At 37.0% G+C, this 288,358-nt stretch overlaps 2 protein-coding genes and 1 non-coding gene across 3 annotated transcripts; 2 read left to right on the top strand and 1 right to left on the bottom strand.

Moving 5' to 3' along the window:
• Positions 1-152: 152 nt before the first annotated feature.
• Positions 153-171,380, bottom strand: LOC143388716 (NBAS subunit of NRZ tethering complex-like). The gene is given in 33 exon segments (XM_077108094.1): positions 153-286; positions 8,859-8,971; positions 13,642-13,871; positions 17,329-17,431; positions 24,847-24,969; positions 26,704-26,766; positions 32,212-32,345; positions 38,970-39,143; positions 40,028-40,213; positions 44,865-45,018; positions 50,027-50,110; positions 72,942-73,078; positions 73,420-73,524; positions 77,293-77,371; positions 77,626-77,766; positions 78,625-78,776; positions 81,700-81,825; positions 82,786-83,043; positions 84,104-84,297; positions 86,377-86,440; positions 96,630-96,758; positions 102,610-102,678; positions 109,305-109,443; positions 141,390-141,452; positions 141,454-141,486; positions 142,486-142,619; positions 145,479-145,612; positions 160,841-160,884; positions 164,386-164,433; positions 164,747-164,824; positions 167,639-167,675; positions 169,039-169,090; positions 171,257-171,380. Coding segments are annotated over 33 exon segments (3,831 nt in total). The 5' UTR covers positions 171,374-171,380.
• On the top strand, positions 103,131-103,198 carry Trnag-acc (transfer RNA glycine (anticodon ACC)). The gene has a single exon. It is a non-coding gene; the product is annotated as a tRNA-Gly (tRNA).
• A 19,853-nt stretch (positions 171,381-191,233) lies between the features above and the next one.
• Positions 191,234-237,596, top strand: LOC143388718 (ATP-dependent RNA helicase DDX1-like; the record flags this gene model as incomplete). Its single annotated transcript, XM_076842299.2, has 7 exons — positions 191,234-191,296; positions 194,179-194,230; positions 194,493-194,556; positions 195,471-195,500; positions 196,224-196,320; positions 198,249-198,296; positions 237,414-237,596. Coding segments are annotated over exons 1-7 (490 nt in total), but the record flags the coding sequence as incomplete, so codon positions are not given.
• Between the last annotated feature and the right edge of the window lie 50,762 nt (positions 237,597-288,358).

The following is a 288,358-nucleotide window of genomic DNA, read 5'->3' on the forward strand; positions in this document are numbered from 1 at the left end:
AGCAGTTCAGTGCAGATACACACCTCTATAGTATGCCAATCTTTCTAGAATACACTAATTCTTACTCAAAAGATAAACTCACACCTAAAAGAATGTATCCTGATGCTTACCTAAGATGATGTCAAGTGTGACACAGAAGCCTATTCTAGAATTTAGCATTCAAAAGACTTACCTGCAACCCTCAGCAACTCAGCAAGGCCTAGAACCTTGGCAGATTGTTTGTAGCACACGGGAGACTGGGAAATACACTCCTTGATGAGGCTGATCCTATCTGAGCACAATCGCACTACAAGAGAAATACGTATTAAAGACTTGCAACTAGGGACATCACAAAAAGGTGTCATCACATTCCTAATAAAAGGCAATCGAACAAAATGAACACTGCTAGTCTTCAGATCAGCAAAAATTAAGTAAAAATACATATTAATAAAACAATATTATTATTGTTCTAAATGACTAATGTTCAACATGGATATTTTCCTTATAGCCAAACTTCTAAAACATGGCCCTGACCTGTCATTCTAAAGACAGAAAATCATGTCATCTTTTCAAGAATCATGTCAGGACACAGAATTTTTAAATAGGCAGTATTTGTCTCTGAAGACTTCACATCCTTCCTATCATACCAGTCCCTTTACCTTGACCTAATTCCCCAAAACCCATTCCAGATTCCAAATATCCATTTTCTAAGTTCACATCACATTGGTATAGAAGGCAGGAGTCCTCAATGGACATACTATTCTAAGGTTAAGCCAAATCCTCTCATTTAATATAGACATTAGGAAAATGAAACACATCTGATCCAACCAATTCATACCATAAAGAAATGAACACAAACAAAAAAACACTTTGGTGTTAAAGAGAACAAAGTGTGCTCTAGAAATATACAATGCTTATTTAGAGTACAGATGTCAACCTTTAAGGAGCCCCACACTGCCTAGGAGGTCAACCCCCAATAGCTATAACAAATGTAACACCATCTAAAAAGAAATAGATAAGAACTATGCCACTGGCACTGCTGTAGGTGCTTTGTGCATATTAACCCTACCTAGCAGAACCATATAATCATTACCATTATTTTTCTCAATGGAAAAAAGTGAGGTGCCAAAAGGTTAAGAGCTTTGGTGAAACTCACCAAAAAAAGTGATGGGATATGAATAAAGTCAACCCAACTCCATAAATGTTGTCCACACTACAATCATTATCCATTCCTAAACTCATGGCTATTCCCTGTATATCCCGATTTCTTAAAAGTTCTTCTAAGTGGGTGGGAGGACACATAAAGCTTGGTTAGATTAAAAAAAAAAAAGTAGTGTTTTTTTCTTTGAAATGGGCCTTTTATTTTTGTGTATTTTGATTATAACTTAATTTTGAACTTACAGAAAAATTGCAAGTATGGTACAAAGAACTCCTCTACACTCTATGCCAGGATTAACCAATTATAATAACTTGCTCTGTTCACATACACATATACACAATCATGCATGTACTCCCTTCTTCCTTCCCCTGCCGTATCCACCCAGAAAAAAATACACACATGCACACATATATATACACACACAAATATAAACACACGCCTATATTCTTCTGAACTATTTGAAAAAAGTTGCAAACATCATGTTCTTTTATCCATAAATACTTTGGCATGTGTTTCAAGTTCAAGCTATTTAAAGATAGATATTTCACTGGGTATTGTGGCACATGCCTACAATCCCAGACACTAGAGGTTGAGACACAAGATTACCAAGTTTGAAGCCAGCCTCTCCACTTGAGCAAAACTCTCACCTCAAAACATACATATGTAAATATATACATTTATATGTGTAAGTACAGATACACATATAAATATCTATAAATACATATATATGTATGTATGTAAAGGCTAGGGATATAAGTCAGTGACAGAGTGCTTGCCTACCATGTATGAGACTTGGATTTGTTCCCGAGTACTGCCAGAACAAAAAACAAGAAAAAAGATGAATATATCTGTGTGTGTGCGTGCGTGCGTGCGCCATGCTGGTGTAATAAGCTTGTTGTGACCACTGTAAAATATAAGGTAAGTGTAAATTTCAGCTAACTTCTTTCGCAGTCCTAGTGGTCAGTATCTATGCGTCTATATCTGAATATAGCTTTGGTAGATAATTATTCCTAACTCTCCACTGCAATTATTCTACATCCCAAACTCCTAACTTTAGACTTGACCTGTGACTTATTCAGGAAATGAACCTCAGTGGAAGTGATCTACGCCACTTTTAAGCAAAAGCTGTACAGATTATCATGGAATTCCACTTCTGACTTTGTCCCTCTACCACAGAAATGCCACAGTGGGCAGGAATGTGGGCAGGACTGTGGGCAGGAACCAAGCCTGTTAGCACATGTTGAGTTTTTACTGAAACATGCTTTTTTTTGCTAGACTGTGCTAAACTTTTATATAATTTAAGTATAAAAAATTTGAGTTTTTTGTCCTAATTACCCGCTACTATTTTAACAGGTTTTTTTCCTAGATTAGTAACATAACTTTTTACATGTTTTCATTTGCTTTTCAAAACACTCGCTACAGACATTGACATTCTATATGTGTAAAACTTGGGGGGCTTCATTGGCTGCATCTATGGACTTGTTGACACATTTGTGTGTTCTTAGAGAAGCTCCAGCTTTAACTTTAGTAGGCCACTTTGATACTATGGCCAGCCTCTACCTAGCAATTAAAAGAAAAGTGGAAAACTGAAGTTGCAAACAATAAAAAAAATCATTTCCTTGAACCTTTCTTTTGATGAAGGGTCAAGTTTTGTTGTCTCCTTGTTACCCTAAGCAATGCATTCTACTAGTGTTTCAAACATATGAAATAAATTTGGAGATCAGGATTCTAATAGGCTGCAATTACCATGCTCAAATTACATTTTTCATTATTTATCCATTTTCTGAATCTCTGGACAATAACTACACTACAATGAATGCTGACCTTCGAATGTGATTATATTTCAAATGCTATTTCTCAGTTAACTAAGTACAAGCCTTAGATATTATCATGTCCAAGAAGGGGTGTTTGATTCCATTTGTAAACTAATTCCAATATGAAGCCAACATACTGAAAAGAATATTTCATATATACCTTTTCCTGTGGATCTCACAAATATATCTCAAAAAATACCTATACATATATACACAGATAGAGATATACACACAGATATACAGAGAGACACAGAGAGATACACACATACAAATACACACATGTACACACACACCCAGACACCCCCACACACGGACACACACCCCCACCCACAGACACACACACACCCCCACCCACAGACACACATACACCCCCCACCCCACACACACAGAGACAACAGACACAGATACCCACCCACAGAGACACAACACAGACACAGATACCCACCCACAGAGACACACAGATACCCAGAGACACAGATACCCACCCGCACCCACACCCACCCAGAGACACACACCCACACCCACCCACAGAGACACACACCCACACCCACCCACACACACCGACACTGAGACTCACACTCAGATATACACACCCCACACACACGCAGAGATATATACACACCCCCACACATGCAGAGATATACACACACCCCCCACCCCACGCAGACACACACCCCCACATGCCGCAGTCTGGCTGGGCACAAATAATCTGAGCCACCACAAAAGCCTTGTAGATTCAAACAGCAACACTATTCCTGAACTCTCACGGCACTCTACATGCACATTCTGGGAAAATCCCCACACTCCACTGGGCTCTGCATCCCAAATACTCTCTGAATCCCATGAGAACTCAATGGGAACTCATGGAGCGGGCGCCTGAGGCAGCAGGATACGCCCTATTCCCAGCAGGATCCACCCTGGTCCTTGAGCAGGGTTACGTTTCTCAAACATTCATGCAAAGTCACTGCAAATGACCTGGGTCCAAGGCAAGCCCATTTCCACAATGGAGAGTCCTCCTTCTAAGCAACATTGGGTAGACTGGGAAGGAAATTGCCATGTGTCATTCCTACTTGGCTATGGCTCTCAGCACCCACACCCACGCCGACACAGATATACATACCCACACACAGATACACACCCACACACGCGCACACACACAGATACACACCCACACACGCGCACACACAGATACACACCCACACATGCACACACGCAGACACACACGCACGCAGACGCGCACACACACACGCACACAGACACAGCTATATACACACACACAGCTATAGATATATTACACACACACACACGCTATAGATATATTACACACACACACGGCTATAGATATATTACACACACACACACACGGCTATAGATATATTACACACACACACACACGGCTATAGAATATATAACACACACACACACACGGCTATAGATATATACACACACACACACACGGCTATAGATATATTACACACACACACACGGCTATAGATATATTACACACACACACACACGGCTATAGATATATTACACACACACACACACGGCTATAGATATATTACACACACACACACACACGGCTATAGATATATTACACACACACACACACACGGCTATAGATATATTACACACACACACACACACGGCTATAGATATATTACACACACACACACACGGCTATAGATATATTACACACACACACACACGGCTATAGATATATTACACACACACACACACGGCTATAGATATATTACACACACACACACACGGCTATAGATATATTACACACACACACACACGGCTATAGATATATACACACACACACACACGGCTATAGATTACACACACACACACACGGCTATAGATTACACACACACACACACGGCTATAGATTACACACACACACACACGGATAGATTACACACACACACACGGATATAGATTACACACACACACACACGGATATAGATTACACACACACAGATATAGATTACACATACACAGATATAGATTACACATACACAGATATATATATATATTACACATACACAGATATATATATATTACACATACACAGATATATATATATTACACATACACAGATATATATATATTACACATACACAGATATATATATATTTTTATTAAACTACTGTAAGCATACACACACAGGACTCAAATGTAAAAAGCATTTTACTGACCAGCTACCTACCTGGCAGTCACATCATTTTGAGGAATGGACAATAAATGTCCATCATTATTCACTCATGAATGATATGAAAACGTCAACACACATATACTTACTTGTGACATTGCTAGAGCTCAAATTTGAATTGTTATCAGCCAGAAAGGTACAAACATGCAGGATTCAATGATGACAAAGAAGAAAAGTCCGTCCCTTTCCCAAAGGAACTTTTACTTTTGCATTTCTTCAATAAAATCGTGTCTACTGTTTGCAAAAGCAGGTACTTGAGCCATACCACCTGGATTTGAATTCTAGCTCTATTTCTTGGACCCTATCCAAGTTACTTAATCTTTCTGTGCCTTGATTTTTATTATTTGAAAACTGGAGAAGTAATCATCACTATCTTACAGGGTATTTTTTGACACTTACTGGATATATGTAAGTGTACTTGGAACATAAAAGTCACTCAATAAATATAAATTGTTGCTGTTATCACTACCAACATTGACAGAAATGCTTATCCAGTGTGGAATCCACTAATGGAAGGTTCCTCCGTGTTTTAGAATATAACTTTTAGGACTATTTAGGGAATGTTCTATTTTTACATTCATCCAAGAAAGGTGAAGCTCAGACATTGTTGCCACAGGCCTTATCAAAGCAGCTGAACCAGATTTAAACTCATGTGACACTATGATGTGACTTATTTTCAATGTGCCATTAATAAATTAATGTTTACAAAATAGAGGGAATAAGGAGGAAAAGGGAATTGAGTGCTGGAGGTAGGAGAAGAATCAAAGGCAGGAAGTAAAATGAATGAATAGAAAGATGGGAAGGAGAATAAGGCAGGTAAGACCACACTAATTCTATGATCATTTATAAAATGCCTTAAAGCAAAATAATGAAAATGATAACTGATATTTGTACAGCCTTACCATATCCTAGGCCTAGAAATGTATCCACTTACTCCTTTTATTTACTTATTTATTTTTAATTTTTTAGTTGTAGTTATTTATTTCTGTGTGGTGCTGAGGACTGAACCCAGGGCCTCACCCATGCTAGGTGAGCGCTCTACTATTGAGCCACAACCCCAGCCCCCACTTACTCCTTTTAAATAATTCTTGCAGTTCTTATCAGTATCTCCCTTTGGCAAATAATGGGAGGGGGAGACACTAAGATAAAGATACTTGCTCACAGTTACCAAGAAAAATGGCAGAACCAGCTAAGCAGAATCACAATGCTGTGAGTAAAACACTGACTTCCCTTGTGACTGAAATAACTCAGGGAACTGAAATATCCAAGAACCACTCACTTGAATAGTAAAAAACAAATACACTCAAATAAAACAAATACAAAAATCAAAACACCCTAATTACAGGGAAAAGAACATACATGCACGTACACATGCAAATACTTCTTGGACTCAAACTTATGGAACTATTGTTACATGCTATTTCACTGTTTTTTTTAATTATAATTTAGCTAGTACCAACAGTCTCCATCTTATGGGATTCATGGGCTTTTCTGACAAACGTTCTAAAAGAAAATTTTAAATTTAAGTTTTCTGCCGCAGCCCGGCTGGCTGGGCAAAATAACCAAGGGTGTGACGAACAACTTGTGTATATTGATACAGCAGAAGTAAGAGCCGTTTATTGTAGGACAGGAGCGATATTTATACATTCCACACAGCTTATCTAATTAACATAAACTCGATACAGCAGTTAACCAATAAGGAATCTCCACACTTAATGGCTCCCTGGTGTAACTTCACAAACCACTCCCTCTGGCATTTTGCCAGGAGCCATCCAGACTTGTTTACAGACTAATAATTCTCAAATTGATTTGAAATTTCAGAAGCTACAGGTTACTGGGTTTGATTGTAAATATTTAAACTCAGTAGCGAATAAAGCTGATAAATATTACAAGCCAAAATATTGCTATTGGATTACCACAGAAAATCAGGGCTCAACATTTTAAAGTTCAATAGCATATGAGGAACTATAAAAAGTTTCTCTATATTGTTTAATTACTGAAGTACCATGTGCACACGCACAGAGCGATGCTACAGTATAACCGCACAAGGGATAAAGGCAGAGTAAAAGTTTCATTGTGCTCCAAACTCTTCCCTAACTGAAAACTGAAATTAAATGTTTAAGGGTGAAGGAGTTAATGATTTAAGACATTTTAGAATAAACAGAAAATGCTGTTTCAGTCACTGATTAATCTTCACAATTTTCAAAGATTTTTGAGCTTCAAAACTGATTTAATGCTACAATTGAATATAATTTTCTAGTGATTTAATAATCAGCTTACATACACTTAAGATGCTACAGGATATTTAAAATTATATACAAATACACTTCCAAAGATACTAAAAGTAACAATAATATTCTTTGAAGCCTATTGTCTGAGAAGCAAAAATTTAGGCCCATATGAAAGATTGTTGGAGATTCAGATCCCTTGAGGTCCAGTCAACCTAATACTGTAGAAGACAAAAGACACCAAGGAACTTACAACAAGGCCTTATTATCCAAAGGTGACATCTATTGTGTAAACATACCAACACACAGAAGGAGGGAACTCCACTATACACCTCCTCCCAGTCCCAATTCCAACGATTTTCAGAATTAAAAACAGGGACTTGCAGGTAAATAGATGGAGAATATAATGTTCAGTGAAGTAAGTCAGTCCCCAAAAACCAAAGGACGAATGTTTTCTTTGATATGAAGAGGTTCACTGGTAATGGCAATAGCGGGGTGAGCATGGGAGGAATGGAGGAACTTTAGACAGGGCAACGGAGAGAGAGGGGAAGGGAAGGGGCAAGAGGGTAGGAATGATGGTGGAGTGAGTTAGACATCACCACCCTAAGTACATGTATGAATGGTGTGATAATACTTTGTGTAAATCAGTGACTCGAAAAATTGTCTTATGTATAATATGAAGTGAATTGCCTTGTGCTGTCACATATACAAATTAGAATGAATAATTTTTTTAAAAAAAAAAGAACACATGGCCAGCCAGGGAAGCCAGTCAAGCACACCCCTAAGAGCCAAACACCCTCTTCATTTAAGGCATTGGTATCTAGGGTTTGAAGCAACTGAAAATCTACCTTCCACTTATCAGCTTAGGTCAGCTAAGGTCCAGGTCATCGTGAGCTGGGCACTGTGCTCATAGCATAAAGTAGAAGAGACACATGTCTGTGTGAGGAAGCTCTTTAGGTGGAACTTTAAGGCCTTTTACATTTAGGCACCAGAACTTCAGCTTTATGAAAAAATAACACTAATTAACTAAACTCTACACAAAACTTAGAATTGACTTAAACAATTTTCTACATCAAGTATAAAAAGAAATAATCAAATCTATGAAATGAAACAAAATTCAGAATAAGCTATATACTAAAAACTAACGTAAATCTGAAATATTCATCTATAATTCCCAAATTCAACTTTTATTTTTATAGGTAGCCTCACTACTCTATTACTAATATTTTTTAAAAGTCTGCAAATGTGAGTTAAAAAATAAATTTATGGTAAAATGTTGAATTTATTTTTTGGTTTGGGTTTCCACTGAGATTTCACTGGAAAAATAAGAGAATATGTAGAATCTATCGCTAATGGACTAAACGGCCAAAGATACTTGTGGTTTCAAAAACTAAAAAGGGACACTAATAAATTGGCACAAAATAAGTTACTACCAATGCAATACTAAGAAAAAAACTCACCTTGCAAAGGCAGAATCTTTACCCCAAATTCTTCAAGACATCCAAGGGCCCGGATAAGGTCTAGTTCCTCTTGAATGGCAGCAGGCTTATCTGTTATCAGCTGTAAGCAGCACCTGTGAGAAATTAGATTTTTAAAAAGAAGCATGTTCTGCCAAATTATCTTTCCATATTTAACATGAGACCAGACATATTTATCATGAATCTATGACATTGCAGATATTTATTCAGCTAGATGCTTTGTTATTTTTCATAATTCTTGTAGTAAGCCCATGAGAAAGGCAAGTATCATGGCATAAAGCATTCTAATTCCATTTAGTGCTATTTTACTGATGAATACAAAAGTAATGATTACATTAGAAAGGACTGTTTTTTAAAGACAGAATTAAGATAATTTTTAATTTCCCTTTTAGAAAAAACAATTCAGTCTCAATGTGGTTTTCCAAAAGCAACTACAGAAATATTTACTGCACAAAACCTTTTTCTGATTAAAAAAAAATGAAGCAATCAATTGATAATACTGACATATTAGCAAATTACTTGTCTTTGTAATTTAAGAACACATTAAGCCTATCAAGTTTGGGGGTTTTTTTGTTTTGTTTTAATTTTTTTTGAAATAGGGATCTCACTTTCTTGCCCAGGCCGGTCTTGACCCTGAGGCTCAAGCAACCCTCCCATCTCAGCCTCCTAAGTAGCTGAAACTACAAGCTCATGTCATCACACCTGGCATACAGAATATTTTAAACAGACTTTCAAAGTTCAGAGAAAGTGTATTATTTCTTCATTTTTTATTTAATGAACAAGCTTATTCTCTAAAGATATATAGAGAGGAATACAGAGTTGGCAAATCAGAGGTCATGTTCTAAGGACCAATAACTGCTGAAACCACAGACCCAGGTGCCAGTATCTAGATGCCATATGCCTGAGTGATACAAACAGGCCTAGCTTGTTCTTGCAAACCTATAGGATTTAAATCAGTTGAACACCCATTTATACTCCCAAGTCACTATAGAAAGTCTGATTTCTTTGTAGTTTTTATATACACTTCAAATGTAATTTCCTCTGAATCCTGGAATTCTAAGATGTGAAAGTTTATACTACAGATAGGCCCATACTTTCTCAAGAGGTAGTATTATAAACAATTTCCACAGACTGCTGTTTTAAAGAAAACGTACCAAATTGGGAATTAATAAATCCTACAAAAGTCACACAATGGAATATTCTAACTATCAAAAAATAACTCAAACTTACACCAAAAAAACCCAATCAATAAATGGGCTAAGAAACTGAGAAGACACTTTACAGAAGAAATACAATCAATCAGCAAATATTTGAAAAAATGTTCAACATCTCTAGCAATTAAGAGAAATTTTAATCACAAGTACTCTAAGATATCACGTCACTCCATTCAGAATGGTAATCATCAAGAATACAAACAACAATAAACGTTGGCAAGGATGTGGGGGGAAGGTACCCTCATACACTGCTAGTGGGACTGCAAATTGGTGCAACCACTCTGGAAAGAAGTATGGAGATTCCTCAGAAAAACTGGAATGCAACCACCATTAGATCCAGTTATCCCACTCCTTGGTTTATTCCCAAAGGATTTACAACCAGCATATTATATTGACACAGCCACATCAATGTCTATAGCAGCTCAATTCACAATATCTAAATTATGGAACATAGGTGCCCTTCAAGAAATGCATGGAAAATGTGTTATATATACACAATGGAATATTAGCCTTAAAGAAGAATGAAATTATGACATTTGCCAGTAAATGGAGAGAGCTGGAGAATAGCATGCTAAGCAAAATAAGTCAACCTCAAGGAACCAAAGTCTGAATGTTTTATCTGATATGCAAATGCTAGTTGACAATAAGGGGGTGGAGCTAGGGAAGAACAGACTTATTATGGATTAGAAGGGAGTGAAGGGAAGGCAAGAGGTTTGGGGTAGGAAAGAGAATGAACCTAACATTATTCTATGTGCATATATGATTACCCAACCAATTTAATTTTAAATTATGTACAATCAGAAGAATGAAAAGTTATACTCCCTTTATGTGTCAAAAATGCATTCTACTGACATAATTTAGACAAATTTTTAAAAGAACTGCAATAAACTTATATGTACTTATATCTAAAAAACATTCAAGATAGAACATAAGTGATAAAAAAAGATAAAAAGGTGTTTGTTATTTTTAATAAGGAGGGATTTCATTTATTTAATTGATTTCTTTTTTTAAGTACACAATAGCTGAATGCATTATAATTCTTATACATATAGAGCAATTTTTCATATCTTTGTATATAAAGTAGGTTCATGCCAATTCATCTTTATACTTGTACTTTTTTTGCATTACTATCTTTATTACACATACATACCACAATTTTTCATCTCTTTGTATATAAAGTAGGATGATACCCAAATCGTGTCTTTAGTTCATTGTGAGCTTTGCCGTCTTTCTCCCTGTCTGTCCTTAACCTCTTTAGCCATGATGATAATTATAATAGTAAAAATATAGTAATAGAACATTATATAAGCATTTTAGAAGAAACTGGGTGCTTTCATAAATAACATTTCTAAGTAACTAAACATTTTAACTGATCATAAAAGCCTGAAATTTCATGCACAAATATTTTATGTACATATTTTATGGATATGTGATGTTGTAATACTTGTATACTAAAGTTTATTAGTTATTAAAGTGAAAAAGCTTTAAATATTTTGGTAAGTTATGTAAGTTTTATATTTAAGTAAAACATGAAGAGTATGAAATGATCATAAAAAAGATATGTGTTATAGTTTAGATATGAGGTGCCTCCAAAAAAAGCTCATGAGAGAGAACTCAAGAAAGTTCACAGGTGAAATTTGGTTTGAGAGCCTTAATCTAATTTGGTTTTGAGAGCCTTAATTCAGCAGATATGGATTAACTATGTGTTAAGTAAAGGCAGATAGCATATGGCTAGAGAAGGCAGATCACTTGTGGCGTGCATTCAGTGGGTCTATATGTGGGCCCTGGTGAGCAGAGCTCTCTGCTTCCTGTGGGCATGATCTGATCTGCTTTCCTCTGCCATGCCCTCCTGCTTCCCGGGACCAGAGCGACAGAGCTGGCCATCTGCAGACTAAGACCTCTGAAACTGAGGTCCCAAACAAACTTCCTCTCCTCTACATTATTCTTACCTGGTCTTTTGGTCACAATGATGCAAGAGATGACTAAAACAGACTGTATGAATAGGAAAAACTTGTTATTTAAGAAAGAGGATGTTGTTCAATAAAATATTTTGAAAGATAAAGAAACTAATTTTAACAATAACTGAGGAAAATTTAGAGGAAACAGAATGAGGAGAAAAATGTTCCCATTCATATCCTTCTTATATTGTTTGGATATTTACTGCTTTCTCAATAAGAAGCTAGTTAACAAGACTACTAGATAAGAATGTACTGGCCGTGATGGGGTTGTGGCTCAGTGGTAGAGCACTTGCCTACCTTTTCTCGAGTTCCTTTGTTTGACCAAAGAAACAAATACTCATGGAGGACATGAGAAAGCCAAGTCCTCAGAAAAACTGCTAATTGAACTAAAAGCAATTTTAAAATGTGTTTGTAGAAAGGAATGAAAATCAATTTAGCTTTAAGCAAGATGGAACAGTCTAAAAAAGGAGATCAAAGAAAAACAAAACAGACTCAGACTTCCAAGATATGAATTAGATGAGAAGTACGTAGTAGTAATAGGACTAGATACAACAACAGAGAAAACAGCTGGTGGTAAGAACATCAGGAAATTGGTCAGATGGCAGGAAAAAGGATGCCACTTTTCAGCTCCTGCAGCATTGAAGAAGTAAGATCAATGTTATGGTTTGGTCATGGTTTCAGTGTCCCTCAAGGGTTCAGATGTTGGGAGCTTAGTCCCTAGTATGGTGGTGGTAATATTTCTTTAAGAATTGGGGACTAGTGAGAAGTTCTAAGACTGGCCCAGTCCCCTTGATCTGGCTTCCCATGGGTTCCTCCCTCTCCCACCTCTCCTTGCCTTTGTGATGCCATCTGCCAAGTGGTGATGTAGTAAGGCCCCCCCCCCCAAAGACAAACCCTTTATGGTTCAAACTTTCAGCATCCAAAACTATGAGCTAAATAAACACCTCATCTTTGTAAATATTTAATCTCAGGTTATTTCGTTTTAATAATGAAAAATGGACTAATAGAAATATTTTTGAAGCTTTTATCATAAAGTGATATATTTTTTCATCAGTATTTATTAGTCTTTTAATTTCATCAAAATTAACTGTAAAAACTAATTTCAAATCATGAATAAATTCTTTCAGGGAAAATCAGTTCAATTTTGAGTAACTAAAAATTTAGACTCTTCTATTTAAATAAGAGGATTAAACTAATAAGAGAGGCCAAGAGAGGAACTGAATTTATATTCTAGATATTTCTACTTCGAAGGAACTTTTGAACTTTATCATCTAATCAGGTCTCTTGTCTCTAAACAGATCAAATACTGTGCAAAATCCTAGGAATTTTCAGAACTTTAATTTATATGCCATCACATGAATCTCTTCCAACAAAAGAAAAATATAGACTTATAATCAGCACAAATGACCTAACAAAAAACAGGCTGGAGATACTGGGTCAAGATGAAGTAAATAGATATTCATAATTCATTAGTTTTCATTTTTTACTGAAGCAATAAATAACTGTACTTTTATAAAGACATAAAGAATCAAGTCACGGTGGAGTTTATGCATTGTGACTTGCCCCTCTCTTATGAAAAAACAGGTGTTCTACCTGGCCAGATCCATGCAGCTGTCGCTAAGATTGGTGGATGAGTTGAAGTACTCTCTGCTGGCAGCCAAAACCAAGTCAACACTTTTCTCGTAACTGACCCTGTACTGGATTTTTCCTTTCTGGGCCACACTGGCTGCAGGATTTACTGACCAAGCACTGCAGTGCATCATTTGACCAGCTAGGTAGATGTTCTCAAGGCGACTGGAGCACAGAAGGCTTTCTGTAAATATCTGGGAAGGAAAAAACACAGGAATTAGTGATAGACAAGGCAGACTCATTTTTAACAAAATGAAGGCTCTGAAATCCAAATGAAACAAAAAACACATTCAACCACATCCGCTGGTTGTGTAACACTGTAGAGGTACAAAATAACAATAAATTATATCCTTCAAAACCGGCTAATTTCACTTGAATAAAAAAAATTCACCTTTTAGAAAGATGAAAGAATAATTTCACTGAACCAAAACAAAAGCATATAATTTTAAGGTGTTAGAAGCATTCAAAGTTCATATTCATTAAAAAGAGCATCTAGTAGATATACTCCCCTACCCTTAACCAGGGCCCTTCTGTTAAACTATAATCACTTCAATTTTTAAAAGGAAGTCTTTGAATATGATATACATAACTTATAATTGGTTAAACCATCTGAATTCAGTCTCGCAAACTAAACAGACAAGCTACAAGTGTTATATTTAACCTAGTCATTAAAATTATGATATACCACATAGCAGATTTTTTTCAACCTGCATATTAAAAAAATATTTCAAGCTGAACGCAGTGGCACACGCCTATAATGCCAGCAGTTCAGGAAGCCAAGACAGAGGATCACGACTTCAAAGCCAGCCTCAGCAAAAAGTGAGGTGCTAAGCAACTCAGACCCTGTCTCTAAATAAAATACAAAATAGTGCTGGGGATGTGGCTCAGTGGTTGAGTACCCCTGAGTTCACTCCTTGGAACTCCACCACCCGAAAAAATACTTCAATAAAAAGACACTGATAGAAAGTGTTCATGCAAATATCATATTCTAGGAGGCAACTAACAGTATCAATTAACAAAAGTAATAAATTAATTGAGCTTACATACATACTATATAAAGTATTAACGTGATCCTTTTAAAGCCTACACTAATGATGTGATCTATAGGGCTGGGGTTGTGGCTCAGTGGCAGAGCACTTGCGAGGCATTGGGTTCGATTCTCAGCACCACATAAAAATAAACAAAGTAAGATATTGTGCCCATGTATAACTAAAAAAAAGTTTTTAACTTTTAAGGAAAACTAATAATGTGATCTATAATTAGCACAAGAACTTCCCCAAGAATGTTCTTCCCTAGCATTCCACAGCTGGATGAAGATAGAAGAGAAACAGAAAAGAAAAAAAAATGTATATATATATATATATTTCATGGAGAAGAGTCTCCTCATAATTAAGATCAAGTTTTCATAGTTTTCCCTTGTTATCGCTTTACGAAAAGCATTTTTGACCAGGCCTTTATTGAGATGTCTGTTAAGAATAAAGTCTCTAATGTTTAAGAAGTATCTTCTATAAAACAGATATTATATAGAAAGTAAATCAATGAACAGTCCTCGTCGCTTCTTCCATCTGACTGACCAAAACAGCTTCCTCCAAGCATGGACCAGTTTCTCTATAACTCTGGTTTATTCAAGCAAGCCATAAAGACTCAAGGCAAAAGCTGAAAAACTCAAATTATTTAATCCTAAAACTTAAAGTCTTGCTAAAATGAACAGTATGGATTTCTGTTCTAAAGGCTATAAGTAAATCTTTATGTAACATTTTCAAAGTTACACCACTGAGGTTTCAAATTACTTTCCAAGGACAGCAAAATCTAATAACTGAAAGTCAGTAAGACAATATAGCATAGTTTAAAGGTACAAAAATGATATTTAAAACTTCTAAGTTTATCAAATCTATACAACTGTCTTCTAGAATCTTCATAATGTTTCAAATGTTTTCTCAACAGAGAGACACTCAAATAGATATCATTAAGATGTCAAGCCTAATAAAAAGGTACTACAATATTTTAAAATGTAATATATCAATCCGGTTGTTATGAGAGATTACTGCACAAAGGAGCTAGTTGAAGTGTAACATACAGATGGCCAATTTTTCAATCGAATCCTAATCCGAAACAGGAAGGTACCAAAACACCATCACAGTGATATAAAAATACTACTTCAGACATAGTAAGTCAGTTTTAGATTCCAAGTGCATACAGATTATTTTCTCCTAAATTTGATTTCAAGTTTTGTTTTCAACACACAATGGGAAGTTACTGGCAATTGTATGTGCTGTGAGACTGTAATCAACAATATCAACCTTACAGTCAGTCAAGCATTTAAAAACCTGAATTTCAAATATAAAATCATTCTTTTCTCAACAGTCTGTTACTGATTTTTTGTTTGAATTACTTAAATTAAAAAACAACAATTTCACAAAATAGAGACCTATTTTTACAACTCTCATTCCATAAAATGGATTGTGCTTTGTTATGGGAATGCCCTATATGGTTTTGTACATGACTTATTTAAACAAGAAACTTCAAATGCGAAACCTCTTTTAGGCTGAATCTCATTAAAAGTGAGTTAGTTGGATCATCAGCAATTTATTGTTATTACACAAACCTTCAAAAATAATAAATAAGTCCCCCCTGGATTATGTTCCCAGTCAAGTGACAACCATTTCTTAAGCATCATTTTTTACATTCCAGACATAACACTGCGGGATATGTAAGGATGAATGTGTTGGGATAACACCTAACTAGGACCATGACCAAATTCATGACCAAATCAAAGGAACACATATGTAAGCAAAAACTATTTTAAGAAAAGCTACAGCAGAGGTAAGTTATAATGAAAAGACAAAGGAAGGTATCCCTAGGGGACATAATTAGTGAAGTGAGTCCTAAAAATGCATCGGGATGTTCCAAGTAAATGAAAAAGGAATATATTTCTGGCAAAGTACATAAAGTCACAGAAATGTGGACCAGCATGGTGGTGGATAGGTGGATTCATGTCAGATTTGATGGAGTTCCTGGAGTATAAGTTCATGGTGGAGAGTGACCAAGGTGGGAGCGGACAGGAGAATGCAGGCTGCTGTGGCTCTCCATGCCATGCAAACAACAACTACAATGCTAACATTTTCATCTGGTTATTTGTATGGATATCAAGCAACACATTTAAGAAAGGGAGCACCATGAACATTTTGTTTTAGAAGAATACCCTGACAGGATAAACAATAAAGAGATAAAGACATATGGAAAACAAGTAAGATAAAAGAAGACAAGACAAATCTGGAAGAGTTTTCTAAGGCACATTAAATATGTTTTTTTGGTTTTATAGTCTTGTTGCATGCTGAGGGCTGAATTAAGGGCCTCCCACAAGCTAAGAATGCACTATACCAGAGTTACACCCTCAGCCACTAAATAAAGTTTTAATAACCACCACGAAGAGAAGTCATGTACAATTTTGTTTTTAGCTGATGATTACCCCATTAAATACTTGGTGTTGCAATAAGCAAAGATAGAAAAATAGTGAGTATAAAACTACTAAACTGGAAGTACTAGTCAATTATCAGCTATTTGAACAGTATCACAGTGCAGCTTATTGTCATCTTCCTTGTCACCAACAGTGTAAAAAATTAAAAGGCAGCAGTTTACAGGAGTAGTTACCTCATAACAAGCATCGGGATCCAGACACGTGTACACATTCTGCTGCATGGTTAACATGTCTTGCAGCAAGGTTCTCCAATGAGACTCACTCACAGGAGGCTGCCTGTAATAACAGAGGAAAAACAAGATGAAAACCGAAAACATGAAAGATCTCTCTTCTATTAGTTAAAAGTTAAGAACACAACAAACAAGTACCACCATTCCAAATGATCACTAGGAATGATCTCATATGAAGACAGAAAGAAAAGCTGGGAAGCTGTACCTCAATGCTAGAGCTGCTGCCAAATCAGCCCCTGTCATAGGCTGCTTAGACACGAAACGAGCAGCAGAAACAATAAATGGCAAATCGACAAGTTGTGAGTTTCTAAGGTAAAATAAAGCACAAAACCAAAGCAGCTATGATGAAGAAAAAGCATTTGGAGACAGGAATTCGTTTCAAACTTCATCTTCATCACTGTGCACCTCCTCTCTGAGGTCTGTCTTCAACTGAACATTCAAACACATGGGGCAACCACAGGCGATACTGGATTTGAAGACAGGATGGGAACCATGACTCGCAGCAGGGCCATTTGAGTTGTTCCTTCAGTGACAGTATGGACAGCATTCCATAGAGCAACTTACAGAATACTGCAGAGTCACCTTCTCAGGTGACAGTTCAGGTAAAAAAAGCCTCATGGAGCAGTTACAGGAGTTCACCCCGTGGGCACAGCAAGGAGCTTCCTGTTCCCAAGAGCCAGGACCCTCTGCAACTATTCCACAGACACAGTGTTCCAGGCCCCTTAAGAAACATGCCAGTGACCACACTCAAGAAAGGCCCAAGTGAAAAGGTCCCACAGGGAATTTCTGGGTCATTTACACTTCTTCCATGCCAGAAGTAATTTACCAGTTCGATCAATTATACCCAAGCACTGAGACGTTTGTAATTCGGTTGATTAAAAACCATTTTATGTTTTCTTCCAAAGGTACAGAGAAGGGAATTTATGATCAAGATCTCCTGTAGCAGGGGAAAGGGTTTTGCTAACATTTTCATCTACAGTCACAGATTAGCTGTCATTTAATATTTCTGAATTTCACTTTCCTAACTCAAAGCCCACCTCAGTTTCAAAAGGAATGGATAATAATTCTGATGAAACACAAACATTGATGCAAGATGCTCCTATAAGCTTAATTACCCGTATGAACTTGAGTTTTTAATATACTGAGTTCTAGGCTCCCTTTTATGTATGTTATAAAGATAAACTTAAACTAGAACATACAAAGAGACTTCCAATTTTTCTGGTAATAAGTTTTCAACAAACAATGAATGAAAATGAAGTTACAAATACATTTATGTGTTTAAGTTACATATGATTACTAATATTGCCTTGTAGAAAGAACACACTAATTCTCAAAAGTTCATCTTAGATTAATATATATTTGTTTGGAATCATCATTTATGTTTACCTAAAATTTGTTTTCAAGTTCTACATAATGAATCTCAATTTTTTTTTTTTTTTAGTTGTAGATGGGCACAATACCTTTATTTTATTTATGTGGTGCTGAGGATCAAACCCAGTACCCCATGCACACAACGCAAGCACACTATCACTGAACCACAACCCCAGGCCTGAATCTCAATGTTCGAAAAGGGTAGATTCTGTTTTGTGTTTGTCAAATACCAACTAGATAATGTATCTTTTTGTTAATCATTTTTGGCTTTATGTCATAATGCATTTTTTAAAAATCATTACTATTTCCAAGTGCTGTGATAAAAAGAGCAGATTGACAGTACACATATAATATTTCTATACGAAAAGTATGCATTGAGGTGAATTTCTGTAAAAAATCTAGTCTATAAAAAATTTTTTGTCATGTTTTCTAGGCTGTCCTGCAACTCATGGGCTCAAGTGATCCTCCTGCATCAACTTCCTGAGTTCTTGGAGTAAAAGGCACACATTACCTTGCCCAGCTTCTCCTAAAAGTTTTAGTAAGCATATGCTTCTTTTAATAAGAATATGCTTCACTTGCCTTTGGCATTTTATATTACACAAATGAATAATTACTCTCGTTTCATATGTAATACATAAGAAGAAAACCATTTTTTAGCATACACACACACAAAATATATAACATTGGCAAGAATTTCTCAGAATAATCCATAAAATGTTTTCTTTAGTTTGATATTAGTACTTGAACTCTACCCTCTGGCCTCAAAGAATGGAGGACTCTTTCAGCTTTGGTATGCAAGCGGAGACACAGCAAAAGGTTTGATGAAGTGAGGGCCCCAGCTTCCACCAGCTCAATAAAATCAGACCTAGGCATCATCTAGCTGAACTCAAGTCCTCACAGCCCAGCTGTTCTTCTAGAAGCCATCAGCACCGGGACAGATGGTATTAATGTTTCCTCACACATGGCTAGTCGTAAATAGAGTTCTAATTAAAATAAATTATAACACATTATTTATAATGGCCTTCTTCAGAAAACATTCAGTAAATAAGAATGAAGAATAGAACTTGAAGAAACTAAACAGGCTTGCAAATTAACAAGATTCCTGAACACACACACACACAGTATGAGTTCAGCTTTGGAACAGAGGTGGATTTTTAAGGGAAAAACAGTCTTGTATTCAAGATGGTCAAACCTCGGTTTTAACAGATTTGATGACATTGCTACCATTTAGGATATATACAAGACTATTCTGGAGGTAATGAAGGCCAAGCCATGGTAACGTAACAAAATAATTAAAATTCATTTTAAGCATACTACTTTGAAAATGGGCCGTATTCTTAGTAAACAGGTCACTGAGTAAAAATTAACTTCAGACACTTCAACATTATGTAAGGAACTCAGTGTGAGGACAATCTTGCAGCAACAGCAAGGCTTTCCTGTTAAAGAGAAGGTTTTAGAGCAGTCAGAACCTCACACCCCACTTGAACAGGAATTTTTTTCCCCCCTCTTAAAGGAAAGAGAAGTGGGATTTTTGTTTTGCATCTTGATTGATTGGTTGGTTGTTTTGCAGCACTTGAGATCAAACCCAAGTCTCCCAGTCTTCGAGGCAAGTGCTGGTAGCACTGAGTTGCATTCCTCCGACCATTAAGAAATCTTAAGAGTTGAATCATTCAAAATCTTAATCATTCAATAGTCAGACAGCTGATATGCGAGTTCCCATCTGAGCTGTATGGTGGTGATCATGTTCGTGCTAGAGAATGAGTGATCTAAAGGGGAATGTAAAGTACAGACTTTAATTACCACAGGATGCTATTTCGAGAAATGAGGACAACAGCAAGGGAGGCACATGGGAAAAGCCAGGGAATCTCCAGGAAAAACAATTCATTCCACCTGGAGTAGTCAAACCAGGTTTCCTAAAAAGATGTAGAACTAGATCTTAAAAGAGGGAAATATATAAGACTGACTCGTTAGCATCAGAGTTTTTTCTTTTAATCTTTAAACTGTATCTCAAAATTCGAATAACAAGAGAGAAAAAAGATTTTGAAAAGCTCTCATTATTTGATCCTACTTCCTGTGAGCCTGCCCCTTCAGCATTAGCTTTTGAGAAGGCTTTTCCCAAGCATTCTTCACATCTTTACAGTCTCCTGAGGGTCAGGTTCAGAATCTAACCTCACCTGCATCCTTGGGGATCCCACTCCACTCCATACCTCCAGCTTACACCTCTCTGATCATCACATCCATCTTTAATCTGGAATCTCCACCCTAAGGCCACAAGGTCACAGGTCCTCTCTGCTTATTTCCCTGCCTAAAAATCTAGTATAATAGATTAAAAAAAACTTCAGAGTTTATTACTGAACATTTGGATACCACCTACTTCAAAATGCCTTTCAACTCTGTTGCCAACTTTTTTACAAGATAATCTTTTAATTCTCAGACTTCATGAGTATTCTGTTAGAATAATTTAATTGGACATAGCTCCAACCAGTCCAGAGAGGTGTCATGTCTTTCTTCAGAAGCCTGACATCAAGCATAATACAGACACTAAGTATGTCAAAATTCATAACAAAATAGTCATAAAATAATGTAAATAAAAAATTCATAAATATTTAAGAAATGTAAATGTTAACTAATGAGTTCAGTTGTCCTGTCTCTCTTATAACTGGTTTTAAATAAATTTCCAAAGAGAAACTCAGCAAAATTTCTAACTTCCTTAGAATGACTATTATACTTCAAATGAAGTTAACATAGAAACATAATTAGTGTAAATAAAAATGTTCTAGTTATCAAATTTAACATTATCTTTTTACACTTATTCACACATTCGTTTGAAAAGATTCATTACCTATAAACTGTTAGAATCTGTTTTAAGCAACAGAAATAGAACATGAAAAAGTCATATATTCACCAAATTATTGAGTAACACAAATATTTTCTGATCAGCATCAGAAAATAACATTTCCACTGAACAAATTTTATACTTGCGCAGCTCTTAATTTAATATGTACATATACTAGAATCCTTATAGGAATGCAGGAAAAGAATAGATCAGCTTAGGCAGAACTGACATTTACACGACTGTATCTTCCAATCAACAAACATAAGGTATATTTGTCCATTTTTTATGTCTATTATTGTTCTCAGTGTTTGTAATTTTCAGTGTATATGATTTATATATTTCATTTTAGATTTACTGCTAGAAATGTGATGTTTTGATCCTATTATAAAGTTCCCAACTTCATCGTCATTAGGGAAATACACATTAGGATTTCAGTAAAATGCTATCGTATTTGCTTAAAAAAGGAGGAAAGGGAAAAAAAACTCAGTATCAAATAACTATATACTGCTACAGCAATATACACAATAATTGTGAAATATTTGGCAGAATCTCCTAAAGTTGGTCTCAGGCATATTCTATAACTCAGCAATTATATGCTAAGTAGGTATGGTATTCAAGAAAAACACATATGCATATATATCCAAAGACATAAGTATAGGAAAGACAGGAATAAATCTGACTTAACTTTCCCATGTGCATATGTAAGCATAGCATAGTCAATCTCCACATATGTACAACAAGAGACTGGAATCTTTATTAGAATAAGATACTTCAGATTTGTTTAAATATGTCAATATATTCTATTACCATGTTTAATTAAAAAAGAACAAATTTTTAAAAATTAAAATTATTCATAGAAACAGTATTAAGAACAAGTAAAACTGAGAAATAATCAAAATGTCCATAACGTAGAATTTATAAATAATGTATTATATTCACAAAATGAAATATTTTACAACAATGAGAATGAACAAATAATGTTATACCAACAATGTAGATGAATCTCACCAATATAATGCAGGGAGACTACATAAAAGTACATACTATAGAATTTTATTTGCATTAAGCAGTAAAAAGGGGCAAAGTTATGTATTGAAGGGAGGTCATGACTGGGAAAGACGAGAGATGTGGCTTACAACAATCCTGATTAGCACACACTGTATAAGCCATATGCCCTCCATTCTGACTACTCTCAGCTTTCCAAGCACATGGCAGCTTTCTACTTTAGCATCCAGGACTATGAAGTCTGCAGAGAAAAACTATATAAGCTAGTCAGTCCAACAAAGTTAAAAAACACAAGATCAATGTTTCAAAAATCAACTGTATTTCATTACATCCTAGGAATGGACAATTTAAAATTAAGAAAGCAATTTCATTTACAATAGAATCAACAAATAATATTAGAAATCAATTTAACAAAGTAAGTATGAGATTTGTGCATCAAAAGCAACAAAATCATTAAAGACGCAAGTAAATAGAGAGGTATACTGTGTTCATGGAATAGAAGACTTAATAGGGATTTAGGATAGCAATGCCTCCAAAATATGTAAATTTGATGTAATCCCTACCAAAATCCCAAATGAGAGCACTTGACATGTCGATTTTAAAGTTCATATGTAAATGGAAAGGCCCTATAATAAGCAAAACAAATTTGAAAAAGAAAAAAGTTGAGAGACTAATATTAACTAATGTCAAGATTTATTATAGATCTATAATAACCAGTGTAATGTGCTTTTGGAAGAATGAAAAATTAGTAGACAGAATAAAGACTTTAAAAAAAATCACCCTTACACATATGCACAACTGACTTTCAACAAAGTTGCAAAGGTAAGTAGGTAGAGAAATGACAGTATTTTCAACAAGTAGTGTGGTTAACACTCAGATGTGAGGACTGGGACCGTGGCTCAATGGTAGACTCCTTGCCTAGTGTGTATGAGGCCCTAGGTTTGACTCCTAGCACCAAAAATTCATTCCAATGTGATGCATACTTTGAACAATAAAAGTAAACTCTTAAAATGCATCATGAACCTAAAAATAAACATACAACTAAAGATTCTGCTATAAAATGTAAATATAAAACTCTGTGGCAAATATTTTTTAGGTATGAAAACAAAAGCAATATTCAAGAACCACCAATTGATTTTTAAAAATATGCTTTTAAAAAGACAAATAAGAGAATGGAAAGATAAGGCCCAAGGGGAGAAAAGATTACACAGCATATGTCTAACAAGGAGCATGTATCCTGAATATATTTAAAAAAAAAAAAAAACGAAGACACGATTTTAAAAAAAAAATAAGCCCCTCCTGAATTACACCTGTAATTCCAGCAGCTCAGGAGGCTGAGGCAGGAGAATCAAATTCAAAGCCAGCCTCAGCAATAGCAAGGCCCTAGACAACTTAGCAAGACCCTTTCTCAAAATAATTTTTTTTACAAAGGATTATGGATTTAACTCAGTGATAAAGCACATCTGGTTTCAATATATAGTACCAAAGGAGGAAAAAAACCTGAAAAGAGAGACTTGTCAAATAAGCCTATAAAAGGATCCCCAACATTATTAAAGACATGCAACTAAACCAAAATCAGATACTACCACATACCTATTAAAATAACTGAGCTTAACAAAACTGACCAATCCTAAGTATTGATGAGGATGTAGAACAGCTGAACTCTCCTACAAGACTGGTTAAAAAAATAAAACGATACAAATACTTTGGTAAACAGCTTGGCAGGTGGCCCCCTCTCCCAAGTTAACCATCTACCTACCATGATTCTGCAGTTCACCTTTATGTATTTATTCAAGAGAAATTGAAATCTATAATCTACAGCAGATATATTTGTGAAAGTCAAAACTTGAACCATCCAAATGTCCACTAATAGAATAGTTAAATAAGGTGAGATTAATCCAAGCAATGAGATACTACTCAGCAAATAAAAATGAATGGGCTACTGAATGAATCAAAATATTCTGCTGAGTAAAAGATGTCAAATAACCACCACAAAATACAGATGATTCATTTACACAAAATTCTAGGAAATGTAAAGTAACATGTAAAGGGACAGAAAGCAGATCTGACCTTGTAAGGGAATGTGGACTTGATGAAGAGAAGCTGGCAGGAATGGATCGTGAAGAAGCAATAGCAAACCCTTAAGGGGAATGAATATATTCATGAACCTGACAATACTGATGGTTTCATGAGCATATATATGTCAAACCTTATCAAACTGTATATGTGTATGAGTTTTAACGACTCACTTCCGACCGGCGTGTCTTGTCAATCTAACCATCAGCTTGCGAGCCTCTTCAGAGCTAGACTGAGTGTTCTTAACAAATGAAATAGGTTTCTCAAGTCCATGTTTTTCCAAAAGCTCTGACACACTGTAAGTGAAAAAAGAATTATTTAAAATCTTGCTGCCAAACAAAAGGACTCTAAGAATCTTAAACATACAAATACTTAAGTTCTAGTATAAAAACAAAGCACATCACACAATATGATCCAGTTTTATATTTTAATTTAAGAAAAACAAAGCTCATTATATTTCAAATCTTATTTTCCCCGCTGACTTTCATTAGAATATACCTGGACTAAAGCATATTTTTTTAAAAGGGCATTTTTATTTCAAAATTATTTTAGCAATTTCCCTCTACCATAATAACACAAATCAGTAAAACAAACCAAATATATAATTTCATTGCCCAATTTTAACTCGTTTGTTAACAATTCTATGATTTGTAGCTGTGAGGGACAACAAGACTAAAAATTTATTTTAAAATAAGACCTACGGCCAGGCACAGTGTCACACGCAGCGTGGGAGGCTGAGACAGGAGGATGACAAGTACAAACCAGCCTCAGCAATGGCGAGGCGCTTAGCAACTCAGTGACACCCTGTCTCTAAAATATAAAATAGGGCTGGGAATGTGGCTCAGTGGATAAGTGCCCCTGAGTTCAATCCCAGTACCCACCACCGCCCCCCCGCCAAAAAAAAACACCCACACACACATTAAAAATAAGACCTAAGCATCATCCAGAGACCTATAGGATACTACTGTTTTCTTGAGGTACTGGTACCATAAGGGCCACAAACATGCAGTAAATAAATTATGACTATTTCATTGTATCTCAGTGAAATATCTTTTCTAGGTTTCATTAGGCAAACAGATAAAAGGAGTAGTGAAAAGTCAACTTGTAATAGGAAGTACTTGATTTATTAAACATTCTGTAAGAAATACAACTGTATAATTTTCAGAACATAGAATAATAAGAATCAAGCTAATAATAAATGGAGGTCCTGAGAAAAATGAACAGTTAATTCTTCATTTAACTCATACATGGTACACAAAACATTCTGTTCCCTTAAGTGCAGCTTAAAATGTTTACCCTAAAGACCCTTAATTTGAGTGAATAAAATTACTGAACTCCAAATTATATTTTACCATACATATTACCACTACTAAAGTGGTGTTATTATCTATAATTTCTATAATTACACATTGAAAGAACAATGCTATTCTTAACATTTTATTTGAAATATTTTAAAGTTACATTTTTACATACACATAAACACTAACAATATTGACTTCTTAAATGGCAAATTAAGAATGTTCCAATCTCAAATAACTCAATGTTTCCTCAGAACAGTAAAGAAAACTATTCAAGTAATATGAAGGTTCTAGCAATTTGATCTAATTAAATATATTGTACCCAAAAAAAGTCAGATGCAATACTTGCTCCAGAAATTATCATTTCTTTTGTGCCTGTTATGTTTAAAGGACTTTAAATGCTTCATATAGTATTAATTCCCAAATCCACGAGTTCAGTAACTAAAAATAAGGAAACCACAAGTTCAAAGATCACAGAGCAGAAAGGTCTAGATTTGAATATAGGCTCATCAGTCTATAATCCCATGCCTCCTTACTATTCTTCCATTCTGCTGTAACAAGGCAGCTGTACATTCATCACTGGGGAGATTCACTCAAAAAAAAAACCAAAAAAAACAAAAAAAAAAATACAAGGTGAAAGGAGAAATAATGACTAAAAGGCTGGCTTAGGGTCACACTTCTTGAATAGTCCCACTTACTTGGCACAGAACCAAAAGACTTCATTTTTCTCACCTGAGAATTTGTTCCAGTTGGTCTACCATGTCATGAAGAGTTGTGGTCATCTTTGTCTTATGACTAAAGAAGTGAAAGAACAAAAATTAAAATTAAGTCTTAATAGTGGGTCTTTAATAAAGCATACCACCCAATTCAGTGGTCTAAGAGCATGCTTCTCTTCTGTTTCATATGTAACATACTGTCCAAATAAAAGTTCAGGCTTAACTCCTAAATTCATTCAATAGTTTTCTTGAGTCTATAGATTATGCCTGTAATCCCAGCAGCTCGGGAGGCTGAGACAGAAGGCAGGCCGACTGAGTTCAAAGCCAGCCTCAGCAAAAAGCGAGGTATTAAGCAATTCAGGAGACTCTGTCTCCAAATACAAAATAGGGTAGGGGATGTGGCTCAGTGTTGAGAGCCCTTGAGTTCAATTTCTAATACAACCCCTGCGCCCCCACAAAATAAATAAATAAAAAGACACAAGAGTAGGTCAACATTCTCCGTAACAGATTAGCCAAACAGGAGTAACTACTTTCTAAGGTATTTTTGGTTTAGTTCTGACTCAAGGCAAAAAAGAAAAGAAAAGAAAGAATAGAATTTAAATTAATTGGAGAAGAACTATAAATCAGGGGGCTGGGGCTTAGCTCAGTGGCAGAGCACTTATCTAGCATGTATGAGGCACTGGATTACATCCTCAGAACTGCATACAAATAAAGGCATGTTGCCCATACACAACTACAATTAAATAAAAAACAAAAACCTAATACATCAGATAAGGAGCAAGGCTCCACATACTGGCTTTCAACAAGGCCTGACAACATCTGTGGCCTCCCTAAGATATCCTCATTAGCATTCCATATACAAGGAGGAGCTCTCACACAAAATCATTCCACCCCATCAGGAATCCCATACACCTCAGTGGTGAAGAACCAGGGAGAAGAACCACCATTTGATAGAATCACTGGCAGGCAGTAAAGACAGGAAAGCAAGTCTTTCTGTGGAAGCCAGTGAGTGGGAACTAGAAATATTATTAGGAAAAGGCACACAAGTCAATAAAATTGTGGCTGGTAGAGAAAAGGAAACGTGGCACAACACATCAAGGGAACACGGATTTGGCAGAAAAACCTAGCAATTGCTATAAACACTTTCACCCTACATGACAGTAAGTGCTCCTCACAACTCTGTTGAGAGTCCCAACTTGACACTCTCAGTGCCTTCCCACAGTGCCCTGAATTTCAGCAAAAGTTCCAACTTGAACATAAAGCCTTATTATTTTTAAAATGATTGATCTCCCTGGTGTAACTCTATTTGACAACTATTCGGTGCAACTTTCTGAGATTACACTGCCTTCTTAGGCTTCAAACGAGAGTGAGCAGTCAGGTATAGACTACCTAAAGTCATTCGTCAGAGCTAACTTTCATTAATGTACACCTTCTGCAATAATCTTTTTAAAATTATCATTCTGTAGCATAGTCATAGATACCAAAGAACAAAGTGTACTTCCTTTATGAATTGACATTGAATAAGTGATTATTCTTTTCAATGATTTGGTCTACTTCACTTAGGACCAAGACAGGAGGCATCAAGCTGAGAACCACCGAGTTTCCCACCCAGCTCATTGAAGCAGAAATCCTTCAAGGACTTACTCTCTGAAAAACAGGTTAGGGAGTAGCCTCTGCATCACGTTGCCCTGTATAGAAGCAAATTCTAAAATCCTTCACACTGAAGTTTTTAAACTGTGGGTAATAACACTTTGCTGCAAAATGTCTATAATACAATCCATTTTACCTGCCTTTTGCTGCCTACTGAAGGACATGACTGTTAGAGGCATACTTGCTATATACTGCCATTCTTTACCAAGGATGTGAAGGAGAGACTGGCCATACTCGCATAGGTCTAAGTAATACCAAGTTCCCTACACAAAGATGCCCAAGCCCAACTGAAGAAGGGAGGTACTCAGTACTACTCGACCTCCATCCAGCTTTACCATTAACAGGATAAATGCTGAGATCCTTTCTTAATGGTCAGAAAACTTAGAACTTTGACAAAGAGAAAGGAATGACCGAGATGTACAAATCACCAATGTAACCTAACAGGCAGAATGTAAGATATATCACTTCTCTAAAAAAATGAAAACTGAGACAAGACTGGCAACCCAGATCATAGAACTGCAGAAACAGAGCTAAAAGGCCTTCCAATTAAATATGACAGAAGGAACTCTACATTTATCTCTACTCCTTTCCAAACTCCATTTAAAAGACGGTAAGTGAAACAGCAAAAGGAACTGGGGGTGTACACACAAGGAACAGAGAGAGAAAGGAGACAGCAGTGGATAAGAGATGCACAGAAAATCTGGAGATGCAAATTAGGTGGCTATAGACATTAAGCAGAGAAGTAACAACTGCAAGAAGAATGGAAAGCCAGCACACATGCAGAAAAAGGAATGCCAAGGGCTGGAAGCAGCAGGTATTTCTGAAAACATAAGCACACTCGTGCACACCAGTTATAGTCCTTTTATCTCACACAGGCAGTACACTCTTCCACACCTGGAAGAACAGAGGGACTTCATACTGTAGACAACTGGATTAGGCACACCCCAGTACTAAAAAGTACAAGACATGTAGATGGAAAGGGCGGAAAAGAGGGACTATTCTGAGTTAAAAGATGAAAGATAAAACAAAAAAGATTAAAAAAAGATAAAACACACTTGTTAGCATTTTAGGGTCTCACCCATTTAAATATCCCTTCCTGACCACGTTAAGGTAAGGTTCACCTAGAAACAAGCCTGCTCTCTACGAATACAAGGCTTCCAATCAGCTGTTTAGGGCTTTAACTATAAATTACTCATCAAGAATAAAAACAGAAAAACATTCCTAAGAGTAAAGGCATAAACACAATAAGAAGAACCAGAAACTGAGGTGAGGATCAAAGACAGCAGAAGAACATGTATCCATGCATCTGTGAAACAAGATGGGGATTTTTTTTTTTTTAAATGAACAAGTTCTTAGAATTTAAGTTAAAAAGGTAAAAACAAATTTTAAAATTCAAAAAACTGAATTATAAAATAAAACTAAAGAAATATCCCAGATCAAAGGTGAGAAACACAATGAAAAGGGCAGTAAAAGGTCTTAAATGAGAGCTACAGTTAAATAACAAAATTCACAGATCTAACTTTTGAAAAACAGGAATTTTAGGAGAAAAGTACAAATAAACTCGTTAAGGAAAAAAATATATTCCCCACAGGACTGAAAGTTATGAGCTTCCAGAATGGAGTAGATTAGTCAATGAACAACACAATAAATGCAGACTTGCAAGAAAACATTTTTAAGGTATTTCAGAACACTAAGGACGAGGATAAGATAGTAAACCCTGTAAAAAGGAAGAAAACCACACGTAAAGCACTATGATTCAGAATAGCACTGGGCTTCTCAAAAACCTGGAGGAGACAAGAGCAATATCTTCAGACCTTGCAGAAAAAAGATCGTGCACCTAAATTGCACAGTCTAGCCTTCTACCTACTGGAAGAGTGTGATCATGGTATTAGAAAGATTAAAGGACAAAGAATAGGAGATTACCCAATCCAGGGAAAACAAACTTGAATCAAAAGGAAACAAAAACACCTAACTCTGTATAAACAATATTGCATAATTGTGGGGGGGGGGGGTTGAGAGAAAAGAATTTTTTTAACATTTATTTTTCAGTTTTTCAGTGAACATCTTTTATTTTTATGTGGTGGAGAATCGAACCCAGTGCCGCACGCATGCCAGGTGAGCGTGTTACCATTTGAGCCACATCCCCAGCCCAATTGCATAATTATAATGACAAAAAAATAGGAATACAAACAGAAAAAGGAAAGCATTTCCATAAAAGCATACCAAGAATGACCTAAAATTGCAATATTAACAACAAGCATAATATTAACATAATAAAAATTATGAAAGTTATATGCTTTTATGAAGGCAGGTATTAAGGATGAAGAAAGGAGGCCATGAACAGTTGTCTACTATCAGTCTTAAATTGCCTGGTTTCAACTGTGTTCATACATTACATCGTTTTTAAAAATTAAGAGGGGATCGTGTCCCTCTGGACTCCTGTATTTTACAACAGCACCTCACTTCTTTTCAATAAGAACTTTCTTTAGGGAAAAGACCAACTAACTTGCAGAAAGTTCCATATTCTAGATTGACCTTACTATTTTCTTCATGCCTATTTAAATTGTCTTTCTAGTTCCTGTTTCAACTATAGAAGTTTGGCCGAAAAGTGATAGATCCAGAGTGAACAAATCTAGCACAATTACTCCTCAGGGCACTGAAACACCAGGTTCTTCATGCTGCAGCACATCAGAAGACAGACATTCGATGTCAGGTTATTTGACTATAAGTGATGCCAGCCTGGCTAAGGTGGCTAGGAAAATGGCAGTCAGACCTTGCCTTTATAAATGTAAATTTCACCTTTAAAAATAAAAGAAAAATAGTCGCTGGGATAATGTTTTAGTATATTGCTTTACCATTGATTTTTCATCTGATTTCAGTACTATTAATGACTACATGATAATTATTTCATGGTGAATTGCAAAACAGGTGTCTACTTTCATAAAAAATATTTTCTAGAAAAGACAAGAAACAGATAAGGATAGAGAAAATGGATAAGGAGCTTTCCTGTTTAAGTATCTTATCTTGCAAATAAGAAAATTAATGACAAGAGGTTAAATGACTGAAGTTACAAAGGCTTAGAACAGGCCTGCTGACTTTCCCTTCCTGCTCTTTCAAGTGTTGTAAGCAACGTGAATTCTTTTCCAGATGTAAAAATTGTATTATACGGTAGATTTTAAAAAAAGATTAAAGGAATGACTGTTACGTGACTTACAATTTGCATCCAACTCAATAATCAAAAAGCACATATAGAAGATTCCATTTAAACGTGAAAGTACTTAAAAATTATACACATTCATCCATCACTAGTACAGGTCCCCTGAGGACTAACACAGGTAAGCACCAAGAACAATTCATAGAATAAATACACTTTTAGCAGATAAATATGACAATTAAAACACAACTGAAAACAAAATCAATCAGTACCAATCCACTAATGAAAAGATTTTGGGGGTGGGGGATACCAGAGATTGATCCCAGGGGCACTCAACCACTGAGCCACATCTCCGTTTTTTTATTTTGCCGTAGCCTCCTGAGCCACTAGGATTAAAGGCATGTGCCACCACATCACACCCAGCTAAAAAGAATTTTTTGTGGTGATGGCATTTTTATTTTTTAACAGATAATTATCAAGTTTAACAAAATTATATAACTTAGTTGTAATTATAGTAGTATAAAATGTACTAGAACTTCCCATATAATGGTAGAAGAACATGAGTTTAGCTCTATACAACAGGATTGCAGATGATTTTATTTTTCTCTTTGTATTTCTTTCACATTCCAAAAATTCTCTATGATGAATATTTGGGGAAGCAATATTTTCATTTTAAATGTTAGAATCAAAGGACAGTAAGATTGGCCTGTGGACTCTTACCCATATCCCCTTTGTGGCAGACATTCTAAGATGTCATAGCAAAGAGAGAGTTGATCATTTCGTTCACAGTTATAGATGCACTCTAGCGATATTGCCATCAGCTGATCCTGATCAGGAATAATTTTTTGCTTCAGCTAGAAAAAATAAAGCATTTTATACTAAATGTCAATAGATTCACAGTCTGTTTCTCCCTAGCCCAGTACCACTGCCAATAGAATATTAAATAGTGCAATTAATCAGCCACAGAAACAAATCTTGATTTTTGTTCAGCTTAAAGACTTTGGGGTCTTTAATAATTCTAAATGAAATCACATTTTAATTACAGAATCAGCTAGAAAAGATAATTTGTAACCCATAAGCTTTGCATCTGCTGAAAACAGACTTGTCAATTTATGACCCTTTCAAGATAAAGCAGAGAGGAAAAGCACAGTGAACTGAAAAGGCAATTCATTAAAAATAACATTTCTAACCCTGGAGCCAAATTCTTTGGGTTCCAATTATAAAAACATAAAATTCCTTAACTAATATTTAAAAATGCTAGAATCTATTATTTTTTTTCAGTATGTATTATACATTATTCATTTAACTACACAGTACTGACATTCTGTTCAGAAGTCCAACTGTAATGTAGTTGTACACAAACCACATAACAATCTATTTCTGATGCAGAAAAATGACCACTTCAGGCCACCTTCTATACAGAATACATCATTTCTCCCTGCAAACCACAGATTTCCATTCTTGCAGTATTTTCTGATACACAAAAATAACCGATTTGATCCTTGTTTTACTCCTCTATAAAACAAATATTAACAACACCTTCCTAAAAGAAAGTAGTGAAGGCTAAATCAACTATTAAATGTGGAAGACATTATCAACACAGAAACTACAATGAAAGCTTGAGAGAATTAAGTAAATAAATACATGCAGAGCACTTACACTTTACCACCACAGAAACCAAATGAAAGACTGAAACTACTTTCTTTAGAGTTGTTTTCAACAAAAAGTAAGTTTAGGATAATTTCTGTAATAATGATCTCTTGCATTTCAGCATTTTAGTAGAAACTCACCAATATACACAAAACAGATGGGAAAGTGATGGGAAGAGCTGCCTAACAAAGGCATTTTCTTAGAAAACTTAAGTCAATATTTGTTTCTACTGGGGATTAAACCCAGGGCCTCCCTCCTACATGCTAATAACATTCTACCACTGAGCTGCACCCCCAGGCCCTGGTCTTCAGCTTACCCTGCTCTCCCACCCCCACTGCAGAAGATGGAACTTTCTTTGACAGCTGCCAAAGAAGCCTTCTGTTGTTCAGCCTGAGTTTTCAATAGTTTAACTACTCCCAATTTTTCATTACCTCTCTATAGGGGGCACTATGGACTTAAGTATGTCCCCCACTTCCCCCTAATGTTGACGCCCTAACCCTCAAGGGGTGCACACCTTCCTTCCTCTTTCTTGCAAGCACAAAGCACAGGTAACCACAGGACAATGGTAGCCAACTATAAGCCATGAGCATAGGGCTCAGAATGAAATCTACCTTACAAGTACCTCAATTTTGAACTTTAAGTCTCCAGAGCTATAGGAAATAAATTTCTATTGCTTAATTTAAAAAAAAAACTCAAATTAATGGATGCAAATTTAAAAAAAAATTCAAGGTTACCAGGGAAACAAAGTTTTCTAAAGCAGCTGAGTCAAAAGATTTACATACATGTCCACAGGTATTAAGAAAACACTTATTGTCATTAAGTTGGTACTAATATCTGACAAAGGACTGCCCAGAGTTACAAAGTGATTAACTGGTAACAAAAGGACAAGAGAATAAAAATGAGTATTATTATAAATTAACAAAAATAACTTTTCTTGGTTTCTTATTTTGTGCCAGCTTCCACTTCTAAGTGCTTGCATGCATTAATTTATAAATCCTCATAACAACCCTCTAAGATTATTGCTAGTCTTATTTCCATTGTACATTAAGGGAAAACCAAAGTGCCGAGAGATCAAATGATTTGCTCATGCTTGTAAAGCTAGGAAGTGGCAAAGTCACGATTCAAATCCAGACCATTGGCTCCAGAGCAAAGAGGATACCCAGAAGAGGGAAGAAGAAGAATATGTGAACAGGCAGACGAGGAGACTTTAGACCAAGAGGAAAAGGCACAAGAACAGAAGGAGGGAGAAGAGAAAGAGGTCTGGAAAGAAGCTACATCTAGAAAAGGAAAACAGCAGAAAGTCAAGCAATATAAGAAGTCAGTGAGGAAGAATACAAACTTCACACGCAGCTATAAAGAGCTTTCATATTCACACGTGAAAAAAAAAAAAAACAAGAAATGAGGGAAGAGAAAACTTCACTTTGTAAGAGGGACAGAAAATTAAAAACTTAGGAATAAATTGAACAAAAAAATATGCAAAACATCAAAAATTTTAACCACTCCTGAAACATTTAAAAAGGCAAACAAATAGAATAAAATATCCTACTTTTGAAGAGGGTGATTGAACATTAATATAGTAATCTCCCTATGTTAATTTATAGATTCAATATAATCACAAGGAAATACAAATAAGCTGTCAGGAAATTAGACAAGCTGATACCAAAGTTTAAATGGAAAAAAAAAATCCAAGAATAGCTTAAAAAATTAGTTGGGAAAAAAAAACTACAAAGGAATACTATCCTTATCAGACATTAGACATACTCCAGCCAGGCACTGAGGCACATGCCTGTACTCCCATTGGCTCAGGAGGCTGAGGCAGGAATATCTCGCGTTCAAAGCCAGACTCAACAAAAGCGTGGCACTAAGCAACTCAGTGAGACCGTGTTTCTAAATAAGATACAAAATAGGGCTGAGGGTGTGGCTCAGTTGATGAGTGCCCCCGAGTTCAATCCCAAGTACCAAAAATAAATACTCCCAATTCTGTATAATTAAAACAACACTCTACTAGGACATGGACAGACCATCAGACTCTCTTCCTAGAAGTCTTGCTAGTCCTACATCAGACCTGCCCTGCCTATTCTCCATGTCTTTTCACTTTATGTTCTACATTGCAGATAATTGTGTTCCAAATTTCAATTCTTTCTTAAATTGTCTTCAATTCCTTTGAATTCCTCCATTTAAATTTTTGCTTTTATTACAATTTCAATTCTATAAGTTCTAAATGGCTTATTTTCAAATCTCAGCTAATTTTTTTCAGTTTCTCCATTCCTTCTCATGTCTTTGTTTCTTTCCTCATATCTTAAGGACTGAAAATATGTATTTCGTAACCTATATCTGATCATCTATTATCAGAGTGGAAGGGGAGCAAGGTTCTGCCCACTCAATCTTGACTATAGATATTTTCCTTGGGTTTTGTAAAACCGAATTGTAAATTCATCTTCAAGATTTATCTGTAATATTCTTACACATCTGTTCAAATATGAGTCCCTCAAAGAAGTTTTGCTTTTGCTATCACCAAGAGAACCAGGTCCAGTTTTATCACAGATAACAACAGATTTGACTTAACACTGCTCTGTTAGGAGGGCTGCCCATCCCCACCCCTTTAATGAAAAGTACATGCCAGCACAGTCACACCTCTTGGTGGTCTTCACATGCCCATGGGTATGAAGCTTTCTATTCTGCACTTTCACTGACAACGCCATGGTAAGGAGTAGAACAGAAAACCACACCCCCACCCACGCAAGCACTAACTTCTCCTGAGTTTCTCCGACTTCCTTCTGCTTCACTTTTGGCCAGCAGGAATTCCCCTTACTTTCTCTGAAGCTCAGCACCACAGGTAAACATATTTTTAATAATTTAATGGCTAATTTTAAATAATTTAGAGTAAAAGAATTTTCAGAACATTTAGTCAATGATGCTGTCAGAAACAACATTATTTCTATCTTTATGTTTTATTCTACAGTAAATATTAAATTAGAAAATATAATTTTAAAACTAAAATTGCCCACTGAATTATGTAATTAGAAACAAACTTAAAAGATGGTATTTTAACAAAGCTAAGAAGTAAATTCCCATTGGTTAAAAGAAAGGACATTTGAAACAGTGGTTCCCAGCCCTGGCTTTCCATCCAAATCACTGGATAAATTATTAAAAGTATAAGCAAGACCCCACCCCCCCAAATTCTACTCCATTGTATCTGGAAAAGGCACAGAAACTCTTAATGTGTACATGGTTCTGATGTACAGACACATTCAAAAGTCACCAGTTTGGAAGACAGAAAACACTGAGAAGGCAGGAGATTGTGTCCCCATGACATTAATGCCCAAAACTGCCCCCCTCAAGTTTCACTTTCCAATGACAGATTCAGTCGCAGAGCAATGGCTTACAATCAGAAGAGTGTTTTAGGAGTTATAAAGTAGAATAAACTTTGAGGTACACGAGGTGATTTAGAAGGATTTAGGCAGGTGCAGAGGAGTTTCAAGACCTTCCTTATCACTGTGACTCTGGCTCCTAAGTATTAGCTTCCCTCTTCCCATGAAAGAATTGCTCTTCTCTGACCTTTAGTGTCAGGCTTGGCCATCAGACTTTCTTGTGCCTGGGGAAAATGAGGAAGCAACTTGAGCCCCCTTTTTCAACAAAAGTTTTAAAAGCCACTGGGAGTCTACTATTGTTTTCCTGGGCCATAGGATAGAAAATAATTTTTCTGCCTCATTTGCCAAGTAAATAACACATGGAACACAGCAGAAGCCCAACTGTAGTAGATATGACAGTTGTGAGAAAAATCGTATTTGCTGTTGCACAGTATTAACACAGAGATCATTTGTTAATGCAGCATACTTGATCTAAGCTGTCTGATACAGAAGCCATTGCTGCTGTTAAATTATTAAAATACTCTGTGCATCATTCATGGCAGATCTAAGTACCTTCTTTTCATAAAAAATTAAGTGAAATACAAACAATACTCCCAGTACAATCTTAGTCAAGTAAATAAATATAAACAAGTGATCTAAAGCACCCCCAATGAAACCAAGTTTCAATCCTTCATTCCTACATTTGTTCTGCCAAAGTGAAAGGAGCTCTTGTTCACTACTAGGCAGCATGCTATTTCCTGGTAATAAAGAGATGAATGACATACAGAGAAGGAATAAAGGAAAGAAAGAGAAACATGAACAAATAATCCCAACACAGTATGATAAGGGCTATAATAGAAGCAAGTACAAAGACCTGTCAGAGCACAGAGAAGTCGAGGAAGATTTCACAGTAGAGATAATCTAAAAGAGCAGGACTTGAAGGATAGGCAGTTATTTGTGAAGTGAATGAAAAGGGGGAATCACCATTCTAAACAAAGGAAATATGCCATAAAATACAGAAAGCCAAGAGTGAGCCTGACAGAGTGAAGAGTCAAGAAGTTCACTGTGAACGGTCTCATGTTCTCCTGGAGAGAAACAAGGCTGTAGAGGCAGACTGGAAGCACAGGCCCTGAAGCTTCTCTGCTTTGATGTTCACATGTTTCAACAAAGGCAAATGACTGTATGGTTTATTCAAAAGGTTCATGCTAAATTGTCGAGTAGAAACAACAAAAAGCTGACTACAAACCAAGGATTTACAAGATTCTGTGAGGAAGAAGTATAACAAGATTACTGGAAAGAATTTAAAGTTGCTTCTTTCTTCCTCATAAAACATTCATATTCAATCTATCCTGCTTCTCACATGGTATTCTGCTGTCATAAGCAACCCACCTCAGCTCACAGTAAACCACCACACATTTAAAACCAGAATACTAAGTGCAGACTGCTTATGAGAAGATGGAAAATTTTAAGTAACCAAAGGACATATTTCTGACAAATCTTTTAGAAACCAAAAGCGTACAATGTAGCATTTTTTTCCTTTAAAATTTTATTATACTGCTCTATGACCATAAATCTTAGTGGACTTATGAACAAAGCATAGGGCAAGAAAATAGTCTCAATGCGAATTTTAAATTGGAAAAAGTCTGAAATGCTTTCTGCTTGAACCCAAATATGATGTTTTGAAAATTACTACAAAGTCAGGACTCAAGTGACCATGCCATCTTGCTTGAGTGGCCCTCAACAGAAAAGGAGGCACTATCGCTAGAAATAGCATATTTGATCTATGGCTAAATTAAGACACTGTTAAATGTAAAGGTATGCTGTACTTAATAAAATGACTTTATCATCAACCAATGTGAACCCTTTAGAAATTCAAAGTTATACAGTACTCTATAAGTAGATATAACAGTAATTAAGAATAATTACAAGATACCATATAAGAGCATAAAGATTTTTATAAACTATTTGAGTGTACTCAAGGGCAGAAACCATTTCCTATTAGTGGTATCATACAATGTAAAAGTTAACAGTTGTGGCGTTACAATACTGTATTTGAATGCAAGTTCTTCTACCTACTGTGTAACCCTGGGCTAGTACCAAATCACTTCAGATCACAACTTTCCTTTCCTCTATATTAAGATAATAAAAGTATCTATTTCATAGGATTATTAATTAAATATTTTAACACTTGAGACATGATAGGTATTGAATTCCTATCAACTATTCATCTTCTTGGTATTAACAGTTTCCAACATATAGCAGATAGTTCACAAACTTTTAAAACAAATAAAAATAAACAATTTTCTGAACTTTTGGAAAAATTTTCACACTACACTACTGAAACACTTTTAAAGAAAGGCAGCCATTTTCTGTATAAAAAGAATTATCCGCAAAGTCTTTTATAAAAATTCATTTTAAAAAACCTATTTCTATAAATTTAAAAAATGCAGGGAATTTTAAGTTAGAGTTTCTACTTACATCTGGTTTGGAATGCTGAAATATCTTCAGGGGAAATTTTAAATCCCCTTTAGCTAAAGTTACTAAATATTCTTTTAGTAGCTCATTAGCTACACCAGGAGACTGTTTCTCACAACGATGGAGAAACGGAACCATCCATTGGTAGGCACTTGTCACATATTTGTCCTCAGAACACTGAAAGAACATTAAAAAAAACATAAGCATTAAATATTGCATTATCCCACACGAGTCCTAAAGTTTATCAGTAGTCAGATGATGTTAAACAGAGGCTGTGCCATACTTTCTAAAACAGACACTGCAGGTCACCACTTACATGTGTACCAACAGGCATCAAAGAATGAGTCACCTACCTGGGAAGGGGTACAGCAACAATACCACTGTGGCCCATCTGCTCATGCCACTACATAGTCATGAGATCCTCCAGAGCAAAGAGGATACCCAGAAGAGGGAAGAGGAAGAATATGTGAACAGGCAGAGGAGGAGACTTTAGACCAAGAGGAAAAGGCACAAGACCAGAAGGAGGGAGAAGAGAAAGAGGTCTGGAAAGGAGCTACATCTAGAAAAGTCCAGAATCCCTCCATTCCTTTCCTCTTTTCATTTTGCTCCTTTATATCCACCTTCACAAAACTTCAAATGACACTGATAATTTTACTCATTATCCCTAAAATTATGCAATCACTTCTTTTAATTACCCCAAAAGATCTACCTAAGTCTCATAAGGGGAGTCCCACATACAAAACAAACCAAGTTTCATTGGGTTGCTTACAGGGGAAAAAAAGCAAAAAAAAAAAAAAAAGGGTCGGAGTGAAAGAGGAGGATGGAAAAGAGGGGACAGATGATAGAGGAATGGAGAGAGAGAAAAGGCAAGCCAGGCACAACAGTCAACACAGCTTCACATCACTTCATTAACATAGCAATGACGTTTGATTTTGGGAAAAAAAGATCAGGAAACCTTTATGTACTCAGTTTTCAAGTTTGAAGAGCATTTCATTTTTGGTTCAAGACTTGTATTAGTCAAAGTACAGAGAATGCTTAAAAAATGTTAAAATAAAACTTACGCCATTCATCAGTAATCTTAGTTTTTCAATGTCTTTCATTTGCTGGAGTTCTTTCAAGGTTAGGGTTAAGTCACACCCAGCTTCATAAACCAGTGTTTCCAGAGTGACCAAATTATCACACAGAACTAGCAAACCAGGAATATGCCGCTCCATTCCAAGTCGAATAAGTGACAATGCACAGTCAACCTAAAATTGAGAATAACTGTAAGTTCCCAAGCTTAGACATTCTAAAGTAAAAACTTAGTACAGAATCTAATTCTTATGACCATTTTTTTAATTCCATTAAAAATATATTTTTTACCATAAAAACAGAGTTCTTAAAAGACTCAACCAGCAAGAAATACTGAGGATAAAGATATTAAATGAGTGGGGAGGGGCGGGGATTGTGGCTCAGTGGTAGAGCGCCTACCTAGCATGTGTGAGGCACTGGGTTGGTTTCCCAGTACCACATAAAAAATAAAGCACTCATGTTCAAATCTAAAAATATTTTTTTAAAGATATTAAAGGAAAGATAACCATCTTAAGTTTCTCATAACATATTAACAAGGAGAAGGAAAAAATTAACAGATAGTAAGAAAGCCAAATTACTCTTACTTTACTACACAGTTCTGTTTCCAAGAAGAGCAACTATCCCCACAGCTTCCAGTTCAGACACTTTCCTTCCACAGTGCCTCCCATACAGAAGGCAATAAATATATGCTGATTAACTAACTCTGGTACAAACATTTGACTCAATTCACTTAAGCTTCATCAGATAAAAAGCAAGGAATGATTTTCCTTTAGAGGCTCAACAGAATGCCATTTGTCCCATTCCTTGGTAAAATTTATGGATTAACATTCTCTGACTCATGGAAAAACATCTGTCATGGCCTATGCCCATGATCTTTCACACTACCCTAAGTTTCTGGCTCCTAGACTAAATTATTTTTTGAGGCCTTACTGTGAGTTAACATCATTAGAAGCACTAAGAACACAAAGCTGAGTAAGTTGAGGCCTCTACCTTCAACGGTTCCTCAGTCTAGGAAGGAAAAACAACGAATCAGTCAATGCTGGAAGGAGTGAGGCAAGTGCTGTGACTGACGGGGATCCAAAGAGCACTGAGCCCATCCTGAGGGTGTGCAGCTTCCCAGATGAGGAACTTGTAAATGGGCGCTGCAGAACCAATGGGTTTTAGTGAGGTGAAGCACAAGAGGGAGGGAGAGTAGCGCAGGAGGCAGGGAGGCAGAGCGCACTGTCATCTAGCTTCACCAGACAGAATGGTGTGATGTGAAGGGCAGGAGGGCTGGAGTCCTAAAGAGGAAGGTGCCACATCAGAGGATAGTGTGACACTAAGGAATCTGCTGTTTATCCTGAAACAAAATATGACCCAAGGTTTTCCACTGAGGCCTGTCAAACAGATTTACACTTTGGAATAGTATTTACTGAATGACGAATTAATCAGGATGATGAACTGAAATTGCCTGGACTGAAAACAGGGAGACTAGTCATGAGAACTGCAGGTGCCAACATGGGAGGAATCCTGACAGATATCCTGATTCACACACCCATTCACTAGCTACTTCACTCATTCATGTGGGATAAGTGTTAGTTGAACACTTTCTATGTACTGGGCAAAAAAATAACAAGGAGCCAAACCATGACAGTGTAATTGAAGTCATTCAAGAGGAGAAAAACAATATTAGGAAACAAACTATGAAGTTTGGTCAGACCAGATGAGGAGCATGAGTAAGGAAGAGGAGTCAACAATGATGGCTTGGGTTTTTCCTTTAAGTCAAAGGGTGGGCACAAGGGATCATCAAAACCGAGAACCTTGAACTGAATGTGTTGCTGCTCAGGAGCTTGTGGATTATCTCAGTGCAGAGGCCCAACACAGATCCAAAAATAAGTAAACCAAACCCGTAGCTGAAGTAAATGTACATGGCTGGACATTCTACTTGGGAACTGTCAGCACATAAATCAGAGTGGTGTGAGGTGAGAAGATCCGAATGGGCCACACTTGTAGACAAGAATTAGTGACTAGAGAAGCAATCTGAGAAATAGTGAAAATGGACAAGCCAAAGAACGTGAGCCTCAGGAGCAGACAAATTGCTAAGACGAGAAAAGAAAACAGTGGAATATTGTCACATACACCCAAGAAGAGATTTCAGGAAAGTAGTAAATGGTGTCAAAGGACAAGATTTTCCATGAGAAACAGAGGGAACTGGATATTAAGAGTTGGACTGTTAGCCTGAGTAGTATTGTAGAAGGATTCAGACTGGATAGAGAAGAAAGCAAAAACTGAGAAAGTGATTACCAAGAGCAGAGTGACCATTTCTAGGCTGAGATGTGATGGAAACCAGAAGCTAAGACAAAAAGCCAGAAAGAATATGAATTTAACTTATTTTTCTAGTTATAAAAGAGGTAGGATCTGAACATTCTGCCCTAAAAGTGGGTAGGGGTAGTAAAACCCATTTAAAGGAGGAGAAATTAAAGACAAAAACAGGAGCAGAGTGAAGAGGCGGTAAGAATGACCCCAGGTGGACCACAGCTGCATACAGCTGCGTCCAGGCGTCCAGCGCCTGCATCCGCTGTCGTCACCATCCTGCCCAAGAGAAAGGCTGCAGGGAATGCTAAAGGAGATAAAGCCAAGATCTGAAAGTTGTCTGCTAAACCTGCTCCTCCAAAGCCAGGGCCCAAGCCTAAAAAGGACCCTCAAAAGGAGGGAGAGAGAAGGGAGAAGCTGAGGCCAGCAAGGATGGGAATAAACCTGCAGAAAATGGAGATGCCAAAACAGACCAGAGAGGCGAAGGAGCTGGAGACACCAAGGGAAGTGTGTGCATTTTTAGTAAGTGGCCTTCTAGGGACTGTACATGTTGAAATGCCATTTTTTTAAATCAAGTTTTATAAAAATGCAGAATTTAGTTTTACTTTCTTTTTTAAGCTATGTTGTTAGCACACAGAACACTTCATTGTTTTTTTGGGGGGAAGGAGCATATGTCACTAGTAGATTGTCTCCAAAGCTGGATTGCTGTGGGGGAAAACACCTTTCCCTTCTAGTTTTGAGAGACGACTTCTTTGCAGTTCCAATATATCTCCTGCCCCACCTCACTTCCTATACACACACCATCCCCACTATCAACATGCCTCATCCCATCTTAGGCCACAGATAACATTAGATTCACATTTTGTGTTGTACATTCTATGGATTTAGACAATTGCATAATGACATTTATCTACCTTCATAGTATCATTAAGAGTACTTTCACTGCCCTAAAAATTCTGTGCTCTGCCTACTCCTCTAACCAGTGGCAACCACTTATCTTTTTGTTGATTCTATAATTCAACATTTTACAGAATGCAACAGAGTGGAATTATATTCTAGGTAGCCATTTCAGATTGGCTTCTTTCACTTAGTAATATACATTTAAGGTTCCTCTGTCTTTCACGGTTTGAGAACTCATTTATTTTTGTTTTTAGTAATATTCCATTCTCTGGAACTATCATAGTTCATCCATTCACTACAGAATGGTTTATCAATTGTAACAAATGTACCACTAAAATGCAAGATGTTAGCAATAAGGAAAATTTGGTGGGAGGAGTAAGGGTCTATAGAACTCCACAGTAGCACACTATTTTTCTATAAAGCTAAAATAGATGAAGCAGGAATTCAAGATGGCTACCATGTGGAAAACTGGACCTTCTCAGATACACAAAGTAGAAATGTAAACAAGGATCTACATCTTTCTTCCCACATGCTATTGCTCGCCAGAACCTCTAGAATCAACCTTTCTGTCAAACTAAAGACTGATGGTGGGAGTGGAGGTCCAAAGCCAGGATGTGGGGAGAAAGGAAATGTCAGCTACTGACCAAACCCTGAATGAGACCTTTAAAGTGCCTTTTACCATTCTTTGTTCTGAATTACCAATCTGCTCTTAAGATGAAATCAACTATGACTTGACAGAGCACTTAATTATTAGCAGAACTAGGGTGAGGGGAGGGGCACAAGTGGTAGTGTTCCTTTGAAGTACTGGAGATTGAACCCAGAGGCAGTCTACCACTGAGCTACATCCGCAGCCCCCCTTTTGTAATTTTGAAGCAGTTTTTCACTATCTTCCAGCCTCAGCTTCCAAAATGACTGATTACAGATACTACACTATCAAGTTCAGCCAACTGGCAGAATTTTCAATGTTCTCAAGTATATTTCTTTGTTCTCATGAACTCTGAACTAGAACTAATGCCAAGAGAAAATTGAGGTGGTACAAATAAGGTACAAAATCACGAAGTCTGTTAGTGGAAGACTCAATATTCATATTCAGCAACTTAAGCTCAGTATAATCCTCATCTCTCTGAATCATGCCTCCTCTCTGATGTAGTTATGGATCTCAATAAAGGTCCATAAGCCTAAGAGAAATTGAGTATAGTTTTAAGGAAAATAGTAGAAACAGCTTTGAACAGGGTTCCTGAAAGGCAAGATCACAATCAACCATATTACCTCACTGTAAAATGGAACTGGTCAAGCACTCTATGAAGAAAAAAATATTATAGTATTTACTGACATTAATATTAATGTCAGTAAATTAATACGTAGACAAACAGGGACAGAATGATTTGCAGCTTATATTATAAAAGATTTAGAACTTTTCTTGCACATATTTGCTCTGTAAGAATCCAAAATAAAAGCCACAAAAACTTCTCAGGCAAAGAATAAATGAACAAAAGTAATAAGAATCACTCATTCCATCCCTTGCAAATGACCTCCATGATTCCTGACCCTGCTATCCACATCCATTGCATACCCTGAGCCCTAAGGACCCAGCAACACTGCAGTATTACTGGGCAGCAGCAGTCCTCCCCTCACCTGCCCGGCATGGTGCTCTATCTCTTCTGCTCTGCTCTGATACCAGTCCATAGCCTTCTCAACTGTAAGCTGGGCTGTCCTGAACCTCAGTAACTCAGGCTGCGCGGCATACAAAAATTCACTTTCATCTTGGATACTCGGCTCAACAACCACTCTGCAAATCACGAAAAGAACAATTAACAACTCATTGGAATGCTAGAAAAAAATATAATTTTATGAGCGAAAGAGGGAAATAGGTGACAAAGGGATTATGGGTCCTTATGTGTTTTTTCTTATGTATTTGCATACTTACAGGAAGAGACACTTTGTGAGAATTTATTTTCGTACAGTTTTTCCCAATTTTAAAAATCATAAAACTCTTGTGCCACAAATCATAAGTATTAATAAAATCACCCTGGAAAGCAAACTGGTTAAATCAAAATCACCTGTGCTGGCCAGCCAGGCCTGGGTTAGGAAATTTCCCCCAGACTACTTCAATTTGAGTTGGAATTACAAAATCTTGTTTTCATAAACATAAAATAACGCCTCATTTAGTTTGGGAATATACCTCTACTAGGCCCTGGCATGGTAGCAATGCACCATGGTGTGTGCCCAGTACAGACTACTCCGTAACATTCCCCACCAAATGAACAATAGTGAAAAATGAACAATACCTTAAAGGAACACACAGGAATAACATCATGAGGACCACAAATTATAAGGAGTTTTTATGAGGATGATCAAAGACAACTGCCTTCCATGGTTAAGGGACAAGACAAAAGTAACTAGACTCCCCAGATGGACCAGGAAAACACCATGTTCCTTTAGGGACATTCATTCATCTAAAGTGAGGTGGTAACACATGTGGTTGGTTATTGTGATTTTAAGGAAGTGAGCTTATATTGGCACCATTTGTCCTTATAGAACACATAATTTAAAGTTTACACATCAAAATAAACAAAATAGGTGAAGCACAGCATAATATTAAAGTGTTTTGCTAAATCTGTGTATGGCATTCTGCTCAGCAATGCCCAAAACAGACCAGAAGTTGGGAGGTTTTTCTCCTCCTGTTCCAAATAGTCAACAAGCCATCTGACAAAATTACTATTGAGAACTGTTCCACATAATTTTGGTCAATGTTGCCACCTCTTTTCTCTTTTCCTACTATACTTCTATAGATAACATTAAAACTTCCTGAGGAATCCTTCAGATTTCTCAGAGCTATATCAACATTTGTGCATAGAACATATATCACTGATATCTGTCTTCTCATTTTTAAAGGTACTTTATTGTAAGCGCACTGTATTACTAACAAACTGGAGAAAATATTTTTCCCCAATACCTGGAAAATAATAAAATATCAAATATAATCCATAAAAAAGTTGAGGAAATGAGCTTATAAGTGTGCTACAGAACACGCAACACAACACAATTCCTCACTGAAAGCTGTGAAACCCTGGGCAAGTTACTTAGCTAATACTACCTTAGGATTCCTTTGCTTCTAAAATGTGGGGCTAATACTACTGCAAAATGTTGTAAAAACTCAAAGTAATTTAAGTAAATAGACAACACTGCCTGGCATGAACCAAATAGCTACTTGGTTTATTTATAGTTACTATTGGGGGGGGGGGGTTCCATCAGGTGTGGCACATGATTAGACACAAAGCACCTAAGTACCTGGGCATCTTAGGCACATACCCAAGATAAGCCACTGTGCTTGTAACTGGCACCACACTAAGTCTCACGCGTGGAATGATCCTTTACTTAACTAGCCTCCTATTTTCATTAGTATTCTTCCAGGGATTTTCCCCCCACACACAAAGCCACATCACTCCTCCAAGCAGTTTTTTAAATCTGCCCCTTTTCAGCAGGGAAAAATAGCCACCAGCAACTCAGAGTTCCTTTGATGCTTTTTTTTTCAGTCCTTACCCATTTCCCTGTCAACACCATCTGAGAGGATTTAACTGCTGTCTCCTTCAGGAATCAGCTTCCCCTTCATTCCAGCAGCCATACAATCAGGATTCCTTTCATCTTTTCGGCTGCTCCTTTTTGGTCACCTTTGCTAGAATATCCTCTTTACCCAACATTAAATATTAGCACTTCCAAATGCTTAACCCAGCTCTCTTCTTACTGTGTACTCTCTCCAGGTCTCCCTGCAACTCTACAAATATAAATGACCACAGACGATTCAACTACCATATTTTACCTGCAACCCAGACGTCACTTAGAAGCTTTAAGATCTTCCTGCTGCTTGTTCCTAAATATTTTTCTGGCATTTCAAATGCAACAAAACTGAAAACTAAATCTGTGACATCCTCAGGTAATAGTCTTTTTACAACAGAAATCTGATAAAAAAATAAGAACATTTCTTATTTTCAGTTCTTGAAGAGGGCCTTGCCTTTAGCCTTTCAGCACTCCCTCCTCACTGCCAAACATATCTCCACTGAGCTAATTCCTGCTTGTTCTCCAAATTCTTCAAGTCCCCACAGGGATTCTCTCTGACCTCCACCAAGGTTAAGGCTTCCCCTGGAATTGCCAACAATGCCCCGCCATGTCTTTCATAGTACTCTGCACTTCCACCTGGGGCACACCTTCGTGAAGACAGGGACTACACAGCCCTTTTCTTCCTTCAGAATCCCTGGACCTAACCAAAGACAGATGCTAATTAACAGAAAAATGACCTGTACTACTCAAGATCTGTATCATCTTCCAAATCATCTTTTCATGGCTTCACATGTTTATAGTTTCTGGAGTTTCTTCCACTTAAGTGCTGTGGTTGGTCTAAGAAGAAATACCTTCATTCTTGGCATCTACTTGTTAGAATCACAAGATACAGGCTAAAGAAAACTGAGAAGAACCCAATGAATGGGTCCAGTCCTGGGCTTCCAGTGCTGTTCCATAAAAAGCATCATCTCAGAGAAGCTGGGAGGCTGGGTAGGGGAGGGGAAAGTCTTATTTAATTGGAGAGAATTTGTGCAGTACCATCATCTCACTTTCCTCACCATGAAAACCAACCTTCCACATTTTTTAATTTCTCTACCTTTCAATTTTTCATTACAATTAGTAAATAAAGAATTCTAGTTAAATATGGTAAATAAATAAAATGTTCCCATTTTATCCAAAAAATTCCACTGATAATAAATTCTTGGGTGGGGGCATGAATACACAAGAAACTGTTGTTCTGTTTTTTCCTGAACTTAACACCCACTGTACTCTCTCCACTCTTGATTGCTTGTATGTAGTCACTGCTACTTTTTTCTTCCAATTTCTAAAAGATCAAATTTTAAAATATAAAATATTTTGCAATGAGGGCTGGGGTTGCGACTCAGTAGCAGAGCGCTTGCCTAGCAAGTGTAAGGCACCGAGTTCAATCCTCAGCACAACATGAAGATGTTTTGTCCACCTATAACAAAAATATTTTAAAAAATATTTTGCAGTGATATTTCAATTACATTACAACATATCATCCCCCTAAGACCTGATTCTTGAAGCCACCCCTTATCCCCTTTTACCCCCAACTGGGCACAATGTCATCCAGGGCCTTGCTTTTGTATATATTAAAGTCCAGTTTAGAATCCAGTGGTATTTTCTTCTCATTTCACTCCCTAATTTTAATAAAAGAAACCTTAGAATGGTCTCCTGAAGCAAGGTATATATGTGTGACAAATTTCATGAACTATACATAAAATCAATCAAATATGAAAGCAGTTAACTGGATATTGAAATCCATATAAGATAGATTCTTCAAAAGTTTCAAAAGGATTCCAATTGTCTTAAAGCTTCTTGTATTTTTCTGGATGTTTGAGGTCCTTCTGAGCCCCAATTCCTTCCATGTAGTCTCTTTAGAACAATGTATCCCTGATATTCTTGAAGGTTATAATGCTGTGCTTCAATGTAATAAGCATTTCAATCTGAATATACACAACCTTCAACTCTAAATATAGAACTGAATTATTTCTTATAATTTTATCTACTTTATTATCTATTTGTTTTTAAAAGCCTGTAACTTTAACAGAGGTTTGTTTTTAATGCATCCTTCTCTTATATTCTAGCTCTGTACTCCTTTTCATTCTAGTATCTACAAAATCTCCTGGATTTAATTTTCCAATTCTTTAAGTTTTGTATACCAACAACCATTCGTTTAATGTCCCAAGTTCTCTTTAAGCCTTTGTTCCCATTTTATACAACTATTTAATAAATATAATCTTATCTCCCAGGGAATATTATAATTTTTGAAGTTTCCTTCTGTCAACATGGTGCATTTCTTTCAGTTCTACTTTCTGTGTGTTTTCCTCAGTTAATTTGTTCTACCTGCCTGCCTATCTTTAGATGTCCAGGAAGCTCTGTGAGTATGGCAAGAACTGCTTATTTGCTATATCCTTATAATGCCCTAACCTTTGGAGACAATGCCTTAGATTTAGAGCCCTATTCCAGAGGCTACTCCACTTCTGTAGAAAGGAATTCTCCAAACTTCTTGGGGATTATTCCTACATCTGAGAAGAGGGAGTAGGAAGGAAACTTAGAGTTCCAGCATTCAGGAGATATATAAATTTCTGGATTTTGAAACCCATATCTTCATTCCCACCTATACTGTACCTGGTATCCAGGAATCTGGAGGCTTTCCAGCTAACTAGAGGTCCTCTGGTCTCACGTACGGAAAATATGGAAGGAGAGACAATGAAGAACTATTTGCCCAATTTTGGGGAGTGGGGAATAAAGGAATTCAAATGTTTCTCATATGGACTTTCACTCCCATATCATATCTCCCATCCCTTTCTGCAATACTTATATCTCCACATCCTGAGGTTTTTTCCCCCAAGATCAATCTTATAAAAATAAATATTAAAACTAAATGAAAAACAAAGGTACATGTATGTATGTGTGTATATATACATACACTTTAACTGAGAAAAAATGTTTACCTGAAAAATTAGAACAGTTAAAGAGTTGTAATAAAACCATTTCACAATCCCTTTGTAACATTTAATATCTTCTCATTGAAAAGTTTCAACATAACCAAATCAACAGTTTGTTGTTTTGTTTTGTTTTTCCCTTTAACTTTACTCAAATGCTCCAAATCAGGGAGCACCATCAAGAAGTGATCATACATCACTTTTTCACAGGGCCATCTATTCACCCATCCCACAAAGAAATGCAGACGCCTGGTGTGGGCTCATACTGACCTGCACTCCAATTCTTCGCACCAGTCTTTAGCTCGGTGTTTATGTTCATGCCAAGGAACGATCATCAAGGAATCACCACTGAAACTTAAAAATAAATAAGAAAGCACATATACACACAGTATTTAAAATACACACCATCTAGCTTCATAAGGAATATGACTAGCTTCTCAAGAAATATAAAACCAAAAGGTGTCTCTGTAAACTTAACCATCAAGATTTCCATTTATAGTTTTTTTTTTTAAAGAGAATTTTTTTAATATTTATTTTCTAGTTTTCGGCGGACACAACATCGTTGTATGTGGTGCTGAGGATCGAACCCGGGCCGCACGCATGCCAGGCGAGCGCGCTACCGCTTTAGCCACATCCCCAGCCCCCCATTTATAGTATTTTAAGTGGCATATGATACACATTGTATGCAATATATACGTGGGAAATACCATACTATTACTTCCTCTTTGATTTTAAGTTTCAAAAAGAAAAGGAAAAATTATGAACAAAAAAATGGCAAATAATTAAAAGAATGGTATAGATACATGTCCATTCATACATTCTAAAATTCTTGAAGAGCTTGAACTGCATACTCTTCATATCAACATAAAAGGTTCCCTACCCCAAAAGCCTGCAATATAGATCAGTGCTATCCCAACTGAACTCCCAGTGATCATAGAAATGGTCTGTGCGTCATCCAACACAGTATATCTATTGGCACTTGAAATACAGCTCCAGATACTGAAAAACAGAATTAAGTAATTCTATTTAATTTTAATTCATTTAAACTTAAGTAGCCACACACGGTTACTGGCTATCATATTGAATAGCACAGACAGGCAGCAGCAAGAGTGGAGAAATTATTCTCCAATTATTCTCTAAACATCACTAGAAGATGACATAAAAGAAAACCTAAGAGACAAAGAAATTCTGACTGTTTGGGATGACTAATTTAAAAGGAAATGGGAAATAAACAGTAGGGTAGTGGAGCAATTTGATACAAATCGAAAAAAAAAATTATCCTTCAACAAGTTATGCAGTTTTTAGCACAAGAGTTTCAAAGAAAGGTGTTTTCACCATTATTGCTAAGGTCCCTTTTACTTTTAACACCCACAAATCAGTAAAAACTACTGAATTCTTCTGAGGAAAGACAGAACTTTTAAAAACAAACTTCAACTACCTTACCGTCATAGCTCAATAAAACATTTTCTCTTATTTGAGTAACAATAGGGGCATTTTCCTAAAATTTATCATAGCCTCAGAAAAAAGAATTGCACTTTCTCCTATTAGGTGATGGCATAAGCTTTGCACAAGAAACACTTCATAAACATCTGAAAATTATGTTCATGAAGAAATTGATCTTCAAGTGAAAAGTAATAGGAAATAACTGGAGAGTTGTGAAGTGGATGAGTCTGGGAAGGTGCAGTGAGCACTCGTTAATAGCATCACTCTTGCTTTATTACTGGAGCAAATTATCCAAAGTCCAGCTTCCTCAGTAGACATGTAAGATAAGAAGTTTATTATATGGTTTAATAAAAACACAGCTTTTCAGCAAGGCCATGCTTTCTAGCAAATATGTACCAGACATACTCTAAAAGCTTGAGTTCATATTTCTGAGTCAGATGATTTAGATGAATAACCTAATGATAGATTTTCATCAGCCACTACATAAAAAATTTTTATTTTCATGTCATCAATAATTAATACTTTATCACAAACCACTAAAATGTAAAATAAAAAGGGTCACGTTTGAACATAATGATGACGACAATGCTCACTCTTCCAACATAATGTTAGAGCAATGAATTGAGAGTGAGGGGGGAAAATGAACCTAGCAAGCTATTATGCCTTTTCTAATTAAAGCAGACACGGTTCCTTAAGCTAACAAAAGGTTTTCTAAAGGAATTTCACAAAACTGTCACACACTGACATTTCTATTTTCTATATAAAGTACATATGAGATAGAACATCTATTATTACTAAGATGATTAGTAATAGTAGGGGACCCTCAGGAAAATAATATTTATTTGAAATTTGGAATCTAGAAAAAACTTTCGCTATCTTCACTGAACAAAAATGGATAAAATAACTATTTACAAAAATACATTAAAATCAAGTTCTGCTCAGAGACCAACTGTGAAAGGTAGACCCAGTGAGTACTTTGCTGCACTTTCAAGGACCGGCACCAACTATCCTGTGTCTAATGTGCTAACAGAACTGCTACTATTATTTTGTCTGCAGTGAAAATCAGCAACAATACTTATCCTTATCTTCGTCCAGTCCTGCCAACCTAATGTGGATGACATTAACTTCCTCATACTACAGTGAAATACTGTCCATCCTCATGAAGCTAACGAATGACAGTCTGTTTCAAACACACTAGATAGCTAGAATCCAAAGCTTACACTTTTCAGTAGCATATTATCCTGCCTCTAAAAAGGATGTAAGGGCTATAATCTAGCTCTCAAGTACCACTCCCCTATTTTATACATAGTAGGAACCACTCAAATTTAAGCACAGCAGCCTTTTCCCAATTTTATACAACCATGTGTATATCTCTTTACATGTGTAATTAAGATCATTTAATCTAAGATATGTAATACACACTTTTATGAAACTAACTTCTACCCCATTCCTCTTAATCTTAGATCTGATGATCAATGTTATAAAAATGAAAACATTGTGCTATTTTCTAACAAATGGTTCCATGAAACCAATTTTAATAGTCTAAAGTGCTTGCTTAAAAAGTATCAAAACTTCTTTATTTTCCTTCAAATCACAGAATTTAAGAAATAATCAAGAGCCAGGCATGATGTGGCATGTCTGTATAACCCAGTGATTCAGGAGACTGAGGCAGGAAAATTGCAAATTCAATACCAGCTGGGAAACTTAGCAAGATCCTGTCTCAAAGATTAAAAAGGGATGGGGGTGGCTCGGGTTGTGGCTCAGCAGTAGAGCACTCGCCCAGCACAAGTTAGGCCCCGAGTTTGATCCTCAGTACCACATAAAAATAAATAAGAGTGACAAAAAAGGGGGGGATGGGGAATAGAACCCCTGAGGGGTTCAATCCCCAGTACCCCCCACTACGGAGACAGAAAAAAAATTCTTAAAGAGCAAATTTTTGTTTTTATTGTCAATTGTTATATTCTTAGTATCTAAAATAGTGCCTGCTCTTCAACAGACTCTAAAAACAATACATGTTGATTGACTTAAATAATCGACAACAAAATTTTTAAACTGATCATGAGCATCAATCAAGACTGGAGTATGACAATGAAAGGGAACAGTTTGTTCATAAGAACCAGATATGCCAAGGAGGTGTGCTTCTATAGCAGGGAATCTATAGATTTAGGAATGATCATAAGGATGCTTTCCTAAGACATTATCAAACTGATGGAAGGGCAAGCTCTATAGGTTGAGTATCCCTTATCCAAAACACTTGAGACTGAAGTATTTGATCACTAAGTTCTGCAGATTTTAAATTTTTTTTTTTTTACACAAGAATTATCAGGTAAGCACCCAAAAAATTTTACATTTTCAAGTACATCCAGTTTCAGATATTAGATTACAAAATTACAGACGTAAAGCCCATACTGATGGATACCTCATTGTACTTCAATTTTAAAAAAAGAAACTTAAGAATATACATTTCAGGCTCTCAGTTGTAGAGTGCTTGCATAGCACATAAGAGGCAGTGGGTTCAATCCTCGGCAGCACATAAAAATAAAGTATAAGTCTTATGTCCATCTACAACTAAAAAAACTAATATACATTTCTCTGAAACTCAACATTCTTCATACTTCAAAATAATTGGTTCTAACATTGCATATGCAAAAATACCCAAATTTTAGTTGTACTTTCATACAGAATGATAGAATGCTTAATTCAGAGTAAACCTTTTCACTAATTCTGTTCAGACCTAAAATATAAATCACATAAGTCAATTACTAGACAATTCCAATCCAAATAAACCTAGAAATCACACTGCAACTCTCACAGAACTACAGAAAGTTTGGTTATTTACAAAACATACAGTATGAATCCAAAGTTCCCAGAACACCCAAAACTTCATATACATATACTTCGTTTCATCTCAATCTTCTATTTTCTACTTAGTGCCAAAATTTAATTATATCATGCCCACCCACCCCCCCAAAAAAGAATTACATAGTAAACTGAAATTATCTTTTTACAATAGCTACTTTTGTTTAATTTTAGAATTCTTCATATTAGAAATGCTGCTCATTGTTCTATTCTGAAAATAACTGTTGGTTTCATTTGAAGGTAACATTTATCTGTGAGAAATGTAACAAGTTCTGTTACATTCAACAATACCCTCCCCAATGATTTCTCACACTAAATGTTATTTGAAGGAAAATTTATCAAAAAATAAACTTCCCAGAAGCTCTTTTATCCATGTCCTATGCTTTGGAAACAAAAGACTAAGTAGACAATTGCCACCTTTTATACATTAGTTTTAAGATCGAGTTATATTTCTATTATTTAACAAAGAATAAAATGTTCCGGTAAATTCAGCACACAAAAAGTAACAATAATTTGGGCCTATGTGTGTAACTGCACTACAGTTGCCGTTGCTGGACAAGTTGAACGAATCTGAAACTCGATGGAAAAACCAAAGAGCTGCTGATCTACCCTAGTGCCGAGATGGAAGAAAGCTGCCCAATGACATCCTTCATGGTGTTCTTCTACATCAATGAGGTTCAGTTTCATTACTTAATAACTTACAAAACAGAGCAGAAGTAGCAATTATTGAGAGAAGGAGGGGAGCAATGCTCTATAATTTTGATAATCTGCTTCCCATTACCAACTTAATCTCTGGGACACAGCTGCCTCATCTATGTAGTACATACTATAAAAGTATCTGCCCCAATAAAAACAAGACAAAAGCAAATATTTCCTCGGATTCTAATTCATAATAATTAAGAGTATGCTCTTAATAATGTAATCCTGATGTCAGAACTGTGGTTCCACCCTGCATGGCTTGATGAAATTATTTAACCAGCCTGTGCCTTAATTTCCTACTAAAATAGCAGTAGTAACAGGATAGGAAAGGTTACATTAGTACATATAAAAACCTTAAAATACCACTTAGCATACACTAAATATTAAATGTCAACAAAGAAGTATCTTTTCATAAGTAGCAAGTAAGACACACATGACTGTTAACATCTCAAGATGTACTTTATGATAAATAACACCACATTAATAATTTCAAAAGATGGTGATTTTCACAAATATCTAAAAATTACAATAAACTCTGATCCAATCCTGAGTAAAATGACACCAATATATTATCAGTAATTAGAAAATATAAGTTGATTTATGAGGTAGAAATGGCAATTTCCAAAAGATATTGTCTCCCTCCTAAATGCTCAAAAACAAGTTTAAAAACAAGTTTTTAACCATGATTGAAGTATGGGGGCAGGAGATATAGCTCAGTTGGCAGAGTACTTGCCTAGCATACACAAGGCCCTGGGTTCAATCCCCAGCAACACACACACACACACACACACACACACACACACACACACACACACACACGGAGAGAGAGAGACAGAACTAGTTTTAAAAAGCATTAAAGTTTAAGGAAAAGGCACAAACTCCAGGGAGTAGTGGCCACAGAATCTCCCAGAAAAAGTCAGTAAAATAACTGACAGATTTTTTTTTTTTTATAAAAGATGATTAACGTCAATACAACAAGGGACAACATATGAGAAGTCACTAAAATGAAAACTGGCCCCATCCACCATTACTCCCACCTTCATCTTAGAGCAATGACTCTAATTTTGAACAAGAGACACAGAAAGTCCTCAAAATATAAAAGGATGCCCATGCTTATTATAAGCAAAACTATTAGAGGGAAAAAAAAAAAAAAGATGTACTCAAACCCCTTCAGCAGCCTTTCACTTTAGCAATAAGCTACCAAAAAACATAAATAAGCTACAATGACCAAAGAAAAGTCTCCCAAACAATGTACTCATGCTTATATTTAGCATCTAGTGTAAGGCATGTAAGACATTCATAAACGTGTGTTTTATTTTTGTAATGACACTCATTTGTAATATTTAACCAATGGAAAACAGGGGCTTAACTTAAAAGTGTTGAATTACAACTTTAATTTATGGTATTTATTATTTCATTCAATGAGGGAGAATACACATTATATGTGATTATGTTCCTTTCAAAGATCTGAGATCTAAGTCAACTAAGGATTGATGAAGACCATCGTCATACAGGGAGGCAATTTTCCAGTAGGGAGGGATGTAAGAGATCAGTAAATTTCATTTCCTATCCTGTTACTCAGACCAACACAGAACCAATGGAGAGAATAATAGTGAGGCCCCTTATTTAAGATTATTGAGGGGGAAAAAAAAAAACTTCCAGGACCAAAAAAAAAAAATTACATCTAAAATTTATCAACTACAGAACTACTGCAATGTACCAAAATATTCATGAACTGTATCAGTGTACATTAACCATGACCCTATGTGGGTTTGTATGGCTAATGGAATTTGAACAAAAGGATTAGAGAAGAATATTTTTATATCCTTTTCATTCATATAACCAAAAAATGGAATTACAGCTATGCAGACCACAAGTTATAGGAAGACTGTGTTTACTGTAACCTATTAAAATATATGCATATTCTCACCTCTAAGACCTATGCTGAATAAGCATTTTACACACTATGAAGCTATCCAACTTTGTCCAGCCTAATACTTATTTATATAGCACTTATGACAATGAACACAAATATAAATCATTAATTATAGGTATAAACTCAGAAGCCTTGAGACACAATATTATCTTTCTTTACAGTAAATGTAGGCACAGAAACACCAAACTACTTGTCCAAAGTCACACAGCTAATAAGATGCAGATAGAATTTGAGTCTAGGAAATCTATCCCAGAGTCTATCCTGAATCATCCTGACATCCTACCTATCTGTATTCCACCTTTTCTTTTAATTCCATCTTTCTTTCAAGCCATCCGCAGAATTCCAGCTTCCTACATATGATTCTACAACCATTCAGATTACCTTCTTTTCCTACATTCTTACTCCTTTCATCTGGACAACTTATGTGGCATTTTATTCTTTTGTAGTTTTATAATTCAAAGGTGGTGTTCTCCATTTTCCTGGAGTTCTTAACTATTATTTCATCAATTTCCTAGCCTATATTTTTGTCTCCCCACTGAAAGTAAATATGCTTTCTGGTAAATACCTGTTTGCAACCATCGCAAATCCTGGTAATATTATAGACATAGTAATAATATGTGAATGACAATTTTAACTTATATGTAAGTTTAATTTATACACTTAGTGATTAGTTATTACATGGTTTATACAAATAAGTGTGTAGTTTTATTAACGATGAAATGTTAGTCTATATAAATGTTTAGTTTGTGGTTGAGACTTAATACCTCAACTACAAATACTCCATAAGATACATACTAGAATTATAGATTTGTAGATATGTAACCCACATAAGCTCAAAAATTACCATTATTGAATGATTACAAGAATGATCAGTAGGAATAGATCTACTGATATACTCTTAATTCTACAATAGGTGGTCTCAAAAGAACTAGAAAGATAAAATTAAAATCAAGCTGCACAAATTTACCAGTCCATATAAATGTCAGTTTACAGAGACCACTACATAGCTAAAACCACTGGATTACATATAGCACTTTCAAAAATATTTATCTCACTGCTATTTTATTTGTATAATAAGGGTACTTTATACTCAACATATAACACATAGGAGATCCTTAGTGATTCAACCAACTTAGTTTCCTTAAGAAAATAATCATTGCACTCTTCTAACTTTTAAAGAGTTCTCCAATGATAAAAAATAGATACTTCAGAAAACAATGGCAACAGAAAATAACATGGATACAAAATACTCAAAAATAGAAGCACATAATGACAACATTGTAACACTATTTAAATGGATATAAAGGTAATATGACTCATGATATACATTATCATAATATTCATTTTCACTGTGCCAATCAAACATACTGTTCATTGGAAGAAAAAAATCCGAAACTTCTAATGTTCTGGACATGCTTACCAGACTTCCTTTCATGTTATTAACCTTGTATGTGTTTCTTGGATGCTGTCATCACACTGTATTATAATTATTTATGTGTCTTGCTCCTTTACTAGACTATAAGATCCTTCAAAGCTTTGTTTGTATCCTTGATGCAATACCCACCATTCATTAAAACCTCACTATAAATATTTAACAAAAGAATGAACAGACTGAAGACTAGATGGAAGAATAAAAAAAAAAAATGCCCCTAAGCCATAGGATTATTGATAGTTCATGATCAATATGCTTTCCTTGCAGCTAAAGAGTTAATCTAAGGTTTTTTCAAACTTTTCTAATTTAAAATTTAAGATTTCTAGAATTGACTCCCTTATCTTACACTCGGGCCATCAGCAACAACCCAGTACTCTGAAAGGTCTGTATATGAGCATACACAAGCACTGAGACATGGAATGTCCTAAGCTGTTAATAAGCAGAGTAGACAGTTTGTTTTCTCTGAGATGTTGCTGTACAAGTTCGTTTACAGCCTCACTAATGAATTATCAGAGTCTTAGTCAAACTGTACTGTAGACTGCCACCTTGAAAAAATTAAGGTCCAGGAAATGAGGGTGAGGTTTTGGTGTCATTCCCACAAACGTGGCTAGAAAGACAGTGGTCTAGGTACTTTCAGTACAAGTACTTCCAACATATCCCTATTGTTGATGAAGTTCACAGAGACTGGAGACAGATGGGAGCAAAAAAAAAAAAAAAAAAGTAGTAGTAAATAGAACTCATAGTATTATGTAAATTTAAATTACACAATATTTATTTGCTCATCACACCTTTAAACTGTTAAACGTTTAACAGAAATGCAGATCTTATACTTAAGGAACAAAAATAGGAAAATAAATACTACTATGTAAGTTAGTGTAGGAGACAAAGTGGTATTAGTGTTCAAAGAAAAATACTTTTAGAGGCAGAATGAAATACAAAGGTACAAAAAAGAACTAAAGATATGTATGCTTATCTCTTTGAGAACCCATCCATTAAGGTCCATGAGAGTTCACACATACTGTATACCCTCCAAGATGCATGTGGCTGACAACCTGCGATGGTGGCAATTCAAAAACAGCACATCTCTACTCAATACACTGCAGTTTTGCCAGTTTGTTGTTAGTAGCAACAGAAAATTCTGTATATCAAAATAGACTGAATGTTACAACTGCCAGAACACAAAATCAGTGAAACAGTACACGAAGTGGTATGCAAATTGACCCTGGAATAAAAACAAGTGCCAGGTAATCCACAAGAAAAGATCTTCTTTCACCTGCATAGAAATGCAGATTTTTCAGACTAAGGAAAAGCATTAACCTGTTCCAAATTCAGAGTGCACAGAGAAGTGAAACTTAGGCACACAGAGAAAAGTGGCTGGTGAAACTTCTAGTTTGATTACATCAGTCAACACATTATGGAAAAGGATAAAGTATGCTCCATAACAGGGATAGAGACTCACCCTTTAGATAAAAAAAAAGCTAAAGGAAACAGATGAACAAAAGAAATATCAGCTCAGAAAAGCTAAATTAAAACACTAAAACAGAACTTCTGTTTTAAGCCAAAATAGAGCATGAGGCAACAGAACACCAATAAACCTCTTGGAAAACACACACACACACACACACACACACACACACCCACCCCAAATACATCAAACACCAACACACCAGGCAGTGCAGGGTAATGACAACTAAGGGAAAGTGAGTTCTACAATACTCCAACTCCAGATCACCACCCAAACAGAGGCCACAGACCACAGGACAAAAAGCAGGGAGCAGATCCATACAGAGCCAGGCAATCCTTCTGAGTTGAGGAGACAGGGTTTGAAACTCAGCAAGCCAAAGCAGCTAATAATCCATAGATAACAGGGCATAGAAGATAGATTCTGCACTATGAAAGCAAACTCTGAAGATCCTCCAAAGTCTGTGAGCAAGTCATGTACTCAAAAGCTCTGATCAGCCCACACCTATGAATATGTAAAGAACCAAGCAAAAGGAACAGAAGGAACTGTAGCTTTCACACAAAGTCAGAAATAGCCTGAGTTCCCACCAGTCAGAATGGAAAAATAATAATTTACAGGGTATCAGTATGTAGAGGAGCATCACCTCAGCCTTGACTGAAGGCTATTCTGTTCCCACACAGCAAACCTAAAAAGCAAGCCTCAAAAGGATCATGTCCAAGCAACTTAGCTGTACCCCAGAAGAAAGCCTCAATACACATGTATCACCCACCCCAGTCATATTAAATTCACGATGTCAGCCAATGAATCAAAAATTGCCAGGAATGTACAAACTAAAAAGCTTCTCCTCAGCAAAAGAAACAATCACTGAGGTTAAGTAGAGAGACCACAGCTTGGGAACAAATTTTTACCATTTGCACATCAGAGTACTAATCTCTAGGGTATTTAAAGAACTCAAAAAGCTAAGCACCAAAAAAATAGTCCAATCAATAAATGGGCCAAGGACCTGAACAGACATTTCCCAGAAGATGATATACAATCAACAAATATATGAAAAAATGTTCATCTTTGCTAGCAATTAGAGAAATGCAAATCAAACCTACTCCAGTCAGAATGGCAGCTATTATGAAGACAAACAACAGTAAGCGTTGGTGAGGATGTGGGGAGAAAGGCACACTCATACATTGCTGGTAGGACTGCAAATTGGTGCAGCCAATATGGAAAGTAGTATTGAGATTCCTCGGAAAACTGGGAATTTAACCACCTTTTGAACCCAGCTATCCCATTCCACGGCCTGTACCCAAAGGACTTAAAAACGGCATACTACAGGGACAGAGCCACATCAATATTATAGCAGCACAATTCACAACAGCTAAACTGTGGAACCAACCTAGATGCCCTTCAATTGATAAATGGATAAAGAAAATGTGGTATACATACAATGGAATATTACTCACCAAGAAGAGAATAAAATCATAGCATTTGCAGGTAAATGAATGGAGTTGGAGAATATAATGCTAAGTGAAGTTAGCCAATCCCAAAAACAAATGCCAAATGTTTTCTCTGGTAGAAGGAGACTGATTCATAGTGGAATTCGGAGGGGGAGCGTGGGAGGAATAAACTCTAGAAAGAGCAAAGGGGTGGGAGGGGGATAGAAAAGACAGTTGAATGAGATGGACATCATTACCCTAAGTACATGTATGAAGACATGAACGGTATGAAAATACTTGGTATACAACCAGAGGTATGAAAAATTGTGCTCTAAATGTGTAATATTAACTGTAATGCATTTTGCTCTCATATATAATAAATAAATATATATTTATCCTAATTTATTTTGAAAAAATTGCCAGGAATGCAAAGACAGACAAAATAATGGCCCATTACCATAAGAAAATTTGTTTTTTGAAACAAATCAAGAAACACCATGAATGACATAAGAAGTAGCATAGAAAATAAATATATCCAGATCTACCAGGAATCAAAAACATCAGAAATGAAAAATATATTAAGATTAAATACACAAACAGCCATAAACAGCCATCAACAGCAGACACTGAAAGAAAGACTAATGTAGAAACTACCCAAAATAAAACACAGGGTAAGAATGACTGGGACAATTGAGCTGTGACATAAGATCAAGCAGCCAACACACATACAATTAGGGTCTGGAGGAGGCGGAATGGTATGTATTATTGGAAACAGAAGAGAGGGAAGGGAAAAAATAAATAGTATAAATAAGTTTCCTAAATTTGGTGAAATGTATAACCCCAGAAATTCAAGGAACTCCATAACCAAAAATTAGAACATGCAGAAAGCAACACTAAGAGACAGCATAATAAAATGGCTCAAAACCAATTATAAGTAAAATCTTAGAAGTACACAAATAAAATAAGACAAGAGAGAATAAAAGTAACAGATCTTTCATCAAAAGCAATGTGATCCAGGAGACAATGGGGTGACCCTTCTGATGCTCTGAAAGAATAAAACTAGCAAAGACAAAGTAATGGGGATTCAATGGAGCAAACTGTGCATTTATGAAATGTCAAAATCAACTATTTATGACTACAACGCACTAATATTAAAATTGGCAGCATATTAGTCTATACTTAACATATCTTTCAAAACAGACAAAATACAGACTTCTTCAGACATAAAAACAAAGATGATTGCTCACCAGATCAGCCCTGTAGCAAAGTTAAAGAAAAACTTTCATGCAGAAAGAAATACCAGAAAAACATGGACTTCACAAGGCAATGGAGGGAAATGAAGAGCACTGGAAATGGTAAGTGTGTAAATATAAAATACATTTTTAATTTAAAATTAATCATTAAAACAAAAATAAAATTTATAGTGGCATTCATCACACACATCAGACAATAAGTAGTTCAAAAGCCAGAAGGAAAGCTAAGTCCTTTAGGAATGTCTTACTTTATAAGTACTATTATTTGAAAGTGGTCTTTAAGAGTAGACTTTGCTTTCAGAGTTTAGGTATAACAGTCTTCAAAAACCACTTTAGTGTTTAACAGAGAAAACTAACATTGTTATGGAATAGCAGTTCTCTAGGATGAGGTGACCAAAAGCAGAAAACAGAGGGATGCTGGTAATACCATTTAATTGTCTTCACTGTGTGAAGATGTGTCAAGTTGTACATTTTCCTGTATCTGTAGTTCAATAAAAGTTAAACTTAAAAAAAACACTTGACTATTTAAAATAAGGCTTTATTCTGTAGTTTTATCAGTAATCTGGAATGTCAGATCTCTTGCCAGCAAAGGGGCATTGACCCAGATTTAAAAAAAAAAAAAACCAAACCCTCAAAGACATCAGGAAGAAATAATTCATCTATTAAGAGTTGCTAAGACAATATTTGCAATGGGTAATTTACAAACAACAGATTTATTTTTAGAGTTCTGGATTCTGAGAAGTCTAAGAAGCAGGTCGGCTTGGTGTCTCGTGAAAGGGCCAGTCTCCATTTAAGATGCCCCTTACTGCTGTGTCCTCTAGAGGGAGAAACACTTCATCCTCATATTATGGAAGGGAAGGAAAGGCAAGAAGGTACTGTCTTCAATCTCGAGTTTCTAGCAGGGCACAAATCCCATCCGTGAGGGCAGAGCCCTCAACTGAATCACTTCCCAAAGGCCACATCTCATGCTGTTGTACTGGAGATTGCATTTCAATGTGCATTTGGGACATGGCACCATCATTCAAACCATAGTCATTCCCCATTTTTCAGTTCTTTTTATTCAATCTTTTTGCAAGCCTATTTAATACACCTAAAACTAAAAGGAATCTATAAAATGATATTCCCATCAATATCTACAAGAGAAATGTTGCGGCTACTGCCCTAACAATATCCTCTATTTTAACTACCATTGATATTTATTGAACATCACACTTGAATCATAAAAAAGATTTCACGGAAGTATGTAGCCAGCAACTCTCAGAACCGAATCACATGCCCACATTTCTAACTACAAGCCAGTGCTCGTTCCAGGATACCATACTATCAATTCTCCTCAAATATATGTCTACACATGTCAAGTAATTCCAATATTTATGTATGCCCTGGGTGTTTTAATAGTTTTATGTACATTATCCAAACTTTTGGGATCAAATGAAAGGGGAACAAATGGAGTTAAAACATTTCTTAAAATATTGCATATATTTTTCTACACAACAGCAATTTAATTTTTAATACCATTTTTCTTATTACAATCCTTAAACAAGCTTGCGAATATCAAAAATTGGAAAAAGTGTCTCCCAGGGTTATTTGTATGTTAATTAAACATAGTCCGATAAAGATACTTGCTGTTACAGACAAGTAATTACATATTAATGAAATCTTTAATGGCAAAGACTGATCAAAAAGAATTATGGGGACTATGTTGCTGCAGCAATTCAACCATTCAGAATATGTTGTTGCTTACTTAAAGGTTATATGTTCTAAAATTATTGGTCAAGATACTTAAGTTTAGAAGAAAACTGAATAAAAGGAAGATCTTATTTCCATGAAGAGTATCATTTGTATCACTCAGTATTGCTGCATCTGGTAACAGCCTGATTTAAAGGAAATACATCAATGGGGCGGGGGGGGGGGGGAGGCCAAAGTTGCGGGGAAGTGCCTCCTCAAAACTTTTTGAATGAAAGCAGTAACTTTAAACTGTACTAAACTACATTAACAACACTTGATAGGGCTAGGGCAGGGGCTGTAGCTCAGGGGTAGAGCAATTGCCTCACATATGGATGGCACTGGATTTGATCCTCAGCACCACATAAAAATAAAGATTATGTCCATATACAACTTCAAAAACAAATTAAGTTAGAAAAAACATTGACAAGCACTATATCCATACTAAACAGAATGTGGTAAGTATTAAAATAACTCTACATTTCAGAACATATTTTACTAATGCCTTTCAAATGTTTTGCCCCAACAGCAAAATAATCCCTTTACTGCATATTTCAGGATATGCTGTAAGAGCTACATGTGAAAGACGAAATGAGGCTGTAAACTGAAGAGACAAATGTTCTATACTCAATCCTGAAATGTTTGACTAAAAGGGAAAAACAAATTAATCAATATACCTTCGTTTCTTTGGCCTTCATCAGAGTTCCAGACACTTAATATCAACACACTTTCAAGCCCCAGAAAAATTACTTTCTAATAGATTAGTGTAATTTCTGATAAAGGAGACAGAAACTAAGTCCATTTTTCCTTTAAATTGATAAGACAGAATTAATTTAGTCAAAGTCTAAAGTGTCACCATGCCAGGAGTTGTGAAAACCAACTACCCAAACCACTAGCCCCAGTCCCTGGTTCTGAAGGTTGACTATAAAGCAGGTCTTTCCCTTTTTTGGATTCCAAAACTGATACACGCCATTTTGTAAAAAGTGGTCTGTGTACTCTATCGATGATCACCTCCAAAACAAAATACAAAGCCACATTATTCTTTGATCATAGCAACTCAAAAACAAACTATACAAATGGGAATTAAATTTTTATTAGGTAACAAATTTGACTTAAATTTTATAAGAAAAATTCTTATGTTTCCCTTGAGACTGACAACCAAAAAGTAAGAAGTGAATACAATAGTCTAATCCTTCTATAATTATTTCATTATTCAGCCTATAATTGAGGTGATACCTCATTTCAAAAACAAAATTAGGGTGAGAATACTCAAAAATTGCTTTTAAAATTTTCAAGGAATAAGTATTTATGAACAGGACTAGGCTACATAAAACCATGAATAAAGAGATTTGTATTTAATTTTTGGAAATCCTCTGTACTAACTCAATCTCAACCAGTGAATTGGAAACATCTGTACCCTTGTCAATCAATATAATTATCAACCATTATTACAGTCATGCACTATATCCACAGCACTTTATTAGGAGATACACATCTCATTACAAAAAAAACTGCCACAAGATATGACAACCTGTATAGACAAAATATTCTCCATACTGATCTCTAGAAGTTTTAGTTTTGGGTGAGTGACAGTAACTATCAATAAGGACAAAATTATGCAAAACTTCACACCCAATGATACTTCCCAGGGGCCCTGAATTTTCTGTTGCATTACGTGGGACAGAATGCACAAAAGGGGCAAAGGCCCAAGCAAATCAAGAATGATTTATGATTAACAAGAAAATGCCAGAGACAAATGCAGTTCAAGTCAGCACAGCACAATGAGGGCCTAGTTCTGCAGGTGAAAGGGAACTGGCTTATCATGCAATGTACCATACTGTTTTTGCAAGGTTGTTCTGAAAAAGTGGTTTTTATGTTCCAGGAAAAGAGCAGCTTCTGAATATCTGGACTAGTATACTCCGACATGAGCTTAGGATGGCATCCTATGTGACCTAAGCCAGTGCTGACAGAATTTTCACACTGTCACTATTTTTAGCTTTGATGATCTTATAAGTTACCATGGAACTAAAGCACAGAAAATAATTAGTGCTGACTCCACAGATAACTCATAAAGGAAAATGGAAACTTCTAAAATACACTCACAATTCACTGAGTTATAGTCCATCCAGATGTTACAGCATATTTTTCATCTTTCAATCACCAAATAATCTAACAAGTTTATTTATAAGCAAATACATTGCAAAGTTCCGAGAGTACGTTTTTGGGGATGATGTTAAGAATATAATTATTCTTAACTCTATTCTATTTCCATTTACGTTTGTCACTTGCACTATAAAATAAATTCTGCAATAATCCCAAATACACAAAATACAATTCAGTCTTTTCCTATTGGTTCTGGAGATAATCCAGGAATATATCATAGTGAGTAATAATTCTTATCTAGTAAATACCTAAGAACCAAAGAATTGTACTATCAACATACATAGATCAACAGAGTTTATTTCCACACATTAAAAATAAATGAAGTCTACGGGCCGAGGTTGTGGCTCAGCGGTAGAGCACTTGCCTCGCACGTGTGAGACCCTGGGTTCCATCCTCAGCACCACATAAAAAAATAAACCAAGTGAAATAAAGGTGCTGTGTCCAACTACAACTAAAAAATAAATATTAAAAAATTTAAAAAAAATAAAGTCTATATACAATGTTGTAGTATCTTGGAGTGCACTTTCAAACAGAAAAAGACATTAGTCTAAAAAAAATACTGGTGAATTCCAATAAACCTTTGGTGAGTTCATCTCTGTTTTTAAAATGGAAATTTGCTCCCACAAACTGATACATTAGGTAACTTAAGTGTAACAGATTTCACGTTTACACATGCACAACTGCATCCCCAGGAAGCATCCCATGAACACTGGACCCAGCTAAAGCAAGCCAGATCAGACTCCCCCACATCCACCAGCTAGCTCAGTGAAGTGATCCCATCCACATCTTGTGTTAAAACTTTCCATCAGATTTCTGTCGCCCTCCTGGCTCCCACTTTCCAACTCACAAAGTACAACTCTTCTGATACCTACTTCCACAATAAGATGCCCTTCACATGTTTTTCAAGGTAAAGGTCCATATTTGCACATTTATTTCTTAACTATTAAGTGTGTAAAAACTATGTTAACATTTTTGTGCACTAGGACAAAGTTAAGAAGCTAACAAAGTGCCACTAGCCCCATTTCCCTAATATTCCGTGTAGTTTTTACTGAATGATTCCACACAGTGCAATATTTAGAAATGCATGCACCACATTATAGCAGAACTGACCATATGTGGTAGTCTATATTTGACCAATGTGTTATGACTAAAAGAATGGGAAACTAGGTGAAGAGTGTACCATTTTTCCCACAACAATGTGTTTTATATATTGTTTTATTTGTTTTAATTAGTTACACATGACAGTAAAATGCATTTATGTACTCTGATATATATAGATGGGATATAATTTCTTATTTTTCTGAGTGTATATTGTTGCAGAATCACATTGGTCATGCAGTCATGTACATACAGTAAATGGTTGGGAGTTGGAGAATAAGACAATCCAACAAAACCAAAGGCCAAATATTTCCTCTAGTATGTGGATGCTAATTCACAATAAGGAGGGGGCACTAGGGAAGAATAGCGTTACCTTAGATTAGGTAGAGGGAAGTGACAGGAGGGGAAGGGAGGGGATATGGGGAGTGGAAAGATAGAATGAAAGAGTAACTTTTGTAAATGTAAAATCATTCCAATAAAAAGTCTAAAACAATAAATATACAAACTATATAAGTATATGAGACCAAACTTTAGTACAAAATTCTGTATTATAATAACTGCTAACAATTCAATACCATTTACTTTATATAAACCACTGCAAACAGTGCTTGGTATTAATTCTTTAATCATTCTTACAACACTGGAGTAAGAGCTATAATCATACCCATGTTACAATGAAAAGACAGTGGTACAGTTGAGAAACTAACCCCAAATCATGACTCTAGGCAGGTAGTAGGTGCCCTTACCACTATGCTACATTATTTCCACAAACAAATACAATTTAAAAAAAAAAAACACTGTATTCATCATACTGGAAAGATTTCACTCAAAAAGAAGGCTAAAATGAAAAAAAAAACTATAAACTAAAAAGCTATAAACATTGATATGGCTATGTCACTAGAGTATGCCAATTTTAAGTTCTTTAGGAATAGACCAAGGAGTGGGGTAGCTGAATCAAATGGTGGTTCCATTCCAAGTTTTCTAAGGAATCTCCACACTACTTTCCAAAGTGGTTGCACCCATCTGCAATTCCCACCAGCAATGTACCTTTTCCCCACATCCTCTCCAATACTTATTATTGCTTGTGTTCTTGTTAACTGCCACTCTGACTGGCATGAGATGAAATCTTAGTGTAATTTTGATTTGCATTTCTCCAATCACTGAAGATGTTAAACACTTTTTCCACATATTTGTTGATCGTTTGTGTATCTTCTGAGAAGTGTCTGTTCAGTTCCTTAGCCCATTTATTATTTTTTTGTATTAGGTTTATTGAGTTCTTCATATATCCTGGAGATTAACATTCTGATGCACTTGTGATAAAAATCTGCTCCCATACTTTAGGCTCTCTCTTCACCTCAATAATTATCTCCTTTGCCGAGAAGCTTTTCAGTTTGACTCAATCGCATTTATTGATTTTATTTCTTGCACTTTAAGCCCCCAACTTCCTTAACAAGACTCCTAATCTGACATGAAGATTTGGGCCTACCAAAAACCTAACCTGAAATGTGCAATCAGCACAAAAAAAATTATGGTTTTCCACTTTTTATAATCTCCATTACCATGATCGAGGGCACTAACAAAAAATAAGAAATATCGCCTTTTTTACTTTAAAGGGGCAAACTAAGATATAAAGTGTAAACATTTTATAACAATGATTAAGAATTGGTACCTTTTCACTAATGATGAAAAATGTTATTCAAGGTTTTACAAAAGTTGGTCACATTTCAATGTCAAATACACAAGAAACAAAAAGTGACATTATAATACACAGAATAACACATACCATAGAAATCTCCCAGCCATCGTATCGACACAGTTTAGATCAAAATTGATCAAACTTTGGTTAGATGTCAAAGTACATGTTTTGCCAATGAAATCTCCAAACAGAACAACAGGTCAATTGCTGACATAACCCACTACTGGTTTCCAAATTTTTTATATAGCTTGAACTCTAAAATTTGAATTCTATCTACCATTCTGTGTACTGAATTTGTCTTAAGTGACTCATTCATTCAAAACCTACTGAGTTATTACTTCATACCAGGCACTGAGACTAAAGATGTTCATGGATTTTATATTCATTCATTCATTCACAACTATTTACTGTACAACTGCAAAGTTTCAGGTGCTGTTCTGAGAGTACTAGGGAACAAAAAAATGCTTATCCTACTGAAGGAGACATTATAGAAAGGAAAACAGACAATAAGCAAAACAAACCAAATTAGTAATGTATGTTAGAAAACAAAAAGATATCAAAGAGAAGGATTTAAAGTGAGGGTAAAATTTTAAGCAAAAGAAAGCCAAGGAAAATCATATAAAGTAGAAAAGACAACCCTACAACATGTTAGGTGTAAATGATATGAAGAGAAAATACGGGGAAAATGTGATGGTGAAGTGAAAGCTGAGAGAAAACAGTGAAGGCCTTTTTGAAGAGGTGGCCTTGAGAAGTGAATGTAGTAAGAGATCCAGTGACATGAGGATATGTGAGAAGGTCATACCAAATCAAAAACCCCTTGGCAGGAGCAAATGTGGCATATTTAGGAAGCAGCAAGAGACCAGAGTGGTGGGAGTGGAGAGAGCTGGGGCTGTGCACAATCTTCCTGATAGCCACTCTGAATTTGGGCAGGTATACACTTAAAAGTGTAATGACTTACTTCAAATCAATTCCACATTATAATTGCAAAGTGTAAATGGAGGGAATGAAGGGAAAAAAAGTGGGATGAAGCCTAAGTGGTACCACTGAGTAATGCAGACTTCCACAAGAAAATCAGGGCATATACACAGAAAGTTCAACGGCCATTCAAGGCAGTGGATAAGAAATTTCTACTGATTTATAAAGTATCCCTGATAACTCATGCTGATTAGAAACAGTTTTACTCATTTTGAAATCCCTCCCACAGTGCTAGGCCCACGTGAGGTACTCAGCAAATGGCGAGTGGTTATGTGTAGAAAAGTATTTGTGTGCCAATGTGTCAAACATTATGTTCATCCCAGACCTCACAGTTGTAAATGACTCAGAAAATGAATAACAAGTATCCAAAGAAGAATCCTCAAAAAAAAATCTCTACACATATATTATTGATCTTTATGTCCCTTAGGGCAAGATTCTAAATGGAGAAAAGAACTTGGCAGTGGATTAAACAGAAATTGCACCTTCAGGTCAGTAGAACCTCGATAAGTACCTCTTATGTTAAGACTTCTCCCATGTTAGCAGGCATATTATCCACAGCACACCCTTTAGCCTCTTTCTTAAATGGCACAAGGACCTACCTGTCCCATCAGTAAACACTGTGAAGTACTTGCTACCCAAGAACCATCCCATGCCCCTGGGTATCCAGAAATTAGGAAGGATGGCCTCTGTCTTTAGAATTAGGTTGATGTTCATTATAAGGGGAACCAAAGGGAGAAGGACAGAAAATGAAAAACCAAGTAAAAATTTTTGTACTATGAAGAATTAGAAGGATATAGGGAAAAGAATAATTTATAAAAAAATCACACAGAAGCAGTTATGCCTGAAGTCTAAGCATGGTTTTGCATTTAGTAAGTTAAATTGTAATAGAGTAGACATATTACCATTAAACCTATTGTTCTTTGCCACTTAATACTGTGAAAGACTTTCTGGAGAAACAAAAATTAACCAAAACAATCTGTATGTTTCTCAGTAGTTAAAAACAAATATAACTCAAGAACTTATATACAATCAGTCTCTTCGAAGTTTTTTTTAAATCTCGTATCCCAAAACAATGATGCAAAATAGCTTTAATACCAGGGCATGGGAAGCAGGGAGGAACGGGGCAAGACCAGGGAGTGATACTGGCCACATATTATTATATTGCGCGCAAATACAAATATGTAACAACAAATCCCATCATTATGGACAACTATAATATACTCATTAAAAATGTGGGGAGAAAAAAGGCTGGGGATGTATCTCAATGGTATAGTACCGCTGGTTTCAATCCCCAGTATGGGTTGGGGAGAGGGGGGGACCTTAATCTTCCAGTTACCCTCTGCTGAAATATAACTGAAGTCTTTATTGTAATTTAAATTAGTCCTCCAGTTAACATAAAGGACCCCCAAGGCATTCAAAGGTAATACAGCACTGGACATTGTGCAATTATTCTGCAAGCCAACTTTCAGGTTAAAATCATAAGTTTAAGCAATCACTAGAAAACAGTAACATTAAGTGCATTACATCTAAAAAGAAAATGTAATGGTATATGCACACATCAACATTACCTTTTAAAACAACATTAAGGAATAGTAGCCCTTTTTCCTAAAAATTTACAGCAAAAATAAGTCATCTCCAATCAAATTTATTTTGCAGAGGTAGAGAACAGAATTACATTCTAACTTATAAACACATTTAGAAAATACATTTACAATTCACTATACATATTTAAAAGTTGAAAATTATCAAAGTATCTCAATGTTTTTCTTCACTTTTACCTGAACAAAGATTTGCCTTTTAGTAATAAGAAAAATGCAAATAAGTAATTTTAAACATTCTTAGAGCCTGGTGACCTACAACTTTTAAAGCACAGATTAAAATCTAGGATATACCTATGTTGATTTTAACATGGTTCCAAGCCTCTATAAATCTCAGGAAAAACAAAATTATCTCGAGAACAGGTATAAGTAAGATGTGCCAAATGACTCTGCATATGCCGATCAACACCCAAGCCTAAAAATATTATATTTGATGAAGGGAGCAAGGGAAGCCAGATGATCCCCAACTTATGCAACATCCCTTAATATTGTAAGTTTCCAGTAGCTAGAGTTAATAACAATGATTTCAATCAGAACTATCAAAATCCTTCAGAGTGTTATAGTTTACAAGCAAATTTTGTATGTATCAATTCATCTATTACTAAAAAGAATGCTAGAGTAAGCCAGACAAGAACTGTTGACTCATTTTAAAGATAAATAAATTCAAAATCAGAAAAGATAAATCATGCATTTGATTTAGTGAGCCAGCTGACTACACGTTAAAGACCTCACAAATGGATATGTCCTGTTACTCTCCATTTGCCTTCTACCTCTATTCAGAACTGACCTAGCAAGGTATGCTCTGAACACCTCTTGTCCCTTGTGCCATTTGACCGGGAGCTAACATCACTAAACTGTACACTACTCACTTCAATCTCAAGATGCTGGCCTCCAGAAGAACATGAGGTGATAATATTAGAATGTAATATCTACATAGGCTTACAGTCTGTCACATGCCAAAATCCGATTATCAAATAAACTGACTTGAATTGTAATACGGAACATTAGTCTGGTAGTAACATGGTATTTCATATTTGTCCTTGTCTCTGGGAATTTCAAACGGAGACAAGGTTGTTGAGCAAAGCAGGATACAGATAGTCCTGGGTCCCTAATACTGTTAGAACTACAGGTTCAGTTTCTAAAATAGACAACAATTTCAAATTGATATTGTTATCCTAAAATTGTTTTTAAACAGTACATATTGTGAACATGGCAGTAAACCATGACTTTTAAAATTTTGTATTGAGTTCAAGTGGTCCTGTTATACTTTCAAGATTTAAAAATAAGTTGAACTTACTTTTATCACCAGAAAAAAAGGTTTAAATAGATTACATTTTTTTTTTAATTCAAGGTCTTCAGCATGAAACAAAAAATTGTTATTTAGAGAGAAGGTAAAATTCGGTTTATAGAGTCACATACCAAGCTTCAGGCAGCAAAACAGAGTATTCATGTGGAGAAGTTGTTTCTGGAAAGTTGGAGAGAATTGCAAGGCGATGAGGAAGAAGGTCAGAGCCATGATAAGTAAATAGAATTTCTAATGCTTGGACATTGCTTTCCTGTATAAAAGGAAAGAGGTGAGTTTCTAACATGAGAATCTTAGAAATAAAGCAGTGATTTTCTATGACATTCAAAAATTTTTTTTTATGCAATTCTGAAAGTTCTTTGAAATACTGCTGAATTTTCCCTAACTTGTATCATGTTTCTCAATTTAATGGTACAAAAATGATTTTTAAATTTCTGAAGAAAATTTTTTTAAATGTAGCTATGTTCTCTTCATTCATATTACAACAGAACAGAAAATGTAATGGTATATGCACACATCAACATTAACTGCACAGCTTCAATATTTACAGAGTGTTAATAGCCACAATTATTTACCAAAAAAAAAAAAAATTACCCGAGCATAAGTTCTTGCTGAGAGAACAATATTTTGGCTTCTAAACTTCTTAAAGAACTCAGCATCATATCTCTGTCCAGACGCATGAGGCACTCCCAGGATTTCCTGAAGGGAAACAATGATCTAATGAAATAAATAAGGCCTGAACTAATTAATTTAACTGTCAACTGTTAAATAAAGTGCTATATCTGTATCCTCGTCTTTGTTTTGAAAACGGCCATATTTGTAAATGCAGTAATTTTTTCAAATCCAGAAGTGAAATAGTGAAAATTTAATTACAGTAGGACAACCAAAACCAACTACCTGCTAAGAATAAGCGAGTTATACAGTCTGTACATTATAAGCACCCATCACCCATCTACATAATAATTAAATCAATCTAAAGTTCTTAAGAGTGACCTATGTTACATGCAGATTGTAAATTGTAAATGCAGAATGAATAGGCTCAGAGTGTCTACTATATGCTAGTGGTACTGTGATAGGCACTGGTAACTCACTGAACGATGTACTTTCCCTTCCCTCCATGTAGTTTGAAATCCAGCACAGAAGTGAATCAACTGTTCACAAAACATCTTTATTTTTTAAAAGCATTTATGAGGTACCTAGGAACATTGAATATGAAGTAGATATCATATGAGAATTGCTACTAATTTTGTCAGAAGTAACAGCAGCCTTGTGGTTTTTTTAAGACCTAATGATTTAGATATTCATACTTAAGTACAGATAAAATGATAGAATTTCTGTGATTTGCTTTAAAGTGAAAGAAAAGGCAGGAGTGTAAAGGTGGAAAATAAAAGACAAGATTGGCAAACAGCTGAAACTGAGAATGAATACATCAGAGTTCATAGTACTGTTTTCTGACATGTTTGAAGTAGTTTGTAATAAAAAGCTAAAAAGAAAACTAATAAAACTCAACACGACTAAACTCAAATAGATACTCAGTGTTCTTCAACGTTGCTACATTTCCCTAAGAAGTTTCCTACTGTTAAGAACTTTTTCACATTTTCTGATCCTCTCGACTGTGACATTCTATTCCCCAGCCCCCTACTCTCAGCTAACAACCTTGCTTTTCTTAATTGACTATTAGATGGGTGGTCCCTAATTTTCCAACCCACCAAAGCTGCAAATCTGCCTGCATCTATACCAATAGAATTTTCCTTCCTTCCGCTACAGCAGGAAGAAATTTATTTTCATACCTAAAACAGTCTCCAAACTCCACTGATGCTCAGAATCCCATTCTCCTCTTCCACTATTAACTAAGTATTCCTTTTTCTTCCACTCAATAAATTCCCTTTCACTCTTCCACTGTGCATTCCCATTAGCATGCAACCAATACTACTTCTTCCTTCTATTACAAAAACGACCCTTATTGGGGCTGGGGATGTAGCTCAAGCGGTAGCGCGCTCGCCTGGCATGCGTGCGGCCCGGGTTCGATCCTCAGCACCACATACAAAGATGTTGTGTCCGCTAAAAACTAAAAAATAATTTAAAAATTCTCCCTCAAAAAAGAATTAAAAAAAAAAAAAAAAAAAACGACCCTTACACATACCTAGCCACCACCACCTTCACCATTTTCTCTGGCCCAGTCTTTTTCTCAATAACACTTCTTGAAAGAGCTGCCCACATCCAGACTCCACTTCCCCACTGAACCTCTAAGAAAAATTCAATTTGATTCCTTAAATAGAATAAGTAAACAATTCTAACCATATTTCCCACCTTTGTTCTGTGCCACCCCAATCTCCACATCCTATGCTGACCATCAAATGTTCTCAAGAGCATGTCATCTTCTTCCATGCCAACATGCCTTTATCTAACACTGATTATTAGCATAGCCTGCTCAACAGAAAAGTTCTTGCTTCCTAGTTATTTGGACAAACTGATAACCTTCTCTAAGCTTCTATAAAATTCAGAGGATAGTAGAAACTGCCTCAAAAAACTGTTGACAAACAATCTTGAATAAGTACATGAGATAACAGCTGACAGTCCTTAATAAACGTGCTGGTATTTCTTGATGTCTTTTTGCCCACTGGGTCTTCCTAGTGTGCTTCCTCATCAATTCTTCATAACTTTATCATCACTTAATGCCTATAAGAAAACTATCCTTTATTCATCTCTCCACCTCCAGAAACAGCACAATATCTGGCATACAGTAAGCACACAGGTAAAATTTAAATGAATTTTTTTTATCCATATATCATTTTTAAAAAGCATGTCCTATGATGAAAATGCAAAGCCTATCTCTTATACTAACAGGTTAATCATTATACCTGAAGATTTTAATTCATTCCAAGTCATCTACATTTCAAAAGCTTAGGTTTTTTTTTTAAAAAAAAAAAAAAAAAACACCAGGGACTTAAATACTTTAAATGGACTGTCACATGGGAAATAGCCATTCAAAAACCAAAGAGTAACAAAAGAGGCCTGGGAGTGTAGCTGAACGGTAGAGCACTTGCCTGGCAGATGTGAAGCTCAGGGTTCAATCCCAAGCACCACAAATGGTGATGATGATGATGATGATGATGATGATGATGATGATGATGATGAAAGAAAATTAACTGGATGGTCAAGCTCTGAACTTTTTGGGGGGAGTAAGGGGATAACCCGGGATTGAACCCAGGGACTTACCCACTGAGTCACACCCCTGGCATTTTTTTTTTCCTCCTAACAGAATCTTTCCAACTTGCTAAGTCTGGCTTTGGAACTTATGATCCCCCTGCCTCAGCCTACTGAGTCACTTGTATTACAAGTATGCATGCACTACAGTATGCAGCTAAACATTTTACATATTTTTTAAAGATATTTATATACTTAGCCTTAGTTTACATGCTTGGATTTCTATAGTATGGAATGTGCTTATAATACATTACCTCAAAATATTCCAGAACTCAAACGTTGTAAAACAATGTTTTAGGGCAGTATGACCATCTGACAGTAAAACTAATTGTATTTAAATATAAAATTTTCAGGAATTCTTCATAACTTGTTTGCATTAAGTGGTATACTCATTACCAATGTTTTGTAATATCCATAAAATTAGCCCTCTTCAGTGTCCTGTTTAAAAGCATTTTAACTACATTAGCAAGGTGGGGGAATCAAGTGCTTCTGGGTCCATTTATACACAGTCACAAGTACAAAAAGGCTTCCGTTATTCTTGGGATGGGCACCATATTAGCAGACATGACACTTACTGAGCACCTACTACTGTGTCAGTGTCATGACTGATATGCCTACACAGTAGGGAGGCAAGTCACAGACTAAGGAAATAACTTCCATGTGAAGCCAAACTTCGATAGTTGGAAATAGTTTAAAACCTGAATAACTTCAGCTATAAAGGTCATTTAATAAAGCAATGTAAACTATCTTTTTACTGAAATGTGGCCAATTTCCACTTTTACCTTTAAGAGTTTCTGAATTGTTCTAATAGTTCAGGGTACTACTGAAATCCCCAACATGGGGCCATCTGTACTTACATCTCTGAAGACTTGAATACGAAACATACTATTTTTAATAACTTGGATCAACCAACTAAATTCGACCCAACAAATCATAATACTGATCTTAAAATTATTTAAACTCAGTAAAAACTGAAAATTGGTACTGAGAACAGCTAAGTGTCATTAACATAAAATAAGAAATATAAAATATAAAAAAAGAACTGTAAATCTACAAGACTTAGATGCACTGAAATGGCTATACCTTTCATATTCCCTAACAAAATAACTTCTGGCCTTTCATAATCTTGAATTTTTACCAAAACAAGTTGTGAGAGAATTTGCTTCTGTAAGAAATTAATTTTTCCCATATAAACAGTTTTAAGACAAGAATATCAGTGGCAGATCAAATTCACATAATTGGACTGAAATTATTCCTTACCTCATATGTTACAAGTCGATCCAGGTAAGTTAATAATTTCAGTCTACAACGGCAAAGTTCTTTTTGTTCCAGCGTCAACCTGTATTGAATAACTATATTAGGCCATTTATATTTACACAGAAGTACATTTCTCTAGGAGTTAAAATAGAACAAAAATGAATAATATTCCACTGAACCCAAAGCTCTTGGAACAGTGTACTAAATAAAGCACAAGGGTAAAACAATATTAGACACATTTAAGTTGTTGAAATAATTATCACAAGTAAAAAAATATATACTGAAATCATTAGTTATTTTACAGAGGTTACCGAATGAATAGTAATGAATCATTACTTTGAGAAGTTCACTAATTTAAGTAGTTCTCGTCTCTTCTTGAGCTCTTTTTCCTTTTTATTCTTGGCAGGCTGTTCATCCAGTGGTGAAAGATCCTCATAGGAGATACTGTCAATGTCTACTTCACCAGGTAATGTAAATCTGCAAGATAAAAAAAAATTTTTGAATCCTTTTTCAGTAATTTTTTTTAACTTAAAAGCTATTTTTTACTATTTTAGCTGAATTATTAACTTCCACAGAAAAACAATTTTTTTTAAATTTTTGCCATTGTAATGCAGGTGATCCACTCATATCCATAAAATAGAAAAATAATGATTAATATGCACAGAAATGCTAAGTTCAAGAAAATGATAACTGTTTAGGAAAACATGTAGTATTATATTCACCTAATGAAAAACAGCCCATGTAGAAAATGCTGCCTAGAGTTTATAAATTGACTCACTTCCATTTATGATCTTAAAATGATTAGCAAATGGTATCATTTAAATTATTCCCTCTTCAGATATATCATCATTTATATCTCGAAAGAAGTCCCAAGTGTCTGATGAGCAATGACCCCTGTCAAGTAACTTTATTACTATTATTATTGACATTTGAACGATGCTTCAAAGTTCAAGAGGTGCTTTCACAAGATATATAATTTAACCAGTGAAAGTAATTCTGTAAAGGAGGTATCATCCTACAGGTTAGGCAAGAGAAGTCAAGACTCCCAAGATTGTTCAACTGACAAGGAAGCCAACTTAGGTTTGTGCCAAAAGCCCCAGCCTAGCAAGGGCCAGCATTCAATAAATGTTTCTAGAATGACTATTTCCTCAAATCAAGCCATTACATGCTAAAACTTAACATAGGAACATTAGCCATGACATAATGTAAGAAAGCATTGATCAAAGACAACTGCCTGGATATAGAAGAATTTCAAGTTTACCTGGCCCAGTGTCTCAGCTTAGAAGTTTTCACCAAGTCACCTTTGTTTTGAATTCAGATTTTACTGTAACCAACCTGCCATCATCTGCTCCTTTCCCTATTGCTAGCAGAGCCTCCAGATCTGTGCCTTTCAATCCATACTGAAGCAGTTCTTTTGCAGCATCCACATTATCAGGCACTCGCTCCAAACACTCATGGAGAACCCAGGATGGCTTCTTTATTTTACTCTAGGTAGAAAACACAAAACAAGGATAAAGAATGCATGGCATCTTATAGCACCTGACAACTGCCTTCTAGAATTATAAAGCTCGATGTGAAGTGGTATAATTATTTAACAACTGGTCCATAGGTAGCTAGCTGCTCAAGAAACTCAAACTGTTCATTCTCTAATGTTGATTCCAACTGGATAAAGAGCATGTGATTCCAACTGCTTTTGCGTCTAATGAGCCTCAAAGAGACAAAAAGCTCCATTTTCATATCTGCAGCCTACACATCAGTCTAAGCCATCAAAATACAACATCTGGGACACTATAGGAGTTCTCTGCTCCTAGCAGGGTTTCCTACACCATTCCCCTCCTACTCCAGTCCTCTTTTACACCATCTGCCTCTGCAATCCCCACAGTTAAAAATCCACAACAGTTTTTCACTACCTAAAGAGAAGAGCCTGAGTCACCACAAGGTTTCAACATCCTCCCAAATCAACACATCTTTTCACCTGTATTTCTTCATGTTCACTACCTCAAATAGGATCTCCAACAAACGGAGTGAATTCATTTACCCATGAAATGGTTACTGAATGGGACATGAGGATACGACAGTGAATTAGATTGGGTCACTGTCCTCATGCTTGTTCCAAGTTGCTCATACCAATACCATTTGTCCTCTTACAAATGCCTTTCTCTTTTGAGACTCCCAAATTCCTGTACAAAATATCTTTACTATACAAGGTCTTTCTTCTACTCCTGCTGAACGTACCATGATCACTACCTTCTCCAAGCTTCTACAGTTCGATCTCATGTATACTTAAGCAAAAGGTTCGTCTCTGGGAAGACAATCAGCTCAACAGCCACAGCCACACTTGGGCACCTCCCCATGGTCACCAGTATATTATTTCTACTCTTAACTGTCTATTTAAAATTAAATACGTCCCCAATTAAAAATTTACTTCTGTTGTCTCTTATCATCTTAGCTCCTTTATAGTGACCCAAACTGTTCTTTATGATGTTTCAAAAAGAAAGCAAGTAGGTGTACATGCATTCATGAGTCCACTTGGACTAAGGCATAAAAAAGATAAGGTAGACTTGGTGTCCTAATTTGCTAAAGCAAATGGTAAGCAACTTTGTCTTCATTTTTCCATCAGCTCTCATGCTCCCTTGTCTGAGATATTACTTGTATTAACAGTTAACGATCCTGTTTGGTTGAAGCATCAACACCTCCCAACATTTTCAGATCATATTTTTATTTTTAATAACTCAAAGTACAATAAACTTCTAAGGAAAACAATCACCATTAAATTTGCCCAACATTTCCTAGGGTCTTCCTAAGGGCAAAGAGGTTTTCCTATCTAAATGTCAGATCAGAATGTCAGGATTTCAACTACTTCCTGAATTTTGAGTAATACATTCAACTCATAGCAAAACATATAGGCTTGCTATGAGTTGAATGTATTACTCCAAATTCAGATACTGAACATATGACTATATGGATCAGTAATTCCCCTGTGATTATTTACAAAGGTCATTCAGGGGTAACTAGGTCAATAAGAGTAGGGCCCTCATAATATAATTGATGCCCACGTAAGAGACTAGGCATGAGCTTGCTTCCTCTCTCATGTGCTCTCGGCCATGTAGGGACATAGCAAGAAGGAATTCATCAACAAATCAGAGAAGGGCCTCACCAAGAACTAAACTATCACTTTCCCCGTGAACTTTCAACCTCCAGAACTGAGAAATGAATTTTGTTTTAAACCACCCACGTCTATGGTACTTGTGTTATAGCAACCCATGCTAAGGCTAACTGTGGCTACATAACAATTTTAATGTGAGAAACCTATAGAAGGAAAGATAGTTGTGGGATATAAGTAAAAAGAGGAATATTTAGTAAGTTTGGTATGTCAGTTACCTATTTATTATCTCTCAACTCAAAACTTCCCCTTCAAGCAGGTGCAGTGATAGCATTTTTCATTTGCTGCTTGACACAGTATATTAAGCTTTGTCAAAAGGAGTACTAAAGGGCCACAATAAAGGAAAAACTCTAGTTTCAAGAACTTATGTTCTGGTTCTTGGCAGTCAGCAAGGCCTGAGATGAGGTGGGGAATAGAGTGATACCTCCTTCTCTACCTTTCCTCCCGCCATTACAACTGTCCACCGAGTATCAGTGGCACTCCCATGAACCAATTTTTTCCCAGTGAATCTCCCAGGAAGCGGAACAGAAAGATTCCCAGACTGAGCCCACCTTACAGGAGTAGGAGTTTTCCTGGCCAGTCCCAGGTTAAGGCCTCCTCTTTATCTACCAACTTCAAGCTGTGTGCAGCTGCAGGGGAGCATCCTAAGCAGGAGGCTTCTAGTATCAGGAATTTTCTGAAACAACCTTAGCTCACTGGCACCCTGGAAATAGAGATGGATATCGAAGCTGGCGGTCTAACTGCCAACCAGGGTCACTGGAGACCAGCCCTAGCCCGACACAACCCAGAGAACTTTTCCATCCAGTGTGCTGCAACCAATCCTTGTCTAACAGTGTCCAAATCCCAGCCTAGGGGAAGAGGCCTTTCTTCCAAGCGCATTCCCTCCATGGGCAAGTTCCTTCAGCCCAAGGGTATTCCATGGAATTCTCTTCACTCCTTTACAGTTAATCTCTGTTGACTACAAAAATTCTCCTAATTGAAACTTCTGCTGTGGTTCCTGAGTAGACCCTGACTAACGTGAGTGAAGAAAGGTAGCTGATGCAGTGAAGAAAAGATCAGGTCTTTGTTCAAACATATCTTTACCATCACAATTCAGTTACAGAGGCAACAGATCCTGATGAGAGAATTTTTCCACTTCATCACCTATAGAAAAGTCAGCAACATAAAGTACCCTAAAATAAAACCTATAACCAGAAGAATATTCCATGAACATGAATTTACCACATTACCAAAATATTTTAACATACCAAATAATTCTGAATTGAAGCAATGTTGACTGCTGACTTCCTCCACTGCCTCTGATACACGAGATCAGTATCCAGGCCGTAGGTGTGAGCCAGAGACAAGGCTTCCTCATACTCTTCACTTTCAATCTTTTAGCAAAGAAAGAGAAATGGTGGGAACATTAATAGTGCAGAACTATCCACAGGTCACTATGATTAGAGAATGGATGAGAATAACGTATTGATCTAATACAGCATGGCATGCCATTTTGTGCACTGTGCCACCGGAAACTCACTGACATTTAGACAAGATAAATTTAGTATTCTTACAACACTTTAACAAAGATGATCAAGAGCACTTGCTTATAGAATCAAACAATGGCAAAACCAGAACCAGAATACTATAGCCCAATTCCTGCTCCAGGGATACAGCCACAGCACTGACAAATGGCACAAGTAACTCCAAGGTGTGTATGCAGGGTCTGTCACGCGGGCTTCCCATCAAAATCCCTGGCTGGGAAGTGGTCTGCCTTGTTTCCCTCAATCTCTTTAGCTTGTAAGCCAAAAACCAAGTAGTTGGCTGGTTCACTAGTGACTATTTGTTAACCATCCTCTGTACCATCATCTTCTATCCCACTAAAATGGGGATAAGGGGAGAGCTAGAAGCACATTTGTAATCCCATAAACTCCAGAGGCTGAGGCAGTAGATCACAAATTTGAGGCTAGCCTCAGCAACTTAATGAGGACCTGTCTCAAAATGAAAAGGCACTGAGCTCAGTGGTGCATGCCTATAACACCAGTGGTTTGGGAGGCCAAGGCAGGAGGATTGAGAATTCAAAGCCAGCCTCAGCAACTAAGGAAGGCACTAAGCAACTCCATGAGACCCTGTCTGTAAATACAATATAAAAACGGCTCAGTGGTAAAGTGCCCATGGGTTCAATCCCCAGCACCCAAAAATAAGATAAAACTGATAATTCTAAACTGTCAATGATCTAACACCCCCATCTTTAAATTTCTTCCTTTATTGAAAAGTTTCCTTTTTTTCCTGGGGCGGGGGGGGGGGGTGGAGTTTGATTCCTTCATCCTTTGGTAGAAAAAGGATATTCTCACCTTTCTCTGATAAAGCTCCTCTGGAGTTGTAGAGCGCAAACTGACAAGACGGTAGTTCTTGGTAATGGTCCGTGGGCGTTTCCGCGGAGGTGCAAATCGCTCCATTTCAGTCACCAAGTAAAGACCCTGTTTTATGTACCCAAAGTAGCGAGCCTTGGCCGATGTTTCATGATCGGAGTCAGAATCCTCTCCCCCCTCATCATCTTCTCAAGCCCTCATCTCCAAACGAGATCGTTTGGGGGCAAGTTTAATCTCACACTGAATTGAAAAATAAAGTATGAAATTAATACTGAGGAACTAAACAACCTTTCAGAATTAATGAAAAACAAAATTTTCAACTTTACTCTGGCTTGATTCATTATTATGATTCAAAATGGAACCCAAAGGACTCCAACAACAAGCATATACATCAATTTCTGAAGAAACATACATGGACATTATCAGATCCAAATCTCCAAAACCAAGGGCTATTTTAGTGACAGATCATTAATACAGTCTTATAAATATATGCCTAATTATTTTAGAGAAAGAACTTGAGAATGAATTGCTTTTACTTTTGATATTCCTGTACTTGCTATGGACAAAATAGATGACAATATTTTACATCTATTTAGAGAATGAACATTAAGGTATCTATTTGCTTCATCAAAAATAAGCTCTCTCCCTGCCCCTTTTAAAAAGTCTAACAGCTTAACAAAGTTCCCTATCTGAAAGCCTGGTTATTAAAGATAACCTTCATTTCAGGCTTAACAGAGCTGGCTTATATTAAGCTATTCTCTTTAAAGAACATCTTTAAACTCAGTAACAAACTTGGGAACAAAAAACATTTGCCAGTCTGAACTAAAATGATAGCCACTGAAGACTGTTCCTGTAAAAAGACTTGAAATAACAATTTTATATGACCAAAATGTAACTCTCAAAAGCTATCCTCTATTTTCAAGTCTTTTGTCATGGTAAACAAGGTTGTTTTTTTTGTTTTGTTTTGTTTTACTAAAAGAACCAAAAATTTTAAGTTAACACATTTCAAAGAAACAAGATAAATACCTAAATGATAGTTTATCCCATTCTAAGATAACTAATCTAGAAAAAAATTTGTCATTTCAGTGAAGAAAGGCTTTGAAGAAGGCATCATGACCACAAGTTTTCTATCATGATGCAATTTCTTTTTATTAACTGAACTTCAATATTGTATCTTATATCTGAGGCTACTCAGATTTTGTTTTTAAATACAAGATTAGATCATGGGACAACAAAAATTAAGCTCAATATTTAGATTTTTGGTGAAATGCACGTTTACTCTTAAAGAGGAAAGTCTTACCTCCAAACTTAAAAATCCCCCATCATGGGCAGCAGTGACTTGAAGTGATGGCTCAAACCATTCACAAGACTTGCCCAGTAAATTCTTTAAGGTTTTCACTGAAGACGCAGTTAGAGCACCAGAGCATCGAGCCAAAATCACTGCACTATCGGCCCACCAACTGACATCTATCAGTGGGTAAAAGGACTCTTTATCTAACAGGAAGAAGAAAATGAAGGCAAATAAATCTGTGAATGTGGTTTTGTTTTGTTTTTTAAGTACAATGTATTTACTATAATAACTTTAAATTCAAACCTACCTATATTATGTGGACTCTAAAGGTATCTTAAATAATGAGAAAAAATAATCAAGTCATTAAACTTTTACTCAGGTAGGAGGTAGACAGTGGTATAGTAATTCATTTAACAAATATCTAAGTGCGAACAATTAGTCAAAGTCCAAAGCTCTAGGGATATAGAGGTAAGTCAATTAAAATCCTTCACCAAAAAAATATAGACAGGCCCCTAAATGCACTTGTAATCGCAGCTACTCAGGAGGTTGAGTCAAGAGGATTACAAGTTCACGGCTGACTGGGAAACTTAGCACAACTTTCTCAAAATAAGAAAATTTTTTTTTAAACTTATAAATTTGTGTGTGTCTGGAGATACTGCTCAGTGACAGCACTCTTGGATTCAATCACCAATATTATTAAAATAAAAAAAAAAAACCTAAGCATATACTCAGGAAAGAGATACATCACCATTTTCAACATAAATTAAAAGGCAGATAAATACAAAATGCATATATTACAATCTTGTATACCAAGATTAATACAAAATGCATATATTACAATCTTGTATATATCTTGCAAATAAATACAAAATGCATATATTACAATCTTGTATACCAAGATTGTAAAAGGTTTTAGAAAATGCATGTCTACCACTTTCATAACAAGAACAGAAGTATGCCCTCTAAAACTATGACAGATATACAATAGCTTCCACTGCTGATTTCCTCTTAAACATTTAACTAATCAAGGAAAAAGCATTCAAAGCCAATGAAGAATTTCCACCCAACGGAGGCAGTCAAAAGAAATGTGATATTTATCAGATTCATTGTGCTTTTTATTTTAACCTTAGCTGTCCCACAAAAGATATGATATGGTTTAAAGGTAATACCTGTAACAAGCCATAAATTTAAAAACAAACTAAGGAGAAAGATTTTGAAACTGAAGTTTAGCACTATGAAAATAACTCATTTTAATTTTAAAAAATCCTAACACTATTTTCTTCCAATGAAAGCCTAAGGCAATTCATACAAAGAATTTAAAGAAAATATGTTTCTGGGGTTTCTTTCCAGGAAAGGAAGGAAGGAAGGAAGGGGTGGGTCATTTAAATCACATTCTAACTTATACTTTGACAAATTATTTTTTCTCAAATATTTCTGAATGAGTGTTTTAGATGATTTAACAAAACACATCATTCAAAGCCTGGATTGCTGACACAATATTAATCAATATTTGCAATGCTTTTTAAATGTGGGGAAAAAACATATTATAATAATGTAGATTCAAAAGGTGTGTCTATTACCGATTCTGTAAGGGACACTTAAAAATTTGGAGATGTTTGAGAAAGAAAAATTATCCTGGGGCGGTGCGGGGGAAGCCATGTGGTGGAGCACTTGTTTCATGTGCGTCTAGTCCTGGATTTGATTCCCAGCACCACAAGAAAAAATATATATATATTCCTTAGCCAAAAATTAAAAAAACTCAAGGTAACGATTTTTTTTGTTTGTTTTTACCAAGTAACAATCAGCACTTTTCTTTAAAAATACATCTTGATTTATTCCCTATTTATAAAAATAATATGCACTCATTTTGAAAATACATTTTAAAATTGGAGATATATCAAAAAATTAAGAAGAAAATCCTGCCAGCCTAATCCTAATGACCTCCCACCCACAAAGATTACTCTTCAGCTTACCAGTTGTAGACCTCCTACAGCTGTCTTTTCCAGAGGTGTGCGAAAAGATGTGTGCTTCTGAGCATTGACCTGTGTGCCATTTCAGGGCTGGCTCTGGCAGAAGACCTGTGCCACAGACATTGGGCTCTGCCTCAGCCGTTAGGGAGGCTCAAACAGAGCACTGAGTCTACTGCCTGGTTCTAATGCTGTGAACTTCTGGTGTTTCTTCCGCGGTGAAGCAAAAGTACCGAGAGACTTTACCATCTAAAGAATACCTTATGTAATAAGAGCTATCTCTTCAGGTGTTAACAATCATTTCTTACAACTCACCTTTTATTTTTTTTCTCTTCTCAGTAAAGAGCCTCCAGTTAGGATTAATGTCATCATAGCCTGGCTAAATATGAAAATATACACATGACTTCTTCAGTCAACTATGTAAGAAAATTGTGAGCAAATCATCAACAGTTATGGAATTAAATTTTAAATAACCAAATACAGAGATGATGCTTTTCTATGATCTTGGTTACAATTAACTGAAATCTTCCTCCACTCAGTAGTCTGGAAAAGCAATTTTTCTTAGAGTTCACGTGGGCACAGGCAGGTATTGTGGCTCAGTTTTATAAATGAAATAGAATACATAAGAACAGTAAGTTAACAAATGTACAATTAACACAAATGAAAGCAAAATACAGTAAGAATTCACTCCACACACATACCCACCCACCCTATATAACAGGAGGAAGACAGCAATGTTGTTGTAACTCCACATTAGCCTGGGTGGTCAAATTCAGCCCCATATAAACTGAGCAACCTCTCCAGGTCTTGGTCTTCAGAGCACAAAGACCTGACTGGACAACTTCCATGTTGTCCACTAATTCTAACTTTTTGTGATTAAAAATTTACTAAGTAAAAGAACAAAATCATGCAGTCTTCAAAGTTAATCCATTCATATTCTAAAATCAAGGCAACATGGTATTAAGCTCATCTTTGGGAACATAATGGCATGTCAATCTCTAAAATATCATTAAGTCAAATACACTATTGGCTCAATGATCCTTACTTCATCTCCAAAGTTATAACAGCATGGAAAAGACTAGTTAAAAAAAAAATCAGTTTATTGGAAATCTTAAATCTTAGAAAACAGTTGCCAATAGGTCTACTATAGTTTACAACTATAAGAACAACAAAAAAAAGTTTGGAGATTCCCAACATAAAGAAATGATAAATGTTCAAGGTCCTTGAGATGGATATCACAATTGCCCCAATTTGATCATTATCTATTACACACATGTATCAAGGTATCACACGGTACCCTATAAGTATGTACAATTATTGTGTCCATCAAAATTAAAATATTGGGAGTTTATCAATTGTTTGTGATCCAGGAGTCATCTTGGGACTTCAGTGTGGTGGAGCCTATGGAAACTGAAACCCAGATCTGTGCTGTTAATATTGGTCTCCCTCTCAAAGGCAAGATACTAGAAACCTTCAGGGACACTATAAGTCTACAGGGTAGAAACTGTACTGCCTCAGATGCACACAGATAAATGGGAAGAGACACAAACAAAAAAACAAGGGTATAAAGCTCTCCAAACAAACCAAGATGCTCCAATAATAGAATCCATTGACAGTACAGTAGAAGAAATGTCAGAAAAGGAATTCAGAATGTACTTGGTAAAACTGCTCTGCAACTTAAAGGATGATATAACAGCAAATACAGGTAGCAAAAGATCACTTCAATAAAGAGATCCTGAAAAGAAATCCTTGAAATGAAGGAATCAATAAACTAAATTAAAAATTCAATGGAAAGCATCTCCAACAAATGAGACCACCCAGAAGATAGACGTCAGGTAATGAAGACTAAATATATAATCTTGAAAATACAGTTGACCGCACAGAGAAGATAAGTTGCGTTATATTCCCTCACCCAGACAATGCCTGAACAGCAACTGCTAAAGCCAACGGAGAGGAGCCATTGTGACTACTTCTGGGCTGAGAAGAAAAATACCACAAAGCAATGGCACCATGGCTGGGTTCGAACTGATGCTCCAAAAGCAACTGAAAGGCAAACAAATGTAGAAAGAAATGTCTGAATTTGTCCAACAGAGGATGAAGATTGAAGAATATGCAAAGAGCTTGGCTAAGTCTCTCAGAGCTCCTTGGCTGTACAACAGGAAGGCTCTCTGGGAGAAGCATGGCCCCAGTTGAAGAGGAGTCTGGCAGATGAAGCAGAAGTTCATCTCTAGATCTCTGCCAAGTGTCTCTTCGAGGTAGAGAAGCACCTAATGGACTTCCATGAGAAATTCAAGACTTGAGAAAGTATCCATGACCTCTAAAAGCAACTCCCCAGTCACTAAGCATCAGTACAGAAGGCCCCGGAAGCCCTTAGAGAGCAACTGAGGAAACTCAGTTGACCCTTAACAGATGGGAACAAGGTCAATATGACCAGCTTGATCTTCAATATCTCGCAGAACAGTTATAACCGAAGCACAATCCATCCTTGGCATTCAAAAGAAAAAAAAATAGCTCTTATAATGTAACTTAAGATGTACACTTGTGTTAACCCCACAAAAAATAAGATTGGAGACTACAGAAGAGAAGATTCTTAGGCAGGAGTGCCTGATCACTATCAAGAGAAACTGCCAGGGTCAGAAGTTTTTAGTCAGTTTAAGGCCTGAGATCTTCCTAACCTCCTACACAAGTAGACTTAATCAGTGTTTGCTAATATGATTATCTAGCCCTAAGTAACAGAAATAAAGGGATCTCTACTAAACACAGGAGGTCATACCAATAAAAACATTTTACAAAAATCAGATAATATTAAGTAGCTTAACTACATCTTATGGGAAATCTGATATTAAAAATTCAGTGTTGTATTTACTTTCCCAACAACTCTGGCTATGTTAAAGATTTACATTTCCAAATAACCTTATCCTCCCCCAGCTTTATTATGGGGACAACTTCTCAGATCTTGCACCTCCTAGTGAGAGATTATTGATTTTTATCATCTGCATGATATTCACTAACATGTTCCAGATGCAACATTTATTCTATATTGATCTCATATCTTTTTGTTCCTATCTCAGAAGAACCCACCCCCAGATGACTTTACAACCTGTTCTTTTGGAACTAGAATTTTACCACGGACCCCTCCACCAACCCAATTTCTAAAAGGGGACTCCAAACTGTTTGCCTGACCCTACATCACCCCCTCTCAGCTTGAAGCAGCAAGAGTGTTTCATCGCCCTTTTTCCTTATAGTAAGGTGTCCCTAAAATTGGATGGGGGAATGAAGCAAAAATTACAGATAGGCAGTCAGTGTAGATAATTGGGTCAGATCACAAAAATGGAGGCCAGTTTGGGTCCAGAAAGTTGGAGACCACCTCTGGGAGAATGAAATGTTAATGCCTCCAGAGCCTTTTGATTACCAAAATAACCTGTGTATACTGCCCCTCCCTTATCCATCCTTTGTCAAACCTAAACACAATATACTGGGAACTAAAATGGAGCAAACTATGTTATGAGCATTTATGAATATGTCACTATTAGATAAATAAAATGCACTAATAACAGACCACTTGGGTCTTCGTTTCTGAAGGCTCTAAGACCCTGTGAAACTTTGATTAAATCAATGTGCTTGGGGTGGGGGGATTGAACCCCAGGGCACTTGACCACTGAGCCACATCCCAGCCTTTTTTTTTTTTTTTTTTTTTTTAAATATTTACAGACAGGGTCTCCCCCTTAGTTGCACATGGCCGGCTTTGTACTCAGGAACCTCTTGACTTTTTGTTATAGGAGTTTCAGCTATAACCCGAGTTTCAGCTATAACCCTTATTCGACTCTCTCAGTTTCTGTTGCCCAATGTAGGTCAGCTGACAAGGTCTACAGATGAAATCCTGGAATTGCTACTGACAAAACTCAGCAATGACAAATAAAAACTGTTTTACCAACTCCAACCCTTCTGAATCTCTACCTATAATGCCTGGTTAAGAACAAAAAGTAAAAGCTGTCTTTCCAAATTCTAGATATCAGGAAAAAAATCATTTATTATTAAATGACCCTGTCTGTTGTGACATTCATATAGTGAAGAAAGGAATCACCCTTCTGCCCCAATATATTCTTGCTACTGCATATCTACAAACAATCGTGCTGCCATCACTTAATGCAGCAGTATCCTAGGGGAAGGTCCTAAGAACGTGGATAGAGGTTTTATATAGAAAGGCTACTAGGACTAAAGCAATGTTTTTTCCACATCTAAAGATTGATTTATTTTTACAAGTGGAATCTAAATATAATAATGTCTCTACCTTCCATCAGACTCCTGAAAGGAACATTTCAAATGAATTTTTCATTCCACATTTATTAGTATTTAATATGCTTTACCTAAAAAATTCTGTGGATGAAATACATTTCATGAAATACTTAATGGCCATTCTCAAAGAGCTCATAGTTTAGCAAAGTTGTGAAAATAGCTGTGGATTCTATCAAGAATCACATAAACTGTCATCTTCCCATTGATCCTTCATCGACTCATCCACTTTAACAAAATTAGTTTAACACCTACTATGCTTAAAGAAATAAAATGGGAAATATATTTGTCTATTCCCATTTCTAGACCTACAGAAATACAAACAGGCAAGTAAATAAAACATTAGAGGAAAATTAAGGCCAAAAATGAGATGTAAAGATATAAATATAACATACAGGAAATGTTTGAAATGAAAATCATTTAAGCCATTTTATTCTATTCCAGACGTGAACAAAATTTAACACTCACAGATTTCTAGCCAGATGGATTTTCATATTGACAATGAAAGCTGAAGCATTTATCAACTCAAAACTGAATAGAAGTAAATCAGAATAGGCACTTCCATAACTATCTTTAATCATTAGGTTTTACAGAGAAAATACTCAATCACACAAAGAATATTATAAAAACTAATAAAGCGGCAAATTGCATGAAGAAAGCCCCAAATGAGCTGAATACAGAATTTTGGAAAAGAGGCTAAGGGTAGCACAGGGCAGCAGTCACATTAGTTTCTTCTGAGGCAACATTTGAGCTAAAATTATAAGCTGACTATATTTATATTATCAGATAATCTATTATAAACTAATTAGTTTATAATCTGACCACTGATTTCCTAGAGCAGTCATTAAAAGAAGCAAAGCTCTGCTCAACCTGGCTGATGCAAGCTCACCTGATTATGGCAAGAGGAATGAGAAAACTCCAGCTATGTCAGTTTTCAAAGCCTGCATTTCTCTTTAAAGGAGACACTACACATTTGGTAAACCACAATATTACAGTTCTCACTTATTACTCTACACTTGCACATGTCTAAGTCCTCTGCATAATAAACCACATGACTGCAGAGGATGTTGCTCATATATATTGCAAAGTGATAACTCTCCCTGGTGTTCCCTTTAACTCATATGCCCATGGGTGGAGGAGGGGAGATCAGTATTTTATCTAAGCGTAAAAAACTTAAACAAAAACTTAAATCACCAGTTAAAGCAATAAATAAAAAGAAAGGCCAGTGGTGGGGATAGAGTATTGGGGACTGAAACAGAATTGTATTCCATGCATGTATGATTATGTCAAAATGAATCCCACTATTTTAACTAAAATGCACGAATAAAAACATTAAAAAGGGATAAAATTAGTTTAAATATGCACTGGAAGGAAGAAGTGAAGTCAGAAACCTGAATCAAAATGGAATCTTGATTCTAATAGTGATTTTAGGCTACTCTTTTAGCACCATTCCCATCTATTAAAATGGGTATAAAAACATCTTTTTATGAGTAGGAATGCTATGAGATAAACAAAAATATGAAAATTACTCTGTAAATAGCTAAGCCTTACTAAAATTTCCAAGAATTTTTCTCCCAGCACTACCAGTGAATTCTGGGGGGTTTTTCCCCTCCAAGCTTACATTTTCATGATATTAACATGTTATTTTACCTTGTATTTATAATTTCCCTTGCAAGACTATGCATACCTTAAGGTTAGTGTACTTCCTACACTAGAACTTAGTAGAAATTCAGTGAACAATTTAACTTTTTAATTTGGTACCAGGGATTGAACTCTGGGGCACTCAACCACTCAGCTGCATCCCTAGCCTTATTCTGGATGTTTTTGTTTTGGCAGGACAGTGCTGGGGATTGAACCCAGAGCCTTGTGTATGCAAGGCAGGTATTCTACACCAAGTGAGCTACGTCCCTAGCTGAGATAGGGTCTTACTGAGTTGCTTAGTGCCTCGCCGTTGCCGAGACTGGCTTCGACCTCATGATCCTCCTGCCTCAGCCTCCCAACCTGCTGGGATCACGGGCGTGCACCACTATGTCCAGCTGAACAGTTCAACTTTTATTTCACAATTATGTTATTAAGACTACAGAAACAAAGTATTTATAAATTACACTTAACACACTAGATTTCATTCACACATACAGTGAAGTCCCAATTGAAAACAATTACCGACCTGGGCTTGTAGCAAAAAAGTAGAGAGCGCTCACTTAGCATGCATGAGGCACTGGGTTCAATCCTCAGCACTACATGAAAATAAAGGTACTGTGTCTACCTACAACTAAAAAAATAGTTTAAAAAAAGAAAACAATTACTTATTTTCCTAGAACACAAGTGGAAGACTCAGTAGTTATACAAACTCCTCTTGCTGGAAAATAGTGACCACCTCCAACCCAGGCCCCACTATGTCACAAGTCTCTACGTATCTATTATAAAGCTAAGTGTTTGCCAGTGAGAAACTTTCTCAATTATTAATTCTAATACCTGGTACACACTAACTTCTTAAGAGCTGAGCACATATAAGAGGGCTGAAAAAGGTCTGCATTATATTCACTGAGAAAAACGATTTATCTGTTTTTAAAGATTAAATAAGAATCAATGCCAAAATGAATCAAACAATTCCTGCTTTCTTAATCTATTAAAAAGAAATCTCATCTTTCAAATACTAGAGTGTTCCTGAACTGTAAGGACACGCCTAATACTGTGGGGATAAAAATGTGTGTTGGACATGCTGGCATTCACTGGCTTCAGTTTTTCTCTCACTTTTTCAATATATTTTCCCACATGAACAGAGTCAGAAAGTTGAAATCAAATCTTATCTTGCTACATAACAGAACAAAGCAAATGCTCATTAGGCAACAGATGATGTTATCAGAGTAAATTTTGCAAAAGAAAAAAAAAATCATATGTGCACCTTCATCCTTTCAACCTATAAAGGTCTGAGATAAACGTACTCAAAGAAACCAGTGTGTCTGTGAAGAGGATGAAACCTCAGAGATAATGATGGAATAAAGAAAACTATGATCAAACAGTGGAAACACTGAGACAAAAGCAGCAGACAGGGAGAGGAGGGTCCAAGAGTAAAGCACTTGACAATCAGACTAGAAGGGATGACAAGTCAACAGAGGAGTTTGCATTTTTACCAGTCACAGGATTTAAGAGAAATAAATATAAATAAATGCCTTCCCAATCCCCAACTCTAGACCTAAATTTCTGTTGAGGCTAAAACTGGCTGGGATCTCAGAGGCAGGTCTGTTCTATCCAGATAGCCTTTGTCAAGGCTGAGCAGCTGCTTGAAAAGGGAAGGCTTGGCACCCCTGGCCTGTGATGCTGCACAGCAGGGATGGCGATCCCAGCAAGACTAGCTAAGCTAGCTAAGCTCCCTACGCAAAGGGCATCATAGCCTGCAGAATGGCAACCAAGTCAGTTTCTAGTTCTGAGACAACCCCCCCCCCAAAAAGCTACTTTTTCCAGTTTATGCAGACATTAAGGGAAAAAAATCTACATCAACCAAATCAGAACTGACAAATAACACTAACGATTTGTTAAGTTTTAATAAGTGACGCAACTAGCTTGAGAATCAAGTTGCATCCCTCCTGACAGATCAACTTAAAAATATTCTATGTGAGCACTGTTCAGGGAGCAACTGAATCAAAAGCACAGAAGGTATGTGCTCAGTAATCAAACCATGGCACTTCCTGCTGCGTTCCCCTTCTAAAAGCTCAGCATATTTCTATACAAAGATTCTCGCTGACGCAAGGATGGAGTCAAACATACCCTGAACTCATCTCTTACCGTGTACCTCCTCTTCTATTTCTGAAATCCCCTCCTTTTGTTTCCCGTAACTTATCTGAATGCATGTTTTAAAACCATGGGGAAAATTACATTTATTCCTTCCCAAGTTTCAAGGTTTTTAAGCTATGTTTTAAGTTTCTTTCATAGTCACTATAAAAATCTAACGAATAACATTAAAAAGCAATGAATCATAATGACACTGATTGGCAATTAATGACAAAAAAAGCCTAAGTCAAAAAGTTGAATGTATGCCAATAAGTACCACAATGAGATGCAATTTTTCTTTGCAGGCAATAAAGGGGCCCCAGAATCTCAGTAAACAAAAGAGCACACTAATCAATTTTGCAATGAATAGTTCTTATACTGTATACATGACATTCTAGGATATTCAGAAGATGAAATATTAAGAATGCTTCAGAAACTGATCGATATTTTTATTAAGTAAGTGAAAATAACTTAGGAAAACAAAGCCCAGAGGGGAAAACATCTTTATTATTCAAAGGTTTTCACCATTTAAAAACATGTTGCCCAAGAATAAAACTTTCCCAAATATCAAAAGAACATTAGGATCCTCCCAAGGAAGCTGAATACTCTATACTCTATCACCACACATTGACAACCATGAAACATACACAATATTTTTGGGTCAATTACCTAAATAATGTCTTTTTTTCTGAATAAAGATGGAAAACAGACTCCATATATCAAGCCTCAGGAAGTACAACATGAAATATATGTCATACAAATTAAGCTATAATCCCATCTCCAGACAGTTCAACAGTCTGGTGAAAGCTCTGCTGCCTGACATATCTTGCTAAAGATGTTAAGCAGGTATGACAGGTGATCACTCCACAGGGAAGAAATAAGGTAACAGCTATAGTTTCAAAGCAGAAAGAATGAATGTGCCTTATATTTCGCTATCGAGACCGTAGGCTGAGCAGCACCTCTTCATCTAAAACAGATCCAGTAAGACAGAACAGTAGGAGTGTGGAATCTAAATTAATTGAAGGTGAAGGGAAGCTAGGAGGGGAAAAAAATCCTCTGTGTACAAGAAAAAAAGTTGGGGGCTGGGGTTGTGGCTCAGCAGTAGGGCACTCACCCAGCACATGCAAGGCCCTGGGTTCAATCCTCAGCACCACATAAAATAAAGATATTGTGTCCATATACAACTAAATTTTTTTTTTTAATTTTAATCTGAGAATACAGTAGAAAAATGTAGAGCCTCTTTTTCTGTTATTCTGAAAAAAAATTATTAGTAATTCTGACATTGATCCATTCAGATCATTCAAGAAATATGCTCTAATTTTAGAATCATAAAACTATCCAAAGATGGATCTGTCCATGGGCAAATGGTGGGAAATTCAAGATGAGAGAAGAATTCTTAAAATGATAAAATGTAAAGTAACCAGAGAGTAAAAGAGATTTATATCATACTACAGATAGTTGAGGAAAGATTTTTCTTTAAGCCTCCTCGATCACAATGTATGGCTATAAGCATGTTTTAAAACCACGGGGTTTTAAACCAAGTTCAAGTTTATGATCTAACTCTACCTTCCCCTTATGAACTTAAATTATTTATAAGTGCTAATTCAACCCGTTACTAAAAAACAAAACCCATCTAATCCTTAAAACTGGTCATTTCAGGACAATAAAAATGAAAATGTTCCATCTTTGTCTATGTTAGGGCAACTCATCTCTGAGTTAAGAGAAGGGAACTCCTTTCAAGTCTCAAAGCGTATGATTAAAATTAGCAATATGTATAAAGACTTGTAACCCTTTACGAATTTTACCTTCCAAATCCTTGACCATACTGACTTTTGCTGAAATCTTAACATTTTCATTCTGTATTTTCAGAATTTGAAGGGTGGTGGGGGAGAACAGTTCAACTAATAGACAACACCTGGTATACAGAGTGTATTGAACCACACATTAAAATCAGTGCATGCAGCTGGGCACGGTGGTATGCACATCTATTCTAAGCAACCCAGAAGGCTGAGGCAGGAGAATCTCAAGTTCAAAGCCAGCCTCAGTAAATCAGAGAGGCCCTAAGCAATACCCTTTCTCTTAAAAAGTAAAAAGGGCTGGGGATGTGGCTCAGTGTTTAAGCACCAAGGTTCAATACCTGGTACAAAAAAAAGAGAAAAAAAACTATTTTTTTTCCTTATACACAGATTTAGGGAGGATTTTCCTTCCTCCTAGCTTCCCTTCACCTTCAATTAATTTAGATTCCACAAGTCTACCATTCTGTCTTATTGTATCTGTTTTAAATGAAGAGGTGCTGCTCAGTTTATAGTCTCAGGGAAATACAAGGGACATTTTTTCTTTCTGCTGTCTATTATTAATTTGTCCTACTCTATTGACATCAACTGATAGTATAATTTAACTAAAAAACAGGACAGTTTTGGAATGATAAACTAATCTGGGTGCTATAAAAAAGAAAATTGAACAAATTGAAGTACTATAATGGTACTTGCCCATAAGAAACATACCTGCTCATTTTGATGCCACATTCCTTGTTGCTTCAGAGACGGGATGGCCCAGATGCTCAGTTTCCCTGAGAAATGAGTGGCTGCAAGGAGGCTTCCTTGTGGTGAAAGGCTCATCTTGAAGATTCCATCCTGTACAAGTCATAAGGTCAGAGCAAAGGACTTGTCAACAGGCACAAACAAATCATTGACAGTCATCAGGGGTGCCATGTTATAAATGATTGTTAGTCCTGGGAGTTCTACCCACTTCATATGCTTGTGCTCCGGCCAATCCCCTGAACTTAACAAGTTTTTGTCTATTTTATAGCAGCAAAATCAACACAAAACCCTAAACCCAAATATGCAAATATCCTATAAATATTTCTTCAGCCAAAAATTATCATGAGTTATCAAAAACTTACAGGTTTTCAATAGATTATAAATTCCTTAAAATGCAGACCCACATATGGGAGTGATTGTTAAGGGATAGAGGGTCATTTTCAGGGTAATAAAAATTATAAAATGAATAAAACTAATTAAGATGGTTACAGGGCTGGGGATGTGGCTCAAGTGGTAGCGCGCTCGACTGGCATGCGTGCGGCCTGGGTTCGATCCTCAGCACCACATACAAAGATGTTGTGTCCGCCAATAACTAAAAAATAAATATCAAAAACTTCTCTCCTCTCACTCTTAAAAAAAAAAAAAAAAAAAGATGGTTACAAAGTTCTGTGCACACATTAAAAATCAGCTAATTGTATCCTTGAAATGAGTTAACTGTAGTGTATGTGAATAATATAAAGCTGTTCCCAAAAAAGGCATTAAACCACATGTTTGCTTAATGAAATTTCCTCTAGCTTCCTGACATTATACCACTAGCTCAAATGTCCATTTGATTTTTTTCTTAATTAAAACACTAATTAAAGCTTTCTACGACTGGCAGTAATATTTAGAGTAGGAAACTATACCTTCTCTCAAATATTGTATTAAAATTTAGCTGTCCTTTCTAAGAGGGGATTTTTTTTAATGTCAAATATCCAATCTCTGTACTAAAATGAATTTAAACTGCTTCACTCCCTTCAACTGCCCATCATCTACATGGAATAATTAAAAAGGAGTGATCTGTTTTCTATGCCTTTTGGTACACATGCCATATTAAAATGAAAGTACTGAATTCTAGTTAAACACTCCAAACATTCTGAATTACTACCTATTTTTAAAGAAATCTCAAGTCAATAAAAGGTTATTTTATAACTATAGCTCTGCTAACATCCTAGAATTACATATTAAATATTACATATTCAAGAATAAATATTGCATGCCAAGTACTGTTGTATACTCGGGGAAGTCAATGAACAAATTCAAGCCCACTGAGTTTAGTACACATTTTAGCCAACTGATTTTAAAGTCTCATTAAAATATTTTTTTTAATATATCCTTAAAATTAAAAGAAAAATCATTTGAAAAGCCTGGTTAACAACTCAGAAAAAAACACACTGTCAAAGTATGAAAAGAAAATGTAAACGTATGAAAGACAAAAGTCTTTAGAACAATTGTCTAAGCCAATATCTTCTATAAAATAATATAAATAATCTGATTATTAGTAAATCCTTTAAAAGATTATATGCCAGTCAGACATTGATTATTTAAAGGCATATGAGTTTTGTGTACATTAAATCACAATTTAAAAGAACCTGAAAGCTACTAGTTCTATAATTATGGATATACAAAAAATAGATCAACAGCTGCCACCATCATTTATTGTTAACATGACAACCACTGCCCTTAATGCCTTCAGAGAGAGAGAGAGAGAGAGAGACTGAGACCTGATATTGTGCAATTTTCTATTTACTTCTTGGTTTTGCTAAGAAGTAGAAAAATGAACTAAATATTTACAATGTAGTTACTGCATAGGAAAGTAAATCCCTTTTAAAAATACATTAATACTCAAGAAGACGACATTGTAGAAGAGAAACATAACTACCAAACTTGAGTAGTAAAATAGATCATTCTTCGTGAAATAAAAATATATAGCCAGGCATGGTGGCGCACGCCTGTAATCCCACAAGCTGAGGCAGGAGGATCACAAGTTCAAAGTCAGCCCAACAGTTAAATGAGGCCCTAATCAACTTACGGAGACCCTATCTCAAAATTAAAAATAAGTTTTGAAGAAGGGCTGGGGAATACCTAATTAAAATATTTTTTTTTTAAGAAAGGGCTGGGGATGTGGTTCAGTGATTAAGCATATCTGGGTTAATCCCTAGGGTCCCTTCCCCCGAAAAAAGTAATATATAGTCTTGGTTACTTTTAAGAACAATAAATCTTGGTTTCTATTTCTTCAATTACCCTATTAAATATTTAGACAATAGTCAGAGAGGTTATAGAAAAAGCACTGATTGTGGGCTGGGGTTGTAGCTCAGTAATAGAGCTCTTGCCTAGCAAGTGTAAGGCACTGGGCTTGATCCTCAATAGAACATTAAAGTAAAATAAAGGCATTGTGTCCAACTAAAAAAAAAAAAAAAAAAAACCACTGATCACAAGCAGACCTAAGACCAAACCCATCCCTGCTACTATCTACCTAAGTGAACTTAGTAGGCCATTTGTCTTAAAGCTTCAATTTCTTCACCAATAAAAAAGACATCATGATGCCAGTAATGCCAGCTTCCTGTGAGGTTGTGTGGAAAGTGCTGGTCAGAAAGAGTTCATGATAGAGAATACCTTAAGAATTAACTATGAGCCCTCAAAAGCTCTAAAATTGCTGCACTAAAAATATGAGCTGTAAGTATTTCTAGGCTAGAAACTTGTAGGTACAAAATAAGATACATAATATTCAGATGTTTACTGGGAAGTACTGGGTTTAAAATGTTAAATTTGAAAAGTCTTAAAGTTCAGTTAAGGATGCCAGTACAGTATATTCATAAGTGAGGATGAAAACACAAGGAAATTAATAGTTTGCTTTCCTTTTGTTCCATCACAGAGAATCCAAAAAGTCGAGTTCTATCACAAGCGAATAACCAATAGCACAGGTTGAGACTACATAAGCTGGAGTTCAAAGGAGTTGAATGAGATCAAAGGAAGATGGTCATTTACAGATTGAACAGACTTACTCCTGCCTAATGGTATGCCAAGGCAATAAATAAACAGTTTGAATGACATACCAGACAGGATAGAGAGAAGAGCTTCGTGAATATCAAGCCCCCAAATAACTCATGTTCTAGACATTAGTAAACCTATCAGTCCAAATAAAATAAACATGGAAAACAAGACACAAGTGCCTATGGATTCACTATACCAACAAACCGATGCGTTCCAGTGAGTATCCCAAACTCTACTTCTTTTACAAAGCCTTCCCCTTCCTGCCTGAGAACTATTCCTCCCTTCACCATTAGAACAAGTGTCACCTCCAGAGTTGAATGCTCCTTCTGCTCTTCAATAGCACTGTATGCTTTGTGAGGGCAGGTCTTGTCCTCGTCTGAGTCTCTCTCACTACACATAAGGGCTCCTTGAGGAGGGGCCTTTTGTGCATCCTTCTATTCTCTAGCTCTGAGGAAGTGCTTGCTGACTGATGAAATAAATGAATACTGAAATTCCACATTCTTGCTTAATTACAGTCAACAGATCTTTTTAAATGAAAAATTTAATTTTATTAAAAATAAAGTTATTATTTATATAATACTAGGAACAATGAGAAAAGGATCCAGGGAGAAAGGCAAAGTAATGCTCCTTTTCATGGTAATAAAAAGACCAATAGAGGCAACACAGTAAATTAGAAAAAATGAACTTCAAGGCAAAAGCCAAGTCATTTAGCCTTGCCTATGTTTCTTTGTCTACAAAATAAAGACAACTTCATGAAATAATTAAAAATACAGGGCATGGGGGTAGTAAAGATGGTGGAATGAGATAGATACAGCTACCCCAGGTACATGTATGACTACAAAATGGTGTGAGTCTACTTCATGTACAAAGTGAAAAATTCTGCTCCATTTGAGTATAATGTTTTAAAGGATTCTGCTGTCCTGTATAACTGATTAGAATTAAATATACATATAAATTTTTTTAAATCCCAAAAATTATCGAAGACAATCTGGATTTTATTATGGGGTACCAGATTAGCTTCATTACATTAAAAGTCCTCCCAAAATAAATGAATGTTAACTAGAAAACAGTTCAAATATGCAAAGGACTAAGAAAAAAAGTGACTTTCTAGACACAATGAACAGTGAGAGCTTTTGCTCATCACTACAGACAGAATGACAAATCTATCCAGGCTACACGATTTAGCTTAAGTCAATGGCAGAGAAATAATTAGAACCTAAAATTTAAAATATATAAAATACAAACGCTGAAACAGAATGCTTATTACATTTCTCCCCTTGGCTCAGTAAATAAATTGAAGAAGTAGAAAAATCAGGCTATTTGATTCTCCCATGTAGGTCAAGATTCTTTTGAGAGTCACACCGAGAGTAAATATAACCAGATCCCCTGGAGGCAATTCCGATATATACTACTAATATTCAGAATGAAACTGTCCGACTCAATTGTCATGGACCCATGCTTCTCCAAGTAACAAATCAGTAAAATAAATGATACCGGAAATCCTACATCAACGTGGCTCCTTCTCATCTCTTGGAACAGTAATCTCAAACTTGAGGATATTTTTTTTTAGTTTTATAAGAAGCCAAAAAAAAATGATCCATTGTGAAAAGCAATTTTTAAAAATCCACAAGATTTTTTTTAAGAAATTAATAGATATTAATCTTCTTCTCATGCTCTTCCTCCCTGCTCTGCTCTTAGTTGCTCTCCTTATATCAAAGGAGACATTTGGCATTTGTTTTTTTAGGGATTGGCTAGCTTCACTTAGCATAACATTAAACAGGGATGAGAGGTGGGAGGGAAAGGGGGGGAGAAGGGAAATCCTATGGAAATGGAAGGAGACCCTTGTCCATTATAGAAAATTACATAAGACTAATAGAGGGGAAAGGGGAAAAAAAACAAGGGAGAGAAATGAATTACAATAGATGGGGTAGAGAGAGAAGATGGGAGGGGAGGGGAGGGGGATAATAGAGGATGGAAAAGGCAGAATACAACAGACACTAGTATGGCAGTATGTAAAAACGTGGATGTGTAACCCATGTGATTATGCAATCTGTATGGGGGGGGAATGGTAGTTCATAACCCACTTGAATCAAATGTATGAAATATGTCAAGAGCTACGATTTGAACAACTAATAATAAAAAAAATTATAATTAGAAGATGTTAGATCTGTATTCAGTAGCATCACCAATTCACTTAAGGGACATCTATTACATTAAATTTCACAGCTTTTTTTTTTTGCAAGAGTTATTGTTCTCTGATGAGCAGAAATTAGAAGTATCTTGTTTCCCTTGAATCTTTAATTTTAAAGATTTGAAGAAAATGTTTATATTACAAATTTAGACAATATGTTTTAAAATCAAAATACAAATGAATTTTATGCTGTCACTCATGTCTCTATATATTCAAAAGTCAATGGAAATAGTGGTACCATTCTCAAATTTTACATAGCAGTTTGCAGAATGGGACATAGACTTGCATACGTATTTGTGAGTCAATATGTATATTAAGGTTTTATTTTTGTAAAATGCTCCATGGCATCAGTGTCCAAACTCTGCGGTGGGGGGGGGGTGTCTCTTCCTGATTCTATAATAAAATGAGGTAGTGTTGCCAGTGGGGTGGGGGAAAAAACAAATTCATAGATATATGTATGCTTCTAGGAGAATTCTTTAGGCTGTCTTCAGAACCCAAGAAAACTAGGCTCATTCTCTGTATTTCTCTTTGAAGTTTTTTTTCCAGTTAAGATTGAGACATACTAATAACCCTAAGTTTTTACTAAGTGCATATATCTGCATAGAGTAAAATTATGAATACACCCGGATGAATCTATAATATTCAAAGTTCACTCAACTTTTAACTTTACGGGTACTCTGGTGAAAATGAGAAGCACAAGGTTAAACAAATTTGCATTACCTGTTCTTGTCCCTGGCGACTGTAAAACTTGACACTTAACATCCTTAATAATCCTAATGTCTTTGGTACCTACAAAATAAACGCACATCATACAAAAAAATTAATGAAAATTTTGTCACTGTACAAACTCATAAAAACAAATGTATAGCAAATCGAGTTTTTTTTGTTTGTTTTTTTAAACACAATTGTTAAGAAAATCCCCAACAGGTGTCAAGAATCTTGGTGAGATTCTTTTCGGTTCAAGGGGCGGGGGAACTACCAACTGGTAAAATCTTACAAAATATATCCAACATCCAATGGTTTAAACAGTCTAATACAATTTATAAATATTAGAATCTACCACAAGCTCTTAACTGAGGCTGTCCCAGATTACCGGTTATCCTAGCACCACTACAGAAAATTTCAAAATTTTTCCAACACATTTTATTCATTAAGAAACTCATTCTACACTCTTAAAATACTGGAGAAAAATTCATCATTTAGAAATCAATATTTAAAATAACAATATAAGAGGCTGGAGATATAGCTCAGTTGGTAGAGTGTTTGCCTACCAAGCATAAGGCCCTGGGTTCAATCCCCAGCACAAAAAAAAAAACCCCAAGATTAATTTGTGTTTAGATTTAAGAAATATACTTACGAAAGCAAGAAAGACAACTAATTTAAAAGCTGAAAAATAAGTGTTATTGAGCATGTCAACAATTTGGAACAATTATATATCACTAGTGGGAACACAAGGTACTATAGTCTGATATTTCTCAAAGTTAAAGAGAAAATTATCATGTGACCTAGCAATTCTTTTGTAGGTCTATGCATAAATTAGACTAACTTCAATCAAAAGATGACTGGGAAAACTTCAATGAAAAAACTAACTTCAAGCATTTTAAAATGCATAAATGCATATCTAAGACTAAAGTGGAAATGAGAGTCCAAAGTATGTGTAAATAGAATATACTGTGACAAAGAAGAAATAATCCAAATAAAACAGCAGAAAGTAAAGGGAAAGGAAAATAGAATAAGCTTACCGATTTTCTATATAAGTAACTATTAGGAATTTAAGAATACCAATAAAACTGACAAGACATTGGAGAATACTGATAACATCAATAACAATATTTTAAATTAAAAGATGGAGCTAAATTCCCATCTAAGTGAACTGGAGAGAAAATGGAAAGGACAGAGTTGGAAGCCAACAGAGCCAAAATGTGAACACTTTAAGGAAAAGAAAAGGGACGGAGGCTGGAGGGCAAGGGGGGCCTTACAGGAGAAACAAAAGCATCTTATAAGTTGGTAAGTCTAGGAGACAGCAAAATCTTAGTGTAGGAGAACATTCTTCAATTATCTAGGCAGATCTAGAGGACAAAGGGAAGGCTTGGCCTTAGAGCAAGGACAGCACCTGCCATGACAAGAGAAAAGAGTACACACGTACGGCCCCAGGCAGATGGTAAAATCTCATGGAAGACCTCTTCTTAGGCTTCTATTTTTTCAGAAAAATACGATTTTTTTTTTTTTTTTGGTAAAAAAGATTCCAAAAAGCCTGTATTCTTTCCACTATAACAACGTATATTGAAAAAGCAGCAGCATCATCCAAAAAGTCTTAATTTTTATATATTTATCTTCGAGATTTTTAACTTAAAAAAATAGGCAATAATATTTGACCTTGTAGAGCATCTGAGTTTATCAAGTACTTTCACATACATTTCTCTTGTGGATCCTGGCCAAAGCCTGAAATGGCAAGGGATGAGCAGGAATTCAATATCAGCCTCTGACTTTAGAGCCTGCACTTTTCCTTGGTCCTAGTTATTAAAATCTGACCTGGTATCTTTTATAGCTTATTGTACTTATTTGTGGACAGTTATACTAATATCTTTATATTCCTAACACTTGGAGTAGTGATAGGTAAGTAAAACTATCTCACATATGTGACACTAACGTTAGTTTGGAAACTAGTCAATGCATGTGTTGAATTTTTCATAGTTTCTCTTACAACCTAGCAGCCTAGAATACATGCCCCGCAGCATGTTTCAATCAATATATACCCCAGCACAACAGCAACTTTACAGATTAACAGGCAGTTCAATGAGAACAATACCCATCTCCTGACAAAAGGAGCTATAACAATAACCTCAAGTTTTTCAGAAGTAGGTGACTCCTGTGGAGAACATTTTAAGTTTAGCTGCAAGACACATTTTAAAGCCACTAATTAAAATACACTTGCAACATTTCAAGAAGTTAATCATACAGAAGGGCATTCAATTTGCGATTCAATATTTTTCCTAACTTATTTTGTCAGTGCAAAAGCTATTTTCTTTTAAGACTTCAATACAAAAGCCTCAGGCCAGAGATGAGCAGTGACTATATACAGCAGAGCAGTTTCTAATACATCAGCAAGGAGCACAGGGATAGCACAACTCCAAGAAGTCAGGAGAAAAATGGTTTCCTAACATGAAACAGAACTCCTTGACATCTCCTTTCCTGGAATGTACACTTGACTATGCTGTACGAAAACACTCACACTTCGCCTGCTTTACCTCTCCTAGCATCCTCCACACTTACCTTTTTCCCCCCTGTATTTTGTCAAATTTCATAGCTACAGCATTGTACAATGAAGCACCAGTATCCCTTTCATCTGGGTTGACCAATTATATACATTTTGTCACATCTGTGTATTATCTCCCTCTCTATACACACTTTCCTAAAGATTATGTTTTGATTGAACCTCTGGAAAATAAGCTTAAAACATCATACTTGCTTTAGGCAGATTTGAGAGGAAAAATCCCTCAACCTCTTTCCAAGATCTGCCCTTATACAAATCTTACATACAAAACTAGATGGATATGAGTTAATTCAGAGAAATAAACACAATAAGCTACAAACAAGAAATTATGTATGAAGTATGTATAAGTGACTCCTACCTCACTTTTATTTGATAGGATAATCAGTATAAATTAGATGTGTACATAATTTCATATGGGAGGGAAGTGCTAAACAGGGCCACAAGACCTGGCCTATCCCCTCTTCCATCTTCAGTGCTTAGACTCTCATGAGTCTTCAGCTCCTTATCACTGCTCTGCTCCCCGGGTTCAGCAGACAGCATAAATGGGTAGAATAGGTAGATGGTTAATAAATGGAAGTCAAAGCACAAAGCCTAGTACAAAATAAGTTGATCTCCAAATCTAAACTGATTCAAGGTCTGATGCCATATAAACCCATAAGTCATAATCACTTTTTGAAAAAAAATTAAGGTTAGTGACATGTGGCGTTTCACACCCGTAATCACAATAACTCAGGAGGCTGAGGCAGGAGAATCCAAAGTTCAAGGTCAGTCTCACCATTTATAAGACCCTCAGTAATTTAGCAAGATTGTGCCTCAAAATAAAAATTTAAAAGGGTACACATGTAGCTGAGTGGTAGACCATTTGCCTAGCATGTGTAACAACACTCTGTGTTCAATGAATTAAAAAAACAATTACAACTTCGTTGGATTAAATCCCAGTCATACATTTCAGTATATACCAAATGCTAAAACAATGTTACTAATCAAAGAGTATATAATTGCTAATATTTCTTTTCGAAAATACTTTTCAATACCAAGTCATTGTTTTGTAAGATTAAAGTCAATAACATTTTAAGATAAACAATAATACACTCACCATTGAAACAAACAGCCTAACATATTCACTTATATTGTGCCATCCTTAAATTTCTCAGTTTCTTCCCTCATCTGAAAAAGAGCTAATTGCCCACTATGTAACAAATAATATGGTAAATGCTTTCATACAGCCTACAGAAATACCCAAGATACGTAGTACTACAGGGTGGGTATTCAAGAAGGTAAACACAATCAGTACTCTCCCATACACCTAGTTCTTCTTGCCCTTCTGAACACAAAGGAAAGTACTTACTGGTATCCCTTTATAGCTAGAAAAGGGGTTATCTTCCAAGAATCCTTTCTTCACCCATTAGAACAAGTTGTCCAGAAGAACCACAGTATCAACATCAGGCTTTGCCACAAATAAGAAATAAATTTTCACGTGGTAGGCCACAGAAATTTTAGGATTTTTCGTTTGCTTTTCATTATTTATGTATGACAGTAGAATGTATTACAATTCATGTTATTCATATACAGCACAATTTTTCATATCTCTGGTTATATACAAAGTATATTCACACCATTTGAATCTTCATACGTGTACTTTGGATAATGATGTCCGTCTAATTCCACCATCATTTCTAACCCCTGTCCCTTCCCTTCCCTTCCCACCCCTCTCCCCTGACAAAAGGAGCTATAACAATAACCTCTAGACAAACCTATCTAGGGTTCGTCTATTCCTCCCGTGCTCCCCCATCCCTGCCCCACTATGAATCACCCTCTTTGTATCAGAGAAAACATGTGGCATTTAGTTTTTTGGAATTGGCTAATTCCACTTAACATTATGCAAATGCCATGATTTTATTCTCTTGTTGCTGAGTAATATTCTATTGTATATAAATGCCACTTTTTTTTTAATCTATTCATCTACTGAAGGGCCTCTAGGTTGATTCCACAGTTTAGGTATTATGAATTGTGCCGCTATAAACATTGATATGGCTGTGTCACTGTAGCATGCTGTTTTTAAGTCCTTTGGGTATAGACTGAGGAGCAGAATAGCTGGGTCAAGTGGTGGTTCCATTCTCAATTTTCCAAGCAATGTCCATACTGCTTTTCATATTGGCTGCACAAATTTGCAGTCCCACCAGCAGCGTACGAGTTTACCTTTCCTCCCCCACACTATCGCCAACACTCGTCTACATAATAGCTGCCATTCTGACTAGAGTGACATGAAATCTTAGTAAAGTTTTGATTTGCATTTCTCTAATTGCTAGTAATTATGAACATTTTTTCATCTATTTGTTGAATATATATATCATCTTCTGAGAAGTGTCTGTTCAGATCCTTGGCCCATTTATTGACTGGCTTGTTTTATTAGTGTTTAGCTTTTTGAGTTCTTTATATACCCTAAAGATTAGTGCTGTATCTAGTGTGTGAGGGGTTAAAATTTATTCCCAAGATGTAGACTATTTACCTCACAGATTGTTTCTTTTGCTAAGGAGAAACTTTTTAGTTTGAATCCATCCCATTTATTGAATCTTGATTTTAATTCTTGCACTAAAGGAGTCTTAAGGAAGTTGGGGCCTACTTCCACATGGAGATTAAGGCCTACTTTTTTTTCTATTAGACGCAGTTGCCGATTTTATTCCTAGGTCCTTCATTGATCCATTTTGAGTTTTGTGCATGGCGAGAGGGGGTTTAATTTCATTTCCAGTTTTCCCAGCACCATTTGTTGAAGAGGCTATCTTCTCTCCAATGCATGTTTTTGGTGCCTTTGCCTAATATAAGATAGTTATAATTTTGTGGGTTAGTCTCTGTGTCCTCTATTCAGTATAATTGTTCTACCAGTCTGTTTTTATGCCACTACCATGCTGTTTTTATTACTATTGCTCCGTAGAATAGTTTAAGATCTGGTATAGTGATGTCACCTGCTTCACTCTTCCTGCTAAGGATTCCTTTAGCTATTCTGGGTCTTTATTTTTACAGATGAATTTCATGACTGCTTTTTCTGTTTTTCTATGAGGAATGTCATTAGGATTTTAATTGGAATTGCATTCAATCTATATAGTGCTTTTGGTAGTATGGTCATTTTGATAATATTAGTTCGCCTATCCAAGAGTAAGGTAGTTCGTTCCATCTTCCAAGGTCTGCTTCTTGACAGGATTGTCTAAATCATCAGAATACAGCCTAGCCTATTAGTACTATAGCCTATGAGAGTACTATCATCTAGAACTTGAATGTCTTCCAAAGGACCACTAAAGGTTTGGTCCCCAGCTGATGGTGCTACTTAACTGCAGTGGAACCTTTTGGAGGTAGGACCCAGTGAAAGGAAGTCTGGGGGGTGTATGCTTGAAGGGGCTATTGGACACTGGCCTCTCCTCTCACTTCTCCATGGGCCATGAGGTGAGTAGCCTCTTCACCATGTGTTCCAATCATGACTTACTGCCCTAACAGGGACAAGCCACCATCGTGTAAACCTCTGAAACTGAGCCAAAATAAGTTTTTCCTCCCTATAAGTTGTTTCTCTCAGTATTTTGTTGTAGCAACAGAAAGCTAACTAACCCAAAGGGTGTCTGACGCAAAACAGAAGCCCAATTAATTATAAATAACAAACAAATAGTTCATAGAAAAAGGAACAATATTGAAAGGAAGCACAGCGTGGCAGTTAAGAAAATGGACTGGTGAACTTCTGAAGTTTCTATTCTGATTTTACCACTTGCTAGCTAGGTAGCCCAGGGCAACTTAACTACAATTTCCTCATGAACAAACCTTCAAAGGGTTACTTAGGTAAGCTAATACATGCAAAAGCATTTTACATAGTTGCCATAACATAAAAGGTGCTTGATAATTTTTAATGTCTAAAAAGGCAAATACAAGTAATGAGACTACTCTTAGGTTATTTTTCTCATATCTGAAAATATTACTAAATAAAACCAGAAAAAATTCAATATACTCTGTTCAACTTGATATCTGAAAGAACTGAAATTGAATTATCACTAATTAACCTTCCTCATTTAAGACATAATTATTTATTCCATTAAATCATAAGAAGGGTTTATTTGTGTAAGAACAATTAGAAAAGTAAAAGGTTGTAACTAATGCTTACCGTAGTAACCCTATCTCCACCATTAGTGACCTGCTTGTAATAGGGTGATCCTGAAAGAACTCTCCATGCAGAAAGGCCACAGCCAGCTGCTGTTGTTGGGCCCATGTCCGCAGTCTCACATCCACCAACCAGAAGAAGTCTAAACATGAGACAAATAGAATTGATGAACTGCAAGTGTGAACAAAATAACAGAAAAATACCAAGTACAAAAAAGTTTCTGCAAAGGAAACTAAATTATTATATATTAAGTTTAGAAAATTTCAGATAAAACAATGAAAAGAAAAACAATTGGAATGTCCCTTTCACTTGAGAAGGAAAGCCTATACATTCAAGCACCTGAAATCAGATGGTACCTGAGAAATGAAGGGAAAAACCGTCTTAAGGCTGGCAACGGCATATTGGAGAAACTGCCTGTGTCCTAACAGTAAGCATTTATAGAGTGATGACAGAGTGGCAGAGCAGTAACAGATTGGGAGTCTACAATGAGACCTCATGGCTGTGGCATGCCTACTACCTGGGAATGTTCCCAGTACTCGGGCAACAGGATGCCTAGCTGCTATAGTAACCAACTGCCAGAGGAGTCTCCCTGTAAAAGTTATCAGCTTAGGCCTTCATCTTATGCACACAGCTCCCAGGGACAAAGGAATTCGCATGCAAGACAACCACAATGTTTCACCAGTTCTGATACTCCTGCCCACTTAATAGTAACTTTAAACAATGGACCTCCTTGAGTACTGCACAAAGAACATTGTACATTGAAACTGCGGAAAAGCTGCATAGCTGCTTCTAGTTCTTTAAGTTTCATGAGTACAAAGAATAATGCTTGCATTGTCTTGAACCTGATAATGAGACATGTAAGTAAAGATTGCTGGTGTAATTTTTTGTTATTGTTGCACTGGGGATTGAACCCAGGACCTTGTGCACGCAAGGCAAGGCAAGCACTCTGCCAACTGAGCTATACCCCCAGCCCTGATGGCATAACTATTTAAGTATGCTACTCCATCAGAGAGCAGCACTCCACCTGATCCCAGCTTTACCTTCATATCTGCATGTGTAAATATTTTATAAACTTCCATCACACCTCGCCAGAGGCAAGCATTAACAGTTGTGTGGCTTCATATAGATACATGTATTAAATGACAGCAACATATGTGATGCACTGAGGGCACAACTTCAGCACATCCAAAAGAAATGACAAAGGATCCAACATGGCGACGGGCGCAGAGAGATCAAGTCTCTGACCTCTTCAGCTGCGCGGGCATAGGGAGTCGTAAACTGTCTAAAGGCTGTTTGCTCAGGATCACTAGGCAATGCTGAGCTGACGTGGATCTGGGGAGAACAGTCTGGGCCTCTCAGAACACACACCGAGCCCGATCGGCTGCGTTCAAGCTCCTGTTCACCCGCTTCTTGCAGACAAACTGCCATGACTCAGCACTAACGACCCCGCCAAAACAACTGGTCAGCCCTTCTTAATTGACAGAGGTAAAAGCCAACCGAGCCTTCATAGGCAGTGGCCACAGGATTGAAACGGGGCGTGGGAGAGACACTCAGGACCCACCCGTTGCATTAGTCACCCAGCCAAGGAAATGAACTGTCACCATTTGCATGGGATACCACCATGGCAGAGAACTGATGTCACCAAAACGCGGTGGAGGAGACAACTTCATTGAAACGAGTGGCGACAGGTGTGTAATCTCCTAGCCATCCCTCTCCACACAGTGGGGAATCCTTAAGGGCCCCTCCCAGGTCTCCCATGAGCGCAATAGTCAGACTGAGGGAATCAGGAGTGGCGCGGAACTCCCAGCTACCGCTCCCACCAGTGCTGACAACTGAGGTCTCTTGCACCAGCTACCAGGGGCGTGGCTACCGGAGGGCAAGCAAAATTCGCTGGGGGTTCTCAGCCCGAAGCTCTACAAACTTAGGGTCTGAGGGAATGGCAGACAGGGAAAGTGTGCCGAGGCATTCATGAAAACGGGGATCCCAGGAGCAGATCTGGCTGTAGCCAGTATTGTGGTGAGCATCACAGGTGAGCGGGGCCTGGCTTGAGGAAACACAAGAGAAGGTCCTAGGCACTCAGGATTGGAGACCCGCTCAGTCTGGGAGGAAGAGCTGCTGCACAGTGATTGGTTCCCACCTACTGAGAGAAGCTTAGCCCAGTGGGCACAGCTCCACCTACTGGAAGAGAAGTTAATCAAACTCTAAGACTGCATTTATCAATTTTTTTTAAATTTGGGTTTTTTTCTTTTCATTTTCATTTTCATTTTCATTTTTTAAATTTTATTTTAATTTTTTTATTTTATTATTTTTAATTTTAATTCATTTTTTTATTTTCTATTTTTTTTCTTTTGTCTTTTCTTTTCAGTTTTCTTATTCCCCCTTCCTTGAATTCTACCTGCTCACTCTCATTCTCTTTAGTGACTACTTCCCTTCCCTTCTAATATCTTTCCTCCGAAGCATCAAACAAATTTTTAAGAGTAAACAGTAACTCAGCAGTCAAACAGAACAAGAAGTAACAAGAGCAGCATGAAAAAGCAAGGAAGAAAAGGAGTACAAACAATGAAGGACACCCTAAGTATTCAGGAGGACCTAGAGTCATCAGAAAAATGGTCATATAAAGAACTCAAGAAATACCTTAGACAGATGCAATGGAACCTTAAAGAGGATACGAGACAACAAATTCAAACAGTGAAAGAACACATTGAAAATGAATTACATAAACAGATAAAAGAAGTTAAGCATCTTTATCAGGAGATAGAGATAATAAAAAAAAATCAAACAATAATTCTAGACATGAAGGAAACTATAAACCAAATTAAAAACTCAAATGAGAGTATCACTAACAGAGTGAAACAAGTAGAAGCCAGAACATCAGATAATGAAGACAAAATATATCATCTTGAAAACAGTCTAGCCAACTCAGAAAGGCTGGTAAAAAAATCACGAGAAAAACATCCAAGAGATACGGGATAACATTTAAAAAACCAAACTTACAAGTCATTGGGATAGAGGAAGGTATAGAGATTCAAACCAAGGGAATGAGTAACCTGCTGAATGAAATAATTACAGAAAACTTTCCAGAAATAAAAAAGGAAATGGATATACAAATGGTAGATGCATACAGGACACTGAGCACACAAAATCACAGTAGACCAACGCCAAGACACATTGTTATGAAGATATCCAATATACAGAAGAAAATATTAAAAGCTACAAGAGAAAGGAGGCAGATTACATTCAGGGGTAAACCAATAAGGTTAACAACGGATTTTTCATCACAGACGCTGAAAGCAAGAAGATCCTGGAACAACGTATTTGAAACACTGAAAGACAATGGATGCCAACCAAGAATTCTGTATCCAGCAAAATTAAGTTTCAGGTACAACAACAAAATAAAAATCTTTCATGATAAACAAAAGTTAAAAGAATTTGCAGCCAGAAAACCAGCATTGCAAAGCATCTTGGGCAAAACACTACACGAGGAAGAAATGAAAAACAATAACCATAACCATCAGTGGGGAGTGCCTCGGTAAAGAGAGGGCAGGGGAAAAGCTAATCATGGAGAAACAAACTAAATTTAAAAAAAAAAGGTAAATAATCAAACATGGCTGGAAGTACAAACCATATATCAATAGTAACTCTAAACGTTAATGGCTTAAACTCTCCAATAAAGCAACATAGTCTGGTAACATGGATTAAAAAAACAAATCCAACAATATGCTGCCTCCAGGAGACACATCTGATTGGAAAAGACATACACAGGCTGAAGGTGAAAGGTTGGGAAAAAATATACCACGCACACGGTCCTCGTAAGCAAGCAGGGATGGCCATCCTCATATCGAATAAAATCGACTTCAAGACTAAGTTAATCAAAAGGGATAATGAAGGACATTATATACTGTTAAAAGGAACCATTCACCAACAAGATGTAACAATTATCAATATTTATGCAAACAATGGTGCTGCGACGTTCATAAAACAAATTCTCCTCAAGTTCAAGAATCAAATAGACCACAACACAATAATTATGGGTGACTTCAACACACCTCTCTCACCATTGGACAGATCCTCCAAACAAAAGTTGAATAAAGAAACTATAAAACTTAATATCACAATCCATAACCTAGACTTAACTGATATATAGAATATATCAACCATCATCAAGTGGATATACTTTTTTCTCAGCAGCACATGGATCCTTCTCAAAAATAGACCATATATTATGCCATAGGGCAACCCTCAGTAAATATAAAGGGGTGGAGATAATACCATGCATTTTATCTGATCATAATGGAATGAAACTGGAAATCAATGATAAAAGGAAAAATCCTACATCACATGGAAAAATGAACAATGTGTTACTGAATGATCAATGGGTTACAGAAGACAAAGGAGGAAATCAAAAAATTCTTAGAGATAAATGAAAATACAGACACAACATATCGAAATCTATGGGACACAATGAAAGCAGCTTTAAGAGGGAAATTCATTGCCTGGAGGTCATTCCTCAAAAAGAAAAAAACAAATGAGCTCACACTTCATCTCAAAGCCCTAGAAAAGGAAGAGCAAAACAGCAAATGTAGCAGAAGGCAAGAAATAATTAAAATCAGAGCGGAAATCAACGAAATTGAAACAAAAGAAACTATTGAAAAATTAACAAAACTAAAAGTTGGTTCTTCAAAAAAATAAACAAGATTGACAGACCCTTAGCCATGCTAAGGAAGAGAAGAAGAGAGAAATCAAATTACTAACATACGGGATGAAAAAGGCAATATCACAACAGATGCTACAGAAATAAAGACAATTAGAAATTATTTTGAAACACTATTTCCAATAAAACAGAAGATAGTGAAGACATCGATAAATTTCTTAAGTCATATGATTTGCCCAGACTGAGTCAGGAGGATACACACAATTTGAACAGACCAATATCAATGGATGAAATAGAAGAAGCAATCAAAAGACTATCAACCAAGAATAGCCCAGGACCAGATGGGTATACAGCGGAGTTTTACAAAACCTTTAAAGAACAATTAATACCAATACTTTTCAAGTTATTTCAGGAAATAGAAAAAGAGGGAGCTCTTCCAAATTCATTCTATGAGGCCAACATCACCCTGATTCTGAAACCAGACAAAGACACCTCAAAGAAAGAAAACTACAGACCAATATCTCTGATGAATCTAGATGCAAAAATCCTCAGTAAAATTCTGGCGAATCGGAATCAAAGGCACATCAAAGAAATTGTGCACCATGATCAAGTAGGATTCATCCCTGGGATGCAAGGATGGTCCAATATACGGAAATCAATAAATGTTATTCACCACATCAATAAACTTAAAGAACCATATGATGATCGATATTTGCAGAAAAAGCATTCGACAAAGTACAGCATCCCTTTATGTTCAAAACATTAGAAAAACACGATGTTTTTGATAACTTAGTACAGCAGCCACAGAAAACTAAAATATACCTTGTTTCATTCCCAGTCCCAAAACACAGAAGATCTATCAGACTCAGTCCAACAGCTCTTCTCACACTTGATCATTTAATTTCTAATTAAAAAAACCTAATCTCTAACATGTACTTTTAAGTCTAAAAATTTTTAAGCTACATAAAATCCTGTTGAGTTTAACCAGAAAGCTTTGCAAAACTCAAAATCCATGAAGTCATTTAAATGAACTTTAATCACAGAAACACAACTTGAGCCTTCACTAATAGCTTTTTTCCTATTGTTTTATTATATAGACCTCTTACAACTTTACCCCAGCAAATGGAAAATAGCAAATTATGAGATGACAGCTTGAAACAACCTGTTTAGGTTGTTTCTAATCTAGGCAAATCCTTAGCACAAAAACAATTAACCTGTTGCCAAGGACAAAAGATTTTGGTCCAAAGTCAAGCTAATAGTGCAATTATTACTTGGCCATAGCACTCATTCTGTTCAAATAGATGACTGCTACAATAGTTATTTCCCTAATTTTATGTAGTACAGATAAAGTTATACTATCCCTCTAACCTAACTACCAATTTAGACAAAACAGATGAAGAAAAATATCGTAAACACTAAAAAGACACAACAAATCTATAAGTTAGAAACATACAAAAATCAATGATGTGGTTTCTTAAGAACTCATACAGCAAGAAAGCAGAAGAGAGGGAAAACAGAAAGATCAGTCATCTCGGCAAGCACAGGCTGGTATCTGGAGATGTAGGCAATTATTTTTCTCCGAATATAATAATGGTATCATTCGGTAGAGTCCTTATTTTGTAGAAATACTGAAGTGTTTACAAATAAAACATGTTGTCCAGGATTTACTTCAAAATAGTTCAGGTGAAGGGATATCTGGGATGAAGATGAAATGAGACAGGCCATGAGCTGCTGAAAATTCAATGGTAAGTCTAGAGCTCTACAAGAATCCTACTCTATTTGTATGTGCTTCAAATTTTCCATAAAGAAATTTTTCCCAGAAGTCTAGTTACTAGGATGAACTCTGAATAGAAAACGGGTAACTGAATATTTGTAGTTCCAATTTAATCATAATATTTTCAAAGGAAAAAATATGATTTATAAAACAGCGTTAAAAACCAGTAACTTATAATAAAAATTACACTAAGGGATGGGCATGGTGGCACACACCTATAATCCCAGCGGCTCAGGAAGCCAAGACAGGAGGATCGCAAATTCAAAGCCAGCCTCAGCAATGGCAAGGCACTAAGCAACGCAGTGAGACCCTGTCTATAAATAAAATAGGGCTGGGGATGCAGTTCAGTGGTTCAGTGCCCCAAGTTCAATCCCTGGTACCAAAAAAAAAAAAAAAAAAACCCACCACTAAGAATACTCAACAAATCCCCCCAAAAGGCCATAACAAAACATTTCTTTGATAACTAAAATAAGTACCCTCTGATCAATTGCAACATATATATTAAAAATATGTATACTATGTTGAATATTTTAATGTATTCAATACATAATTTCTATTATGTTAATTGTATTTATAACAATATGAAACTCTTATTGACTGACTACTGAAGGAGTTAGAGGGGTAAAAATTCAGATCCCATATCTCCTGGTCTTGGTCCTGGAGGATACTTCCTCTCCATGAATTTTGACAAATGACTGCATAGGTTAAATTGGCTACTACAGATAAGCTCACTGAGAACAGAAGAGATTCAGTACCTGCTTCGCACTATTTTTGTTTTTTTATTGGTTGTTCAAGGCATTAAAGCTCATGACATATCATCTTTCATACATTTGATTCAAGTGGGTTACGAACTCCCATTTTTACCCCAAATACAAGTTGCAGAATCACATCAGTTACACGTCCATATTTTTATATAATGCCATATTAGTGACTGTTGAATTCTGCTACCTTTCCTATCTCCTACTATCCCCCCTTCCCCTCCCATCTTCCCTCTCTACCCCATCTGCTGTTGTTCAATTCTCTCCCTTGTTCCCACCCCCCTTTCCCCTCACAACCTCTTATGTAATTTTGTGTAACAATGAGGTTCTCCTTCCATTTCCATGCAATTTCCCTTCTCTCTCCCTTTCCCTCTCACCACTCGTCTCTGTTTAATGTTAATCTTTTCCTCATGCTCTTCCTCCCTGCTCTGTTCTTAGTTGCTCTCTTTATATCAAAGAAGACATTTGGCATTTGTTTTTTAATGACTGGCTAGCTTCACTTAGCATAATCTGCTCTAATGCCATACATTTCCCTGCGAATTCCATGATTTTGTCATTTTTTAATGCAGACTAATACTCCATTGTGTATAAATGCCATTTTTTTAATCCATTCATCTATTGAAGGGCATCTAGGTTGGTTCCACAGTCTAGCTATTGTGAATTGTGCTGCTATGATCATTGATGTGGCAGTATCCCTATAGTACGCTCTTTTTAAGGTCCTCAGGGAATAGTCCGAGAAGTGTGATAGCTGGATCAAACTGGTGGTTCCATTCCCAGCTTTCCCAGGAATCTCCATACTGCTTTCCAAATTGGCCGCACCAATTTGCAGTCCCACCAGCAATGTACAAGTGTGCTCTTTTCCCCACATCCTCGCCACCACTATTTTTATTTTAGTCACCTTTTTCACTGCTATGACTACAGGATCTGACCAGAACAAGTATAGGGGCAGAAACGTTTGAGGACTCAATAGTTTCAGAGGTCTTAGTCCATTAAAAGCTGGCTCCCTTTCTCCGGGTTCAAGATGAGACTGAACATCTTGGTAGAGTGTGTGGCAGAGGGCAGCAGCTCACATCATGGTGACCAAGAAGCAGAGAAACTCCACCCACATACAAATACACAAAGAGACTATGCCCTAGTTCCCACCTCCTCCACCCACACTCTACCACTTCAGTTACCCCTCAGTTAATCCCCATCACGGGATAAATGTACCGACTAGGTTAAGATTCTCACAACCCAATCATTTTTCCTCTGAATTATCTTACATTGTCTCACGTGACCTTTTGGGGGACAACTCACATCCAAAACCCTTTCCTCCATACCAGACTGAAGAATAAGTAGAAAAGCAAGCAGAATGATAACCCTAATCATGTGTTGTTCCCCACTGAGAGGGGAGCTTTGGGACACAAGCAGTTCAGCATTCCACATGCATTAGAAGAATGCACATGTGCACATATGCAAGCAGGCTTGCCTGTTCACATGTTTCAAGGGAAGGACATTGAAATGACTCCACATACCCACAGAACAAGTAACTAGTAACTATTGTGTGCAATGCAGCTAACAGAGAGCTATGAGCAATACACACGCTCTGCATTCCAAAGCTCACTAAGAGGGCAAAGAGCGAAGAGCCAGGGGAAGCATGGAATTAAGTGGCATAGATGACAATTGGTAGGTGATAAGCCCGTTTCAGTCTATTGAAGGATTTTCTTCAGTTATACATGCCATGGAAGATCAACCTCAATTCAAGGCATCAATTTAATCCATTTGTTTTCAAGACTCACAATGTTGGCTAAAGCTAACTTACAAATGATTAATAAAAGCAGGCTAGCCGTGATGCTTGGCCAAGCAAATAAACATTCTCCAACGTGTTCGCAGTGTTTGTAAGAGGCTTCCAGGGCAACAACGCAGTGGCCAGTGAAGAATTAAGTTCCATCGGTAAAACTATGCAATTTACATCAAGTCAGACAATGGAAATGAGAAGACAGGCGTCTCGGGCCCAACATAATATACTCAATAGATGTTTTACAAGCGACTCAAAAGTTGAGTCTCCAACTTTCTCCTTCAGCAGCACAGAGTGAAGGTACTATAGAGACTGTCATGGTTTGGTTTGGATATGAAGTGTTCCTCCCCCCTCCCGAAAGTGCCTGTTTCAATGCAGGAATGTGACTGGATTAGAACTATAACCTAATCAGTCCATCTCAGTTTGAAAAGGCTAGGTGTTAACTGTGGACAGGGGGACCTGGCTAGAGGTGAGTCACTGAGTTTGTGCCTGGAAGGCTGCATCTTCCCTATGGCCCTTTACCCCCATCTATTTCCTGATCCTGCCATGAGCAGAGTAGCTTTCCTAAGCTAGGCCCCTCCCCCATGATGTGCTGCCTCATCTGGGGCCAAGAACAATGGAGTTGGCCATCTGAACTGCGGCCTCTGGAACTATGAGCCCCAAATAAACTTGCCTTCTTCTAAGTTGTTCTTGTCAGGTATTTCGGTCACAGCATTGAAAGGCTGATTAAAAGAGACCCCCATCTTTTCTCTCGCCAGGTTTCAGCACATGAGGTGGGAAGGAAAGGAGCACAGCAACGGGGGTAGGAGGCAAGAGTCACATCATTAAAGAGGGCACCAGAAAATGTTTAGCCAAGAATGCCATAAGAGCATCAAGAAAGTGCTTGTGAGAGATGTATGAGAACATGAGTGAAGACACAAGAGAACACCTTCTCCTTTGGACTGTCGATACCTTCAGGCTGACAGTTCCTCTTAATGGAAATCTCAAGCAGTTTCAAAGAAAATCCTATCCGAATATTTTACAGAACTGAACAAACCAATTTAATGAAATTAGGCAAACAAGATTCGCCTGAGAGAATGTCAACTCAGTCCCCACTGATCAGTCTTTCCCTTGCTGAGCTAGCCTTTGTGCACCTTGACCTAGAAAAATTTTCCTGCCCTTGCATTATTAAGACATTCTCCTCGAAACTGACTGTATTAAAAATTAACCGTATTAACCTGGCGAGAGAAAAGATGGCTATCTCTTTTAATCAGCCTTTCAATGCTGTGACTTCAATCTATAACAAGTAACAAGTCATATTCAGGAGAAATTATCCATAACATATAAAATAGCATGTTAGTAGGGAGAATTTATAAAATCTTCCATCAGTTCAAAAGAAAAATGTAGAATAAGGAGAAATCCAAAGGACAATAATACAGATTAACTTAACAAAGAGCTACACCAACTATCCTGTAGAATGTTTAGGGACAATGCAACTCTTAATATACTACTAATGAGTTTGCATTGAGAATGAAGATGTTTAGAACAATAACAGTGTTTATGAACTCAACTAGATTGCATTTACAGTGTAAAGATGGCAAATGTAACTAATCGAAAGGTCACACATCAAAATCATCATAGCTACCTGTAGAGAAGACCAAGACAAAGGAATGGAGCAGAAAATTGTAGTTATCTCTCATTTATAGATCTTCATGTGTGAATCCACCTAGATGCACACACATCTGAGGTAAAAAAAGATTTGTAAATTTTATGTAGTAGGTACTTAGGTATATTTTTTTAATTTCAAAAAAGAATTAGAAATGCTGTGTCTCACATTAGGTACATAAACTTCTGAAGTTAATGATGTCCAGAAGACAAAAATTTAATAAGTAGGCTTTAACACTGTATCAACCCACAAGTCTAGTCAAATACTAAAAAAAGGAAATTAGCATATATTTTGCTGTGACATTGGAGGTTGTTTATACATTAATGGTTAAACCTTAAGCATTTTCTGGCTTACTACTGAAATAACTGATAGATTTCGGTAGAAATTAAGTGCAGAAACACAGTAAGAAAGCAATTCATATTGTGAATATTATTTGCTACTGCATTAAGTTCTTCCACCAGAATATATATTACATTTTGAACTATACTGAATATTAAAGTGCTAAATTTCAGAATCACATTGATTGAGGCAATTTGAGGGGGGTGCATAACAGGGTATTGAACCCAGGGTCACTTAACCACTAAGTGATATCTCCAGCCCTTATTTTTATTTTGAGTTAGCATCCTACTAAATTACATGGGGCCTCACTAAGTAACTGAGGCTGGTTTAAACTTGCAATCCTCCTGCCTCAGCCTCCCGAGTTGCTGGGATTATAAGTATACACCACCATGCTCGTATAATTATTTCTATTCTTAATCATCATGTAGACAAAACAATTTCTAGAGTATCAATTAAATTCTCTATACTAAAGTACATGATATGTAGGAAGTAACAAAACTATTTACCGAAAACAAACAAAACAGGAAAAAAAGTAATTATCTTTCCCTAAAATCTTCAACCTCACATTCTGTGGAAAACAGCAAGAAATATTGTAAGTCTAGAAATGAGGGGTAACAAGTTACAATATCTTTGAAAAAAAAATTAACTATAATCTTGAAACACTTCTTTCCCTCCCTTAGTAGTTACTATACACCAACTATGTACAAAGCCATGAAGAAATTGAAGAAATACTCTAATAGATCATTTCTAATTCTCCTTGGAATCAGTTTTCAATGTAACTCTCATCTTCCATAGTTCACCAGTTTCAAGTGGCATGCTGCTCAGGTGGCAGAGTCTTTGACATATACTCACACACGGGAATGAACATGAGCCTGGCTCATTATAGGTGAACTAACTAGGAACCACTGACCACAGCTGCATAGGACCTCTGCAGCAACCTCTGTAGTATGTACAAAAACAGCCTGCAAGGCATATTAACTGCACGGAAGAAGTCAAGAAAGGCTTCACTGGGAAGCACTAGTGAAGGGTTCACTCATTAAACAATTTCCCAGACAAAGGGTGAAGTAAGAAACACTAAGCCAAGAGAACATGAACAGGAACAAGAGCTGAGGCAATAAATGGTGTGTTCGGAGAGTATAAGAAACACTTTTGTTAATTCCCACATATCATGTACTTTAGTGTAGAGAATTTGATTCTCTAGCAGTTTTAATTTATGTCTATATGAAGCAGCAGCGAGAACAGAACAGAAAGTTCAGATAGGTCCTTTGCAACACATACATCTTGCTCATTTTCTGGGCATTTATGTTCTGTCTTTTTTGATATAACAGCTACTTATCCTCATCTCTAAACTTGAAGCCATTTTGAGGGAGGGACTGTGTCCAGTTCATCTTTGTATCCTTTAAAACATTTATTACTGATGTTCCACTCAAGTAGCATTTATCTGGGCACTATGTGAAAAGAAATATAGCTACACAAAGATAAGACAATCCTTGTCCTTGGCTTAACTTCTCTAGGCTTCACATTTCCCATCCAAGAAATGAAGGAACTGAACCAAATGATAGATGAAGTCCGTTTTAGTGCTGATACTCTACAAATCCAAAACTCAAAGCAGAAACATAGGTATCAGGGAACAAGAATAACCTGATGGAGAACAAGCACGCACGCACACAAAATTGAATTAAATGATCCAGAATAAGAGACTAGAGAAGAACAGGAGACAGTAACACATAGGTGGTCAAAGCTGAGAAAAGTACAGACAGGATGCAAGTCTGTAAGCATGTTACAGTAATGGAATGAAAGTTACACTAAAAATTGACTCCAAGAAAAGTTAGGAATAATTTATTAAGACTTTTCAACTTAATAACTCTTGAAAGAATCTGCCATCTAGTGGCTTAAAACTCCTTCAAACCAAGGAAGTAAGTTCAAAATAATTTCTGTATATTCTATCCAATGACCAGCATGCTTAGGTCATACAATAGGGAAAAAAAATGAAAGGAAAACATACTCCAGGTCCCCAAATTTTGGGGTTGGTTTATGGCTCAGTGATACAGCACTCGCCTGGCATGTGTGAGACCCTGGGTTAGATCCCCACCACCACAAAGGAGAGAAAAAAGCTTAAACACGAGATTGGTCAAAGTAAGAGCTCAAATGTTATCTAGTATCTCAGAGCTAGAAGCCATTCTCTTTTGGAAAAGCAAATATTCCTAATTCATTTTAGTATATCCTAAGCATTCTTTACTACATAAAGTCCAGCCAGTTTGACATTTTAAAATTCTACTTACATTTATTAAAGAATAAGAAAATAAAACCCTGACCCTTTAAGTAGCCATTCTGGAATCACCAGGCTTAACATAAACCTCTGGGCCACTCCTCTAGAGCCTGATTCAGGGTAAGCAGAGGGTGGAATCAAAGCCTCTGAATTTCTATAGCATCCCCAGTGATCTTCAAGCACCATGCTTTGAGATCTGCTGCTTCATAGTACTCTTGAATATATTATGAGCTTTAGAAGACATTTCATTAAGGAGTCAAATTATGAAGCATTTAACTATTTAATCAATATGTGCTTATAGATGTTCATAGAAAGCTGATTAAATGAGTAATTATTAAAACAAGGGAATTTTTTTTGGACTCCTTAGTTCAACAAAATATTTTCCTAGCAACTTGATAATTGAGCATTCAGTACACTTAAAATGAGTAGTGACTGGCTAACAATTTCTTAAAATTTAGAATTTACAATCAAAAAGTATGGAAAAAAATGAAAGCTCATTACTCCTTTCTTTGCACCACCTAAGCAGAGCTAAATCACTTATTCTGAGATGGCATAGACTTGCGATCAGCAAATGAGTTCTCAAAAATGGGTCATAAATATTTCAAGCTTTGTGGGCCACCCCACCTCTTTAAAAACTATTCGTTTATGGTATAAATAAAAACATACAGCATTTAAAATGTGGCTATGTTCCTATAAAACTTTAAGGGTACCGAGATTTGAATTTCGTATAATTTTCATGTGTCATAAAATATGTGTTGTTTTTCAAGTGACTAAAAAATGCAAAATTTATTCTTAGAAACAGACTGGGCTAACAGTCTACAGGTGTCTCTTTTCAGAGAAAGGCTCCCTAGGCATGGAATCAACGACATGAGTTTACCCCCTAATACACCATCATAGTTTCATAAGCCATTGGGAATTTCAGTTTCTCCAAACACAACAGCAGTTGTGATACCATGTCGCAGAACTGATGACTGAGATTTAGCACATATAAGCATCTGGTGAACAATAAAGGCTCCGATTTTCAGTTAAAATCTTAGATCAATGTATAATTGATTTCTTGAAGTTAAGGAGTGTTTAAGTTTTGCAAGGTACTGTGCCAACACGAGAAGGTAATATAATGCTATAAGAGAGCCACCATTTCCCTGCCCTCATGAAGTTTATAATGTTGTGGGTTAAGACTAATTTAAGCCAAGAAAAGTTCAAACAAATCTGTTTTATAACTTCAAGTTTCTCCCCCAAGCTCTTAGATTTTAATTCGTCCAAAGTCAGACTTTCATTGACTAAAAAATGTTTGAGCAGGTCCTCTTCTGTATACAGAGAACAGAGCCATAAATAAGATAAAGTTCCTGCTCTCCTAAAATTGACATTCCAGTGTGTTCTAGTCAGCTTTTTCATTGCTGTGAGCAAAGGCCTGACAAGAACAGTTTTAGAGGACGAGTGTATTTAGGGGTTCAAAGTTTCAGAGTTCTCACTCCATAGACACCCAATTCTGCTGCTTGGGACTCGAGGCGAGGCAGAACATTATGGAAGAAGAGATGACATAGGAAAGCACCTGGAAACAAGGCACTAGGCTACCATCTCCAGTTTTTTTTTTTTTTTTTTTTTTTTTTGGGGGGGGAAGACTGGCCAGGTCTTGCTAAGTTGCTTAAGGACTAAGTTGCTAAGGCTGGCTTTGAACTTGCAATCTTCCTGCCTCAGACTCTGGAGACACTGGGATTACAAGCATGTGTCACCACACCTGGTCCTTAAAATATTCATAAACATCTAAAAACACATTAAGAATTTTTGCATCTGATCAGGGATATTGCTCTGAAATTTTCTTTGATACGTCTTTTTGGTTCTGTTATCAGACTACTACTGGCTCCACAGAATGATTTGGCAAAGTTCCTTTCTTTTCTATTTGATGGAATAATTTGAAGTTCTTTAAAGATCTGGTAGAACTCAGCTGAGAATCCATCTGGTCCTAGACTTCTTTGCTCCAAGACTTAATTGCTGCTTCAATTTCATTACTTGATAGTGTAAAGTTTTCTATATCCTCATAGTTCAATTTGAGTAGGTCATATCAGAAATCTATCAATCTTTGAAATTTTGTAGCTTATTGGAGTATAATTTTTCAAACTTGTTTCTAATGATTCTGGATTTTAGTAGTGTATCTGGTGATCTTTTCCATCTCTAATTTTGCCGATTTGGATCTGTTTGCTTAAGGATTTAATCGATCTTATTTACTTTTTCAAAGAACCATCTCTGTTTTATTGGTCCTTTGAGTATTAAAAAAAAAGCAGTGCAATTTCTGATTTCCTATCTTCTACTCATATTGGTATTTGTTCTTTCTCTACAGACTTGAGATGTAACATTAGATTTGGTATCTATTTTTCATGTAGGAACTTGGTGCTATAAACTTTTCTTAGAAAAGCCTTCTGGGACAGTATGAGATTTTGATGTTTTATCACTATTTGAGGAAACAGATTTGAGAAAAAAAAAATCAACAAGGCTAAAAGAAGTTAAGAACAAGCTAAGAGTTATCTAAAGTAAACCTCAGGTTTGGGCTTCATGTAAATACATTGAGATTTGGAAACACAGGAAAAGCAGGTCTGAAGAAAAAAATGAAGATAGATTGTAATGAGGGTGAGGTACTTATGAGCCATTCAAGAAAGATGCTAAGTAAACATGTGTTTTGTAGCTCTACAGCCCAGGAGTGACTTCTGGGATTCAAATGTGAGAAATGTGTGCATTTAGGTGGTTTAAAAAGCATAAGTTGAATAAGTTCCTATAACATAAAAAATTATGACTGAAGGATTCCACTAGAATTACTAAGTTCATCAAGGTAGAGGGAGATTAAAGATCAATATATACAGTTATATTTCTATATACTAGCAATGAATACTGAAGAAGGATAATTAGGTAAAAAGGCAAGAAACATAACCAAAACTACAGACACTAGCATACCCTTTCAAATGATTTGACATACAAAAGCTGTTAATATTTTTTCCTGTCTTCATTTAAAAAAAAAAAAATCAAACTTCAATTTAGTTTTACCAAAGCACTACTCTAATAGTTTTCTTCAAAACAAAGGAAAATTTAAGATTTATCATAGTATACTAAAGCCACCATGTGTATGCCTGTCACACCTTGGGAAACATTAAGCGGGATAATGTTTCTATTTGATGGAACAATTTGAAGTTCAAATGGAGGGATTTCTTGGCTGCTAAGGTAAGGATGGGGATTCCAAACTGACAGGAGTGCGAAATGCCACATACAGGCCTTTCAAAGGCAGACCTTCTGCAGTAAGAATCACCTAGAAAGCATTTTTTTTTTTTTAAAGAAAGAATTTAATATTTTAGTTTTCAGCAGACACAACATCTTTGTAAGTGGTGCTGAGGATCGAACCCGGACTGCACGCATGCCAGGCGAGCGCGCTACCACTTGAGCCATATCCCCAGCCCACCTAGAGAGCCTTTTAACAAAAAAAAAAAAATTTCTAGGACTGAGCCTTTGGGAATGAGACCAGTTATGCTTTCTTCTTTTCGAATTTATCAATAGGTGATTCTGCTGTCCATTCCCTGTTAAGAACCACTGACCTAACAAACAGAATGTCAATGAAAGCACTAAGGAATGCGTTAAATTTCTTGGGAGTCCTTGCCTAGCACCTTCCCTCAACCCATAGCTAATGCCAACAATCATCAGAAGACTTAATTTCGTCTAAAACCCTGGGATACATTTAAACAACTCCACTACAAAACCATGTTCACCACCTCTATACAGTCTACTTATTTAAACCAGGATTAAAGGTTTGCATGACTATCCAGTTTCTAAAACTAAACCCCACTTTTCAGCCAATATTATCAGTTTAATTTTTTTAAGTCATGCCCCCAGGAAAATTAAGTCTCGTCTCTGAAACAAAGCCCACTTTCTGTTGAAGCCTACTAACTACTGTGGGCCAGGTAGGTACCCCTGACCATGGCTCCTCCTACTATGCCTACTACCAAATTCCCACCATGATTTTCCTGTTAAATGCTACCTTGTAGCCTCCTCTGGACATGCTTGGTGCTTGCAAGCTTGCCAAAAACATGACCTTTTCTCAGTCCTCAGTGCAATACCAAGAAAGAGTAACTGTGGTTCTGATGAACCCAGCCCAATTCTATTTTAAGATTAGGAGCCATCTCAAAGTCATGAAAGTTAATTTCTATTTTACCATAAACTACTGCGATTTCTAAAATTGCTTGGAATGCCTACCCATGCCCTGAACTCACCTATGCCTGGTTTTCCCTGACCCGATAACCACCCTCTGAAACCTTAGTGGCTCCTCAAAATTTCTGATGCTGGGAATCTAAATTTATTCCCTAAGTGCTGAACCATTTAGACCATTAACCTACTACCTGCCCTTGTATTATGCATGTCAAAATCCTGTTATCTAAGTTCAAGACAACCTACTTTTTTGCAAATTTTTGTGTTATAACACTGCGCTCCTAGATAGCTGGAGTACCGTCCTCTATTACACGGATTTCGGAAGAGGGACATCCCAGCTGGTCGGAGTTACAAGCTTGCTTTAATTTGATTTAAATTTAATTGGTGGTCTTTTGTGTTGTGGTTTAACAGTTCCACAATTATCAATACAACCAAGAAAGAATTCAAGACCCTGTCTCTTAATCCAGGGCACATTCTATTCCACATACAATTTTTTTCCCCACTTGATTTTTTTTTTAAGATTGATAACTGATAAATAAGATAAAGGTTACTCAATAGTCTTCTTTCGTCTTTCCATTCAATGTAAACCACAGTAGACAGCATCATTCATAGCATAAGAAATTCAATCCAGCCAAGCTAATTTCTTCAGATTACATTTCCAGAAATCTTTGCAGAGATTGTGAAGTAGTTCTTAGAGTACAAAAAGCAAAAACAAAAAATCTGAGAAAAAACCTTGATATGTAGTGAATTTGATCTTAAGTTAACCAAAAAGATTCACCTGAACAGATTTTAAGAATTTATAGTCTTCAAAAAGCTTACTTAAATGTGGCTATGACAAGAACTAGCCCACCCTATGAAGGAATCTCCCAGAATAGGAGTCAAGGTGTCAAAGTGATTTCCAAGTTAATATTTTTAAATGTTAGCCAAAAAAGGATCAAACTAATGAAAATGATCAAAACACTCCATCACAATTCTTTTATTCCCCATCAAGAAAAATAAGTTGTGTTCTATTTAGCAAACATTCAGCTAAAAATTGCTAAGAACCAAGATTCTTCTGAGTCTTACATGTCTACTGACCTTTAGCATATTCTGGAATGGTCAGCCAGCATATAAAGAATAAAAATAGACCACAGGAGATAGTCCACTTCCCTCCCTCTGGAGAACCCAGTGCCCCTGTCATCAAAAGTCAGACTGTAGAGATTAGCAAGGACCTGAAATCAAATCTGAAGATTTTCATTCCTACCAAGACAATGTAGTTCTATGGACAAGTTATCTCCTCATTCCTCTTCAAATAACCAATCTGAGCTAATAGGAAGGACTTTCTCATGTTGGACAAGAAACCGAGACACAAAATGAAAAATTCTTAAGGTCAACTCAATTACTGATATTCGTAGTTCCCAAATACAACGCTGCACATTCACCTCTCCAATGGCAGCAGTGTCTACGTTATCAATGGTGAAATGCACTCCCTCTCTGCATGAGAGTCAGTGATTAAGGCTAAGACTTTTCCAAAGACAATCCTTCATATAATTATTAATCTTATCTAGCTAGAATTTATGAAAAATGTTCTAATGTAACTTATACTCAATTGTTCCTCTATCAATATGGAATATTTTCATATATCACTATTTTGAGTCTCGAACACATTTGACTTTAAAAACAAAAGTTTCATAGTAGAACTGCTATGAATGTCTACTGAGTAGTTTGCAAAAATCTCATAAGTCTAGATGGAACTTATAGTTCATAGACGGAAACTGCACTTGGGAAAATCTTCAAAGATGGGAATCCTCAACACTATCTTCCCCCACAAAATAAATTTAAGCATGTGTAAGACCAACCCACATTTCTCTGGGTAAGGATGATGTATTAAGGACAAGTATGACTCTGAAGACTACTGCCAGGTAGGTACCCATTCTACTCCAAAATTGTTTCCATTCTATGTCACTGAAGTTACCATGATGTCACATGAGAGCTCTTTCATACAATAAGTATTTTTGACTCCCTGCTAAACTATTTATTTCAAATACCTACTTTATCCCAAGAGTAAAGACATTAGAAAGCTTGCATTTTAAATGTGTACGGTTTTGTTTACGAGAAAACCTACATGATATTAAATCACTATGTGTAAATGACAGACCTTCAACACTCAGCATGCAACCACTTAGACATCTTCCAGTCTTCCCTAAACAGCCTTCTGAAGACTATGTCCTGCTCCACCTCCTGAGCCTTTCAAGCAAAGTAGTAGTCTTAATAAGTGTGTGCTTAGAAGTAATTACTAACCACTCTTCAATAGTGAAGTTCACCTGTGTGACTAATGTACTTTAAGGCAAACTGACACCCTAACCTATAATTCCCTGTAAATTTTATTTCAAGTTTTTCCTACAGAATCTGTGTTTGGCCTAAAACAATACTTGGTAGAACAGAAATTAAGTCATTGAAATGCTTGGACTCTCCGTTTGTACAACCTTGACATGAATTAGTCATTCATGGTAGTTACACAAAGAAAATATACTCATGTTTTCATACAGTCTAACAAAAATAAAAGTATTCAATAAAAGCATAAAGAGCTTTTTCTTTGATTTACACATTTAATTTATAACAATGCTGTGGTCTGGACATGGCTCCATGTGTTAAAATTTGATGCCCACTATGAGGTATTAAGATAATAGAAACTTAATCCAAACATGATATTAAGAGGTGAAACCTTTGGGAAGTGATTAGTTTAGGTCATATGGTGAAGCCTTCATGATTGAACCCTCATGGCTTTATACGAGGGATAGAGACCAGATGGACACACTCAAAAGCAAGCTTCCTGTCTCTTGCCATGTGATACTCTGCATTGCCTCAGGAGCCGGCCCAGAAGAACAGATGATGTTCAGAAGCTGGATTTCAGAACTGTAAGCCTGAATAAGCTTCTCTTTATGAAGTAAGCCTGCTTCAGGTATTTTGTTTTAGTTATGAAAAAGGGACAAATACAGCTTCGTTGACATGACATACATCCACAAACTTCAGACATGAAAGGTATTTATGGATAACAGACAAAACTGATTATAATATTACACAAATCTATACAATAAAAATCATCGAATTGTACACAAATTTGGTATCAAAGAGTCATGAATGGCTTCTAAAAAAAGAATATGCCTACTTTCTGGGAGGAGCTATCTTTTGACTATTGAAATGTAAATTAGGGCCTAGTTACCTTCAAAGAGTAACTGTAGTTATTGAAGAACTGTTGAAGATTCAAAGCTTAAAAAAATTAAGGCTTTGCTTATAAAAATCTGCAACATTAGGCACAAATTTTTTTTAAAAAGTTACATGCTATTGAAGACTAAGTATACTTTAAAAATCTATACTTAATGTCTATTTAAACTTGAGTTAACTGTCCTTTTTTGTGAATACATGACCATAAAAGTCTCCAACTCTTGGAAAGCATGGGCAATCTATGAATCTCCTGCAGTAAGCACAGTACCCACCATGTACTAAAATGTGAAGGAGGCAAGAGATTTCTCAGCCAGAATCCAAGTATAATCTCAAAAAGAGCAATGAGAACAAGAAAGGAGTGTGGTGTGGCAAGGTACACCTAATAATACCAACTCCTCAGGAAACTGAGGCAAGGTGATTTACGCCTATAGTCTCAAACTGGGCATGGCAGCACATGCCTAAAATCCCAGCCACATGGAAGACTGAGGCAAGGGGACGGCAAGTTTATGGCCAGCATGGCCAACTTGACAAAAACCTGTCTCAAAATGACAAGAGGAGGTACCAATATAGCTCAGAGATAGAGCACCCTTGGGTTTGATCCCCAGTAAGGTCAGAGAAAGAAAAGATGGTTTCAAAATGTTCGAGTGGGTGGAGAACAGAACAGGACTGGAGCATAAGATACTCCACATGCCTAAGGACATAAGATACATTCATTCAGCCTCAGTCAGAACATACAGGTAGCAGTCAGTATACCCAAAGCTTATCCCATACTTCAATTAATTTTTGTTTCATATTACCCAATTTCCCAACTCAATTTTTCCTCAACAATGCTCGCAGCAAGAAAAACGATGAATTCCATAAAACCCTGAATTTGTATATTACCAATTTATTCCAATTCCACTCTGGCTGATATATTTCTCATTTATAAACTCCTTGTAGATAAATATCACGTGTTAACTTTATACTAGAGAAACTGGAAATAAAAATGTGATGAATATTTCACCTTTCATTTAAAAAGGACCACATAATGGAAAATATAAACAATCTAGCAAAATGTTTATCACCTACAAGCCAACATTTATACATATTCCTTGCTTTATAGCTATTTTCATTCAGTAACAATGTGGTCATCCATCTGCAAGCTGACTGCCATCAAAAGTTTTATGTGATTGCAGAATAAGCAATCTCCTCCTTGGTTTGAGAATATATTTAATTTTCTAAAAATTTTATGTAAATAGACTACCCACCCCCCCCAAAAAAATACCCTCAATTGCTTAGATCCTGGTCCAAAAAGTGTGAGTCTTACAGTAATAAATATAATCTGACTTAGAATTATCATGTAATAAGTACTCTAATAACTACAAACCTGTAATTGCCTTCCTGAAAAAAATACTAGAAAGACTAATATTCATTCACTTTGACAATAAGTCAATGTAGTGGAGAAGACACTGAAATAAACTAAAGAAAAACAGCACATGACAAATACAATAAAATACCCAGTAAGATCTGGATCTTAAATGTCCCTCAAAGAATATGGAACAGGCTTGGTCATCAGCCTGTGGCACTAATGGAAGGTGGTGGAAGCTTCAAGAGAGGAACTCTATTGGAAGGAAGTTAGGTCATTGAGTACAGGCACTAAGGGGAGGTTTGGGAACCCTGCCTCTTCCTCTCTTCACTTCCCAGCCACCATGAAATGGGCAATTTCCTCAACTACACACATCCAGCATGATGTATGGTGCCTCCATAGGCCAAAAAGAAATCAACCACAATAAACCTCTGGAACTGAGCCAAAATAACTTTTCATTCTTGAAGGCGACTTATTTCAGGTATTTTTTTTCCTACAGCCACAGAAAACACAACATCCTTCTCTTTATGGGACAAGGGAAAAGAAATAAAGAAAACAGAAAACAAAATACAAAAATAAAAGGGGAAGAGAAAAATCAGAAGAATTAAACAACAGTAACTGCCTCAGTTAAGAGAAGTTATCTAAGGTGCCCCAAGGGAGCACTAGTCAACATACAAATAGAGCTCCTTTACTAGATGCCACGAATTTTACAGACTTATACAACACAAACTCCTTGCCTTCAATGTCTGACATTCAGATTGCAGTTATGGGTTATGTCTAAGTCCATTTATACTGCTTTGACAAAATACCCAAGACTGGGAAATTTACAAAGAACAAATTTTCTGTCTCAGTTCTGGAGTCCAGAAAGGCTAACACATGCCAACACGCCAGCATGCCAGCAAGTGTGGTTTTCTGGTAAGGACTGTTGTCTACTTTCAGAATAGCACCTTGTTACTGTATTCTCCAGAGAAGAGGACCGATATATCTTCACATGGCAGAGGATAGAACAAGAGGATCAAGGGCTGCGTGAAGCCTCTGATAGGGGCCTTACGTCAACTCTTAAGAGTCATAGGACATAATTACTCCTTAAATTCCCCATTTTTTGTTCCATTTTAGTAATATTGGAGATTGAACAGGGCCTTACACATGAGAGACAAGTGTTCCACCTCAGTTATATCCCCAACCCTTCCGATTTTGAGACAGAGCCTTCCTAAGTTGCCCAGGCTGGTCTTAAACTTGTGATCCTCCTGCTTCAAGCTCATAGCTGAGAATACAGGTGCATACCCCCACATTGACCAGTAAGTTTCAACATATGAATTTTAGAGGGAACATATTCAAACCATAAACAGATACCACACTTCATTTTGCAGTTTGACTATATCTAAGTAGTGCATATCCTCTCCCTTCTCCCACACACTTCCAACTACACTGCCAGCCATGCTACACCACTTCAAATTTCCCCAGATATGACTTCTTTCCTCTTGCCATTTTTCCTATTGTCACTTCATCTGGGATGTCCATCCTGTCCAGACTATCCATTCTCCAAAGCAAATACAAGTGCCACAAGTCAAGCTTCCCTGATCCTTCACAAAAGTAATCTCTCCTTTATCCGAATCCACCACATCTGCAGTTTTAAGGCCCTTACTTTCTAACTGAAGAATGTGAAAGAAATAGGGTATACTAGACAATATATATTACACGTATATAACAAATATGCACATATTTTATGTTATTTTTTATCCAAGAATAAAAACTTGAGGTCAGGACTGATATTCATCTTTACATTGTGCACAACATCTAGCATAATGTGTTTCACACAAATAAACAACAGCAAATAAGAAAATGAAAGCAGGCCAGTTATAGAACAGACATTCTACCTCAATCTTCATAACAGACAACTCATCTCACAGAATGCATGCACATTTTAATACAGAAGGTTAAAATTTCAGAAAAGTTTACAAGCACTGAGAAAGGAACATATTAATAGCTAGGCTTTAAAAAAAAAAAAAACATCAGGTGAACTGTCGACAGCTATCCATGGCCAGTATGAACCAGACGATCATTTTAACCAGTGAATAGGAAAATCTGCTGCCTGGGAACTTCCAGTGGCAATCTTGCTGGTTAAAAATGGACAGATACATGTTAGTTCTATTCATCTATTCCAGGTTCCACACAGAACCAGAGATGAGGTAACCTGTTGCAGCCACCTAGCCACACAGACTCCCAGAGATAGGCATGGCTTCAAGATGCCAATCAACCTGTTGACTACCAGACACCATGAAAAACTCCACCTGCTGAAACCCTGTCCCTGCCTTTGAACTCTTCCTTAAAAAAAAAAAAAAAAAAATTGGAGAGCCACCTGCCCGTCACCCCAAAGGAGGAATTGAAAAATCAAATACAAGAGGCTTACAGGATACCGAATGTACAAATTACCACAGATCCATAGCAAGGTATACTATAATGAGAATGCCTAGCATACAGAATAAGGATAGGATTAAAAGTCGACAAGATTACATATAGGGGGAAACCAATTCAGATCTCAGACTTTTGAACCCAAACCTTCAAAGCTAGGAGATCCTGGAACACTTACCAACTCTGAAAGAAAATGTATGCCAACCAAGAATCTTATACCAAGCAAAATTAAGCTTCAGGTTTGATGACAAAATAACCTTCCATGATAAGACAAAAATTAAAAGAATTCAACAAGAAAGCCCACACTATAGAATATCCTTGGCAAAAATATTCCATTAGGAGGAAATGAAAGTCAGCAAAGGCAGGAACTATGCTAAAGGAAATTCCAATCAAAGGAGAAACCAACTCAAGTTTAAAAAAAAATAAAATAAACAGTAATGACCAGAAATACAAACCATGTCTCAATAATAACCTTTAATGTTAATGCCCTAAACTCAAAAGACAGACTGGATTAAAAAAAAAAAAAAGAAAAGAATGATCTAACAATACGCTGCCTTCAAGAGATTCATCTCATAGGAAATGACATCCACTCACTGAAGGTGAAAGGATGGGGAAAAAACATCACTCACATGGGCCACATAAACAGGGGTTTCCATCCCAATATCAGATAAAGTGGATTTAAGGTCAAAATCCATCAGAAAAGAAAGGACATTTTGGGGGCTGGGTGGCTATGATAGAGTGCTTGCCTACTGTGCGCTAGGTTCATTCCCTAGCACCATGTACAAAATAGACAAAGATATTGTGTCCACCTACGACTAAAAAACTTTAGAAAAAGATTTTATACTGCTTAAGAGAACCACACATCAACAAGACATATCATAAGTATCTGTAACACAAAAAATGAAGCACCCATATATAAACAAATCCTTCTCAATTTCAAGAAGCAAATCAACACAATAATACTAGGTAACGGAAGAATGGAGGAACTTTGGATTGGTCAAAAGGGAGGATGAGAAGGGGTTATAAGGATAGGAAAGTTGGTGGAATGAGATGAACGGACATTGTTACCCTAGGTACATGTATGATTGTAAATGGTGTAGAGACACCATTCATGCAGTCAGAGAATTGAGATGTTGCAGTGCATTTTTGTACAATGAACTGAAATGCATTCTGCTGACATGTACAGCTAAGTAGAATAAAAAAAATTTTTGAGAATTGAAGTCGTTTAATAACTTTTCTGTTCCAGCTCCTATCAGGACTGGAGGAACCTATCAGGAGTTCCCTTGAAACTAATTCTGAATTTGTCTCATTTCTTCACTAATTACTTTAGAACATTTTTCTCTGGTGGCTTATCCCCTCCTGCACAGGAAGCTCCTGGTGAGGGGCTGGCTATGTGGTGATAAATATATGAGGAAGGAAAATATTAATAGCTAGGTTTAAAGAAAACCAAAAAAAACTTGACCAAGAGTAAACTTTGTTTCAACATAATAAAACACTATCAAAGAATATGTGAGCATAAAGAAATAGGTTACTGTCAAGAAAAATAAATTATCATTGTGGTCTGGGAGCAACAAATATGGTCAAGGCTTGAGACTTGCGGTTTCTACAAAGGGCTGACAGCTCAGCAGAGGAGTGTGCTCTTGGTTCAGTAGCACACAGTTTCTTGATTCACAGCTATTACCCAAGCTGAAAATGTGTTTTGCTCTTATTAATTTCATTGTGTATTTCCTTATAAAACTTTATAACTGCAGCCTACTGGTATTTGCAGAAGCACAGCTTCTAATAGAACAACCTGACTTGAGACAATAAGCAGTCTCATCTATGACAGGATATAACGCTGACTTCTAGTATGAATACTGACCCCAATTAATTGACATTAAAGTTAAAACACATGGGCTGGGGATGTGGCTCAAGCGGTAACACACTCGCCTGGCATGTGCAGGGCACTGGGTTCGATCCTCAGCACCACATAAAAAACGAAAGATGTTGTGTCCACCAAAACTAATATTAAAAAGAAATTCTCTAAAAAAAAAAAGTTAAGACTCATTAGTCCTACTTGAAGACTAGTGAAGCTGACCCCCTAGATGTTTAAAGCCCAAACCTGGAAACCGAAGTTAGACGTAAAAGGGCCAAGGAAAAAGCCAACATTTTGGCCTTTGCCCTCTAAGGTCAGCCAGGATCAAGGGAACAACAGGACCCCTCTAAAGGCCCGGCAACTCCACTGAGCCACCCAACCTCCCTGTCAGCAGGATCATGAGGACCCTAGAGAACAGAATGCCAACCAGAATTCTGCAGAGAGAAGGGTCACTGGAGAGGGAAATGCCCCTGATGCTCTTATTAAGGGAAGCCACATGTGCTCAGCAAGACCCTGACCCATCCCGGCAGATGTCACAACTAGTAGAGGAAAAGCTAAAGGAGCCAATTGGCTTCTCACAGGTTCCCAAGATTGCTCCCTGACAAATCTCAGCTAACAGTAGATAGGAAAAAGGACAATTTTGACAAATAGTCTTAAACACCTGGCAGGAAAGTATAACCAAAACACAGCCATACATGGACATTTATAAAAGACAATGGCTCTTATTTTTACTTCAGATGTACATTTGTTAGTCCTTCAGAAAATAAGCAAAACTAGATTATAAAAGGTTGTTTGTTTAATACAGGAGCGCCTGAAAATTTTCACAAAAAGCTCTGTCAAAGTCAATAGTTTCTTAGTGAATCTGGGAACTACAAGTCTTTCTAACCTTGCATAGGTGACCTTTTTGGGTGGATTTTTTTGTTTTGGCTGTTATAATTTTTATAAGCTGCTGCTCAGACTCCTCCTCTGGAGTTCACAATTCATCACTTTGCCTTGTGACTTGGTTTCAATCAAGACCTGGAAAGAAGACAAGCTTCCACTAAGCGGGAAAGGAATTTGTCAAATGCTGAGTATTACTGGGGCAGCTATCCAAACTGCTAACAAGGGAGAACTCATTATGGGTGATCTCCAATTCAAAGTTAAGATCTCTAAGATGGGTGGCAATATCAGAGGGTACAAGAACAAAAATAAAATGAGACCAAGAGGTATAAAGAAAAGCGGGGGGAGGGAGGTTTTAAGAAATAGAAAAGTCCTGCGGTCCATTTTTAGAATATATTCTTTAGTTTTGAGATGTAAGAGTCAATCACACCCATTTTAACTATAGCCCTTCCCTCTACCAGCCCCAATTTTAAAATTAGCCAGTCACATAGACTGTAACCCAGAACTCGTATCAGAACAAGATGCAGTGCTCAGTTAGGATAAAAACAGGTAGAAAGACAGAGTATTAAGAAAAACTAACCTGAGTACCAAGAGGAAATTGAATTTCTCAATTTCCACAAATTGGCCTGTGACAGTGTCCCTTGTAGAAGCATAGAACTGAAGCTTAGAGTATTAGGAACTGAACCCAGAACTTCACACACTGGCAAGCAGTCTACTTCCCTGCTACACACCAAGCCCAAAACTGATATCTGACACACTTCTCCATGAAACAGTGTCTGACACATGTGTGGCATCCCAGTCTGTAGATAAGATCTCTGCAACCCAAGCATGAAGGAAGACCCATCTTCCTGCAGTAAAGACCTCTTTTGACTTGGCCATGACACCACCTCCCCTGGAAAAGTCACATCTCTGAGCACTTGTGTTCAGTAGTGTAGCTACTCGTGGGGGATGAAAAAAGAAAGAAAGCCAAAGTTGGCAGGTATGTACCGTATGGGAATGGAGTTGAGGCTTGGAAGATCTGGATTCTAGCATAGATTCTGCACCCTCCTGTGTCAATGCTTTGCTAGCTTAAGCAAGGAAGAAGTTTGTCACTTAAGTTCCAAGGTAGGCTGTGTGAGGATATGACGACCTGGCACTCCACACCCATCCTCTTTCTAGTGGTCTTTCCACTAAGGGCAAGAAAACTAAACACTAAATTTCTCCGGTTCTCAGCTTTGATTTGGTAGAGATGTTTTGGCAAACCAGATGCACACATGTGGGATAAGGAGAGTGGAAAAGGAGGAGCAGCTGCATTTAAGCTATTATGAGGGTTGCCTGGTTTTCCTGTGCTGTGTCAGCAAAGTCTCCATGACCATCATTGATTTGTAAGAATGAGGAGGCTAGCTATGAGCCATTTATTTTGTAGGTGCTGATGGCAGCAAGTGCACCATGATCACCATCTTTTCTGCTTACACCTGTGGTACTATAGTTCTGATTTACAGAAGAGCTAGCAGCTCTCGTACCACAGTGTGACATGAGGAGTCACTTCTGGATGGTTGACAGTGTGCGCCTTGTACTAAATCCCTTAAAAAAAAAAACCCACAACCCAGGCAGAGTACCAAGTGTGGTTCTTGCCAGACTCTTCAGTAACATACCCTTCTGCAAAAGTAAAGTTTGCTTTGCATGTGTTTGATTCTTCATGGCAATCTGGTATTTCTAACAAAATGTAGGGATTACCAGTACCCAAACTAAGGGGCCAGAGTGGTAGATACTAAAAACGTAGTCCAACTCATAGCATGGTCCAATTTCAGAACACAGGAGGGAAAAAATCTTAAGATTCCCTTCCAGAAAAAGGGAAAAAAATAAAAATGGGCTTCATTCCAGAATGTAAAAATTTAAGAGTAATACTGGAAGCTAGAAAAAAAAAATACAGCAATACCTCTCAAATTGTAAGGGAAGATCATTTCCATCCTACAATTCTGTTGGCCCAAATATCAATTAAGCATGCAAATAGAATAACGCCATTTTCAGGCATCTGTGACTTAAAAAAAATATACTCCCATGTGCCTTTTCGTGAGGTGTTATAGGAAGTTGATTCACCAAAATAGTGAGATAAACCGGAAGAAAAAAGAAAACTTTCCTGAATCTGGTTTTTTTTTTTTAACAAAACAAAAAATTCTTGGGATGAGGGTAAAGTTCCAAGACAATCGCTATATAGCAGGCAGAAATCTAAATGGGAGCAGATCAGAAAATTCTGAGATACCAATTTAAGAAGGTGAAATTTGGGCTGGGGATGTGGCTCAAGTGGTGGCGCGCTCGCCTGGCATGCGTGCAGCCCGGGTTCGATTCTCAGCACCACATAACAAAGATGTTGTGTCCGCCAATAACTAAAGAATAAATATTAATTCTCTCTCTCCTCTCACTCTCTAAAAAAAAATAGAATAAAATAAAATAGGACTCTTTAAAAAAAAAAGAAGGTGAAATTTCACACCACTAATGTTGTGATGTACTGAAGGGAGACTTACACCCAGAGTGAGTTTAGGGGTTAATCTGTGGTATGTACATTTAAAAGCTTGAGCAACTAGAATATTAACTAAGGAGAACATAGGCAAAAAGTAAGAACACATGTCTGAGTGGCCTGCAAAGCCCTGCAGGATTCAGCAATGACCATTACTCTTCTGACCTCCACTTATTACTCTATCCAATCTGCTTCATCTAAACTCACTTCCTTGCTGTTCCTAGAAAATGCAGACCACACTCCCAACTCGGGGCCTATACATTTGCTCCTCCCCTGCATGAAACCCTCTTCTCCCAGATATTCAAGTAACTATCCTCACTTTTCACAGGCCTTTGGGAAAATAAATTTCAAGGAGAACAGAGACCTCCCACCTAAAACTGTCACCTAAGCCTACTGTCCACATTTCCAATCTGCATCTCTGATCATTTTCTTACCATAGCACTTATCAGCTTTTCACATACTGTGTGTTCATCATTCATTATCTGCTATCCTAGCTAGTTTCATAAGGAACACACATCCCAAGCACCTGGAATAGTTGACAGCAATAAGACATCAATAATGTTTACTGAAAAATAACATTAAAAAGCAATCATGGAATGCCATATAAACTTATCTCACCTGCAAATATCTAAGTATAATACTCATCCTACAAATTGTAATATTAGAGACCAAGCAAAGAATTAGTGTGCATGCATGTGGTAAAGTGAATAAGAAGCTTAGTATCCATCTTCCAAGGGGAAAAAAAATGCAAAGTTGTAAATCAAAAACAATGGAAGCATTTTATTTAGATGCATGAAAGCAACCAGAAGAATGCCACTTAAAGTGGACACCAATTTAGTTAGTTTTTAGAACTATTTAAAACTATTTGATATATGCACATAATTTCAAATATTAAAGTAAATCTAATAAAAATGGTAAAAAAGTTAATCTCGAGATCATGCATATAACAGATCCAAAATTACTATACAGATCACACAAAAATGTCAACATCAACTACCTAACAAAAAAATGATGAATCATTTTATAAATCACAATAGTGGCCAATAACAAAGTTGTACAACCTCAAAGAGCAACCAAAGAAATGCAAATTGAAACCATGATAAGATTCTTTTATCCTTAACAAATCAACAAGTATTTAGAAGTCTGACATCATTCCCAACATCAAGATCATCATTGAGAATGAAATAGAAACTTTCAGACTGGTGATGGGGCTGTATAACGTTGTAAGTTCTAAGGAAAATACTGAACTTTACCTAGATAGGTTTAGGATGTACTTTCTCAACAAGTCAGCAATTCCATTCTAGATACTATATCCTACAGAAACTTACACAGAAGGTGCTAAGTGTACAGTGATTTTTTTTTAACCACTATACTTGTGTTTATATCAAAAAAAACCTGGAAACATTTTCATCTATGGGAGAATGGATAAATGCTACATATTATTCAGAAAATAAAATATTCTCATAGTTAAAAAATACGTGAACAAGATTAAGTACATCAAAAAGCAAGTCAAAGAAATACCTACAATGTCTTCTGTGTGATTCCACTTATTCCTAGTTTTGCTGTTTGACTTTATATAAGTGATAAAGAAGCAGGGGATGATATACACGAAATTTGATAGTGGTTATCTCTGGGACACTGAGGATGGCATTAAGGAAGAGCACAAAGGGCATTTCAGTATGGGGGTAGGGGTATGTATTCTTTTGCAGAAAAATAAAATTATGAAGATACCTATGACTGAATGGTACACAAAACTTGCACACATGTTCAATCGATAAAGAATTAAGTATCCTGAGGGTCAAAAAGTTTAAAGACTAACCAAAAAACAAATTAGTCACAAAATTCAAAACTCAAGTTAGGTTCACCTGACTCAAAATTTGACACTCTTTCAAATTAGAGAATCAAACAATTACCTTGGCTAATTTATGAAATATGTAAATTTCATTCTCAAAATTAAAGGAAAAATCACTGGAAGGAGAAAATGCCAAAAGTTCCTAGTAAACTTCAATGTAGATGGCAAATAATGGACAAGTGGAATCCCTGAAGAATATGTTGCAATTATTGGAAGGAACTATGCAACCTATATTCAGCCAACCTAGCACTAATCTGCAAGGGAAGGAGAAGTAACATCTACTGCGGCCCTTCTGTGTGAAAGCACTTTATATGTAGTATTTTAATAGTTCTCTCAATGCCAAGAATTAGGTATAATACTCATCTTACAAAAAAAAAAAAGATCCAAAGGGCTAGAGGAAAGAAATTCCTTAACAAATATTCCCAGTGCCCTATCTGGCTTGGAGAAATTCAGTTCACCAGGGAGATAAGCATAAAATATCAGAAGATGACTACAACAATATTACAGATATCAAGCATAGCTATACACAAAAGTGTGGAATGAAGCAGCCAAAGAGAGAATCAGGATAGACCATTTCTTCTCACTGAATCAAGATTTCCATATTCACCCAATATTCCACTAAATATCAGAGCAAATGGTTGCTTACCTATGACCAGGGTGGTAAACAGCAGCGTTTATTCCATGAGGATAATAGGTACTGAAGTTGAAACTGACTTTCTTGGTAGCTCTGATTTGTTCCCACACTAAATTTAAGGTAAATAAAAAATAAATACCATTAAACCACAAGGACATCATTAAATGTCAATTTGTAAGACCGGGGGCTGGAGTTGTAGCTCAGTGGTAGAGTGCTTGCCTAGCACATGTGAGGCAGTGGGTTTGATCCTCAGCACCAAAATAAATAAAAGGTAATGGGCCATCTACAACTTAAAGGAATCCAATTAGAACCAGTCAGCATGGGCCAAAGTGACCTAGAGTTTTCCCGATAGTGGGGACTTGAAAGTCTCTCGTCAAAAGTCAAGAGGTACACCTGGACAGGACTGTATGGAAACTTCTCTGGGATCTCCAGTAAAACTGGAATGCTGGAGAGGCACACAGTCCCTTTGTTCTGAGAGGATCCACTCTCTTGAGAATGTCTCCTTTTTCCTATCTCTTCAGTAATCTCATGCCTGTTACTCTGAGTGACATGTATAAAATCTTTGCTTTGATCACAATAATGGGGGGTTGAAGCAGGGGTCTTTGTGCTGCCTCACTATAAGGCCCGAGCCCTGTAACATTGGGAAAGGTACAAGGGAACTTTCTTGCATGATGGCAATTTTCTGTATCTTGAGAAGGATTTGAACAGCACAAGTATGTACATTTATCATAATTTACCAGTGGGTACAACCAAGATTTGTGCTTTACAATGTATGCCATTTTTACCTGAAAAGAAAATTATAAGCAAATATGGAATTCTAATTAATGAAATGCATGCTAAAGTATTTGAGTGCTGATGTCTAACTTATTTTGAAATACACTGCAAGATTAATAGCTAGAGACAGAGGGACAGATGGTCAAAAATGTGTTATAGCAAGTATATAAAATCCTAAGTATAGAATCCAATGTGAAATGTGTGTTCAACACACCATTCTTTCAACTATCGTATTTGCAATTTTTCATAACATGCTAAAAGAAAAAATACAACTGACACTAAACCAGAGAAATAAACATTTTATCAAATATGACTTCCCAAAGTACATTTTTACCTCACAAGGTAACTTCTAAGTTCTCCTCGGTAATTGATGACCAGGAGTTCTGCAGACCACTGTGCACTTGCTTTGTATTCTAAAAATATCAATCCAGCAATGGCATAGCTCAAATCACCTACAAAACTAGATGCCTGTAGAAGACAGAAAGTAAGTTACTGAGATAGTAGATAAAAGTTAATACATGCTTAACTGGAGAATATCCAAGACACTGGCTTTGACACCCTAATCTAGACCAATTTTCCCAACCTCAGCAGCCTCTGAGATGTTCACACAAGTTAAGTAAATTTCTATTCACAGGGAGAAAGGCGGAAGGGTGAGAAGGTCAGGAGGAAGGAAGAGCCACCAGACTCCAAACTCTAAATATAAGCTTTCAAGTGTTAATTTCTACTGCTAGCAGTATCCTAGGCTAAAAACAAAACCAACTCCAATTACTTCCCAGGCTATACTGTTAAATACATGAAGGTCTGAGCACCTTGGGAAGCATGCATAATAAAGTTTATTCCCTTAGAGATGATCAGAATATGTCACTACAAAATACGCTATTTAGGTATAGAATCATTTTGAGAAGGCAACTGAGAACCAAGGGATGCAGCAAAGTTCTCTGCCATCTCCTTACTGCCTAAAAAGGCAAAATTTTCTTTAGAAAAGTGCTTCTACACCAGGAAGGGACTGCAAGTCATACCAAAACGTGTTGCAGAAATGGACCTCATTAACTAATGGAAGATGAGGATTATTTAATTTCACATTTCCTAGGCACTTTCCCAATTTCTAGACCTTTATTAAGATAGTATATAAGCCCCCACGTCTACTTCCTTTAATTCAGTTTTTTATGAAGGTCCAGGCATTTGTGTATTATTTCTCCTGATAATCTGTCTTGTCAGTTTAATTTACAGTCTCCCAACTACTAAGATTTGAGAGTAGAGGAAGTTTTTTCTCCAACACTAAATGGTATCTCGTGGTCTAGAGCCACTCATTGAATACCCGATACATGCAAGTTCTAATTGAGATACTATAAATATATACATAAAATTTCAATGATTTAAAACAGAGGAAAGAAAATATCTCACATTTATGATTACATGTTGAGATGGTATTTTGAATATAATGGCTCAATAAACCAAAGAAATTTTACCTGTTTATTATAGCTACTATAAGATTTTAAAAATTACATTTGTGGGTGGGTGTGTGTGTGTTTACACACAAACACACACACACACACCCCTCGTATTATATTCCTAATAGACTAGTCTAGAAACTAGTAATCTAGATTCCTTAATGTGTTTCCAAAGGATTTCCATAATAGAGGCCAAAGCACGTTTTCCAAGTTTTTCCATTCATTATTTTTGATTTTAAAAATAATGTTCTCAGCTCCACCTCTCAGAGTAAGCTGAAAATCTTACAAATATTAATCCTCAGCTCCTACACAGATCAACTAGATACAAATGCCCAGTAGAGCCTGGGCAATCGTGTAAGTGCATTTTGGTTTTGTTTTTATTTTCCTTATAAAACTCCCAGTTGATTAGCCAGAGTTAGAACCACTGTTCTACCTGCCCTGTACCTTCACTTGAGGAAGAAGGATATAAACTGAAAAGCACTAGGTCACTAAAAAAAGATTAATAACTGGGCTGCCCTGAGAAAGTCATTTTACTTCCAGACTGGGTTTTCTCAACTGTAAAATGGGAATAATATCTTCCCAATGTACTCAAAAGGTAATTTTGAATATTAAATGAGAATAGACTTAGTCATTAATATAAAGTAGCCAATAAATACATGTGGTTTATTTCTCCCCCCACCCATTATTTTTTCCCCATCCACTTCTTTCAATTTCTATCCCTTATTAAAGGTAACAAACTCTAGTTGTTCCAGTCTAGGGTACATTCTGCACCACAACAAAAGAATTATAGCCAGGTGCTGTGATGCATGCCTATAGTCCCAGTGACAGAGGAGGATGAAGCAGAAGGATCAAAAGATCAAGGCCAACCTCAGCAACTTAGTAAGACGCTATCTTCAAAACAAACTAAAAAGAGGGCTGGAGTACAGCACCCCAAGGTTAAATCTCTTATAGTAAAAATAAAAAAATAAACTAAGATATCCTGAAATTAATTAGGAGGGTCAGAGAATGGAAGGGTGTTGGAGAGGTAAGGGAAGTTAGTCAATGAACAGATGTGGACAAAAATCAACTCTAGGTTGAAACCTTGACTTAAATCCCATCATGGCTGCCCACCAGGCCCCGTTTCTGGACTGTTACTCCAACCAATCCAGAAGCAACTATTACTTCTCCTTGTGGACTAACCTCTTGACCCAAGCTTCCCCTCCTTCACTGTTCTCTAGAGGCTTCTCTCTCCTCTAGAGGCAACAGAAGTTCAATGTAAGAATTGTGCTTTCCCTCCCCAAAGTTTATGAAAATACAGAGCTCCAGGTTCAGCAGACATTTTCTAATTCCTATCTAGCCTTGTTGCTGGAAGTTGTAGGAACTTGTTCCAAGACTTAGTTTTTCCTTCTCTGGGTAGCCTGTGTAATGAGGCTCAAAAAACACCTTTATTTCATACATCCCTAGGTCTCAACAGTCTTGTTTTTAATAATCTATTTAGTACTTACCAGGTGGTTTTTAATCTGTATAGTGCCTTATAAATATAAGGAATACCACATAGATATAGACTTCTAAGTTTTGGGGTATCTTAAGTTCTTAGTTTTGTGGGTTTTTTTGGGGGGGGCAGGGAGGTACTGGGGATTAACTTAAGGGCACTATCACGGAGCTACATCCCAGCCATTTTCATTTTTTCTTCTTCCAATCTTTTGAGACACTACTTGCAATCCACCTGCCTCAGCCTCCCAAGTTGTTAAAATTAAACGCATGAACTACCATGCCAAGCAAGTTCATAGGTTTTTCCGACTTACATTTACTTGTATTTCCCCTATACATATATTCAGTCACCTATACATAGAAAGCAACAGACAACTAATGTCAGAGGTTGAAGGAATATACATACCGGGGAAATGACAAATAGTTCACTTCCCATGAGATCAAATACCCTCACAGTTCCTGTGCTTTCAGCATAGGCCAGCAGTGTGCAATCATAACTCCATGCTACCCGTCTCCACTGGGGTTTCGGATCTTTTGGAACTAGAATGAAAAGAGGTGCTTTTAACAATGTCATAATGATAGTTAACATTTTAGTCACTGCAACTATAGTATTCAACTATATTACATTATCTAAGGATCTCTAAAATTTCATTCAATAGAAAACAGTTTCAAGAAATCCATTTCAAGTAAAATGTAAATCAAATATTCTGCCCCATTTATTTTAGAAGCAAAACCTCTGACACCAGAGGCCTGATGAATGCTAAACATACTCTCGTGTCTGGTAAAGGCTCAGAAATATGTCTCAAATAAAATAGAGCAAAAGTCTAGAAAATAATTCTAGTACAATGAGTTTGGCCCCTCTAAAAGCAAAATTTGAGAAGCTTAACAGATCCTTTAAATATATCAAACACAGATGCCAAGAAAATACAAAATAAAAGGAATTCCATACAGATGCACACATTTAGAAAATGCACCAGAACAGTTTTTAGTCAATAATATAACTAAGATTTTTATACGCAACACCTTAAAGTAATCCAATAATCCAACACTGGGATTTTTTTCTCTGAATTTTTAAATAGGAAGGATATTAGCAATGAGGGGAAAAAGAGGTTATGAAACTCTAAACTCCAGGTTTTGTTTGAAGTTTGTGTGTTTCACTGGCTTCCATTTCCCCTCATTAGAAACTCAGAGCTGAAGAGACAGGTAGGATAAACACCCTCTTGTTAGAATTCCAAATAATCAAGCAACTCAAGGTACCACCACGGGACAAGAGCAGAAAAAACCTAGAACCTCAGCATCCTTCCTGCCCACACAGAGCACTTCTCATTATGGCATGCTGCCTCTTGGTCAGGGCCTTAGGACTGCTTCTGTGGGAGAGAAAAATAGGCCACCCCAAATCCAACCTCTTCAGCATATTTTGAGCCAGTTACTCAAAGAAAACAGATTTCTGCAGACAAAAGAATGGCTCCAAGAAGCTGTCCTTTTAAAGAAAAAAAAATTCCATCTATAAAATTGTGTCTACCTAGCCAGGAACAGAGGCACAAGCCTCAACACCACCCTCAGTCCCAACTCCAAGCAGCATTCAAAGAGATGCTTCCCACTAGGTAAAGAAGCGGGAATTAAGTCCAGGCCTTAGACTTGAAATCCAGTGCCAAGTAGAGACCCATGACTCTACCCCCCAGGTCAATACCCACAAACTGAGCCACTGGAACTGCATTAGCCAGGCTGCAAGTAAACTGCCTCCGCTACCCCTCCTCCAACCTTGGGCAACAGAAAAAGAAAAAAAAAAAGACTACCAACTAGGAAGCAGATCATGAAAACTAGCACAGATCTTTAGTCTTGGAGCTCGAGACTCAAAGCCAAGGAAAACCCCAAAGGCCACATACCTAAACCAGAGCTCACAGGTGTAACCTCCAGATCTGTACTGGCATCAGGCAGGGAACTGCACAAATGGGACAGACTTGAGTTTTGGCCTGCATCACTGCCAGCCTTGGAGTGTGCCTGGCACACCCAATCCCTCACACCCCCAAGTCCCTGAAGCTGTAAAACTCAGGTATAACAGTAGCATCAGCCTTGGTAGCCAAGGGACTATCTCCACATCCCATCCCCTTCAGGCACCATAGCTATCCTCAAGGCCAGTGCTTGCAGAGGAGCTGCTAAACCTGCTCAACACCAGGAGAGACTTGTACCCTAGTAGGATGGGTCATGTTTCAGCCTGTATCCCTGCCAACCCATAGCATGGGCCTAGATCACCCCTGAGACCATGCAGATTCTTGTGGCGGAGATTCAGGCACAAGCCAGCTTAGAGTTAGACTTGGAGCCAAAGAACTACCTTCACTATCACTACTCACCTTGGACAGCATAGTGTAGAGCAAAATGCCATTCATTCGCTGACAGTAGGACAAGGCAATCAGCATAGAACTTGGCCTTGAAATGCAGTCCCAGGATGGTGAAACGTAACACTGGAGAGATCTTAACAGTCCTCACCAGTAGGCCAGTGCCCATGAACAAAGCTTTTGAACGGCCCCAGTTCTGACACAGAAGATATATAGCCCCAGTATATCATAAGCCTAACCTAACCAGGATTACCTGTGGCTAACTGCAGCCAGCTTGAGCCATAAAAAGACTCTGGTGATAGGCAACGAGCAGTGTAGGACTTGGGCTACCCAGTGCTGGACTGGTCTTGGTGGATTACAGGCTCTGTGTGAAACAGCTTGGCAGTTTGGGTAGCCATAGGTGTGGCTTAGGGGCCTGGGACTAGCCTCTCCATAGTGATTCTGCCCAGAGTTGGGAGATTTCCCAGTGGCTGTAGATAAGGTGTCTGGGTCTACCACAGTCCCACAGAGGCTTGAGGTGATGGAGTACCCTTGTTAGGTATTCCCCCAGTTCATGCTCAGCAAAACACCAACTGCAGAACTGGTACAAAGTTGTGCCTAGATAGCTCTCTAGTATGAACAGACAGCAAACCAACAGAGTACTCAAACAAAACCTGGAATTAAGGCATCACATATTCCTTCCCAAAAGTGAGTCATGAAGAAACAGAAAATGTGAGCAGACTAATAAGTAATGAGACTGAATCAGTAATAAAAAGCTTCCCAAAGAAAAGCCCAGTATAAATGGCTTCACGACTGAGTTCCAAACATTTAAAGAATTCTCTTTAAATTATTGCCCCCCCCAAAAAAAAACTGAAGAAAATTTTTCCAAACAGATTCTACAAGGCCTGCACTACCCCGATATCAAAACCAGACCTGTACACAAAAGGAAACAAACCAGTATCCTTGCTGAAAAAAATCCAACAAAAATGCTAACAAACCAAATTCAACAGTATATTAAAAACATTAACCATGATCAGTTGGAATTCATCCCAGGGATACAAGGATAGTTCCACCCACATAAATCAATACCACCTCAACAGAACAAAGAACAAAAACCATATGATCACCTCAAAAGAAACAAAGTGTGTGTGGGGGGGGAAGATCCTAAAATTTGTATGGAAACAAAAAAGGTCCAAATAACCAAAGGGATTTTGAGGGGCGGGGGGGAAAAACACAGGAAGTTCAACATCCTTTCATAAAAGCAGTTAGCAAGTTAGGTCTATGGCCTCAATATGATAAAGGTCATATACAATAAGCCAACAGCTAACATTACACTGAGTAGTAAAAGGCTGAAAGCTTTCTAATAAGTGGAATAAGACAAGGATGCCTAGAAACACTACTTTTCAACATAGTACTATGAGTCCTAACCAGAGCAATCAAGGAAAAAAAATAGCCAAGGAAGGTGGCACATGCCTCCGATTCCAGTGATTTGAGAGGCTGAGGCAGGAGGATTCCAAGTTCTGTGACAATGATTCATTTTATGCTTTGAATATAGTAGCCCTTGAGCTCCACCATCTTGGCTTATCTTAAAATGGGCATTTTTTTTTTCCTTCTCCCTATCCCAAATTAACCAATGAATCACAATCCCCCTACAGAGAACACTGTGAATGCAGACTTGGAATAGCTTCTTTAAAAACCCTCTGTTCTCCCTGATGGCAGAATTGCATCCTCTGGGACAGGAGTCCCCTGTGCTTCTCCTTTGATTAAAAAAAAAACCCACACACTTTCCTTTTTCTCAAAATAGTGTCCTCCTGACAATGATGTAAAGAAAAGGGAACTCTGCACACTGTTGGTGGGTATGTAAATTAAAAGTAGAACTACCATATGATCCAGCAATCCTATTCCTACCTACACATATCCACAGGTCCACAGGAAATGAAATCAGTGTATGATAGAGACATCCGCACTTCCATGTATATTGCAATATTATTCATAACAGCCAACAAATGGAAGCAATCTAAATGGAAACAAGTGAAGAATGAACATAATGCATGTGTACATTAAAAACTATTCAGCCATAAAAAAAATCCTGTCATTTGTGACAAAATGGATGGAGATTATGTTAAGTGAAAAACAGCAAGCAGAGACAAGAACTGCATGATCTCACTCAGGTGAAATCTAAAAAAGTTAACCTCCATTTTACTTTCAAGTTTCGGGAGATCATCAGAAGCTGGGGAGATAAGAGGGAAGGAAGGGATGGGGAGAGGCTGATCAATGGGAACTACAGGGAAAAACAATTTTCAGAAGTTTGTGGCCTTCTCTGTAATTATCTGCTAATATCACAGGTCAGTTTTTTTCATTTTTTTTTTAACTCTTATAAAATAGCTTCCTAACTGGTCTTCCCATCTTCAGTCTTTCTCTTCCTCCACTACCCAAAGAACATTTTAAAATAGAAATGAACAAATCAAATCCTTCTGCTACTTTAAAATCCCTGATGGCTTTTTCATTCCCAACAAAACCAAGTCTCAATGCCTCACTATACAGGAAAGGCCCTTACAGAAAGGCCTATCGTATACGTTTATAGTTTCATCCCATACCACGTCCTGTTTCACACCCCTAACACCACCCGCACATATCACATCTGCCCTTCATACACATGGATGCCTTTACCTGGCCTGTTTCTCTCCATTCTTACTCATCCTTCTAAGCCTAGTTTACCTGTTACCTCCTCCTTCCTTGACACTTTGAAGCTGACTGGTCTCGTCTAGTACACCAAATATGCCATACATACATCTTTCATAGTATTGATCACCTCGTACTAGGTTTACACAACTAGCCTTAAAGAACACTAATTAAGTATGCATTATCCAACTGGGGTCTGTTCTCTACCTGAAAGAGGTACTGTGTAGAAGTCAGACTCCCCTTGCCTTCAGTAATATATTTTGTATATATGAGCAAAGTATGCCAAGTATCAATGAGTTCATTTTTACTGTCAATAAGTAAAAAGTATATTAAAAAATCTGAGAGGTCCTTAAACACAGGAGAGTCTAAGTAACTTTATTCAGTCCTACCAAGACACTAAAAAAAGTTCTGAGTTTATGTAAACACAATGAGAGTAAGATGAAAAACAGTTCCATGTCTTCAGATAGCTTAAGAGTCAAATGTGGAAGCAGACAAAATGATGAACAACTCAAAAACCTACATATGCACAGATGCTACATAAAAACCAGCAAGACAACGACTTTGCCTTAAAAAATATTTATGTGCTGAGAAAATGCTGCAAACATTTTTCTATTACTATTGTCTCACCTGAGAACAGATTTTTCCCTCTTATTTCATTTTGATGGGATAAAGAGACATATGCAGTACATTCTGTTTCTGTCTAAAACAAGTTCCTTCTAAAAGGGATTTGTTTGTACTATTACTTCTAGTTATAAACAGTAACTCCAGAAAACTCGGCATGTGTTTTGACCCAGATAAAGATGTGTTTTCATTACAAGAAGATTTTACAGAACCATGTGAAAATAAAGTCTATTGCTGGATTTTTCCAGCTATCTGTGTGGTTTGGGAAAGGAATGAACAGTATACATTTTTACAAGACAAATGTCAGAGTTACCCGAGAAGTATTCAAAAAGGCTGAGAGTACAACAGCAACCTGACAACTGACATTTCAAGGTCAAAACGTTTACACCTGCCCAGATTTTCATCTACTGCTGTACCTGAAACCTGCCCAGCTGCCAAGCTCTCTCCCCACTCCAAGTTTTGTTAATGTTATTTTAATGTTATTTTCTCTGCTTAGAGCATCCTTTCCCTGAACCCTTCACTGGCTGCTTTTTCAAATCTCACATCCTTAGGAGAGCTTCTGACGACTCTAAGCAACCTCTTATGCCCCACTATTCTCCACCTTTACAAAGATTTCATTTCCCTCAGCTCTCATCGCAATAATTAAACATTTGGAATTCAAAATTGTGAGAAGCTGCATCAACTTCGTTCAGAAATTTTATCACCAGTGCCTTGTTCTGGTAGTACACAATAGGCACCCAAAGATTAAAGGGGTACATTTCAATCCAGTGCTCACTTGTACACACTGCAAAAGCAATGGCAAGAACTTTAAAAATAGGGAACAATGGGGTTGAGTCTCAGTGTTACCAGAAACAAGTCGAGGATGGCTTTGGGGAGATTATGGGGGCCTCAGTCTCCTCACCTGCAATATGAAGAGTTTGAGGAACAATTTCATATACATCCTAATTTCTAAGTCAGGAACTAAAGGAGCAAGTGCAAATTCATGTGAATAGGAAGACAGATGCTAAATTATTTATGTTTAAAATAGAGTCACTAAAAGATACACGAGAAAAGAATGTACAATTCTACAATAAGGTCTAAACATGATAAACCCTCAAGTTTATTTTTCTTAAAAAATGGCAAACACTTAAAGAATAATTCTCTATGGAAAAGAAATTTAAGAGACTTCAATTGGGCAAAAATATTCGAAACATGGATAAAGAGATAACATTCATGCTATACAGATACTACAAACCAAATACAAAAAGCCTATTAAATCCAAAAGAATATGACCTAATTCTCCCTGCACACACACACCCCCCCACATATTTAAAAGACAGACAATAATATAGTGTTGAATATTTAAAAGACAGGCAATATATAGTGTTGAAAATGGATAAAAGACATGGCCTCAATCACACCTTTTTCATGATTTATAAATAGGTATAACTCTGAAAAGGATTACAGCAGTAGCTATCACATTTTAAATTCTATACCCACATACAGAGTGGCTTTTCCAGCATTGTTAGGATGGGAGATGAACAAAAACAGGTAAAATAAAGAGGAAGAAGACTGTTATCCTAAATTTCTATTGAGAAGTGGAATAGGAAAATGAATGTGATCCACATTCTTATACTCAAATACTGTGTCCACATGAAACAGAATGAAATTCTTTAAGAAGTCACCACCCCATAAGATGTCCCCCATGTAGCAAATGGGGGAGCAATGTCTCATTACACCATGTCTCATTACACCTGAGTAAATGCCAGCCCATGTATATGAAAGGATTATAAGAAGCTTTTATGAAGATTGCAGATTGAAAGAATCATTCTTTCCTACTTGTGTACTGTTCAAATTTGTTATCAGTTCTGCTTTTGTTATCAAACAAAAGCAGCAATTAGTCTTGAACCTGATCTCCCACAAGAGTTGGTGAATGTGTGTAAGATAACTTCAGGCAGTGCAAGACTGCCATCACTAAGAGGATGAAAAGAGATGACAAAGCCATCTGCTATGCACACACATCTCAAAATCAGGGTTCCGAAATACACACAGAACTGAAGTGTAAATAAATACACCATTATACACAGAGAATTCTACACTTTCCTCAGGAATTGAGAAAGGAGTAGCACCATTACCCAACTCAAACTTATAAAACACTATACACAATAACTGCACCATAGCCAAGAACCAGATTTAATATATATAAACAGGGGCTGGGGATGTGGCTCAAGTGGTAGTGCGCTCGCCTGGCATGCGTGCGGCCCGGGTTCGATCCTCAGCACCACATACAAATAAAGATATTGAGTCCGCCGAGAACTAAAAAATATTAAAAAAAATCTCTTAAAAAAACTATATAAACATTCATGAAGACATAAACCACAATACCAGATTAGTCAAAGTTGTGTATGTTCTGACAACAGAAATTATCAAACAGAAACAGATGCATATATTAGAATATGCTTAAATGCTAAATATAAAAAAATATTTAGTCTAAACTTCCATCTTCCAAGCCAGGCATGATGGAGCACACCTATAATCCCAGCAACTGGGGAGGCTAAAGCAGGAGGATTGGGAGTTCAAAGCCAGCCTCAGCAATTTAGCAAGACCTTGTCTCAAAACGAAAAGGGCTGGGGATATGGCTCAGTGGTAGGGTGCCTCTGGGTTCAATCTCTACTATGAAAAAATAAGACATCTTCCATCCAGAAAAATAAGAGCTAATTAAATCCAGAATAAAGATAAAAATCAAAGAGAAATAAAATTTTATTACTTAATATTAATACACTGATAAATCTCCATCCTGTCAAAACAGAAAATTATGAATCAGAAACAGTAAATATGCTATAGATAGTAAAAGTTTAAGAATATTATAGACAGAAGATAGCCTATTCAACAAATGGTGCTGGCAAAACTGGAAATGCATATGGAGCAAATGAAATTAAACCTCTCACCATACGCACACACAAAACTCAAAATGGATCAAAGACTTAGGCACTACAGAGATACTAGCCTAACAGAAGAAAAAGTAGGGCAAAATCTTCATAACGGCCTAGGATCTGACTTCCTTAACACCACCCCTAAAGTGTAAGAAATAAAAAAAGAAATCAAGAATCAGTAAGTGGAATAGATTAAAACAAAAAACTTCTCAGCAAAGGAAACAACCATGTGAAGAGAGCCTCAGCATAGATTGGTAGAAATTCTTTACAACATACCTCAGATAAAGCATTAATATCTAGGGTACATAAAGAACTCAAAAAACTTAACACCAAAAAACAAATAACTCAATAGTCTAAAATGTACATTTACTAAATAAATGTACAGACTTCACAGAAGAAATACAAGTAATGAGAAAATGTTCAACATCTCTAGCAATTAGAGAAATGCAAATTAAAACTACATTGAGATTTCCTCTCACTCCAGTTAGAATGGCAATCATTAAGAATACTGGGGGGAAAAGGTGCACTCTTACATCGCTGGTGGGACTGCAAATTGGTGCAACCAATTTGGAAAGCAGTATGGAGATTCCTCAGAAAACTTTGAATGGAACCACCATTTGACCCAGCTATCCCACTCCTCATTTTATTCCCAAAGGATTTAAGAATCAGCATACTATAGCGATGCAGCCTCATCAATGTTTACAGCAGCTCAATTCACAATAGCTAAAATATGGAACCAATCTAGATGTCCTTCAATAGATGAGTGGATAAAGAAACTAGTATGTATACACAATGAAATATTACTCAGCATTAAAAGAGAATAAAATTATGGTATTTGCAGGAAAATGGATGGAGTTGGAGAATATCATGCTAATCAAAATAAGCCAATCCCCAAAATCCCAAAGCCAAATGTTTTCTCTAATATGTGGATGCTAATTCACAATAGGGGAAGGGAGGACTAAGAATGGTTACCTTAGATTAGGTGGAGGAGAAGGGTTTATGAAAAAAACAAAACAGACATTACACACATACACACACACATATATACATATAACTATGACCAGTGTAATTCTACAACATGTACAATCAGAAAGATGATAAATTATACCCCATCTATGTATATCCAACATGCATAAATGCATTCTACTGTCATGTATAGCTAATTAAAACAAATTCCATGAAAAACTAAAGATCTGAAAAGTTTAATATATCCAATTTTAAGAATTTGAAACCTAATTAGAAAACTCCAAGTTTCTCTGGTGAATTCCATCAAACATTTGAGGAAGAAATAATTCCAATTCTACACAAATTCTTTCAGAAAATAAAACAGGAATACTTGCAACCAGTATTTTGGGACCAGCACTATTATAACACCAAACCAGAAAAGCACATTACAAGCAAACAATTTACATACCAATCTCCTTCAAACAGAGATGCAATAATCTGCTACTTATGCTTTTCACAATTATCTGCCTAAGGCCTGATGATGGCTTCACCATGCCTGTGAAATCAAGTACAACACTGAGTTGCTTGCTACTTGAGATCACGTTCATAGGCATCTTCTTGTGTTACCTGAATAGTTTGAAGACCTATGTCCCGACATTTAGGAAACTGTGCAGCAGAAAATATGGGTGGGGGAAAGATACTTCAGAAAGTCTTCTTTAAACTTCAGCCTGGAAAAGTATTAAGCCAGGCACAGTGGTACACACTTATAATACTAGCAACTCAGGAGGCTCAGGCAGGAGGATCACAAGTCTGAGGCCAGCCTTAGCAACTTAAGTCCCAGTTTCAAAACTGAAAACTAAAAAGCTCAGTGGTAAGTGTACCTGGGTTCAATCCCCAGTACAAAAAAAAAGTGCAACCTATCATTAACAAATCCAATTACAAAACATTAATGAATACTATAGAAAAATCAAAAACAGAAAATGTTGATATTTGGTTACTTTTGCTCCTTAATTTCTACTAATATGTATTTTTCAGTAAGAAAATCTCTAAAAATTTACGAAAAGGGGAAATAAGTTATATAATCTGAAGCTCCTAAATCACTTTTGAAATAAATTTTTTCATTTCAAAATGAGCATTTCAAATAGATGCTTCCCAATCTTTTTCATGGCAAAATAGGAAATCATGTTGCATGGCATCCAACAGCAAACTGATGAGACTGCTGGAAGCCTGAGGCAACCAGTGGATCTCAGGCAAAGTGCCCCAGCCACTGGTGGGCTGGCAGGCCATCGGCTGTCCTACAATAGGCTAGCTGCTGCTCACAGTTAAACTCTGGCTTGCTACATTTCAAAGTCAGAAATATGAGGAAAATCTCTTAATTAAAATAGAGCAGCTTAATAAAAATAATTCCACATGAATTTTTAAGTCACTGTTCAAGATGAAAAGAGAAGAGTGAATGACTTAAAATGGCATGGCAAACAGAGTCCAAACCAGTTGCAATGCATATTTAAGACCTCTCTCAAAGGGCTTATCTTTTATAAAAGAATAATTGAAAAATATCAAAGTGGAACCAAATAGCTCCTATTTCAGTTTGCAGACTCTGCAGTATGTAGTTTCAAAAATACATTAACAACAATCTGGCTCCTTTTCTCCAGGCACGCACATGAAATATCATTTGGCATATGGGAGTTATTCCCATAAAGATGAGTCAGATAATAAGCAAATGATCATTACCTCACATTATATGAAATGGAAAGAAGCCATTAATGCAGCATTAAGGGCATAAACTTCATACATTTGGAAGCCCACAAAATAAAACATTAGTTCTCAAAGCATTATCTCATCTATACTGCCACATTAACTGTGTACTCTAAAAATTTTTTAGCAAGTATTATAATTTATATGGAAAACAGAACAGTTAAGCTTTCTATTTTCATGTTAACTTGTAAATTTCTCAGTTTACTTACTGGCCAAGAGGTTTCTAAAGCCAAAGTTCAAAAGGAACCCCGTGTGTGTCTAGATCTTCCAACGTTCTGAGCATGCTCCTCAGAGACCTGCCTCAGAGTTCCCAGGCTCACACCCAGCTAAGGGGCACACTGGAAAATATTCAACTGAAACTCTCCCACATTATTCTTTTGGGGACTTTACAAACCATATATATTATGTAAGCCAAATAAGGTCTACTTTAAAAAGCACTGGTGAGGAAACTATAGAAGTTCAGGAAACTGTAGAAGTTCAGGAGATTCTAGAGCTCTAGAATTTCTTTTAGTTCTAGAGATTCTAGAGCTCTTTAAACATTCACTTTTATAAACACTACCTCTCTTCATGCTATTTTGAAAAGCATACTATGCAAGCAGAGCTTCTCAACTACCCTTACTGTTCCATTCATGGTATGTATACACATTGGTATATGTTAATAAAAACCATGACTATCATGACAATTACTCAATATAAAGATGTATATAGTACACATAATTAACACATAATATATATTCTCATGTATTTCAAAAATTCATCAACAGGAACTAAGCACATATACTGTGTTCATACATTAATAAAAGTCATTGATTAGTTCCTAAGTACTTACTCGATAAGGTCAAAATTCATGTGCCTATTATTTGTCAGGCAGCTCTAATCAGTAAAAATCCTAAGTTCCTGAGTAAGACAGGAGCCCTGCGTCAGGCGTAGTGACACACACCTGTAATCCAGGGGCTGAGGTAGGAGATTTGCAAGTTCAAGGCCAACCTCAGTAAAAGCAAGGTACTAAGTAACTCAGTAAGACCCTGTCTCTAAATAAAATAGAAAATAGAGCTGGGGAGGTCAGTGATCAACTGCCCCGAGTTCAACCTCCAGTACCAAAAAAAAAAAAAAGACAAAGACAGGAGCCCTGACTTCAAAGAACAGTCTGAGAATCAGACAAGCAAATCAACAATTAAAGACTAAGTTAATTGAGATACCAGCACAAACAAGTACCAGAGAAACAAGAGGTATAAATGGTGAAGGTGGCTTCCCAAAAGAGCTGATGCTTGACCCAACGTATACAAAGCCGATATATAGTGCAAGGAACCACCTTGCACAAAAAGCACAACGGGAATGGAAAACTTGACATGCAAACTCTACAACATAGAACACAAGGCAGAGGACTCACAGAAGACAGGCCGATTGTGAAGGGTCTTACATCCTCAATTAGGAAATATGAATTGTATTCCACAGCCAAATCAAACAATTGATATTTTAGGTAGAATCATAGTAACAGTAGTTTAGTATCTCCTAAGTACTTATGCATCAGGCATTGAAAGAATTTTCATATTCTTTTGTTTTCTCCACAACTCAATCCATAAAATTATGTGAACATTACAGATAAGACTGAGGTTCACAGAATGTGTCAGCTTTCCATCACTGACAAAATAATGAGAATTTATGAGAAAAGATTTAGAGTCATGGTTTCAGAGGTTTCATCCATGGTCACTTGGCCCCGTTACTTTGGGCCTCTTGTGAGGCAGAACATCATAGTGGGGAGCATGTAGGTGATAGAGCCAAGCCGCTCACCTCATGGAAGCCAAGCAGCGAAATAAAGGGACCAGGGACAAAATATCCCCTACTCAGGCACACCCCCAATGATCTAATTCCCTCCCACTAGAGCCCACCTCTTCAAGGAACAGTGCCTCCCAATAGGCTGATGACCAAACCTCGACTATGTAACTTTGGGGGACATTTAAGTTCCAAATCACATCAGAGAGGTAAAGTTACTTGACAAAGTTACATATATAGGAGGTAGTACAGCCAAACATAATAACTGATAGAATCCTGCTTTTAAAATGATCAGTTTGAGGCTAAGAGCTCAATGGTAGAGGGCCTGCTTAGCTTGCAAACAGCCCTGGATTTGCTCCCCCAGCAACCCCCAAGGGGAAGGGGCGGGGAAAAAAAAAATCACCTTGTCAAGGAGTGTAGAGTGTGAATTAAGAGAAGGGCACAGAGAAGGAAACCCACCAGCCAAGTGTTGCAAGAAACCGAGTAAGGTGTTAAGAACCTGAACCAGGACTGATAAAGGGCAGAAATGGGAGACGAGAACTAATTCACCAGATCCCAGGGCTCTGTAAAGCCCAATTCTCCACTGCAGCACTTAGTACAATGTCAATGAAGTATCTGTCCTCTTCTCTCTTCCCTGATAGACTAAACTCAAATCTAGGAACCTATATCATAATCTCCATTTACACATTTAGTACCCAAGACAGTGCCTGGCACATAGAACTATGTGTCAAAGGAGGAAGAAAAAAAATTTCTAGTTTTCTGGCTTGGGCAACCTAAGGATAATGGTACTACTGACCATCCAGGGAATAGAGGAGGAAAAAAAACAGATTATAAGAGGAGATACACATTTATATAAATATGTAGGAAGTGTTACATTTACTACTATTACAACATACACTATGTATAAAAATAACTCCATAGAAACACTTTAACCACCAATATATGTGAAATTGCATTAGAATGATAACTGACATACTAATAGAATTTCAGTTTATGGGAATTCAGGGTTTTTTTTTTTAATATTTGATCTTTAATTTCCTGAACACACTAGGTGGCCGAGAAGGACAAAAGTAAGAAAACAGGACCTACACTACCAGTGGTACATTTGACAACAGCTTAACACCACTATTCCCACATGTAGGGGAATCCTCTATTAGCACCACTGTATAGCTTCCAAAACCGTTTATGTTTCCCTCCTCATTCTTCCACTGTCAAAGACTCTTCGTATCCTAATATTGTTTTAACATAAAATATACGTACTATTTTCTTTCAAGTAAATGAGAAAATGCATGTAAAATACTACATAGCCTGGCAAACAGTAAGACCATGTTTGTCATGAACAAGATGACTGATTATCAGTTCCTACAGGTATGGCACTATTAAACTGACACTAGATCTGACAAGGACCACAGGTCCTCTAAAACATAGTAAAGGATGCATTTACCTAATCAATTATTTTCCTAGTAATGTTTCCTCTGCCTTTTCATGCACTGCTTCTGCAAACTAAAATCCAAACCACTATCTCCATCTTCTGCTGACCTCTCATTCTCATGTATGTGTTTGCAAGTTGGCTTTATTTTTTAAATTTTTACTGATGCATTATAATTATACATAATAGGATTTTCATTATGCCATATTTGTACATGCACATAATTTGATCAATGTCATTACCCAGTATCTTCCCTATCTCCTCCTTCTCCCTCCTCCTAGTCTGCTTCCTCTATTTCAATTAATGCATTATAGTTACATATATAAGCAGGATTCACTGGTATATTCGTGCATGGACTTAGCATAATTTGGTAGATTTGTTCCCCAGTACTTCCTTGTGTCCTCCCCTCTTCCTTCCTTCTACTGCTCTCCCTTCTATTTTCATGAGATTCCTCCACCTACCCTCCCCCCAACCCCCGACTTTCTTTTATTTTCTGTTTTTCTCTAGCTCCCACCTGTGAGAAAACATTCAACCCTGGACTTTGAGTCAGGCTTTTTCCACTTTGCAATCTGTTCTCCAGTTCCATCTATTTTCCTGCAAGTGCCATGATTTCATTCTTATGGTTAAATATTGTATACATACAAGATGGAATTTTATTCATTTTATTTATCCATCAACAGGCACCTAGGCTGGTTCCATAACTTGGCTATTATGAATTATAACTTGGTTATTATGAATTGGATGGCTATAAATGTTGGAAAGTATGTATCACTAATATACTGATTTTAATTCTTTGATAATATGATGGTTTCTTTCCTTTAACTGAGGAATCTCATACTGCTCTTTCTAAAGTGGTTTTATTAACCTGAACTGACTTCTTAAAATTTATTTCCAAAAATCACTCACTTATTTCACACCCATTAAAAACTCACTGTAAACCATTTCCTTACTAGATTCATCTGTTTCTAGTTAAATATTTGATTGCTTCACAGAGGACTATACCTTCTTGCTAAAACACTTGATGCACATAAATTGTATTCAGTTAATTTTTGCTGAATGTTTCTAAGAATGATTAAGTCAGACTTTTTTCTTTTTACTAGTCTGTATCTGACCAACTCTTGCCATAAATGTTTCTTCAGTGATCCAAAATAAAAAGCTACACTTAAATACTTTAAGTCAGTTTAGTGACAGTTTAAATTTCAAATTCTTCTAAAACACATCTTAAAGCAAAATATTTAAGACATATAAACAATTACAATTTTAATTATTTCAATAGTTATAATAATCTACAAATTGTAGATTTAAAATTTTCATTTTATATCTTGTAAATTCTTACCTTGGCATTTCCCAATAATGGAGGTAAAGTCATCTTTGGCTGATCTGTAAAATGTGCAAAGATCAAGTTTTATCCTTAAATACTACTGTGTAAGTCTAAAATACTAGATCTTATACACATCTATATTCAACACTGAATCACTCCTTTCACAGAGTCTCATATGAGGCATAACACTTTCATTAGACAGTATTTTCTTCCAACCTTCTTATGAAATCAGAAACAAATACAATGATATAGCACAATGAGTTTAAGCATGCTCTTTTAATATGATAGAAAAATCTAGCCCCCATTCCCAAAGGTTCTGATTCATTAGATCAGGGCTGAGCAAGGTGGTGCACACTTATAATCCCAGCTACACAGGAGGATGAGGCAGGACGATGGCAAATTTGAGACCAGCCTGAACAATTGAGACCCTGACTCAAAATAAAAAGTGCTGGGAGTATAGATTGTAGTAGAGTGTACAGCACACTCCAGGCCCCAAGTTCAATCTGTACAGCCAAGGGGGGAGGGGGGAATGCATATATATAGGATGGGACCCAACAATACCTTTTAAAGTTTCACAGGTTGATCCTAGTTAAGAATCACTACTTTCTTTCGTACTACAAATTTTCATCATGAAAGAAAGTCTAATTTTAATAAATCGAATAGACCAAACAAGTCACCATATTTAAACCAGTGACACATTTAAATCTGTGATCTTGAAATAGAGTACTATAATTATAAAATATGTTCAGAAGTAAGGCTAAATCTAGAAAATTTACTAAAAATCACTCGAAACTTTCATATCTTTAGCATCTGACCCAATTCCACTTCTACAAAGTTATCTCTGGGAATAACTACAGATATATACAAGTGTTGAGAAAATTAATGCAGTCTAATTATAAAATAAAAATACACCCAGAAGATTAAATTTTACTATGTACATGCATGAAATATTATGCAATTACATAAATGTCAACATCTTTCCATATCACTTATTTCTTAATAGCCTTTTAAAATTAATATCAAGAATGAAAATTAAGTTTACATATTGCACATGCAATTCATGAGTCACTATAAAACAGAAATATACAATATTATTCCACTAAACAAATACAAATAGAAAAGGTTCAAAGGATATACAACAAAATAGTAATAGACAATTTTGGCTAATAGAGTAGGTAATTTGTAGTTCTTTCTACTTAACTGTATTTTCTACTATCTTTAATATAATCACTAACAGTTGCTATTTTTGCTGGGGAAGAAAAGACAGGAAGATATAATTTTTTTTTAAACCTTAATAGAACTTATTCACCTAAAATAGTTAAGCAAATCCTGGGGATTAGAGAATTTATATGCTTTTTTCCTGTAAGCATTCTTTATTTTAATGTGTTCTGTTGTGTTCTGATAGTTTCCAATTACTGCAGAGTCAGTCTATATGCTCCTATATTTAGTCAACAAAAGTAAATGAATGCCAACTGAGCAATGCAAGGCATAGGTGGCTATGCCCTATAATGCCTTCTCAGCCCGATTCCCCTATTCCACTTGCAAACACCCCGTGCTTATTCACCTAACTATTAATCCCTAGGTATGTATATTGAAATACAAGCTGGGAAAAACATAGGAGTCTCCTGCAAGGAGCACATAACTGGAGCTAAACACTCCAAATCCCATCTGTCCCAAGTTCCTGGTAAATGGAACACACTGAAGTGCAAAGCACTAGTCTAATAATGGAGAAACATACAAGCATTCTTGGCTAAGCATGACATAAGTGAAACGTAATATAGGTTTGTGGCTAAGAGCATAAACAGTGAAACAAAGCCTACTGCAAATCCTTGGGGAGGTTATTCAACTATAGCATGCCCACTTTATTATAGAAAATAGAAAATAATAGGGAAAATAGCAATAACTACAGCCTCACAAGGGATTCTACCAAGATTAAATGAGTAAACATGCATAAAGCATTTGATTGTGCCCACTATTAGCATCTTATTAAAAACAGAAAAAAAGTTATATCATAGGTTCCTAAAGGATAGATGATTAACCAATATATGGGATGAGGAGACTAATAAAGGGTATATTATCAAAGGCTTCCTAGTGGAGTTAACTTTTCACCATGTAAGTCTCAAGACATAATACATTACAAAACATTTTCAAATTATCTTTTCATCCATGAGATCATTGGTCAAATGGTCCCTTCCCAAGCTTATTATCTATCTTGACCACACACATGCACACCCAGACTAACACCTAAAATCATTTCATTGTTTTCCTTTCATGGAAAAGTGGAAATAAGTCTGGCCTACTTATTTTTGAGTCACTATGAGCAAGCAAATTTCTCTAAAAAAACATTCTTGCAACGAATGGAATATGAGGTGCTAGCCCATTCCTATGAACAATTTAAATTCAAACACTGTGCTGATTTGATGCTTAGTGATGCTGTCAAAAAAAAGGAATCACAGGCATGGTGGCACACGCTTGCAATCCTACTGGGCAGGGAAGCCAAGGTAGGAGGATTCCAGGTTCAAAGCCAGCCTCAACTTATCGAGGCCCTCAGCAACTTTGTGAGACCCCATCTCAAAATAAACAAAGGGCTGAGGATATAGCTCAATGGCTAAGCACACTTGAATTCAATCCCTGGTACAAACACCACTCGCACACACCTGCCCATAAAGTCGCATCAAGTTAAAGAATTTATTTTTGAATGGCTGTCATCACTGTCCATTACTATTGATGGTTTTTAGAAGGGATAAGAAAGCCTTCCCAGTTGAAGCCAATGCCCAGGTGGGGACAGATCTTCTGTTTTCTATCCCTACCCCCTAAATTTGAAGAGTCCAGTTCTGCCTGAATACATGAAAGAAAAAACTGATAACTGAATGATCATTAATATCACTTTTCTTAATGAAGCAGCAGGAAAATCCTGACTAGCATCTAGACCTAAACATCTTGAAAAGTTTTGTTTTCTTTCCAAGAACCAAGAAAGAATTAGGGCTTTCCTAGGAAAAAAAGTAACCCTCAGTTCTAGAGTTGCCACACATTTAATTTGCTGCTGCAAATTTCCCAAAGAAATAGTTTTTCTGAATTAGTTGTTGTAATTCTTTTACAATTAATGTAATATTTTAAAATAAAATACCAAGAAAACCCAACTTAAAGAACTCTTTTTCATTGTCAAGTAATGTGTAACCTTGGTCTTTCACAAACCCAAATTCAATCTACAGCTTGTGCCAGCAGAACAAAGCTGTCCCCACTCTGACACCTTCCTGAGCATCTCCGATAGAGCAGTAACTAGTCAAACAAGGGTGATTTCCAGAGTCTAGAAAATGAGACATTTACTGTGAATGTAAAACTCAGGAGACAGAGTGGCCTGGGGAAGTCAAAATATGAGTAAACTACTTAGAAAGCATCACTCATAAGTTGGCATTCGATACTTCACAAAATTAGGTGACTTAATAGTAAAGTCCTTATGAATATTCCTCACTTAAGAAGACTAAAAATCTTAGCTCTTATTTCACAAGTAAAATTTTACTCAAAGGAAAATTTTACATATGAATAATATTAACAATTACCTTATCTCTACACACTGATCTTGAACAGCAGCCAAAAGCTTTCCATTGCTTTCATGAAAGAAAAAAAATAATATGAATATTTGTCACAGCCTTCAACACAGATGGAATTATTTTAACTTAAATCATTATTTTTCCTATAATTATTCATCTTTTGACCTTACAATGAGTACCTAGGTACAAAAGCAGAGAAAATTATTCCATACAGCTTGAATTAACGTTTAAATAATACTGATCATAGGTCACAATAAATTTATATATCATAAAAATCAAGAATGAAAGCATAGAACCCTAAAACTAATGTCAACAATGAAATTTGAGAGCTAATCCAGATATAAAAACATGTAAATTTTACACATCTTACCTTGCAAGTACCAAATGCCAGTTTATCTGTTTATTAACCAATCGAACCAGTCCATCAGGGAGCAAAAAGGGTACAGGGCTGAAACCACAACACATCAGTTACTTAAAATCAAATCTAGATAATTAGTACACAGGTTTTTACAAAGAATTTTTTTCCATTAGAACATAAAATTAGAATATCAACACAAAACCAGAAGTTGCTAATTGATACCTGAAACTTGACTATATTTTATATACATATATATTTCTCTATTTCCAGAAAACATGGTGTGTGTTCAAAGATACAGATCTCACCCTTTCCAGGAAAAATATATCTAGAATACCAATAAAAGAGCAGAGTGTGTGAGTGAGTTTATGCCAAATCCTTTCTGCTGCGACAACCCAGAAATTCTGGCTCAACAAAAACAAACTCCAAGATAGAGTTAAATTCACTGTAGAAAGATAAATTTCCAAGTAGTAACAATGAAAAGATACCTGAAAGCTAGAACTGGTCAAGGGAAAAAGATGAGAACCCAAAACAGGATTTGCTATACAGAATAGGAAACAAGCAACTAGATCAGAGAGGACAGGAGTTAGAAGAGAGATGCACAGTGCTCAAGTGTATGTTCCAACAATGAAAGAATAAGGGCCCAGAAACTAATGATTCTCTTCTGCCTGGAACTCTAGTCTGTGGAAAACAAGTATGAAATCTATCAAAAACCAAAAGCCCCAAGCTGGGGCTAGAACTCCGTGGTAGAGCTCTTGCCTAGCATGTGCAAGCCCTGGGCTTGATCACCACCATCAAAAAATTTTAATAAGTTTAATAAAAGTTCAAGTCTACATTAAGTGCAAGATCAGACTACAATTTCACTATACTCATATGATACAGAAATCCCCAAGCATAAGTTCACTATAAAACCATTCACAGAAGAAACTATCCACAACCAATGAATTAAACAAATGAGGGATACCTGAAGAAATCAAGACAATAGAAAATTTCTGCTGAAACATTAAGTTTTAGAGAAAAATGATTGTTGTGTTATTAAAATGTTGAACTAAAAAAACTGCAGGAAAAACAAGGAAATCAGAAAATACAAAATCGTATTTTTAGACTAGAATATATTTTTGGTGTTATTTATGCTCATTTTTAATATAAAGACAGGAAATATACATGAAATGTGAATATGAACACCATCTACACAGGATGATTTTCTCTTGGAGGGACAGAAAAGGAAAGACATGGGTAAGGACTTGAAATATGACATCTTATATAGAGCAAAAGGAATATCTGAAATATGGCAGAGTAGCAACAACTGCTTTAATTCAAATGTAGATACAAATCAAACATGTTTATTATATCGTATAGAATTCTCAGTATTTTTAATATTTTTAAATTAAATGGAAAAAATTTTTAAAGAAAGCTATACTTTTAATATTAGCTCCCAAACCTTCAGGTTTAATGATCATAAGCTCAAGAGCACTAATTAAAATATAATCTTTGAAAACAACATAAAAACTTCATAATGCATTCACAACCTATATTATGATCAACATGGCTGGTATGGTTTAGACATGAGGTGTCCCTCAAAAGCTCATGTGTAAGAATACAAGAAAGTTGAGAGATTAGATTAAGGTTCTCATAATTTGATAATCTCATCAGTACATTAATCCACTTAACTGCATTAACTGGCTGGTAACTGTAGGCAGGTAAGGTGTGGCTGGAGGTGGTGGGTCTCTGGGGGGTTATCTTTGGGGTGTGTATTTTGTGAGCCCAGTTTAGTCAATCTGCTTCCTGGTACCATGTCCTGAGCACTTTCCTCTGCCATATTTTTTCTCCATGATGTCCTGCCTTACCTTGGGCACTGAAGAATGAAGTCTGCTATCTATGGATTAAAACCTCTGAAACTGAGCCGCAAATTAAATTTTTCCTCTTTAGTTGTTCTCATCTTTTAGACATAGCAGCAAAAAAGCTGACTCAAACATTGGTCAGTTTAAGGAAAAGGACTTTCCATGAGAAAAGGAGACAGATACCTACTGATGGCTGATCTAAAGGTAAGGTAATCACATAAGGACTGCATCAGAGTGAACTTTGAGTCCTCAAAAAATGCAATCAGCAATGTGAGTAGACATTTCCTGCCTACTCTGTCCAGGGTGTTCAGGATACCTTCATATTCTCCCGTTTACCTACTATTCCTTCCTCCTCACTCATCTCTACCCTATCATATTCCACATGCTCAAAGAAACAAATAAAAAAAACCTATAAAAATTTGCTTGTATATATACATATAGATGTGCCCTCGCATGCACACACACCCCAATCCATAGAGTGCTTAAAAAGAAAAAAACCTGGAGGAAGTCCTAGAGAAGATCAAAGGTCTCTTATGCGAGTATATTATCTCTGGAGCTTTCAAGATGAGGAAAAGGCAATCTGTAATAAGTAATTCTATAAACAAGTTCCACATATTTCTAGAAGTAGAATTACATCCTTTGAGATTACTTCTTCATTCCTTTTTAAGTTAAAAATTAACACTACATCAGAAGAATTAAAGAGTACACAAGAATTGAAACCTAAAGAACAATCTGATATATAGCAACTGAATATTAACACGGGAGAGTGGATCTAACAGTAACTTTTTAAAGATATGCAAGCCACACATCCACCCTGTGTGTTCAAGATAATGCTGAGGACACACAGATGAAGCAAAAGTAATGAGATTCTTAATGACTAAGGAAACAAAAATTACAAGTCTATCCTCACAATTTATGCCAAAATATTAGAAATGTATACTTTTTAAAATTGGTCACCTTAATGTCAGCATTAAGGTCATAATCTGGAGTTTATTTATTAAAATTTAAATCAGATAATGTACGTATTTGATGTCCATACTGTTTCTCTGAAGAACTGAAGTCTCACCTGTACCAGATGTATTGGCGTAAAAATAGTAAATGATCTGGAATAAAAAAAGCCAAATATAAGTTAATTGCCCTTTAATAATCATTTTCAAATTAGGTTTACAGGTGACAAGTCTAAAAGGTACTATAGTCTGAGTCATCACAAAATATTGAGAACATAATTCTTAAGATGAAAATAACCTAATATACAGTTTTAATAGAATTTAATGGGAACAAATATGATTCAAGTTTGTGTATTATTCAAGACTTCAAAATACTACCTAACAAAAAAAAAGTGGTAAGAAATAAAATCTAAGAAGCTTCAATGAAACCATGACTAGAAGTCATAGAAATTGACCTTTAAAATCAAGTAAACCATTTGTATAAAAATTAAACCAAAGACACCAATTCACACTTTCTTTATAACAAAGAAATACTAAGATGAGGAAGCCAGGGAGGCGGGGGGCGGGGGAAGTTCTAATACAGTACTACATGATTTATATGATTTTTAAAATACCTATGTGTGGTATATACATGTATGAATGTGTATGCAGCTAGGTGTATGCAGCTAGGTGTGTATCAATAGAAAAAAGTCTGAAGCTAAGATTATCTCTGAGTTGTATAGAAAAAAGTATTCTAATTTGTGATTACCTGTATTTTCTAAATTTTCTACAATAAATTTTTACTGTTGTACATGTTTTCTAAAGTTTCAAAGCATATGAGATAATGAAAATTCAATGTTACAGCTCATTGTATAAGATAAAATTATAGTTTCAACCATTCAACACTTTTGAAACTGAATCTTCTTATAAGGAGCCCAAACCTCCCAAAAATAAAAATGGACTTTGGAGGCAGAATGATCACATTAAGAAAAACAAGCAAATTTCCTCAGCTGAAAACAAAGGAATAAAAGCACCTCCCCACTACTCTGGTAAAAGGACTGTTATTTAATGAAAGTCTCACAGTCCACTCAATAAGGATAGCACTCAATTCTTTTTCAGACTCTTATTAGCTCACATGTAAAGGCTGTCAGTAGTGGGTGGCATGAACAGATATTTTTGACCAGTTATATCTGAATCATTTTTAAGGTAGTTTTCCAGCCTTTTCCCCTTCAACATCCATAGTCTCTCCAAGACTCACACCAGGTTGGATTTCTTCATTCCTTATAGAATACATCCGCAATAGTTAGAACTAGGGTACACCCTCACCCTACACTGCATTAAAGACATAAGTGTGGAAATACATGTATATGCATCTGCACATAAAGATAAACTCATAACATGTATGTCACTTCCATCATCTTCCACATCAATAGTCTAAAGAACACATTTTAAAACACCCAAGCTTTCTAAAATAGCAGTTGTAAATGAAATAGGGGGAAATTAACTATTACATATAGGAAAATAAATGAGCTATATTTACCTCTGATTGCTTTTGTGATAAACGATGCTCCATGCTTTCGGTTACCTCTAGGCTACAATTTGAAAAACAAATTCTTACATTTGAGAGTGTTACAGTAATACCTGTACAACTTGTCAACTTATACTTAACTAATGCTCAGAATTAAGAATATTCAAAACCTAGAGATTGACAGAAAAGTATTATCAGGACTGGGTACAGTTGGAATAAAGGTGAGCCTGGCAGTAATAAGCACATGTCAACCTGAATCTTGCACAAGAGCACAAGAACTGAGGCTGCAAACTTTCCAAATAAAAACAAATTGAAGACAAGAGAAATCAAGGGCAAAGAATGTGGCTGCTGGTTCAGGATGTGGATGGGCCGCAGAAACCTAAAATAAGGTTTGCTTATAGGAAAAGTGATCATATGGATTAGTAAACTCATCCCTTAAGGCAAATTCATTGAATATCTCCTCTATGTCCATAAAGGCAATGCTACTAACAAAACAGACATAACTGCTATATTGAATTCCATTCTGTAAGTATAAACTGAACACTACTGAATGCTCATTAAACAGGTATTATATGTGAGTAATATGCACTGAAGGGCTGTCAAGAAAATGTGAAGACAACATTAAGTGCAGATAATGTTTTTTAAGAATATATAAACATTTGACTCAACACAGGTGATCTTCAAGACACAATTTGGCCCCACAGAGACGGATCAATCTGATGCAGTGGCCCTTTAAGAGCCACTGGTTCAGCTGCTGACATCAACAGAATCCAAAAAAAAGGGCAGCAAAGCGCTTCTAAAGTTTCAATATAAGTTGCTGCTGTGCTTATTTTTCTAAATCAACTTATAATTATTCTGAACACTACTGTAATTAACCATCAGTATTAAGGAGTAGAAACAGCCTGTAGAACGCAAAAGGTAGCCTACCTGTTAGGCTAGCTGTGTAACCTACAAAGTACTTATGTTATTCAGAACAAATGGAAACATACCGGAAAAACTATCTGCAGAATTTTTCCTCCCTACAAAATGCATTAAGCAGAAACTGCAGTAAGACTGTTATAGAGAAAAGCTATACATTTTATAGGAAGGTGAGCTGTACAATAAGGCAACACTCAGAAAAGACATGGTAAAACCGAGTTCATATGAACTACATTTTCCTTAATGATCCTGTTAGACTTGGAGGAAGCAGCAAGCTCCAACACTGATAGGCAGTTAGATCCTTGAAGTATCTGAGATCCTTGAAGTATCTGTTGAGTTAGGTTCGGTAGCACAAGCCTATGATCCCTGCCACTCAGGCTGAGGCAGGATTGCAAGTTTGAGGACAGCCTCAGCAACTTGGTAAGAATGTTTCAAAATAAAAATAATGATTGAGAATTTACCTCCTTGGTAGAGCACCCCTGTGTTCAATCCCCAGTCCCCCTCCTCCCAAAACGTGCTGAATAAACCCGAGTCTGGATCTTCACCCTATGCATGGGAGGTCCTGCCTGGGAAACAACTGATAACCCCAGGATCCAGTTCATAAGCCACCAACCAACATAGAACTCCTTTCCTAGCAGGGCTCCCAAACCACGTCAGTTGCTCTCCTCTCCTCACTGCCTTGGCATGGCACGAAAACCGCTACGCAGAACATACAGCACCAGCTTAGGGGAAAGTTCACCGGGTTATCACCCCTCTAGACTGCAAGTCCCAGGAGAGCGTATTATCATCTGCGTCCCCAGCTCCTCGCTAGGACGCGGAATACAAAACACGGACACGGTTTTACTAAATGCTTGTTTACTGGAAAAAAAAAAAACTAGCGCGATTCACCCCACGTGGGGGGAAAGGGCGAGATCCCGCGACCCCCGGGGGCCCCAGAAATAGAGCCTCTAGCGACCTGGGAAACTCTCCTGCCGCAGACAAGGCAGCCCAGACCCGGCCTCGCCAGTCCGCGGGAAGGGACCCCCGAGAGTCCGGACAGGAAGACCCCCAGTCCCTCTCCGCGACCTCCCTTCTTAAAAAAGAAGAGTGACAGCGACTAGAGATCAGGTGCACGGCCATCGCGCGCCGTCCCGCACAGATACCCGGAGTCCAAGCCCAGGAGGAATTCGAGACCCCCGCGGGCGCCAGGTGGACCGCACACGCCGCCCACCCGCTCCCGCTCCTCTCCGCTACGTGGCTCGGGCGACGTGGCTCTGCCTGCCAAGCGCCCGCGCTGCACCGGCCGCCGCCGCTGTACAGGGGCCGGGCTCACCTGTACTTCTGTCTCGGGTGGCCACTCGGTGTTGACCAACAAGTCATAGAGGATCGTCTCCTCCTCGCCCTCTGAAGTGCCGGGACTCAAAGCCAGCCCGGACTCGGGGGCCGCCATGTTCGCCCCGGACTGAGCAGCCGAGGGAGTGGCGCTACGGCGTCCCACGCTGGACAAGCTTCCCCAGCTGCGGCCGCTTTTAATTCTCCGGGATGAAGAGGTAGGAAAGTGAAATGAACTAGCCACCAAAAGAAAATGCTGTTAGGTATGACAATGGCCATTGAGTTTGGAGTAGGACTTGGGTCCTGATCCCCTCGTTATTTCTGCGTGAGAAGGGCCAAGCCATTGAATCTTTCCTGTAAAACTGAAAAGCTTCTGTAAGAAAAAAAAAATAAAAAGTAAAAAGCTTCTAAAAAAAAAAGTACTTTCGAATTGCCGGTGATGGAACCCACGGTTTTTAAGTGGGTAAACGCCAAAACAAAAATTACCTGAATCAAAACGTTGAGCTAAAGATAGGCATCAGAAGCTTAAGAAAAGTAGTGAGGGTCAGAGGGTTTGCAGGAACTTCCTGGAGCAGGCGGTGGTCGCCCTGGGTCTTTATAGGTAAATTTGAATCCCGCAGAGGTGGTCTGAGGGAGGCACTTCAATTAGTGAGAAATGGAATGAGCAAAGAAAAAAGAGCAGACAGACTGAACAAAACTTGAGAAAGGGTGTGAAAACCATCAGTGATTTAATAGCAAACTGAGGACCAGACTCGTTTGTATACTCAACAAGTACCTCCACGTAGAAACGCCTGTACTGTAAGCAAAACCTATTTTAATTTGAACGAATATGCAGTGCAGGAAGTATCAGCACTGTCACATTCAAAACAAGCACAACTTCCCAAGATCTCTTGAGGATTACATTGTATAAAGTCTATCAAGATAGATTAGGCAGTGATGCAATTAAAATCCACTACCAGAAAGCCTCTAATGGCTCCCATTTCTCTTGAAGTTAAATGAGCTCAAAGCCCTATGTCATCTACCTGGCTTCCCTTAGTTTCATACCTCATCTGTTGCCCTCACTACCTTCAAGCTCACCGACTTTGCCGTTTCAGAGTCACCAGACACAATCTTCCTAGGCTGCTCCCACAGGTTGGAGGTTTACTATCTGCTATTTGCCTGGCTCTCATTGCCCTCAAGTTTTTGTTCAAATGTCACCTTCTTTCTGAAGTCTACACCGACTGCTCATTTTTAATTTTGTAATCCCCTTCCCAACTCCACCTGTCCAGATCCCCTACTTTGCCAGCTCTATTTTTTTCTCCTTAACACTTGGCATTATCTGAAGTGCTCTGCAGTTTATCAGGGTTGTGTATTATCTATCCCCATTCTTTAAAGTGGAAGCTCTGCCATGGCACAGTGCTCCATATATATATATATATGTAGCAGGGATGTGTATTGAATCTGTTTTATATATATACACACATATATACACACATCCAATACACATCCCTGCTATATCCTCAGCATCTATTACAGTGCCCAGCACAGAGCACTGTGGAGAAAAATGTTATTTGAATAAATGAACAATTTCCCCAAATAAAAAAAAAGAGACAGGGTCTCCCTATGTTGCCCAGGCTGACCTCAAATTTGCTGGGGTCAAGAAATCCTCCTTCCTTAGCCCTCCCAGTAATGGACTACAAGCCCATGCCACCATATCAGGCTTTTCAAATCAAGTATTTTTCACAGCAGCTGTGTCTTTTCATTGAACCTCTCATTGCAAACATCAGCATCTCCTCTCCCTTCCTCACTCAGCAAGCTGCACACCTGCAGAGAGCACATCTCACATTGCATGCTGTAGAGGAGGCGGCAGCAGGAACACCATTCCCAGGAAAAGGCAGCGGGTGGTGGCTATAGTCTTACAGTGCCTCAGCAGCCCCACCCTCTTCAGTGCATGAAGTTTCCTTTACCCCTCACCCTTCCTTATCTAGTCTGACAGATATTGGGATTGCTTTCTGCATCATCCATTCTCTTCGCCCAATCACACAGCAACAGATAGGAGGTAGCTGGTCAATCTGGCAAAGGATGCATGCTTCTTAGTTGGAACGCGAATGAGACGACTGAAAATACATCACTAAGAACTTTTTTCCTCTTAGCGTCATATTTACGGCTCTCTGTTCCCACCCTCACCCTATTTGCCACAATTTGTACAGTAGAGGGGGAAACAGAAGAGCATGCCTAGCTGAACCCCGAGAGCTTCTGTCATAAAGAAAACAGTTTCTCTGGCTAAAACCACTCTTTGGAGAGTGTACAAATATAGCTGTAGAAATTCCCAAAAGGAACATTCTGGTGCCAGAGATGCACTGAGCAGATGGACAGGTGGTTAAGCCTTCACTAAAAATCCCAAAGAGTTCCTGGAACGGGGAGAAGGAGTTGGCCAGTGAAAAGGAGACAGGGATAAGAATGTATGGGTCACAAGAAAAGCACCCAATGTCGGTATCAGACCCTGGAATTGGAAAAGAAAAGGCAGGTAATTAAAGTTCAGAAGAGTCAAAGCAACAGGCTGACTTAAAACAGGTCGAGTATCTGAAGCCAAGTTGCTAACTGGTCTTATTTATGGTGACTATGTAGTTAATTGCTCAAACAGGACACTTTTGAGACTAGAAAGTATGCTAGTAGCTGGTAGGAGAACAGGCATAACGCATCCGTCATAGGTACAGAGAGATAATGGTCACGCCAATCTGAAACGACAGAGTGGTTAGTTTAATAAGACATTGAGCATTTTAAAAGGATAGAGAGACTTCTAATCCTCCTTGCCTCCCTCACTTTTGTAATAACAGCTATTGTTTTTGTCTACCCAACATTTTTGCTTCGTTTGGAACACTGTTCCAACAGTTCTTAAGTCATTGACTTCTGGCGGGGCCACCTGTCCCCAGACTCTGCCTCTTTGATACAAAAGACTCCACTCCTCTTATTTCAAGCACTGAATTTAGAATATTTACCTGGGGTTTCTTTTAATAATAAAAGGAGAGGAAAAGAATCCTTGATTTGGGGGATCACTGTATCATCTTTTCTTGGTGAGACAGAATACCTGGAAAAAAAAACAACAACACTTATAAGGAAGAAAAGCGCACTTGGGCTCACAGTTCCAGAGGTCTCAACCCTTAGTTGCTTGGTGGCCTGGCTGTGGCTTAGTAACAAGACACACAATCGTGTGAGGCCAGTGTGAGAAAGAAGAGCTCCGCCGCCGTCAGCTGCCAAGAAGAGAGAGAAGGAGCTACCTGTGGTGGGCCAGATATACTCTTGTAAGTCACGCCCCCTCCCCAATCACGCCATCTGGGGACCAAGCGTGTAGCACGTGAGCCGCTGGGGTATGGACCAGATTCCAACAATCATAGAGATTGCAGAATACAAATTGAGGATTGTGAGCAGCTGTCTTATTTACCACCTAGAGAACCTACACAATGAGGGAATGAAACCAACACGTTAAGAGAATTAGAGAAACTTCATTTGACAAAAACACGTCTGAGAGAAGCGACACCTGAGTGTCTCCATCTTCCCGGGCGAGGAATCAAGTGCAAGACTTTTTATGCTTATGTTCCTTTGAGTTCTGCATCAGAACCATCCCTCTCTTATGTTTCTACAGTGGGTTTTGCAGATTTGCCTAACTTCAAATCTGTATGTAGGATATGGATCACGACAGCGTTACTTCCAAATTGACAGATAACAATATCTGTATGGTATTCATTGTGTGCAGAGAGGACTTTCCTCCTCACAGGAGCTGCTGAGAGGAAAAGACAGAAACTTGGAATTGAACTTTGGATCCCTCCCCATTCACAGACAGAGAAATGGAAGCGTAGAGAAGTCTATGATCACAGCAGAGCTCAAAACTCAAACACAGTTCTTCAGGTTTGGGTCTGTGCTCCTTTCTTCATAAGGTAGCACATCGCAGAGAATTGTGCAGCAAAAGGTTATTAAATAATTCAGATGGAGCACTTAGAGGGTTGAAATAGGAAGTAAGTACTTACACGTGTGGGTACTACCAACCTGTTCCATCAGGAAACCTCAATATGTGATAGGTAGAATTTACTTATACAATCTTGACGGTCATCTAATCAGTCTCTTATTTTAGTGGAAAGTCCTGCTGTGGTTGAATGTGTCTCCCTAAAATGTACATGTTGGAAAAAAAAATCTGCAGTGTGGTAGTATTAAAAAGTGCAGTTGGGGGAGGCAACTAGTGTCCTTACACAAAGGGACTGAGGGAGCTTGTTCCTGCCCCCCACCATTTGAGGACGCAGTGAGAAGGTGCCATCTGTGAGGAACAGGGCCCCCGCAGGATACCAAACCATTTGGTACTTTGGTCTTGGATTTCCCACCTCAAGAACTGTCATCAGTAAAGTTCTGTTGTATGTAAGTTACCCAATCTAAGGTATTTTGTTGATAGCTACCCTAAGGACTAAGAACGCATCTCTGGTTTGAAGTAATTTTAAATCAGGAGTAAGTCACTTTAAAAAGGAAGATTATGTTTTCCCAAATGCCAGTGTGAACGGTAACTGCAAAGTGCTTAAGGAAATAAACACTGAGATAGGCGTCGTCATCTTCCTAACTGCATCATGACGGCCACCTCAGCATTTAACCCTTTTATGCTTCTGCTCCAAGCACTATGCCAAGTACTATTTTATGCCTCATCTTTGTTCCTTTCTACAACAGGATTCCTCGCCCGGGAAGATGGAAACACTCAGGTGTCGCTTCTCTCAGACGTGTTTTTGTCAAATGAAGTTTCTCTAATTCTCTTAACGTGTTGGTTTCATTCCCTCATTGTGCAGGTTCTCTAGGTGGTAAATAAGACAGCTGCTCACAATCCTCAATTTGTATTCTGCAATCTCTATGATTGTTGGGATCTGGTCCATACCCCAGCGGCTCACGTGCTACACGCTTGGTCCCCAGATGGCGTGATTGGGGAGGATTGCTGGGGGCGTGACTTATATCTGATCCACCATAGATATAGATATGTAGATATATAAATATGTAGATATGTATACAGATAGATAGAGATATATAGAGATATGGAGAGAGAGAGAGAGAGAGAATTAGGAACCCAAGGTTCTGAATCAGTATGACCCAACCAAGGTCATACTGGTTGTCTAAAGTTCAAATTTTTAATAGAGAAGATACTGAGAGTGACATACCCATTTTAAACAGTAGCAATCTGATGTTTTCATACGCTTTTGATGAAAGGAAGAAAAAAATAAAAAAGTTTTCCCATTTCTTACAATTTTCTTACCACACATCAAACGTACCCTCAACTCAACTAAAATATAATTCTTAATTCACTTTGCTGATGGCCATAGATATTTTTTAACTTAGAATCAGACAGAAAAATTTTTAACAATATCTCACAAAAGGACTCATTTTTCTCCTGTTAATTCTTCCATGCAGAGCTATCATTAACTGAAAGATTCATTTTATATGAGCTCAGCTTTTTAGCGCCTATCATCTAAAAGGCCCTTTAAGCTAAAAGCCATTAATGATTCAGCATTTAACCCTTTTATGATTCTACTTATGAAAGACTAAAGAGATTAGTTTATCACATGAAGTCGCTTCCATTTTAAATTTGAAATTGCATAATAAAATTGAATCGAGGCATTTGAATGCTACCAGTTACAGACGTCATACATTTGTACTTGATTGGATGGTGCACAAGATCTTTATGAAGAGTATAAATTTTAATCATGATAATAAAATAATATTGAGAGTAATTCAAAAATTCTATTTCCTCCAGAAAGCCTGGAGAATTCCAGTCAATCCTTCCATAAATATTGTAAGAGTCCCATAATATCTCTTGGCAGCCAAAATACAGATCATAAAGTTCACACCTAGTTTTAGCCAAGAAGTGATCTCCAGCCCTTGCTCATTTTCTCTAATTTGCTACATATTCCAACAGGTCATTTTTCCCTTCATCTTCCTCTCTCACAAATTATATGCAACAACAAACAGGGGAATGACAGACACAAAAATCAGCAAGAAGAGCAAAAAGTGAGTAAAAATATGCTAAATTTAACAATGCTAAAAGTACATTGGTAATTTCATCAACTAGGGACTAAAAGTAAGAGTAGATTTTTCTTTTATTTTGTTTAAAATAAAAGGTAGATGATTTGTAATATATTTTGAAGTGCACCAAAAATTAAAGTGGATTAGTGGATAGGCTGAGGAATAAATAAATGGAAAGATATACACTAAAATATCCTAAAATATTGATGACAGAATCTCAGTGATGGGTACGTGAGTGTTCACTTACAAACAGTAACTTTGGAAATTTGGAATGTAATTTCTCCCCTGCTCTTTTCATTTTTTTAAAATCACTTACAGAAAATTTTCACTCAGTGCATCTTCAAGTATTGCCTGCCCACCATTCTCTTTAGACATAAGGATAGACTATTCTCTCCTCCACGAGGCACGGCCACCCTCACACTCTATATCTCCTTGTCTTTCTGTTTGATGTTCAGTTTAATGTCTTCAGATCTCTTTTCCAGTCCCCCAGTTCACTTTTCAGCTTTGTCTGTATCTAATCTTTCCATAACATATTTAATATCAAATGTATAGGTATATGAACATTTATTTCTGAAAGTTCTGTTTTTAAAAAAGAAGTATACATGTCATCTTGTTACTCTCTCTGTTTTAACTCACACTTTAGAAATACTTGAACTACCTGATATTTCCAGTACCTGAAGTCTTTGAGACTCTATTGCTTTCCTGTCTACTTTGGCTTATGGTGGTTTCTTTCTTCATGCAGTGTTTAAGTAGTCATGGAGTCTAACTTCATATAGAACTTCTCTCATGAACCAACTATCCAATTCCCCTCTCTATCAGCCCCAGCCTTTGTTCCCAGTCTCCCCCATTCTATCCTGCCTCTGTTTTCAGCCCTGAAATCAAAGCTCTGGCTATCTGGTTCCCTAGATATCCCTAAAGCTTTCTTACAGTCTTCCTCCCCCTCCCTCTTGTGCTCCCTCTCCCCCACCTTCCTCTGTGGTACTGGAGATTGAACCCAGAGGCTGGTTTCAAACTTGTGATCCTCCTTCCTCAGCCTTCCAAGTAGCTGGAATTACCGGCAGGTGCTGCCATGTAATTAATTCATTTATTTTTTACTTTTTGGTAGTGGTGGTTGGACAGCATACCTTTATTTTATTTGCTTATTTTTGTATGCAGTGCTAAGGATTGAACCCAGTGCCTCACACATGCTAGGCAAGCGCTCTGCCACTGCCCCAGCCCCTCATCAATTCATTTTTAAAGTTGTGGTTTTGTTTTTGTGTTTCAGTTACGACTCTTGATAGTTTGTGGGAGCTTATAAGGATGTCTTATCTGACAAATTGCCTGAAAAGAAACACTCTGAACCTAGCAGAGGGAAGCAAAAAGCAGGGAAGGCCGCCTTCGACATTGCTGCAAATAGCTCTGTGGCTCGCAGACAGCTGAGACCAGACAGCACATCAGCAATGGCTCCAAAGAGAAGCAATGGGCAGAGTCCAAAAGGAACTGGTACTTGTTTGCTGACATGTACCAGACACCGCTGGGGCTCCCCCAGAATATTTGGTAGGGAATTTTATAAATGACTGAGAGTCACATGTCACCAACTGAGAGCAAGTTCAGTGAAATTACAGTGCCTCATATTACAATGACTCAGTCATATCCAGAGACTTGGGGGTACCTAGAGGGTGACAGATAATGCCAATCATTCAAAAGTTCAAGGGGCAACTCTAAAATCAAAAGATGATAATTCTTTATGGACAGGAAATCTCTGTAAACCCAACTTGAAGGTAGGTCCTGAATAAATTTGTAATGCCTGCATGGTTTATTCATGGCTAAATTGATGCTGTTATAGATAAATCCTCATTAATTTCAAAGACCAACTGTGATCTTTAAATCATTTATTTTGCCCTGATTTCTCTCACTTAGCAGACCATTCATGAATTGAATTTTTTTCCTACTGTTGTAGTGAAGTTATGGTCAACTCCTTCCTTTAGTTTATTTTTTGGATTCCTCTAATAAAAAACTACAGTGGAAATATTAGCCAAAAGAGCAAGGACTCAGTGAATCTGAGGAATAATTAATAATGCTCTTTGATTGTGTAAAGTACTAACTGAAATGGAGAAGTTATTAAATTATCAGACCAGACACCTTCTGCAGTGTGGGAAAGTCAAATTAAACACCAAGAATTGAAAACAAATTAAGGAAAGAATTATTCAATCTCTCAGTAAAACTAGTTTTAGCTCCTTCATGGGATTTCATGCAGTAAACTATTTCCTATTGAAATGCTTACCATTTTAGATTTCTATTAAAAAAATATGTACCTCATGTTAAACTCCTATAGTTTTAAGTTTAAATTATTATAATAAATTATTTTTTAAAAGAAGCATCGCAACCTAATTAAGTCCTGAAGGAATTAACTTAAAAAAATTTTAAAGACATTTACGGGGAGACAAAAATCTCTGAAATTTAAATTGTGATATAAGAAAGTAGTATAAAGCCAAATCTGTTAATATTCTAAAAATTGCTCTAGGATTTACACTGAACTTGTGAAATAAAACTCAAATACAGTCAGTGTACATTTTTTTAAAAAAATTTAGTTGTAGACGGGCACAATATCTTCATTTTTACTTATTTCTTTATGGTGCTTATGATCGAATAGGGCTTCACGCGTGCAAGGCAGGCTCTCTACCACTGAGCCACAACCCCAGCCAGTCAGTGTACATTTATAGAGTGTCATTCTGTATGATCTTCCAGTTCCTTCCACCTCTGCAGAAGGAGTAGAAGGACCTAGGTTTGAGTCACAGCTCTGTGATGGACTAGTTCTATGGCCTTGCATGAATTATTTAATCTATCCTTGTCTTAGTTTCCCAAACTAAAACTAGGACTTGGGAACCTAAAATAAAGCATGATTCTGTCAAGATTCTCTCCTTCACCAGGCTCTTCTTCTTGGCTGTCTCAGTCTTGGCCTAGAAAAACTACAGACTCAAACTACACTAAGATTCCATCTCACTCCTGTCAGAATGGGCAATTATCAAGAATACAAGTAACAAATATTGGCGAGGATGTGGGGAAAAGGCACACTCATACATTGCTGGTAGGACTGCAAATTGGCGCAACCAATCAGGAAAGCAGTATGAAGATTCCTTAGAAAACATGGAATGGAACCACCATTTGACCTAGCTATCCCATTCCTTGGTTTATACCCAGAGGATTTAAAATCAGCATACTACAGTAATACAGCCACATCAATGTTTATGGCAGCTCAATTCACAATAGCTAAGCTATGGAACCAAACTAGGTGCCCTTCAATAGATGAATGGATAAAGAAAATGTGGTATGTATACACGATGGAATATTACTCAGTCATAAAGAAGAATGAAATTATGGCATTTGCTGGTAAATGGTTGAAACTGGAGAATATCATGCTAAGTGAAATAGGCCAATCCCCCAAAACCAAAGGCCAAATGTTCTCTCTGATATGTGAATACTAACCCAAAATAAGGGAGAGTTGGAAGGGGAAGAGTAGAAATCCATTGGATTAGACAAAGGGGAATGAAGGAAAGGAAGAGGGATGAGAATAGGAAAGACAGTAGAATGAATAAGTCGTAACTTTCCTATGCTCATATAGGATTTACATGACCAGTATAACTCCGCATCGTGTACAACTGCAGAAATTGGATCAAAATTGGAATGGGTTGCACTTCATATAATATGTCAAAATACACCCTACTGTCATGTGTATCTAAAAGCAACAAATAAAGAGTAACATAAAAAAAAAAAACTACAGACTCAGCACAAATGATTTTATCCACCTCTATTCTTTTCCTGATTTAAAGACTTAAACATCAATTGTGACCAACTGTTAGTAGTCAGATTAGTGTCAGACTACGTGGTCCTCTTCACCCTCCAAACATCTGCTTGATAAACCTAGAGTCTACCAGAAGAATATGCCATTTTTTTCCTAACTAATACTTCACCCACGTTTTTAGAGCATTTATTAAGAATGGCTTACTATTGGGCTAGGAATGTAGCTCAGTTGGTAGAGTGTGTGCCTTGCATGCATAAGGACCTGGGTTCAATCCCCAGTACCGCAAAAAAAAAAAAAAAAAAAGCTTACAATTGTGATCTTTGCTTTGTCCTTTTGAGATGTACATGTTTCTCTGACAATTCCAGAGTTTCTATCTGAAAATCCTTAAAGTCATTGCTTTGAAATCCAATTGCCAGGACCCGGTCCTGGGAGAATGGAATGCTAAATTTGATGATTTTCAGCTGGTGAAAGCAGTTGGTCTGATCAGTGTTTACATTGACCAACCTTTATAATTTTTCCTTCTCTGGCTCTACTCAAGCCCTATAGGTCACCTCACCCAGGGTGAGTGCAGTTTACATTGGACCCTCTTCCCTAATGCTATAGATTACTGATTAAAATCTGTCCCTACCAGGGCTGGGGCTGTGGTTCAATGGTAGAGCACTTGCCTAGCACATGTGAGGCACTGGGTTCCATCCTTAGCACTGCATAAAAATAAACAAATGAAATAAAGGCCTGCTGTCCATCTACAACTGGAAAAAAAAAACTGTCTCTACCAGATTAGTATGCTGCTTTGCCTTTGAGGGTCCAAGAGGTAGGAAATAAAATGGCATCTAAGAATAAAATCAACACAAAATCAACATGCCCCCATTGGTGAGCCCTAAAACAACAATATTCTAGACTAACCTTGCTCTATACAGGTGGTTCAGGGAGGACTCCTGTATCGGAACCACCTAGAGGACTTGCTTAAATGCATATCCCTGAGCTGGCCTCAGACTCAGGGGACAAAACTTCCTGTGGTCTAGACCTAGGAATCTGGTGGAAGGAACTCCCTGGAATAATGGGGACCTGCTTGCCTTTGAGGATCAGTGGTATAAACCGTTGAATGTGGAGCTGGAAATTTCTTTCAAACGAGTAGTTGGGACATCACAAATATCCTGTGTGCTTTGGCGTATATTAGGCAAGATATCTCATATGAAAACTAGAGGTAGGGTGGGGTGCTAGGAGGGCAGGTTTAGAATTCTGTCAGTTTGCAATCATGTAACGAAAAAGGGAGTGTAGACCAAAGGACTTCAAGTGCTCCAGCCCAGAAGCACAGCAGGTGAAGCCTGCGTCTCTTCCCCTGGAACCTGGCTGGGCTCCTAAGTGAAAGGTTTCTCTTTTGAGCTCGGGCTTGAAGGAGGCCCAGCAGCTTCAGTTTCCTCCCCCTTGGATTTCTGAGTTGCCATGAAAAGGCCATTTTGCTTGAAAGAGGATCCAGGTGGAGGAGCCTTGGATGGAAGATGGCAAATGGAGGAAGGAGCTCCAGGCTCCACACAGCCCCCTCCATCAGGTGCATTTTATCTCACTTGAAAAAACATTGATTATCTTGAAAGCAAAGAAAGTATGGCTTACTCCTGTCTGTATATCCTCAGCACTGTTGCAGGCTAGGGTACACAGGAGGCACTTAATATGTTCTGTTAGGTGAATCGTAAGTAAAGGATCCTGCAAAGGTATCCCAGGCACTAACACGCAGTGCCTGCTCACTCTCGGGTCTCCATGTTCCCACTTCTTCCCCAGGCAGAGGCAGCTTCCAAGTTAGCAGACTGAACATATTCACGCGGCAGAGACAACCATATGCTCTGTGTCAGTGTTTAATATATGGTGCTGTTTCTCCCATAACCATGGTTCACAGGACAAATAATCAAGGGATGGGAGGGATAGGAGTGGCACTGTATCACCTCTAGAAATCCATTAGCAGAGTCACCACTTTTTTCCTCTTAACTTTACGTTCTGGATGTCTGAGAAGGGAGGAATACTTCCCCCAGGAGATATGACGGCAATTCTATCCAACGGGAAGTTAGGACTGCCTCCTGGTCATTTTGGGATCCTCATGCCTCTGAACCAAAAGTCAGAAAAGGGACTTACTACACTGGCTGGGCTAGTTCACCCCCTCTACCCCGCCCTGCAGGAGGAAATTGGATTGCTACTCCACCATGGAGGTAAGAAAGAATATGTCTAGAATACAGGAGGTCTGTCCTTGAAAGTAGGCTGAACTTTGTAAATGTCTCAACTAATAGAATGAGGAGGAAGTGACACTGCTTGTTCTGAAGTGTGGTCATTAAAGACCACGAGGCCCTTGGGATGCTGACCTTTAGGACACAACCACCATGTTGTGCAAGGGCCCAGGCCACATGAGATGCTGCAGCATCAAACAGCCCCAACTAGGATCCCACTGATACGTGCATCAACTGTGAATGACTGAATCTTCGGATTCTACCCCCTCGCCTTGATTTTGTGGTGGAGGTGCTCCTGGGCATTGTGGAACAGAGAGAAGCCATTCCGGCTGCATCCTGTCCCAGGTCCCTCACCCACAGATTGGTGAGATAAAAAAAAAAAATGGATGTCATAAGTCGAAACATTTGGGGGTGATTTATAATACAATTATCGTGACTGGAACATCACTGTTCAAAGCTGTACTTGAAGCAGCCTTTGCAAATTCCCATCCTTATGATTATAATGTCACTGGTACCAGGCTGTATCAGTTTATATATCCAGAATTATTGTCTCCAGGCATTTTGAAGAATTCTTGACCTTTTTAAAAATTATCTCCTCCCTTTTAAATATAGCAAGTTATCCTGTTCCGGCTGGTAAAACACTCTCAAGCCTTGTTAACACGAAACCCTATGATCAGTGTCACAGGCAGAAGGTACAGTGAATGAGGTCACTGGTGGGAAGCAGAGAAAGCAAGCCTGAACTCTGTGAGCTGGGGCCACGTGGCTTTCTACCACAGAGAGGAAGCTGGGGTCCTCAGAGATTCTGGGCTGCTGTATTCAGAACATGTGCCAGGCACAGAGACTGTTCTCAAACCCTCCCACCTCCACGCGGTGTTCTCTTGCGCAGACTCCCAGTGCAGGACCGCTTCCCCGGGAGCCATCAGCGTCACTCACAGGAGCTGATGAGCACTCAAGATGGCGGGGATGGGGGAGAGAGCCACAGTCATGCCTGCCGGCCAGTCAGCACCCAACCATAAATCATGTCCCTGCCTGGCTTGCTTATAATGAGACTGACAGTTAGTAAGATCTCTTTTTTCTGTTTTACAGCCCCTCTGAAACTCCTCCAGGCCGCCCTTTGTCACCCTCCCTCCATATATCTGGAGTGAAGGACTTTATGGCCACTTCTTCAGGGGATACAGAGCTATAGATCTCTGGATTTATGTCTCTTTGCCAGGCCCCCTCTGTCCCTGCACCATAAGGTGAATGCCAGGGCAGCGGGAAGGCTGTTGCATTCTAATAGATCTGGACCCGTTTCTGACAACTTATTTTGACAAAAGCATAAAATTCAATGATTGTTGCTCTGCTCAGAAGCTGCAGGAAATATAGACGGGAAAGGAGGATATTTAAACGGGAGCCTCTCCATGTCCACAACACTAAGTCAGGGAAATTATGAAAAACAGGGAAAGCGAAGCCGACAAGTATAGTGATGACAGCGGCTGGTCTAGAAGCAGCAAGATTTATCCCAGGGGATGCTTATGAACGTGCTTTTTCCTGCATTACAGCTTGCTACGTGAACAGAATCTGGGGTCTGTTAGGGAAGCAGGGGCCTCTGGTAGCCTGCCTCCAAGATGGTTCCCCAGGATTTTCATCAACTGGTATCCACACTGCTATGGGTGTAGTCCCCTCCCCCGTTGAATGGGCCTATGTGATCAATAAGAGACTGAAGAAGTGACAGTGTGTGCCTTTGATGGCTGTACCATGCCATAAAAGATGTCACTCATTCTGCTTTGGAGTTGCCTTGCTTTGGCGGGGAAGTGAGGGCGAGGAGCCAGCAGATGAGTCCTGACAACACTGAAGTAGTCAAAGATGTGGCATGTGACATGTGGAAAACAGGTTTCCCACTCACTTCATCACAGTCTTGTGAGTGACCTACCTTTTAAAGCTGATCCTCCAGTCTGAGCCATATCTTTGCACGGTTGCATTCCCCACCAGAACTTTGCCTGCCACTCTAAGAGGGTCTCTCAGTGGACCTGCTCAGCCACACTGCTCCTGAATTCTGTTCCACAGAAGCTGTGACTGATAATGTTTATTTTTAAAGTCACTGGATTTTGGAACAATTTGTTTTATAGAAACAGATAACTAGCAGGGGTATTTAAAATAGGATTCACTTTAGCTGTATGGTTCAGAAACCCCCAAAGGAAGAGAGTTTTTATTATCTCATGTAAAAATCTGAAGTCATGCCAGGTGTGGTGGTACATACTTATGATCCTAGCGACTCAGGAGGCTGAGGCAGGAGGATAGCAAGTTCAAAGACAGCTTCAGCAATTTAGCAAGGCCCTATGCAACTTACTGAGGCCCTGTCTCCAAATCAAAAATAGAACAGGACTGAGGGATACATCTCAGTGGTTAAGTGCCCCTGGGTTAAATCCCCAGTACCAAAAAAAAAAAAAAAAAAGAAAGAAATCTAAAATCACAGGTACTACCTCCCTTAGGGACATTTCCCGGAAGTCAGTCAGTCTCTCTCTCTCTCTTTTAAATAGATTTTTAGTCGTTGATAGGCTTTTATTTTATTTTATTTATATATGGTGCTGAGAATCGAACCCAGTGCCTCACACATGCTAGGCAAGCACTCTACCACTGAGCTACATCCCCAGAAGTCTCTTTTGACACTTCTGTTTACATATATATATATACACACACACATATATATATATATATATATATATATATATATATATATATACACATACATACACACACACACACATACACACACACACACACACACACACGCACACACACACACCACTGGCCAGAACACAGGCCATATCTAGCTACCAGGAGGCCAAGAAGGAGGGAATCTTTATTCTGGGCAGCTATATGTACAGCAAAGATTCCAAATTTTAAGGAAAAGGAGAAATAAACATTCATATAGCAGGATTTGTGGTAAGGTGCTCATTTAGCCGAATCCAAATGATAATTAGGAGTTCTTCAAGGAGATAGGTGTTATGGGTGATATGTTGTAAATATACCCAATGTGTTATAGAAGGTGAGTTTATAATAAATGGCTGCAAACTCTTTGTCATTGATTGTGTTGAGAGGTAGAGTGTATTTCTTCTCCCTATGAGTTTGGGCTCTGTGATCAAGAGAATTTGACACAAGGGACACTGTACTCCCTTTCAAGACTGACAAGAGATGTGCACATCTGCTTCTTATTTTTGGAACACATCCTGGTAGAACCCAGCTGCCATGTAGGAAGTCTGTCTTCCCTGGTACCAATCCTCTGTGAGGAGGTCCAGGCTGACCACACAGAGGAAGCAAAGCCCCCTGGGGAAATGCTAGGGCACACCCATGGAAGTGAGTCTTCCCAGATTTTCCAACCCAGCTGAGACACCAGCTGAACGCAACTGAGTGAATAACTCCTGGAACGCCATGTGGAACAGATGAACCATCCAGCTAATCCCACCGAAATGGCTGACCCATAGAGTCTTGAGCAAATAAATTGGTGGTTGTATTAATTCACAAAATTGTGGGTAGCTGTAACACAGCAAGACATTACCAAAACTGGAGGGAAAGCTATTCCAGGGAGGAGAATAGCATAAGAAAATGCAAAGCAGCGAAAGGCACTCTGATGTACGCAAGGATTGCTATGCAGTTTGACATCCTGGAAAGTAATGTTTTTGGAAGAGAGGGCAGGTACTGAGGCTGGAAGTAAGCAGGAGGTTGCACATGGAGGATTTGGTGTGTGTCACTATAAGGACTGTGGCTGCAGGAGACCTACCACCTAAAAGCCACAGCAGAGGGCAAAGGGCTTATTGATGAGAGGCACCATCACATTCAAAATCCAGAGCAAGTATTTTTGAGAACTTTTTTCTCCTACCTCATGGGTCTGGGGACAAACTTCATGGACAGCATTTAAGGAAAGAGAAGAGTGCTGTTACTTCTGTGAAAAGATCAGTGGGTTTGTAGCATGACTTGAGGGGAGTTATGCAATGAAGATATTGTATTTCTACTCGACTTCTTTTATATTAAAACAATTTCTCTCTCTTGCTGTTTCTTTCCTCTTGGTGGCAAAATCCTTAGGAACTAGGTAGCTAGCTTTTTCCATTCCGAAAAGCTGGGACTAGGAAATGGGGACAGAATTGGTGTTGATGAAGGGATAAAGCACCAATCTACTTTGGTTTTTGTTCCCTGGCCTGGGTCATGTCCTCCACTGCACAAAGCACATTTCATCTTCATTGTTAGTTGTGAAGAAATGACTATATATTCAAGGATTTTTTTTTCAGTATTGGGGATCAAACCCAGGGGCATTCTAACCCTGAGTTATATACCCAATCCTCCTTATTTTTTTAAATTTTGAGACAGGTTCTCCCTAAATTGCCCAGACTGTCCTCAAACTTACAGTCCTCCTGCCCCAGCATCCCAAGTAGCTAGAATTATAGGCATGCTCCACTACACCTGCTCAAGGGTCATGTTTCATGGTACTTTTAGGACCCAGGCCAAATGTCCCCTCCCTATAGCCATAATAGATTACTTACTGCTCTATTATAGACCACTTGAATTTTTTTTTCTGAAAGATTCATTATACAACATCCGTAATGAGGAATGCTTCATCTTATTTCTTTTCTGTGCTTCTCAGGAGTGTGTTGGGCTGCAGGTAAGAGGAAATTTAAAGAAACTTAACTAAGAAAGGCATTGGTGAGCCATAAGAGATCTGTGTAGAGAGAGACATGGGCTGGTCACTTAGTTTGCCATCTTCATTAAGAAGCCAGTTTCCATCAATTTTGCTTCAGTAACATTAGCCTGCAGCTTTGACTTTTATGTCTCATTGCATTTGTACAGAGGGTTCCTAGAAGTACCAACCTGGCATCAGCATTTATATCCCTCTAGGAAGAAATAGTTTTCAAGGCTGTCTTTCACTACAAAGAAGTCTGAAAAGATGATTGTTTTCTCCTCATCTTGCTCCTTCCTACCTTCTTTTTTGTTCTTTATAAAGTATCCAGTCTCAGGTATTCTGTGATAGCAGTAAAAATAGACTAAGATGTAGGCTGTGTGTTGCTTTTGAGTGACCAATCTAGAATCTTTCACAAGGCTCATCTTATATGCACTATCATGGGTATCTGAAGGTCTTTTTTTTTTTTTTAAAGGCTGTCTTTGCAAAACCATCTGTTCTGCAGTGGGGAATATCACAGCTTACTTGTAATATATAACACAGTCTCTCTGATGCATACTTATTATAGTAAAATTGCACTACAACATGATCAGTGGGATTCAAAACATGCAATTACATGAAATGTGGGGTTATCATGAGGTTAAAGAAATAAATGTTGGAGACAAACCCAAATTAGGAATTTTAAAAGTCAGTCCAATCTCTTCCTATCCAGCTGCCATTAGGCACCACCTTCTAGCAGCCATGTTCCCACCTAACTGTGACTTCTCCTCTGGACATGGAGGATGAGGATTCTGCTATTCTAAGGAGGGTGGGTGCAGGATACTCACCAACCAAGAGCTGCAGCAGAGATGAATGAGCTTATTGATGGAAGACTCCATCATGACAGTATTCAAGATCCAGGGCAGGGATTAAAGAAATCTGTGGTAGTAGGTCCCCATTTAATCAGCCTGCTCTGGGGACACAGACCCCACTAATCATGTTACTGGTGTGTGTGTGTGTGTGGGGGGCACACACAACCTTTATTTTTTGGTTTCATGAAGGGATTGCCTGATATTTCTCTACCTGGCCTTACCTACCTTCCAGAAGAGAAGTTAATCCCAGTTACATTCCAATTCCCATTCTTGACGATACTATAAAACACACACACACACACACACACACACACACACACACATTTATAATTATTATAGCAATATATTAAATGGGCTGAACTTCATAGGGCCCAAACAGAAAATACCATTTATTATATTGAAATAGTTTCTGTAAGTTACCTTTTCTGCTCACCTAAATGAAGTGTCTGGCATCATCTAGAACTTTTCCAGTCACTCTCAACTAATGAAAAACTATGATTGCTTTCAATACAATTACAGTCTCGAGTTCAGTATAGTGATCTAGATTCACAAATTTAACCAAGGTTTCTTCCTCCCCACCTTGGCCTATCCCAAGTCTGAGAGCTGTGTTGTAGTGGAGGTCAGTCTTCTCTGCTCTCCCCTCTCCTATCAGCTGTTGTCTCTGATTCCTGGGGAGGGATAGATAGTCTAGTGAGTGGGGTTCCCATCTTCATTGGCTGGTGCCGTGTGATTTGATTCTGCTCCTCCTTGGTTCAGTCACATTCAAGGCTGATTCTTTCCCCCAAAGGGCATATTTTGTGTTTGCCTTGGAGATTCTCCTGCTGGTGTCCTCCAAGTGGCTCTCACACAGGTAGTATCTCCCCTCCAGCTGGATGGTACAGAAACAACAGGGTCCTTTGAGGGTCTGTCTGCTGAACAATTCAGCTTCTCTAGGCAGCTCTCTTATGTACATTCCCTTTGAGGGAAGCTTCAAGTTCATTTCCCACAGGTTTGTTTAGCCCTTGGGAGAAAAAAGCCAGCTTTCTCTCTCTGTGTGTTTTCCTCTCCTCCCATCTCAGATCTCAACTTCTTGCGATCAAAGCTTCTCTGAGTAGACCCTGGAAATTGCTTTCTCCCTTGAGAAAGGAAAAGCCCAACAGCACTTCAAAACTTTCTTTAGAGAAACTTTTTCTATTTATTTGCATCTTCGATACGTTCATATGATTAGGGTGAATGTTAAAGACACAAACACCAGATTTCAGATTTCCTTTTGAAATTGCTAAGTTGTATAATTCTCAGTATCATTTATATAAAACATAACAAGAATATAGAATATAATGCGAGTGGTGCTCTCTTGGAAGTGTGAAACTGCAGACCTGAATGTATTGTCATTGGCTTTTGGAGCTTCAAGTAAATTCTTAAAAAAAAAAATAATAATAATAGGGATAATACTTTATATTGTTTTCATGTAATATGCACTCTTCTAGATGCTTTATATATTTTATTGAATCCTCCTAACAATCCTGAGATAGATGCTATTATTGCTCATCCCTATTTTAGAGTTGAGCAACCAGAAGCCCAGAGAAATTTCACACTTGTTCAAGACTACACAGCTAGCAATTGGCACAGCTAGAATTCAAATCCAGAGGGTATGACTCTCAAACTTGTATTTCTAATCATATCTGGACTTAGGGTTTCACTTTTCTTCATGACACTCTGGGACAGACTATACAGAGTACAGAATGGGCCCTGGAGTCAGCAGATGTGGCCCAGATTCCAGGTTGCCATTTAGTAGCTCTGTAGTATTAGACAAGTTACTAACTTTCCTGAATCTCAGTGTGTGCATCTAAAGATTCTATTACTACCTGGCAGAGTGGGTGGTGGGATGAATTAATATTCGTTTACTTGTACCATCTTTCTGCAAAGAGAAAGGAGTCAAAATTGCCTGGAAGTCAAGCCTGAAATTATCAAAGCTACATCAAACATGTTTGAAAGAAAAGGAGGGAGACCTAAATCTCTACTTATTTCCGTCAAAAATACGTAACAAATATCTAGTGTGTCCCAGGCACTCACTAGTCTTGATGTGAGCTGAAGACTGGGGTAGTGGTGGGGGTGGGGGGAGGGGGGGACGAGGGAGGCAGCCAGGAGGGCAGTTTTGCTGTTAGATCAGCCCGGGTCCATGGTTTGACCCTAATCCTCGAACATCTGCTTCCTTGACTGAGGAAAAGTGATCCTGATGACAAGCGGACTGCTCTAAAGAATTGATAACCACCAGGACGGCTAGTGACCGGTCCTGGCTACTTCGGGAAGGCACCGTCCAGCTGAGCTGGGCCTGCGCTGGGGCTCAGGGTTGTGAGTGGCAAGCCGGGTGTCTTTTTCTCGGTCGGAACCGTTCTCCCGGGGCCGAGTCTCTGCCCGGACTCGGAACGCGAAGGCCAAGGGTCGGAAGCACGCGCTGCCGCGCCCGCGATGTCAGTAGGGAGGGAGGGAACGAGTGAGCCGAGCCACGGAGGACAGGCGAAGATGGCGGCCTTCTCCGGTGCGTTGGTGGAAGCTGGGGGTGGTGTGGGCGGCTCGCTGCACGCCTCGGCCCCGCGGCGGCTGGGGAGGAGCTTTAGGGGCTGCAGCGGACTGCAGGGCGCAGTCCGCTGCAGCCCTGGGGCCCTGCGCGGCGGGGTCAGTGGCGGCTGCCGAGAGGCCCGTCCGCGCGGCCCAGCTTCTGGGAGGGCATTTCTCGCCAGGTGCTGCCGGGGACGGCACTGCCCCTGCTCCTTCTCAAGCTTCTTTCTCTTCCATCGGTGTCACCTCGGCTTTCCTGCCAGTCCGCGCGGGGCGGCGGCAACCAGGCGGTGGCGATGTGCCAGCTGCTAGCGGATGGCCAGGCTCCTGCCCCTTTGACGTGGCCCTGGCGCTTTGCGACCCAGGTTTTGCCCGCATCCTATCAGGTTTTGGCCAGGCCTGGAAGCAACAGGACGTGGGGAGGGGTCATTGGGACAAGTGACGATCTTGCCTCCATTCAGTTGTTTCCAGGCCTTTTAAAGTTAAAAAAAAAAAAAAATCCACGCAAGGATAAACCTGCTCTTCTATTTGTTGTTAAGGACAGTGTATCAATATTAACATTAAATGTCGAAGCCAGAGGGAAAGCATTTTCACTCATGTTTAAGTTAGCCCAACGTAAAATTTGAAAATTAATTGTTGATTTATTCGCCCATGATACGCCATTATTACAAACAGGATTTGAATTGACTTATTGAACCCAGTAGTTGGGGTGGGGGGGTTAATGGAAATTGAACCCAGGGGTGCCCCACTTAGGAGCCATATACTCAGTCTTTTTTATTTGTATTTATTTTATTTAAAAAAAAAAGATTTATTTTTTAGTTGTAGTTGGACACAATTCCTTTATTTTATTTATTTATTTATATGTGGTGCTGAGGATCGAACCCAGGGCCTTGCACAGGCTAAGCAAGTGCTCTACTGCTGAGCCACAACCCCAACCCCTTATTTTTTTTTATTTTTTAGAGCTGCTTGCTTAGTTTCCCAGACTGGCCTTAAATTTGACATTCTCCTTTCTTGGCCTTCTGAGTAGTTGGGATTACAGACAGGCCTGTACCCACTGGACTGGGCTTCTCCCTTTCTTTATCATTCTCCTTTTATGCAACTACAGTATTATAAAGCTATAATTAGCCTTAAGCTTACTAAATATGATAAATTTATATAGTAATAAATTGTTAGGCCTACTTTTAATGTTTTAACCCATTAAAATGACATCAGATGTCACATATTGTATACTTTTCAGTTTTCTCCTGTGAGAATATTAGGAATTCCAAATCTCTAGTCATATGAGAAATTTAGATCACCAAAATTACATCTAATTAGAGTCCTGGGTAAATCTATTTAGGGTGATTGCTGTTTTTCTTTTCCTAATTCTTACCTAACACAATTTTGGAGCCAAGATCTGTAGAGAAGTTCTAGTTTTTTGTTTATAAAATGCATGTCTTTGTAAGTTATGTACAGATTTCAGTAATGTTGGGGCAGAGAACTGGGAGAAGAGACTGAAATGATGAAATAAAGGCAAAAGTAGGATTAAATAACATGAATATTCTTTTTTTCCTGTAAATGTTAAAAAGTGCTCAAAGAAAACATGCAGAGCTATGACCAGAATGGGACAAGAAATTGTCTGGGATTTGCTGAAAGCACTGTGTGGTTGCTTTTTCCAGTATTATTGTTTTGCAAGCAGCTTTAGCTTGTGTATATGGCATATTTAAGACCATCACTTCCTTTTTTGAAGCAGTTTGTATTTTAAGAATGAGAATATAACTGAATTCTAAAGTGGGTAATGCTTAGAAAGATCCTCCCTTTAGAGCTTAATTAGCTTCTCTATCTGGATTTTCCTGGGGAGATTTAAAGTTATGACAACCTTCTTTTTGAAAATGAAAAAAAATATTATATATATGTATATATATATATATATATATATATATATATATATATATATATTACGATTAGCTATATGCTTTTTCGCAAACTGACAAGAATTACAAAATTTTTAAATTTTGTAATTTCTTGGGCTTGGTAAAGTTTAACTTTTATTCACTTTTATAGTAGTGTATACTTTTGTAATAATAGCAATAAAAGTGCTTTTTATAAATTCAGACTTAAAAATCCCTTCTCATATGGAAGGAAAATTGAAGTAATCCAGCTGACTACTCCTTTTAAACTTGAGAAAGTTTACTAAAGAAATGATGAAGTGAGAAAACTTAATTGGGAATAGCTTGATCTATTCACTTTGGACTTGCCTTGGTGTAGAATTATTTAAATATATGCAGAGTTAAGATCAGAACTGATCATTTCCAGTTGCCCAGAAGTTGCCACCATTGTCAGCTCCCTCTTCAGTTAACCAAAATTTTGATTATGGCTGCCAATACATGTGGGCTGTTCATTTTTCTCAGATCCTTGAGGGTATTCAAATGGTATTGGAATAGGCAAGGTACCTAACTGCCATATCACTTAATGAAGCAACTGAGATGCTGGTTTAGAACCCTGACTGGCAGATTTTTCACTAGTCTTCTAGGAGGTAAACAGCACTATGAGTACTATGTGTCAGATGCATTACATTATTATCACTAATCTTCCTGTATTCATACCTACAAGGTAAGTCATATAAGCCTCATTTTGTGTGAAGAAAACAGATTATGGCTTTGCTCAGTGTCACTTACTAGTAACTAAAAGCTTGAATTTGAACTCAAGTGTGTCTCCAAAACTTGGACATTGGACATTTCTCAGCAGTTGCTATACTTAGTGGGTCTGATATCAATAAGCCATGCTTTAAAGTCTACCCAGTTCTGTGAAAGGAATCTTAAGAGCAATATGATTTATGATAAGTTTAGTTGTATGGATTTTAAAATTACTTTTTATTTTCAGAGATGGGTGTTATGCCTGAGATTGCACAAGCTGTGGAAGAGATGGATTGGCTGTAAGTACATAGAATCTAAATGCATGGTAACAAGGGTGTTTTATCATTTAAACATTTAGTGACTATATCAAATTTTTTTTATTCTAGTTGTAAAGTGATACATGATTTTTCTGGTGATTCTTTCAATTATGTTTCCTTTTTAACTTGGGCATATTTCTAGCTGAAAAAATTGGTCGCATTTACCAATAAAATGATTTAGTTAGCTTAGGTAGGTGATTTTCTTTTTTTTTTAACTAAATTTCTTCACTTGTGATTCTTTTAGCCTCCCAACTGATATCCAAGCTGAATCCATCCCATTGATCCTAGGAGGAGGTGATGTACTTATGGTATGTTTAAATATGATTGTAAAGGGGTGTATTTGTATTGTTTGTGTAGCCCGATTTAAGAATTCCATAGGCTTAAGAATGATTAATTAATTTTATTTATTTACCAACACTTATGATACATATGCCATCAAAGTATTGAGTAGAAGCTGTAGGGGCACAAGGAAAAAAAATATTACATTTGTATTTTTCTTGGTTTAAACCAAGTAGGGTAGGAAGACGTGCAGAAGTAAATGTCATATGAGAGAGTGGGACACCTACTTTGGAGATGCATAGTACTACAGGGTTCAGGTGGAAGTCAGTTTATCCTTTGGCTTGAGGGATCACAAGGGACTGTTTGGAGGAAGGGAAGATTGAAGAGAAAAGCTCCAAGAAAAACAGTAGGTAGGAGAAGGGAGGATGTGATCCTGGAGTAGTTCAGGTAGATGGGAGCATAAAATACATATTCCTGAGTGGGAGATGTAGCTTGGTAAAATAGGAAATAATATTGTGGGTTAGATTTTTTGGACTTTTGCTCCAGTGTCTTGTTAAAGAATTTGGACATTTTTTGAAAGTGGAAAGTGTGTTAAATAGGTGTGGTACATTGTCAGAATTAGGTTTTTGAGAAGCCTGCTTTGGACGCAGATTGTAGTATTGCTCTGTGGGGCTAGATACTATTAGGACATTGTCATAATAATCAGATTAGAACAATGAGGGCTTCAGTTGGATTGGTGGCAATGGAAAGGAAAGGAAGAACAGATTCTTAAGGAATTGAATTAGCAATAGTTAAAGTTGTCTGGGGAAGTCTGGGTAATCTTGAAGTACTGTGAAAATAAAGGCAGCTAGTTAAGTGTTAAAGAGTTCTACATGGTTTCATTTTAATTTCATCTATGTAATTGACAGTTTTACTGTAAATCAATTTTTTTCCCCCAATTCAGGCTGCAGAAACAGGAAGTGGAAAAACTGGTGTAAGTAATACATTTAAATTAACATTTCACTTTAATTAAGAGCTGAATTTTAAAGTGTCTTTGAACCATAGTGTTATTTTGAAATATTTACTAAAACAACCATCTCCAAGGCTGGGAGGTAGACTGCTCAGTGGTAGACTGCTTGCCTAGCATGTGTGATGCACTGGGTTTGATTCTCAGTTAAATAAGTAAAAAAAGGTCCATCAGCAACTGAAAAAATATTAAACAAACCCCCAAACAACCATTTTCAAACTGTAAGCAATTGATGGCTTTCCATTGAGTAATGTCTTTGTTGTCAACAAACTGAACGTCTACAGGAGTATGGCTTTAAGAATATAGATTTAAGCTTGTCTTGAGAAGAATTGTGGTATGTTTAGTGTTTATACTCATTTCAGAATTTTAATGCAGTGGCTTAGTGATAAAGAAATGATCTACAATTGGCCTCCTCTAGAGAAACCATTTGTCAGACTAGATGATACTTTTTAGTTTAGGTTTGTTCTGAAGGGCCTTACTGTTTATGTTTTGGGTTATCAGCTGCCTTCTGTTTTGTTCATTCAGTAACTCCCTGTTATCTTACTGGTGTTTTGGGTTTGGGCAAATGAAATTAGAGCAGCAACCCAATGCATGTAATATTCAATGTGTATGTATAACCTTTGTCATTCATATTGATTATTAACTTATTAATACCTGTAACTAATAAAAAAAACTTTGTTTCTTTGATAGGCTTTCAGTATTCCAGTTATACAGATAGTTTATGAAACTCTGAAAGACCAACAAGAAGGGAAAAAAGGAAAAACAACAATTAAAACTGGTGCTTCGGGTAATTATTATAGATGGATGTTTTCTTTTGTGTAAATCATTAATTCTCATTCTGACATTTAGAAGTTCGAGGTTTGGTATGCCTTTTTATTACCAATACCTGCAGTGTGATATTAGAATTTTGTGCCCTGGAAAACAGGGATGCTAAGTGCCATTTAGAACCCACATAGTGAAATATTGTCCCTTCTAAAATAAGAACACTGGAAGTTTGGAAATTACATTTAGTTATCTTCATGTCTTTTCTTTTTAACCTTTTAATTTTTTATGTCTAATATTAAAGATAAATTGGTACAACATTCTGCAAAGGAAATATTGAAGAAGGATTTTACAGATAATATATAGAGTAGAAACCCATGATGGTGGGAAAAGAAGTGTGCTTTTTTTTTTTTTTTTTTTTTGAGGTTGGAAGGAAGGAACCCAGAGAGTTAAAATGTAAAGTATAAATTTTATGGTCAATTTTTTTCAGTTCTATTTCAGTTGGTTCTTTTAGTAAGTTTATGATTCTTTCTGTGCCATGAACAATCTTACTTTTATTTTACATTATGTTGCTTTTGTTAAACACTTTTTAAATTCTGTTTTATTTTAGTTAATCTGTGGTTTTGTTATAATTTAACAAAACTTATATTTCAAAGTCATTTGTGTCATATTACAAAATAGGATTGTGACAAAATAGCAAGCTTAAGTAGAGTGAATGGGCATATCACATTTTCTTTTTGCTTGTTTGAAAATAACAATGTTATATAGTTCATAGAATTCATTTATAATTGAATTGTGAAATAGAAAATGAGTATAACTATTTAGACTATTGGTTTATTATAAAATAGTTTCAGAATTTGTCATAACTGTATGTCATCTTTTATGTGAGATGATTATAAAAGAGAATTCTTCTAAAGCAGGACAATTAGAATGGTGAGGGTTTGAAAAAAATCATGTCCTCTGAGAAATTAAAAAGATATCGAAACATGGAGAAGTACAAAAGGAAATAGGGTAATTGTCAACTTGTGGAGGAGATCTGCAGAGAAAATAATTCTAGAAAGTAGGACCAGGACCAGTTAAAAATAATCTGCATGATTTCTGTTTAACTTAAGTACTTCCCAATACCTAAATTGAGCCAACAATGGGGAAGAGAACCTCCAGAAAGATAGTTCTCCATTATTCCAAGTATTTAAGCCAATGATGGAAATCTTTTTTTTAAGCTCTTGATGGACACAATATCTTTATTTTTGTTTATTTTTATGTGGTGCTGAGTATAAACCAAGTGCCTCATGCATGCAAGGCAAGCGCTCTACCACCAAACTACAACCCTAGCCCCATGATGGATATCTTTTGATCAGAAATGATCTAGAAAGGATTTCTACCTTGGGCAGAAAGTTGGACTAGAAAATAGTCTTCTCCTTAGCTATTATAATTCTTTATTCATAGACTATTAAAATATTTTAGAAAAGGAAAATTTCAATCACAAAAAAACAAAAAATGTGTAACTTTTTAATATGATTGAATTAAGATAAAGGTCTTGCTTTTCCTTTAATAATAATAGAAGAATAATTATTAGATTCTGAAATACAGGCCAGTTATTGATAAATATGATTGAAGTCAGTATGCTTATTTACCTAAACTTCATTTTACCAACCATCTAAGTAGGAATGAGGACAAAGGTCAAAGTCACCTAATAAGAAGTGTACTGAATCAAGTAAGAAAATAAGAATTTAATCCTAGATAAGCCAGTGATTACTATCTTTGACATGTTTTGATTTTCAACAAAAAAGCTCTAGCTTTAAATATATATTCTAAATAATGTGTGTGACCATATTGAATCTAGAGGAATTAAGATATCATGTAAAATATAAAATATGTGCTTTGTTTTTTTTTTATAGAGTATTTTTAATGTCATACATTTCTGGGTAACTTTTCTTATTGTTATTGGTTTAGTGCTCAACAAATGGCAAATGAATCCATATGACAGAGGATCTGCTTTTGGTAAGTAGACAGATTTTACCTGCTCCTCTGTAATTCAGAAACTTTCTTCTGAAAAATATGTGGACTATTAAGAAAATTATGAAAAAGTCTAATAAATGATCTAATTTACCAGATATTGGAAAACAGTTACTATAATTAAGCAGTATAATACTGAAATAGGACTAGACAGCAGAATGTAATGGAAATAAATCTCAGTTAATATGCAAGGAAAAAATAGTGTTTCATTTCAGTGAGAAAAAAGGATTTATTCAGTGAAGCCTGCTGGCACAATTGATGATCCATCTGGAACAAGATAAAATTGACTTCAATTTATATCAGAGTTAGAAATAAATTTCATATGTATTTAAGATTTAAATTGTGTGTGTGTGTGTGTGTGTGTGTGTGTGTGTGTGTGTGTAATCATATATAAGTGTAGAAAATCACATACATAATTTACTGGTGAAACATTATTAACCCAAATAGGAATCTCAGAAATTATAAAAGAAAACATAGGTGTAGTTGTATAGTTTTTTTTTTTTAATGTGAAGAAGATATCATAAAAAGATAGTAGACAAGTAATAGATAAGAATACATGGAATGTTGATGAAAAATGAGGAATCATTATAAATTAATAAAGGTTCATTATGTAGCTAGCAGATAAAGTTTTATCAATTTTGGTAAGAAAGACACAGCAATAAGAAAAATCTGCAGAGGGATATAAAATTAACACCCATAAATCAATTATGTTCCTGTACATTAGTAATGAATCAACTGAAAGAGAAATTAGGAAAACTATCCCATTCATAATAGTCTGAAATTGAATAAAATATTTGGGAATCTGTCTAACAAAAGAGGTGAAAGACCTCTACAATGAAAACTATAGAATACTCAAGAAGGAAATTGAAGAAGACTTTAGAAGATGGAAGGATCTCCCATGTTCTTGGGTAGGCAGATTTAATATTGTTAAAATGTCCATACTACCAAAAGCACTCTACAGATTTAATGCAATTTCTATTAAAATTCCAATGATGTTCTTCATAGACATAGAAAAAGCAGTTATGAAATTATTTGGAAAAATGAGGCCCAGAATAACCAAAGCAATCCTCAGCAAGAAAAGTGAAACGGGAGGCATCACAATACCAGAGCTATAGTAAGAAAAACAGCATGATATTGGCACCAAAACAGACATGAAGACCAGTGCTTCAGTATAGAAAATACAGAGACAAACCCACAGAAATACAGTATCTCATACTAGGCAAAGGTGCCATAAACTACATTGGAGAAAAGATAGCTTCTTCAACAAATGGTGGCAGGAAAACTGGAAATCCATGTGTAGTAAAATGAAATTAAACCCCTATCTCTCAAGCTACATAATACTCAACTCAAAATGGATCAAGAACCTACACATTAGACCTGTGCTATAAGAAAAAGTGAGTCCAAATCTCCATCATGTCGCATGAGGAACTGAATTCTTCAAAAAGACTCCTAAAGTGCAAGAAGTAAAATCAAGAATCAATAAATGGGATGGTATCAAACTACAAAGCTTTTTCACTGTTACAGAAACAATTAAGAACGTGAAGAGAGAGCCTATAGAATGGGAGAAAATCTTTGACACCTGTACGTAGAGCATTAATTTGCAGGATATATAAAGAACTCAAAAAACTTAACACCAAAACAGTAAATAACCAATCAATAAGTGGGCAAAGGAATTGAAAAGACACAGAAGAAGAAATACAGGCAATCAACAAATATATGAAAAAATGGTTCAACATCTCTAGCAATTAGAGGAATGTAAATTAAAACTAAGCACTGAGATTTCATCTCCAGTCAGAATGGCAATCATCAAGAATTTAAGTAACAATGTTGGCAAGGATGTGGGGGAAAAGGCACACTCATACATTGCTGGTGGGACTGCAAATTGGTATCACCACTCTGGAAAGCAATATGGTGATTCCTCAGAAAACTTGGAATGGAACCATCATTTGACCCAGTTATCCCACTTCTTGGTTTATACCCAAAGGACTTATAATCAGCATATCACAGTGACACGGCCACATCAATATTTGTACTAGCTTAAAAATTTATACAAAGCAAAATGCTTGCCTCAGAGAGCTCATCTTCCAGAGAGAAAGCCAGCAATTATACATATACACAACATGGAGAGTGATGTCAATGTTATGAAAAAGAAATGGAAACAAAAGTAAAACTTGAAGGAGAGTAAGAGACCCTGGGTGGTGGAGATGAGTAGATGAGAATGGTCAGGGAAGGCCTCTTGGACAGAAGACAATTGAGCCTCAGCCGAACAAAGGGAGGAGGTGGGTAGTGTGGCCATCCAGTGGAACAGTCTACCAGACTGGTGCAGGGTGGCCTCCACATTCAGGCAACAGCAGAGGTCGCTGCATCTGGAGTCAATTGAGCAAGGGAGAGTTTTAGATGGAGAAGCAATTAGGGATTTGGAAGAGAGGGTCTTGTAGGTGTTTGCAGAGTTGGGTGAGAGATTTAGCTTCCACTCGGGGTAAGATGGGAAAACACTGGAAATGTCCAAACTGGATCTCAGAGAAAGCTGGACATTTGCTGAAGACCAGGAGGTGAGAAAGGGCAGATGCACATCCATTTTATTACCTAGAATGTACATGAAGCAAATCTGCTGTGTACTCATCAAAGACGCCAACAGGCTCCTCTCACTGCAGCGCTAATTTTGCATGAGGAGGAAGGGTTGATTGAGGCTCACTGTTCACAATAGCCTTCTTGTTGGAAAGAAAATATGGATAGAATCCTAAATGAAGTCCCAGTCCAGATCTGAGAGCAGCTTGATGTAGGTTTGCATCATGTCAAGTTTGGCAGAAAGCGGCTCTAGAAAAGAAAGCACTAGTTAGAGAGTAAAAGTAGGACACAGACATTCTTGACTTTATCCTCTGCGCCTGGGGGGGGGGGGATGCACCCCACTCTTTTCAATAAGGCAGATACTGGTTTGGTCAGAGAAAGGGCCTGGGGCTAGCGAAGGACCTTGGAGCCTCCGGTTCTCAGTCATTAACTGGCAGTGTCCACACAAGGGCCTGAGGACTAGCTGGGGTGTGGAGGTGCAGGAGTCCCCCCTTTCCTCACCCCCACATCTCCCACACATCACATGCAGGTGCTTTCTGGGATGCTTACTAATCCTGGCTCAAAATTTCTCATTACCTGTTCCAAAAATTTTGACTATTTCTTCCTTGTCTACCACCCTCCTGTTCTTCCACTTGGTTTCTCAGTCATGGGCTTGTCTGCCTCATTCCTCATGTGCATCTCCTTCCTTCAGTTTCTCTCATCTGCTCCCAGCAGACATTTCTTGCTTACCTGGCATTCTCTGTAGGGAGGTTTGGGTACCATTTTTTTTGAGAGAGAGAGAGAGAGAGAAAAAAAAAATTAATTCACCATGCATGTTTATGGCTACTTTTGATTTTTACTCAGGATACCATGAGGGGTCCTCTCAACTGTTCTCTTTTGAGTATGAATCCTTTCTTCCATTTCAAAATCTCAATTCCCAGTGACACATACCTCTGTATGCCTCTAAATACATGCACAGTGGTCTGTAAGTAGCAACTCCAACCTTCATTTGGAAGACAGCCTCTTGCTGATCAGGAATGCCTGAATGGATTTTACCTGAGTCCAATATAAACTTCTATATTATAGGTTTTGTAGTTGGGAAGGTTTGTCTGTTAGAGCAATTATTGTCTCCTTAAAGGATGCAATACCTAATGCTTTTGCCATACTCTGCTTGAAAGCTTGTAATATCCGCGGGTATTGTGAATAAATGACTTACTACTCTATAGCAGCCAGTATGATGACTTGAACATCGATAGATACATATTGAGATTTATGTGAGTGTTCAAATTCAGGGGAAATTTTCATACCATGTGATTATAGAAATGTGTTATTATAAGTAGAAAAATCGAGGTATGTAGGCAGGTTGAAAGATGGATTTATTTCACAATTCAATATTAAGTATATTAAACTTCAATTCCTTGGTGGGAAATTCCCTTGTGGAAACCAGAGCCAAATAGTCTAGAGTGTTCTGCTGAAACTAAGAGAATATATGATAAAAAATGTTGCTGTCATCTGCAGACAGGTGGCTGTGCAGGGACTCCACCTGTGTATTCAGAGGTAAAGAACAAAAGACCAAGTGCAAACGGTCCACAAACTCCCATATTCCCTGATAAGAGAAAGATCTGGCAGAGAAAGATGTGAATGGGGCAGTGAAGGGAGAAGGCAAGGCAATGCCGAGAGCAGGGGAAGCCGCTCAGGAATGAAGTGATAGTTGAGGCAGGGAAATCAGTAACCGACCACTGAATTTAAAACAGAAGAGCTTTCTGTACTCCCTGAGTCAGAATGTGAGTGAAGTGGTCAGATAGGAAACAGCACTGGGGGGGGGGGCTCAAGGACACAGTAAGGGGCAATGACTCGAAGGGTGACTGTACCAGATCCACCAGGACCCTCTGGTGGAAGTACTACCCATGCCATTCTACAACTAGTGGCCTGCATGCTTCTGCAGTGCTGAGGTGCCTCTTTAGGTCTGTTTGTTTCAATTTGGGCTCTCTCCTCATTACTTCACCACAGCAAGTTGGACAAGACTGAGGAAATAGGTCGCAAGCTGGCAATCCTCAGGACAGGCAGGCAGCTGGAGATCCATGGGAGGCTGGGCAAAACAGAAGATGCCATATATAGCTTTTACAATGTTGAGGTAAGTTCCTGCTATCCCTAGTTTTTCTAGTGTTTTGAACATAAAGGGATGTTGTACTTTAAGCTATATATGCTAAACCTCAGGCTAGCATCATCCTAAATGGAGAAAAACTGAAGGCATTCCCTCTAAAATCTGGAACAAGACAGGGATGCCCTCTCTGACCACTTCTATTCAATTTAGTTATTGAAATACTAGCCAGAGCATTTAGACAGACAAAAGAAATTAAAGGCATAAAAATAGGAAAAGAAGAACTTAAATTATCGCTATTTGCGGATGACATGATAATATATGTAACAGACCCAAAAGGGTCTACAAAGAAACTGCTAGAGTTAATAAATGAATTCAGCAAAGTGGCAGGATATAAAATCAACACGCATAAATCAAAGGCATTCCTGTATATCAGCACCAAAACTTCTGAAACGGAAATGAGAAAAACCACTCCATTCACAATATCCTCAAAGAAAATAAAATACTTGGGAATCAACCTAACAAAAGAGGTGAAAGATTTATACAATGAAAACTACAGAACCCTAAAGAGAGAGATAGAAGAAGATCTTAGAAGATGGAAAAATGTACCCTGTTCATGGATAGGCAGAACTAACATTATCAAAATGGCGATATTACCCAAAGTTCTCTACAGGTTTAATGCGATGCCAATTAAAATCCCAAAGGCATTTCTTGTAGAAATAAATAAAGCAATCATGAAATTCATATGGAAAAATAAAAGACCCAGAATAGCAAAAGCAATTCTAAGCAGGAAGTGTGAATTTGGAGGTATAGCGATACCAGAGTTCAAACTGTACTACAAAGCAATAGTAACAAAAACACCATGGTACTGGTACCAAAACAGGCAAGTGGACCAATGGTATGGAATAGAGGACACAGAAACCAATCCACAAAATTACAACTTTCTTATATTTGATAAAGGGGCTAAAAGCATGCAATGGAGGAAGGATAGCATCTTCAACAAATGGTGCTGGGAAAATTGGAAATCCATATGCAACAAAATGAAACTGAATCCCTTTCTCTCACCATGCACAAAAGTTAACTCAAAATGGATCAAGGAGCTAGATATCAATTCAGAGACACTGCGTCTGATTGAAGAAAAAGTTGGCTACGATCTACATACTGTGGGGTCGGGCTCCACATTCCTTAATAGGACGCCCATAGCCCAAGAGTTAATAACAAGAATAAATAAATGGGACTTACTTAAACTAAAAAGTTTTTTCTCAGCAAGAGAAACAATAAGAGAGGTAAATAGAAAGCCTACATCCTGGGAACAAATTTTTACCCCTCACACTTCAGATAGAGCCCTAATATCCAGAGTATACAAAGAACTCAAAAAATTGAACAATAAGATAACAAATAACCCAATCAACAAATGGACAAGGACCTGAACAGACACTTCACAGAGGAGGACATACAATCAATCAACAAGTACATGAAAAAATGCTCACCATCTCTAGCAGTCAGAGAAATGCAAATCAAAACCACCCTAATATACCATCTCACTCCAGTAAGATGGCAGCCATTATGAAGTCAAACCACAATAAGTGTTGGTGAGGATGTGGGGAAAAGGGTACACTTGTACACTGCTGGTGGGACTGCAAATTGGTAACGCCAATTTGGAAAGCAGTATGGAGATACCTGGGAAAGCTGGGAATGGATCCACTATTTGACCCAGCTATCGCCTTCCTCAGACTATTCCCTGAGGATCTTAAAAGAGTGTACTATAGGGATACTGCCACATCAATGATAATAGTGGCACAATTCACAATAGTTAGACTGCGGAATCAATCTAGATGCCCTTCAATAGATGAATGGATTAAAAAAATGTGGCATCTATACACAATGGAGTACTACACAGCACTAAAAAATGACAAAATCATAGAATTTGCAGGGAAATGGATGGCATTAGAGCAGATTATGCTAAGCGAAGCTAGCCAATCATTAAAAAACAAATGCCAAATGTCTTCTTTGATATAAAGAGAGCAACTAAGAACAGAACAGGGAGGAAGTGCATGAGGAAAAGATTAACATTAATCAAAGACGAGTGGGGGGAGAGAAAGGGAGAGAGAAGGGAAAGCATATGGAAGTGGTAGGAGACCCTCAATGTTACACAAAATTACATAGAAGAGGTTGTGAGGGGAAAGGGGGGGAACAAGAGAGAGAATTGAACAACAGCAGATGAGGTAGCGAGGGAAGATGGCAGGGGAGGGGAGGGGGATAGTAGGGGATAGGAAAGACAGCAGAATACAACAGCCACTAATATGCCATTATGTAAAAATGTGAGTGTGTAACTGATGTGATTTTGCAATTTGTATTTGGGGTAAAAATGGGAGTTCATAACCCAATTGAGTCAACTGTATGAAAGATGATATATCATGAGCTTTGTAATGTTTTGAACAACCAATTAAAAAAAAAAAAAACAGAAGATGACAGAAGACTTTCTTCAGAAATGGTGGTAAGAAATACCCAAAGGTAAGACACGAACTGCAATGCCATCTCTCCAGTTGTGTATGCAGAGGCCCGTAGTCCCTGTGTAGGCCCAGCTGTAAGACACCAGTGCCCAGGCGAGAGAGCAGGACGTCAGCAGAGGCAGAGAAGAGAAGCAAGAGGCAAGCAGAAGGCCTAGAGCAAGGTGGTGACAGTGCTATGGAGACGCTGTGGCCAGTGGCCCAGAGATAGAGGCAATGGTCTGAAAAAGCCTGGTATCCTCAGAGATTCCCCCCGCTGGTCCTTACTCCTAAAATGACCTCAGTCAGTGGACTTGTGTGATTTTGTTTTGTTTTATCCAAAAACAACTTGAAAAAAGAACCACAAGTCTTCTTAGTGTTCATCTAGCTGTGCCAAAGCCAGGTGCTCCATCGTTGGCACTCCTGAAGGGTTGAGAGCATAAGGTCAGGGGAGAGGCATAAACACCGGAGGCAAGGAGTTTTGATTGAGTGAGATAAGTGCCTTCTGAATGGCTCCTGGTGAGTCACTGCGCCTTTCATGCAGGGCAAGCAGCCACGTCTGACATCGGCCTGAGCAGGGTAAGATTCCTTTCCACGCAGGCCCATGTGTCCTCTCCAGAGAGAGGAAATGATCGCTTTTGGTCCTAGGATGTGAGGACACCATATGATTCCTCAGGGGAATGAGGGCTGAGTCTGCACTTAGCTGTGGAGCAATCAATGATGGAGCAACCTGATCTCAGAGGAGAGATCAGAGCTGAGAACCCCTGCGCCCTCACAGACCAAAACCCCAAACAGGATGGCAACAAGCCAGTTTTGAGTCCATCCGTGTGGGCAGGGTAAGAAAAAATTTTAGTTATACCATCTTATCCACATTAAGGAAGTGGCAGGAAAATGTTTGCAAGCTGATTTTCAATGCTACCACCTTCTGTTGGAGGAGTGGATCAAGTGTCATTTGCCACTTTACATTACGCAATAATCATTTAACAATTCTTAAGCACGATTCCCTGGATTATCTTCAATTTTGTTCTTCTGTTTCAGCAGCCATGGCAGAATTATCTTCCTATCACTAGTCACAATTAATGCACATTTGGACATTTAACTACTTTCTTTTCCAGGATGGCATGAGTACCTGCTATAATGATTAATAAATAAAAGCAGTGTTTTGAAAGTCCTCTTCAATTATGAAATTATGGAGTTGTATTTTTGTTTGTTTGTTGTAAATTGTTTAATCCTTTAATTATATTGTAAATAATAATGATTCTCCACTGATAACATCTGGCACATGCATAAGAAGCATTTTAGTTACCAGAAAATACTACTTCTAGAAAAAAGACTTCTGAATGTATTTTTGTATTAGAAACTGTCAGTCATTGACCATCTTTCTGTAACCCATCCTTAAATATATTTCTCCTTCAATAAAAATAAGTTTTATGTATACTTATACATGTATATTATAGAGCTAACATAAATATGTTGCTCAAAGTATTTTGATCATTAAACACTATTACTTATATATTACCGTATTTTCCTACTTTTGTGTAAAATTAAAGTAATAATCTGAGCAGCTATGAATTAGTGATGCTTGCCACAAACCATAGGTTTTATATATGGTTTCTTATTTAGGTAATAACAGAAGTGATTTTTTTCACCTATGGAACTGAGACTAGAAGACAGTAAGAAATAGCATGTCTGCATACTGCAGTCAGGACCCTCCAGTTCTGCTGTGTACTGTCTGACCTGCTCTTTGCCTCAGGAAGCTGCCTCTGTGGTTGGTTTCAATCCAGTTTCTTTGCTTCTACCTTCTGCACAGGTTCAGTTAACAGAGACCAACAATCATCATCAGATTGCGGCTGAGAAACTCCAGGGCATTCGTGAGTGGGTGCTGAACCTCCGCTGGTCCACACTCTCCCATAGCCTCTGGTCCTCCTGGTCTGCAAGCACTCCATCTCCTTGCCCTTTTAGATATAAGAACTAACACCTTCCCTGCTCTGTGACACCAGGGTCCTTGTATCCATGATTGTCTAACATAAGCCAACTATCAACATTATAAATTCACATTTTATTAACTTCTATTAAATCCCATCCTGTGAGTACAAGGTTTGAAGTTGTCACCAGGATTGGCTCCAGAAAATAGAACTGAGTAGAATTTGGGTTTCAAGTTACTTAAGTTTTTTCCTAGGGCATGATGCTATATGGTATGTGGAGGCTTTGTGTGTGTTTGTGGCGGGGAGTGGAGAGGAAGTGATCATCCTTTGGTCTCTCTGGGCAGAATAGAAAGGAAAGAGATACAGAAAGAAGAACCCACCAAAACACTCAGATGTGTACCCAGCTCAAGTGTAGGGGGGGAATCTCAGAGCCATCAGGACAGTTTTAAAGATGGCCTTAAGTTTCTGTACCTTCAGGGTAGATGTGGCTGAAAAATCAAGCATTGTTCCCAATTCTAATTGTCAGAGTTGCTACGCTGATAAACATGACCCTGTAGGATTCTTTTCCCAAAGTAAGGGAACTAACAGGGGCAGGAGTGTGCTGAGCCATAGGATTGGGCTACCTCAGAAGACAGCATCTAGCTGAGTACTGCTGCACCTAGGTCACCCTGAGTGGTCCTCGCCTGCTCTCCAAATTCCTCCCGGCTCAGGGAAGGAACCACCCTTCTCATCCTGAAACCCTGGCAGTAGCTCTTCATGGAGCAGAAGCCTCTTCTCCCAAACCCACTGCAGGAGTCAAACTCTAACAGAGCCGAGCAAGAGAAGGGAAATGACCCACCTGGGAGAAAAGAATCTTTAGAACAAAAACATGGCAGAATATTTTCAATATGGATTGAAAGGAATCTGAAGGACCTACTGGAGTACATTCTGAGCATGTTAGATCAGGAAGCACAAAAACTAGGTAAATGCACTCACAATGAGCAAGAATTTAGTTTATCAGCTCATATGGCCTATGGCTGCACTGATAGATCATTGGTTAGCTAACTGGTTCATCTGAATCAATGAGGCTGAATTGCAAGAGCTGCTGTGGCAAACTTGTATCAGAACCAAGTCCATGAACCAAATCAAGCCAGATAGCTTGTTTGTAAATACCTTGTTATTGGAAAACGGATACAAGTTTTTTATGTTTGCTTTTGCACTATGATGGCAATCATGCATTTGCAAAAGGGACCAGACATTCCACAAAACCTAAAGTGCTTACTATCTTCTACTTCATAGGAAATGCTTTCTGGCTCCTTCACTAAAGGGAAAAAAAAGACTTTAACTACAAGAAATGCTTTAATCGATTTTGAACAAGCCACTGGGACTCCCTCTCATGCCTTGACCACATACATCCCTGATGAGGACAGACACCAGGGCGTGGGGAAGTGTAGTGATGTTCCTCAGCCTAGGGACATTTGGATGATGTTGTAATCCAATCAGACTTCAGGGGACATCAAGGTGACTCCTGTGGTTCATAGAATAAAGTCCTTCAAGTAAAAGGTGCAGTACTATAAATGCAAAAAGGCATTGCAGACAAAGTAATGAAAACAATCTTGAAAGGTGGAGTCTTCCAGAAAGCTGTCAAATGTCAGCAACATCACAAAATTAAATAAGTAAATAATCAATTAATTAGCTTTGTAATTTTTTCTTTACAATTTTTCCCTATAGGGAGTGATGATTTTTAGTTTGGTTGTCACGGTTTTTATCAGGCCTCTTTTCACAACAGCGATTCCACAGTGGTGGAGGCCACAGAGTAACACGCAACTACCAGGTAACATGGGCCCAGTCCCTGTGGTAAGTGTCAAGGACCTCTGGTGGTGGCAGATGCATGACAAATTTCAAGAAATGAAGTAGAGGAGTGGTTTCTTCTAGGTAGTGTTTGACCTACATAATTGGAAAAGTTCAAGCGGTCGTTTTGAAATTTAGTTGATTTGTATTAATGGAGTCAATGTTTGGGTTCCCTCAAACTTTGTATGTGAAAATTTATATTTTAACATGAAAATTTGCTCCTGTGACAGAGGCTTGGTCTTCCGCATGTTGGTGTGATGCAGTGAACCCTTGGGAGGTGGAACCGGTGGGAGGAGTTGGGTCATTGTGGGGATGCCCTGGGAAGGGACTGGGAAGCTGTCACGAGACTGAGAATGGTCAAACGCCTGAGTCACTCTCCTGCATACTATTTGTCATTATGATCACTCCCTCTGGCATTTGCTCCTACATGAGGTCCTCACAAGAGACAAGCTATGCTTGTACCATGCCCTTGAATCTCTAGAATGACAAGCTAAATAAATCTCTCCTGTATAACACAAGCCTGCCTCAGGTATTTAGGTCTGGTAGTAAAAATCAGATGAATTCAATGTGATGGTATTTAGATGTGGGCCTATGGGAGGTCTTGAGAGTAGAACCCTCACGATATAAAAGGAGGAAAGATATGATTCTCATTCTCCCTTTCTCTCTCCCTCCCCCTCTCTCTCTTTCTCCATGTAAGGATTCAAGGAGAAGAAATATATCTGAAACCAGAAAAAAAGCCCTCAGCAGACATCAGATCTATTTACATCTTGATCTTAGACTATGTGGCTTCCCAGAACAGTGAGAAATAAGTACTGCTGTTTAAGCCACCCACTGAATGGTATTTTGTTATAGCAGCTCACGGGTACACTGACCTGTGTCAATTCACAGACTTGTTGCTCCTTGATTGGCAGGAGGTCAGGTTCCTTGAGGGAGAACCTAACACAGTCCATTTTTGTGTCTGAGAATATCCCTCCAAATCTTACTATAAATGTACTGTAGCCATTTACCCAAATGACTAGATTTTTTAAGGGGTAATATGTATAGTTTATAGGTTTGTGATTTCTGCTGGGTTTGCTCATATGCTGAGATTCCACCAAGACCCCCATTGCTTAGGGCAGAAACTTTTGGAGGTCAAGTGACAAATGGAATCCTGGCCCAACTCTGTCTCAGAGGGATTAACTGAACCACAAGTCCATCCTGTAGTTATTGCCCCAAATCTAGACTACAGAGTGAGGGAGGGTACCCTTGGTGACCTACAGGATCTCCACATTAGTTGCTGTATTATTTCTGATATGGGTTCTGTTAGGGAGGGTAAAGTGGAAGTCCTGAAACTCTTTTCACACCTTCCCCCTGTGATAGCAAGCTGAACCATTGCATCCCAAGGGCAGGAAGGAATCTGGTGTCTCCATCAGAGCCTCCAGGGATTCAGGGGCTTTCTGAATATGTCTCTATAGGACTTGGCTGAATATCCAGTTGAGATGGCCAGAGAGCACTGCAGAATGAATAAGGACACTTGAAAACACACTTGGGTGGTGATATTATCCCAGGTGTGATTGCAGGTGTATTATCTCTACTCAATCAGATAAAGACATCCTTTGGCTGCTACATGACAAGAGGGTATGTCTGAGCACTATGCTTTGTTTTGAACTCCCTCCAACAAAGTGAACCAGATCATCATGCCTCATGAGTTGGGGACAACAGTTGAAGTTCTTTTTTTATACGTCAAATTATAGTCAACTCTCCTTCTGAGTTTAACATGTAGAGTTCAGGTACCTCAATCATCTTAAAAGCACATAAAGCTATTGATGATACTGTGCCAATTGGGGCTAGCGAGCCAGGATGCTGGGAACCTTAGTGTGAGCACATGACAGGACAAGGACCTAAAACCCATGAAAATCCAGGGATGTGACAAATTGGGAAAGGTCCTAGCAGTCCATTGATCTGGGAAATTTAAGATTATAATGAAGAGCAATTTCCTGTATCCTGCACAGCCTTCCATAAACAAGGAGGAACTTTTTAGTAGATTGTTTCTGACCCATTGACCACAGTATGCTAGGGTGATGCATTTAAGTCAGACCCAGACCACAACTCCACAGAAGTTCCAGTATATAGCTCAAACTTTCATGATTTGTGGCTTTAATAACCAAAAATGTGAATGGCATACGGGGCAGCTCTTTAAGGTCTCTAAAATTTTTCAGTACAAGAATTGTAGCACTGCTCCTTCTCCAGTGCCAATCGTCCTTCATTTCAAAAGTAAATCCTGAGACTGCACAGCTGACCCTATGGCACATGCAGCCTAGTAACTGTGCCTCTGGACTGCCCTCTGTGAGCTGGTGTTATATGATCTGCAAACCCCACATCTGAATGTGCACAGCAGCATTTTATTGTTAGATGGAAATGACGTATATAATGCTGGGCCTGTGCAGGTCCAGAGGAACCTAGGGCAAACTTGAATTTGTGATTACATTTGTCCACTACAGAAAATTGGCTTTTACATACTCCCTAAATGCAACTGGGCAAAGCAGCTGCATGTAATTTTTCAATTATCTGAACCAATTTTGAATATCCAACACAGAATAAAAGCAAACCTTAGTAGTGTTAATCTTTCAAATAACCTGCTCATGGTGACAGTGTTATCTTTGAGGATGGATTCTCATCACTGAGAAGTGTTTTTCTACTATTAACTTAAATAATATATATCATATTCCTATTTTACCCCTAGAAATCAAATTCCAATAATATTCTGATAGAACTACATTGTTTTTTAAACTTTTATGATATTACTTATTTATAGTGTTTGATCTGTAAGTTTTTTGTCTTTTAATGTTTTTATAACACCCGATTTACTAGGTAAGCATTTTATTTTCACAAATAAGACTTTAATAATATATAATATCATGCAGGTTTGTTGTTAAAGCCCTCAAATACTGCTTGATACAATTAATCACATCATTTTTAATAAATAAGCACATACTCACAAGCATGCATGCATATTCTTGGAATAGCATTTTGATGCTTTGGGGATGTATGTATGTATGTATGTGTGTGTGTATATATATATATATATATATATATATAGATAGATAGATAGATAGATAGATATAGATATAGATATAGATATAGATATAGATATTCTGATCTATACAGAGACTCTTTTAATGGCCTGAATATTTTGGAAGGTTTTTGAAAACAGTTTCTTCAAATTGGTCACCAACTATAATTTTGTTGTTTTTCCTGGAGTCAGGTGACTTTTAGTATTCTTATCAGATCTACAGTGACTGATCTTCTTACACTCAAAGTCATCCTGAGTTTCACACCTGCTGCATCTTTGAATTTCAGCGACAAGAGTGTGATTCATCTTCTTGTTTGCTCAGTCTTGTGGCACCCACGGGGAGAGAAGGCTTTCTTTTAATGAGCTTGCCCCGATCTTGCCAGGAATTAGCACACTTCCAAAGAAATGGCAAAAATGCCAGTCCAGGCAAGACTCAGAGGAAGTAGAGGGCTTAAGGAAATCCTCAGCATGAGCCTTCCTTCTAGGCTGCATTTCAGGGATGGGCACAGAGTGGGTTATTATAGTGAACATTACACATTCCTAGGTACCGCTTCAGACCTTCTGAATATCAACAGGTATGTTAGACATGTTGAAAAGAAAGAAGTAATGAAGGGTATCTAGAAAGGCTAAAATAAAAAACAGGGTTCATTTAGACATTGTTTTTTTTCACAACAATGGCATTTTGTGTTTACTCTTACCATTATATTTACCAGGCATGTTCCTAATAGACTCTTAACAGCTGGCAGAAAGCAACACAGTCTCATGGTCTCTGTGAGCCTGAATGTAGACATCTGTTATGAATAATACTCTTCTAAAGCATCCTGCCTGATGAGATCATCAATCTCTCTCTGATTTTCCTAAGCAATCTCTTATTATCACAGTTACCCAGGGATGTTACTGAAACATGTCCCCTTACCTCCTCTACTCCGACAATCACTGAAGTGAATCACACCCCAATCTGAATTTCTTGAAGCAATTCAAAATAATGTGTAAGGGATGGAAGTATTTCTCCCTCACTTTTATGGGTAAAAATTACTCCTAAAATGTTTCATTTCAATTTTATTTCATTTGCACTTGGAATTGCAAAACGATTACTTTCTTTTCCCTACATAATTGTTAGAGTTTAGATCTGAGATGTTCTCCAAAGACTCACATGTTAAAGGCTTGGCCCTCAATACAGCAATGTTCAGTGGTGGGGTTCTGGGGTGTGATTGGGTCATGAGAGTCTAACCTCATCGATGGATGCATCTATTGATTGTTCATAATTGAATGGACTACTGGGAGGTGGCAGGCTCTGGAGGAGTTGGAACCAGGTTGGCAGAAGCAGATCTGTAGATCTAGGGGTGCCTGTAAAGGGCTTATCTTATTCTTGGCTCTTGATCTTTCTTTCTCTTTCTGTCTCTCTCCCCTACCAATCCATACCCCCACACTCCCTGGCCACCATGAGGTGAGAGGTGAGCATCTCCGGACCACCATGTCCTACCTGCCAGGATATTCTGCTTTATTACAGGTCAGACACCATGGAACCATGGGCTGGAACCTCTGAAATAGTGAACCCAAATAATTCTTCCTCCCTTTAAGCTGTTTACCTTGAATACTTTGTCACACCAACAAAATGCTGAAGAACAAAATGATCAAGGGCAATCGTTTAGACTGCAATTCTAGCTTTCTACATCACTGCTTTATCTGATTATATATCTATGAATTTTATATTTTATTACTATAGTACCCCCTCTCTTATTTCTCTCTCATTGGGATTTCTGGGATGCTTGTGATACTTTCTAACAGATCTTTCAATTATAATCCTGGAAGTTTCAGAAAGTTAAGGGAGATGCTTCTTGATTCCACCTGCTTACTTCCGCTCTGGGGTGGCACTGGGCATGCCCAGGGTCACTTCCTATTCAATTGTGCTCGAGTTAGCAGGGCACTAGGTGGTTGTGCCTTCATCTTTGCCACCTCAGATTTGTGGGGAAATGATGATCTGCAATCACTAACAGTTACTAACTACTGAGGCCTGATCAGGAAAGGTAACAAACACACTTTCAAGTGGGCCAGATTTTAATTTAAGCAGTTGTGCTTCAAATCATAAATTTATGCAGCACACCAAAATCCTCATTTCATTTTTTCTCTGTATTGACTCTGCTCAGTTTCCCACTTGTATTAATCTACTTTTTAGGGAAGGCCAGAGGTGGACAAATTAGCCTTGCAAATCCTTGTCTCTTGAGTAATTTTTCAGTAATTTGGAATAATAATAATACATTATTCTAATGCATATTTTTATGAAGTGTGCCCCCTTCTTTCTTGATCATTATACTAATACTGTTTGGTTTGTTTTCTTATCATCCTTCCGAGGTAAAGGTCATGGAAGAATTAGAAAGTTTCTTTTGGTTTTGTCTTAGAGAACAAATATAGTTCAATACCAAGCTATATTGTTTATTTTTATGATTTCATTGTCTATGCGTTTTGTTTGTTTGATTTCATGCTCTTTGTTCATAGGTTAAGTTTCTTTAATTTTGAATTATTAGAATACACCTAATTTATTATTAATAATTTCTTAATAAAGTTATCATTATTCAAGAATTTTATGTTACAAATTTTATTTAGATGCAATTATAAGAAAATTTTAATTCAAATAATTCTTTATCCATCAAAGAAAAGAGGTGAGCTTTTTGTCACATTTTTGAAAGAGATATTATATCACTGGGGACTGGGGTCTGAACAGCAGTGCAGCCTATCCCCAGTTATTTCAGCTCATCACCTGAAATTGAGCAAGTATATCATTTAAACAGAGAAACTCTTAGTCATCTCACATAAAAGAGGAATCATGATATCTAATTGACAAGTTGCTATGAGGATTAATTTTATTGGCATACAGACAGATATGATCCTTTCTATATGCACAGATTGATTTCTAGCAGGCCAATACTCCCAGCGAGAACTAGAAAGTATGGGAGAGAGACTGGAAAGAACCCTTTGAAGGCACCTGGGAGTTACCAAGGTTGTTAGGACTCGAGGAACCGGATCTTGAAGAGCAAGGACCCTCCAGGTCCTGATGCGACATTCTTTTCCATGACACCCCCCATCCACACATGGCACCAGCTGATAGACAAACAAAAGCCCAGAGCAACTTGGGCAGGGAAAGCAATGCATGCAGTCCCCTGAGAAGGATTCCTTATGCAAATTGGAGAGTACAAAGTCAGAAGTGCCTTCACTTTTATGTAGCTAGTGAGAGCTTAATTTTCTTTTGGAAATCAAAAGTTATCATTGATTAAGTAAGTTGAGAAAAATCTATGCAGACATGCATTGAGTAAGTATGAAGCATTTTGTTACACTATATTTATTTGCATGTTTTTCAGATTCAAGTTTTTATATTTATGCTTAGAAGAGGAATATTCATTAGGAACTTGATGAGAAGAGTTCCTCTGTAGTCCTCACCCTTCTGTCACCACTTGTGGCCTTTCACCAGGGTAAACAGGGTGGAGTTGGAATTCTACAGGTGGCTGGAGTTCTCTGGTTCAAAAGGCAGATGAGTCCTCAGGAATGGCCAGCATATTTGAGAAAGAAGATGAGACTAAGACAAACTATCTCAAACCATATGGTAATAATCTACACAGACTATCCTAGATGGAACAGAGCAAACAGTAATGTCCTAAATTTTCAAAGACTATAGTAACAACTTTTAAAAAAACTCATGGCATAAAGTAAAAAAAATAATAATAATAATATGTATTGATGTGTAAACAGTTCCACAAAAATATTTAAGATTTAAGAAAGGTTTATGATGTCACATTTAAAGCTGTCATACATAGAGTAAACATCTCTAAAGTCATGTATCAAGTTATCTATCAGTGGTTACCACAGCATGGAAAGATTCAGAGGACCTTAGTATCCCTCACATTTACTCAGTTTCCTGTCATTTACTAAACATGAATTACATGAAAAACTAAATGTCAGAAGATCCTAACATGGATGTCCATCAGCATTTATGCTGGTGCTTTCTCAACTGTTTAGAAAACACTGTGGGTAGGAGTTCTGCTTGTTTTTGTTTTTGTGTTGCTCTTGCTTTCACTTGGACATAGATTGATTGCCCTTGTCCTAAAGGCTCTCTGTTGCCGAATCCATCAGATATTAATCAGCCACCTCAAAGTGCATTTCGAAGGTGAGTCTGGAATATCAGATCAATGAAAATTGAGCGCCTGTTAGATGCCACTGGCTGCCCCGGGTACTATTGCTGACATCACATATCTCTGACTCAGATGACCTTGTGAATCAGCATGACTCCCTATAAGTGCCAGCAGCATAAACTCAGAACACCTTGCTCAACAAACATCTTGTTTCTACTAAGAGCATCAACTGAAGAATATACTGCTGTCTAAATTTTACTACCGAAGAAATCGAGACTTGACGTGTTCACATAAGTCACACACAGCCATTCAGGGATTGAGTGGTACAATCAGCATCAAACGCAAATTCTGCACATTCAAGACAGTGTGCTCCTTCCTAGGACACTTGCTCAGCTCATGGAGAGGACTATGGCTTTAAAATATTAAATTACTTTTCCAAGGGCACTTAGCTGATGAGAGTTAAAATTGGAATTTCAGTAGATGTCTTTTGAATCTTTGCAGCACAGCTCTGTTAGTATGCTGGGATTTGTCTGTCTACCTATCTACCTACCTACCAATCCACCTGTCATCTTGCATGTGCCATCTGTTTTATAATATGCCCTAAATCCCATGCACTCTGTGGTATTGCCTTTACAATCCACCATAGCATGACAACAGTTTGTAGATGCTCCTTAAATAAAATCTCTGCAAGTCAAAACTAGTTTCTTGGGGAGGTGATTTGTCAGTAGTCCTGGTTCTTCTCTTCTTGTGGGGTTTGGGACGATCATCCACCCCCACTCTCTTGAGGTTAGATAGAATTGTGTAACATGAGAATTCATCTTTTGAAGCAGAGCTGAAGAACCATTGTTCATGCCCTTCTCCTCTGATCCTTTTCCTGGGCATCTTGACCAAGGTGAAAGGTAAGATGGCCAAACTTCAGCCACCTTAGTTCTCTGAGCACATTCCTAGCTAACTTTCAGATGACTTGAAGCCTGAATAATCAATACGTGATTCTATTTGAAGCCAATGCAAACTTGAGACACTCTTTATGGAGCATACATACCTGGGTCAATTCTTACTACTTATTCTTAATTAACAAGATCAATGGTTTGACGAAATACTCAAGATACACTTCTGCCTTTTCACCCAGTATATACTTATTGACTGCCTTTTCACCCAGTATATAATTATTGAATACCTATTACAGGACCAGCAATATGCTAGGAGTTATGTGTATTGTGGTGGGTAAAATACAGAAGAGCTGTCCTCATTAGACTTACCTGGCAAATGACTAACTGTTCTGTTTCTCAGGAACTTATAGAACATGATAGGATCTGCAGCTTCCCCCAAATAAATAAAGTGATAAAAATCTTGTTTTTATTTTTTTTATTTTTTGAAACACAGTGGAAGCAAGTTTAGTATTTGTGGCTGTGGTTGAATGTCCCACTCTTGTCTTCCAGTCCAATCAGACTATTTAAATGTTTATTAAATAATTAGTTTTGAATATCTTCACAATTTTTTGACCAATCATCAAAATATATGTTTGAGTTTTCTCTTAATTCCGTTTAGAATTTCCTCATTGGGTCTGTAATTCACTTCAATAGCATTGTATGTGGTTTGGGGAAAAATAATAGAAAATACTTGGAGCCATAGACGGACATTTGTAATTTTACATTGTTTCCTACTGAAATAATATCCTTTGCATTTTTTTCACTTATTAGTGTTTCCCTAAAATTTATTGATTTAATGTGAAATACTTCAGTACTTTGACTCTACAATTACAATACCTCAGAAAAAAATGAAAGAAATAAACATGTTCATCAAGAGTTGAATTGATAATTTGTGGTATATTTATACAAAGCAAAACTATAGAGTGATGTGAATTAAGGAGCTACTGATACTATAACAACATAAACAGTTCTCATAAAACTAATGCTGAATGAAATGGGACTCTCTCTATATAACATATTATTCAGTTTTTGTAAATTTGAACAATAGTGAAGGCAAATTTCATACAATATGATAATACTATTAGCTAATATTAAAGTCATGTTAACATAATAATATGTGAAGAGAATAATGATTATCACTAAAGGGAGCAGAATTTGGTTTTAGAAGCTCAGTATTCTATTTTTGATTACTTTATTCTTTATTGGGTTGAATCACTCTGTGATCACCCACCGAGGTGTGCTATGAGTTGAGGAATTTAGTGGCTATGTGATATTCCATTATGAGAAGCAAACTATTTTCTCATGTTTTACACGTGAGTATTCTTCACTGGTTTCTCTAGACTTCCTTCTGTGGTTCTTGTTTGTCTAAAATATAGTCATCATTTTCCCTTTGGTGAGTCAGCCAATGTTGAATTCTCTCCAATCCCTGTGCAATGAATCTCTGAATTCAAATTAATTTTGAGGTTGAGATTTTTTTAATGAATTTATTGGTTTGTTTGAATGCATGGAAAATGTAATGCCATTTTCTTTTAACATTCATATGCATTCCTGCCATTGAACATTCAGCTGTTAGATTTTGTAACTCTGGGAACTTTGCACTGTTTTGTTTTGCCATATGCTTAGATGTCAGTTTCCTTATTTTTAAAATCTTGGTACTCATGTGGCTTCTTGATTCTGTGAATTGATCTCCTTAATAACAATTGGAAAGTTGTGCCATTGTCTCCTGGCCCCTTTCTTTCTTTGCTCTTCCTAGAACACCAGACCCATCTCTGTGTGAGTGCTCTTTCTGAATATCCTCCACGTCTCACATGATTATCTCTCGGCTTCATCCTGTGTGGTTTCTTCTCACCTCACCTCCTACTATGTCTTCTCCAATTGTTCTTATTATGCAATTGATTTTATAATTTGGATTGAAGTTTTAATTGCATATCCTGGAAGTATTAGAAATACATTCCAGCACTGCTAAGTTTTTCAGTTTTGTACTTCTATTCTGAGTTGAATTACTCTGGACATTTTAGAGATGTGTCAGAAATATCCCATGCCTCAAACAATCATAGGTTGTTTCTAGGGCTCCTGTCTCCATTGGTGATCACCTATGTGTCATTCCTTAATGCCACATCATATTCACTATGTCTTCACACACCACAAAAAAAAATACCTTTTGTCCCTTTGAAAGGATCATGAAACTCTGGCAGCAGAGATATCACTGAGCTCTGGGCTAGATGTGGTGATGCTGATGCTAGTACTCAATCCTCTGAGGGATGTAGGTTTTACTTTCTGCTTCATTCAACAAAGTCGTGCAGAAATTCAATATTGGGTAATTTGCATAGTGTAATATGATTTCTTCTTGTTTCAGAATTTGAAGGACGGGAATACGTTTGCGTGAGGGTGCCCTCCTCTTACTAGAACATTGTTCTTTATTTCCTTTGGTAGTTCTCTGACTTTCACTCTTAGGGACTAAGGCCTATTACCATCATCTGTGAGAACTTGTTGGATCCTACCCAATGCATGTGCATTTGACCACCGTCTTGGTGGGTGCTCTCCAGTGTGATTTGCTAAGGCACTCTGTGTCATACCCCTGCTAACCACAAACTTATTCTCAACGTTATTGTAATTTGTTTGAAAGGAAGATGTGTTTATATTGTTTTACTGGCTTTATTGAGAGCTAATCTATATACCATACAATTCTCTCATTTTAAAGTGCACAGTATGATGATTTTTACTATAGTCACATGATTATGCAGTCATTGCCCAAATCTAATTTTAGAACATTTATACCCCATTAAAGAAATTCTGCACACATTAACAGTCAATCATCATTCCTCCTCCCAGCCACTCCATTCTCTCCCAGTCCTAAGCGACCACCACAGTTGCATTACCTGTCATTAGGAAAATGACACATATGTTGTGAATTCTAAGTGAGTGTTTGCTTTACAATACAAGAAGGGCTGTCCAGTAAGTTTCTCTGGCTTCCCTGGAAAAGCAACACAAATGGGTACCTTTAAATAGCAGAAATTTCATGTCTCATAGTACTGGAGGCTAGAAGTTCAAAGTCAGTTTGGTGGCCCTGGTCTTGTTAGTAGCTTTTGGTGCTTTTTAATTTGCCTGACCTCCTTTTAACTAATTACATGTGCAACACCTCATTTCCAAGTAAGGGCATATTCTGAGATATTAGGGACGAGGACTCAATATATATATATATATATATATATATATATATATATATTTGTGTGTGTGTATATCCACATATATATATACATATACATATTTGTGTGTATATATGTATGCATATATACACACATACATATATACACACAAACACACAAATATTTTTAATATATTTTATATATATTTTATATATTCATTCAAATATATATCTTTGTTATAGATCTATAGCATATATCTCTAATATATATTTTGTTTTGGGAGGACATTTTCAACCATAGCATAGATGATGAATGGTCAATAACATTTTTCTTTCTTTGCAAAGGCTTTTATCTTGAGTACGCTGATAATAAGTAATTCTATTGTTTTTACTTCTCTCAATGAAAATTCCAACACAACACATGTTTTTTTATAGTGATTCCATGAACCACTCAAAGTAAATTATTCCTATTGTAAATTGTTACATTGGTTATAAATTATAGGATTGCAGATTGGTTCAATTTTTTAAAATTTTCTAGATAATAATCTGTAATTTTTCTCTCTCCAGTAGAATTACAAGTAAGAGATTTCACCCACCATATTCCACACAACCATTTTTTTTCCCAAAGAGGTAATGCTCTTTGTTCAAATCACTTAAATTAGAGCTGCATTAATAAAAAAAAGCATTAGAATTTAGTGTCATATTTTATATCTTTTACCTTTCCACATAGAACTTTCTTTCAAAGTCCTTAAATGACTTTTAACTCAATAAGAATTCTAGTATCTAAAGAATTATTTATTACCCATGATCTCAAAACAGAATCTTTGATCAACCAAAGATAAAATAATTTTCTTTGGAACTGGAGCACAAATTGATTTGTAAACTACACAATGGCACCAGTCAGATATCAAGTCAAGGCTGATATGAGAATCCATCAGGAGTTAGGGGCAGAAGGAGAAAATGCACCAAGTAAACAGTAAGAGCCAAGGAGAGAGTTTGTGGGGAGCGTGAGAGTCGCCAGACAGAGATAGAAACCACATCTCTGAGGGAGGAAGATCACCAAGACCCTTTGCAGACCAAGGGAAAAAACAAAATTGGAATCCAGAGAAAAGAGTAGATTCTTTAGGTCTATATTTATTATGTGTTTACATAACTAAAATCAATTATAGCCAATTTATGGGCAACCTCAGAGTCCGGATCTCTAAGAAAGTAGCTTGAAAGAAGTTTCAAGTTCTTATCTAAGTGTTCCATTAATCTCATGATACTTAATTTAAACTACAAAAGAAACTTTTATCTGACTCAAAGTAGAAATGCCAACTAAATCACAATTAGATCTACTGGATATTTTGTAATTTTCTTTTTATAATTAGTTTTTTGATTTATAAGATGTTTCTGTCTCTTTTTTTCCCAAGAAATATGAAACCTTAAGTTTAATGTTTTTGATGACCTGTTTCTTTCAAATATTTCTTTTGCATATTAGCCTCTTTTTCCCTTAATATCTAATCTAACCTTAAAGAGGAAAGCCACTAGTGGAAAACCTCTGTTCTGAAATATAGGTGAGAAAGATGCTTTGAAGATGGATTTTGGTTAGGAGGTATTACATTCATGTTTTCAATTTGACCTGTCAAATTTTGAAATTTATCAAATATTTTTCTGCTTGAAATTAAGATAGAAATTTTGTCTAAGTGCTTAAAGTTCTGTATAGAAAGTTGAGAGTTATTATATTTAGTCTTTCTTCATCATCCCAGAGGTGAATGAAGACTGGTTTTTTAATTGGTATGTTATTTCTTAAAATATTGAATGCTTATATTTTCCTTATGGCTGTGAAATTGTTCTTGATCATGTGGGGACACACTTGAATACCACATGGTTACTTCCTTCAAAAGTTCTTACAGACTACTAGCTTAATAAAGTAGAGATGTGAACAAATGTACTGAGTCCTGAAAATAGGCTGTGGGTGAGGAACATTATATAGACTGTGCTGTTTTTATAAGTTCAGATTACTTACAAACCTCATACACAGATTCTTCTCTCCAAGAGCTTGACTTTTTGTAATTTGACCTGGATATTTAACAGAAAGAGTATACCAAAGAAGAGCTCCATGAGTATTTGTATAAGTGGATTAATGAACTTAATAAAGGAACAAAGTAAAGAAGATTTAGGTATCAATTGAAAAAAAGCATTCTTCCTGGATTTAAAAGCTTTTTGAAAGTTTCATTTGTTTGTTTTCTTTGTAAGTAGAAGATAAGATTTATAAGGGCTTAAATTTATTTTCCATCTCTAATTTTAGATCTACTTTTCTTGTGTCAATATGAGAAAAATTAAAACTCGTCTAACTTTTTTTTTAAATCTGTAAACATAAGAGTTCTTTCCAGTCATCAAATTTCAAGCTTTTTAAAGCACAAAGTATGCTTCATAAAAAGATAATATTCCTTGGAAAGAGAATCTTGCTCAGGAATGACTCTTTTTTTAATGTGTTTTCTTTTTTTTTTTTCTCTCTCTCTCTCTGTTTTTTTTTTTTTCTTTTTTGAACGTAGGAGACTGGAATTTAGTAATAGAGATTTTAATAATGGAAAACAAAAGATAAGAAGGGCTAAGAGGTTTACGTTATCCTGTATCTGAAAGTCCTCTAATGTTAGCCTAACACTAAAACAAGCTCCCTGGAGCTGGAGGGGCTGAAGTCAGTGTGGACTCCCAGCTTCATGTACTGCTGCCAAGACAATTCCCCTCAACAACCAAGAACACGCCTACCAACGCCCAGCTCAAAATATACAGGAAAGAAATTCCTGCATATAGAACAGGAAAAAGTTGAAGAAGGTCCTACATACATAGGAAATAAAGGCATAGATACTATTTGAAAGGGTGAGAAGTATAAGGAATAAATTCAAATCACCAAAATTTGTTTAATATGACAATTGCACATATCATCATTTAGACCTGGGCTTGATGATTCCTTTTCATTTTTATATTACAGAAAGAAAATAATTATCATAGGACATCACTGCATATAACATTTTCAATAATACTTGAATATAAAATAAACATTTACAAAATACATGATAGCCTTCCAATTAAATTGTATCACTGAACCAAAGCAGCTTCAAAGTACCACCTAGCCCCACTGTGAAATTCTAGTTGACTGACACAAGTTTAATACTTCATCCCTACTTTTTTGTGTTTGAACATATAATTCAAGTAAATATAATTAGGTCAATTCCAAGGTACAATAATTAAATATTGATATAAATACTTCCTCTGCAGTGAATATCAAGGAAACAATTTTTAACATGGAGAATGGAAGACTGCTGTTGAACAGCAATTACTAAATACTCATGTGAATGTGCTAGAAACACTAATGTGTGTGTTTGGTTTTGCTTCTAGCCTCAATGCATAAAACTATTTTTAACTTCAATTAAAATTGTATAGGTGGCATGAATCCAGAGAAGAACAGCTGTCCCTATTAACAATCGATTGTGCAGAAGATAGATAGAGATCAGAATTATTGTCATGATTCTAAATTCACCATCATTAAGAAACTTGGAAATAAGCAAATTTCATATGTTCTAAAGTATTAAAGTAAGTCTTTATACAAAAAAGTATTTTTATGCATTTATAAAATAATTAACTAATAGTTGACAATATATTAGATATTATTTGAAGAACATAAGATTGTTTTGAAGCTTTTATAATAATTTATATTGTAATTATCATTAATTTGCATAAGCAAGTACCCATTTGTGAATAAAATTGCTCAATTTCTATAGGAAATGTAGATGAACATAGCTCATGTATTATAGAGATCTTGGCTGCTATCAATTGTTGTCACGGTCTTCAGTATTAAATCATATGTAGAAATAAGTACAATCTGCCTCTCAGGAGAAGTGAAACAGATCTCCTCACAGCTATTATCTAGCAGTTATTGGTTTTATACATCAATTCTATGACATAATTTATTACATGATGAATTTTCTAACCTGCAATCTATCTTAAACCACTATATATGTAGAAACTGAAAAATAATACAATTTTAAGTCAATAAAGTTAAATTTTAACAATGAAAAATGTATATTAAACTTTCTGAGAATGTAAATGTTTCTATTTTTTGTTACTATCACAGACACATCTTAATAATCTGAGTAGAATATTTCTAATGTCATAGTCTTAGTACTTCCCCTGAAAAAATTAAAGTAGATGCTGGACAGACCTTCATCTGATTCCTAGCTTTGTGTCTTATAACTTCGATTTTACTGTCTAATATGTCATTATAGCATATTACAATCCAAGTAAGCTATTTCATTTTCAAGCCTGGAAATTGCTGATTGTGTTTGTTAAAAGAGAAGATCGATTCAGGAACAAAGCATAGTACCTGATTCAAGGGAAGTCAAAATTTTCGGGGAAAAAAAAATCATACCCTGCTACTGGAATTTTGAAAATCATTTTTTTACATTCTAGTGCTAAATGATAATCTCCAACTTTTACAATATCCTTTTCTCCACTGCAGCATCAGTCATTTCTTCAAGAAGTTTTGCTATCTATGAGAAAAATGGTATTAGAAACCAAGATATGTTAGACTATTTGCTACTGAGATGTCAATTCTTTAAGACTTTTCAATTGACACAACTCATTATGAACACATTTTGAAACTATTTCTCTCTATATCCCTCCATATACATAGGCAAAGCATGAATGAAATATGGTTTCTCTAACAGTAACATATTATAATATGTATCATTTGAGCATACTTCCTTGCTTATCTGCAAACCCCAGCAAAAAAGAGCTGACTCTTATCATCATTTATTTATTTTATTTACTTACTTGTTCATCTTCTGTTCATTTATTTACTTAATTCATTTATTTTCTTAATTTATTTATTTAATGTTCAATTTAAATTATTTATTTATTAATTTTGCACTTAATTTTTTATTTACTTATTAATTATTCATTCTTTATTTGACCTCAGTTTTACTTAAATGTTCAACTTAATTTACATAATTTTTCAGCCATCACAAACATACACAGCAGTCCTGGATGGGTCAGCACAATTCCTACAATGAGTCTCACTGCATGTGTCACCTACATCCTATTGGTTCCGTTCCTCTGAAGAATCATAATGCAATATACAACTTTATCAACTAGGCTATGCTGCTTTTTGCAGTCTCTTTGGTCTTCAGTCTTTAAACAGCCACTGTCTTGAAAAGTTACTTTGTTCATGAACTCACCACCATTTTCTCCAGATGCTTCATACATTTATTTGCTTACAATGTGGTTAGATATTCTTGCCATTTCTTCCATTTTTCTTTGACCTCTTAAGTGTTTTAATTTAAAAAAAAACTATATTAAATTTCACCTCTGTGTTTTAAAGTTCTGCTTACTGACAAATGTAACCATCATATATTCACCACTAAAGTAGCTCATAGGATACTTTCAATGCCTTGAAAGTCCCTCCTACTTTACTTAATCATCCTCATCCCTCAGTCCAATCCTCTGGCTGCTGCTGGTTACTGATTATTTTACTGTCTTTCCAGCTTTGATCTTCCTAGTGGCTGTACTGTTTTACAGTTCCACCTGAAAATACTGAGAGGTCCTATCACTCCAAGTCCTCAACATTTGCTTTTGAAAATTGTTTGGATTTTACCCATTTGGATAGTTCTGTGGTAGAATCCTATTGTGATTTTAATTTTCAAATTCTTGAATATGAATAATGCTGTGAAACTTTTTATTTACTTATTATTCAGTTGGGATATTGTCTTTAATGAAATATTTCTTCAGATTCATTGCTGAATTATTTAATGTTTTCTTATTTTTCTTTGTATATGTTGGACACAACCATGAATAGGTATATAGATTACAAATATTGTCTCCCAGCTTCTATCATGTCTTGTTTATCTTTATTTTAATGTTTTAAAATTATATATTTATTTTAAAATAATATTTCAATTGATATATAATAACTATACCCATTTTGGAGATATAATGTGTTATATAGAAATGTAGAACTATAGATATTATATATATTATATATAAGATATACTTATATACATACGTAAAAAATATTTGGGAAATACACAGACTCTCTCTCTCTACACATACACACACACACACACACACACAAACACACACACATATATGTAGAGAGAGATAGCTATGTAATATATATAAATATATAGTATATATGAATATATAGTATAGATATAATATAGTGTATATAGATATACACTATAGATATCTATAGTATACATTATGTATATTTGTCTTTCTCTCTCTCTCTCTCTCTCTCTCTCTCTATATATATATATATATATATATATATATATATATATATATATATATATAAAATATTGACCAAACATTTACTTTAAATTTTTGTTTGTGGAAGAAATGTGGTTTTCAATCTTTAAAGTGTATCTTTTGCACAGCAGACTTTTTTCTTATGAGGATAAGTTCTATCTCTCACTTCTACTTTAATAGATCATGCTATAGGTATTTTATCTAATAATTACTATCAAAACCCAGGTCATGTGCCGTATTATACTTTTTCATAGATCTGTGATATACTTTAATTTCTTTTGGGGCCAATTTGAAAGATCTAAGTCCAGGTCTTTTACTGTTTTTTTTTTTTTCACTTGGTCATCCAAATGCTATAGCACCTTCTCAAAAACGCAATGCTTTCTCCATTGAATTTCCTTTGTGCCTTTGTTATACATCAGCTGAATACACTTGCTTCAGTCTATTACTGAGATGCCTGTTTTGTTTTTTTTTATTGATTCTTTTGTCTATTCTATCAACAGCATCAGGCTGTCTTCATTCTGGAGCTTTAGATTAAATCATGTTTAGATAGTGTCATTCCTTTCGTTTTACTTCTCTCCTTTAATACTGTGTGGATATTTCAGGGTTTTTTCCCTCTCTATATACACATCAGAATTAGTGTGATAGAGAAATCTACAGGATCTGGGATTTGGTGATAATCACTAAATACACCTAAAGAGTAATCCATAAAAGTAAAGGTGATGTTAGACCTTATCATAATTTAAAAATCTGCTCTGCAAAATATTCTCTTTAATGATTGAAAAAAAGCTGTGCATCACAAAAAATGGTAAATGTTTCAGGTTATGGATATGAAAATTTGGTCAATCCAGAATGTACACATGTTAATAGCTTGCTGTAATTTATATGGGATTTATAATATATCTGTGAAACACATATGAAAAACTTAGTTCCTTAATATTTAGACTTTCTTTCTAATTAATCTATTGGTCAAAACAAATCTCCAAAAATATTTTTGAAACAAATGAAAATCAAAGAACAATTCATCAAAATCTGTAGGATGCATCAAAATCAATGCTCAGCAGCAAATAGTTAACCTTTAATGCATATATTAGAAGAGAGAAAGAGTCAGTAATTTAATTTTCTATCTTAGACAACAAGAAAAAGAACAATTAAAGCAAAATTAAACATAGAAAAATAAAATAAAAAATATAGCAACACCCAATGCAATTGAAACAGAGGATCAACAAAACAAAAACTCATTCTTCAAAATGAACAAAAAATTTTGTCTTTAGTCAAACAAAGTTAATTGACAAAGACTCAAATTATTAATAGAGGAACTGAAAGAGGAGTTGTCATTGTAAATCCCATGAGCATTAAAAGGAGCATATGGGAACATCATGAGCAATGCCATGTCCACAGATTTTATAATGTAGATGAAATGAGCCAATGTCTTGAAAGACACACTTCAGTAAACTCACAAAAAATAAATGGAAAACATAAAGAGACACATTTATTAAATAAATTGAGTCAATAGTTGATAACTTCCCAAACCAGCAAGTCCCAGCTGTGGATAGATTAGATGGTAAATTCTATCAAACAAATTCTACTAAATCTACCATTGCTTTCAGAAAATGGAAGTATAGGTATACCTGCTACCTCATTCTATGTAATCAGCATTACTCTAATATGAAAACCAGACAAAGGCATTGGAAGAAAAATAAACTAACCAATGTATTTTGTGAATATTAATTCATAAGTCATCAGAAAATTATTAAGAGATCCAACCCAACAATGTTTGAAAGAATTATGCACAACCACCAAGTGAAATTTGTCCCAAACATGCAAAGCTTGTCAACATTCAAAAATCATAATAATCCATTCTATTAACAGGCTCAAATAGAAAAATTGTATGATCATAATAGTAAATGCAGAAAATGCATGTGACAAAATAAGATATTCATTAATAATCATTATATAATCATGTCATCTGTAAAAAAATAGTTTCATTTCATCCATCTTATCTTATAAGTGTTATTTTTGTTTTCTTGTTTTGTTGCACCAGGCAGAAATTCTAATGCAACACTGAATAACAGTGGGAGAAGGCATCTTTGCCTTGGTCTTGGTTTCAGGGAGACAGTGTCCAGTTTACCACCCATAAGTAGGGTAATAGCTGCAGGCTTTTGCTGGGGTTCATGATCAGGTTGAGGAAGTCTCTCTTACTCCTAGTTTGCTGGGGAATGTTTTTGTTTTGTTTTGTTTTTATTGTGTTTTATTTTATTTTTGAATATATGACAGCAGAATGCATTACAGTTCTTATTACACATGTAAAACACAAATTTTCATTTCTTTATATATAAAGAATGTTCATGTCAATTCATGTCTTTATACATGTTCTTTGGTTTTTTTGCATTACAATTTTTATTACACATATATGCCACAACTTTTCATATCTCTGTTTGTATATAAAGTATGTTGACACCCAATTCGTGTCTTCATACATGTACTTTGGATAATGATGTCCATCACATTCCACCATCCTTGCTAATCCCCTGCTTCCTCCCATTCCCTCCTTCCTCTCTTCCCTATCTAGAGTTCATCTATTCCTCCCACACTGTCCCTCCCTACCCCACTATGAGTCAGCCTTCTTATATCAGAGAAAACATTCAGCATTTGTTTTTGGGGGGATTGGCTAACTTCACTTAGCATTATCTTCTTCAATGCCATCCATTTACCTGAAAATGCCATGATTTTATTCTCTTTTATTGCTGAGTAAAATTCCATTGTGTATATATGCCACATTTTTTTATACATTCATCCACTGAAGGGATCTAGGTTGGCTCCACAGTTTAGCTATTGTGAATTATGCTGCTATAAACATTGATATGGCTGTGTCCCTGCAGTATGCTGTTTTTATATCCTTTGGTTATAGTCTGAGGACAGCTGGGTCAAATGGTGGTTCCATTCCCAATTTTCCAAGAAATCTCCATACTGCTTTCCATATTGGCTGCACCAATTTGCAGTCCCACCAGCAATGTAGGAGTATACCTTTTACCCCCACATCCTCACTAACACTTATTGTTGTTTTTCTTCATAATAGCTGCCATTCTGACAGGAGTGAGATGATATCTTAGAGCAGTTTTAATTTGCATTTCTCTAAAATATTATCCATAATGGTGGAGTGATGTGTCAATTCAGTCACTTGGTTGACATATTTCAATTTCCTACAATGTGCTTACTTTCCTATCCCTTTTGTCTTCCCTAAAAACTCTTTCTTTCCTTATAATCTCCCACTACTTTTCCAAACCTGGTTGATGAGATGGTAAATTATGGGGTGGGGGAAGCACTTTGTAGTTGTGTGAATAAGCCCAGTGTTAGTGGTTCTGTGTGCCCTGGCTGTGAGCTCTCTCTCCTACCATCCTTCTCTCCCTTAGGTGATGCCGAAGGCTACAGTGTGCTCTGATGCGTGATTCCCTATTCCTAGTGTTTTAGTCAGCCTTTTCTTCACTGTGACTAAAATACTGACCAGAACAACTGTAGAGTAGGAAGTGTTTATTTGAGTGCTCACAGTAACAGAGTACTTCTTAGTTCATGAAAGCCGGCTCCATTTTTCAGGGCTTGAGGTGAGGCAGAACAACATGGCGGGCGAGTATGGCAGAGGGAAGTGGCTCACATGATGCTCAGTATGCAAAGAAAGAGACTCCACTTGCCAGATGCAAATATATACCCCAAGTAGTATATCCTCCCTGGTAGTAGGCAGGTGCTTGCTATGGAGAGCTCCCTGGGCTATTTCTAAATAGGGTTTTCTCTCTTCATCCATTGGAAACATGGGTATTTTCTTGACTCTTTACAACAAAAAATTTGGTTGAGTTCTAGGATAAAAAGTCTATGAAGGTTTAGGTCCTCTGCTAAGCATTTGCCCTGGACTTTGTTTCTCTCCTGCTGCTTCATACTCCCCAACAGGTCATCCAGCCATTATGCAAGCTTTCTCACCAGCTGCGCTCTTGGGATCTCTAATGTAGGTAAACTGATCTCAGTCACAATCTATGCTCCTATCTCTGCAGATTTGGAGTTGTTAGTTGGTCCAGAAAACTTGCTTTCTGATGGTTCAAAATAAAGTCATTGATTTTCAGGGGTTTTAAAAATTATTGTTTTATTTTTCCAGTATATTTCTTATTATAAGGATGAAATCAACAAATTTTAATCTCCTTACTTGTTGAGCTGAATCTGGAAGATAGGTAGGCTTTAAAAATACTCACTTCTCAATTTATTTACATCATCATACTAATAAAGGAACAAACAGACATATTTGAATTTTATTTTTGATTGGTAGAAAGCTCCAAACTGAAGTTTCAACAAGTTTTCTTTTCTTTTTCTTTTTGTTTTCCTTCTGAAGTCAGTGCTGAGTCTTTCTAAGGGAGGCAGGATTAAAAAGCCCTCTTCTTGGTATTTACAAAGGGCAACAGCAGTGCAGCACAGAGATCTGAAAAAGGAGAATTTAACAAAATAAATCAGGCACTACATTCCCACCACTGAACTCGTCAGAGAATGTGAAATATCTTAGTACACAAAACACATTTCATCAGAAAGAGCTTCCTAAAATAACAGAAGGGGTCTAAAGTGCACTGTAATCTTAAATAATAGTTAACTTCCGTTGACATTCAAGTGGCGTTCAACTACAAGTTGTATGTATAAATTTCTAATTGTAAACATGTTATCCTTAGATTATTAATATTACTAAAATACACTAGTAGTCTCATTTCATTTTTTTCTGAAATAGAGTAAACATAGCATTGATTCATTTAGAAAATGTAAATCACAGGCCTGAAAGTTATTGATTATCCAGTTGGTATTCTGTCCTTTAACTGCAAACAGTAGTTTCAACAGTGAAGCACAGGTTCATGTGAATCCATTTCAGTTTTCTAAGCTTTTCATCAAAACTCAAGATGGAGCATTGTGTGATCTGTGAATAGCTTGCATTTTTCCCAGACAAATTTCTGGTATTCTTTGCTTTGTAACAAAACTTTCATTATAGAGATTAGGAGGAAGATACTATAGAATTGACGCTTCACAAAGAATGAAAAGCAAAGTCTAAAATAGGCTTCAGCATCACATTTTTCTACAGAATGTTGAAGCAAAAGAAAAAAAAAGAAAACAGTCACAGTCAATTCCTGTTGGCAGGAAATTCACCTGTGGAGAGAGGGTGTGATGTGGAAATGCTACCCTGGAAGGAATTGATATTTACTAAAAAAAAGCATCACTTGCAAACATTAATTTGTTTAACAGAATTCAGAGATGTTTCTGGTGGCCTTTTCTTTTTATGGACCAGGAAGCTAAGGCTTAGTGAAGGAATCTCTGTGATTTCTTTCTCTGTGTATTGCTTTTCCTCCAGATATGAAAATCATTTGTTTTAAAAATGAGCATCTAATCAGAATCTGGTTCCAGTTCAAATATGGAATCCAGCATTCCTGTCCCCACCTGTAAAATAGTAGGTTACTTTCCACTGATGTGTTGCGTTTGTCAGAAAAACTTGAGTTCTCTAGCCATGTGTTTGGCCTTGGGCACCCAATTGATCATGTTTTATTAAAAATAAAATATAAAATAAGTGAATAACTCAAGTCCATCTTAATTTTCTATGTCCAGATAAATCAGACACAAGTAGCCTTTATGAAAGTAATTACTATAGAAAGTTTGTGGTTTTTCTTTACACTATTTCTTTAAACAATGGGAAAAAAATGATTGACATCTTTGAGTGCTTAGAGTATTTCCTCAAAGAAGCACCTAAATTTGTCTAAGTAAATAATTTTTATAGTGGTGGCATTTGACTTGAATGTGCATTTAATATCTTGGGGCTCTCATTTAAAGAAGGCTGGTTCTATACATCTGAGAAGATGCCTTTAATTTTGCATTTTTAATAAGCTCCAAGTTGCTGCTGATGCTGCCAGTCCATGGACCACACTACGATAGCATGGTTCTATTGGCTGAAATCTATTGACTTAAAAGATGCCATAAGAAACACCTGGTACCTAACTTAGCTGTACTAAGTGGGTACATTTTTAGAGATTAATTTATGATTATAGAATTGGTTTTCAGTACATTTCCTAGGCATGGTCATTCCGGGGATATCACTTGTTTGCAGTGGCTGTGTCAATGCTCTGAGAGGAGTGGCTGAGCGGTTGAGGCAGGAGCACATCAATTTGCTTCCAGAAGCCATGGGTGCTCTTTTCCTCTGAGGGTTTCAGGAATCGTCTCTTATTTGACATGTACTCTTGGTAAGAACAATGTAATATCTTCCTTATAAAACAACACCCCTGCAATCATGAAGTGCCAATAATTTGGCATACTTAGGAAGAACACATTTTTTTTAATCTTAAAGAAATATAAAATATTGGAAATCCATTATGTAGTATAAAAATAATGGCAAGCACATATTAGTTTTTAAAAACATTTCTTTTTCCCTCTCTCTAGTGACTACAGCTCTTGATCTTCTCTAAAACAAATCCTTCCACCTTCTTCTTAGTCCAGTGGAATATTTTGTTTTATATCATAACTTTGGACTTTTTTAATATATTTGTTGTTATAACCACCTAGATGTAGATATTTCTACAGATGATAGGAAGATGACAGAAATATATAAAATGAAACATTTTTTTCTACTTACATGAATTGTGAAATTATTACATGGGTTCTTTCAATTATTTTATGTTCATTCAAACTTAAGGCCATGAAATGATTATCCAGCCAACACAATCTACTAATTGTCATTTCATTTTTTCCATAGATACTATTTATTCCTCTAATTCTAGGGAAGTCATTATGAAATTCCTATTGCAAACAACTCTGCAATAACTCTTCTAGTGCATGTGTCCTTGTGATCCTGAGAGGTCCCTGACTCTCCTGAGTGTTGTCAGTTTTTTCCTGATTTGTGTATACTGAGCCAACTCAATGGTTATGGGATATTTTACCATATTTCTGTTTGCTTGGTCAGGTAATTGTTTTTCATATTCTTTTTATTCATTTTTTTAGATCTATGAATTGAATGCTCATATCCTTTTACCCATTATGGTTTCTTACACTTCTACATAGTTGTCATTTTATTTATTTTATATTCTGAATATTAAGAATTTTTCAGTTATGTGTTTGAAATATCATATTCCAGTTGTAGATTGATTACCTTTTAACTTAAAGCATGATGTTTAGTTTAGTAAGAGAATTTTTTAGCTTTTTCTTTATTTTTCCTTTAGAGATCACATAAAATATCTTATTGATAAAATTTGTCTTCTAAAATTATATATTTTTTCTTTTACATTTATATGGTTAAGCATTACAGATGATGTTTTGTGTGCCAAGCAATCAGAGCATATTTTCTTTCATATGGATACATATTATGTCCAACACCTTTTATTGAATATGCTAATTTGTGATTTCAGCTGCCATAAAAATTTACAATACGTGCACAGGTTTGTAGGTGTCGACGTGCTTCTGGCTAATTTCATCAGAAGGGGTGTGTTGTTTGCAATTATATCAAGATCGAACTGCTGTACTATACTGTAGCATCATGATTTACATGAGACTTGGTTGGTTGTTGAATTTGTTTTGAATATTGTTGGTCATTTTACCTTCATATAAGGTTAAGATCAGTTTTAAGTTTCACAAAACGGACTTGGTAGAAATTTTACTGGAATTAGAGAGCATCATTACCACGATTTGAGAAAAGAAGCATTTGGGGTAATATATTTCCATTATGAGAAAGATGATTACATTTAAGTCCAAGAATAAACTTGTCTATCTGTATTTATTAAAAATTAATATTTGGTAGTACCCTACTCAGTATGTAGCAGAATTTGATGGTATCTTCATTTTAATTATCTATTCACAGGGTAAAGTGAATCCCAGGGTAGAGCAGCACACACTGCTATTAATTGTCATATGATTTTTATATGATCGCATTTTGTGTAATCTCAGATTTTCATAGAATCTCACATTTTCCTGCAATGTCTATTAGACAGTCACTCTTATTTTTGTAATGGGTATTTTGTTCCTTGTTTTTTTTTTTTAACTTTCTTTTGTTCCCTGGCGTAGGGCTTCAAGCACCATGGAGTACACAAGTACCAATAGTGATGACATTTCTGCTCCATGCTTTTATTCGACTACTTCTAAAATGCCACCATGAGCTATTAGTTTGGACTGATTTTTTGATAGTTTTCCTTTACCCTTGGCTTTTGAGGCACATGCTTCAAGCTGTTTGCTAGTCCTCGATTGTCTAGCCTGGTTTGCATCTGTTGAAATAATCACGGTACATTTTCTCCTCCAATATGTTAATAAGGCCTGAAGAATATCATTTGTAGTTTATGTAACATTCTGGATACAATTTTGGCCATTCTAAGATAAATCTAGTTTGTCCATGGTGTATTTTCACTTTCAAAACTTGGTGAGTGTGCTCAGATGCCAATATTCTATTTAACATTTTTGCATTTATAGTCTTAACTTTGATCTCTCTGCAATTTTCCTTTCTCAAACTATCCTTGCCTGGATTTGCTATTACAGTTTTAGTAGCCTCATAAAATGAGTTTGGAAACTTTCACATTATAGTCCTCTGGAACAGTTTATATAATTTAAGGATTACACGTTCTTTTAAAGTTTTATAGAACTTTTGTTAAAAAACTGTCTGGGCCTGGTGTGTGTTGATGTTGAAGAGATTGGAAGAAAGACATATTTATACTGTAGTTTCTATGGCTTTAATTTCATTAATCGTTTATTAAGGTTTATGTTTCACTTTGAGTCAGTTTTTATTATCCTTACTTTGTAAAATGTCTATTTAATATAGATTATATAGTTATTTATATAATTAGTTCATTCTACACTTTTAGCTTCTAATGTTTATGTGTTGGTTTTCTTTACATTTTCTTGATTCACTAGCACAGGAGCCTGTGCAGGGGACACGTAGCATCCAAATCATGACTGGCTCTAATCCTCTCTGCTCAGGACACTCAGGCAGGAGGTTCACACATGCAAGACCAACCTGAGTAACCGAGTGAGACCATGCCTCAAAAAAAAAAAAAAAGTTCATGGATGTACCTTAAAGGTGGAGCACTTGCCTGACATGCCCAAGGCCCTGGATTCAATGTTCAGTATGTCAAACAAACAAAAAACAAAACGGCAACAAGGTGCTTTGACCTTGGACTTGCCAGTCAGCAGAACCATAGGAAGTTGATTTCTATTGTTAATAAACTACCAGTCTAAGGTACTTGACTTATTTGCTAATTCTAGGATTTTCTGCTTCTGTATTTTACCCTGTATCACTTTGAACTGCCTTTGGATCCAGGGTTTCTAGAGCAAAATCTGAAGAGAACCTTGTGGGGAAGGGATGAGGAGTGTTCCTCCCTCTCAACCCCATAGGTGTTAAGGCCAAGTTCTAGAGTGTGTTAGGGGACAAAGCATTTTGTGGTAGCGTCACCATGTGAGTGAAGCACTATCATCCCTAGGACACCAATCATTCTGAGTTGGAAGAAATAGGAATTGAGCACTTTGAGTGTAGATAGGAGGAAGCTTTAAAGGCCCAAAGTTGTTACGGATTTTCATCAGACTCCAAGTGAAAAGATCATTGAAGTATCCCACAAGTTTTAATCTCTAAACGTGTAACTGTTGGTTCCTATAACTCCCTGAAACCAAAAGCTTCCAGGGTCCTTTCTTATTCTTATTACAAATGTTGAGAAGGTTCTGAAGGTCCCGGAGTGAGATGACCACTGGGGATTATTCCCAGGCGTGACTAGGGCCACTGGGATGGGATTTCAAACCCTGGCCATATAAGAGGGTGGCTGCATCTGGGTTTTTGTCCATGAGCACAGGAAGCTCTTGGTGGTAACCTGTTGGACTCTCAGATAGTTAGCATGTTTGTGGGTTGGTGGTTGGTGGCTGGTAGTTGGTAATTGTGGTGTTTTGCTGTTGGTTTTTTGATTTGGGCTTTTGTTTATTTTGTCTTTCAGTTGTTGGCTTGGGTATTTTGTTTGGGTTTCTTCTTATTATTATTTTTTTAGCTAGCATCCTTAGTTGGTGTTCTGGCTTTAGGATGCACAGTCAGTGAAGTCAGAATAGCATAGGAGCCAAGCCCCTGCTACAAGTCACCCCTCATGAACCATTACCAGGTCGTGAGGGACCTTGGGTGGGGAGCCTTCAGCCAGGTTGCTAGCCCACCATCTCCTCACAGAGGAAGAGGTGGCAGTGAAAGTTGTGGTGAGGACAGAGGGAACATGTCCATCCCATATGAACTGGAGAGGTTGATGGCCTTGGATCACTGAAACATGATCCAGCTCTTCCAGGTCACGGAGACCATGGGCAAGTCCTCATGTTTATGGAGCACGCAGGTGGGGACAGCTACGGTCCTGCATCCCAGAGGCCAGTGGCCTGAGGGAGTAGAAGGCCCACAGAGTATTCAGGGAGATCGTGGGTGCTCTGCATCACTTCCACGACAGAGGAATCAGGCACGTGAACCTGAAGCCTGGCAACATGGTGGTGGATGCCAGGGCGGCAACATCAAGCTCATGGACTTTGGCCTGAGCGCCAGGTTCGTACCTGGGCAGAGGCTCAAAAGGTTCTGGGGCACTTTCTGTACGTGCCCCTGAAGTCGTGCAGTGGCAAGAATATGAGGGTCCCCCGTGGAGGTCTGGAGCTGCGTGTCACTCTCTTATGCTCACAGGGAGATGCCCATTTAAGGCACGCACCACCAAGCGCCTGCAGAAGCTCATCGTGCAGGCCAGCTACGACCTTCCCCGCACCTTTTCCAGGACGCCAGCAGCCTTCATCCAGCAGATGCTTACAGTGGACTCCACTCAGACGCCCACCCTGGAGGAGGTGATGGGGCACCCATGGCTGAGCCAGGGTGAGAACCCTTCACCCAGTCCTTGTAGCAGGCAAGTGCGCTTCCCAGACACCCTGACCCTGCCAAAAAGACCATCATGTTTGACATGGTCATGACCCCTACAATACCTGGGTGTCCCTGGACCAGAGGAAATCCCAGGAGGCCAAGGCCACCTACCTCATCCTCTAGCACCAGAGAACACAGAGGGTGTGCTGCGTGCTCCAGGTGAGCCCTGTGCTTTGTAGGGAAGTTCAGCCTCATCCAAGCCCTGCAGATCCCCCCAGTGTCCACCCCAACAAGGCTGCAGCGAGCCCGCCCTTCGCTTGCCCTGTGAGCAGCAGCAGCCTGAGGAGGCCGAGCGGTCAGGGCAGTGTGCCCACCATTCCTCTGAGCTTCTTCCACATGGACACACCTGTTCCCAGCCCAGCCCCTAGCTTGACCTGTGCTCTGCAGGCCTGAGCACCCCTGGCCCAGCCCCGGGGTGGTCCTCCACAGGTGGGTCACAGACGGCCCCAGCTGTCCTCTCAGAGTCCCTCCTCAGGGCAATCCCTTCACAGCAGCAGGGGCTGGAGGGGTCACTAGGACAGTCGCCACCTGCATGGGCAACTGTGCTGCTGCGTGCTGTGCCTCCAGAAGGATATTGACACCAAGGCCAGGAGGCCACAGGTGCCCTAGATTCCAAAACAGAGTGGCTCTAGTGGATGCGCCCTGGTGAGACAGACCAGCATACACCCAGAAGACCCCGAGCTCCGAGCATCCGGACATCGTGCAGCCAACACCTGTCAGGAAGGGGACCGAAACGGCTTCAGCAGTGAGGCGTGCCACCTGCCTCCGGCTTCCCCACGCGGGTTCCAGCCAAGAGCACGTCTGCTTCCAAGAGGACCACACCCCCGCCCCCGACACCAGAGGCTCTTTTCCCTGGGACATTCCCCCTGCCCTGGCCTTCCTCCCTGGCATCTGGGATAGCAGAGATGGTTCTTCAAAAATCTTTGTTTCTCACAATTTGTATAATAAAATTGAGATTCCAAATTTTGTTTTGTTTTAAAAAGTCAGATTTAAAAACAGAAGAGACAACTTTAAAAGAAATTTAAAAAGAGAATGAGGGCTCAGGGCAAGGGCAGAAGCCTGCAGCCATTCAGTCCACGGCCTGGACCACGGGGCCTCCCTCTGCTGTTCAGTGCAGATAGACTCATGGGCCTTGAACCAGGGTACAGGGGGCCTTGCTGGCCTTGACCTAGTGGAGATGGAGATTCTCTTTTGAGCCATTGTAGGCTTGAGCTGACTATTTTGGGCAGAAAGAATCCCTTCCCCAGTCTTCAGGCCCCTCCCTGAGGTGTGTGGGGAGGGTGGGTGGCAGGTATTGGAGAAGACACATCTAGAAAGACGTTGGACACTCCAGAGTGTTCTGTGCCATCATCTCCATAATCCCAAGGGCAGAGAAGCCAGAGGGGCAGTGGGCAGGGTCCAGCCTGCCTGCAGCAGTGGCTGGTGCTTCACCACGTGCCCCACAGCCTCTCCACCCAAGTCTTCTGACCGCTGCTAAAGGTGATGGAGAGTGAGCACATAGGCTTTGGGGATCTTAAACTGTTTCAGGGCCGTTACTTACATAAAAGCCAAGTGACCATGAAGGAAATAAAGTTCCTCATATAAAAAGCTCCAAAAATCTCTTCAGGTATAGATGATATCCCTGGAGAATCCCACCTCACATTTGAAGAAGAATTAATTCCCATCTTATACAAACAATTCCAGGAAGTAGAACAGGGAACAGGTCACCATGTATTTTATGAAGCTGGTATTACCTGAGGATCAAACCAGAAAAGTCGATGCCAGGATAAAACCACGGAAGAAACCCAAGATTGACAGACCAAAGTCCATCCTGAGTATAGACACAAATATCCTTATGTAACGCGCTTTATTGAAAAGCCAAGAAACACATGATAGCATGTATTCATGTAGAATAATTACATGACAAAATTCAGCACCTATTGATAAAAATGCTCAAAAAGGTAGGACGTGAGTGTGGGAGGGACTAAAGGAACAGTACCCTGATGGGACTCTGTGGTACTAGAGTAGAGAATGCTGCTGCTCTGCCTCTCCAGCCCACCCCCTCAGCCAGTGTTACATGCGTACACACTGTGTGCTCAATACCACAGAATGATGTTGTTTTTTTTTCTGCTACATTATTTTCTTATATCTTGTGGGAAGCAAAATCAGCATTAGTTTTTATCATTGTCACATATTCGCTTTTCCAGAGATCTTTCTGTCTTCATTAAGATCTGAATACCTAATCCAATGTCCTCCAGGTCAACCTGAAGGACTCCGTTACACAGGGCACATCTAGTGGGGAACCACGCCATGAGGAGGCAGTCAGGCCATGAGGCTGTGACCCCCAGTATGAGATGCGTACTTGAAGAGTGCTTCTCCAGCATGCTTAATACCTGGTTCACTTCCAAGCACACACACACACACAGTGTTTGTCAAGCTGGGAAAAAAATAGACCTAAGCCTATGTTTGAATTAACCTTATCAGCACTGTAGCCCAGTCACCCAACAAGAAACACAGAGGAGGAAACGTTTGCACAGAGGTCAAGGTTTCAGTGGTCTCAGTCCACAGATTCCTGCCTCTATTGCTTTGGGCCCAAAGTGAGGCATTCCATTATGGCAGAAGGGCCCAGTGAAGGAAAGCATCTCTCCTTAGGGCAGCAAAGAGGCAGAGGCAGAGGCAGGTAGAGAAAGAGAGTGGGGCAATGGTTACAGAAATAAGAGCCCTTCCAGGACATGACGCCTGTGAGCCATGGCCTGAAGTGACCGGCAATGACCCTCCCACTGCCTAGAGTAACCACCAAGGTTTAAGCACTGTGTTAGTATTTTTGAAAGAATTAGACTTATGTTTTCCCACACACTGTTTTCTATTTCACTAACTGTTAGATCCTTTGTGCTTCAGTATTGCTCTGGTTACTCTGTCCTTCTTCTAACTCTCTGAGCTAAGGATTCTCCATGGAGGTCTCAACCTTTATTTCAAGGGGATGCATTTTAACATTGAAAATTTCTTTCAAAGGACTGATAGGGGTGCAACCCCCAAATGTTGTTAACAGCATTTTTTTTATGCTAATGGGTATGCTGGGGTTTGAAAATGTCCCCATGATTCACGTGTTGGAAACTTCATCTCCAGCTCTCCTGTGCCACAGAGTGGGGAGGAGCATTTAGGTCATGAAGGCTCCTTCTCATGACTGGATTCATACCACTGCAAAGAGGGTGCCTGAGAGTGGATTGGCTCCTTCTTGCCGCCCTGCCTTGGGGAGATGCTGAGCTCTGTTCTGTGACCACCCACCTCCCTCAGAATGACCACTTAGCAAGAAGGCTCCTGCAAGGCATTCACTTGGCCAATGCAGTTCTGCTCACTGTAACTTACCCAGCCTCAAGAATTCTGCCAGAGTATCACAAAAGGGACTGAGACACAGCATTAAATCTTTTTTAAGGTATATTCTTTACTTAAATCAGTGATTAGTTGTGTGTGCATGTTTTGTTTCCCAAAATATGTGGCTTTGAAGATTCTTTTTAGTATGAATTCAAATCTCATAGAGTGTACATGATGGTTCTATTACTGTTGAGACTTCTTTTGCTGTACTATCTTGGTAATTGAAGTACTCTAGGTGCATGTGAAAGATTAACTAGAATGTCTAATAATTAATAGAATGTTTAGTAATTAATAGATTAATAGAATGTCTCTTTCATACACAAACACACACAAACACATCGTCATCATCATTTTCTTCATCCTGATTATTGCCCTTTCTTTCTTTCTTTTTAAATCTGTGTGAGTCACTCCTGTCAGGATTTCTTGAGGAAGGGTTGGGTTGTTATAATGGGAAGATGCTGAGATTTCTCATTATCTAGTGCATTGGTGGATTTGGGGGATATATTTCTCAATATTCCTTCATGAATTTTGATCTTAGAAAAGAATGTGTCCACTTTCTTAGGATATTACCTATTATGTACACTTCTATACTTGTTCTTTTTATTATTCTTCAGCAACATTATTCATAATTACATTTATTTACCTGAAGTATATTTTGTGTGGCCTTAATATTTCTATGCCAGAATTCTCTCTGATTAGTTGTCACATATCTGATGGATCATAATGTACTGGGCATTATCTTCAAAATATCATTCACTTCACTAATTCTGTCTTTAACAATGTTTAATATGCTCTTTAAGTCACTCATTTAAAATTTAACTTGAATAACTGTTTGTTATCTCTAGAAGTTCCACTGTTGCTAATATATATTTTTCTTTTCTATATTTCAATACTTCCCTTTATCCCATCTCATTTAAAATGCATTGATTTTATTAGACTCTTCAAGTTTTCAAGTTATTTCAAGTTTGTGGGGCTTATCCCTCCTATTTAGTGTCTACTCTTTTTAGTGTAGTAGATAATTTTATCTTTGTCAGCTATGAATTCTTTTTTCCTTTCCTTATTTAATTATTTCTACTATGAGAGGCCTAGGTGTTTTTAATATTCCTCCCAATTCATTTCCAGTCTGTTTCTGTTCCTCATACCAGGTGCTACTCTGCTGGGAATAATTTCTAGATTCATATCTTGGCTTCGGCATTTGGTATATAAAAAACAAACAAATATAAAGCAATGTGCTAGCATGAGATTTCACTTTCATTGGAAAACACCCTCACCTCAACTCCCAAGTCTAGATAGAAGTAACCTTCACTGTCTCATAGCTTGACTTTGCCTCTTGATTTGGGCTGTTTATCTTCTCGTGGAGGTTGTCACACTGCCAAGAAAGGACATTCTTCCCATTCGTGAGCTTCGTTTTCCTGCACTGTCTGAGGCCGAGATGTCGACCTCCTTGCCCAAGCCTCACCACTTCAACTCCACCTGAACCATCAGAGCCTCCCTTTTCCTGCTTCACTCAAAGCCCCTGTGGATTTTGCGTTCTCATTTTGGAGTTTGCAATCTTTTAAACAGCTCTGGCTAATCCAGATTCTTAAGTTATTTGTAGGAGGATTTTCCTGCTAGCCCAGTTCTTTTATTTTATTGGAATCAGAATGCTGTGCCTCCTCTGTTCTACCTTATCCAAAAGATCCATGAAAGTAAAAATAAATCACTTCCATGTAAGTCAGTACACTATATTTAGTCTCTTCAAAACCATTTGATGTGCTTTGTTAGTTCTTTGTTTCTTTTTAACTTCAAACAATCTGTTAAGTCCATGGTATCCTGTTGTATCTCTAAATGCACTTGGGCAGGATGAACCATCACATTTACCATTTTCTTGCTAGGATTTAGCTCGCTGTGCACTTATCCCACTATCACACCTTCCGGGCAGCTTCCAGGGTTTCTCTACACTAGTTTCTCTACCTTCATTCACTCGCTTCCAGCAACCTGATCTAACTACAGCTAAAATAATGAAAATTTAAAAACTCAAATTGTTGCTTCCAGTGTAAAACCTGTGATGGCTTCTAGTACCTGACCGCTCCTTGGCGTGATCTCACCTACCTTTCAGCTCCACCTTGGCCTTGTTTTCCAGTCTCTTTTATTTCTTAACAACGTTGGCTGGTCTTCCATTCTTCACTTGTAAACTATGCTGTTAGGCAGTAGTTTCCTTTATTTTTCCACATTGTTTTATTGGTGCATTATTGTTGTACATAATAGTGGGATTTGCTAGGATTCAGCTCACTGTGCTCTTACTCCACCATCGCACCTTACGGGCAGCTGCAAGGGCTTTATTGCACAGGCACACAAGTAATAATATAATATGTCCCACTCACCCCCTGGTATCTTTTCTCCTCTGATCTCACTTTGTTTTCTATGAGACCCCTGCCCCTGCCTTCTTTTTTCTCTCTAGCTTTCATCCATGAGAAAACATATGAACTTTGACCTTCTCAGTTTGACTTATTTCATTAACATAATGGTCTCCATCCTATTCATTTTCCTATGAATGACATCATTTTATTTTTCTTTATGGACAGATAAAACTATCTTGTGTATATACACCAGATTTTATATATCCATTTATTGGTTGAGTGGCACCTAAGCTGGTTCCACAGTTTGGTTATTGTGAATTGTGCTGCTATAAACATGGGTATGCATATATCGTTATAGTAAGATGACTTTAGTTCTTTAGGATAAATACTGAGGAGTGCTACAACTGAGTCATATGTTGGTTCTGTGCCTACTCTTTTAAGGGACTAGCATGCCAATTTCCATAATGCTTTTAATAACTTACAACTGCACCATTATTATAAAATGGCTCCTTTTCTCCACCTTCTCTCCAACATTTATTATTGTTTGTATTTTTTTAAAATATTTTTTTAGTTGTCAATGGATATTTTATTTATTCATTTATTTATTTATATGAGGTGCTAATAATTAAAACCATGCCCTCACACATGCCAGACGAGTGCTGTACCACTGAGCCACAACTCTAGCCCTATTGATTGTATTCTTGATGACTTCCATTCTGACTGGTGTGAGATGAAATCTCAGAGTAGTTTTGATTGTCACTTCTATAATGTTAATGATGTTGATAATTTTTTTCATATATTTGTTGATAATTTGTGTTTCTTTTCTTGAGAAATACATGTATAATTAACTTACCCATTTAGTAATTGGGTTTTTCTCTTTGGATGTTGAGTTTTTTGAGTTCTTTGTATATTATGCATATTAATCCTCTTGTCAGTAGACTAGCTAGTGAAGCTTTTATCATGTTCTATAGGTTTCCTCTTCACATTATTGTTTCTGTTGCTGTGCAGATGATTTTTAATTTGAGGTCACCACATATATTAATACTTGGGATTATTTCCTGAGCTTTACGGATCCTATTGAAAAAGACTTTGCTGGTGCCTGTATGTTGGAGTGTTGACCCTACATTTTGTCCTAGGAGTTGTGTAGTTTCTAGCCTAATTTTAGCTAGAGTTGTGTAATTTCTAGCCTTTGATCCATATTGATGTGACTTTCGAGGTATAGGGGTTGTTATGGTTGGTTTGTTTGAAGTCCCCCAAAAGCTCATATGTGAGACAATGAAAGAAGGATTAAAGGACAAATGATCAAATTACAACAAGCTTTAACCCAATTAGTAAATGGATCCCCTGATGGGATTAACTGGGAAGTGACTAAGGTGGGTAACTTATGGCTAGAGGAGGTAGATCACTGGGGACTTGCCTTTGGGGCATGTATTTTATATCTGGTGAGTGGAGTCTCTCTGTTTTCTGATCATTACGTGAGCTGCTGCCCTCCACCATGCTCTGCCACCATGACGTTCAGACTTACCTGGAGAGCGGGCTGTCTATGGACTGAGAACTCTAAAACTGTGAGCCTTCAAATAAACTTTTCCTCTTCTACATTGGTTCTGGTCAGGTCTTTTAATCACAGTAGCAAAAATGATGACTTAAATAGAAATCTACTTTCATTCTTCAATCTACAGATCCATTTGTAAAAGAGGCTGTCATTTCTCCAGCATATGTTTTGGCACCTTTGTCAAAGGTCAGATGGCTGTACATGGGTGGTTCTGCCTCTGTTTTCTCTGTTCTATATCTTGCAACTATGTGTCTGTTTTTATGTAAGGTGGTAGTTTTCCAGGTGGGTTCCTAGAATAGTGGCATTGCTTTCGGGTTTATCAGGAATGTGTACTCTGGAGTCCTATCTCTTACTTAGAGTCTGAAACCCCCAGACAGAGACTGACAATCTGCTTTCACGTGCCCTCCAGGTGTTTCTGAAACATGCCAAATTCTGGGAGTCACATCCACTGGTGCTGGCCACATTTAGAACAGCCCGTGCCCTATCCTCAGCAAGCTGGCCTGGCTGATCTGTCCCATGCTTCATGCTTCAGATAAAAAGTCATTCTCAGTGAGGCAAAAATAGCACCTATGGTCTTATGGAGTCCACCTGCTTTAGGCTGCTCTTGTGTGTCGCACTTCCTTGTTAATGATTGTCATCCTCTGGTAGGATGTTTCTGTATGTTTGCATCTTTTGTAAATACTGTTTAACCTTCTGTGAGCAAGAGCAGACTTGGGGAAAGTAGGAAATTTCAGTGGTCTCTTTGCCATGTAGGGTCAGTGTTTGCCATGTGCATACACAGGAGGAGGTTGATACCCATCTACGAGGTAGATGATGGCAAAGTATTTTTAAATGCATGGAATGGATGAATATGTGGTCGAATCAATATTTTTGCTTGCAAAGATCAAAATGAATCCTCCCCAGATCCTCTCACTTCATTTCCAAGGTATTGCTTGTTGAAAGAATTGATATCAGGGAAATCAGAAGTGCAGATAATATTTTTTGATTTCAGGTATTTGTTTATAAACCTAAGTTTCCCAATGAGTATCTATTTATATTGTCATTTCCAGCTCATTTTAAAGTTGGCAATGGCTGGGTGAGAATGGTAAACACATAGGAGCTATTGGAATGATCTTTTTCAAGCAGACACAAGTTTCAGGTGTTCAGTGCTCACTGAGAACTGTCTCTAGGCAAAACGTCACTGAATATCTCCCACAGGCCAGCACAGCTGGGTTTACAGGTGAAGTTGGAAGGACAGCTGGTGGTGGGAGTCTGACTGTGGGAGGTGACTGTGCAGGAAGCTCACAGTTGTAACCTCCCTGGTCCTAGCTGTCCACCTTCAGTGATGTCACCTGCCCTTCATGCTTGGGGAAACTATTTCACCTCAGAAGACTGTTCTCATTTGTCTGCTTCTGGTTATATGCTTTCTCCTTTATTAAAGTTCCCTTTTCTCCATGATAAAAAGAAAAAAAAATTCTGGTTGTTTCTGTATCTTTGCATATTTTGTAATGATTTATAACTCTTTCTTTTGAATTTTAACTGATATAATCAAACAAAGTTTAAATTTGCTTACCTGTATTCATTCAATTTATTCTCTTATAATATTCTCTTATAAGTCATTAGTCACCTTTGTGATTGCTTTAACCAACTTATTTTTAATGCTTCCACCTCAAGGACTCTTCAATGTCTTTGTGTTTATATTTTCCTTTAATTTGACTGAATTTTTTTTTCTAGTTTCAGTGTTTTCAATTTGTACTTTTGTTTTCTATTCTCTTAATTTTATAGTTTAAAGTTTAAATTATCAATTTACTTCTTGATTTTTAGCCTTTCTAAATCTCTCCTTGTGTATTTTACCATTCTTTCATCCAAGTTTTTATCCTAGAATTAAAATTAAAACTTGAATTTAGCATTTTAATTTTGGGTCTATCCATGTGCTATTTATTTCACAGGTTTCAAAAGTAGGTCTTATATTTTATATATATGCATATATATATATAACTTATATATGAAATTTTTATATATAGTTATATATAATCTTTAATTAATTAATTAACTAATCAATTAATTAATTATTTTTGATACAAAAATTTAACCCAGGGGCGCTTAACCACTGAGCCACTTTCCTAGCCCTTTTTAATATTTTATTTAAACACAGGTTCTCACTGAATCACATAGGGCCTCGCTAAGTTGTGGAGGCTGACTTTGAACTTGCCATCCTCCTGCCTCAACCTCCTGAAATGTTGGGATTACAGGTTTATACCACTAAGCACAGACTCAATGATTTATTTTATAATGTCATCAGAAGACATGACCTTTGTAATTTCCAATGAGAAAATCTGACATAATGAGCACCATTGTTTGGAATCTTTTTTGTTTAATTCTTTTTGTACCTAACCCTTTTCAAGTTCTGTAAATGAGAATCACTATCCCTATCACCCATTCATCAAGGTATTCAAATATTTAACATTTTAAAATGAAATCAATGTGTGGAAAGGAAAAGTGTTGGTACTTGGATATAGCAGTGGAAAAATAAACTGATCTTGGTGCATAAAATCATAAAATGTTAATAAAGATGTACACACATTAAGAGCACATGTGAGAGTATAACAACCTGCCTCACAAAGTGTGCCAGACCAGAGGGGTGTTAGGAAATGTGGTGGTGAGCAGATGCTCCTGGCAGAGACGATAAAGTGTAAGTGTATTAAGACAGGGAAGTGTTTTGTGGTATCAGACAGATAGAAAGGAGAACAGTCACACAAGAGAACAGGGGCAAGAGTAGCATCTGGAGGGCAGCAAAGAAGTTGTCCTAATCCTGGTGTTTTAGGCAGAGCCCAAAGCCGTGCCTTAAAAACCACATGTGCTTCCGTCCCAGCTCACCCTGGTACTTGCTTGGATTAGGGAAATAAGAGCAGAATAATGCGAAGGTTGTCTGCTAACAGCTGGAACACAGCTCACACAGAAAGCTGGGAGTGCCAAGAAGGAGAACCAGGAAAGCTAGAGAGAGGTAGGAGCAGCAGGACTTGCGTGATTTTTTTGTATGAGAGAAGTTTTAACCTTTCTCAGAGATGGGGGCATTGGAAGAAAAGCAAGTTTGGGGCAAAGGATCTTCTATCTGTTTGGAATATGTCTAGTTTATGATAGATATGCAATATGTTGGATTTTATTCAGGCAATTAATAAATAAGAAATGAAAAAAGAGGTTTCAAACAGAGATATCCATGTGCCTGCCAACTGCATATCATTAGTGGTGGAAACTGTGAGAGCAGAGGAGACTTCTGAGGCACCATGTTTAGGGTCAAGCAGTCAGTGGCCCATAGGTGGAGAGAAGAGGAGAGACCAGAGAAGGAAATGAACAAGCCCCAGCCGAAGTGCTGATCCATGAGCATGGTTGTCACAAGAGTCAGTGGAGATATCTGAAAAGAGGAACATTGGCTAAGCCTGCTGACAGCTGCTGGGGAGCTGGGATGGTTAATCTGAAATGTCAATTGGATTAGATTAAAAGATACCTAAGCTGAAGAAGCTTCTGGTTGTGTGGATGGGGGTGTTTCTTGGAACGTTTGGAATGTGGGACAGGGAACCGAGTGGGAGACACAATCCAGTAGGTCGGAGGCCCAGGTGGAACAAAGAGGTAGAACAAGGAAGGTAAAGAGAGGAGCTCAGTTCTTCTAGAGGGGTACTCTGGTTGTCGCTGTGATCACCCCAGGACACCAGGCTGCAGCTCTCTCACTCTTGCAAAGCAGATGCTGGCAGCCACCCTCCAGAGAGTTTTCAGGGCTTCACCGCAGACTAGGCTACATCGCTGGCCCTTCTTCTTCCTGGGTTCCAGCTTCTTGGACTAAGCAGCTGCTGATTCCTGCAGCTATCCAGCATGCAGATGACCACTGAGGGACTGTCCACTCCTGATCCTGTAAGAAAAGGTAATAAACAATTCCTTTGACAATCATTCATATACACACACATTCACATATATATGTATATATGTGAATGATTAGATATATCTATCTGCGTGTGTGTGTGTGTGTGTGTGTGTGCGCGTGCACACATACACATGCTGTTGTTGTGCTCTTCTAGAGAACTCTGATTAGTGGAAGAGAACATGAAGATTCTAGAGGAAAAGGAGTCCATTACTGAAGCAACACATCCATTTTTGACTTAGGGCAGTTGTTGCAAGGCTGCTTGTTTGTGGTGAGTATTGAATGAAAGGTGAGGGAAGAGGAAAAAGAAAAAAGAAGAACCTGGATGGGTGTTGTGGAAAACCAGGAGGGTTTTTTAACATACAGGGAGCTTGGTAGCACTTTCAAATGATTTGAGTACCATGTCAGAATGATTGAAAGGTTGTTTCTTTGTGGTGCCACATTACAGTTGTGGTACTACATAGAGTTGTGTGTTTTAACTTGCATACTCATATTCGAATCTGATGGCATTTAGTAAAATCAAAAGGAAAAAACATAAAGATCTTGGAGTTTGCACATTTGGGAAGGTTTCCTGAGTATCATACTGTGGATTGTACAAAATATATTAAAGGGCATGTCATGAGGGTCACCACAATGAGACTCCAGGTGCCTATCGGTGCTGTCAGTGTTGACGAATTCCCAATTGCATGGCAACAGACACTTGTCCACAAGAACCATCAGGTGAGTTTGCTGCATGTGGCTCTCCATCAGCGTTTCTCTCTGCACTTGACCTCAGCACCTCCTCTCTGTGTTCTGGGCACTTGACATCAACAACCCCTCTCTGTATATTACCACCTCCCTAAATCTCCATGCTATGTTTTCTATAAACTTGAATCTACACCGTAAATTTCAGGAAATGAATCCTGTGCATGTGTGTTTACCCTCACTTACCTCTAGCAGTGCTCTTGCTTGCCTTTTATACTATGATAACTGAGAAAACATTACATCCTGGTGTCAACACTTGCAACATTCTGATCTTCCTTGCTGTGGTTTCTCAATCATCATATCCTCTACTTAGTTAAAAAGACATTAGAGATTCCAGAGACTAAGGAATCCTCAGGAGAAAAGTGTCAATCATGCCTGTTCTATTACATATTATTTATTTACAAATCAGTTTATGTTAAATTAAATGCATTAATATTCTAATCTTCTTATTAAAACCACATAATTAGAAGCAATTAGTATAGTTAACTTGCCTAAAATAGATGCCTTAAATCTTACATATTTTCAGTTATCTTATGTAGCACTCTATAGTATTTAATCATTTAAACTTTTTTCTAAAAGAATATTTTGAAACTCCATATAAATCATAGGTTACCTTTTTAAAAAAATTGGCCATCCCCTACAATTTCCTCTACCAAGCATGTATGAATTAAATGCTCTCATCTGTATTTTGTAAGAGCAGTATATGATTTGGTAGTACTTGTGGCAGAATAATGACAATCCCCAAGGTGTTTATATCATAATCTTTGAGCATTTGGTATGTTTGACCTTACATGGTTAAAAAGGGCTTTACAGATATGATTAAGGATCTTTAGATGAGAAGAGAATTCAGTATCCAGGTAAACCGTATGTAACCACAGGGTCCTTGCAAGAAGGAGGGCGAGGGCTGGAGGGGGAGGGGACAGGACACAAGGCCCGAGGTGGGAGCTAGAGCTGTCAGGCTGGTGCTCAGCTGTCCTTGAAGAGAGAACAGAAAAGCTGAGGAAATGGCGTCTCTCCTGCAGGCTGCAGAGGGGTCGCAGCTCCGAGGACACCTCTGGTTACACCCAGTTAACACCATCTCCTATGCTCCTCTTCCAGATGTTAGACAATAAGCCTGCGTTGTGCGCAGACAGTCGGTGTGTGGAAATGTTACAGGCAGCAGCAGGAACCTACACAGTATCCTGTAATTGCCCAGAATTTGTAATTTGACTTTTCAGCCACACTATAGTGGTTATAGTCTTGTGGCTATGGTCAGTCACATTCAAGCAGGGACAAGTGTTGAGGTAGGAGAGCCAGGCAAGCCTTCTGTGGCTATGCAGTCTCTGGAAAGGCCTATGGAGCTCAGGGAGCAGACAGAACTGAATCTTGGCTTGTCTGTAACTGGGTACTTTACCTTCTACCAGTCATAGAGCATCCCTAACAGCTCTGTGATAACATCATCTCCTAAGAATGCTCAGTAGGTTACCAACATCCTCTTAAAAAGTGTACTTATGAAGTCACTGAAAACAAAATTTTTAAATGTACTTACATTTGTTTCTGCTAATATTTCACTCCCATGAAATTCCTGCCAACCTTGTGTGAGTCTCATAAATTCAGGGGACGTGTCTTTGCTATCTAATGAGAGACCACCTATCAATCCTACAGCCACTCTGGAACAGCTCTGAACCTGCTTCTGTAGTGGGGAAGAACTTCTCTCTATTGAGTGGACTATAAAGAACAAAAATAAGAAAGAATTAGTTTTTATTTATCTGAAAAACCAACAAATGTTTGCACTTTCCTCTATTGGTGCATGTTCAAAGTGTGAATATATGTATTTGTTCAACAGAATTTTGCCACATAAAGATTCATTTCCATGTTAAATATAGACTCAAAATGATGACATTCTATGGTCACATTAAAATTTCCCATGGATGTACATCAGAGTCTTTATAGAATTTGGGAACAATAAATTGAATAAATGTTATTTATTGGACTCAATTTCACATATGAAATCTATTGAGTCACGGCATAAGAACTGTGCAAAAACTACACAAATAATAAAGAGCCATCCACAGTGACAGTTGTGAAGTTGTTGGGCTCCACCATTTTTCAGCAGCTCTGTGCAAATCGTATAGCAGTGGCCATGGGGAAACGATATCAACATCTGGAATTTTCATTTAACAAATACCAACAGCTACTATTTGATTGCTCTTTCCCAAAGCAGAGATTTAAGTAATAGTCCATCAGACACCTGCTGCATGACATTCATCAGAGCTGCCTGTCCCACCATCAGGCATAGGTAGCATCTTTCCTGCCAAGTCCAACACAGGAGACTTGACCTCTTGATGTGAGTGTGGGCATGAGTGAGCAAACCTGGAAGCAGAAAGAAAGAATGGGAAGTACCTATCTTTCCTTACTTAAAGGGAAATGTTTCTAAAAGCTGAAAATATGTCCATTGAATCATAACTGGGTTCCACATTTTTCTGTGAATTTTAGACACTACATGCCATTTTACTATAGTATTAACATGTTTTTAAAGATTATTCATATAGGACCAGATGTGGATCATAATGGTTTCCAGAGATGAAAATGGTGGGAATCCATTATAATAAGGGTTATTAGATTTGGAGCAAGGAAAGTACATATTTGCAGAACTGTTTTCACATAATTTTAAGAGTCGTAATATGTCGGAAATCAGGCTATTGGGCTAAATTTAAAGTGGAATTTGCCATCGTAAGGCAAAGGTTATATTAAATAGAAACATGGCTTTAAAGCTGTATGTGGCAGTGCCTTTCCCAAACACAAATGGTCTACCCATATTGAAGGAAGTGCAAATATAACCATGGTTTTTCACAGGCACTGTTTGGAATAGTTTATGCTACTGAAAATGAGATCTGCAAGTCTGCAGCAGGAGAATTGCCTGGGAGTTCCCTAGACATGCAAATTTTTTGCCTTTAGATTGAGACCTGAGCAGGTTTTGAAGATGGGGTCAAATATCTGCATGTTGAGCTTTCTAGATATTTTACATGAAGCGAAGGTAGAAAATCACAGGTCAATGTGACTGAAGGGCACCACTAACTTGAATTTATTCATCAAATATTGAGTACATTCAAATTTGAAACAACCCCCTAATCGCTGGTGTACAGGGACTCAAATTCATATACAGGGATTCATACATGTGGTTTTCAAACCTGCTTCATAATAAATCCCTCTTATATTTAATTTTGTATTATTATTCAGACATACATGGCTGGATCTATCTAGTGCTTTTTCCAAATTTAATTTTAAATAGAAAAAAAAGTGGGGGGATAACACATAATAGTGATACCCAATTTAGCTGAGATAGATTGGTAAATGATTGGAGTAAAAGATGTCAAGACTAAGAAAAAAGTTTCTTCTTATATAGAGTTTTAAAATTATTTCTGAATCTTAAACCTGTATATAACAAGTGAAATAACATTTAGAGGAAGCTTGAACCAATACCATTCTGACTAATATGGCATAGACTTATTGCCATTTAGAAGTCAAAAGGTTATTTTGACAATAGTTAGTGTGTTGTTTAGGTGTGTTTTTGAATGAATTGAATGAATTAAACTTGGCTTAAAAAATGGCAGTTAACCACTTTCACATAGCAAAGGTATGTGGCCAAGAAAGTTGCTGGAAAAGCATTAAGACTGCAAATTTTGTGCTTGGATTCCAATGAGTCATCCTGTCCATGTTCAAGGAAAACAGAAAGGGAGAAAACAGCATGAGATCCAGGTGTCATTTTAATCAGAAAAGCTAATCTTGTCTTTCAAATCCAAGAGCCTTGGCATAAGGCCACTGCCACATGAGGACACCTTTAATGAGAGGTAGTGGCAGAGATATAATAACTTCTGGATCAGCCTGTCAAAACCGAGTGTCCAGTCTAGAGGTACAGCCTTGAATATTCACAAAACCAAGATCAATAGATGATGTTGTATAATCAATAGACAACATTTATAATAACCATTCACTTATTTAGCGATTCATACTGATGACCAATATGTTCCTGAAACAAACCAATTGGATTTACCCTACTAAACTATTTAAAGGTGAACATATTTCTATAGTCTTTTTTTTTTGCCTCTGATGACTTCAATAATGGATTTAATACATACAATAGAGAGAACTGAAATATAGTCATTTTTCCCAGTTCCTCTCTCCAACAACTAACACAAAACAGATGTTAACATTGCTTCCACGTTTACCTAGGGAGGTGAACCGCCAGTTCTCCTCCGTGACCTATTCCTGGGCCTCTGGGTGCTAGCTCAGGACATGGGACAGTGTGGAGCACAGCCCGGGCAGCAGCAGGGAGCTGAACTCCATGAACTTTCAAGGTCTCTTCTAAGGATATTGTCAGATTTGCCTGCAGTGCAGTCCCAGGACTTGCTCATATCCACATGAGGTCAATGCTGCCTCCCTCCTATTAATTTTCCTGCCATCTGTGCTGCCAGATGTAGTGAGAACAGAGGAGGATCTCCACCCTTGGAAGAAAAGGCAACTCCGCCCAACTGCTCTGCCTCTGCCTCAGAATCGATTCTTCCCTTTGTTCCCAGATGTGTGCTCTCTTTTAGCAAAAGTAAATTTCTGAACGCACAATGGAGTTGAAAATAGCCTTCACTGAGTGCAGCAATAGTTTATGCCAAGAAGATTAATATTCCACATATTTCTTTACTTTTGCTATTTATGAAACCTTTTGGAATTTATTTCCTAGCTAGATTACAGCTCAGTATTATTGAGAGACTGACCCAGGATAACTGAGATAAGATTCAGTCAGAGAAGCATAAGGCAAGGAAAGCCAGGGCCTGTGGTCATTGTGTGTTGAGGACAGAAAAGACATTTGGGAAGCATCTGCACCCCTCCCTGGAGCACGTTTGCAATTATCCCAGAATGCAGGGCACACCAAAACAGGAAGCTACAGCCTCATGGAGTGAAAGCTGCCTCTAGCTGCCTCCTGGCTCCAGGTTTCTAGGAAGATAAACATCATGTGAGTTCATTTCCAAGATTTTCTCAGTCATTTTGTACTCTTAATATGACAGCACTGAGCACTTTGGAATTTGGGGGAAATATATTCCTCAGCATGGAGTCACTGGGTGTTGAAGGTGAGTACACATGAGTCTCAATTCATGTTTTCAGATTTAGCAACTGTGTCTGCAGGGGGGAGGTAAAGACCTGCCTCCCTTTGTCATGCAGAGCTACACAATACTGAGGAATCCTGTGTACCTGAAATTTGGTTTGTTAGTAATATTTTAGTTACCTTCCTACTGACCTTCACAAGTCCTATCAATGGAATTGAACTTTGAGTTTACTGAGTGAAGACTCACTCGGTATATGAATACATGCAGCTTTTGTGAATACATTTAACAAAGGTTGAATACATCTAAACTAAGGTCGGATTTCTGACCACTTCTGAAATCACAGGGAGCTCACTCAGGGTCAAAAACAAGAATAAATGGTTGTAAAACCTGTCCAGTGGAAAGGAAACGACAAATTTATCATGCAATCTCAGGTTCTGACCACAGACTCCCATTTGGTAATGAATTTCAATCACTGTTTATTCATGCTTAACAACCCCTGTGGATTTGTAACTCATGGCAATTTTAGGTTAATTTAAAAATTAATTTCCAAGTCATTGGGGAAATTGGAAACTGAGGTGTATAAATATTTGCAAGATTTGATTATCCATACTATTCTAACTAAAAATGTTCTTGTACCATATTAACAAGCAGAAATGGTCTCTCTTTTCATGCTTCATATAGTATTTAAAAATGTATTAATTTTTCAGTTGAAGCATGAATACTTTGTGCTTTCATGTTATAGCCACTTTGTCATTGTGGAAAATAAGATACTTGTCCAATCAATATCTATGGTAGTTTTGTCACATGTATAGCTCTATATTAGATCCATTTACATTTTTATATTTAACTGAGCTTTTGTAATAAAGTTTTCAACACAAACTGGAAGTCATATTTGGTAGGCACCTCAAGGGAAGTGCTCCCCGAAGAAAGGAAAATGAAAACAGAGGAGGCAAAGCACACACTGCACTGCCCAAGGAAGCTTGTCAGGGGCAGTCAGTCTGTCCTTTGGTCCCGAAGTTGGAAATACATTCCTTACTCTTGGTGCCTTCTCTTCAAGGTCAGCAACCTGCACTTCTGGAGTACGTCACCTATTCAGCGGCAGGCATAGGTGAGCACCTGAGCTGGGGTAGAGTGTTTCTTGGGCTCTTCTCTCCCTGGACCGTGGCTTCTATTTGCTGAAGGGAACTAAACCTGAGGTCTCTTGTTTGCCGCTGGTGATCATCTACCTATGCTGGGGGCTGTTGCTTACAGCCCAGAGCCTGCCTGTCTCTCAGCAGTCTGCTAAATCAATGAGCAATAAATGAAGGTATTCCCTGCTAAAGGGAAACAGACTGAAGACATTTCCTTTTTAGAAAATTGCTAAGCATTCTTGCTATGATATTACCAAAAAGAATGCCATAGATAGATTTTTTTTTCAGAAAGTAAACAATATTAAATAAAGAGGCAATGCAAATGTCTATCCAAGTCTTTTCCGTAATGGTCAGTGGTGGGATTATAAAAAGAGCACTGGGTTTGGAGCCAAGGAACCTAGATTTACATCCAGCTGTACTACTTAATGTGTTACCATGTGCCTGAATAGATTCTGGGAGCTTCCACTTTATTCTGCAGGAAAATAGAATAAAAATAAACTTTTTTTCCAGGATATATTTGAAGACTAAAATATAGGACAAACAGAAACAGTTACTGGTTCATGTTGGTCAGTCAACAAACATTTGCAAAAATCAGCCTTATCTGAATGTGTGTACTAATTCAGATATCCTTCAATGTGTCTGGGAATAAGTTGATTTTTAATTTTTCTAACTCTGTGTTTGACAGGAACATAAAAACTACCTTCTATAATTTATGGAATCCCTATGTCAGAGATTCATTCTATCTATTCCTTCTCCTTCTCTCCTTAAACTAGTTTGGGCAAAAGGATATTACAGGAACACAACTAACCACATGTGGTTAGTGAAAACTAGGCCAAAAAAAAAAGATTTCATCTGTAAGAAATAATTGTTTTTTTATCATATCACTCAATTTTCAGAATCATCAATGGAAAATAATTAAATTAATTCTGTTTACTGTGTGATAGCAAACATAACTATTTGAACTAACTGAAAGTTTGACAATTAGTTTTTATACAATTATTTTCTTTCCTAAACTTTTTAATTAATAATAAAAAAAATCTTTACATAATACATGATATATATGAAAACAGGAGTATAAGACAGTGTGGGTTTGAGAAATTGAGATAGTCCTAATATTTACAATAAGATACTTGATTTTGAAAACTAACTTAGACTTAAATCATTGTAATTTACATCTTTGAACACAAAGGAGGCATATATAATGTAAGAAGAATCAATTAGATTTACCTACTAAGTTGGATATAGCAAGTAATCAGGATGCATGTTAGACTGGGTAGGATCAGCACAATGAAGAAAGAAATTGAAGACAACCTTGGAAGATGGAATGACATCTCATGTTCATAGATGGAAAGAATTAATATTGTCAAAATGGCTATGCTACAAAAATTGCTATACAGACTCAATGCAATATGCAGCAATGTACTGATGATGTTCTTCACAGAATTAGAAGAAAAAAAGTCCAATAATTTATTTAGAAAAATTAAAGGCCCAGTGTAGCCATAGAAATGCTGAGCAAGAAGAGCAATGCTGGAGATACCTCAATACCTGGGTTCAAATTATACAACATATGTGTGTGGGGGAGTGTAATTTGCATAATATATATATGGTATTGATATTGAAACAGACTTGAAAAACAATGAAATAGAAGTCAGAGACAAACCCACATAGATACAATCATCTGATATTTGACATAGATGCCCAAAACATATGTTGAACAAAAGATAAGGAGTCTAGCAAATAGTGTCAGGAAAACTGGATATCCACATGTAGAAGAATGCAATTAGATCCTTATCTCTAAGCCTGTAAAAAAGTCAACTGAAAGTGGGTCGAAGACCTAGGATTTGACCAGACTCTTCAACTACTACAAAACAAAGTGTCAATTCTCCAACATACTGATGTCAGCACTGACTTTAGCAATAACACTAATGCTGAAGACCTAAATCAACAACTAACAAGTGAATGACATCAAATTCCAAAGCTTCTGCATGGTAAAGAAAACAAGAGTCTGAAGAGAGAAGCTACAGATAGGGGAACATCTATGCTACTCCTGACAGGACAGTCACATTCAGAAAAACGTGAAGAACGCAAACATTAACACCAAGCTACCAACAGAATCAAATAAACAGGAAAAAATAATTAAACAGACATTTCTCAAAAAGAAGAAATACAAATGACGAACAAGTATGTGAAAAAAATTCAACATCCTAGCCACCAGGGGAATGCAAATCAAAGCTGCACTGAGAATTAATCTCACTTTTCTTACAATGGCAATCTCAAGAATACAAAAAATAATAAAGGCCAGCAAGAAAGTAGGAAAATGCTACACTCACACATTATTGGTGAAACTGAAAATTAGCACAACCACTTTGGAAAGCAATGTGGATACTTCTCAAAAGAAATTTGGGGCCCAGCCATCCCACTTCTTAGTATATATCTAGAAGAACTAAAATCTGCATAGTATTGTAATACATGAATTGCCAATATCAGGAGCAGTGGAAACACAATAGCTAAGTTATGGCACCTGCCCAGTTGCTCTGCTCCACACACAGAAGAAGAATGGGTAAAGAAAACATGGTCTGTGTGTGTGTATATGTGTATATATATATATATATATATATATATATATATATATATATATATATATATATATATATATATATATTAACAACACTGGCTTTCTTGGTAAATGTCACATCAGGCTTATAAAAATTCTACAAGAATTGGTTTTTGCTTACAAAAAATCTTTTAAGTGCAAAAAACCCCCTTAATCCCAACTTACTTTGAATACCTTGTTCTACTTCTTCTTACCCATAATCCTACACTTAATTTTAGGAATGCTCTATTTCCTAGATGTATTTTATTATTGTTATTAATAGTAACTGCAATATGTTTAGACTCTATGTACAAATTGCCTAACTTCCATAGCTAGTAAGTGGTAAAGCTGAGATTCAAATGAACATCTAAGTGACTGGAAAGTTAATATTCTAACAGCCTAGGCCTGTCTTCCTTACAGCTTTTCTTCTTTGTTTAGTCTAGACATTCCACATTGTTTTATTCAAAGTCCTCATTTTCACTTAGGTTATCAAGGAAATTTAAATATTTTTATATGGACATAATATCTGATTATTAGTTCATATATTATAAATCGGTAGTATTTCTCTTTTCATATACAATATCAGAATCTAGTCGGTTGTTTAATAGACTTTTCTGGACTACTTACTAGACTTCTTTATTTTGAGTATACTTCAGTTTTCTCATAGCAAGAATTATTAACCTATGACCCATAAACAGATTTTAGGGGATCCCAATGCCTCGAAATTATATGGAAATTTGTATGTTTATGTGTTCTTGTGGAAAAATGGCACATATTGTCAAAATACTTTACTTTACATGGGCACTTTTACCTGATATATACATATACACACACAGAGAGTGAAGTTTTACTCAGTTATCAAGAAGAATGAGAGTATGGTATTTGTGGGTAAATTGATAGAAATGGAGAATAACATGTTAAGTGAAATAAAAAAAAATCAAGGGTGGAATTTTTTTTTAATATGCAAAATTTAGACTAGCAAAGCCGGGTAATCCCATGAAAACAGAAAGGAGATCAGAGGAACACAGAAAGAGTCAGAAGGAGAGGGAGGAGGGATGGGAAAGGAGAGGAACTGTGGAATGCAATTGAACATTTTATGCTTTGTACATATATGATAGAGTGAATTTTGTATATCTGTAAAGAGCCAATACAAAAAGACTTAAATAGAAAGAAGACCAGTAAAGCAGAGGAAGGGGGATAGAAGGAGGGAAGAGAGGAGGTGACTTTGAAGTCCTGGGGATAGAATTAGAACACATTGCATTCCATGCGTGTATATGTAGAGCCTCATTATTATGTATGGCTCTAAAGCAGCAATAAAAAAACATTTTAAAAGTAAAACTAAGGAATTTATATTAAATGCAGCACAGAAACTAAAAAAAAAAAAATAAGAATATTAGGAACCAGTACAATCAAATAGAATAAAAATGTCCAATAGATCCTAAGAGCAATTGCAGAAGAAGCAAAAGGAAAGAATGGCAGAGAAGCTAAAATGATGTACCTGATAATTCTCAAGATGTATTTTTCATATATATAAAATTTATTTTTATATAAAAGAAACAAAATTGATTATGTAGAGTCATAAATAAAGAAGACACAAACAAGTAGAGCTTTACACTGCAAGAAATTGTGGGTAACAGTGAAGATGAAAAAAGATAATATTTAGGGAGGTGGTCATCATGCTCAAGAATATCCAGCCTAAATATGATAGTTTCAATAATTATGAGGTACATGATGAGAATTATACTAATAGAAGCAGTAAAAATCAGGCAGGCAGTACCAGCACTATTGGCAATAGCCAGCGGGTGGAAGTAACCTAACTGTCCTCGGATGGATGAGTGAATTAAACAAAATGTGGCATTCACATACAGCAGAATATGGTTCAGCCTTAGAAAGCACAAAAATCCCGTTACGTGCTGCAACATGAATGAACCTCGAGGACATTATGCTAAATGAAGTAAGCCAGTCATAAAAGACAGACCCTGCATGATTTCATTTATGTGAGACATCTCAAGTAATCAAATTCATAGAAATGGAAAATGGAAAGGTGGTTTCCAAGGGCTTGGGGAAGATGAACAGCAGAATTGCTGTTCAGTGGATATAAGGTTTCAGAACTGCAGGATGAGAGAATTCTGAAGATCATTTTAGCAATATGAATGTATTTAACACTACTGTTTACATAAAAATGAATACATAGTAAATAATATTGTTTTCTCCCCAAATTTTATAAAAATTTAAGACAATGATTCACAACTTCAAGTCATGATATTTAAATATTTAAGCACACAGATGGAAGATAGATTAGAGAGACCAATATTGATAAAGCAATTAAAAACTGAAAAGATAACTAGTGCATTTGACCTAGCAGATATCTATCAAAAGTGTATCTTTTATATATATATATATATATATATATATATATATATATATATATATATATATATAATGCACATAATTTATTTTCATATAAAAGAAACAAAATTGATTATGTGGAGTTATAAATAAAGCTTTGACAAATCAAGATTTTACATCTCACAGATCATAAAAAGAAACATTACAACCAACAAACAAAAACAGTAAACCTAATGATAAAACCACCATAAGACTAGAAACTCAAAAAAAAAAAAAAATCCAAAATAAAATTTTGGCAAAAGACAAAATTTTTATGAAAATTATGAATAACCAATTGTATCAAAAGCCTATGACACACAGCAATGATTTGAAGATGTTTTTACTTTAAGCACTTGCATCTGAATACAAAAGCATTGGAAAGGAACAAACTAAGCAGTTTGAGGATGTTAAAAAATTTATAATTTTAAAAGAGGAAAATGACAATGAAGACTCCAAAGTCGCAATACGTAAGACAGAAACTTTCAATTTAATTTTTAACAGAAGATGTAAACTTTATAAAATTGAAGATATAAGCAGCTACCTCTGCTGAAGGGTGTAAATGTAATTACAAATTAATTTAAAATGTTTACAAATGATTAGATTAAAATATGATAAATTTTAACTAAGCATTTAAAACTCTAAATGAAATAGTTATAAGAAAATATAATAGACTAAATGCATTATATGATTAATTAAATTTAAGTTTCTAATTAGCATTATTTTTCTCATTATAAAACATCAGGCATTGATGGAACACTCTCATGCATATAAAACCTACAAATAAAATTTTAGCCAATCTCCTTTATAAAAGCTGAAATAAACTATTAGCAACTTAGATGTACTCTTACAATATAAAGAAAACCAAAAGTAAACAAATTGTTTTTCTGGGAAAGCAAAGATGAATTGAAATTAGTAAATATATTTTAATATTCAGTAAAACATCTAATGAAGTAATTACTAAAGTTTAAATTTTACTGAAGATAAAAAATATTTTAATATCAAGAATATGAAAAGTACCAAAAATTTAATCTGATAAAAGGACTTATTTGAAACTAAACAAACCTCATGCCTGACATTTTAACTTTAGAAGTTCTTAAATAGAAGTTCTCTATATTTTTTTACATAATGATATTTTGTCAAAGTTTTTATTCAACATTCATCTAGAAGTTTTGATCCATGTAGCAAGTCACTAGGAAAAAGCAAATGCAATAATATTGATAAAAATAACCTTAAAAATTCTAAAATCTGACACTTTTTTGCAAAAATGTGCTTGTCTAAACTCATGTACTAGAGAACATATTAAGGTAAAACAAAATTCAATGAATTCTTTCATCTGTAAACCTATGTTGACACACATAATCACACACTTGAAAAACATGTATAATAGGAGAGAAAGCATTCACTGACCATTATAACCAAATCTGGAACAAGGCATGCCAACCAATATATGCAGGCATTGATGGAATTAATATTAAATGTTACTAAGGCATACAAGAGAAGATATGGAAGTAGGGAATATAAGGCTCCAAATATCCTAAAATATCACTTTTTTTTCAAAGCTAATCTATGAATGTCCTGTTTTAAATCCCCAAAGTATTTTTACAAATAAATTTCAGAATTTGTTCAACTTATGAAAAAATAAGGACTGAAATTAATTTAAATAATTGTTAAGATAAATAATAAGATGAAAATCATGAATACCAGAAAAAGTGTGGTATTTACATAGAGATTAAAATGGACAGATGAAACAGGAAGGAATATTCACAATAGATTTGCATAAAACATCTGTGAAAAACTCATATGTCATTGCAAGTGAGTTAGGAATGTTGGTATTATCTACAAACAAGGGAAGAAAAACCGATTTCCTCTATCATGCCATTAGAAATATTAATTATAGATAGAGAATTGTTAAAACTTTTAGAAATAAGTATAATAAGAAAAACCCTAATGACTTCAGAATAAGGTTGAAAACCCGAGAGGAAAAAAATAATTAAGCATATGATCAATAAATTTGATATTAAAATTTAAAAGGTTATTTAATAAGATGCATTGTATGCATTTTCAGAAGAGAATGCTCCAAATTTGTATTATGTGGAACCACTCATTGTTTTTGTATTCACAATATCATAGAAAAATCAATTAAGTAAGACAAATACATAAACAATCACACACCACCCTAGAAAAATATTCAAGGTGTATGGACAGGTAATTTAGAGAAGAGAAAACTGAGTGACAAAACAAATATTTGTAAAGATGAAAAGGCAAACATATTTGGCAAAATGAAAAATGACAGTAAGATATTATTCCAGACCAATGAGATTGAAACACAAATAGCAAATTCTCACGAAAACAAAGCCTAGGTGTCGGAGTGGGGAACACAAATTTAAAAAACCATGTAAATCCCCATCAGTCTCAGAAGAGGCATTGCTGGATTAGTGGGCAATGATAGACAGGCTTGCAGCAGAGTGACAAAATAACTTGGGACCTGTGCACTGCATGAGCACCTATTTTAAATTACACAATGCAAAGGACAAGGTGTTTGAGGATATTTAGTGTATAGTATGTTATATAAAATGTGAGCTTTTAGAAAATTTTAGAGACATTTAACAAGTGAATCAAAAGATAGTGATTAAAAACAGGGATTATATTTAAAGAAAAAGGAACAGGAGGGAGGTTGGGGATAGGGGCAAAAGGACCCTCAACTGTATCTGAACATTTTATTTCATCAAAAATATCCCCAAACTCATATGATTGGATTCTTATGTTTGATGAAAAAGTGAGACTCTAGGGCAATGTGCCCTTTTGAGAACCTTATATTCTGACTTGTTCAAACTATTTCTTCTTTACAACATGTTAGTGTGATAAGAAAAAGCTAGGGGCAAAACAGTAAAGATAGCATCAAAAAGAATTCAGACGATATTTTTAATTTCTTGCAAAGCTGAGTGAGTTAAGCCTCTATTTAGGCCACTAAAGCAGGACCTACACTAACTCAACTATAGATCTCCCTGATCTCAGCAGTGTTTCCAGGGTCAACATTTCACAAGTTTTAAAACTATTGCACCCACAGTTTTTATTGTTCAGTTTTACAATGACCTGCACATTTTGAAGGAGAAGGCCCTGGGTTGATATTATTCAGCATGGTACCATGTCCAATTCAGGAGGCTTGAATGTGAAAATAATATGGAACCATCCAGGGCGTCTGCTGGGAGCCATCAGCCAAGTAGGTATGACAAATTCCTTGCCAGCTTACTCCCATGCTGTCTAGTGGAAGGACTTCTGTAAGGTGACCTTGCTCAAGGACCAGGGCAGGATCCGTGTTTAGGGTGTTCCCCCTTTAGAATAGGGCGGTTTAGCATAATAGGAGATTAGGGTGTTTCCCCCTTTAGAATAGGGCGGTTTAGCATAATAGGAGATTAGGGTGTTTCTCCCTTTAGAATAGGGCATATCCTGCTGCTGAGTTCCTCTTGAGTGCTTAGGGTCAGACAGTATATTTTGGGAGACAGAAGCCCATGTGGAGTGGATTTGGGCAGAGTAGTGGATTTGGGCAGAGTAGTGGATTTGGGCAGAAGTGGATTTGGGCAGAGAACGTGGATTCCCCCAGAACGTGTTTGTAGACGGCTGGTGTGAGTTCGGGAATAAAGAATTGCTGTTTGAATCTACAAGCTGTGTGGAGACTCGTGATTTGTGCCCAGCCAGAGACTGCGGCAGGCATTGGCAGGCACACCTGCACACAAGACTTCCAGAGGTTCATATTTTTATTTCAGCAGTCCGCCCTCTCTCAAACCTCCCATAAATCTACATAATGCTGGAGCATTGCTTTACAACATCTGGTTCCTTGTGGAAAGCTGTGGTGTGAAGTAGCTCTCAGAGATCTGGAAAGGAGACGAGGTACAAATGGTCCCTTCTTTTGTGAATTTTCAGTTCAAAGGAATAAGATTAGGACATAAAACAGAGTCATCCCTGTGGCCTCAAAACACACATACTTGCACGGACTCACATATATACCCAATGTCATAAGATATCCCAGAGTAATATTTTTAATTTTAATTGAATAAGCATTTAAAGGCGGTTCCTTTTGGTGTCCTGTGGGAAACATGAAGATGTTTACACATGATTTTTAGGCTTCAAGAACAGAGAGAATTTATAAATCACATCATAAGAAATGATTATTGGGACATGAAGTTTTGTATAAAATTGTACAATAAAAAGAATTAGAAAGTCCTTTCTAAAATGATAAATGCTCTCTGGTCATTAATGGCTGAATAGAAAGTTTAGTGGTACCTACTTAAAACACCTTTTACTTTAACAGCAATGCATACTCATTTTAGGAACTGGTGACAATTCTGGAAAGCACTATGGAGGACTCACCTGTTTCAGGGGATAATGGCAACATCAGGCAGCCCCCGAGGGTCTCTGCAGCCATGAAAGGCACCGGCAAACAGGTTCCAGTCTTTCACTTCTGCCATTGGAATACTGGGGAAAGGTCTCTGAAAGATGGCGGAGACAGAAACAAATATCACGTATTCAGACAAGGGCAGGCCATGTGGAATGTTTCCATGTGGGGTCAGTTGATGGCCAGTTGGATCAGCTGATGGGGAAGAGGTCCTGTGGTTTTGAAAATATTATTATTTTATTTTATTTACATTTTTATGGAATATAGTATTTTATTTTATGGAAATATATTTTTATTCACTTCATCCAACACATTACATTTCTGACTTAAATATCTCTTAGAGGTTTTCAGTGGCTGATTTTTTTTTCTAAGTTAGTAAAAATACTCTCTTTCTGTTATTTCTTTTCTAGGCCTTGGCATGCCTACTCTTGTCCTAAATTCATCTACATTTTTAAAATGGTGATCATGTGTTGGGTCCCTTCTGCATGCCAACTCTTGAGCTATGAAATGTGATTACGTGATAGTTCCTACTTGCCAAGAGCTAGGGGTCTCAGCCTGACTCTATTCTGTTCTGGTCTAGAATAACTATGTCTTCTATTATATGCTTCTTGATTCCTGAAGTTATTTTTTTTTCCTAATCCATCATGGAAACCAGATTAATCCTGCTCCTGGATAATAACAGAAATTTAAAAATAACAATAAAGGTAAGAAGAAAAGAAAATTCTTCCCCCCTCATCTTTTTTATCACCTGTGCCCCTGATGACCACACCCATACCTGATGCCTGGAAGGAGACATCCCCCACTCCCAATTCCACACTCTAAGCTTCAGATTCTCTCAGTTGTGATTTTCAACTGTTTTCTTACGTGATAATATCCCATTTGCCCTCTGACCAGGCTGTCATAATAGTTTCATTCTGCTGCAGTCCAAAACAAATATTAAATACTCTTGGTCACTTTTCAAATTATATTAAGGGAATTTTAACTTACACTAATATATCTGGGCATTTTTCTATACTACACACACACACACACACACACACACACACACACACACACACACACATAATTCTTAAATATTACATATTAATTTAATTTCTGTATAATGATTTGTAGTTGAAAAAAGAAAGGAGCATTAAGCTTAGAGATTTCCCATGTTGCCAAGTTTAATTCATTGTAAACTAAATCCTTGTCTCTATGTTTATTAGTTATAATAGTAGTAGCAGCATTTTAATTAAATCTGCATTTTCATGGAAAGTGTGGCTTTATATGAGAACTCTCATATACATCAATCCCTGTATTTCTAGTATGTTTTAATCCTAAAGGGATTTCTCAGTAGACTTTAAATCATTCCTACATCTGTTATGAACTAAGCATTGTCTGAATATTTAACTTGTGAAAGAAAAGGAGGGAGATTGTGCCTCTCTTTATGAACAAGAGAATGCAATCTTTCATTTATCTTTAGCAATATAATAGAAATAGCATCCATAAATGGCTTTCTAATCTATTCTATGCACAAGAAAAACCAATGATATGTGGAATTTCTTCTAAAATGTACTATTAAGAAAAGGGTCACAGATAACAAAGTAGATGACTTTGTCAATACTGATACTAATCATTGAAAAATTTTTATTCCCCTCTTTTGAATCATAAGATTCTGTTTATTGTATCATTTTTATGAATGTGAAAGCTATTCATGGATCAAGTCAGTGCCTCCAATTTTTCATATTATTATCAATATCTGAGAGATCATCAGCATTATGAAGAGATTTTTTTGTATGAAAAAGAATTCTCAAAAAATAAAAAGAACAAACAACAAATGTACACACTTGCAAATGTAATTGTTACTATATACATATTTGCTGTACAGACACACCTTGTACATAAATGCTTATACATTGTGTGTGTGTATATATATATATATATATATATATATATATATATATATATTATAAATTCATAATCACATATTTCCACAATTCTATTTATTTCTTGGAGCATTTTACCATTTATAAAATTATATAGAGACAATTGTGCAATTCTTTGCATTTTAACTGCTCATAAAGGTATGCACACTGTTTTTGGAACCCATCAACCTAGGCTTCTATAGAACAATGTTCAAGCTGGAATGCTTTCTGAATGCAGAAATAAGTAGAAGAGGATTATTTCAAATGACTCCCCTTAGCTGCTGACAGCAGAGTGGTGACCTGTGTATGCAGGGAGTGCAGTGGTACCAATATGAAGACATCACCAGACAGGGTCTCTTAAGAATGGAGAACAGACGTCATGCACACTGACTCTCAGAAGCGTATACAGCAATGTCAATGGCATTCTTAATTGAGAGGGAATAGAAAAAGTATTAAACATGTTTTATAGGTTACCAAGAAATCCTTAAGTATATATGTGCAAAGTAAATATCACAAATACTTTGTTTCTATTATGATAAGAGTCTTAATTGGATTTAGCACAATGTCAAGATATTCAATATATCTGAAGAAATATATTTTATCTGAAATAATTTCTATTTAAGCCTAAAAATGTGCTAACAAATATGTTTGAGGATATTGCAGGTTGTTTTAATTTTTGTCTACATATAAATTTTGGGAAATGTATTCCTAATCTTTCAAGGAAAATTAAGGTGAAAATTAATTTCAATACAATGTTCAGGGAAATTTTTGTTTAAATAAAGATGAAATGCTGAATGCAGTGAAACACATCTTGTAATTCCAGAGGTTTGGGAGGCTGAGAAGGAGAATCCCAAGTTCAAGGTCAGCCTCAGCAACTTAACAAGACTCTGTCTCTAACTAACTAACTAAATAAATAAATAGATAAGTAAATAAATTGCACTGGGGTATAGCTCCTATAGCACCCACAGACTTAATTTCTAGTAACACACAAATAAAAAAAATGAAAAAAATTCTCATTTAACTTTCAACCTACTACTTCCTTGAAAATAAATATATAACTAAAATGTATGTGTATGTGTATGTGTTGCATTATTTCTCCACAAAGTTCTCATTCTCTGGCACCTTCAATTTATGAAAGAGACCTTCAAGTCATACAAAATATTTCTCAGCATTTAAGTAGTTACATTTATTTCAAAGTTAAATCCATAGAAAAGTGATTAGTGTTTTAATCAACTACTAAAGATCTATGGACTCACACAAATTATATGCATTTCAAGTTAAATTTTAATTATTTCCTTTCACAGGAAAAAAATGTTATTATTTTACAACTCAATTTTTCACTAATCATGCAAGTTCTTATCAAATGTATCTAAATAGCATTCATTTTATAGGTAAAGTTATAAAGATATCCCAGCAAAGGTTTTTGACTTGCAAATTGGCTACTGTGAAGAAGAAAATGAGACTCTGTATACACAGTATGCAACGTTTTACTTGATTACACACACACACACACACACACACACACACACACACAAGAAACATATGTAATCAAAGGGTGCAGTGTGTTGCAGACACTTCTGACTACTTCAGTGTACGAGGTTCACTACAATTCGTACAATGATGTTGCATCCTCCCAGATTTACTACTATTTTCTTTCTTTGGATTGAGCAAATTTGAATTTTGAAGAATTTTTATCATCTTTCCTTACTCTATAAACTTAGCTCCATATGTACTTTTTTTAGTGATTTGTACAACAATTTAAGCATGTCTTAATTTTGATAGATTTAATTCAGTTCCTGTTGAGACTCTGATATTTTTTGATAATGAGACATATTCTTACAGTTATCTAGGTATATTGTGATAAATAAGAGAACTGGAGATAGTGTCATGCTCAGATAAAGGGATAATGAGCACAGAAGGCAAATCTTGATCAACACCTCACAAATAATGGACAAAAATCTGTGGGTGAATAGAAAGTTATGCTTACATGCAGAGTTTCATTATCCCAACAACCTGTTTTATAATTTCCAGCCTAACTCTCTCTAAAGGTGTCTAATATCTTTGCTCATATTCTCCCCTTTGCCTAAAATGATTTTACTTACCTTGTCAAACTGGTAAATTCTAAGCATTTTTAAAGTTAATATCAAATGTTCTCACAGATAAAAGGTTCAGGAAGCTTTCTCATTGCAGCTGAGCAGTTAAAGAAACATCCACTTGAGTGGCACAGAACAAGAGCTCCTGCTTTGGCCACTTCTGTGCAGCCTCTGTGTCCTTCCTTTCAGTGCAATATGGATAAAAGTAGGAGACATAACATTAAAAGGCAATAAAAAGACCATCTTTTTCTACAGATAATATGAGTGCTTACATTAAGTTCTATCAACTTTACAACAACAACAACAAAAACCTTAGAAATATTTAATGAATTCATCAAGATTAAAGAATGCAAGTTAGCTAGATGAGCAATTAATTGCATTTCTACTTACCAGTAGTGAACAATGGAGAAATTCATATTTTATGTGTTGTATTTTTAAATAGCATCAAAACATGTTCTTAAATATGAAAATAACTTATAACATATAAACTTATAATTATAACAAAATACTTTCTTTAGGCTTTCTAAGACTAAGGAAGACCTAACAATGGAAAAGTGCACTCAGTTAAAAAATTGGGAGTCTCAATATTGTTTGACAATGGTTATCCTACACTTAGGATATCAAGCACATTTGTGTTTCTCCTAATACCAAAGTTCTAATATAATATTTGTGTGTTCATTTGATGATTATGCTTTTTTGGAAAAATATTCAGTAATTAGAGTGCCCAAAACAATCTAAGTAAAGAAGAAAGGTGATTGGCATTAACCTTATCATTGCAAGTCTTAGAATATGTTCATAAGAATATATGTCATATAGATTTGATACACGAAAAAACAAATAAATTTCTCATACATAATAACAACAGAGGAGCAAGTTTTGGGTAGACCAACATCAGCACATGTTTGTTGTCATTGTTTGTTTATTTTTATTTTTTGAACAAAGATACCAAGACATTTCAGTGGAAGATGAAAAATGCTTTAAATTAGTATTTCTTAAACTACAATAATTTATGGGAAATAAATGATCTAGGAATGTGATTCACACCAGTAATTTATGAAAGTTAATACATAATGACTACATAGGTACACAACAAGACTGAAGTTTGACTTAAGGTTCAAAAGTGAATTAATGTGATCAAAAAATCCATACAACAATTCTCATAGATATTGAAAATCTTTTGACAAAACTTAGTATTCATTCATAATTGAAATTGCTTACAAACCAGAAAGGAACTTTGTCAATTTGATAAAGTATGCACACATATTAATTTGAGATGGATACTAGTCAAGCGAAACTATACATTTTCTACAAGAAAACACTGAAGAATATTTTTTAACGGAGTAGGTAAATTCTTACATTGGTCTTAAGATATAAAAACTTATATTCAGGATTGAACCTCTGTTTGTTCCTGTTGTCAAATAGTATCAGTGTTTGGGGGTTTTTTGTATTTATTGTTTTAAAATTTTTAATAGATATTCTTTTCTAGAGTCATTAAGTTCACTTGAAAATGGAACAGAAAGTACATGCACCTCCTGTCTGACATGTGCAGGGCCTCCTTCACCAGAGTGGATCATTTGTTAAGATTGATGAACCAATATTGATGCATCACTATCACCCAAAGACTACTAATAGAGTTTATTATTGGTTCTGTACACTTTATGGGTTTTGACAAAGGTAAGGTGGCAGGTGGCCACCATTTATAGCATTAGAGCATGCGGAGAGTAGTGTCACTGCCTGTTCAGAATTTGATCACCCCAGACTATGGAAACACTACTCTTAGTGTCTAAACAGTTTTGCTCTTTCCAAATTCTGTGTGCCTTAGAATCATGTTAGAATCTTTTTAGATTGGCTTCTCTGATTTAGTAATATGCCTTTAAGTTTTCTCTCTGCATGTCATGGCTTGACAGTTCTGTTGTTAGCATTGAATAATAGTCATTTTCTAGATCTATCATGGTTTGTTTATCCATTCATCTACAGAAGGACTATGTGGTAACTCCCACGTTTTGGCAATAAAGAACAATACTACCATAAAGTTCCTTGTGTAGGACTTTGCATCAATATGTTTTCAGCCCCTTAGGAATATACCAAGAAATGTAATGGCTGGGTTGTACAAAAAGAGTATATTTATCTTCGAAAGAAACCATCAACTGTTTTCCAAAGTGGATGCATTCCCACCAGCAATTAGTAAAGTTCCTGTTACTCCACCTTATTATTAACAGTTAGTAGCAGAATCCACTTTCTGATTTGGGGCCATTTTTAATAGGGAGTGTTGGTATCCTGTTTTAATTTCTATTTTCATGGTGACTTATGATGTTTAGCAGAAGATATCTCCCTAGGAGAGTCCCTCATCAATTTCTGCTTCTGTTCCTAGAGTGTAAGTCTGGTGAGATAAGTCACTGTGCAAGTATTGCAAAGCAACTGTATTGCTTACAGATAAGGAGGAAGAAGCAGCCATTTCCCTCAAGTCTCACAAAAGCTCTTCAGGGCAGATGATGCCTCTTCCATACATGCTCATGTCCCAAGGTTACGAAGGAACATTAAAAGGAATCTGCTCAAGAGTGTTATACACCTTGGGCAATCTGGACTACTGAGATACAAGCACTAAAGGACATCCTGTTCTAGGAGGAGTGAGATTGAAGCCTGGCTTGTTCCCCCAACTCAGAATGCTGCATTTTCGGCATATTCTATAATTATTCCAAGGATCACAAAGGAGGAAGGAGGCAGAGGTGGGTTGCCAAGGTTATCTGTGGAATTTCTTTTAATATGCTCATCCGTCATCTGTACGTCTGTCTTGTATGTTTTTAATGATGTAACTTCTAAGATATATTGCCCATTTTTCCTTTACCATGTTCATTTGCATATTGTTAAGTTTTGTCAAAGCTAAATTTAATATGAACCTAATTATTTGTTCCTTGTATACAAGAAATGAATTGAATATTTGTGTTAATCTGGTTCCCTGTAACTTTGCTATAAACTGTATTTACTTATCAGTACCAGAAGCAGGCATATTCTACTTAGATAATGGTGGCAATTATCAAACTCATTGATCTAGCTGATTTCCAATATGGTGACAGAATGGAATGATTAGAGGATATTCCAGGCTCATTTAACCTTAGAGAAGAAACATCTAATTTCTAACCATGAGTCAAATGTGAGCTGTGCACTTTTAGAAATATCTTCATCAGTGTGGGAAAGCTCCATTCTATTTCCAGTTTGCTGAGATTATTTACCATGAGTGGGAGCTGGAATCCACAAAATGTTGTTCTTTGTCCACTGAGATAATCATATGATTTTTTTCTTCCTCTTTTAGATGTGGTAAATTATATTGATTAATTTACAAATGATCCATCAGTCCTTAATATGTGGACTATATCTGACTAGATTGGGATGCCTAATATTTGAACACTGTTGGATTTCATGTTTTAAAATGTTGTGAATATTTTTTTTGCATATATTTCATGAGAACTCTAATGAAAAAAGTGGAAAAAATTGTTAGAGTAAATTAATAATATAAGCAAAGCTAAGAAAGAGAAGGAAATGCAAGAAATATTAAAAATACAACTCAATTGAAGAATGCCTCTAATAGACTGAATGCAGCCAAAGAAATCAAGGCTGAGGTGAAGGACGTCTCCATAGCCCTTTTCATTTCATGGTCTGATAATTCCAACATCTTCATCTTCATCACATTTGAGCTGGTTCTGTGGCTTGCATTGTCTCTTCTGACTCATTTTTTTTTCTTTATTGAAAGGTTACTGCGATGTATCAGTAAGTAGAAGGAGAGACGATTGGGTGTTTAGTGTGAAGTTTATGTTAGCCTGGTAGGAGTGAGACTGGGTTAAGTGTTTGCTCTGGCTGGAGAGTCCAGAGGGCGCTATAGTCTCCAGTGTTCCTTTCTCTTTCTTTGTGCTGTCCTGGACTTCCCAGGGAACTCCTTCTAGATGAATTAACCTTATAGCTCTGTCACCGAGAATCCATGATTTTAGACCAGAGCCCTGTTAGTGGGGTGTTAAAGTAGTGGGGGAGAGGTCCTCCACAGCCTCACGGGTCAACCTAGTCTTGGAGTGGTCTCAGTTCCTGGTCTAGGACCTTCACAACTGTGTTAGTTTGTTCATCCATCTGTCCGTTATTTCTTCCTTCCTTCCTTCCTTCCTTCCTTCCTTCCTTCCTTCCTTCCTTCCTTCCTTCCTTCATTTGTTTCTTTATTTCTTTTTTTTTCTTGTGACAGGAAGTTTGGAGGGCACAGGATTCAGGGTATTTCTTCTCCTGATGGCATAGGACTCAGGAAAAGTCCTTTTTCCCAGGAAAATAGATCTTCACCTTGAAAAATTGGCGGGGATAATCTAACCTCTTTATTTTCTCACTCCTTCCTCCAGTGTCAGACACAATCCCTCTTGCTCTTCATTTAGACAACCTGTTGGATTTTGGATAAAATTCTCATGGAAGTCTGTGCATCCTCATGAGACTCAGCCTAGAGCCACGTGCTGGAATCATTATTTCAGTGCTCCTGTTAGTTCATGCCTCCAGCAGCTTCCACTCCAAGGGAGCCGATCTTGGCCACGACTCGTTGAGTTCACTCAGCTCGGCCATCTTAGGTAGGCACTTTGACTTGAGGAATCTCAATGATCAGAGCAAGGACATCAATTTTGCATGTGTTCAGTTTTCAAACTGTTCTTGGCTCTTTTTCCTTATGACACTGGTATTCTGAAGATGAGGACTGGGTGTTCCATGGAATATTCAGTTTTGTTTTGACAGACACTGCCCTGGAGACTCACGCTCTGGTGAAGCTCATTTTGATTGCCAGTCAAGGAGTTAATCGTTTCTCAGTGAATTGATAATTTTCCCTTTACAAATATGAGGCTATCTTTAGAGAAACACTTTCAGAATATATAAATATGCTGCTCCTCATCAATTTTTTCTCCTATATTTAGCATTAATTGATGATCATTTCTCAAACCCATCTTTACTATACTCAGTGCAAAATGGCATCTGGCCCACTGTGATACTTCTGCACATGCAACTGTCTGCATTCCACTGAAAGGAGAACTTTCTCTTCACCCTGTCTATCTTTCCATCTCCTTGGTTACTATCAGTGTGGGCTTAAAAATTAATCTATTTCAATATTTTCATAATCCATGACATCTTAAATTTGGTGTTCCCATGGTTCTGTACCTGGCCAGCAAGACCCCTTCTTGCTAGCTCTTTTTGCTAGTTTTGACATTTTCCTGTCATATTTTATTTTGCCACTTGCTTCTTTTCTTCCCCTACAAAATATCCCATATGCATTCCGTACCATTCTCAATTTAGTGTGAAATTGGAAGATATTTCTTCAAAGGATCAGATATTTTTTCGTAGGGCACTGTTGGAAATCCAGACCTGTGTACCTGGTTAGCATGTGCCTGGCTGCAGGGATGACGTCCCTAAGAGGACTTTTCACTGATTTTAGTGAGGACTTATATAGAAGCAGTGTGTACCATTGTATCAGTTCTCTGTATTTACTGCAGCAAATCACCATGACTGTCTTGAAACAGAGCAATACACAATGATTCTCTTATGGTTCTGAAAGTCAGAAGTTCAAACTCCAAGTGCCAGCAGGGCCACACTCCCTCTGGACATGATAGGCTCAGATAAGTGCTTAGCCTCCTCCAGCACATGAAGACGACTGGCACTGGATTTGAAGAGCATCACTCCAGGACCAGCCTCCCTCTTCACATCCTACCCTCCACCTGTCCGAATCTCACAGCTCCCTCTGGCTCTCTTACAAGGTGCAGGCATACATGGCCCATGAGCTCAGGCAGGATCGATGCTTTCCCAGGCAGCTTCATTTGGCCACCTCCTTTGCATTTAAGGTAGTGCTGCCTTGCCTGGCATATGAGCTGCTTTTCTCTGGTTCTAGAGATTAGGAGCTACCTATTTGGAGGCCATTTTCATTCTACAACAGTCATGACTTCTTGTTGATATTTCTGAATCCAAATTATTTTCATAAGCTTTGACCAAAAGATTGTATGCTGCTGTGACTAAAAGATCTGACCAGAAAACTTATGGGAGAGGAAAGGTTTATTTGGGGGCTCACAGTTTCAGAGTTTTTAGTCCATGAATAGCAGGCTCCATTTCTCGTGGTTCAAGGTGAGGCAGGACATCATGGTGGAAGAGTATGATAGAAGGAAGAAGCTCATATAATGATCAGAAGCAGAGAGAGCCTCCACTCACCAGACAGAAAAAATATAACCCATAGCCATGCCCCCAATGCCTCACCTACACCAACCAAACCCCACCTGCTTTCAGTTACCATGCAATTAACCCCATCAGGTGATTAATTTACTGATGGGGTTAAGGATCTCATAACCTGATCATTTCTTCTCTGAACCTTGCATTGTCTTACACACGATCTTCGGGGGAACTCCTCACATCCAAACCATAATGCAAATCAAATATATCCCCCAAATATCCTTTATCATTTTCTCAAGATTCTGACAAAGTTGAAATTCTAATTCTTTTCCCACAAGTTTTACTCTAAATTTTATGTTAACCTGGAAATCAGGTAATGACAGCTCAGAATAGATGTTATAAATTCAAATCAATTTAAATTAACATATTAAGATTGTATTAGGGACTTAATGAACTGTAATCTCACATTACAAGTTATAGGCCACCACGATCCTGCAGACATTTTCACAGTACAGTGGATCAAGTATAGACTTCCTTGTTTAAAGCACATATTTACCTATATACTGGAAAAGATATGGTAGGGGGGCCATTTAGGTGGAAGACAGTCTCTGCAATAAAATATTTTCCTTCTTTTTCAAAGCAGACTTGGTTCATGTTCAAACTCATTTGTGACATTGTTACAAAATACAAAAAAAAAACTCCATTTGGAGTTATTTGAATGTTGATATGCATGAAAACAACTCTGTATATAACATTCTTAACATATGTACAAAAAAAATTCCTTTCTAATTATATTAAGTAAATAGCACCGGTGGCAATGATGCATAAATATGGAGGCTGTTGGGGAAGGAAAAAAAGCACGCAGAACCCTGTGACTGAACCCTGCTGCTTGCTGAGGTGGCACCACATATGGCACTTGGAGTACAAGCACCGCAGCATAAGGTGGTGGAACATGCCCCAGAGCCTTCTCAGCAGATTACAATGGTTGGTATGGGAAGCATGAAAAGAATCCATCTCTTTATCAAGGAGCCAGACACACTTACAGAAAAAGAGTAAAACCTTTTTGATAAAGTTGTACAGAAGTGACAGTTTTGTAGGACTCCACTAGATGATGTTTAGGATGCATAAAACTAGAGGGAAAACTGGAAACACATGCCATGTTTTGCTCTTAGAGGTATTTATAGTGTACTTTTAAAGGACAAGAATATCTTGATACAGAACTTTATTACAATATAGAGAACAAAGAGAAGGTGTTGGTTGATGTTAAAAATATGCAAAATGTGTGAGCAACTTGATGTTTCCTTACCTTAGTGGCAAAAAGGAAATTAGAATTGATAACATTTAGATGCTTTCAACCTTAACGTTATGCTTACATGTGACATAGGAACAAAATCAGTACCGTTAGATAGGAAGCGTTCAGCTTTTTATTTAGAGTTTGGTATTGTTAAATCATGGCACTGTTTTAATGTTATGACTTATCATGCATAATTTATAACTTTCATGGAAAAAACACATTAATGCAGGCCTCTTGATTAGATCATTTCTAAGCTAAGAAGTCTGAAAATATTGCATGTTGCTTTAATTTTTCCTCATCCTGTCAGTTTATTACTGATTTTGTTGTTACTGATTTTGTTATTTTATTTATTACCAGGTCAGCTTATTTCATATGAAGTTACACACAATGGGTCTTTCAGAAAACCTATTGAATTGTAAGGTTGTTTTACCATTAGACATGAACCTGGACTCATGCAAGTTCAATATTCCCATTATTCATGTTAACAGAAGCAGAGTAGGAATGCATTATCATAAACAGTTTATTACACTTGATTAAGACATTGCCTCACACTTCCTGCTTCTCACACAAAATGTGTCTGTGCACCTCATGTGTGTGTTTGAAGAGGATATGTAAGTTTCATGGTGAGAGTGAACAGATTTAAATCAGAAGCGCCTTTGGGATTTTCATATCACATCTTGGGAAGCATTAATTTTTATGGGGTTTTGCATTTGATGGAAATTCTAGTTTGTCACTAATTCTGCATTAATCTTTTATGAGAAGTCAACATTTAAATAATATAGAGATGATTATTTATGGTAAACTAAAATGACAACAAAGTACTCCAACATTAATTCACTGCTTGTAAATTACAATCTGAGCTTCTAATAGAATTAACTGAAGACCAAGTAAGATAATTTATTGTATAATCCAGCAAATCTATAAAAAGGATAATGAGAAGATATGCACTACAATGCAATCCTGAATGTGAATGTTGTTCATAATCACTAAATCTTTGATCTTGTTATATTCATGCAAAGTGGATAGGGAAGCAGAAAATAGATTATTTTAATAAGTAGAAAAATAAGAAGATAAATCAAAAAGTGGGATATTATCCAAAATTATTCCAACAATTACTTGGACAGATAAAATAACAGTGAAAATACAGGCATAAACTTTGGTCCAAATTCATAAGCACGGATTTTCAGAAATGTGTTCTTGTGCCCTGACCTCTTATACTCCCGATATGCATGAGACAAAAAGAGACATTTTGTCTTCTGTGTTTTCACATTCATACCAAGGTCACATGGAAATAACCCAAAGTAGGGACAAAATTCTAAATGTAGAAATCAATTTGAATTGGACAATTTCCTATAAATGATAATAATGCTAATTTCAGCTTTCTGATCAATTTTAGAAAATTACTAAAATTTTATCAGCAGATCTACCACCTGCAAAAATTAATTTGTCTTTGAGTCTGCTTTTTTGGGTACTTCATGGTAGCCATCAGTAATAATAATGATAATGCTAAATGTGGCTCATTTCTGCATCTCTTAATCTGGTCCATGCATATCCTCCACTTGCTTTTACCCTTGCTCAGTGGAGAAGAGGGAGTTGCCTTGATCACATCAGTCTCTGGCAAAATGAGCTTGAGAAAGTTCAGGGAGACCTGACATTTACTAAGCTACTACTGTGCTGGGTGTGCTAGGTGTCGGGCTAAACATTGCATGTATATGACCCTGTTTAAATTCTTCCTGGAGGTCTATGAGGTTAGGGAATGGTTTCTATGGTGGAGGTGAGGAAAAGGGAGCACAGAATCTCGGGTTATTCAGTCATAGACCTGGAGTTGGCTCCTAGCTGGATAAATGAGACACCTACCCCAGTTCTTTCTCCTACAAGAGCCTTTGCAAACCAGGGTCATCAATCAAAGGTTTCTGTGTGCAATGAATCACTTTGAGGATGGGGGACAGTTGAGGTGGCTAAATTCCTGACCTCTGGTCTCAGCCAAATGATCTTCTTTCAATTATTGTACAGGCAGGAGTTCTATATTAAAACAGATGAAAAACCATCCATAAAATGTGCCACATCAAGAGAGAATCCTAATTTATACCATGGACTTTAGGTGATAATGTTGAGTCGATGTAAGTTTGTCAGATGGGACATTCTGGTGCGCATTTCTTCTTGGGACAGGCTTACCTTATGGGGTGTACATGGGAAATCTCTGAACCCTTTGCTCTGCTTTCCTGTGAACCTAAAATTACTTTTTTTAAAAAATAAAGTCTATTAAGGAAAAGAAAAAATAAATAAAATTAAAGGAGCAAATTCTAAGAAGTTTTTATCATGTCTATCTCTGAGCATGACACTCCCTTGGAGAATATTGTATTAAGACCCACAACATGTGAGAGTCAGCCCCTTCTGTGTGTCTTACCACCTTGTTGGTGCTAAACCAATAAAAAGAACATCAGAATGTTTCTCCAGCTCTCATTTGGTCATTTACATCAAATAATGATTTCACAAACTCAAGTGTCTCATGCTTTTCTCAGTAAATGAAACATTTTTCACAGGAAGCCTATATGTGCTTATTTAAACATTCTTAACACTCCCTCCCCAGTGTTATTGTCATTACTACCTTTTTAAGGTGAGTGGGGTAATTCTAAAGTCTGACCTTCCGTCTTCTACTTCCCCCGCCATGCCTCTTTTACCACCAGACTTCACAGGTTCTCTTTCCCTGCATCTTCATGACCTTCACCAATGCGCCAAATACTTTCACCGACACTGGGCCCAGTCCTTGAGTTCTGGCATGCAGTGTGGTACAGGGCAGGCTGATAAGTGGTCATGCCAGTGGAGGAAAGGGATGGCTTCTGGCTTCCTGGGTCTTCACCACTGACCAGCACCACTTGGTAGCAGGGTTTCCCAGACTCTGCAGAGATCCCCTGAACATCTTCATCCTCTCTGCTGCTATAAATGGGAAAAAATGTGTGTGTGTGTGTGTGTGTGTGCGTGCGTGTACATGTGTGTGTGTGCACACACAAGATTTGGAGTCAGGATGGACTACTTATATTATGTCTGTATATATTTCTCTTCCTTTAGTTAGGTTCTATTCCTTCCGTGTACCTTTCTTACTATCTTTTAAAAAATGACTGGTCAACTAGGAGTCTTTAACTTGAAAAGCAATATCTACAAAAAACTTCCAGGTAACATCATATTTTGTGGGTGAGAGACTTGAATCTGTCCCACTATGACCAAGAACAAGGCAAAAATATCTCCTTTTACATTCTTTCTCAACACTATACTGGAAGCAAAAATATATCAATAGAACAAAAATAGAGAGACACAAAAAGAGATATAGTTATAGACAGCAAAGGAGCAAGGGCAACATCAGGGAGGAAAGGTAGTCTTTTAACCTAATGCTGCTAGAAGAATTGGATAGCCACATTCAAAAAAGAAAAATCTAGACACAGGTCTTATCCCCTTCATAATAATTAATTCAATGTGGATCACAGACCTAGAAGTGAAATGTGGAAATATAATATTTCCAGAAAATAACAGAAGAAAACCTGGATGATCTAGATTTGGTGATGAATTTTTAGATATGATACCAAAGGCAAAACCTAAGAAAGAGAGAAATGAAAAGTGTGACTTCAATAAAATATAAAATTCTGTCCCATGAAAGATACTGTCAAGAGAATGAAAAAAGAAGTGCTACAAATTGGGAGAAAATATTTGCAAAATATTTAGTAAAAAACTCTTATCCAGCCAGGTAGGGTGGTTATGTGCCTGTAATCCCTGTGACTCATGAGGCTGAGGAAGGAGAATTGCAAGTTTGAGGCTAGCCTTAACAACTTATTGAGGCTCATAGTAACTTAGCAAGACCTTGTCTCAAAATAAAAAACAAAAAGTTCTGGAGATGTGGTCCAGTGGTAAAGCATCCCTGAGTACAAAAAAAAAATGTTGTCCAAAATATCCTTAGAACTCTAAAAACTTTAAAAAAAATGGTGGAAGACCTTAGGTGACACCCCAGCAGAAAGGATATATACATGGAAAGTAAGCATTTGAAAAAGATACTCCAGAGAAATGCAAGTGTCAAGATACTACTATATACTTATTAAAGTGGCCAAAGTTCAGAAGAGTGATAACACCAAATGCTGGCAAAGTTGTGGAGCAACAGGAACTCCCATTCACTGCTGGTGGGAATGCAAACCAGTGCAGCCACTTTGGAAGATGGTGGTTTCTTCCCACCCTAAATACACTCTTGCCATGACAGCTAGCAGTTGTGCTTCTTGTTACTTATTTAGAGATTTGAAAACTATCTCCATACAAAAACTTGCAACTAGATGCTTACAGTAGCTTTATTAATAATTGCCCAAATTTAGAAGCAACCAAGATGGCCTTTGGTAGGTAAATGGACAAAAAAACTATGGTATATCCAGAAAACAGAGAATTATCCAGTGCTAAAAATATATAAGCTATCAAGCCATGAAAAGACATAGAAAAGCCTTAAATGCATATTATTAAATGAAAGAAGCCAATCTGAAAATGCTACAAACTGTATTATTATTAATATTATAATTACATAACATTCTGAAAAAAAAGCTAAACTAGGAAGTAATAAAATATTAATAGTTGCCAGGGGTTAGGGGAGAAAAAGAGATGAATAGGGTCAGCACAGAGGGCTTTTAGGGCAGTGAAACTGCTCTGTGTATTCAATAATGATAAATACAAAACATCATGCAGTTGTTCAAACCCACAGAATGTATCACATCAGAGTGAGTCCTAAAGTAAACCATGGACTTTGGGTGATAATGATGTGTCAATCAGGCTCACAAATGATAACAATTGTACCCCTCTGGTGGGGTATATTGATAATAGGGAAAGTTATACAGATGTAGGGAAAGGGAATGTTCTCTACCTTCTAGCAGATTTTATTGTGAACCCAAAACTGCTCTAAAAGTAAAGTTTATGTATATAAGACAAAAATATGCATGAAGAGAATAGTCAAACAATTCACTTTGAGATCTTTAAGTGAATACCTTTCAAGTTTAAAAAAATATGTTGTCCCACAAAAAACCTGCATCATATTTCAGTCCCATAGAGACCATTATGATGCTAAAACTCTGAATTACATAAATGAGAAAGTACTTGGTCTGAAAAACAAAGAAAGAGCTGGGGGTAAGAAGAGATTAAAGAGCTCTGATTAAATCCTCTTTTCTACTTGAATTATTTCAGAGACAAATTCTAGAAGTACTCTTTACTCCTCTGTCATCAAATATGTCACCATCCTTCCTTTCTCACCCTAATCATAACCCTGAAATCTCAGGGAATATGGAAAGGGTGGGAGATCTTATTCCTTATAATCAAGAGAAAATGATGATAGCACAACTTTTTACCTTATTGATTAAATAGAGAAGACAAAGTTTATCCCAGATAAAATCCATATACTCAAATGTTGACTACTGTGTATTGCTGAAGATATTCCTGAATTAAGGCACATGGATGTGAATCACCTAGGTTGCTTTCCTACATTGAGATTCTGTTCTAAAATTCGCAATTATCCATTTCATTGAAAGAGTCTTAAATGTGAGCCTACTTCAAAGCATCCCAGATTGATGACTAGAAGCCACCAACTCAACTATAGGATCTTGTTAAGAGCAAAGGAGAAGGAGCTATAGTGGTCAGTTTTAGTTCTAGCTACATCTCATTCCTTGCTTGAAATACGTTTGCATGACCAATCACTTCAAAAATGGTCATCAGCAGCTTCTTCCAACCAGTAGCTTATCTCCCCATTCCCAACATTCCTGATAATGTTTTGCTCCTCAATCTCTAACAGCAAATTCAAAACTGCTTGTCCCTACCATTGCAAGAGATTATGAAGGGCAAGGAGAATAGACCAGGGAAATACGGATATACCAGATATCAACTGAGGGTTTGGGAGATGACTCAGAAACATAAGTTTAAAAATTATTGCTGGTATGTTAATCAGTAGAGCTCTGGATCTATATAAAGTCACAGAGCAGGTGTGGTCATTAGACCAGGTAGGTGTCCAGCACTGGGCAGCATAGGATGTGATTTTGAGGTATTTAGGTTATAGAATGAACAGTGTTTTTGGAAAAAAAATTGGAAGATGTGGTTTACATGCACAAACTATCAAAAAGTTTAGATATCCTTATTTCTCTCCCAAGCATAGAGGGAAGATTTCATATTTTATATTACTCAGATGTTTTTGTTGTATTTTTTAAAAAAAGTAGATGGAAACAGTATCTTTATTTTATTTATTTATTTATTTTTACATGTTGCTGAGGATCAAACCCAGTGCCTCACACATGCTAGGCAATGCACTCTACCACTGAACCATAACCACAGCCCTAGTCATATAATTTTACAGCATTCTTTAATCCTACATGAAGTATTTTATTCCAGTTTGCTGGGGTTTTTTTTAGAAATTCTAAGAATGGGTTGATTCATATCAACTTTTTTCCACCAAGATTATCATGAGCTACTTATATTTTATTCTGTTAATGTAGTAAATTATATTTACTTATTTTTTAATGTTATGGTAATCTTGCAATCCTAAAATAAAGTTAACTGGATCATGATGTACTATCATTTTTATATCTCCACTGAACTCAATTTGCTAATATTTTGCTTAGGGCTTTTTTTTAATTCCTTGTTAATGAATGAGATTCGCCAGTATTTTTCTTTATTATAATGTTCTTGTCAGATTTTAGTAGCAATACATTTTAGCTTCATAAATTGTTTTGTAAAATGTTCCCTCATTTCTAGTCTCTGGATGAATTTTAGATTGTAGGATTTATTTCTTATATGTTTGAAAGTGTTGATTAGTGAGGTAATCTGTACCTGACTTTTCCTTTGTGGAAAATTTGTAATTATAGACTCAATTTTTAATTATAATACTATCTAGATTTTCTATTTATTTGAACCACTTTTTGCAAGGTGTATTCTTCTAAGAGTTTGCTTATTTTGCCTAAATTTTCAATTACATGACTTATCTACTTGTCTTCTTTATTATTGTTAAGATTCCTAGTGGAAATCTTCAACATTGTATCTCCAACATTGAATCATAATAAAAAATAAGATAGTAACAATAACTCCTTATATGTCTGTAATAATAATAAATATAAATGAATTAAATTTACATATTAGGTTATAGACAATCTCTATTGGGATTTTTTTACAGTATATTGCTGTTAGCATTTATAAGAGATAGCTTTATTAAAAAAAAAAGGAAAGGTAAAAATGAAGAAAACTGTACCCTCAGAAAAATCGCAGCTTTTAAAAAACAATATTAATTTAAAACAAAATGGTTTTCTAGGTAAAAAGTATTAATAATGACTAATATATTCATCATATTATAAGAATACACTCAGGTGTGGCTCAATGACAGGGATGCACTCCAAGAAATGCCTCATCAGGTGACTCTGTTTCTATGAGAACATAAAAGTGCACTTGCACAAACTAAGACAGCTATAGTGTTTGTAGATGAAATGATCTTGACCACTGAGCAATCCAAATGAGCATCATCATCCAGTTCATGACTGTAGCCACATTCTAAATGATAGGTAATGAACTTTCACTCCTACTGCATAACTTCTGAATGCATAAAACAAAAGAAAATGATGGAAATAGAGTAGAAACTGGGAATTTGAATCATAATGAAAGATTTTAATATGAAACTTCCAGAATTTGATGGAGTACGTAGAAAGATAAAAGGAGTGAATACAAATATGTTGTATTTAATAAGCATCATTAACCTTTTTGATAAATATACCTAGGCATGCATCTACTTCATGCTCAAAAGATGTACATTATTACCCCTCCATGGGATACCGTCAATAAGAGAGCTGGCTCAGAAGAAAGGCAGGGAACCAGATAAGACACCATCTCCTCTCAAGGATGCAGGCCTGCTGAAGTCTTTGGGGAGAACACACCCTCTAAGAAATCATCTAGGCACTACAATAAATAGGAAGCAGCAGCAGGCTGTGACTGGGGGAGAGGCAGGAGAGCAGAGTCAGAGTCCCCTGCAGGCTCTAGCAAACAGAGGCTGCTGGCATCTCTTGGTGATACAGGACAACTAGGAGAAAATGCCCCCAGCTTTCCAGGAGTCACTCTGAGTAACAGGCAGCAGCTCCCTGGCCATGAGAAGGGCTAAGAGAAATACCCCTGAGGTGCCAATGTATGAAGTCTGCTTAAGACTAGAGGCAGAACTTGAGACAAACCCAATAAGCACTAAGATTCCCATCTCTGCTAAAGGGAGGATTCTGACCTACCTTCAATCATCTGAAGGCCATGGTGAGGCAAAACTAACTGAAAGTAACAATAAATCCCAGACGTAACAGGACTATTGACTAAACTGACTCCATACTCTGTGTAACTGGCTGGATGAGAGAAGGAATATTCCCTTTTGAGAACAAAAAAGTATTTACTTTCTACTCCTTTTTTCTGAGGGGAGGTTACATACAACATTTATAATTTAATAAAAAATTTCAAGACACACAAAAAAGAAGAAAATGATACCCATCATTAAGAGAGTAAACAATCAATACTACTAGACTCAGAGATAGCCCAATGGTTTACTTATCAGAAAGAGACTCTAAAATAACTACAATAAATACGGTAAAAAATTAATAAAAAATGGTGGGATGTTTATAGATAATTTCAACAGAAAGATGAAAAGCAGTGACACAAAGACCCACATTAAATGCTAGAGGTAAAAATAAATAAAAAAGAAAGAAACTGAAATGAAGAGTTCTTATGATGGGATGATAAGTATAGCATTAAACTGGGATGCAGAGGAAAAAGTAAGTGAGCTTGAAAATGGAATGTATAAATTCTACAGTTATCTTATATTAGACAAAGTCACCAAAAACATACATTGGAGAAAAGATAGCCTCTTCAGCAAATGGTGCTGTGAAAATCCACAAGTGAATGGAAATCCACCTGTAACAAAATGAAATTAAAATTCTCTCACCATGCACAGAACTCAACTCAAAGTGGATCAAGGACCTAGGAATTAAACCAGAGACCTTGTGCCTAATGGAAGGAAAAGTAGACCCTAATCTCCATCATGCCAGATTAGGCCCCAATTTCCTTAATAAGACTCCTATAGCCCAAGAATTAAAACCAAGAATCAATAAGTGGGATGGATTCAAACTAAAAAGCTTCTTCTCAGCAAAAGAAACAATCGGTTAGATGAATAGAGAGCCTACAGAATGGGAGCAAATCTTAACCATAAGCACATCAGATAGAGCGCTAATTTCTAGGATATATAAAGAACTCAAAAACCTTAACACACATACACACACAAAAAAAGACACAAATAACCCAATCAATAAATGGGCCAAGGAACTGAACAGACACTTCTCAGAAGAGGATATGCAATCAATCAACAAACATGAAAAAATGTTCGACATCTCTAGCAATTAGAGAGATGCAAATCAAAACTACTCTAAGATTTCATCTCACTCCAGTCAGAACGGCAGCTATCCAAAATACAAACAACAATAAGTGTTGGTGAGGATGTGGGGAAAAAGACACACACATACATTGCTGGTGGGACTGCAAATTAGTGCAGCCAATATGGAAAGCAGTATGGAGATTCCTTGGAAAACTTGGAATCACCATTTGACCCAGCTGTCCCACTCTTTGGTTTATACCTGAAGGACTTAAAAACAGCTTACTATAGGGACACAGCCACATCAATGGAGAATATAATGCTAAGTGAAGTAAGTCAATCCCAAAAAATGAAAGGCCAAATGTTTTCTTTGATATGAAGATACTGACTTATAATGGGAATGGAGGGAGAGGATGGGAGGAATGGAGGAACTTTAGATAGGACAAAGGGGAGGGAGGGGAAGGGAGGGGAGAAGGGGGTAGGAATGATGGTGGAATGAGTTAGACATCATTACCCTAAGTACATGTATGAAGACACGAATGGTGTGGAAATACTTCGTGTACAATCAGTGACTTGAAAAATTGTGCTCTGTATGTGTAATATGAAATGAATTGCATTCTGTCATTGTGCATAACAAATTAGAATAAATAAATAATGTACTTTAAAAAATTAAGAACAAATTATCAAAATTCAAATACAGAGGGAAAAGAAAGATTTTTTAAATGGAACATAATATTTGAGCTCTATGGGTATATAACAAGTATCTTATGGGAAGAGTAATCAGTGTCTCAGAAGGAAAAGAGAAATATTCCAAAACATAATGGCCAGGTATTTTTCAAAATCAAGGACAGACATTAACTTACAAATCCAGTAAATCACCAGCAGAAACATTACACTGAGAAACATTGTTATCAAACTAAAAATTACAGATGAAGAGAAAAACATGTAAAGCATCTAGAGGAAAAAATGACACATTACAGAAAAACAACAGTAAGATTCATGAATGATGTCTTATTTGAAATGAAAGAAACGAAAAGACAAAATTACCATTCTGTGGCAAGACAGAGAAACAAGCAAGCAAACAAACAAACAAAAAACCCAATATGAATCTGTGGTTTTGTAGCCCTTTAAACTGATCTTCAAGAATGAAGGATAAATAAAACATTTTCTTAAAGGGAAAGCATTCTTTATTTTTTAACTATTTATTTATTTTTTTGTGGTTCTGAGGATTGAGCCCTGTGCCTCACATGTGCTAGGCAAGTGGCAAGTGCTGTAACACTGAGTCACAACCCCAGCCCCAAACAAACATTTTAAGACATAAGACAATTTGAAAAATTCATCTGTACTAAAAAAAAAAAAAAAAAAACACTTCGAGAAAATCTTCAATTTGAAAAGAAATAAGTCAGCTGGAAAATTGGTTCAGCAAGAAGAAATGAGTCACACTTGAACGGTTAAAAATTATCTGATAAGAAACCTAAAGGTTATTTCTATTATATAGAGGACTATTACACCCACATACATATTACAAAATATATTATCATGTGTCTACCTACTTGTAATACTATCAGTAGATAAAAGTACTTTTAAATTTTCTTCAAAGGCTAATCAAGTAAAGTTAAATATTTGCACAGAATTGTGAGATTTACACATCTGTACAACAAAATTATGAAAATGGGAACACAAAAGGTAAGAGAATAGTATTGGGAACTATACTGTTTTTTATATTGTGAAATAGTATATCTTAAAGATAGAATCTAATTAGATACATACTATAAACTCTAGAGTTGTGCTGTTCAACACAGTAGCCACTACCCATATATGGCTATTTATTTTAAATTAATTAATGTTAAATAAAATTAAACATTCAATATGAGTTGCACTAACCATATTTCAAGTGCCTCAATAGGCACATACAGCTGTTGGCTACCATATATGCAGGGCTTATTGGAACATTTCCATCATGGAAAAAAGCTCTATTGGACTGTGCTGCCCTAGAGAAACCACTAAAAAAACATAAAAAATAACTTTAAAGAAGCATAACATAGTAACAAAACTAAGATGATAAAACAGATTTTAAAAATTCAATTCATCCCCCTCTTCTCAAATAAGGCAAATAGAAAGAACCAGTTTTGGGTGGGAGAAGGGTTGGGGAGAGAGATGAACAATAAGAAAGCAGCTAATAGTATGGCAAATTTTTAACAAAACAATTTCATTAAATATAGATGGAACAAACACCCAAATATAAGGTGGAAGTTGTCAGACCACACTAGGGAAAATAAAAAGCAAGACCCAACTATAAGTTACTTACAATAAAGTTGCTTTAAAAATAAAGACACAAATGTTGAATATAAAGTAATAAAAATAATATAACATTGAAACACTAAACATAAAAAAGTTGATATTCTTAAACTAA

The sequence above is a fragment of the Callospermophilus lateralis genome, unplaced genomic scaffold (genome assembly GCF_048772815.1).
Source record: "Callospermophilus lateralis isolate mCalLat2 unplaced genomic scaffold, mCalLat2.hap1 Scaffold_1353, whole genome shotgun sequence".
Lineage (NCBI taxonomy): Eukaryota > Metazoa > Chordata > Mammalia > Rodentia > Sciuridae > Callospermophilus > Callospermophilus lateralis.